Source organism: Schistocerca gregaria, chromosome 6 (genome assembly GCF_023897955.1).
Source record: "Schistocerca gregaria isolate iqSchGreg1 chromosome 6, iqSchGreg1.2, whole genome shotgun sequence".
In the NCBI taxonomy this organism is placed as follows: Eukaryota; Metazoa; Arthropoda; class Insecta; order Orthoptera; family Acrididae; genus Schistocerca; species Schistocerca gregaria.
Window position 1 is genome coordinate 140,129,300 of NC_064925.1, and position 288,358 is coordinate 140,417,657.

The window sequence follows — 288,358 nt, forward strand, 5'->3', positions numbered from 1 at the left end:
AAAACAAGGATAATGGAATGTAGTCGAATTAAGTCGGGTGATGCTGAGGGAATTACATTAGGAAATGAGACACTTAAAGTAGAAAGGAGTTCTGCTATTTGGGGAGCAAAATAACTGATGATGGTCGAAGTAGGGAGGATATAAAATGTAGCCATGTATGGAAGTGAAACATAGACGATAAATAGTTTGGACAAGAAGAGAAGAGTAGCTTTCGAAATGTGGTGCTACAGAAGAATGCTGAAGATTAGATGGGTAGATCACATAACTAATGAGGAAGTATTGAATAGGATTGGGGAAAAGAGAAGTTTGTGGCACAACTTGACTAGAAGAAGGGATTGGTTGGTAGGACATGTTCTGAGGCATCAAGGGATCACCAGTTTAGTATTGGAGGGCAGCGTGGAGGGTAAAAATCGTAGAGGGAGACCAAAAGATGAATACACTAAGCAGATTCAGAAGGATGGAGAGCTGCATCAAATCAGTCTCAAGACTGAAGACCACAACAACAACAACAACAACAATAAATTCAGTTGGGAGGAGCACACCACAGAACTGCAGAAATGCCTTAGCAAATCTGTATTTGCAATTCAAGTGTTAGCACACATAGGGTACATAAAAGTGAAAAAGCTTGCATACTTTGCCTACTTCCATTCCATAGTGTCATATGGTATAATATTTTGGGGTAACTCTTCAGAGTCCAAAAGCGTGTAATACGTATTATTTGTGGAGTAAACTCATGGACGCCTTGTACAAACCTCTTCAAAGAACTGGGTATATTAACTACTGCCTCTCAGTACATTTACTCCTTAATGAAATTTGTCCTAAATAATATATCTATTTTTCCAACGAACAGTTCAGTTCATACATACAATACCAGGAGCAAAAATGATCTCCACAAGGACTTAAAAGCACTTACTTTAGTTCATAAAAGGGTCCACTACTCAGGAACACTCATCTTCAATAATTTGCCAGCAAACATAAAAAATTTAGTTACAAATAAAGATCAGATTAAAAATAGCCTGAAAGACTTACTGGTGGCCAACTCCTTCTACTCCATTGACGAATTTTTTAATAGAAGCAAATGACGTTTTGTATATATTTATACTATTAGTATTGTTATTTCAGCTTAAAAAAATAAAAAGAATAAAAAAGGTGACATGTTCCACATACACGAGGAACTCCTCAACAAGGATCTATGGAACGAAAAACTAATCTAACCTAATCTAATCTAAAACGCATTTTACGATTGCCTTGAACTTTTTCCACAAACACTCAACATTGTCACTGTCGGAACAGAAATTTTCGTTTTGATCAGTTAGGTAGTCTGAAATCTGCCTTCTATTACTCTTGCTAAACAGATAAACCTTCCTCCCTTTTTTTATATTCGTATTAACTTCCATGTTCAGGGATGCTGCAATGGCCTCATGATCACTGATTCCCTATTCTGCACTTACAGAGTCAAAAAGTTCGGGTCTGTTTGTTATCAGTAGGTCCAAGATGTTATCTTCATGAGTCGGTTCTCTGTTTAACTGCTCGAGGTGATTTTTGGATAGTGCACTCAGTATAATGTCACTCGATGCTCTGTCCTTACCACACGTCCTAAACATCTGAGTGTCCCAGTCTACATCAGGTAAATTGAAATCTCCACCTAAGACTATAACATGCTGAGAAAATTTATGTGAAACGTATTCCACATTTTCTCTCAGCTGTTCTGTCGCTAATTCTGCTGAGCCGGGAGGTCGGTAAAAGGAGCCAATCATCAACCTAGCTCGGTTGTTGAGTGTAACCTCCACCCACAATAATTCACAGGAACCATCTACTTCTACTTCACTACAGGATAAACTACTACTAACAGCGACAAACACGTCACCACCGGCTGCATGCAATCTATCCTTTCTAAACACCGTCTGTGCCTTTGTAAAAATTTCGGCAGAATTTATCTCTGGCTTCAGCCAACTTTCTGTACCTGTAACGATTTCAGCTTCGGTGCTTTCTATCAGCACTTGAACTTCTGGTACTTTACCAATGCAGCTTCGACAGTTTACAATTGCTGCTTGGTCCTGACTTTGCCCGCAACCTTTGAGGCTGTTGCCCTTTCTGTACATGCCTGAGGCCATCTAACCTAAATACACCGCCCAGTCCACGCCACACAACCCCTGCTACCCGTGTAGCCGCTTGCTGCGTGTAGTGGACTCCTGACCTATCCAGCGGAAACCGAAACCCCACCACCCTATGGCGCAAGTCAAGGAATCTGCAGCCCACACGGTCGCAGAACCGTCTCAGTCTCTGATTCAGACCCTCCACTTGGCTCTGTAGCACAGGTCCGCAGTCAGTCCTGTCAACGATGCTGCAGATGCTGAGCTCTGCTTTCATCCCGCTAGTGAGACTGGCAGTCTTCACCAAATCAGATTGTCGCCAGAAGCCAGACAGGATTTCCTCCGGTCCATAGCGACACACATCATTGGTGCCGACATGAGCGACCACCAGCAGATGGGTGCACCCTGTACCCTTCATGGCATCCAGAAGGACCCTTTCCACATCTGGAATGACTCCCCCCGCTATGCACACGGAGTGCACATTGGTTTTTTTCCCCTCTCTTGCTATCATATCCCTAAGGGGCCCGATTACACGCCTGATGTTGGAGCTCCGAACTACCAGTAAGCCCACCCTCTGCGACCGCCCAGATCTTGCAGACTGAGGGGCAACCTCTGGAACAGGACAAGCAGCCACGTCCGGCCAAAGATCAGTATCAGCCTGAGACAGAGCCTGAAACAAGTTTGTCAGACAAACTGGAGAGGCCTACCGTTCAGCCCTCCGGAATGTCTTTCGCCCCCTGCCACACCTTGAGACGACCTCCCACTCTATCACAGGTCAGGGATCAGCCTCAATGTGTGCAGTATCCCGGGCAGCCACAGTCGTTGTCCGATCGGGGGATGCGTGTGATGAGCTGGCCGTCCCCGACAAACCCCCACAGTGATGCCCATTGGCAACAGCCTCAAGCTGTGTGACCGAAGCCAATACTGCCTGAAGCTGGGAGCGAAGGGATGCCAACTCAGCCTGCATCCGAACACAGCAGTTGCAGACCCTACCCATGCTAAAAACTGTTGTGCAAAGAACGTCTGAACTAATCTACAGAGAGCACAAACAAAGCGACACAAAATTTTAATAGTAATTAAAATACAAGATTGCCTAGTAAATGCAGTAATGCTGCTACTTGCGCACTGCTGACACACAGCTAGGCGGCGGAAGGAGACTACGCGATTTTACACTATTCACGTACCAAAATGCGATGCTACAACTCTCAAATACTATAAAACGCCCAAAATTTATGAATTAAACAATGCAAGTACCAAAAACACGCAAAGAAATTAAGAATTAAACTATGTAACAAATAAGTGAGCTAGGAGTATACGACTTTCTGCTGGCAGCTGCTTATCCAAGGGCGGCAGGAGTGCTACAAGAAAAGTGTACTGTTGCTACAAGAAAAGCAAAGCTTTCTCATATAATATTGGTCTCTAAGGTTAATAAGCTTCAAGAAATGCTAAGCTTTCACATATAATGTTGATATTTTTAGCACTTGTTACACTTTAGGATATATCACACAAATGTGCGAGTAAAATTTTTAGGCGAGTCCAATGACTTGTCCTCAAAGTTTTCCACAAATAAATTAGTTATACAGCAGAGGAGAGAGAGCTTCCCGAAGCACTATATCAATTTGCTCATAGTAACGACATGAATGTCTGATCTTCTGGGCACCAAATACTTCTAAATGATGCTTTTCAAACTGCCATTTGTATTATTTTCCCGTGGCCTGTTAGAAATAGGTTTGTTTCAGTAGTCATCAGAGAGCACCAGATAACAGACACCACCGTGCTTTGGAAGTTGCTATGACACAGGAGGCCTCTATGTTCGTACATGTAAAACAAAAGATCTTACATTATGTCATAAAAGAAAAAAAAAGACATCAGAAGATACTCCAAGAGCATCGGAATTTCGTGAACCATACTAAAATGGGACATTTAAGGTCTACACTTAACGAGCACATTCATATGTCCAGTATCCTAATGAAGTAGGCCTCAACCTGATATTAAGCTTTTCGATGTGGGTTTTGGGATGTAAATTTTCTTGGAGTACCAGTACTGTATTAACTCATTTTTGATTCTTTCTTATGGAATAATGCCATACATGCTAAAAGATGAAAACATGCTAGAAGATTAAAACATGCACTTGAAATGCAGGGAGCAGTTGAAATTAGCCAATAATAGTGTGGAACTAAACACTTTGTTTCAAACACATTGACTGCCTCAGCATAAAAGATTGATAAAAACGAAATTTCTTTAGCAAACCGACAAAAATAACTTCATTGTTCTAAAAGGCGATTAATGCATGGCTGTCACAAAAGTGGAAATAAAATAAAATCTGAAACTAATAACGTATCTTAGCCTTCCATACTTATGTGAATGTATTTTAATTCACTTGATAGCTTCTGGCCACAGGAATCCATTTTGTTTTCATTTGACGTGAGAGCAGTAAACGAAGAGGAAACAGCAAAATGTAAACACTGGTCACGTGGAGGAAATATAACATTCCAATATAGAGCAAACTATCTCTCTCTCTCTCTCTCTCTCTCTCTCTCTCTCTCTCTCTCTCTCTGTGTGTGTGTGTGTGTGTGTGTGTGTGTGTGTGTAATTGCCTCAGTTAGAGTGACAGCATGGAGATGAAAAGAAATACTTTAACATGGGTACCTACAGAGCTAAATCCATGAGTAGTGGCTGGATGCTTAAAATGTGAAAATGAAAAATGAGTTATCCAATCAACAATAGGACTCAAATCTAGAAACAATACATAAAACGAGATGAATCACCAACAGGCAAGGAGCACATGTGTAATCTGCATATGTAGAATGAAGTGCCGCCGATAATGACAAGGAGAGGAAATGTAGGTGTGAAACAAATAAAGATCTGCTGAAACATTGATCAACATACTGAATATTTGGTATTTCTTTGTTCGATAATTGCTATGGTGCTTAAGAGCTTAAAATGTACAAGAAACTAAATGAATGCATCAGACTGTGTACCATTATTAAGTTTGCTATTACTGATGATATATGAATGTCAAATTTGATTTTAACAAAACCTATTTAGGAATAATAATTTGAATTTATTTTGATCTTAGATTTGACAGTTATAGAAATGTGAGTGAACACAAGGTATTGCTTTAACACTTACCGTGCGGCTGCCGTAATATTACGTCATGGGCGGAAACAAAGAAAACGTGGCTGCCGTAATATTACGTCCCACCGCATTCCACATTGATTGCGTTTCAAACGCATTGTTAGCATTCCTGCTACAACCTGCAGGTCCTGTAATGCTTGTAGTTCATCATATTAGCACTAGATCGCAGCACCTAGTGAGGTAATGCGGTGTATCCATATATATTTCCGAACGAATTCAAGTGTGTTTTTCATGCGTATGTTACGTGTTCTGTGGTGTCCTGTCGTTTGTTTACTGTTGATTTTGGCGCTAGTATTTTGGTTTTAGCTTGTTTATCTTCTTTTTACTCACAATGGCGAGTGATGAGGATGTAAAACTTCGAAAAATGATTGAAGAAGTACTTGCTGAAGTTACTGATGATGATTTTTCGGATTTCGATAGTGACAGCGATTACAAAATTCCGGAAAATAACGATAGTCCAGGTAAGTCTAACATCTTACTAAATCGATGCAGAACAAGACACTTTATGTTGCGATCTGTTCTGTTATGTTCTGTATTATTCCAGAGACAGATTTGTCGTCAGATGAAGGTGAGCCACCACCTGTGTTCCCCCCCACTCATCATCAAAAGAGGCCAAGATTGAGTGACATTTCACAGGATGACTGGACTATAGTGGATCAAACACCAAACATTTTGTCATTTACAGGGTCTCATAGTGTGCTAAATAATGTAGGACTCGGTCAGTCTAGTGAATATTTAGATTTTTTTTTCTCAGTTTATAAATGACAGGGTTATTTCAATTATGAAGGAAAAGACAAACCTATATGCTAGACAGAAGCTGGCCACACTGAGAGCACAAAACAAATTAAAGCCCAATTCTAGATTCAAGCAGAGGAGTATGCTTACAATTGCTGAAACAAAGACGTTTCTGGCTATTATCCTCCACATGTCAATCAGTGAGAGGCCAAGTATGGCCAGTCACTGGTTAGCTGCAACTTTTGCCCCAATATTATGCCAAGGGACAGATTTCTGAATATTTGGTCTATGTTCCACATAAATGACAATTCAAAGCAAAAAACAAAAGGTGAAGTAGACTTTGATGCCCTTCATAAGATCAGGCCTCTTCTGGATGATTTGGTAAGGAATTTCAAAGAAAGTTATCAGCCAGGTGAAGCGTTAACAATTGATGAAGGTATGTGTCCTTTCAGAGGACGTGTAGGTTTCAAAGTTTATATGGCTAATAAGCCAAACAAATATGGCATGAAGCAATACATTCTTGCAGAATCCAAAACTGGGTGCATATACAACTTTGAAGTTTACCACGGAAGGCACGATAAACTGGACAACAGTGCTTCTGCAGTGGTAAAGCGATTGCTCGGCTCACTCCAAGGTAAGGGCCACACTGTATATGGTGACAGATTTTACACCAGTGTTCAGCTAGCCAAAGAACTGGTTAGAGCCAACACTGGTCTTCTAGGGACTGTAATGCCAAACAGAAAAGGATTGCCCAAGGCTCTCAAAGAGGGTAAACTCAAAAAGGGTGAACAAATATTTCGCCGCAAGAACGATGTGCTAGCATTGCGATGGAAAGACAAGAGGGATGTGTGGATGATAAGTACCAGGCACACATCCTCAATGTTGCCTGTTGCTACAAGAGAAGGCAATGAGAAGTTGAAACCAGTGGCAGTGCTGTATTACAACAAACATAAAACTGGTATAGATCTTTCATATGGAGCACTTGCTCACAAAACAGTGAAGTGATGGAGAAAGCTTACCTTCCACTGTACAATTATGGCAGTTTCCAATGGTTGTATTTTGCACCAATGCATCAATGAGAAGAAACTGAGCACTCCTAAGTTTATACAGGAGGTGTGCACTGCGTTAGTGTTACAGGAGGAGAGAGAATTGAGGATTCTCATGGATCTGCTACATTTTCCGAACCGTGTGGAAATGGCAGAAGGGAAGAAGAAAGAGTGCAGCGAGTGTAATGTAGGTTTTTGACAAAAATTTATTTTCGCAAAATCGAGGAGAAATCTGCATCCCTTCTTGGAAACAGTATATGCCCCATACACATGACTGTTAACCAATGTAAAGTTGAAACCATAAAGTTTTAAACCATATGTGTAGCTTTTATGTATTTCTAACAAAACATCCTTTACAGCTATTTAAAGTCTGTTGAAAATAGAAAAAAATCAGTCAGCACACAGGAAGTGGCATGCAGTTAAGGGCTTAGAATGGTAAGTGTTAAGGATAGCATCACAAGATGAAATACACCATAAGCTCTCGCATATAGTATTCTTTTTCTTACTCCCCGAAAAATAAAAACTCATTTACAGAAAAAGTTTGCATAACAGTGTACATCTGTAAAGATAATCCAAAGATATATTTATCCTAACAACAATTATCATAAAATGGGGATTTAATTTTTCTTTTAATGACATGTTGGAGTATCCACAGCATCTAGCAAATGGTTATTGTGGCTAACTATAATGAGAAACAGAACACAACAAGCATTCTGTGCATCACGAGTGATCATGTTGGGACATGTCATATTGGAGGCAAACATGAGGTGCAATCAATATGTTGTGCTCATGTGTGGCTCCCTTGATTTACATGTATGGCCAGAAACACTATGGAGCTATTTTCACAGGAATCTATACACTGACAGATTATGCAGAGTTGGTTGAACAGATGACAAAACAAAACAAAACTGAAAATGTTTAAACTCTGTTATCTACAATAAATATTAATTTTCGAGAACAAATACAGCACAATAATTTCCCCAATTTTGCAACTTCTGCTACAGGAATTTTAAACTTTACTACACAATTCTGTTGCAAAGAGGTACTTAACGCCTTTATCTCTGCCTGCTGCTTCATAGGCGATCAGCAGCACTGGGTCGTGTGACTAGTCTGTCCTTCAGAATGTTAATTTTTTTCTTGGATGGGTGTTTTCTTCTTCTTTTTCTTTTGTCTCTTTTTATTAGGTTTAAACTTATTTTGGGTTTTATCTGAAAAAAGCAAGTGCAGACAAATGTTTATTATATTGTAAGGTAGTGAGTAAAACTTGTTTTCTTTTGTCAGCACCCGTGGTTTAAAGCATAATAAAAATGAAAATAATAATTAATGCACCCCCTGTGTCATTGTACATAATCTTGATTGGAAAACAGTCATGAGACTGTTTATTTACACTACAGCTTATTTTAACATCACCCACTGCAAAAGCATATAATGAATGGTGATATTTGATAATTTTGTCATAATTAAGGAAAAAGTTAAAAACTGCCAGAAGCAGTATACTGTGGCGCCTACTTACAAGTGGTATTCTGACTAATGGTACAGGGTTCAAAAAGGCATGGGACTCTATGCAGTTTGTACTGGTTTGGTGTCTGCAAGTTGACATCAAGCGGTGGCCACTGAATCTCTGTTACAATTTCTGGTGCTTCAGCATCAACACTTTCATACATCTGTTTCAGGTCCAAAGAACTATCCCTATAAAAAATTAAATCATCATTAGCATTAAAAATGTAACAGATAATTTGTCTTAAGTTTTCAATGATGAACAACTAATAAGCATTAATATGAAAGAAGCACCTATCAGTAGAGTTCACAAGCATCCACCTACAAAGCATGAAAAGAAACTATATGGCATAGAGCACATCAATTTATAGGCAATCTGCCTCACAGAGTGTACAACAGTTTATTCAGTGGATCAACAAAAGTCTGTAGGATAAGAAGGAGGAGAAGTATGAGAAAGAAAAAAGAAATAAAATAAAATAAATAACATAAAAATAAAATAAATGTATTAATTACTTTCTGACCAATGGAAATGTAAGAGGACACAATGAAGCTTTTGTGGGGGGCTAGGAGTGAGATGCATTTGCATCACAGAAATATAGTTTTAAATTCTCTAAGTAGCTGTTTGATTTTTGAAGCGACTCTTCAAGAAAATTTTATTTTTAACATATTCTAATTAAAATTATGAACTGGTTCACTGTTAATATACCTGCCTAACAGAGTTAACACAATACCTATTCTAAATTTATGCAGTTTACTGACTGTCTACATTTCCTTCTTTGCTTACTATATAAGCCAGTCATCTGTTTATTATTTTTAATCATCATCATCGTTAGGAGCAGCAGCAGAGGTGGCGGCACAACCACAACCACCACCACCACCACCAGAATCTATATACAAGCAGCAATTAATTAATAATCTCAGCTCTCTCAGTAATTTTGTGGTTATGGTGGGACCTGAGAACACAGCTGTTTTATCTGAATACATAGCACATTTCACATCTATACCGATGTGAAAATGTAAGAATAGTTTCCTTTGTCTCTGGCTTCCGAACAAGTCATCTACCAATTGTTCTCTAACTGGCTGCACAGATGTGGCAGCTGACAGACCACTTTTCATTCCCATCATACCATCAGAGCGAGTGTTGACTACATTGCTCCATGAAACACATAAGTATGTTGCCGGGCCCTCTCCTGCAGAAATCTATACTACTGTTAGTGTACTTGCCCAATTTTAAAGCCAGTTTCATTCCAACTACAAATGAGAAGCCAGCTAACCCAGAAAAAGATTCAGTAGCAGTCTCTTTTCCATGGCAACTTTGAAAATATAAGTATAATACAATTTTGGAGGAGAGCTTCTCGGAAGGTACGAGACGAGGTAGTGGCAGAAGTAAAGCTATGAGGACGGGTCATGAGTTATGCTTCGGTAGCTCAGTTGGCAAAGCACTCACAGTGTGTAGATACATCATTTAGGAACAATATTTTCATTTCTCCACATAATTTCCATCCCTCTCAACTGCCTTACACCATATTGGAACCAGCACCTGTATACCAGCACGGTAAAATTCTGGGCCAACCTGTTGGAACCACTATTTGGCAGCGTGCACAAGGAAGCCATCATCTTCAAACCTTGTTCCATGAAGAAAGTCTTTCAGTTCCCCAAAGAGATGATGGTCACCCCCAAAGAGATGATGGTCACGTGTAGCCAGTACAGGACTATAAGGCAGGTGTTTCAGTGTTGTCCATCCGAGTTTTGTGATCGCTTCCATGGTTTTTTGACTGACATGTGGCCATGCACTGAGGTGCAACAGCAAAACATCCTGCTTTTGCCAACGTGGTCGAATGCAACTCAGTCGAGCTTGAAGTTTCTTCAGTGTCGTCACATATGCATCAGAATTTATAGTGGTTCCACTTGGCATGATGTCCACAAGCAAGAGTCCTTCAGAATTGAAAAACACCGTAGCCATAAATTTTCCAGCAGAAGGTGTGGTTCTGAAGTTTTTTTCTCCCCTTGGGTGAATTTGCATGATCCACTCCACTGATTGCCTCTTCGTCTCTGGTGAAAAATGATGGAGCCACGTTTCATCACCTGTCACAATTCTTCCTAGAAATTCATCTCCACCATTCTTGCACTGTTTCAAAAGTTCGCTGCATACAATTTTTCTTGTTTCTTTATGAGCCACCTGGCAAAACCTTTTTTAAGGAGGAATTCTATGACAGCACGTTGCTTCTGATGAACATCAAGTTTAGCAGCCATCTTGAAGACATGCTGTGACGGCTTCACTCACAGGAACAGGTTAAACTAAGTTTGAAAACAAGTGGTAAGGATTTATCTACACGCTGTAAAACATTCACACGTGCAGAATGAAAACTGCATTTTTACAAAAAATAGTGTGCATTTCTTTTGGAGTGACTCTCGTATAACCTATCTGAAACTTTCCAGTGTCTTCAGGCCTCTTCTATATATACAGCCTCCTTTCATGATTCTTAAACCAAGTGTTAGCTATGATAAAGATATCCTCTGTGCAAAATTCTACCAGATAGCTTCCCCTTTCATTCCTTACCCACAGTCCATTTCACCTACTGCTTTTCCTTCTCTTCCTTTTCTTACAGTCACATTACAGTCCCTCGTGACCTCTAAATTTTCGCCTCCCTTAACTATCTGAATCATTTCTTTTATCGCATCATACATTTCTTCAATATCTTCATAATCTGCAGAGCTAGTTGGCATATCAACTTTTACTACTGTGGTAGGTGTAGGCTTTGTGTCTATCTTGGCTACAAGTGTTCACTGTGCTGCTCATAGTAGCTTATACACATTGTTATTATTTTTTTTTAAATTCACTATTAAACCTACTCCTGCATTACCTCAATTTGATTTTGTATTTATAACCCTGTATTCACCTGAGCAGAAGTCTTGTTCCTCCTGCCACTGAGCTTCCCAATACATGTAACTTTAACCTATACATTTCGCTTTTTAAATTTATTGCATTGACCGTATTTTATTTGTTTACTTATGTATTGTATAGACCATATTTCAGTCACTTTAATTTCTGTGGATAAGTTCCACCCATCACACCAGAAATGAAACAGCACACAAATCAGTAGGAAGACTGGTGGTGTCACATCAAAAGTGTGAAAGTTGATTTCAAAATATAAATACTCATGGCCAGAAGAGACACAAAACTGTTGGTTGCTGTGGTTCACAATCACTATCACTTATAGTGAAATATTAGTCAACATTTTTTTCAACACCAAAATCAAGATACCGTTAATCCCCCCCCCCCCCCCCCCTGCATCACCTCCCTCTGATTGCAATTATTGGGGTGTTTAATAATCTCTATGGGATCTCTGTTGTAGCATTTCATAGTATTTGCTTGTGGTGGCTGCCAAGTTTAATAATCTCTATGGGATCTCTGTTATAGCATTTCATAGTATTTGCTTGTGGTGGCTGCCAATACCCAAGTGTAGTCAAATCAAATCTGGTGGTCTCCTGGCTACAAAATATGTTCCACAACAGCTGTTCTGTCTATTTCACCCTTTCTGCAGTTTCCCCCGTGTTCTGGCCATTGTTTCACTTTTTTATTAGTATCCACTTAAACATCAATGCAACTATATGAAATTGAGTATATTCTTGCTTTTTTCCACCAATTTGCAAACATCCTTGGCTGACTTTAGGTGTTTTCATACCTTTCGGATGTATTTGAAGATTTCAACAACCCTATGTTTCATCAGCATCTTTCTTCCTATGTGGTCAGTTACCTCTTTAATGAATGACAGGATAATCTTGGATGTCACAAATGCCTATATGGCTATGATCTTAGCGTGATTGTCTTAATGCTCTTTTGTTCTCACTGTATGAATATCCTCTCTTTAGCAATGCTTTAGTGAGATATTCCAATTCTGTGTTGAGTAGATATTCCTCGGTATATTTGCTACCATTTCTATAGCACCTCACTTTTGTCATGGGTGTCAATTTGTGTCCTGGCTTAAGTAATGGTCCATGTGTCGATTTTCAGTATACTGTGTGGTCCAAGCTACCACATTCTTTCTTGGAGACTTGTACATCAAGGGAATGTAATCTGTGATCTACCTCCCCCCCCACATTAAACTAAATCTTCTGGTTAATCTCTTTAAGATAAAATGACCTAGTTTCTCTGTACCATATCTCCACAATACAAATCTATCATCCACATACAGGAACCATATTTTAGGCTTTTTGTTAGTGTTCTGAAAGCATGTGCTTCAAATTTTTCCTTGAAGAAATTTGCTATCGCCAGACTTAAAGGGGCTCCCTATAGTCACACTATTCATCTTCTTATTAAACTACTCTTTCCAACTGAAGTATGTGATCATGAGAGAGTATTTAAACAGTTCTGCTATATCTGCAGGAAAATTCTGATTCAGATGTTACATCATCTCATTACACAAGATCATGGTAATCAGTGATACATCATCAAAAATGAGTATTACCTACTCTGGCTTGACCACTATGTCACTAACTGATAAAATGTGCCTCAATTCTTGTGTTATCATAACTCAGGAATCAAATAGGTGGCCTTTTACATTAAAAATTTGGGCACATTTTATTCAGTGTAAATTAAATAGCATAGTGGTCCAGATGGAGGACATGTTAATCAGTTCTGATATGAATGAGATTTTCACTTTGCAGCGGAGTGTGCGCTGATATGAAACTTCCTGGCAGATTAAAACTGTGTGCTCAACCGAGACTCGAACTCGGGACCTTTGCCTTTCGCGGGCAAGTGCTCTACCATCTGAGCCACCGAAGCCCAACTCCCGAGTTCGAGTCCCGGTCGGGTACACAGTTTTAATCTGCCAGGAAGTTTCAGTTTTGATATGGTATCACTGTTTAACATAGTTCCACTTAATGAGGCACCGGAAGAGCTGAATCACATTTTTCCTGGTGATGTTGGAGAACTGTTTAAATATTGTCTCGTGATCCCACGTTTCAAATGGAAAGATAAGTTTTATGAACAGATAGATGGTGTGGTTGCAGGGAGCTCTTGATGCCCAGTGATACTAAATTTCTTCATAAAAAAAAATCTCACGAACCAGCATTACTAACGACCAACAAAAAACCCAATATGTTATTCTGTTACATGGATAATATATTTGTGTTGTAGAGATATGGCAGAGGGTAACTATGCTGTTTTCATGAAGGTCTCAAAAGCGAAGGGAGATGGCAGGTGATGTTCACTTGATGTGCAAGTTTCCATGAAAGAAGGTGGTAGATTGGGCCACATGGTATACCAAAAACTGATACACGGATTGTTACCAACACCATGACTCCAATTGCCACCCATGACAAAGTGAGGTGCTATTAAAACGTTAGCAAATAAATTGAGGGATATCTGCATGATGCAGCATTGGAATACCTCACTAATGCGCTGATAAAGAATAGAAATTCATCTGTCATGACAAAAAGAGCATTAAGGCAACCAAGGAAATATAATAGTGCTGCACAGGCATCTGCAAAATCCAAGGGTATCGTCTAGTTGTGTAGATGTGTATGTGAGCACTACTAAAAGAACTGTTGAAAAACAACAGTAAGAAGACATGCACAACTGGAAAAAAGGAGAAACTGACTCATCAGGTGTTGAAGAACATGCTTTGCAGCTAGGAGACCACCAGATTTGATTTGACAAGATTCTAGTACTGGCAGACACGATCAGATACTACACTCCTGGAAATTGAAATAAGAATACCGTGAATTCATTGTCCCAGGAAGGGGAAACTTTATTGACACATTCCTGGGGTCAGATACATCACATGATTACACTGACAGAACCACAGGCACATAGACACAGGCAACAGAGCATGCACAATGTCGGCACTAGTACAGTGTATATCCACCTTTCGCAGCAATGCAGGCTGCTATTCTCCCAAGGAGACGATCGTAGAAATGCTGGATGTAGTCCTGTGGAACGGCTTGCCATGCCATTTCCACCTGGCGCCTCAGTTGGACCAGCGTTCGTGCTGGACGTGCAGACCGCGTGAGACGATGCTTCATCCAGTCCCAAACATGCTCAATGGGGGACAGATCCGGAGATCTTGCTGGCCAGGGTAGTTGACTTACACCTTCTAGAGCACGTTGGGTGGCACGGGATACATGCGGACGTGCATTGTCCTGTTGGAACAACAAGTTCCCTTGCCGGTCTAGGAATGGTAGAACGATGGGTTCGATGACGGTTGGGATGTACCGTGCACTATTCAGTGTCCCCTCGACGATCACCAGAGGTGTACGGCCAGTGTAGGAGATCGCTCCCCACACCATGATGCCGGGTGTTGGCCCTGTGTGCCTCGGTCGTATGCAGTCCTGATTGTGGCGCTCACCTGCACGGCGCCAAGCACGCATACGACCATCATTGGCACCAAGGCAGAAGCGACTCTCATCGCTGAAGACGACACGTGTCCATTCATCCCTCCATTCACGCCTGTTGCGACACCACTGGAGGCGGGCTGAACGATGTTGGGGCGTGAGCGGAAGACGGCCTAACGGTGTGTGGGACCGTAGCCCAGCTTCATGGAGACGGTTGCGAATGGTCCTCGCCGATACCCCAGGAGCAACAGTGTCCCTAATTTGCTGGGAGGTGGCGGTGCGGTCCCCTACGGCACTGCGTAGGATCCTACGGTCTTGGCGTGCATCCGTGCGTCGCTGCGGTCCGGTCCCAGGTCGACAGGCACTTGCACCTTCTGCCGACCACTGGCGACAACATCGATGTACTGTGGAGACCTCACGCCCCACGTGTTGAGCAATTCGGCGGTATGTCCACCCGGCCTCCCGCATGCCCACTATACGCCCTCGCTCAAAGTCCGTCAACTGCACATACGGTTCACGTCCACGCTGTCGCGGCATGCTACCAGTGTTAAAGACTGTGATGGAACTCAGTATGCCACGGCAAACTGGCTGACACTGACGGCGGAGGTGCACAAATGCTGTGCAGCTAGCGCCATTCGATGGCCAACAACGCGGTTCCTAGTGTGTCCGCTGTGCCGTGCGTGTGATCATTGCTTGTACAGTCCTCTCGCAGTGTCCGGAGCAAGTATGGTGGGTCTGACACACCGGTGTCAATGTGTTCTTTTTTCCATTTCCAGGAGTGTATAAATGTTTTATAGACAGATCACAGAGATTACTAAATACTCCAAAATTTTAATATGAAGGAGGATGGTGGTGAAACTGAATATTTGGATTTTGGTGTTGAAGAAATGTGCACTAACTCTTCAACCATGGGGTTATACAAAAGCAGATAATACCAATTACATTAGCGTTTTAAGAACATGTGACATCACACCTCTATGAGGGAGCACAAGGAAACAGAATTTTATTTCCATCAGCAGTGAACCAGGTGTACATTGGACCCTTGAAAAAGCTAGAATCCCCCTTGAAGGTGTCATCTGCAGACGGGGATGAAAACTTGGATTTCAATAACAAATTCATCTGATCACAACGTAAGAACTCTATATATTTTAAGTATTAGGTTGACTTCATTTTCAGGGAAATTGTACAGTCAGAGTTGTTTGATATGCAAAGAGAATTCTGTGTACTGAAGTGAATTTAACAAAAGATTTGTTTGATAAAAGAGAAATAATGTTTCAGTTGTGGTACACTGAGTCATAGATGATATTCTAAGCTTGAACATAATGAGATATCTCAAAAAGTGTGACCTCCATATCAACCAGCCCTGATTTCAGAAACATGCATCTTGCGAAACCCAACTCTCAGTTTTCTCACATGATGTCCTGAAAGCTATGGACTGAAGTTGTGAGGTAGACACATTGTTTCTTGGCTTCCGAAAAACTTTTGACCCAGAACCACTCCAATGTTTATTAATGAATCTATGATCATATAGGGCATCAAATGAACTTTACTGAAGATTTCTTGGCATGGTGAGCACAGTATGTTACCTAGAAAGTAGAGTCATCAACATATGTGTACCTTTAGAAGTACCTCAGAGAAATCTGTTGGGATCCTTGCTGCTCTTGCTGTACATTAATGACTGGCAGACAATAATGACCTCAGATTTTTGGACATATTGCATTTGTTTACAATTAAGTACTATCTGAAAAAAAGCTGCAAAAATGTTGTCAGATCTTAATAACATTTCAAAGTGTTGCAAAAGTTGGTAACATGTTTTAAATTTTCAGAAACTAGTCAACTAGTGGAAGTACCTGGGTCTAACAATTTGTAGGGATATACAGTTGAATCTACAGGAAAGGGAAGCCATCTGGTAGAATTTTGCGCTGAGCACAATTTTATAATTGCTAAAACTTGATTTAAAACCAGGAAAGAAGGTTGTATAGGTGGAAGAGCCCTGAAGACACCAGAAGGTTTCAAATAGATTACATAATGTTAGGACAGACGTTTTGAAACCAAATTTTAAATTGCAGAACATAACCATGGGCGAATCTGGCCATAATTTGCTAGTAATGAGCTGCAGATTAAAACTGAAGGAATTGCAGAAAGATAGGAAACTGAGCAGATATGACATGGGTAGGTTGATACAATCAAAGATTGTTGACAGTTTTGAAGGGAGTTTTAGGCAATGACTTACTGAAACAACAGGAGTAAGGAACATAACAGAAGATGAATGGGTAGGCTTGAGTGGCAAAACTGAATACAGCAGAAGATCAAATGGGTGAAAAGACAAGCCTGAACAGAAATCCTTGAGTAACAAACATACTGAATCTAACTGGTGAAAAGAGGAAACATAAAAATGCAGCAAATGAAGCATGCAAAAGGGAATAAAGACTTCTAGAAAATGAGGCTGATAAGAAGTGCAAACTGATAAAAAGTAATGGTTGGACAAGAAGTGTAAGCATGCATGACTATGGGAATGATAGGTGCACAATTAAAGGGACCTTCGAGAAAAGAGAAGCACCTGTGTGAATATTAAGAGCTCACTTGAGAAGCCCGAACTAAGCAAGGGAAAGGCTGAAAGGTGGAATGAATATATAAAGGAGCTATATACGGGAAACAGGCTCTGAATGACCTAAGTTGAAACAAGTTGCCTAGAGTACACAACACTCCTTTGGAATTATTGAAATCTCTGGGAGAGCCAGCCATGAAAAAACTATTCTAGCTTGTTTGCAAGATATATGAGACAGACGAAATACCCTCAGATCTCAAGAAGAGTGTAATAAATCATATACCAAAGAAGGCAGAAGCTGAGAATTGAGAATACTACCAAACAATCAGCTTAATTACGGTCTATTGATCATTTTTACTTATGGACCATCTGACAGCAACTGAAAAAAACACCATTTTAGTGCCATACGCGTTTCGCCTTTATTTTCTGCAAGGCATCATCATGGCAGGTTGCGTGGACAATTTCTTACATATTACGCTCCTGTTGCATTTTTGGTGGTGTTCTTCTTCTTATGAATGCAAATTTGCAGTTTTTTCCCACATTCCACAGCACTATGAACTGAACACTTGTGTCAATGCAATGTTTTGGTTTCTGTTGTCAGACAGTCCATAAGTAAGGATTATCAATATCCCGTAATATTACACGCAACTGAGGAAGACAGGACTACAAAAGTTTAAGAAATCAGCTTAATAAGTAATGGATGCAAAAATACTTAAATTATTTACAGACAAATGAAATAACTCGTAGAAATGAATGTCAGATCAATCACTTTGGGTACCAGGGATATGTACAAATAAATGACGCCATATTCACCATACACGGTATCTTAGGAGGTAGACTGAAGAAACGTAAGCCTGTGTTTATGGGATTTATAGATTTAGGGAAAGCTTTTGACAATGATGGCTGGAACACACTTTGAAAGTGCATCGATAAAATACTTGAAGTGAACGGTTATTTCCAACATGTACAGAAACCAGACTGCTGTTATAAGAGTTGATGGAAATGAACAGGAAGCTGCAGTTGAGAAGCAAGTGAGATGAGGTTGCAACCTGTCCATGCTATTTAACCTGTACATTGAGCAAGATGTGAACAAGAGCATTTGAAGGGAATGGATAGTGTCTTGAAAAGAAAGTGCAAATAATTAATACCAACAAATATAAAACAAGGTTAATGGATTGTAGTTGACTTAAACTGGATGACGCTGAGGGAATTATATTAGAAAGTGAAACACTAACCTAATACCGGTACGTAACAACTGAAGATAGCCAAGTCTAGAGAATGTTAAACGCAGACTAGCAATACCAAGAAAAGTATTTCTGGAAAGATAAAGCTATTAACATTGAAGGGAAATATAAGGGTTATGAAGGAAGTCTTTTCTGGATATATTTATTTGGAGAGCAGCCTTCCATGGAAGAAAAACATGGTCAATAAGTAGTTCAGATGAGACGAGAATAGAAGCTTTCGAAATGAGATGCTACTGAAGAAGGTTCAAAATGAGACGGGTAGAATAACTAATGAGCAGGTACTGAACAGAACTGGGGGAAAATAAATTTGTGACACCACTGGACTAAAAAACGTGAACACTTGAAAGGACACATCCTGAGACATTTAGGTATTATCAATTTGGTAATGGAGGGAAGTGAGGTGGGTACAAATTATACAGGAAAACCAAGGCTTGTAGATAGTAAGCAAGTTCAAATGGGTGTAGGCTGCAGTAGTTATGCAAAGATTAAGACACTTGCTCAGGAGAGAGTAGTCTGGTGACTGCATCAAACCAGTCTTTGGACTGAAGACAACAACAACAAAAGCAAAGTGGGATACACACATACGCTCAGTTATAGGAAATGCAGATGGCTGACATGGTTCATTGGTAAGATACTGGAAAAATGCCATCAATATGCAAAGCATATAGCTTACAAAACTTTCATGCTATCAATTCTAGAACATTGCTTAGAAGTTTGTGAAGATTTTGAATGCTTGAATGCGTACGAAAAAAGACCAGCACAAACAGTGATTAGTTTGTTTGATCCATGGGAGATCATGCTAGAAACACTGAAAAACATGAACAAGAAAGGGGTCTGAAAAATAGTTCAAATGGCTCTGAGCACTATGGGACTTAACTTCTAAGGTCATCAGTCCACTAGAACTTAGAACTACTTAAACCTAACTAACCTAAGGACATCACACATATCCATGCCCGAGGCAGGATTCGAACCTGCGACCGTAGCAGTCGCGCAGCTCCAGACTGTAGCGCCTAGAACCGCTCGGCCACCACGGCAAAGGGGTCTGAAAATAAGGTGCCAATCACCTCACGAAAGCCTGCGTATTAAGTTACACAAACCAATATTAAGTGAATAATCTAAAAATATTCTACAGCCACCAGTGTGAAGACAAGATCAGGCTGCTTACAATGCGCACAGAGGGATTCTTCCTGACTCCATATGGATATTGAACATGGGTGAACATTTCTTTGTGGTACAACAAAAGCAGCCTCTACCATGCACTTCACAGTGGTTTGCACAGGATAAACGTAGGTGCTGACTGCTGCTGTTGCAAAAAAAAAAAAAAAAAAAAAAAAAAAAAAAAACCTATTCCTGTATACTTGCAAGCATCTTCAATGTTCTAACTCATAGGTAGGTAAAGAAATATTACCTGTCAGTGGCTTTCATTAGTGATGCAAAAGCACCCATTTTCTTCCTGTGAGACAGCAGATAATTCCCTGGTTCCACATCCAGCAGACCAAGCAATATACTGTACAAGATGGACAGCAAGGAGGAACGAATTCGCTGGTCAAACCATTCTCGAGACAGATCTTCCATCTTTTTGTCCTCAACTAAGAGCAGTTTCTGAGATGGTGCATCAATCCTTGCTACAAAAATATAAGAAAGATACACACAGTCCATTATTATCCACAGAGTGTTGCTGTACATGTGCTGAATATGAGTCAATGGTAATTAAATTTATCTTAACAGAAAGTAAACAGCTAAACACAGTTATTTTAAAATGTTAAAATAGCTATGTTTCGCTGCTTACTTTCTGTACTCAGATAAATATAATTACCATTTAATTATTGAAAAAGTGAAAGTAGTAACCACTACCACATTATGTGCTGTAATAGTCTCTACCACATTACCCAGCTCACTAAATGTTCCAATCTCCATTTTTTATGCAACAAAATATTACACCCTCCTTTAAAACATTAAAAACTTTTTGTTGTTGTTGTTGCCGCTGCTGAAGATGGGTTTGATGCAGCTCTTTACCCATGTTCACTGGCTTCTGGGAGACTCAAGGTGTTAAGGAGGGTAGTAAGGACTGTGAGTTATGTGGAATTGTTCTAGATGTCTCTTTTGAAAATTACCTTAAGCAACTAATCAGAGAAAGTATCTCCTTGTCACCAACAGCCCAAACTTTCTGACTCAGTGCATAACAAGGTTCAAAATGGTTCAAATGGCTCTAAGCACCATGGGACTTAACTGCCGAGGTCATCAGTCCCCTAGAATTTAGAACTACTTAAACCTAACTAACCTAAGGACATCACACACATCCATGCCCGAGGCAGATTTCGAACCTGCGACCGTAGTGGTCGCACGGTTCCAGACTGTAGCGCCTAGAACCGCTCGGCCACACCGGCCGGCGCAGAACAAGGAAAAGGCTGTAACATCAGTCAATATGGCTGTAAATAAGAACATACAGAAAAATACATAAATATTTCTGCTAAGCAAGAGGGATAAGGAATATATCAGATTACCTGAGCAGTCAACACGGAAATTTCATCTTTAGCACTGACAATGTTAAGCACTGCTGTGCAAAGTTCAAGAGTACTGTACAATACATCTTAGCCAGGAACGTGCCGAGCAATATTATGAGAGATGGGAAAGGGCCAAATGTCATGTTACACAGCTGCTACGAAAACAAAGAAAGCAGCACTGCACATTTCGACACAGCCAAAGTCTCATAGACAAATAAAAATTGAAAGAAACCAAAAACAGTGAAAGAAGAGACATGTGTGAAATGTTTAATGAATTCAGAAGTAAAATTCTATCTACCGACTAGGGAGAAAGACCAAAGAAGCTTTGATCTTACGTTACATCAATAAACAGATCGAAGCCATCAGTCTTGATATTCTGTGACCATAATTACAGAGGTGATGACAGAGGAAAGGCTGAAATACTAAATGACTTTTACCAAACTGTTTCCCTGCGAGCTTCACTCTGTAGTTACTCCTTTAAATTGTTACACTATCAGAAAGGCTCTGAGCACTATGGGACTTAACTTCTGAGGTCATCAGTCCTCTAGAACTTAGAACTACTTAAACCTAACTAACCTAAGGACATCACACACATCCATGCCTGAGGCAGGATTCGAACCTGCGATCGTAGCGGTCGCGCGGTTCCAGACTGAAGCGCCTAGAACCGCTCGGCCACCCCGGCCAGCACACTATAAGAAAAATGAGAAATATTGACATAAGTGATCTTGTGCTAGTACAGCAACAGGAATTGCTCAACAGAAGGGTTTCTAATAACTGGAAAAAGTACAAGTCATTCCCGTTTTCAGGAAGGTTTGTCGAACATATGCATGAAACTATAGGGCTATACCTCTGAAGTCGGTCATTTGTAGAATTTGGAACATCTTTTAAGCTCACATATTTACGTCAGAAGACTGAATATCCCCTCTGCAGGAATCAACATGGGTTCCAAAAACAACAACTGTGCGAAACCCAGCTCACTCTGTTCGATCAAGAGACCAAGATAACGACACCCAGATGGAAGCCACGTTCCTTGACTTCCGTAAGGCATTCGGTACAGTTCTGCACTGCCACCTAATGAACAGAATACAAGTGCACAGAACATCAGACCATCTAGCAAATAGAACACAGCATTTTCATTCTCAATGGAGAGAAGACTTCAAATGCAAAAGTGCCTTAGAATGTGCAAGAAGAGAGTGTTATAGAACCATTACTTTGCACAATTTATATGAATGACTTAGTGGATTAAGTATGAAATACCTTACGTCTTTCATGGATGATGCTGTAGTTTAGAGAGTAGTCTACATGCATGAAGACCTGCATAGGATCAAACCTTAGTGCATGAATTGGTAGCTGACCCTCAACACACACAAATGTAACATATTGCACATAAATAGGCAGAAAGACCCATTATTGTATAATTACATGACTGCAAAACAGGAATCATACTACTATCTGGAAATTAAGTATAGTCAGTCCTAAAGGGTGAAAACAGAGACAGGAGAACTCTATTTTTTTGTGATATTTGCCAATTGTCCAGGGCTACAAGCATAAAGCCATACTATGTGGACACAGGCACCACACTGGCTGCTTTCTATTTTTATTGTAAACTATGAATGAACTGTGAAGTTTTACATTTTCTCCTTATATTGTGTCACATGCTGGTTGTGGCTCCTCCTATTTTCAATCTTTTAAAGCAAATGGAGCACTGTACTTCACTGACACGGTGCTTCATAAAATTACTTTCGGACTAGGGATTGTGCTATTCTGTAATACAACTGATGTCCAACAATGATAATGTGAGACTATCATATACACCAGACAAAGCAAGCCTTGCACACTGCATGTACAGCTAATAGGCCACACCACATGGTAACATGTACATTATTGTCGCACCAGTGCTCTACCAATTCTTATCCCATGTGTTTGTTACTTGTTTCTGTTGACGTTGCTATTAAAACAACACAGTTTCCTTTTCCCATTTTCTGTAACAACGTAATATTCCAAAGCCATGCAAATAAGAATTCCTCATTCCTTAAAAGAGATTTATTTAAAAACAAAAAAATTTGGACTGCTGCTGTGGCTAAACTGATATTTCGGTCTTTTTATCCATTTATTAGAAAAAAAATAAAAACCCCTGTTCTAACAGAGACCACATAAATACCAAAAAATACTAGGCATTCTGAAATAAAATGTGTCGGTTTTTCCCGCCCCTACCATGCGGTATGAACTGCCGCATGCAAAACAAAAATAATTTTGAATTATCAATAACTCTCACAATTATGTCTGAAGACATTACATTTTACATTACTTTATGTTTAACCTGGACACCCTATATTTATCCACTGATCTCCATCTCCAATTTTTACAATCTATTCCAAATTAACTTGTCCTTGGTGAATGAGTAATGTCCCGCAAGCTGATCCCTTCTTTTAGTAAAGTTGTGTTGTTTGATTCCGTACCAATAATAATAATAATAATTACTATTATTATTTATCCAAAATAACTTTAGTCTTGGACATTGTCAGTTTTTGTACATTTGCAAAGATATCATGACATAAATGTAATGAATATACATACATTGACCATTAGTACACTGAGGCATATAAAACTAGAATCGATAACAGAGCTCAGAAATATATGAGCGAGTATAAACATTTTTCAATTAACAAGTGTTTCAGTTTTCCTGTAAAATGATTTCCATGGACCTGCTTTACATTATTGGGCAACCTATTACAGAATTCTCATCCAGCTTTAAGTGGACCGTGAACTGTAGCTTTTTTATTGGTCAGTCCCCTATGATAATCATACCTGGTTCGTGTGTTGTAATTATGGATGTCACTATTCACTGTGCTCAGTTTACCATTCTCTTTTACAAACATAATAGTCTCAACAACCTAGACTGAATACTCAGTCAGTAAATATAATTTCTGAGGTAGTCCCTTCAAGACTGGAATTTCCTTATATTGACAATTACCCTAACTGCTCTTGTGAAGCTTGAATAACCTATCCATGCAGACTTTTGGGGGAGCCACCACAAATTTCAATCCCATATTGCAAATGGGATTGAATTAATCTGTAATACACTTGTTTAAGGGCAGGAGGATTTATTATATTTGAAAGATGTTTCAGTAAGCAAATATGGCAGCTGATCTTTTTACAAATGTAGCTGATATGCTCTTTCCATGCAAGATGTTAGTAGATCACAATTTCTAAAAACTAATGTTTATCAGATGTTTCAACTGTAGACAGTGATGCAGTAAGAGATTGGTAATAACATATCAAGAACTTCATTACAATAGTCTTATTCTTATTCAATATCAGTTTATTCATTGATAGATATTCTGCAATCAATTCGGAGGTCTCTTTATTGCTTTAGACTGATAGCTTATCTGTACTGCCCAAGCTAATAAATAATGTATCATCGCATAGTTCACTAGCTTCCAGTTTTGCAGCTATGTTATAGCATTAACATAGCCCGAGAATACTTACCTGGCAGGACTCTACAACTGAGTTTTGTAAGCTGATTTTATTGTAAGGATTTTACTTTCATTCTTGTAAGACTGTTTAGTACACTGTCTTCTACCTCAGAGATACAAACTAAAGAAGTTTAGTGCTACTCCTCCTATGCCGGTAGTTTATAATTTGAGTAATAGCATAATACAATTAACAGAATCAAAGATCTCAGATAAAACTAGAAAAGTACAAATTACTTTGCTTCCTTTACTCAGCTTTAGCAGTTCACAGATAGAAGTTGCTACTGCTGTTATTATGGATCATTGTCTTTGGAACCCATGCTGCAAATTGTTTAATATGTTGTATTTACTGGAGAAAGATTACAGTTGGGCATAAATAACTCAATTAGTTATTCATTCTATTCATCTTCAGCACTCTTCTTAAAATCATAGCTCAAAAGCAGTAAGAACTCATTCTTACAGCATTAAAGTGTTTAATTTTATTTTGTTCATTGCCTCTTATTTTTCATAATGTACTGACTGTCAAGTTACTGGTACTTCTTTTTATTTTCATATAATTCACAAGTATCTGTTACTATTAACAATTAAAACATTACCTACATTCCTATCTTGTATTCTGTTGACAGTATGAGTTGCCTCATGGGGGGGGGGGGGGGGTGGAAGAAGAAAATAAATATTAATTTTTTAGTTCAAATAAAGCAAAGTGTAAGAAGAAGGTTAAAAGGTAAATACTGATGAGATTTCATAAGAGAGGAGTGTTAAATTACCAAGTGTCAGAAGCAGTAAGAACTCATTCTTAAACTAATAAAATGTTTAAATTCATTTTGTTCATTACCAACTAGAAAACAAGATGGAATACATAACTGCTGGGAGTTTTTAGAAATTCCTTTATCAGAATGTATATGTGAGTACTAAATTGGAGAATCACTTCATAGAGAGAGGTAGGGGGGCAGAGAAAGAGAAAGAGAAAGAGAGAGAGAGAGAGAGAGAGAGAGAGAGAGAGAGAGGGAGGGAGGGAGAGAGAGAAGAGGTGGGGGAGGGGGGCAAAGAGGCAACAGATGTAAGTAATAATTATGCCTATTCCTGTAGCTATGATTCGGATTCAGGAGTACCAACAATAAGAAACAATAAGAGGTAAAAGACGAAAGACGAATTTGAAATGTTCACAGGAAATAAAACGTGGTCAGTAATTAATATTCTGTGGTCTTACTCTTTCCCACCTTACATGATTTTTCAATTATGTGGCACTCATGGATAACTGTAGCAGCTTGTTGTTACTTACTGCCTGAAAGTGCTGTGGGTGTTTATTTTGTTGTTCTACTTATTCAACTAAAATATGTCGCATTATGTGAATAAAATTGTATGTATAGTTCAAATTTGCGCCTGTACTTGTCTATTCAAGAAGACTCATGAACATTTTCAGCAGAAATCCTAGAACTCCAGTATTCCTGAAAAAAGTAGCATACATCAGCTGATAACAAAACGGAAATCCAGCAGGGATGACTTTAACTGTAAGCATAATCGGAAGCTTTCAGAATAAATTCCAGAAGCCCATAAGCATGTTGTAGGAAATTCTACTGTCCTGAAAAAATCAGTTGGGTAACATTCAGGACAGACAAATGTTAAATGTTCATGATTTGAACACACTGTCCAGGTTCCTTCACAACTTTAACATCTCCTCTCTGATCTGCTACACCTGGTCTTCCTCCACCCAACGCACCACCTCTCAGATGTCTCCATCCACATCTCTGTCCCCATCAAACCCACCAACCACCAACATACTTACATTTTTACACCTATCATTCTTTCCACATCAGAAAATATCTCCTATATAGTCGTGGCACTCGTGAATAATGTATCTATAGAGAAGAGAACTCTCTTACCCAGTAAGGCCTCACGAAGACTTAACCCCCCCTCCCCCAAGAATCAACTGCAAAAGAGTGACTCCCTCATAATCCAATACCACCCTGGATTGAGACAACTGAACCATATCCTTTGCCAGGGTTTTGATCTCTCCCCTGCCCTGAAATGAGTGACATCCTACCGAAGATCCTTCCCATCCCCCCTAAGGTTGTGTTCTGTCCCCACCCAACCTACACAACCTCCTAGTCCATCACTATGCCACTCTCACTCCTAACCCCTTGTCATAGGGATTATATCCCTGTGCAAACCAAGGTGCAAGATCTGACCAACCCATCCAGCCAGCTCCTTCTACTCCTGTCACAAGCTTATCCTACCCCATCAGAGGTTGGCCCACCTGTGAAAGCATGTCATACAGTAAGAACACTGTAAACACTGCACAGCCTTTCATATCGGTATGTCTACCAGCCTGCTGTCCGTCAGGATGGATGGCCACCACCAAACTGTTGCCAAGAACCTAGTTAACTCCCTGGTGGCACAACATGCAGCTGAGCATGACATGCTCAATACTATGGTTGCTTCACAACCTGTGTCATCTGGATCCTTTCCTCAAACACCATCTTCTCTGAACCACATACGTGACAGTTATCCTTACAACACATCCTCCATTCCTGTAATCGTCCTGCCCTCAACCTCATGTTACCCACAGCCCCTGCACCCTCCACCCAACAGTTTCCCTTTCCTCTGTCCTGGCACCATACCAATTCACATCCCCATGTCACCTTCATATCAACCCGGTCATTACGTGCCTAGCCTATATACCTGTCACCCCTCATGCCTGCATTCCTAGCTGGCTAACCGATCCCCTCCCTCCGAGCCACTAGTCACCCCCCCCCACCCCCACCCCCCCACCGCTTCTCCCTGCCTCCCTAACACAAGCTGCTGCAAGTATCACACAACCACCGGATCACAGTTTTAACACCTTCCAACAACTAACCACTACATTTAACTGCTGAGTTCACACATCCCTCCTCACACATTGCTCCCGTCAGAAGTTTCCATCTCTCCTTTTTCCTATGTATGATGATAACTTACATGCGATCAAACATCTTCACACCATAAAATCATCTGACAGCCTCAGCCAAATTACTCCCGACCTTTTCACATTATGAACTCACGTTATACTGTCCAGTTCCCCTTATAACTGCCTAATGCTTTCACTTGTCCTTTTCCAGTGTCATTTCCCATCTCCTAATAGCATCCCTACACTAATGTACCCCTGCTCCATCTTCCTGAACCAATACAGAAAAGTATCCCTTTCCTTGGCTAAAACCCAGTCCCACATACTGTTCTTTTAATGGTGTCTGAACTATAGACTCCCCTCCCAAGGGCCAAACCATAAAAATCCCATTCTCTGGATCCCCCTCCTTTCATAATGACCTTGATGTTTTCAAGATTCCTCAAGTACCTGTACCTAACAAACCTGGTATTGCAGAAACACCTCTCCATGGCACATGTATTCCACAACTACCTTTACTCCCTCCACAAGATACTATTACTGCGCCATCCTTACTATGTACACAACATTTCCAAAATAGAAACCATTGCACTCCAACAACTGGAGGAGTGTTCCAGGTACCATCTCTATAAACTGTCCAACCTGTTGACATTCTATTCCCATCTTGGGGCATCACTATCCATCAACACTAATGCTATTCACAGTGAACTCCTTGTCAATCCCTCATAACCTCCTGACCCTGGCTAGATGATATCTTCAATTTACCATTCCTCCAAAACTCCTGCCCACAAAATGCAGAACTCAAGCAAACCCAAAACAACATTGTTAACTTTTCCATCAAAAACCTCAGTCCCCCAAGAAGTTCCAGTCTTATCCAAAGGCCTCACATTCAGTCCTGCACCCAACTTTAACCATGTTGGACTTACCAAAGGCCTATTCTCCTCCTCCGTTCCTACGGTGGAAATATTTGGTCACCAATCTCTCCAACCAATGCCAACCTAATCCCAACATTTAACCTTGCCTCTCCCAGTTCATGTTATCACCCAAGCATGCATGGACCTCCTCCCCTTACACCTAACGATCCCTTGCTCATCTTCCAGAAATCCCTTACCCCCAAAACTGGCCTCACCATCCTTCCCCAGGTCTCTTCTTTTCAGCAGAAGAAAGGGCAGTCATACACAACCTGAAAACAGATCCTCATCTAATCATCCTCCCTGCAGACACAGGCTCCACCATTGCAATGAGGAGTCGCAGTGACTACCTGATAGGAAGCCTCCGCCAACTGTAAGACTCCACCTACAAGCTTTGGCACAGTGATCTCGCCCCAGAAGTCCAACATAACTTCCAATTCCTACCAAAATCCACAGGCCCTTCCCAGAATCTCTCACCTCAGTGTATATCCCTCCTCCTCCTCCTCCCCCCAACAACACCTGGCAGACTATCTTCTACACGCTCCCCAAAATCCATAAACCCAACAATCTTGGATGTCCCATTGTAGCTGGCTATTTTGCTACCACTGAAGGAATTTCTGCTCTTGTTGACCAACACCTCCAACCAGTGGCTCATGTTCTACCATACCCACCATTTACCTGCTGGATCTCACCTCTCTATGTACCAACATTCCACAAGCCCATGGCCTTGCCACTATGGACCACTACCTCTCCCAATGTTCTTCAGACTCCAAACCCACCACCTCACTCCTTATACATCTTACCAACTACATCACACCTCTATCTGCATTAAACACACCAACAATAAACAGTACCTTATTGTAACAGCTGCCATCCTTTCCCCATTAGAAAATCCCTCCCATACAGCCTTGTCGCTTGTGGATGATCTCCCATCCCAAGAATCAGCTACAAAAGAGTGCCCCCCTCCTAATCCAATCCAATCCCACAATGGATTGCAACAACTTCACTAGAGTTTTGATTATCTCTCATCTTGCCCTGAAATGAGGGACATCCTGCCCAAGATCCTTCCCATCCATTCTAAAGTGGTGTTCCATCCCACCCAGCCCACACAATGACCTAATGTATCACTATGCCACTGTCACTCCCAACCTTTAGGCACAGGGTTCATGTCAATGTGCAGACTATGTGCAAGACCTACCCATTCCACTCATCCAGCATCTCCTACTCTTGTCACAGGCTTATCCTACCCGGTCAGAGGTCAGGCCACCTGTGACAGTGGCTATGTCATACAGCAAGTCAGTTCCAAACACTGCACAGCCTTTTATGTCAGTACGACTACCAACGAGCTGTCAATCAAAATGAATGGCCACCGTCAAACTGTTGTCGAGAACAAAGTTGGCTCTCTGGTGCAATGGCTGCTTTAGAATCTGAGCACCTGTATCCTTCTCTTCACCATCATCTTCTCTTAACTACGCAGATGGGAGTTATTCTTACAACACATCCTGCACTCCGTAATTGTCCTTACCTCAATCTCAGAGCACCTGCTGCCCCTGCACCCTCCACACAGTGGTTTCCCCTTCCTCTTTCCAGTCACCATCCCAATTCACATCCCCACATCACCTTCAGTGTGTGCTGATCCCCACTGACTCCAGCAATACATGCCTAGCCTATAATACCTGCCACCCCTTGCACTGACCCCTCCCCGTAAGCCCCTGGTCTCCCACCCCCAGTGCTTCTCCCTGCCTTCCTCTCCCCCACCCATCCCACCTGACACTACCTCAACCATAACCGGTCCACCTCCCAAGAAATAAAGCATTGGCACTATTAGTCCAGCTTGTGCCGTATAGGGGCACAGGCACACGTGTGGGTGTGTTTTATCTGTATGATATGTATTTTCTTCTAGTTCATCAAAGAATAACTCTGAAACCTAGCAAGTTTTCTTTCTTTTGTGTGTGCCTATTGACAGCTCAGTGCTTCTCTTTTCAGTGAATGGTCTCATTTAACTAAACATACATTCTGTAATCTTCGACTAAGTCTTTATGCCTGAAACCCTGCTGCATTTCATTTGTATAGCCATGACTACTAACTGACAAATAAAACAGGGTGAAGTGTTGCGAGTGGTTTCATAAGAAGATTGTAGATCACAAATTTGCTACTATAAAATATTTTATTAGTGACGGAGCTTCGTGACATTTCTGGCCATGTGAATAGCTAGACTAATCACCTCTGGTTCACTGACAATCCTCATTCTGTGCATAAAATCTGTCTTTGCAAAAAGAAAAACTGGACTGAAGTGCATGGTTTCTGTTAGTTGAATTATTGACATGAAGTTCTTTGAAACCACTGTCAATAGAGACATTTTCTTCACATTTTTGAAAATTTCAACTAAGTGGTGGTGGTAGTTAGTGTTTAACGTCCCGTCGACAACAAGGTCATTAGAGACGGAGCACAAGCTCGGGTTAGGGAAGGATTGGGAAGGAAATCGGTCGTGCCCTTTCAAAGAAACCATCCCGGCATTTGCCTGAAACGATTTAGGGAAATCACGGAAAACCTAAATCAGAATGGCCGGAGACAGGATTGAACCGTCGTCCTCCCGAATGTGAGTCCAGTGTGCTAACCACTGCGCCACCTCGCTCTGTTTCAACTAAGTACCACACATTTCAATCAATCCCTGTTTCATATTCGAAAAGTTTTTGTAAAAGAATGCAGAATAAGCAAAGCTTTGTAATTTACTCATTCACTGGACTTGTCTGGTTCAGTGTCTATACGGAAATTTAAATAACCCTAAAATATTAGACCAACTAAAGTAAAACAACACATGAATATTGAAACAACTTAAATTACAGTTCTATATAAAAGAAGTTTAAATGTGATTTTACAAGAACTATAATGCATAGAGGAACAGAGCAACCATTTTCAACATATGTTGTAGTTTTAATTCTTTCTGCTTTTAACTAAAATTGTTGCTCTATGAATGAAAGCGTGTGTGTGTTATTCACATTTTTATCTTGTATATCCTACATAAAGCAATTGAGTGAAAGTAAAATGAAAATGCAAGGCGACAAAAACTGAAGAATAGTGATACACACACACACACACACACACACACACACACACACACCAGTGAGCCGAAACATTATGATTACCTGCTTAATAAATGCTGGTTCACCTTTAGAACACAATACAGTAGAAAACTGAAGAATAGTGATACACACACACACACACACACACACACACACACACACACACACACACCAGTGAGCCGAAACATTATGATTACCTGCTTAATAAATGCTGGTTCACCTTTAGAACACAATACAGTAGTTACTGTACCTGACACAGATTTGGGCAAATTGTTTATAGGCATCCAGAGATACGTGGCACAAAAATTCTCAAATTATGAGTTGGTGCTTTGTGGGTGTAGCACTTACATCTGATAGTGCCCCAGATGTGTTTACTGGGTTCTGGTCAGGCGAATTTGGTGGCTGAGACATCAACCTCAGTTTGCTATCATGCCTCAAACTACTATAGCACAATAGCACTCATGATAATGGAAGTTATCCTGCTGGCAGATGCCATTGGCATCAAGGAGACATCATGCAGGTTGTTGGTAATAATGTTCGTGAATTCACAGCTATCATGACCCCTTCAATCACTGCCACAAGAGCCATTGAAGCCCATGTGAATGTCCCCTGTAGCATAATGCTTGCCCCAAAAGCCCGCTTCTATAGTGTAGTGCATGTTTCGAGTGGCCATTCACCTGGATGATACGGTACCCAGACCTGATCACTGACGTGTGTAATTTTCCTCTGATCTACACATCCTGTGCCTACTGGTGTAGTAACTGATAATGTCACTGGGTCTACATTTAAGCATATAGGGATGGTCTGCGGTGGAGATCCATGTTCAACAATACGAGCTGAACAGTGGGCTCCAAAGAGTTGTGCCATCAGCAGCACTGTATTCTGTCATCAGATCTGCCACCTGTCTTGCTTTACTGAATGGGCAAGACTCTGACCTCCATGTTATGTGATGAGTCATTGATGTCCAACAATATATTCAACTTGTGGTTTCACCGACCTCAACCACTTTCCATCGATGCTTACAACAGTAGCCCACAGAGCTTCTCCTTTTCTGAGATGCCCATTCCCAGATACTGGGCCATAACAATAGCCCTTTCTTTAAAAAAAAAATTGCTTATCTCACTGGATTTCCCCATATGTATATTGTGTCATCATTAGAATGATTCCCCATTTGTCTCTACTTTCCTTACTATGTAAAGTGCCCACAATGCCACCAGGTGGTGATTAATATTATTATGGGCAGTGGTCATAATGTTTTAGCTTATCAGCATACTTCTATATCACACAAATAGTGTTTTAAAATTGTGAGCTGGAGTCTCACAAATTGAGGCGTCTTTTTCTATTCGATAGGAATACTTTTTATCATTTCTGCAACTATCATTCCCTCATAAGCACTTAATATTCTACAGAGACTGAAAGCGATAATTATCAACACAAACTCAGTTAAGTGCCAAAAATCAGCAGCTCTAATGTTCTTGGAAGAGCACTTTCATAATTCACCTTGTGTGATTCAACACAAACTCAGTTAAGTGCCAAAAATCAGCAGCTCTAATGTTCTTGGAAGAGCACTTTCATAATTCACCTTGTGTGATTTAACACAGAAGACACCAGTGATGACAAGGCTGGATTGCTACCAAGCTCCACACAGTCATAAGTTGGCTATTTCCTTACTGAACTACCCCAAAAGTACACAGCCTGCATGCTCACACTCTTATGATATATAACTTTTACTACAACACCAAATTATTGACCACTAATTGCCATTCCTAGCTCTTTATTTTAAATATTATTTGCAGTTCATCAAACTACAGCACATGTTGTAGTAGTTATAGTGTATGGTAAAAAATGCAGAACATGAATTTAAAACACTAAGAAGCTGGCATGAGTAATGTGTCACCTGTGCTACCAAAGGAGTTTCTCAAAGAACTTGGGTTAACTGATCGCAAAATTATTAGATTAGATTAGACTTACTTTCATTCCAATTGATCCGTAGTGAGGTGGTTTTCCAGGCTGTAGTACATGTCATAAATCAATAATACAGGGTGTCTGAAAATACTTTCCTTAATCACAGAAATTGATAGGTCAGGCTAGAAGTAAGATACAAACATGAAACTTGTGTCGAATTCTTTACAACTATCTAAGTTTTTTTTTTTTTTCTGTTTTAGGTTCGCAGTATGTAAGTAATGGATGAGGTGCAGTGCCCAAGAAGCCATGTTAACCAATCAGGAGAAGGCACAGTGTGTCCTGTGGTACCATGAGACACGATCACCAACCACAGTGCAGAGACACTTCCAGACAACATCAGTAAGGAATCCACCTGATGTTAAGAGCATTAAAGCCCGGTATGAAAAGTTCAAGAACACAGGATCGGTTGCTGACCTTACGAGGTCTGGTCGACCAACAACCCCAGCAGACAGGGTGGAAGCTGTAAGGCAGTCTTTTCTGCAGAGTCCGAAGAAATCGGTACACAGGGCCTGACGTGAATTACAGATGCCAAAAAGCTCTCTCCATGACATTTTACACAAACATTTATTGTTTCGTGCATACAAAGTGCAAATCATTCAGGCCTTGTTGCCCAATGACAGTACACATTGATATGACTTTGCGATTGAAATGCTATCACGTATTGAGGACGATTATAGTTATTTCAGACAAATTGCCTTTTCCGACAAAGCAACCTTTTTTGCCAGTGGAGTAGTGAATCGCCATAATGTGAGCATTTGGGGTTCACAACCCCCTGGAGTGCACCAGAGCAGTAAAAAGGTGAATGTTTGGTGCACGCTATTGCACGATCGAATTATCAGGCCATTCTTCTTCGCTGAGGCTACCATCACATCTGTAGGGTATCTGGACATGTTGCAACTGTATGCCTTTCCTCAGCTGCTTCAGTATCATCCCGATGTCTTGTTTCAGGAAGACGGTGCACCGCCTCATTGGGGTTTGGATGTCCGTGCCTTTCTCGATACGACCTTTCCTGGGCGATGGATGGTCGTGATGGGTCAATGGTTTGGCCTCCACGCTCTCCTGACATAACCCCATTAGACTTCTTTTTATGTGGTTATGTCAAGGACGAGGTCTACCGAACACGTGCACCAGATCTTGAAACACTGCGGCAACGGTTAACCACAGTCATTGAATCGATCCCTCCAGTGACGTTGGCTAATGTGTGGATGGAAATTGAATATCGCCTAGATGTGCTACGTGCTACCAATGGTGCTCATGTGGAAGTTTACTGATGTGTTAAAAAAAAACATTGATAGTTTATAAACAATTAGACACGCGTTTCATTTTTGTATCTTACTTCTAGCCTGAGTTATCAATTTATGTAATCAGGGAAAGTCTTTTCGGACACCCTGTACATGACAAATATTTGCAACTAAAACAAATAAGCTAATATACCTTCCACAGGTCGCAAATGGAATGATCATCCTTTTAAAAAAAAAAAGAGAAAAATGAACACTATCTGAAAGGATCATTTTACAATTTTACAACACTCATTTACTAAGATCGCATTAATGCACTGAATTAAAAAAATGTTCTTTTTATTTATAAGGTAATAAATATTTAATAGAACTACTACAATGCTTATTTACAATAAACACATTACTGCACTGAAATGGTGCAGAAGTTATATTGTACATCACACACACACACACACACACACACACACACACACACACACACACACACACACAATCAGTTGGTTCTACTGAGTAAAAAGGCCACACAAACATGCTGAGAATTCTGTCTGCACAATGCACGGCACAGAAATGTTTCACGTGAAATCATGGAATATAACAATATTATGAAAGGGATAGTTGCTGTTCACCAAAAAGCGAAGATGCGAAGTCACAGATAGGCACAAAAAAAGACTGTCAGAAAGTGAGCTTTCAGCCAACAACGCTTTCATTGAAAATAGATGACATTCATGCAAACGTAACTCACGCACACATGACCACAGTCTCTGGTGGCTGAGGCCAGCCTGTGACTCAGCATCTCCTCTTTATGCTGAGTAGCAAGTATCCTTTTCACAATAGTGTGAAATGTTTCATGTGGTAACTTTAAACAGTTAACTCACCTCTAACCAAATTGCATTTATCCCTGAAATACAGGGAGATCCACTGCCTACAGACCTCCGACATGGCTGGGAGTTCCATACCATACTCTGACTGATACTCAAGTTTTGATGCCAGACAGACAGGATGAACTTCACCATTAGCTATCTATAAGAAAGAAGAATATATGTTTATTCACATATTATTGAAAACAACTGGTACAGAAATCTGTATTGAATTTTCATAATGAAATATTCATACACATGTTGACCTCCTTACAACTTACTGCAAAAACCTATGACATATGATGTACCATAATAACATGTAATGATAACTGGATCATTTTAAATGTAACAAAACTAATGAGTTTGTACAAAAAACACACATATCACATATTGGCTATCAGTTAGGATGAATGAAGTAGACGTATGATGTATGCTGGTGACACACAATATCTTGTTGCAGAGCATGCTCTGCAGCATGACAGTCGTGACCTTGGTGGCTGTTTCACCACAACTGCCATATGGATTCCTCCACAGACACCAGTGTCTCGGAACTCCGCAGGCAGAAACGGGCATTACAACATCTCTCTGGTTCTTGTCTTCCACCTGGCCTCATTTTTAGTGAATCATTTTCAAGTTTTTCTTGTCTCATCATTTATTCTCACTAACTGTTCCTTTCTTCAGTGCCGCCGCTCCCCCCCCCCCCCTCCCCGTCCCCCCACTTCTACCACAATTAGCTTTCAGCTCTTTTTAACTCTTGCATGGTGTTTTTCAGTCTCTGCCTTGCTTATTTCTCTATCTTCCACCTTTAAGGTTTCAGGTTTTAAAATCTCATCTGGTGCAGTTCCCAAGAATCACTCTTTTCATTTCATCCTATGTATTATGTCTTCCCTAACCCAGGGTTATAGGTGTCTTTTCCAAACTCCGCCCATTTCTTAAACCTCACGAGCCCTTTTCCTTCGTCCCTCTCTCTTCCCTTTCAACTCTTCTGCCAGGAGGAGCAGCAACTGGCTCCAAAAGCTTGCACATTTCTGTAACCTTGATGTGTGTTTCCTCCTGGCATCGCTTGGTGCACAGATTTTTTTAATCTGTCTAATTAAACAGAGTCTGCCAGAAAAATGCATCCATACTTTAAAGAATGAAAAGTATTATTTATGTGTTTATTTTACATTTCATTATTGAGCATTTATGTTGTACAACCTTCAGTTTAGCACATTGGTACTTTAAATGTTCAAGATGTTCACTATAGGCGGCTATACACATAACAGAACGATGAACAGTCGCCACAACTACGTCAGTCAATGTTACAGTGGAGATCGCTGCACATGCCGCTGCAATCTCCTGGCGAAGTTCCTCCAGCGTGCGTGGCTTATGTCGATAAACATTATCTTTTACAGTTCCCCGCAAGTAAAATTCCATAGGTGTTAGAACTTGTGACCATAGAGGGAACTCAGGCAAAATTGATATGCATGACACTTCCAGGGACCACTTCTCCAGCAACAATGGCATCAAAGAAAAAGGGTCCTCCTAATGTCCTGGATGATCATCCATACCACACATGAACCCCTACTATTTTCACCACATTATCCACATAAACATAAGGATTTTCCAGTGCCCAGTACACAGTGTTATGTCGATTCACTGTTACATTAAGTTTAAAATGTGTCTCATCACTCCACACTACCTTCTTCACAAATCGTTCGTCTTCAGTTACCATTTGCTGACACCATTCGCAAAATTGCATTTGGCGATCGGGGATCATCATCATTAATCGCGTGCAGTAATTGTGGAATGTAAACTTTCCACTTCGAAGCTCTCAGAATTCTTCATACACTTGTGTTGCGAAACTCCACTTTATATGCACATTGCGTAGCAGACTTCCGTGGAGAATTAACAAACTTTTCCAACACGAGAGCCGATGAAGCAGGACTTGTAGGTGTACGTTGTCTTCCAGATCTTCCTTTGTGAATATCACAAATTGTTCCATGCAATTCAAACTTGTCAATGATAATTGTTAGGCTGGTTGGCAGTTCTGTTTCAAACTCTCACCTCCACTGATGTTGCACTTCAACAGCATTATCAAACTTGATGGAACGCCAAGCATGCTCCAGCCATCTTGTTTTCTTAATACCGAGATGAAAGTACTAACATCTGTTGAGCCAAAGACCACACTACAACACACTCATAACTCAGATCGAACAACAATATTGATATCTTGATAGAACTTGACAAAGAGTGTATACTTTTTTTCTGGCAGACTCTGTATTATAGAAACACATATATTGTCATACAACTACCAAGGAGTGATACTGGCACAACATCCAACTGCCCTCTGCCATGAGTCTTTCAATAACCAAAATTTTTTTAACTAAAAAATCAGATTTCATTCTGGAAAATGAAAATTATATATTACCACTTTTATTGGCTGCTTGATTCATAAAAACCTAACTTTTAGTTACAAATGAATGGCGTATCACCTTTATATCATTCATACGTTTCATCTTACCCTGACTCCATATTCCCTAGTGTTTACAGAGGGATGAAGAGATGCCATGAATTTAATTGAGCAATAAGATCAGTTAGTTCTTTCCACAAAACAGACTGCACGTACTTTTGACTGTAGCAAATTCACACATTTTTCAATGCATTATGGCAAAGCTGTCTCACAGAAACTCTCTCACTGCGACAACCATATTTGATGAACCCTTGTCAAATTGTGTGCATCTGACAGCCCCATGCTAGTAGGAATGTCTTGGGTGATCCCCGTCTTAGTTGCCTTCCTTGCTCCCTCAAGGTAATTTGTGTAATTACTGCAACGAGGTAATCTGTATAATTACTGCAATTTGCTAGTGTCCACAGTAATTTAATATCAAATTTGAATTGTCATACTCACCTGATAGCTGAAAATACTAAGATTTGAAAAAACATATTCACAAGCTACTAGGATGAGCGGTTCAAATAACAAAAGACGTTAAGGAATCTTGAAATGAGAACGTCCTTTTTCTTTATCTGTTTCTAAAAAAAAATTAACCAAAAATCCACACATTTTAAAGGCAAAATAAAAAATTCCTGTGCACGCGGTTGATATCGGCATTGCAAATTTTTCATGAAAACACTGAAATAAAATATCACATGTAGCACTGGCTGATAACATGAAACTATTTGGTAGACACGATACATACTCGTGTTGTGCTGTGGCGCTGCCATCTCAGTGTATATTATCAATGTTTTCTGTATTATGTTCCAACAAGACTGCAGATGTTCTGACTGTTGCTGGGGACTGTATGTGTTAGTGGCTTTATGCTATTTTTTTCCATTTCCTTTTTCACTTTCATAGTTTTCACATTTACTTGGCAATTGACTTTTTAGGGTTTTTGGATTGCTTTCAATCAAAGTTTTCCTCTGACTTACATTTTTTATATTTTTAAGCATGTTTACAAGTCATGTGAGATGATGTCTTTCATTATTTTGTAATTTTAATACCGATTCTCACTTACATTGGAGGGAATATTTGTATTATGTCTCTTTGGATCCTAGTAATGCTCCATGTGCTCTTCACGGTGACATCCAAATCAATGTCCTTGCCAAATGCATTCCCACATTATACTAATTTATCACACAAAGCTAATTCATAACAACCATGCACATGAGCCTACAATGATAGGGTGACATCACAGGCAAAACAAATACTGCCCGAAACTAACACATTTTTGTGGGCTCAACTATCATTTATGCGTTATTTGTCTAGATTTTACATTCCAAAAACTTCAAATAATCAACTGCAAATGGAGCTCAATTATGGTTAAGAGTTGTTCTGTAAAGAAATGGTAGTTGACCTAAATCAATGGAAAGACCGGGTGTCAGAAAACTAACACATCAACTAATCAACTGTGAATCAAGAAGAACTACAGTTTGGCCGCGATAAGTTGGCCTTTTCTTCTGTGTTGCTAGTAACAGAGAAAATCAGCACTAATCTGAAGCTATTCATTTGTATCCAAACAATTCCAATATTTCCACATGTGTCACTTCTGCTTTAATGTAAGAAAAAACTACAAATAATGGTGCCAGCACTGCAGGTGCTGCCTTCCTCTCACTTTCCCTCCCACCACAGAAGTCCTAATGCAGGGGCACGGCACACCTCTTGCTATTCCCAACAGGCGCCGAGCTAAGCATGTTCTCATCAGTGAATAACACTCATGAACCAAAAACTACAAAACAAGTTGTTGTATAGGACAGCACAAATATGGTAAAGGTTTATTATTTTATATGCACATGGAGAACTATGCTAAGAGACATGCTGTACTTCCAAGATGGGATGGCGATACAGTAACTTCACAAGATTAAATATCTGCATGTATGCAAATATATAAGCTTCTTGCTTCAACAGCCTTCACTGGAGAAGCAAGAAGTCCTCCAATTAAAAGCATATAAGGTTGACGATAGTTATGAGGAAATTCAAAGAAACGAAGTATTAACTGAACTGTCATTCTCAATGCATAATTTAGTGTATAAACTTCTCTGTAATGTTTATGAGCTCAATATCTCTTAATTTTTTAATCTTTTTATTTTGTGTGTGTATCCAACCATCGCCAGTATTTCCACATGTGTCACTTCTTCCTTCCTCTCACTTTCCCTCCCGCCACAGTCTGTGTGCGTGAAAAGAGAGAGAGAGAGAGAGAGAGAGAGAGAGAGAGTTCAGCATGATTATCCACAACAAGCAGAATTTGCTGTACCACAGTCCCTTCCAACAGGAAAAGGGCATTGAGGAGATGAATTCTACTACCGGTGTATACTGTTGTTGTTGTGGTCTTCAGTCATGAGACTGGTTTGATGCAGCTCTCCATGCTACCATATCCTGTGTAAGCATCTGCATCTCCCAGTACCTACTGCAGCCTACATCCTTCTGAATCTGCTTAGTGTATTCATCTCTTGGACTCCCTCTATGATTTTTACCTCCACACTACCCTTCAATACTAAATTGGTGATCTCTCGATGTCTCAGAACATGTCCTACCAACAAATCCCTTCTTCTAGTCAAGTTGTGCCACAAGCTCCTCTTCTCCCCAATCCTATTCAATACCTCCTCATTAGTTATGTGATCTACCAATCTAATCTTCAGCATTCTTCTGCAGCACCACATTGCGAAAGGTTCTATTCTCTTCTTGTCTAAACTATTTATCGTCCACGTTTCATTTCCATACATGGCTACACTCCATACAAATACTTTCCAAAACGACTTCCTGACATTTAATGCTATACTCGATGTTAACAAATTTTTCTTCTTCAGAAACACGTTCCTTGGCATTGCCAGTCTACATTTAATATCATCTCTACTTCGACCTTCATCAGTTATTTTGTTCCCCAAATAGCAAAGGAGAAAATATAAAAATGCAGCAAATGAAACAGGCAAAAAGGAATACAAATGTCTCAAAAATGAGATCAACACGAAGTGCAAAATGGCTAAGCAGGGATGGCTAGAGGACAAATGTAAGGGTGTAGAGGCTTATCTCACTAGGGGTAAGATAGATATTGCCTACAGGAAAATTAAAGAGACCTTTGGAGAAAAGAGAACCACTTGTATGAATATCAAGAGCTCACATGGAAACTCAGTTCTAACCAAAGAAGGGAAAGCAGAAAGACGGAAGGAGTATATAGAGGGTCTATACAAGGGCGATGTACTTGACGACAATATTATAGAAATGGAAGAGAATGTAGCTGAAGATGAAAAGGGAGATACGATACTGCGTGAAGAGTCTGACAGAGTAGTGAAAGACCTGAGCCAATACAAGGCCCCCGGAGTAGACAACCTTCCTTTGGAACTACTGACAGCCTTGGGAGAGCCAGTCCTGACAAAACTCTACCATCTGGTGAGCAAGATGTATGAAACAGGCGAAATACCCTCAGACTTGAAGAAGAATATAATAATTCCAATCCCAAAGAAAGCAGGTGTTGACAGATGGGAAATTACTGAACTATCAGTTTAATAAGTCACAGCTGCAAAATACTAACACGAATTCTTTACAGATGAATGGAAAAACTGGTAGAAGCCGACCTCGGGGAAGATCAGTTTGCATTCCGCAGAAATGTTGGAACACGTGAGGCAATACTGACACTACGTTTCTAGCATTTGTAGACTTAGAGAAAGCCTTTGACAATGTTGACTGGAATACTCTCTTCCAAATTAAAAAGGTGGCAGGGGTAAAATACAGGGAGCAAAAGGCTATTTACAATTTGTACAGAAACCAGATGGCAGTTATAAGAGTCGAAGGGTATGAAAGGGAAGCAGCGGTTGGGAAGGGAGTAAGACAGGGTTGTAGCCTGTCCCCAATGTTATTCAATCTGCATATTGAGCAAGCAATAAAGGAAACAAAAGAAAAATTTGGAGTAGGTATTAAAATCCATGGAGAAGAAATAAAAACGTTGAGGTTCGCCGATGACATTGTAATTCTGTCACACAGGAAAGGACATGGAAGAGCAGTTGAACGGAATGGATAGTGTATTGAAAGGAGGATATAAGATGAACATCGAAAGCAAAACAAGGATAATGGAATGTAGTCGAATTAAGTTGGATGATACTGAGGGAATTAGATTAGGAAATGAGACACTTACAGTAGTAAAGGAGTTTTGCTATTTCTGGAGCAAAATAACTGATGATGGTCGAAGTAGAGAAGATATAAAATGTAGACTGGCAATGGCAAGGAAAGCGTTTCTGAAGAAGAGAAATTTGTTAACATCGAGTATAGATTTAAGTTTCAGGAAGTCGTTTCTGAAAGTATTTGTATGGAGTGTAGCCATGTATGGAAGTGAAACATGGACGATAAATAGTTTGGACAGAAAGAGAATAGAAGCTTTCGAAATGTGGTGCTACAGAAGAATGCTGAAGATTACATTGGTAGATCACATAACTAATGAGGAGGTATTGAACAGAATTGGGGAGAAGAGGAGTTTGTGGCACAACTTGATGAGAAGAAGGGACCGGTTAGTAGGACATGTTCTGAGGCATCAAGGGATCACAAATTTAGTATTGGAGGCAGTGAGGAGGGAAATAATTGTAGAGGGAGACCAAGAGTTGAATACACTAAGCAGATTCAGAAGGATGTAGGTTGGAGTAGGTACTGGAATATGAAGAAACTTGCACAGGATAGGGTAGCATGGAGAGCTGCATCAAATTAGTCTCAGGACTGAAGACCACAACAACAACAACAACAACAACAAATAGCAAAACTCTTTTACTACTTTAAGTGTCACATTTCCTAATCTAATTCTCTCAGCATCACCTGACTTAATTAGAGTACATTCCATGATCTTCTTTTTGCTTTTGTTGATGCTCATCTTATAGCCTCCTTTCAAGACAAGGTCCATTTCATTCAACAGCTGTTCCAAGTCCTTTGCTATCTCTGACAGAATTACAATATCATCAGCGAACCTCAAAGTTTTTATTTCTTCTCCATGGATTTTAATACCTACTCCACACTTTTCTTTTGTTTCCTTTACTGCTTGCTCAATATACAGATTGAATGACATTGGGGATAGGCTACAACCCTATCTCACTCCCTTCCTAACCACTGCTCCCCTTTCATGTCCCTCGACTCTTATAACTGCTATCTGGTTTCTGTACAAATTGTAAATAGCCTTTTGCTCCCTGTATTTTACCCCTGCCACCTTCAGAATTTGAAAGAGAGTATTCCAATCAACATTGTCAAAAGCTTTCTCTAAGTCTACTTACCCTGCCAAAATGTACACACAACTAACCTGTACACACTGATGTCTTCAATGGTACTATATCATGTGCATCACTTCACTAATATTCAAATATGAAGAACGAAACCTGCTACCGTATAACTGCTTTCCTGAGTACGGTCCTAAAGGAACACGAGTTTAACAAACTGATGCATTAAGTATAGTGCAGGTAAACAAAAGTTTTCATATCTGCTAATGGGACAGAAAACAACATCTTGCACTGCCAGCATTTATTTTTTAAGATGGATTATGTTTCCAAATTTGAAATTCATTCTGTGAAAGGAATGGAAAGTCAAGTGCCAGATCCATTACCTTGTTTCGAGCAGAGGATGAATGAATAAGCAAGTATGGTCAAGAAAGTCAGTTTCAAATTAAGTTTCTCAAGTAAGAGGATCACAACTGTGGTGTGCAGGATTTAGTCGATGACAGCTAGTTGTTTACAAGACAGCTCACATAGCAACAACCAAGTGGAGATTAATCTTGGTCATGCCTTCTGTTATGTTCTCAGTTGTCATATCACTCTGCCAGTGGGATAGCCAACATTTCCACCTACCACACACTTTGGTATCATGGATAGCAGGAAAATTTTTCTAACCACATACCAATTCTATAGTAATCATGATTCATAAAGTCGGGAAGAGCTTTACTTTATAAAACGTATAAAGGAGAGTTAGAACAAGCTAAAGCTTAAAATCATAATTAGTTATCAAATATTTAATATCAAAATTTTATGAAAAACCAATGAAGATGTTCTTGAAATCCTTACTGCCTACCACCCACTGTGCAAGTTGGAGCACCCACTAACATGTGAGACCAAGTTGGCTACCACTGCTCTACCACATCAGGCGCCAGTTGCCGTAGTCAGCTGCAAGCAATGCTTGTGGCTGGTAATGTAATAATTTAGGTTTGTTCCCACTCTTTGCTTGTTCCACTGTGTGCTATGATTATTCTATATAACAGAATAGCCTAAATGAGTTGTGAGTATAGTGTTAAAGGCGTTGTCATCCTGCTAACGGAAATCGATGCTTGACAATAACTGGGAACATATATGAGTATACCCAGGAAGGAAATAGGCAGCTGTTGCTGCAGCAGTTATATTGTGTATGCAGACAAAAATAACCAATAGCGTGACCCACCTCCCTTGCTCGACTGTTAATGATCTTGTTACTTTGATTGAGGTGTATATGAACTAGAGGATATGTCAACCCTTTTAGGGAAATGGAAAGACTGGTTTGGAATGTATACTAATAATATGAGTAATGTAACACAAAAAATGTAATTACTTTAAAAATAGGAGTGTGCACGTTAAAACTGTGTTTAAGACTTGTGACACATTAAAAAGTGAAGATGAACACTTACATATTAATTATATAGAGTAGTGGCGAGAGCCCTGTGTGGCTCAATGGTCTCTGATTTCTATGGTCCACTATCCAACATTAGGAGGTGGGGAAAAATGCATTCCAAAACGTAATTGAATATTGTTCAAAACATCTTTGATTATAAAAAACCAAATTAACCATGGTGCATACTATCATCAGGTGTTTGAGAGTTTTCTATTTTTTCTTTTTTTCAATTTTTCAAAAACACCCCGAACATTTGTCAGTCAATGGTCTTGCACATAAAATAGCTTTTTTAACAAGTTCTTGGCAAGTGAAAACATGAAAGACATTGCTTTCTCGAAACACCAACCATAAGAAAATCCTGCAGGGTAAATAATGGTAAAAGTAACTAGTTACGTAAGACTTATTGGGAGCATCTGTTTAAGTAGTAGGCAAAACTGCTGCCTAAATGTGAAAGATTTTGAATGAATCACCATGTATGAGCATGGAAATGGCTGCTGTGACCTTTTTAAACAGCAGAATAATAGAATAGTCAGTGTTGGCCGGACGAAAATGAACATGCCTGGCTAACTGATTATTCAAGAAAAGTGAGTTCATAAGACGTTGGAGAAAAGAAAGGGAAAATCGAAATAATGGATACATAACTGAGGTCACAAATGTCCTAATGCTTAAGATTTTTGATAAAAAGGAGATCATTTCACCATCTGACTGCCGTCCCCCCCTTTCTCCTTCCCCCCCCCCTCTCTCTCTCTCTCGTGTGTGTGGGGGCCAATACACACACTGACTTCTGTTTTATGCACTTGTCAGTCACCTGCTCATCCACTATTGGCTGTGTTGTGTGTTGTGACAGCTTCAACTATAATAAATTATAACTTTGTGTCAGTCATGTGGGCTTTAACTGATTTGCTGTGTTTTTTCACATCCAAACCATCATCACCTGGTGGAAGATACCCCTTTCGTAAAAGCTTCTAGTGTAAAGCATTGACAATTGCTTGTAGCAGCATGAGAGATGTGGTCACTGCATGTACAGTGACAAGCATATTGCAATTAAGATGGCACTACTTTGTTATGGTCTGGTACTCAAAAATTGTTAATTTTGAGTTACATATTTGTATATGTTTAGAACTGTGTCCCACATAAGATAAAAACCCTGTACCTCAATACAAGCATGCTTAGCTCTTCCTCAGCGGAGTATAAAAAACTTGTATCTTGTAAGATTCAAACATAAGGTATGAAACCTCACACATCACATCAGAAGAATATTTGTGCCAATGCAATACTTACATTGAGTTTGTTGGCAATATATGTACGTATAACATTCATAGTGATTAATACACAATTAATTATTGTTATGTTTGTAGAAAATTAAACAGACTATCCAAAAACAGTAAGTATACAAACAATGAAGTATTTTATTTTCTAGAAAAAAGCAAATTCTCCAACAGAAATAATGTTACTACATGAAAGCTTAACTTTCATTTTGCAGGTACTTCTCTGTGTATGTAAATAGTAATATCATGCTACAGGTCTATAATAATTAGACGTAATGGTCCTGAAGTAGGAAGTATATTAATTTTACAGCCAATCAGCAAATCACACACACACATACCAAACTAATGCGTTGGTATGTTGATAGACACACAAACACACACACAAAATTCAAGCTTTCGCAACCCACGATAGCTTTATCAGGAAAAAGGAAAGTAGAGGGAAAGATGAAAGGATGTGGGTTTTAAGGGAGAGGGTAAGGAGTCATTCCAATCCCGGGAGCAGAAAGACTTACATTAGGGGGAAAAAAGGACATGTACACACACACACACACACACACACACACACACACATCCTTCCACACATATACAGACACAAGCATACATATAATATATGGTTACCACTGTACTATCCTTGATCTCTTACACTTCTTGACATCTTCCCTTTCATGTTTGTTTCCTTTCCAAGTGGGGGTCTGAATAACCTGTCATTCTTCCTACTTGTCCCCAACCTGTCTTCTATTATCCCCAATTAAGAGGCTCAAGAGCAACGATAGTTTTTTTATGTTTTTATATTATGTCTATCTGTAGTGCGTGTGCGTGTGTGTGTGTGTGTGTGTGTGTGTGTGTGTGTGTGTGTGTGTGTGTGTGTTTAAAAACTACATTGCAGATACAACATCTGTCACACTGAGAGAATACCGATTATTATTATTATTATTATTATTATTATTATTATTGCTATTTCTTTCCTTTCTCAGACGTTATGTCTGGTTAAAAATGGAAAGTGAAGCGGACCTTGATCAAGGGTGACTTCCTTTTAACTGTACGCTATATGTTACATTGCATTTAGGAACTTTCGGGTAGTTGAACATGTATCAATAATTACAGATTTCTGTAGTTGTATATATAAGTTTGGATGTAGCTGTATTGCGTTGATGTACTGGTGGATTTGTGTGGTATGACTCCTGTAGTTGATAGTATAATTGGTATAATGTCAACTTTATCCTGATGCCACATGTCCTTGACTTCCTCAGCCAGTTGGATGCATTTTTCAATTTTTTCTCCTGTTTTCTTCTGTATATTTGTTGTATTGGGTATGGATATTTCGATTAGTTGAGTTAATTTCTTCTTTTTATTGGTGAGTATGATGTCAGGTTTGTTATGTGGTGTTGTTTTCTCTGTTATAATTGTTCTGTTCCAGTATAATTTGTATTCATCACTCTCCAGTACATTTTGTGGTGCATAATTGTATGTGGGAACGTGTTGTTTTATTAATTTATGTTGTATGGCAAGTTGCTGATGTATTATTTTTGCTACATTGTCATGTCTTCTGGTGTATTCTGTATTTGCTAGTATTGTACATCCACTTGTGATGTTATCTACTGTTTCTATTTGTTGTTTGCAAAGTCTGCATTTATCTGTTGTGGTATTGGGATCTTTAATAATATGCTTGCTGTAATATCTGGTGTTTATTGTTTGATCCTGTGTTGCAATCATGGATCCTTCCGTCTCACTGTATATACTGCCTTTTCTTAGCCATGTGTTGGATGCATCTTGATTGATGTGTGGCTCTGTTAGATGATACAAGTGCTTGCCATGTACTGTTTTCTTTTTCCAATATACTGTCTTCGTCCCTGTTGATGTTACGTGATCTAAAGGGTTGTAGAAGTGGTTATGAAATTGCAATGGTGTAGCCGATGTATTTATATGAGTGATTGATTTGTGTATTTTGCTAGCTTCTGCTCGTTCTAAAAAGAATTTTCTTGAATTGCCTACCTGTCCATAATGTAGTAAATAAAATAGAAAGAAACTTCCACATGGGGAAAATATATTAAAAACAAAGATTCCAAGACTTACCAAGCGGGAAAGTGCCGGCAGACAGGCACAATGAACAAAACACACACACAGAATTACTAGCTTTCGCAACCGATGGTTGCTTCTTCAGGAAAGAGGGAAGGAGAGGGAAAGACGAAAGGATGTGGGATTTAAGGGAGAGGGTAAGGAGTCATTCCAATCCCGGGAGCGAAAGACTTCCCTTAGGGGGAAAAAAGGACAGGTGTACACTCGCGCGCACACACACACACACATCAATCCGCACATACACAGCTGTGTATTAATTTTGGTTTCCCAATTTTTCATTACTATGTTTAGGAACTGTATCAATTAGGATCTACACTGTATATTTCCAATATCTGAAGTAACCATGAGTGGGGTACACTATCAAAAGCTTTTTGGTAATCAACGTACATCTACATCTACATGACTACTCTGCAATTCACATTTAAGTGCTTGGCAGAGGGTTCATGGAACCACAATCATACTATCTCTCTACCATTCAAGTCCCTAACAGCGCGCGGGAAAAAGAAACACCTAAACCTTTCTGTTCAAGCTCTGATTTCTCTTATTTTATTTTGATGATCATTCCTACCTATGTAGGTTCGGCTCAACAAAATATTTTCGCATTCGGAAGAGAAAGTTGGTGACTGAAATTTCGTAAAAAGATCTCGCCGTGCCGAAAAACGTCTCTGATGTAATGACCTCCATCCCAATTCGCGTATCATATCTGCCACACTCTCTCCCCTATTACATGATAATACAAAACGAGCTGCCCTTTTTTTGCACCCTTTCGATGTCCTCCGTCAATCCCACCTGGTAAGGATCCCACACCATGGAGCAATATTCTAACAGAGGCCGAACGAGTATAGTGTAAGCTGTCTCTTTAGTGGACTTGTTGCATCTTCTAAATGTCCTGCCAATGAAACGCAACCTTTGGCTCGCTTTCCCCACAATATTATCTATGTGGTCTTTCCAACTGAAGTTGTTTGTAATTTTGACACCCAGGTACTTAGTTGAATTGACAGCCTTGAGAATTCTACTATTTATAGAGTAATTGAATTCCAACGGATTTCTTTTGGAACTCATGTGGATCACCTCACACTTTTTGTTATTTAGCGTCAACCGCCACCTGCCACACCATACGGCAATCTTTTCTAAATCGCTTTGCAACTGATACTGGTCTTTGGATGACCTTACTAGACGATAAATTACAGCATCATCTGCGAACAACCTACGAGAACTGCTCAGATTGTCACCAGGTCATTTATATAGATCAGGAACAGCAGAGGTCCCAGGACGCTTCCCTGGGGAGCACCTGATATCTCTTCAGTTTTACTCGATGATTTGCCGTCTATTACTACGAACTGCGACCTTCCTGACAGGAAATAATGAATCCAGTCGCACAACTGAGATGATACCCCATAGGCCCGCAGCTTGATTAGAAGTCGCTTGTGAGAAACGGTGTCATAAGCTTTCCGGAAATCCAGAAATACAGAATCAACCTGAGATCCCCTGTCGATAGCGGCCTTTACTTCATACGAATAAAGAGCTAGCTGCGTTGCACAAGAACGATGTTTCCTGAAACCATGCTGATTACGTATCAATAGATCATTCCCTTCGAGGTGATTCATAATGTTTGAATACAGTATATGCTCCACAACCCTACTGCCAACCGATGTCAATGATACAGGTCTGTAGTCAGATGGATTACTCCTACTACCCATCTTAAACACTGGTGCGACCTGCGCAATTTTCCAATCTGTAGGTACAGATCTATCGGTGAGCGAGAGGTTGTATATGAGTGCTAAGTAGGGAGCTATTGTATCAGCGTAATCTGAAAGGAACCTAGACTTGCCTGTATCAAGCGATTTGAGTTGCTTCGCAATCCCTAAGGTATCTACTTCTGAGACACTCATGCTAGCAGCTGTTCGTGTTTCAAATTCTGGAATATTCCATTCGTAAAGGAATTTCGGAAAACTGCGATCAATAACTCCGCTTTAGCGATATAGTCGTCGGTAACAGTACCATCGGCACTGCACAGCGAAGGTATTGACTGCGTCTTGCCGCTTGTGTACTTTACATATGACCAGAATTTCTTCGGATTTTCTACCAAATTTCAAGACAATGTTTCGTCGTGGAACCTATTAAAGGCATCTCACATCGAAGTACGTGCCAAATTTCGCATGTCTGTAAATTTTAGCCCATCTTCGGGATTTCGCGTTCTTCTGAACTTCGCATGCTTTTTCTGTTGCCTCTGCAACAGTGTTCGGACATGTTTTGTGTACCACGGGGGATCCGTTCCATCTCTTACCAATTTATGAGGTACGAATCTCTCAATGTATGCATAGTGTAGTGACCTTTGTTTAGTTTTAGCTTGATAAGTCACCTCGGCATCTATTATCAGTTGCTCTTTACATCCTCGTGCTCCTTTGCAGCAGCCTTTTTGTTCTTTATTTATAATTTTGTTCTGTGTTGTATGTGTCATTAATTTCTGTGTAATGACTGAAGTTAATATTTTGTATATTGTCGGTAGGCATGTTATGGGGCGATATTTTGCTGAGTTTTCTGTGTCTGCTTGATCTTTAGGTTTCAGGTAAGTTATTCCTTGTGTAAGTGTATCAGGGACTGTGTACGGGTCTGCAATGTAACTATTAAATAATTTAGTTAGATGTGAATGTGTTGAGGTGAACTTCTTCAGCCAGAAATTTGCTATTTTATCTTTTCCAGGGGCTTTCAAATTGTGCATAGAATTAATTGCTCAGGTGACTTCATGTTGCAAAATTATCACTTCACTTCAGGCATTTGTGGTATCATCTTGTATGTGTGTGTTTCTGCTTGTATCCACTGTACATGTCTGTTATGTTGTACCAGGTTTGACCATATGTTGCTCCAGAAGTGTTCCATGTCTGTTATGTTTGGTGGATTGTCTATTTTAATGTGTGTGTTATCTATTGTCTGATAAAATTTCTTTTGGTTTGTGTTGAATGTTTGGTTTTGTTTCCTTCTATTTTCACTTTTTTTGTATCTTCTAAGTCGTTTTGCCAATGCTTGTAATTTCTGCTTCTCTTCACCTAATTGCTCTATCGCTTCTTGTTGTGAGATTTTACCTAACCTTTTTCATTTTTTGTCTGATATTTCATTTCTTATAAATTGTGTTACGTGTCCGATGTGTTTTCTCAGTTTTTCTATTCTGATCTGTAGCCTGTGTTGTCATGCTGGTTTTGTGGGTTTCTTCTGTGTGTTGGTTGGTTCTGATCTCTGCCTACTTTGTATATTTAGTGTAGTGAGTGCTCCTATATAAACCAGTAGTTGTAACTCTTCCATAGTTGTATTTTCATTTATTTTGTTGTGTATGATTGTGTTGATAGTAGTTGTTGTTGTTGTTTCGACTTGTGGGTTATTTGGTGGTCTATGCAAGAATGGTCTGATGTCTGTATTTGTGTCTTTGTATTCTATATATGTCAGCTGAAATTTTTCTTCTATATCTAACATATGTGTCACTTCGTGTTCTATTTGTGCTTGCTCTGGTGGCTGTTTTAAGATTTCGTTTTCCTCTGATTGTTTAATTGATGCGTGTTGTTCTTTGTTTGTTTGCTCTGGGATGTTTGAGTCCATTACTGTATTTTCTTCTTCTTCTGATTGCACATTATTTTGTTCCAGTATTTGTTGTACTTGTTGTTTGATGTTTTCTAATTCTGACTGGGGTATCGTGTTATTTTTTATTATTACACGGATCTGATCAGCTAGTCGTTGTTCTATTAAAAATTTTAATTCTGGGTATCTGGTAATAAATGTTGTGTATACTTGTGATCTGTATCCAGTTGTGTTGGTTCCTAAGTTTGTTGCTTGGTAATAACAGAACATGAGGCGTCGGTTAACTTCATCTGACCATCTCATCCTCTGTCTTTGTGTTCCTTCTAGAGTGGTTGTAGAAAGCATATCCTGCAAAACACCTCTATCAGTATAGTAAGTCACAGCTGCAAAATACTAATGCGTATTCTTTACAGGCGAATGCAAAACTGGTAGAAGCCAACCTCGGCAAAGATCAGTTTGGATTCCGCAGAAATGTTGGAACACGTGAGGCAATATTGACCCTACGACTTATATTACAAAATAAATTAAAGAAAGGCAAACCTACATTTCTAGCATTTGTAGACTTAGAGAAAGCTTTTGACAATGTTGACTGGAATACTCTCTTTCAAATTCTAAAGGTGGCAGGGGTAAAATACAGGGAGCAAAAGGCTATTTACAATTTGTACGAAACCAGATGGCAGTTATAAGAGTCGAATGGTATGAAAGGGAAGCAGCGGTTGGGAAGGGAGTGAGACAGGGTTGTAGCCTGTCCCCGATGTTATTCAATCTGTATATTGAACAAGCAGTAAAGGAAACAAAAGAAAAATTCGAAGTAGGTATTAAAGTCCACGGAGAAGAAATAAAAACGTTGAGGTTCACCGATGACATTGCAATTCTGTCAGAGACAGCAAAGGACTTGGAAGAGCTGTTGAACGGAATGGACTGTCTTGAAAGGAGGATATAAGATGAACATCAACAAAAGCGAAACGAGGATAATGGCATGTAGTCGAATTAAGTCGGGTGATGCTGAGGAAATTAGATTAGGAAATGAGACACTTAAAGTACTAAAGGAGTTTTGCTATTTGGGGAACAAAATAACTGATGATGGTCGAAGTAGAGAGGATATAAAATGTAGACTGGCAATGGCAAGGAAAGCGTTTCTGAAGAAGAAAAATTTGTTAACATCGGGTTTAGATTTAAGTGTGAGGAAGTCGTTTCTGAAAGTATTTGTATGGAGTGTAGCAATGTATGGAAGTGTAACATGGACGATAAATAGTTTGGACAGGAAGAGAATAGAAGCTTTTGAAATGTGATGCTACAGAAGAATGCTGAAAATTAGATGGGTATATCACATAACTAATGAGGAGGTATTGAATAGGATTGGGGAAAAGAGGAGTTTGTGGCACAACTTGACAAGAAGAAGGGACCAGTTGGTAGGACATATTCCACGGCATCAACCGATCACAAATTTAGCACTGGAGGGCAGTGTGAAGGGTAAAAATTGTAGAGGGAGACCAAGAAACGAATACACTAAGCAGATTCAGAAGAATGTAGGTTGCAGTAAGTACTGGGAGATGGAGAAGCTTGCACAGGGTAGAGTAGCAGGGAGAGCTGCATCAAACCAGTCTCAGGACTGAAGACGACGACAACAACAACAACAACAACAACAATTAAACCATTATTATTATTATTATTATTATTATTATTATTATTATTATTATTACTACTACTACTACTACTACTACTTGATCTATTTACTTTGGCAGAAGAGGGCATTGTAGCACAGAAAGCTTGGGTCAGGAATGCTTAAACTATCCACATATTATTTTATATTCCGGGCAACCACAGCTGTTGAAAGGCATGATGTTATTAAGAATTCTGCTCACAGCTGGTAAAACTGTCGTTTTTTAAAACAAAACTGGTTCCATGGCTTTAATCCGCATCATCAGGTGAACAAGATCATAGGATATCTATTGCTTCCTAGTCAAAATTTACTGTTCAGAGAATATCATCAATATTATGGCGAGCGAAAGGTAAAGAACTGCCATATTCTTAAAAAATTTGCCTGATCAGTATGACAGCACTGCAGATCAGTGCAGGGGAAGGTAAAAGTGGCCTGCATGAACGAGAAAGAGTCTTTCTTTATCGTTCGTGCGGGCCGCTTTTGCCTTGTCCTGCACTGGGCAGCCCTGCTGTCATACTAATGCAAGCAAATTTTAAAGAATGGGGCACTACTTCTTTACCTTTCGCTCGCCACAGTATTGATAAATTTCTCTGAATAGTAAATTTTGACTAGGAGTGATGGATATGCCCATGATCTTTTTACACTGTTCACCAGATGATGCAGCTTACAGCCACAAAACTGGTTGTGTCTTTATTAATACAATTTTATCAGCTGTGAGTAGAGTTCTTACATTGTTCACCTGATGATGCGGCTTAAAGACATGAAGCCGGTCGTGTTTTAATAAACAACTACTTTACCAGGTGTGAGCGGAGTTGTACCTAACATCATGCTGAAACTATTCAACTGCAAAGTAACAAAGGGATATGGATACTTCCAGTAAAAAAGCTGTACTGTGCTAACGGAATCATTTTTTGGTGGTCTATCTTAAGTCTCTGACTAAAAAACATTAAGCATATCCTGTAGTTGCTTCTAATTCTTAGTGATTGAATCAAAACCTATAGGATATATTAGAAGTCTAATGCAAGTATTGTTTAGATTTTTACTTTCTAAAATTCAATGTTCTCAATGTGGCGACCATCGTCTCATTACTAGGTCCTGATATTAGTGTATAGTCATGATAAGAGTGCCACTCTGAATTAAATATCCTCCTAGTAGAGACCCACTGATTCCCAACATAATATTAATTATTTGAAAGCCATGACTGTGATAAATACAGCAATTGAGTGGGAGAAGCTTCGAAATAAATTACATTTTGTTACTTATTGTTAACACTGTCATTTCCATGTGTTGGTATGCATGCTGTCGTATTCATAAACAGCATGAAACCAAAAGTATACTGTCAAGCAGTCAGATGATCAGCACAGAACTATACCAAAGGGCTGGTAGCAAGAATAACAGAAAAGGGTTGCAGCCTCAAAGAAGCATACCTAAATTTGTACCAGATCTAAACTGAATGATAATTATGCAAATAGATCCAATTTACCTTTTGCCTACCTTATTAAGAAGACATAATTTAGAACAGTCATACAATCCAATTAAAAAGATACTGCAGTGGTTATTTCTCATTATGGTAATCTTATGGCAAAATATGAATGCATTTAATGCCAAACATTGTAAATAATCCAAGGAGTAATGGTAAGCACTCTTGCCATATAGTTGAGGGATAAGATGGTAGACGGGAATATAAACAAGACTGAAAATAATGCAAGGCAGGAATATATATATTCAACAAAAATTTAATCAATAATGTTTCTTGTTTTCCAGGTCTACTTTTCCTCGGTTTCTCAGTTGCCTGACATAGCATACTTTCACCAACAGTTTTCTAGGGAAAAGATTTATAAAGAAAAAGTTATAAAAATTATGTTCTACTAACCCTCACAGCATCTTGCTTGCTTCGCACAAGCATCACTATGGGCCTGTAGCCGCTTTCACTTTTCAGAAAATTGGCCCTCGTTTCCTCTTGGCTGTCTTTCTCAAGCATCAATTTCCACAGTCTGTAAGACACACTGAAGTTTGACATCAAATTAGTTCTCTTACTATGGTCTTCTGAAGTGTGGTTTTCTTCTTCAGATATGTTTCCATTCTTACTTGGACTCGATTTCTCTAATTCATGTGCTGCACAGCTTGCAGTAGCAGAAACATTCAACATATTATGCTTTGACTGTTTTCCATAGGTTTTTATTTGTTTTTGAACACTTGCACTTGCATTCTTATTATCACATGTCTTGTCATCACATGACTCAATTTCACTGCTATCGGAACACTGTGATTTTCTTCTTTCTTCTGGATTCTTAGTTCCATTTAGTTTTGGAACTGGCTGACGCGTCACCTTCTTTTTCTTCTGTGTGTGATGTTCTTTGGTGCTGTCATCATCACTACAAGCAATGAAGAGTCTTTCAGTTGATGAATCTGAAGGACACTGATCGTCTTCCTCTGATGACTCCACAAGTTTTTCGTCATTTTCACTTTCTGCACCATCCTTTTTACATATGAGTTCAGGACTTTTGCTTTGCAACTTATTTTCAGCTTTCTCTGCTGACGTATTGTGTGCAGATTTTGTTGGTGATGCACTTTTACTGCCTACAGATGCAGTAATTGTGGGCCTGGAAATTAATAATCACAAATCATGACTTCCTCAAAACATGTCAATAAAAATGATGCTAAAAATAGCAGGTTTTAGAATGAAATTTTCACTCTGCAGTGGAGTGTACACTGGTGTGAAACTTCCTGGCAGATTAAAATTGTGTGCCAGTAAGCTTCATAGCTTTTATTACACACACTCAATGACAAAATATAATTAAAAATATCTTGGTAAATGGATAATAATGCATTATATTTAAAGATTTTGCTAAAGTGCCTCTGGGGGAGAGGAGTTGAAGCACAGGGACAGGATGAGAGGGCAGGGGAGTTTGAGGAGGAGTTGGGTGAGAGCGGGAAGTGTGGAGACGAAAAAGGAGGGAGAAAAAGATTAAATAGAAATGACAAAAGCCTGGGCCTTCGTCTCTCGTGAAATGGACTGCATGACACAGAACAACGTTGAGACAGTAGACTCACAGGACAGTACTTGTAATCTCCATCTGGCCACCCAGACAACTTGTCAAAGGATAAGGACACAACTTCAATCTCAAAAGCCAACTGTGCACTAATATGATGAGCCCCCTATTTATTGAGTGAACAAAGTGTATCATTGTGTTTAGTCACTCACATCACATGCATCTATAATGAAGCGATCCTCCATGCAGGCTCCTCACTGGGTATCCGGTGGTGCCTCGTTACTCAACAGCTGAGCAGCAGACGGACATATTTAAAAGTGTAATGTGCCTGTCTGCTTCTCAATGCTTCCGCTCTGTATGGTGGGCAGCAATCTATACCATTTCATATTGTTATTCCACCTCAGACTTTCCGTTGTGTTATTCCTTCAAATACAAGCATTCATGAGATGGCTCTTTTTTAATATAAATTCATCCATACCAATGCTCATATTATTGTTTCCTATCATTGCTGGAGGCTCATCTCTCTTACGTCCTTTCATGTTTTTTGTTGTGTTCCATTCTCCTTTATATGTTCTCAAATCTCTTCATATGTCTTCCTTGCCACTCCTAATCCTGCCTCAGTCATCACCTTCACTGCTATATTGAATGTCATTCTGAGTAGAAGTCAGTTTCTATCTCTCCAATGGAACTTCAACAGTTCGCACTTTTGAATATGTTTTACAATAAATTTAATGATAGGACTATAGATGTGTGTGATTTTACTGAAAAATTGAATTACAGTTGCAGTTGCAGTCAAATAGGTTGATGTCAAAATTGCAAAAATGAATTAGTGAAAATCAGTTAGGGCATTTTAAGTAGACGGTGTGTAGTCAATGGTGTCTAAGAAGAGAAAATAACTGCCTAAAGCACACAAATGTGTTTCTAAGGTTGAAGCAAACCATGCATGAACTGCTGGAAGACAGAGCCAAAAATCATCAAAATGGAAGAAAGTGGGGTGGGGGTGGGGGGGAATAAATAAATAAATAAACAGAGCATAAAAGTGTCACCTAAAATAAACAAGGTTTGTAAACATGAACAATTTTATTGTCCTTTCTTACAGTAACAATATCCCAGTGACTGGCTCAGAAGAAAAGATGAATTCGAGCGTCAAAAAGTGAACATTGTTAGAAAAAAGATGCAATCAGTGATAGGAGACATACGGCAGAAATTGTAAAAATATATCAATGAAAATAATCAATTTTTGAAAATATAATGCAACTGGATATTTAAAAAAATCTACTCACGACACAGTGGCAGGAGAACACAGACTGCATGCTTTTTGAGCCAGTGACTCCTCCTCCTGGCAGAAGGGCTAAAGGGGCAGGAAAAGATGTAAAGGAAAAGGATTGGTGAGGTTTAGGAAATGGGTAGTTTCTATAAACACCATTATACTAGTCAATGGTAGTGATGAATTAGTCAAAGATATCTACAATCTGTTTAATAATGATCATCCAAATATAAAATTCACTACAGAAAGAGAAAACGATAGTAAAACTAACTTCTAAAGCAGATAACAAACTAGTCTTTAACATATACAGAAAGCAAGCTCCCCATTCATGAAACATTCTGCCACCTCGTAAGATATAAGCATGCATACTTCCATAGCATGACAGGGTGCTAAGAACACGCATTTCTGCTGTTAACTTTAACAATGAAGTAAATACATTGAAAGTGGTAGCTGTAAATAATGGATACTAAGAACAATATTATGAAAAGGAAAGTTGCTACTCACCAAGTAGCAGAGATGATGAGTTGCAGATGGGCACAACAAAACGTCTTCACCAATAAAGCTTTCGGCCATTAAGGCCTTCGTCAGGAATAGACGACAAAAACAAAAACACACACACACACACACACACACACACACACACACACACACACACACACACACACACACACAAAAGCAACTCATGTATGAGTGTATGTGCATGTCGTCTACTGTTGGTGAAGGCCTTAATGGTCACAAGCTTTATTTGTGACAGCCCACCTGTGACTCAGCATTTCAGCTATATGGTGAGTAACTCCTTTTGTTTTCATAATATTGTTGCAGTCCATCCAGAATTTTCCATTGTTGGATACTAAGAACAGCTAGTTGACAATCTCTTACAGAAAAAGAAAAAAAGTTAAAGCATATAGCGTGAATCAAAAGACAAAAGTATTAAAAAACCAGATACATAAGTTTTCGATTTGTAGGAAGTATCTCAGACAAAATAAACAATGTATTTAAGAAAAGTAATGTGATGTTAGCTTTCCAAACTGAAAAATTGCAATAATACTACAAAGGACTTAGGTGTAAAAAAGTCAATATATGACCAACCAGGTGTCTACAGAATTAACTGTCAACAATGTGAAAAGTTTTACATACGTCAAACTGGGAGGAAACTGAAGTCAATGTTTCAGAAACACACACAACAATCACACACTTCAGCTCTAGGCTTCCATCTTAAAGCTTGTAACCATACTATATGCACTACTGATTAAATATGAAAATACTGCACCAAGCAAAAACGGATTTAGTATGAAACTTCTGGAGGAATAGAAATCTTTTGTAACTTTAAAAAAAACATCCTAATGATGTTCTCCATGAACAAAAAGATTTGAAAAATAAAGCCGCCTTACAGTATTTTTCTGACGTCTTTCACCCCTGGTTCTATTTCATAACCCATGTTCTCGAATTATATCACTACCCCCCCCCCCCCCCCCCCAAATTCCAATAGGCTTGTCTTCATGATAAAGCTTATGGCTTAGTTGTTTTATAATATAGAGAGATTGCCTGACATACAGGTGACAAGTTTTATCTAATGTTTCAATGGCAACATATGATGTTAATGACACTTTTATTATACATAATTTTCCTATACTCCCTGTTATGTTACTTCAATATGCAACTGCACTAAAGATGGATTGTATTATGGTTTGTTATTCAAAATTACTGCTATTCACCATAAAATGTTGCTTAACACTTTCGCTGCGGCTGACGCTTATAAGCATCACAGCAAACCACGAGCCAGTGCGGCTGACACTTATAAGCGTCCGCGCTCACTATCAGATTATTCAGTCTAGTTGCAGTGTCTAAGCTAGTATCAAAGCGTGTAAACTTTTGTTTTGTGTGGTCAGTTATCGAACGTATATTGTATGTAATGGCAGTTAATGGACCTTCCAATGTGAAAAGGAGCAGGAAAAGTGTTTCGCTTACTAATTTCGACATATCCGGGAGTCCCCTGGGCATCTATGATAAATGTAGACGGCTAATTCTCTCTCACCAGAAGCAAACATGCTACTAAATTGACGACCTCTATCAGTGTCAGTCTTAAAATTGTGCATTTAAAGTAAATATAATTTCAAATGAATCCAGTTTCCTTTTTCCTTTTTTTTTCCTTCTTAAGAATATGCGTTTCGGAATCCAAATTGTATTTTTTGTAACCTTATCAACAAATCATGAACATCTCAATGGCGCCTGTGACCCCTACAGGTGTCAGATAGCAAACAGACTTTAAAACATGACCCCAATACGGTCAAAGCTTATTTGAAGTAATGCACCTAAGGTGTCATCAGAAGGTCAGTATAGAACACAATCCTACAGATCTTACAAGGTCTTGACGTCAGCCTGCAGCTCAGGTGTGCTTAGGAGCACTGGCTCCGAGCGGTACCTGCCATTTCAGAGTGTTACTGGCCCACACTCGAGCGTTACCAGCCCGCACTCGCAGTCGCACTTGCCGGGCTGCACTGGAGAGTTGCACGCCTGCACCGATGCCGCAGCTGAAGTGTTAATATCAAAATGATTTACTAGTCATGGATGTGTATGTACGTATTAGGGCGAGGGGGTTGTCATATCTCCTAATAATACAATGTTACATCACATAAATTTTTTACTATCAGGCTCACTATTAATGTACCCCATCTACTCCTTCACTGTTCCTTTAATGATCTTCCCACCCCCCCCCCCCCCCCCACTTCAGTTTATTACACAGGTATGTATATGTGTATCCTATTAATATTATTATACAGGTCTCAAGTGTTCAAAAGTAGCATAGTATTAATTTCTTGCTTTCACTGTAATGTATTTAAGAAGTTAGCTTTCATGGTGAATCTGTTGTATAGCATTCAGCAGATCCAAGAGTTATTTTTTAACTCATGGTCCTGTGAGCCAATGTTTTATTACAGGGACAAATTACAGTAGCTTCCATTTAATTGTGAGGGTGGTTTAAAAGTTCTCGGAATCGCAACAAGATGTTAGCACTAGCGCAACAAGTTGTTTGTGTGATATTCATTGAACAGTTTCCTGTAAGCAAGGGCGACGTCAGTGCTCTTGGAAGAGAGCTGTGGAGATGATGCGGCTCTGTTGTTTCCGTGTAGTAATTTGTGGAGAAAAAAAAAAAAAAGATTCAAGCAGTGATTAAATACTTTGTAAAGAAAGCTATGAAAGAAAAGGACATTCATGCCGATTTCCAGAATACACTGGGGACTCTGCTCCTTCATATTCAACTTGTGCCAAATGGACAAATTAATTTAAATTTGGTTGAGAGAGCTTAGGTGACGACCTGCGCAGTGGTCAGCCAAGATGTGTCATTACTCCAGAAATCACTGCAAAAGTGTACAAAATGATTGCAGAGGTACACTGATTGAAAGTGCGTGAAATTGCTCACGCTTGCCAGATGTTGTCCTAAAGGGTATATGACATTTTAACTGAAGAATTAGAAATCAAAAAAATATCTGCAAGATGGGTGCCGCAACTCTTGATGCACACCCACATACACGCGCCGTCATTGTGGCAAAATTACATGAACTAAGGTATGAATTGTTGCCACACCCGCCTTATTCACCTGATATGCCTCCATCAAACTTCTTCCCAAAACTGAAAATTATTTTGGTGGATGAAGAGCTTAGGTGACGACCTGCGCAGTGGTCAGCCAAGATGTGTCATTACTCCAGAAATCACTGCCAGAGTTGACAACTATTTTACAGGCCTGGAAGAAACTCATTTTGGAAATAGGATCAAGGCACTGGAACATCGTTGGACCAAGTTTCAGTGATGTAAGCACATTTTTCCTATTCCGTTCTGAGAACTTTTCAAACCACCCTCGTAAATTGTATTATGTGAAATGTATGTAACTTCTTTCCTGTTATTTTACATTTCGTATGTTAAAACACTCAGCAATATCATTTTTAACTTTATTATATTTGACATGAACTTCTGGTCAATAAGCTGCATTTTGTATGAAGTATGTTCTTACTCTCACGATGTAGTTCTCATTGTAATGTGCAATGAGTCATAAGTTTCTTTTTCAAATAAAACTGTTATTGTCAAGTGCTGTTATGTGCATAATCTTCACATAATGAGTCCCCTTGCGTATGCACATGACATCATGTGAATGCATGTTCATTGTAGACAATATGTAAATTTGGCAATTACATATTCTTCATTAAACTGTTTGTCATTTTATAACAAATCCTTGATATGGACATTAAGTAATATGTGTTAGATATGTCATCTGTTAGCCCGAGGTCTACATTTCATCCTTGTGTTAGATAAATCACCTGTAGCCCACAGTCTACATCTATTTAATGTCTTTAAATCTTTACATACGCAAGTACATATTTTGTTTAGTAATCACTTGCCTGGATTACCGACCCCCCTACACCCCCCTCCAAAAAAAAAAAAAAAAAAAAAAAAAAAAAAATTATATATATATATATATATATGTCTGCTTGTGTCTGTGTATGTGCGGATGGATATGTGTGTGTGTGTGCGAGTGTACACCTGTCCTTTTTTTCCCCTAAGGGAAGTCTTTCCGCTCCCGGGATTGGAATGACTCCTTACCCTCTCCCTTAAAACCCACACCCTTTCATTTTTCCCTCTCCTTCCTTCCTTCCTGACGAAGCAACTGCCAGTTGCGAAAGCTCGTAATTCTGTGTGTGTGTTTGTGTGTTTTGTTCATGTGCCTGTCTGCCGGCGCTTTCCCGCTTGCCTCTCGAAAATATATTCTTAGTGACTAAGCACCTAACGTCTTTTACTTAAAGTTTGACAAAGAAAGTTATTCATCATTATCATTTTTATATACCTGTGTTACCAACATTCCTTAAAGCCAAATCTGGGCACATGGTTAGTTATGCTGTAGTTATTAACCCCTTCCCCCTCCTCGTTTATGGTATTATTATTACTGATATACTAGGCTTTTATTTAAGCACTTTAATTAAACTTTATTTACATATGATGTTTCTCTCTAAATGTAGTCCATATTTTATAATACTAATTCATTACTGTAATTTAGGAGCATATGAATGCAGGGTGACATTTCAACCTACTACTGAACACTGCATTTTAACTCGTTTTTACATTACAGATACTACTTTTTTAATTATGTTTATGATGTAATTGACGTTTCTTTATGTACATCTCATAGAGCATACACAATGATTATGCTACTGTTTAACATTAGAGTTTTATAACGATTTCTACCTTATAGTGTAAGATCGATGTTATTTGTGTTTGGGGATAACAACCTCGTTTTGCTGTTTGCATGTGAAATTATACCACAGATGTTCACCAAAGACTGTCCAGTACCCTGCATTCCGCAAGGAACTTATCATCGAGATATTATTGAACCATATGATGAAAATACTTTGTAAAGATCTTTGACCAGCTCCTCAATATTTTGTACAATTGGAGAACTTATATCTCTGATCGTCTCTTCAGTACTGCTTCTTTTTATGCATGTTATTAGTATCTTTGCCTTTAAAAGTCCTGTGTATTGTATTGGGCATAATCCATATCACTTCAGGCTGGGAGGTTACCTTCATAGTCCTCGATGTTATTGAATTTAGCATATGTTAAAATTCAGGAGTAAGTAAGAAACATGTATCTTTTTTTGTTTTCTCTAAAAATTTCCTGCCCCGAGATACAGCCTCCAAAGATGACACTGCGAACACCATTTTGAAGATGTGAATTTTGGAAAAATTTTAAAATTCTGTATCTCTGTAACAGTTCTAAATATTATGTTATGAGTTTTTTTTTTTTTTTTATTTGAAAGATAATTGCTCTATGATTACAATGATATCCTTCGTTTGGACATATCTGTCAAAGCTCTTTTACTGTCACCTTTTGGCGTTATCTGTTAATTTATTTGTTTTTTTCAAAAATGCCAATCCATAAAAGTTAGATTTTTTTCTGTTGAAAGAAAGTCCCATGTACTACTATATTCTCTGTGAAGGAGAGCTTCCACTTTTATGCTGGACAGATTTTATTTTTTTTTCTTTTTCTTCCTTTTTTTTTCACCTTCAAGGGTAATGTATGTCTTCAATGAAGTTGTTTCTTATTGATTTCCATTGTCTTTCTTGCAGTTATTTCTTATCACTTTCTTTGTTGCTGTTATTTCTTTTCCCTTCCTTTCTTTCTTGCAGTTATTTCTTATACCTTGTTGTAGTTTCTTGTCAGTTTCATTGTAATGATCGTCCATTGCTGGCTTCTGTATTGTGGTTGTACAGTGCTAATTTGGTTTACTGACAAGGCTTCTAAGAAATCTGACACCATCCAGTGCGTTCTATGTTTTCGCGAGGAATTTGCCAGTTGACACAGTTGCAGTGTGTTTTGTGAAAAGGACTGTTTGAAATGTCTTCTGACTGGGGCCACAGCAGAGTTAAAGTGTGCTAACTATTTGCATATCCATAAAAGATTGATACCTAAGGATACCTAAGACAAATAAAAAACTGACTTTGTCCAGGTTTGGGAATAAGTATTCTCATCTGAAGATACTGCTTCAAAGTGAAGATGTTTCCAGTGATGACTTTTTGTGTTCTAAATGTTTTGACAGAATAACAACAATGATAATACCTGAGCAAGGTGAAGCCTCCCATGGTGTAGATGGTGCAGATTTTGCAATAGGGGAAGAATTAAATACCCTGAATCAGTCAACTACAGAGGTAGGTGTTAGTCCCATTAAGAAACTGTGGTCAGTGAAGTTGAGTCATAAGCTTTATGAATCAAGAATGCAGAGAAATTACTAAAACTATGGATGAATATGCTACAGTAAAACTGACCACACTTTTCAAAGTAGAAATTCCATCTTCAGAAGAAACTGAACCAAAGCACTCTTGCCAGGAATTTTTCACAAATATCAATTCAGCTGTTGAATATTGTGCATCCTACAGTGAAAAGGTGCAAGTTTTAAGTATTATCCCACAGACATTAAAAAAAAAATTTGAACCACATTCCGTCAGTTTCAAAGTACATGGTACACAAATCAAAAAATGTGAGGTCTGCAAAATGCGTCTATGGAAGACCAGATCCCTATTATGGTCATCCTGTAGAAGTAGCTCAAGTTCCAATTGTGCAGCCATTTTATCTGGAAGATAAATGGGACTGCTCTCGCCAGAGTGCCAACAAAAAAGACACTATACTGTAACAGTTGTCAACTATACAACTTCATGTATTGGAAGATAAAAGTTTTATGCACTACGACCTAAGTGGGTATTTTCACACCCACCAAGAGATGTCTGTTTATGTGTGTACTGTGCAAATTTTGAGCTTTTTATGGTAACTTTGAAGAACTTACTGGATCACATGACATATGATACCTTGGTTGGGCGCGTGAAGTCATTAGTAGTCTGTGAATTAAAGCAAGAGACTCGTTTGTTTCAAAAATGTGGTGACTGCCCTGGAAAGGGGGGACTGTCTTTACAGACACTTGGCCTGGAAAATGCAGCAGGTAACTCTGCAGAAATTACACATGTGACATGGGAGGAAAATAAACTAATTAAGAAAACTGTTGCCTTTGACAGTTTCATTGATGAAGTTGGTAAATGATCAGTGAAAGCAGTAACACACCAGCATCTGAAGAAATTCCAACAACACACTGCAGAAGAGAAAGCGTTTGTACAGGCAGAACAACTATGTTTAATGCTTCACTGTGATTTTGCTGAGAACTGGTCTGTAATTATCCTACAAAAATTACAATGATATCTTTGGAGTAATGAGCAGGTTTGAGTTTTTACTGGAGTTACGTATTTTCAAAATGAGACCACAAGTGTTGCAGTTATAAATGGTAACATAGGACATGGCTCAGAACATGCTTTACTAGCAATGCACAAAATCCTTCAACTGCAAACAGGGGCAGAGAAGATCATAATTGTTTCTTATGGTGCTCCTAGTCATTTTAAAAATCGTTACCAGCTGTCTGAATTGAGTAAGTCGCTTGCGCCAAATGGCTGGGTATACAATGCTGCTGATCATGGGAAGGGGCCTTGTGATGGTGTAGGAGGCCTGCTGAAGCACCATGCTACAAAACATAATCTTTCCAAACCAAATACAGCTGCAATTCAGAATGTTGAAGATTTTACGAGAGTTATGAAATCTTACACATCCACAGTCCTCATTCTTTTGTCCGACAAGGAAGTGAGCAGAAAAAAAGAAAAGAATGGTCCAAATAAACTACTACTATGAAAAGATGCAGATGACACATTTTTGGACTCAAAGTGATGGGCGAACTCATATTGCACGCACTTTAAAGAGCAAGAAAGCAGAAATTTCTTTCGTTTGGCCAACACCTCAGAAACAGTAGGATAATATTCAGATTCACAACCTGAGAAGGGGGATGTTTGTGGCGTGTGTGTATGACTGTGACTGGTGGATTGCAAAGATTATAGACTCCGGTTATGAGTTAGACAAAATTGTACTGCACTTTGTGCTAACCACAAGGACCAGCTGCTTGATATAGGTTTCCATCTAAAGGACAGCAACAATGCCATCAGCACTCACTTTCAGTTCACAATATTTTGAAGATTGTTTAAGTGCTCCAGTTCCTATTGGTTCAATAGGAAAGCATCACTCTTATAACAAAGGGAGATACTGAAACAGTGGAACACATTTTTAGTTCATTGACTGGCTAATTTTAGTACAAAACAGAGTGCACAGAAGCTGAATAAATTGAAACCTTTAAGTCTTTGGACCCTTCACAAACATTTTGGAACTATTTAAAAGGCTTGAAAAATGAGTATCTTATTAATCTTTCAAAACTGAAATTATGTTAAATAAGGCTAGGTTTTGATTTTTATGAGCCTGTTATTTGATAATGTGGTAATAAAACCGGTTTTATGTATGGGAAAAAATTCAACTGTTTATAATACCTGTTCAATCTGAAAGTAAGTGGAAGCTCTCCATTTCAGGGAATGCACAACTATATGGTAGATCAAAATTTTACGGATTGGAATTTTTGAAGGAGGAAAAAAAAATTCCATAAATTATAAGAACAGTTCAGAATGCTATAGTAAAAGAACTTTGACAGGTAAAGTCCAAATGGAGAATTTCTTTGTAATCATAAAGCAATTATCTTTCAAATAAAAAAAGCCAACAAAATATCTAGAACTGATCCAGAGATACAGCATTTAAAAAAAAAATTCCAAAATTCACATCTTCAAAATGGTATGCACAGTGTAATCTTTGGAGGACTGTATCTCGGAGCAGAATTTTTTTTTTTGGAGAAAACAAAAAAAAAAATGTGTTCCTTGCTTAGTCTTTAATTTTAACATATGCTAAATTCAATAACATCTGAGACTATCAAGGTACGATTTTTTCCTAGCCTGCCTGGATTGATATGGACTATGCCGCTGGAATTCATGACATGCTCTACATATGAGACATGACCATTGTTTAGGTAATGACAAATGTCATGTTGTGACTAAACCCTGTAAGTATTCATGTACATTTTGCACTTCCTTGGAAAAGATATTGTAACATTTCCTGTAGACTACTTTTTTTTGGATGGAATTTGTAAAGACAGTCTGTGAATGAAATCGGTCGAAATTTGGGTTTTAAATAAAAAGAGCACCTGATGGTCAAACATGCACTGTATATATTAAATGTCCTAAATGAAAAATTTAACACCTTCATTGATATACTCTTATTAATCCTTCACTTTCAAATTCTTTTTCAACATACAACTGTAATGAAAAGGGGGAACTCTAGAACAAATTGTAGGATCGCACAGGGAATAAGGGCTTCATTTCAGAAGAAGAGACTACTACAAAAAAAAATGTAACTTCAAATTTGGACTAGATTATATTAATAGTTGTTCTACAGATCATAAATATAACACTTTAAATTGGCATGGAACATGTCAGTTTAACAAATGTGATTACTAATTTATATATAAAAGTTCATCTACTGAGTAGGATTAGCTGTCATTCAGAAATTCTTTTAATCTGCTTTCAAAAGCTGGTTGCCTATCCATCAGACTTCTGATGTTATTTGTTAAGCAACCAGAGATTTTTTTGGCGGCATAATTAAACCCTTTCTGTGTCAAAGTTACATTTAACCCACATTATCAAATAACAATCTTTCTGCTACTGTTGTAGCTATGCTCATTGTTATTGCTATTGCTACTGAATTGAGACAGGTAATAAATGTCTGCAAAATGATCTTGGGTAGGCTCTTCTTCATCTGAATTATACATATATTGAAAAAAAAAGAAAACTAATAAAAGTTGCAAAATAATGCATAATGATAAATTCATTAATGATTCAACTAATAAAGTGAAAGCCATGTGGTGTGTTACAAAACTGAATGTGGTGAAACTATCACAAGAAAATAAAAACGTAACAATTGCCTTAGAAGTAGCAAACATATTTAACAACATGCCTGTCAGATGCTACCTTGGCTATCAAGGTTGCTGGATCTCTTCCCAACTGAAAACGTTTGGAGTATTATGGGAAGGGTCTCCCATCCATCACAGGATTTTGCTAATCGATCCCACCAATTGGACGGAATTTGGCATGATATCCCTCAGAAGGATAACCAATAACTATCAATCAATGCCAAGCCAGATAACTGCTTTCATAAGGGCCATAGGTGGACTGACACATTATTTACTTGCTCAACTTGTGAAGCTCTTTCGCTTGAATAAATCATCTATTTTTCCTAAAATTGTAATAATTTGTTATTCTGTAAATGTATATCCGATCTACTGAATTCCATTCCATTTGGATAATTCCTTCATGGTGCATCCTTTTTTTTTATGTATACAAAAAAGGTAAGAGAGTATGGTGTTAAGAATTACTCTGGCAGAGAGATGTGTAACATTGCCAATGAATGAAGCTCACATACTACGAAAGATGTAATGATTTAACAGCATTACAAATTCCTGTATGGTATAATATGTACAACACAGGAAAGACTACCACTCATCTTTAACTTTATGATGTTTATCACATAGAAACATCCAACAATAAAATTATCCGCACCACACAGAAACCCAAACACACACCAGCTGCCACAATGTGACTTCGTTATCGATTATTGAAAGCAGTTGTCAGCGCAGATAGTTGTGGGGAGGAGGTAGGGAGGGAGTAGTCCACTCTGCCTGTGAGTGGACATGTGGCTGCTCCTTCAACAAGGTCCGAGCAGGCACACGGCGGGAGGGGTTTATTAGTTACTGGGAGCTCCAACGTTAGGCGGGTGATGGAGCCCCTTAGGGAAATAGTCGAAAGGTCGGGGAAGAAGGCCAGTGTTCAATCTGTCTGCTTGCCGGGGGGTCTCATCCGAGATGTGGAGGAGGCCCTACCGGCGGCGATAGAGAGCACTGGGTGCACCCGACTGCAAATTGTTGCTCATGTTGGCACCAATGACTCCTGCCGTCTGGGTTCAAAGGTCATCCTCAGTTCGTACAGGCGGTTGGCGGAGTTGGTGAAGGCGGAAAGCCTCGCTTGCGGGGTGGAATCAGAGCTAACTATTTGTAGTATCGTTCCCAGAACCGATCGCGGTCCTCTGGTTTGGAGCCGAGTGGAAGGCTTAAACCAGAGGCTCAGACGATTCTGCGGAGAGCTAGGGTGCAAATTTCTCGACCTCCGCTATCGGGTGGAGAAATGTAGGGTCCCCCTGAATAGGTCAAGCGTGCACTACACGCCGGAAGCGGCTACATGGGTAGCGGAGTACGTGTGGAGTGCACATGGGGTTTTTTTAGGTTCGTGAATTCCCTCCCTAGGCCTGACAAGACGCCTCCCGAGACGCGGCAAGGCAGGAGTAGGCAAAATGCAACAGGGAATAACAATATTAATGTGCTAATAGTAAACTGCAGGAGAGGCTATAGAAAGGTCCCAGAACTGCTCTCATTAATAAACGGTCACAACGCCCATATAGTACTAGGGACAGAAAGTTGGCTGAAACCACATGTAAACAGTAATGAAATCCTAAACTCAGATTGGAATGTATACCGCAGAGACAGGCTGGACAGTGAAGGGGGAGGCGTGTTTATAGCGATAGGAAGCGCAATAGTATCGAAGGAAATTGACGGAGATTCAAATTGTGAAATGATTTGGGTGAAGGTCACGGTTAAAGCAGGCTCAGACATGGTAATTGGATGTCTCTATAGACCCCCGGGCTCAGCAGCTGTTGTGGCTCAGCACCTGAAGAATAATTTGGAAAATATTTCGAGTAGATTTCCCCACCATGTTATAGTTCTGGGTGGAGATTTTAATTTGCCGGATATAGACTGGGAGACTCAAAACGTTCATATCGGGTGGCAGGGACAAAGAATCCAGTGAAATATTTTTAAGTGCTTTATCTGAAAACTACCTTGAGCAGTTAAACAGAGAACCGACTCGTGGCGATAACATATTAGAACTTCTGGTGACAAACAGACCCGAACTATTTGAATCAGTTAATGCAGAACAGGGAATCAGTGATCATAAAGCGGTTACTGCATCGATGATTTCAGCCGTAAATAGAAATATTAAAAAAGGTAGGAAGATTTTTCTGTTTAGCAAAAGTGACAAAAAGCAGATTTCAGAGTACTTGATGGCTCAACACAAAAGTTTTGTCTCAAGTACAAATAGTGTTGAGGATCAGTGGACAAAGTTCAAAACCATCGTACAATATGCGTTAGTTGAGTATGTGCCAAGCAAGATCGTAAGAGATGGAAAAGAGCCACTGTGGTACAACAACCGAGTTAGAAAACTGCTGCGGAAGCAAAGGGAACTTCACAGCAAACATAAACATAGCCAAAGCCTTGCACACAAACAAAAATTACGTGAAGTGAAATGTAGTGTGAGGAGGGCTATGCGAGAGGCTTTCAATGAATTCGAAAGTAAAGTTCTATGTACTGACTTGGCAGAAAATCCTAAGAAATTTTGGACCTATGTCAAAGCGGTAGGTGGATCAAAACAAAATTCCAGACACTCTGTGACCAAAATGGTACTGAAACAGAGGATGACAGACTAAAGGCCGAAATACTAAATGTCTTCTTCCAAAGCTGTTTCACAGAGAAAGACTGCACTGTGCTTCCTTCGCTAGATTGTCGCACAGTTGACAAAATGGTAGATATCGAAATAGACGACAGAGGGATAGAGAAACAATTAAAATCGCTCAAAAGAGGAAAGGCCGCTGGTCCTGATTGGATACTAGTTCGATTTTGCACAGAGTACGCGAAGGAACTTGCCCCCCTTCTTGCAGCGGTGTACCGTAGGTCTCTAGAAGAGCGAAGCGTTCCAAAGGATTGGAAAAGGGCACAGGTCATCCCCGTTTTCAAGAAGGGACGTCAAACAGATGTGCAGAACTATAGACCTATATCTCTAACGTCGATCAGTTGTAGAATTTTGGAACACGTATTATGTTCGAGTATAATGTCTTTTCTGGAGACTAGAAATCTACTCTGTAGGAATCAGCATGGGTTTCGAAAAAGACGGTTGTGTGAAACCCAGCTCGCGCTATTCGTCCACGAGACTCAGAGGGCCTTAGACACGGGTTCACAGGTAGATGCCGTGTTTCTTGACTTCCGCAAGGCGTTTGACACAGTTCCACACAGTCGTTTAATGAACAAAGTAAGAGCATACGGACTATCAGATCAATTGTGTGATTGGATTGAGGAGTTCCTAGATAACAGAACGCAGCATGTTATTCTCAATGGAGAGAAGTCTTCCGAAGTAAGAGTGATTTCAGGTGTGCCGCAGGGGAGTATCATAGGACCGTTGCTATTCACAATATACATAAATGACCTAGTGGATGACATCGGAAGTTCACTGAGGCTTTTTGCAGATGATGCTGTGGTGTATCGAGAGGTTGCAACAATGGAAAATTGTACTGAAATGCAGGAGGATCTGCAGCGAATTGACGCATGGTGCATGGAATGGCAATTGAATCTCAATGTAGACAAGTGTAATGTGATGCGAATACATAGAAAGATAGGTCCCTTATCATTTAGCTACAAAATAGCAGGTCAGCAACTGGAAGCAGTTAATTTCATAAATTATCTGGGAGTATGCATTAGGAGTGATTTAAAATGGAACGATCATATAAAGTTGATCGTCGGTAAAGCAGATGCCACACTGAGATTCATTGGAAGAATCCTAAGGAAATGCAATCCAACAACAAAGGAAGTAGGTTACAGTACGCTTGTTCGCCCACTGCTTGAATACTGCTCAGCAGTGTGGGATCCGCACCAGATAGGGTTGATCGAATAGATAGAGAAGATCCAACGGAGACAGCGCGCTTCGTTACAGGATTATTTAGTAATCGCGAAAGCGTTACGGAGATGATAGATAAACTCCAGTGGAAGACTCTGCAGGAGAGACGCTCAGTAGCTCGGTACAGGCTTTTGTCGAAGTTTCGAGAACATACCTCCAGCAGTATATTGCTAGCTCCTATGTATATCTTGTGAAGAGACCGTGAGGATAAAATCGGAGATATTAGAGCCCACACAGAAGCATACCGACAATTCTTCTTTCCACGTACAATACGAGACTGGAATAGAAGGGAGAACCGATAGAGGTACTCAGGGTACCCTCCGCCACACACCGTCAGGTGGCTTGCGGAGTATGGATGTAGATGTAGATGTAGATAGTATGAGACAGGTCTTTTGAATGACTCAGCGGCTGCATAACAAGATGAAAGTTCAGAGGGCAGAGCATATCAAAGATAGAAGGATGAGGAGGGGAGAGGAAATGAGAGGGAAGTGGAAATGAAGGGGGGACAGTGAGGAAAGAGAGAGAGGGGTGAGGGAATGCTCACATGGAAAGAGGGGGGGGGGGGGGGGGGGTAGGTTGAGAGATAGCAGAAGGCAGTACATGAGCTGGATGAGGAAGAATTGATGTGGACAATACAGAGAAGGGAAAATGTAACATTAGGCATTCAAAAATGGGTTAGCAGTGATTAAGGCCAGGGGATTGTGAGAGAGCAGGATATCCTGGAAGGACAGTTCCCACTTATGTAGTTCCAAAAAGCTAGAATTGGAAGCAAGCATCGATACGGCTTGCGTAGAGATGCAGCTGCTGAAGTAATTTCTGTCATGGAGAGTAGCATGTTTTCCAAGTGGATGGTCAAGTTTGCAGTTTCCCACAGCTTGGCAATGGCTACTCATGCAAATAGACACCTGTTTACTTGTCATAACCACATAGAATTCTGCACAGTAATTACAGCATAGCTGATATATAACACGGCTGCTCTCTCAGGTGGCCCTACTGAGGCGTAGCACCATATACTGATCCTGTCATGGAGGCGGTTAAGTGGGAGATGTGTCTCGGAGCTGGATAGTAACGTATGGTGACGCGAGACTGGACACGCACATAGTTTATGTATCAGCCGATAGAGGACAATATTGGATAGGGGACTGATTTAGTTTCGACTGTGCCCACTAGAATGCACTAAAGTAATAGAATGTTTTTCATAAACTGTTCTAGTATTTTCATAAAGTGTTGTTATGTCATTTTGTGTAGGTAAAATGCTATAAATGTGTTTTAGCAGTATGAATAATGCATGAGTATGGTTTATGATTCATATGAAGATAACTGTTTAATGAGTTATGTAGTGGGATTTAGTGTGGGAACATTTCGAAGTATGGATGTGGACAAAAAGGGGATTTTTGTAGAATATATTTGTAAAGTAAGTTTATGGTAAAGGGAAAGTTAATTCAGGTATAAATAACAATAGTAAATAACTTTAGGCATAAGCAAAACTTCAGCATATTAGATAATTATGTCGGTAAAAAGTGCAGTCGTTAGGTTTACTATTTTTTTGCGATTGGTTATTGATGAAAAGGGCTGATTGATGCGGGAGAATGTTGTTCTGCTATTGGCTGTTGAGTAAACTGACCAATGGTAAGGCAGTATTCTTTGTGTGCCTTCCTCTGCTGGTAGAGAAGACATAGAGTATTCTAGAGAAGAGTAGGAGCCTAGCCATGAAACAGTTCAGACGTGTGTAGTAGTAGTAGTAGTAGTAGTAGTAGTAGTAGTAGTAGTTCCGATGGAAATGGTAAGTTGCCGGATCTAGCAGTGTTTAATACATCAAAAGTGTTGTAAAGTGATGGCATAATTATTCTGATGGGTGTGTAGAAATTTCGGAATTTTAAGTTAATTTTGTGATGAGAAAAAGACATATATTCCATGTGGCATATTGAGCAGGTCGGTGGCTAAAAATTGTGACTGCATTAGGTACTGACAGACTTAATATTTGGCGAGCAATCTCAATCTAAAACAATCCGCATTTTTGTAGCTATTATGTTTTCGGGAAATGCAACACCATAAACTTGCTAACATGAGTGAAAGGGATTGTGAGAGACTGTGTGAAGACTAGCACGGGCTTGGCGGTGATACTTGGTCACCTAAGTTTCAGAATATTTTAATTAAGGACAAAATTTCCAACCCTTTATTTCGTGTGAAAACTTTCTCCCGAAATGTAGATTAGTGACTTTAATTGCAGCCTGCTTCACATCGAAGTACAGTAGGTTTCGTTTGGCTTTCCTAATAATGATCTGCTGAGACAATGTTCACAGGTAGGTGCAGGTTCGTTGTAAAGGGATGGAAAGAAATGCGCCGCCACACTACCTTTTACGAGGAAGGAAATATCTGCAACTGGACTGTGGCAGGTGGTGTGGGTGCGTGTATAGGACTCAAGGGAATGACCCACAGGGTGCAAGATTGGAAGCAGGGATGGACAAGGGTATTCTGTAGGGTGGGCTGGCAGAGCAATAGTACTTTGGGTGATGTGGGTAGGCTTTTGGATAGGCTACCCCTCATTTTAGGGCTCAACAAGAGGTAGTTGAGGCCATGGTGAAGACTGTGGTTACATTTTTGAAGGATAGGGTGATAGTGGGTGATCAGAGTAGTTCTGGTCAGTGTGTCAGAGGAGGAGATGACAAGGGAGATGTGTTTACGAGTGATCTGGATAAGATACATCTGTCAAACGATCGACACCTAGGAAGGTGACTCGTTGAGTCAAAAAGGACCAGGTGATGCGAGTTTGGTACTAGGTGTCAAGGTTATGGAGGAAAAAGCAAAGATTGTCCCTGCTGAGTCCAGATCACAAAAATGTCATCAGTGATCTGGGGGCTTTACATCTTGACTGGATAGGAAGAATTCCTCAAGATGCCCCACTAAGTTGCCATAGGATAGTGCCCATTGCAGTACCACAGAAAGGTTATAGAACTGATATCTGAAAGTGAAATAATTGTGGCTTAGGGTGTAGTTGGAAAGGAGGATTAGGAAAATGTTGATGGGTTTGGTATCAGGGCAATGTTGGGAAAGGTTACTGTTCCATGGCCACAAGGCCATCGGCATGGGGGGATGCTGATGTACAGAGACATCACATCCACAGTGACCAACAAGGTGTCTGGAAGTAATGGAACAGGAACTGTGGAAGGGTGATGAAGGTAATGAGTAGTGTCTTGAATGTAGGATTTTGGGCTAACGCCAAGTTCTTCACAAAGTACTCAAACTTTAGCAGAGGTCAGAGTTCTGGCAGAAAGCGGACCTACAAGATATCCATCTGGTGTGTGTGTGTGTGTGTGTAGTGTGGGAGGGGAGGGGGGCATTGATTGAGGGGTAGATTCTTTCATGGCTATAGATAATCTCATGTGGTCATAGGACACGAGTGGCTAGAACATCTCCCTCAGATGGTCCTGACTGTTCCCTCAGTTGAAGGGCAAGAGTTTCTACTGCATGGATAGCATTCAGTAACTTGTGGTCACACAGTAAGAGGATTTTACGAAAGGCATAAGGTTGTCAGGTATTATTTGAGCTCATATTATATGACTGTGAAGGATCAAAATTGTGAGAGTGATGGAATTGGAAAAAGAAAGGGTCCTGTGGTAGAATAGTCAACAGTGCAAGAGCCCAATTTTAAAAGTAAGGCGATTAGGTGGGACACCATGTGTCAGCCAAGCTTTCAGAAAGAGAAAATGCAACTGTAGTTTTGTTAGGACATGGGAAAGTTTTCAGTATTGGCCGAGGCAGATGAGCAGGATTCATGGTTGGATGGTCAGGATACAAAAGTATTGACTGAATAAAAACAAAGGTGCATAAGATCAATCACAAATTGACGTGTGATAGTAAATACACATGCACTATCATAGAGAGCAATATTAAATAAACATGCATGATCTATTAACGATCAAGCTGGACAGCACAAGTTGCTAGTGGGTAATGTGTTAGAAAACAGCACTAGAATTACATGATCAAAAAGGGGGCATTGCTGTGGAAGCAAAGCTTTGTAGTACAGCACTTACTAGCACCCGGTTACGTAACCTGACAACGCAGCGAGAACAGTGTGCTGACCACATCCCCTCCATATACACATCCAGTGATGCCTATCAACTGAGGATGACATGCTGGCCAGTCAGAACCACTGGGCTTTTCGAGGCCTATTCGGACTGAGGACTTACTAGTATGTTGAACAGTTAAAACAGCAGACATTCAAATTAGGCAAAAAAGGATGGCTAGTGTGTGTGTGTGTGTGTGTGTGTGTGTGAGAGAGAGAGAGAGAGAGAGAGAGAGAGAGAGAGAGAGAGAGAGAGAGAGGTGTTGTGAAGGCAGGTACTGTAGAGGACAGGAAGGTACAGACATATTAAAGAATAAAGAAACATATTAAAGAATGGACAAATGAGTTGTAGGTATGTAAAGAATGGTGAAAGGGAATGGGAATGGGATGGAAAAGAGTTGAATCATCATGTATAGCAACAATGCAAACTGCTGAATGGTTTAATATGCAAAATAAAGGCAACCCCTCAGGTGTAGCTGACTAATGTGTGAAGCATAAAAACAAGCAACGAAAAAGTTTTCACATTAGTTTTTGGCCTGTTGCAGAAGTGTACACACACACACACACACACACACACACACACACACACACACACACACACACACACACAAACAAACAAATGCACACAATAGCTGCAGCAGCAAGACTAATAGCTGATTATCAATTATAGAGAGCAGTTGCCAGGGTACATCGAGGTGGGGAGGAGATAGAGATGAATGCTCAGGGCATGAAGGGGTTAGTGTGAGACAGATGACGCAGCAGCTGCAAAATGAGACACATGTGTATATATGACCACAGCCATCTTTCTGAGTGCTATCACTGCAATAGAAACTCTTACCCTTCAACTGCTGGAATACCAACCCAGCACCATCTAAGGAAGCAGTCCTACCAATTCCTCTCCTATACCTGTATGGGATGAGTGCTATCACTGCAATAGAAACTCTTACCCTTCAACTGCTGGAATACCAACCCAGCACCATCTAAGGAAGCAGTCCTACCAATTCCTCTCCTATACCTGTATGGGATGAGTGCTATCACTGCAACAGAAAGTTTTCTGCCAAAACCCTGACATCTGCAGAAGTCTGAGTACTTTCTAAAGGCCTAGGTTCAGCAATACTAGATTTGTAAAGGAACCGTCTTCCCCTATTCCTTCTCTACAGTTGAAACATTTCTTTGCCAGACACAGCACTGACAAGAGCCAAACAAAACCAGCACAGAACTTTGTTTAAAACAGTTCCAACCTCTCTCCAACTGTGATCTAACTCCCCTCCCAACCAGTCACTCCCTGATAACCTTTCAGGAATTCCTGGCATCTAACATGGCCTCATCTTATCCTAATTCCCTCCACAATGAGCCCTACACTGCTTGTATGAAACACACAGCTACCTGTAACCTGTAAACCATCCTGACCATATCACCCTTTCTGTGAACAAAGGTTCCTGAACAGTCATTATGAACTGTAATGATTATGCAGCTGGGGGTCTCTGCCAACTTCCCGAAACCTTAGTGTACAAACCTTACAACCATGATTCCATCTCAGAAGACCAACATGATTACAGCAGCTCTTCAAGCTCCCCACCTCCACAGATTTACGTAATTGTCAACCCATTGTGGCTTGGAATAATGATCCTACAGAATGAACCACTGCCTTTGTTGACCAACACCTCCAAACCACTGACCACAACTTCCCACCCCACACTGAAGACACTTCACCACCTTTCCAAAGTTCCCACCCCATTACTTCCAGATGCCTTGTTGATCACTGTGAGTGAGATGTCCCTATACATCAACATCCCCCATGTTGATGGCTTTGTGGCCACGAAACACTAACATTTCCCAACATAATTCTGACACCAAATCCACACACTATTTCCTAGTCCCTCTTGCCAATCACATCCTGACCCACAATTATTTCACTTTCAAAAGCCACTTCTACAAACATATCTGTGGCACTGTAATGGGTACTTACATGGCACCGTCATTCATAAGCAGACAACACCTAAAAGCCCTTGTCTGGTTCTGACTAACATATGACATTTTCATGATCTGCACTTCTAGTAGGGACAACCTTTGATTTTTCCTCCATAAGCTCAACACTTACTCCCAAACTGACTTCATTTTGTCCTTCTCAATTCAACAAACTGCCTTCCTGCACGTTGACCTCCACCTCTCAGGTGGCTCCATAAATACATCTGTTCATATCAAGTGCATCAACCACCACCAACAGTACCACCAATTTCACAGCTGTCATCTATTTCATGTCAAAAAGTCTTCTCCTTACAGCCCTGATTCCATGGATGCCACACTTGCAGTGGAACATCGGAAGCTGTGGAAATATACCGATAGCCTCACCAGAGCCTTTACTGACGGACTGTATCCTATCCAGATCACTCATAAATATATCTCCCTTGTCATCTCCTCCTCTAAGACTAGTAAACCTGTTAACCAATAACTGACCAAAACTCCACCGATTACCCACTATCACCCTGGCCTTGAAAAACTCAACCACATCCTCCACCATGTCTTCGACTATGTCTCTTCAAGCCCCGAGAAAAGGGATATCCTAAGCAAAATCCTACCCACATCCCAAAAGTTGTGAGCCATTGCCCACACAACCTACAGTTTCCTTGTCCATCCCTACTGCTATCCTACTGTCAATCCTACGCCCCAAGGGCCATTTCCTCGTGGCTGATCCAGGTGCAAGGCCTGTCTCATGCACCTACCCACCACTCCTACAGCAGCCCAGTCACAGGCATTTCCTGCCCTAAAAAAGACAACAGGGCCACACATGAAAGCAATCATGCTCTTTATAGTAATGCTGCAATTGCTGTGCAGCATTCTGTTTACGCATCACAAGTAACCAACAGTCCACTTGTTTGAACTGCCACTGCCACTCTGTGGCAGACTGACCATCCAGTTGTCGAACATGCTGCTCTTCAAGACACAAGCAACTTCAACAGCTGTTTTATTATGTGAACCATCTAAATACTCATTTCCAGCCTTACTTTCCCTTAAACTACACAAGTGAGAATTTTCTCCCCAGCATATACTGTTCTGCTCTGTAGTGCAAGCACTGAGTCATCTATCGAAAGACCAGCCCCCCACTGTTCCACTACCTCCACCTCACCCTGAGTATACTTCCTTAGTTCCTTCCCACCTCCATCAACCCTGGCAGCTGCTCTCAACAATCAGTCAGTCAGTCTTGCTGCAGCAGCTGTGGTGTGTGTTTGGGTGTCTGTGTAGTTGTGTGTGTGAATGTATGTACTTTCCCAAGAGAAAGAGCAAGAGCTCGAAAGCTAGTGTGAATACTTTTTCTGTAGCATTTTTCTATGTACCACGTATCAGTCAGATATAATGATTTAATATTTAGCACATGTGTTGTGCAGTTTTGTTACATATTTCTTCATGTGACTAGTATACTGCGGGAAGCCGCCGCCTTCAAGGTGGGGAGGCGATAGCAATAACTCCACCAGAAGAATTACCTCCATGGGCAAATGCGACATATCATTGTCCCAGGTTGTAGTGGCATGGAAAGCATGGAATAAATGCACTCAGCTGTAACAATGCTGCAAATGATCCTAATAAGAAACAGCAGAAGAATGTGAAATGTGATTCATATCACTCATGTGTCAGACTTTGAGAAGTAGATATGTGTGGCCCCTGCATTAAGAAAGTTTCATACAGAGAATGTTGCTGAACAAACTCTTCATATTAATGTATAAGAATTTAATGTTATGTTGAATTTCACTTCCAATATTATTCAAGACCACCAAGGAAAAAAGTTCGAAACATTTGCACAGTCACAATCTAGATATAATTATAGCTCGGACGCAAATCAATATGGCATTCAAAGGAAGGGAACATATCCATAACAAATATATTTCAAGAGGTAATGTAAATAACTTCAGGTCCATCACAGTTTTGTCTTACATTTCAAAATATTGGTTGGGGTTAATGTGACAAAACTATGGATTTTATTGTATCGGAGAATTAAGAATGCCAAAAGAAAGAAGTAAGCAGATGTGGGAGAGTGGTAAAAGGGTGAAGGTGGAAGAGTTTCCCTGCCAAGAAAGTTGTTCGATACCCCTGGGACATGCCATGTAACCGCAGACACAACCTCTGCATCCAACTGATGCTTCCACACCCCCATTACCACAAGAAAACTAGCTACACGGACAAGATAAAACCTTACAAAAGAACAATGATGACAAGTCTGTCAACTTACAACAGGTGTAGAACAATAAGAAGATTTTAAAAGTTGGAAGGGCAGGTCAAGGTGTACAGCCTCTTCAGTTACATTTGCTAGCCATAAGTGACCTGCCAGTTCCTCACAATGTCACGGAATTGCAGTCACTCTTAGAAAAAAAATGAAATATTATATTCGGTTCATACCAAATGCTGCACAAATTACAGCTCCATTGCATCACCTTTTTCGCAAGAATGTCCCCTTTGTTTGCACAGATGAGTGCCAAGAAGCTTTTCAAAAACTTAATGATGCATTGCCCACTGATCAATGCTTGATTCACTTTGATCCTGACAAACCAGTAGCTTTGCAAGTTGACACTGCTTCTTACGGAATTGGTGCAGTGCTTTCTCACAAATTTGGTGATAAAGACAGGCCTATTGCTTTCGCAGTGAAACTGTTGTTCAAAGCTCAGTGTACCTATATACAAATAGAGAAAGAGGCATTGGCTATTGTGTATGGTGTCACCAAATTCCACCACTATTTGTACGGCAGAAAATTCTAATTAGTAATCTATCACAACCCATTCCTGTCCTTGTTTCATCCGATGAAGCCGGTTCCTGTACGAACTGCCCAAAAATTACAAACATGGGCTTTGTTGTTGTCTCAATATCAGTACAAGATTGTGTATCGTCCGACAGCTCAACATGGTAATGGAGATGCACTTTCATGTCCCTAATTGGCCCTGATACAGACTATCATGCTTCTGATGCATCTTGTCACATCGATGCTCAGTATTCTGAATTGCTTCAATCCTTTCCTCTGAACTATTGGAAAACTGCACAGGCTTCAGATGCTGATTCAGATTTAAACATATTGCTAAAATACATTTGCACACCTTAGCCTCATTCTTTGAATAGCATAAAGAACTCTGTAGTGTGCTGCTACTTTGCAAGTCGTCATATCCTCACTATACAAAAAGGTGTGATTCTTTTCCAAAATGACATTGGACAGTCACGTGTGTTGATCCCTAAGGCTTCGCCAAAAGAAGTGTTGCAGTTACTTCACCAAGGACACTGGGGGATTGTTACTACAAAACAGTTAGTGCGTCGACGTTGTACTTGGACACCCAAATAGAATAGATGGCATCACGGTATCATGCCTGTGCGTGGAAGAATCCTAAGGAAATGCAATCCGAAAACAAAGGAAGTAGGTTATAGTATGTTTGCTCTCCCACTGCTTGAATACTGCTCAGCAGTGTGGGATCCGCACCGGATAGGGTTGATAGAGATAGAGGAGATCCAACAGAGAGCAGCGCGCTTTGTTACAGGATCATTTAGTAATCGCGAAAGCATTACGGAGATGATAGATAAACTCCAGTGGAAGACTCTGCAGGATAGACGCTCAGTAGCTCGGTACAGGCTTTTGTCGAAGTTTCGAGAACATACCTCCAGCAGTATATTGCTAGCTCCTATGTATATCTTGTGAAGAGACCGTGAGGATAAAATCGGAGATATTAGAGCCCACACAGAAGCATACTGGCAATCCTCCTTTCCACGAACAATACGGGACTGGAATAGAAGGGAGAACCGATAGAGGTACTAAAGGTACCCTCCGCCACACACCGTCAGGTGGCTTGCGGAGTATGGATGTAGATGTAGATGTAGATGTAGATGTAGATCAGTTTGCTCTGCCACAAAAATTCTCTGCTCGGCCTAAGTCTCAATCACTACAGCAATGTGTGCACACAGACTTTGTGGGACAATTCGGAACACTTGTTGGTTCATTGTGGTAGACTCGTATAGCAAGTTTCCTTTTGCTGTGCCAATGAACTCGACAACATCATGTAGCACAATTCAGGTGCTGTCCTCTATTTTTTGCCTCAAAGGTTTGCTGAAGTCATAGTGTTGGACAACGAACCTCAGTTCATGTCAAATGAATCTGAAACATTTTGTGAACACAATGGCATACAGTATCTAACTAGTGCACCATTCCATCCACAGTCAAACGGCGAAGTGAAACGTTTTGTCAAAACCTTCAAGCAGCCCATGGCCAAATTTCGCACCGTACACACCACGGATCAAGCATTGCAACTGTTTATCGACTCCTATCATTCGCATCCACGAGATGGACCATCGCCGGCTTCACGGCCATGCTTCACGGCCACTGCCATCGGACACTGCTCCAACTAACTCAGCATCCGGCACCAAGGAAAGGCCACAAGAATCGCTTCGCATCACATGATATTGTTTTTTAACTGCAGCAGCCGGTGGTCGCGAGGCGAGATCCTTCATCGACTTTGTGCAAGCATGTATCTCATTTCAGGCCCAGACAGACTGCAGCGCAAACATCAAAATCAAATTCGCCACTGTCATGTGCACGATGATCCTTCTGTGTCTCTTCCACCAGATTCACAGATCCTGAGGATGGCGCAGGCACAGCAGCCGCCAGAGGGTGTCGTCATGACACCGCGAGATGACCCCATGGAGACAGATCCTTCGCCTCCTCTCCTCCTACCGATGGAGCCGAACCCGCCCACATTGCAGCAGCCAATGCCTACTAAATCTTGCTATGCGCGTCAGGAGGCTGTGGGCCTCAGGAGTTGAACGCATACCCTTCTGGCCATTTTCCAGGGGACATTTCCGCCAGAGCAAAGGCCGGGTGGCAGGGTACGACCAGAAGCTTGACATATCCTGCAGCCACAGCTTTCAGTCCAGCGCAGTGTCCATGATCCTACCTGCCCTCCTGTTGTTGATCTCCTTATACAACAATAGTCTGTCACTTTGGGAGGAGAAATGTTCCGGCATTAAGTCTGTCACTTTGGGAGGAGGAATGTTCCGGCATAAAGTCAAGTACCAGCATGCTGGTCAGAAATGTTAAACCAGAGAGGGCTGTGAAGAAGACGTCAGCCAATTGCATGCGGACCGACTTCTCTATAGAACAACCCGACACCAGTGCCCTCGAGACAAAGAGGACACAGGTGCACACTCCCTGGTTGCGGCCGAGTTGAAGACTAGCAAGTTCCCCAAGTCCTACAGCAGCAAGTTCAAGAATAGCATCAAGACTAGTCATTTCGATTCTACTATGTAGCATTGGCTATACTGAAGAGATTACTTATTTTGTCTGTCATCCTTTGCTCATGATACATCAATATTTCACAAAGTTAAGTATTGTAATCATTCCTTTTGTAATAAACTTCATTAATATGATTTGCTTGAATTGTTGTCTAGCGTTCCGAGAAAGCAGGTTTCCTTGGCACCCCATACTTGACACGTAGGCAGGATACAACACCAACAACTATCAGCATAGAGTCTGGCTCCAGTATCCCGACTCCAAAGTCGGCATTCTGGCACCCCTCTTGCCCAAATTGTCAGCATGTTCATTCCATGGGATCCAAATGTGACCAGGGGTCCATACAAGGACGAACAAGCATCCAGTATGGTGGAGGTCATACAGGAGACCCTGGATAGTCGCAACCAATGGGTGTCAGGGAAGCACTGGTTGACAGCCTGAAGACTACTCAAGGAGTCACTGCTGATTTAGAATGACTCGTCAGTGGAAGAACGAAGGTGCACCTGTGGGCTTGAACAATAGTCACCAGTTCTGCATCGAATACACTGGATCTGTTTGGCAGGGAGTGGAGTTCACTGCATTTTGCCTGTAAGTCAGCAAAACTGGCTCATTCACTGACTGTAGGGCTGTCAGTATATACCACACCTAAGCCGGAAATGCGTCAAGAACACCCAGGAACAGGCAGCGAAGAACCACAGCATCTATCAAGTCTTTCGATCCACAGAAGAGGTCAAGGCAGATCTGACGATGGGGAACACACCATAGGATCTGCACACAATTTCTCAAAATAGTGGGAAATGTTATGTATGACAAACTTACCGAATTTTATAAGTACAAACAAAATCCTACATAATGAACATCAAGGATTCAGAAATAAGTGGTCAACAGTACTGTCATTTGCGAGAATATAAATTGCATACAAAACTTGTAGCGCAAGAAACAAGTATCAACACGAGTATTTATTGACCAACTGTAAGTTTTTGACATGTTAGATCATTAGATTCTCTTGTCCAAGTTTGGAAAGTATGATATTTGATATTCACCCAAGAGATGGATCAGATCCTCCCTGAGCAGTTGCAAGCAGGACATGAATAACAAGTGGTGAATCTTAAAACTATTTCTGAATGATTGTTGGAATATAATGTAATTTAGTCTGGTGTAATACAACTACATGTATTGAGACCACTATTGTTCCTTCTATGCATTATCGATCTACGCTTAACGGTGGATGCTACAAAAAACATGTTTGCAAATGACACCATAATTCATTTACAAGCAAAAAGTACTGAAGAATTATAACAGTCAGTAAACACTGTCACCAAAAAGGGTAGCAACTGGGCACAGCATAATCAGCTCATAATAAGTATTAAAAAAAACCTATTGTAATAGAATTTTACAATGCTCTGAACTCAAGGATATGTATAACCCATTCACCTCTATTAATGACGAAACAGTTAGTAACAGTAGAGAAATCAAATTCTTAGGTTTACAGCTGAAGAGCAACATGAAATGCAACAAGCGTATAGAATTGCTTAACACAAAATTGTACAAGACCTGCTACCTTCTTTGCTCATTAAAATCCCTTTGCAGTGAGAAAACAGTAAAGAGTGCATTTCATTATCACTTTAAATATGGGATCATATTTTGGGAGAACACTAAATCAGCCATCAACACATTCAAGCTGCAAAAGAGGGCCAATAGAATCGTGTCTGGATGCAAACCTAGAGATTTATGTAAAAACTCCCTTTATGGTAGGGTCGGCTGTGAAGTACAAAATTCCACATGTGCCTAAAGAGCTGCAAACATCCAGCCTGAGACACTGCCTGTATTGGCACTACTTTGTCTGTCTTTACTTTGTCTGGTCCTTCTCAGTTCAGCACGACATTTCATTTAGCAGTGCGATAAGACACTATTTCTTCCGGGATTTGATACAGCATTTTTTAGTCGGCACGACTTTCTTCTGTTCGGTAGAATTGTGGTATCAGCACTGTTTATCCTTTGCTAATTGTTTGTGGTATACAGGAAGTTCACAGATCCAGTGACTGTTTGCACAAAAAGAGAGTGTCTATTGACCTAGCACCACAAGCCTTTGAAAATTAATGGTATCATGGACGTAAAGGATGAGAATTTGAAGTCATGCACACACATTTGAAAGCCACACACGCATTAGCAGTTAGCAGTGTGTTGTCATCCGTGAGAGCGTACCCCAAAACAGCAATACTGTGTACTTCCAAAACAGACCGCCATAGATGAGTGCCTATTTAAACACTGCCGTACTACGCTCGTGCCCAATTATTATGTTATTACTGTTTGCATACATTTGCCTTATCTGATTGCGTTCAATGTATGTTACAGTGGTTGGTGTACATGCCACACTCTAATAAAAATGTACTAACATTATTGGTTGTGTCGTGCCCAAATTACAACCAAAATGACGAGTGTAGGATTATTTTCCATTTGCAGCATCTCAGTCAACAACAGCAGGCATTTGCCATCACATAACACAATCAAACCCGTGTATTGCAAACGCTTGCCTCTGTTTTGGCCAGTTCAGGTCTGTTTCAATCTACGTTGCCTGCCGCGACACCCCTTGCACATCCTGGTTTACCTGTCAATAACCTGCTCGTTTATTCCGCTGTTTCTGGCTTACAATGAGTCTGTCAAAGACTGGGGAGCTTACAAAAAATGGTTGTGGAAGCATTTTCATGCATTTGGATTGACTGATGTTACCTTATGCCACACTTTCTTTTTGTCTTGATTATCACCATACATGTATCAACTACTCTGCCGGATCTGTCTTCACTCTCTTTTGATAACACATGCAACAGACTTTCGAAATACTACTGTAAATGTACACACATCACTGCCACTCGAGTTAAGTTCTATGAGTGTAGGAAGAAACTGGCAGTTGCCAAGAGAAACTGGCAGTCACCAAGCCGAGAGGATGCACAGCAGCAGCAGCAATTGTCTGATAAGGTAGGAAATTAATTTAGGCTTTATTATTTTTTCACATGCTTGTGCAAAGAAGTGAACCATACGTGTGTATTTTACTGTGTAGACTAGTGGTTAGAAAATTAATCATAGTTTTTGTTTTTGAGTTAGTCTTGTGAATATCCTTGAGTAGGGCTGCTTCCTAGTGTAAATTTTCCCATCGCCAGAAAATTAGTCATGCCACAAAGTTTTAATTTTGTGCTAGTAGACAGCATACAGTTCGGTTCAGTGCATTCTAGTTTGAATATTTATCTCGTGCAGTAACTTTTCAGTAAACAGGATTAGAGATATCTGTAAATGCGTCAACTTCAGTAGAAAAATTTATTTCTGTGTAATAGCTTGTGGTCTCAATGTGCAGTGCGAAATCTGCACAGCAACTTTTAGTGTTACTTTATTCCCCTTTGGTATATTTTATATACATTTCAAACTTAGTAGCGCCATTTGAAATCTTAAATCTATTTTACACTATTATCTATTTTTTATTTGGCCTTTAAATATGTCTGCTTGTGTCTGTGTATGTGCGGATGGATATGTGTGTGTGTGTGTGTGTGTGTGTGTGTGTGTGTGTGTGTGTGTGTGCGCGCGCGAGTGTACACCTGTCCTTTTTTTCCCGTAAGGGAAGTCTTTCCGCTCCCGGGATTGGAATGACTCCTTACCCTCTCCCTTAAAACCCACATCCTTTCGTCTTTCCCTCTCCTTCCTGAAGAAGCAACCATCGGTTGCGAAAGCTAGTAATTCTGTGTGTGTGTTTGTGTGTTTTGTTCATGTGCCTGTCTGCCGGCGCTTTCCCGCTTGGTAAGTCTTAGAATCTTTGTTTTTAATATATTTTATACACAGTACAATATGGCTACGAACTGTGGTTGTTGTGAGGAGACACAAGGAGAGTTGGCTGCTGTCCGAAAACAGCTGTAAGCTGCGTTAGGTACTGTCGACAAGCTTCTAGCTAATGCTCGAAGCTGCAGTGACACTCAGTTACCAGTGACAAGACCTGCGACACCCGTGGTGCCACTGGAATCCCCTGGTGACATGGACATCGCTGCGGCTTCTGATAAGCAACATCTATCCGGTCCACCTCATTCCAGAGTGGGTGGCAGGCAGTGGTGGGTTCGCATGTCGCTAGGTGGAAGGCAAAAGAGGGAGCAGGCCATGCAGCTGGCTCCCTACATCTCAGCAACAGGTACGAGGTGCTACCCAGTGTTGATGATAACTCTGAGGCAGCACGGAATGCCTCTCCTGTTGGGCCAGTGATCGATTTTCCTGCCCAGTCCGGACAAGTACAGAGGGTGGGTATGCTTGTCACTGGGAGTTCCAATGTTAGGCGGGTGATGGAGCCCCTCAGGGAGATAGCAGGCAAGGTGGGAAAGAATTCCAGTGTGCATTCAGTATGTTTTGATTTAGAGGAGGCCCTGCCGGTGGCTATTGAACACACTGAGTGCAACCAGCTGCATTTAGTGGCACATGTCGGCACAGATGACGCCTGCTGCTTGGGTTCCAAGGCCATCCTCGGCTCCTTTCGCTGGATGGCTGATTTGGTGAAGATAACTAGCAATGCGCGCAGGGTGCAGGCTAAGCTGTCTATTTGTAGCATCGTACGCACGGCTGATCGCTGTCCTATGGTTTGGAGCAGGGTGGAAGGTCTAAACCAGAGGCTCAGATGACTCTGCGAAGGTATCGGATGTCAATTTCTCGACCTCCGCTATCGGGTGCAGAATTGTAGGGTTCCCCTTAATAGGTCATATGTGTGATACACACAGGAAGCGCTTCTATGGTAGATGAGTACGTATGGTGTACACGTGGGGCTTTTTTAGGTTTGAGAACACTTCCCTTGGGATCAAAGACGATTTGCCTGTTAAATCAGCCACAGTGACCTCAAAGAATCTTGGTCCTCATATATCAGATATATAAAAGATTAATATGATTTTAGTAAACTGCAGGAGCATACAAGGAAAGGTCCCACAATTAGTATCGCTTACTGAAGGTTATAATGCACAGACAGTATTGGCAACAGAAAACTTGTTGAAACCAGACATCAATGAAAACTAAATCCTTAGTTCAAATTGGAATGGAAGGTAAGGATAGGTTGGTCGCCCATGGTGGCAGTATGTTTATTGCAGTAAAAATTTAATAAAATCTAGGAAGGTTATCACAGATTCCAAATGTGAATTAATGTGGGTGAAACTGAGTATCAAAGAACGGTCAAAAATGGTAATCAGATGCTTCTTTAGACCACCGGGGTCAGGATCTGTAGTTGTAGACACAATTTGCAGAATATCATTAGTAATTTTCCTCATCATGCCATTGTAAAAGGGGGTGACTTCGACTTACCAGGTATAGATTGGGAGCATTATGCCATCTAAACTTATGAAGAAAGTGAAGACAAAAATTAATCCAAACCATTTCTTTCTGTTCATTTTTTCCCTTTTGTGTTGTCAAAATGTAGACGATTAATAAATAGCATAACTTTAACTTTTCCACATATATACTTTATATCAATAAAAGTTTGCAATTTTGGTTATTCAGAATAAGTTAAAAATAAAATTTTCTCAAAGACTCTTTTTAAAAAGGAAATGGGGATAATCTTTTACTTGATTGTCTTACAGTACGAAATTATTTAAATTTTGTTAACCAATTGACAACAATGAAGCATAAAAGTTATCACGGTTGACAATGTCATCATAGTCATAGGTTTTCTATAGCTGAATTCTGAACTTATATGTCTCAACCAACAATATCAACAACAGTTCTATCAAAAATAGCCTTTCCAAAATGAACCTGATACTATGGGACTGTCCCTATCACATGGCAAAAGTACCATGACAACACTATCAAACAGAAGCTGCAGGTGTTCCCTGGAGAGAAAAATGTTCATCATGCCATAATTTAAAAGCTACGTTATCAATACTATTCAAGAAATACAACACGCTTGATACATTTCTGTTGTATGGGATGTCATATAAACATATGTGCTGTAAGGTCAACAGCCACTGGTGAGTTACTGTCTGGTCACATTTGGTGTCAGCATTCATTTTGCCTACTGTAAAAGAAAAGTTTGGACAGTTTTGGATCTTTCTGAAGGATCAGGTAATGAACTGAATTCATTTATCAAATGACAACTGACTTGTAAAACTATTACACAAAAAACAAAATTAGTGATTTTTCTTGTTATATTTTCTTTACATTTTTACTGAGGTGACACTAATTTTGAAATAAAAGTTTAAATGACACATCTGGCCAACATTTATTTCCATTTAACTTTTTTTTAAACCCTCTGCATCAACCAGAATTTTATTTTAAGCTAGCATACTCATCTATATACAAGTAAATAAAAAAACCGTTGTAAATTCGTATATTAACTACTGATATTTCTGTGGAACTACAAGAGCATTACAGTTATGTTTGTATAATTAACGTGACACCAAAGCCATATCTATGGAATCAAACAAGTATTTTTAAAATAAATGGAAAAGACAAGTTAACAAACTTACTTCTAAAAAAGATTATGCTTTGGCTATTGCACGTGGATTTCCAAACCTATTATATTATCTGCTATTGAAAATTACATTTGCTGAGCTGTTCACAAACATGTTCAATGAGCAACTTGCATGTTTAGTGTGCGTAACATAAAATGCAAACATCTGTCAGGCATTTTAAAGACTTGCAATTGATGTAAGAGCACTGCCACAACTTAAGGCTGAGTGCCTGATCTGCTCTTGAAAATGGAAAAAGCTAATATTTTCTACATCCATTTCAGTGTCATGTGAAACTCCAGGAGAAATGGAATCCAGTAACAAAGTTCTTGGATGCATAAGTTTGTTAGCTTTGAGGAACTGAACTACTGCCTTCAGCACTCTTCTGAAGACACTAGTGATCTTAGAAGGTTCCGTAGTGGACAACTGGTTGTGAGGACACTGTCCTCAATTAATACAGAAGCGTCCTCTGTACTACACTATCACATATTTGACATCCAAAGTGAAGTGAGGTGCCACCTTGAGATAGGAAGCCAAGGACATTCTTGGCTGTATCCATCTCTTATTTTTATGTTTTTAAAGAAGGAGGAGGAGGAGGACAAGAGCATGCTGAGGAACAATGAACTATATTATTAATTCCGTGACTGCTGATGCTAGACTTACTTCAAAACCCCTTGGCTTCGTGGGCGACACAGAAGAGCTCTGATACCGTATTTGTGATACCATTTATTTTTATCCATAATACTCATGCTCCTTGGTGGCAATGGTTTATCAATAAAAACAACTTTTTTACCGAAATATGAGACATTTGCTGAAAAACAGATAGAAGTTTCTGTAAATATTTAAAATAGCATACATTTCTGAATTTTAGCAATGGTAAGTTGAAAAAGTGTAAAAAGCAATCTTTACAACTTTAAGTGTGTAGTAAGCAAAAGCTAATATTCTTCTTTATTTTTTATTTTAAACACTACTATTGTTACTCTGGGCTCAAATTTAAATTAACAGGTACACAAAAGCTTCATTATATACAAATTCTCCCATCAGACTGAAAGCTATTACACATATTTTACATGAAACATGAATAAATAAATAACTTTACCTGCATATCATTACTATGAAATGTCAATATTTGTTTCCTAGTCATCCAATGTACTAATAATTTTCTAGTAGCATCATCTCCCTTCAAAACTGATCTTTCAGAGACATGCATTACTAAAAACAGTATGCGTGTTTGTTGCAGAATATTTTGGTTTGATACTAAGGTGCAATTCACTGCAATGCACATGCAATGACAAAATTGCTAGTTGCTTTCAGCTGATATACACATGTTAAGTCGTCAAAAGAATTCATGAGCCGTCTGCAGGGCGTGCTGTGTTTCCATTGGTTTAGCACTTCCTGATTAATATGACTTTCCATGGCTGTTGTTCTTAGAGACCGATTCATTCCAGATTTTTTTTAAATTCTATTCACACAGTTCTATTAACTTCTCAGTTGACAAGAAATACTAATTTCCATTATGTTCTTCCTTGTGCATTAAATAACATTCTCTCCTTCCCATGACGTTAGTATTTGTGTTTGAGGTATGACTAAATTTCAAGAACACAGACTAGTATTTTTAGGACAGCTAATCTTGTAGAAGCTCTGGAACTGGTGACCGTGACTTCATTTATTCATATTACACATCGGAAGAAAAGATTTAACATGACTGAATCACTTATCAAAATAGTACCATCACTCTCTAGGCTTCCTGCGCATTTAACACCTTTCTGGCTGCACAAACCAGTACTGTAGTTCACACAAGAGGAGGCCAGCATTCTCTAAGCAAGAATTGTGGCAGACTCTACTGATAAGCCATCAAGACCACAAATCCAGTGCATAATTAAAGATGTAATCACAGCCCCACCTGTGACAGATACTTATGAAACAATGGAGAACTGATCCATAAGGTGTCTACCTCGCAAGAGGGATGTGTTCGGCAAGTTTTAACGCAAGAAGAACATTGGTGACAGGAGGCTGTCACAATACATTAGGGATACGTGCAGTAAAGTTGATAGTGATATAGTCGCAATAGCATACTATGTATCTCGTGGAGCAGTCATCTACCACCTCAAGTGAAAGCAATTTACTGCATTGCAAGCCAACATTGCCTTGGACAATGTAGCTGAATTAGCAGACAAGGTATTCAACGCAGTAACGATTGCAATGGTAAGGTGTAATGAATGGAGATGATATTGGTAGCACTGCTGAAAACATTTGCTGGCAAAAAAAGGTTGATTCCATTTTTGTGTTAACACATGGTGTTTTGTTTACTGTCAACCTAACCTCACTTTCCCATTTCCTGTATTTGTGCCCAGTACAATGTCTAATCGTGGTTGTAAAAACTCTGCTGACAGTTTTTGTTATATTTGTGGTGAATTTGTGATTAAAAAACACAAAAGAAACTTTGTGGAAAAGATTTATCTATCACTTGGTGATAAAGATAAACCTTAAGCGCCGCATAAGGTATGTTATGTGTGTGTTGAAGATCTGAGAAAATGGTCCAAAAAAGCGAAAAGAGCCTTCACATTTCCTGTTCCTATGATATGGAGGAAGCCAAGAAATCATTCTGATGACTACTACTTTTGCAGTGTTGATATTACTGGTCATAATTTGAAAAACAAGAAGGTAATAAGCTACCACAACCTTCCATCCGTCACCTGACCAGTAGGGCAATGTGTAGATTTGCCATTTCCTGAACCACCAGATGTTTTAAATTCTATTCCAACAGAAGTATTTTCTGATGCACAATGTGATTTAGATGACCCAGATGATGACGAATTCCAGTGTAATACAGAAACTGTTTACTCAAACCAAGCTTAGTGATTTGGTTAGGGATCTGGGCTTAACAAAAGAAAAAGCTGAATTGCTTGACTCTAGACAAAAAGAAAAGAGCTTATTAGCAGTTGGAACCAGCATATACACATATAGAAAGAGAGAGCAGCAATTTTCCAAGTTTTTCCAAGTATTTCCAACAAGAAGGTGATTCAGTGTACTGCTCAGTGTACTGTCTGATGAATGAGTTTCGTATTTAATACAAAAAGGAAGACTGGATGCTGTTTACTGATTCATCCAAACTTGTTTAAAGGCTGTTTTATTACACAATGGTAACATGTATGCATCTTTACCTCTTGCACATTCTGTACATATGAAAGAAAACTAGGAAAACCTAGAAATAGTGCTAAATAAAATAGGCTATTCTGCCCATGTTTGGATGATATGTGGCAGACTATTCTGCCCATGGTTGGATGATATGTGGCAATCTAAAAGTAACATACATGTTCCTTGGTTAGCAAGGTGGCTTTGCCAAATTCCCATGTTTCTTGTGCCAATGGGACAGTAGGATCAACACTGGTGCAGATAGAACTCGCCTGTGAGGGAGTCTTAAAAACCTGGTGAGAAGAACATTCTACGGAAAAACCTTGTAGATCCAAAAAAACATACTCCTACCACCTCTACATATAAAGTAAGGCCTAATGTAACAGTTTGTAAAGGCTTTGCCTAAAGATGGACTATGTTTTAAGTATCTCTGCCAAAAGTTTCCACACCTTTCAGAAGCTAAATTAAAAGAAGGCATCTTTGTCAGAGAAAGAAGCATGGGAATTATTCAAGCAGGTCATTACAAAGTTCTTAGGACATGAAAAAGATCCAGAGCATGTTTCTATTGTAGCTATAATATTAAACAAAACTTTAGGGAGTTTAATGAGCCTGAAAGCTCACTTTTTTGAACAGTCACCTTGATTACTTCCCAGACAATATGGAAGATATTAGTGAGGAGCAAGGAGAGCGTTATGACCAGTACATTAAAGTGATGGAAAAATGCTACCAAGGCCACTGGAACACCAACATGATGGGGGACTACTGTCGGTCACTTCACCGAGAAGTTCACCAAGTGACTCATCGTAGAAAAAGCTACACAAGCTTCAAAGGAAAAAGAGAAAGAAAATACAAACCAAGTCCAGCTGACAAGTTAAACCTTTTTAACACATATCATCATTTTAAATAGCTTACTGTAAAAATAAACCATGCTTATGTTGTAACAAAGAATTTCATTAATTTCCCTGTTTACTGTATAGCATAGGATCTTTATACACTCCTGGAAATTGAAATAAGAACACCGTGAATTCATTGTCCCAGGAAGGGGAAACTTTATTGACACATTCCTGGGGTCAGATACATCACATGATCACACTGACAGAGCCACAGGCACATAGACACAGGCAACAGAGCATGCACAATGTCGGCACTAGTACAGTGTATATCCACCTTTCGCAGCAATGCAGGCTGCTATTCTCCCATGGAGACGATCATAGAGATGCTGGATGTAGTCCTGTGGAACGGCTTGCCATGCCATTTCCACCTGGCGCCTCAGTTGAACCAGCGTTCGTGCTGGACGTGCAGACCGCGTGAGACGACGCTTCATCCAGTCCCAAACATGCTCAATGGGGGACAGATCCGGAGATCTTGCTGGCCAGGGTAGTTGACTTACACTTTCTAGAGCACGTTGGGTGGCACGGGATACATGTGGACGTGCATTGTCCTGTTGGAACAGCAAGTTCCCTTGCCGGTCTAGGAATGGTAGAACGATGCGTTCGATGACGGTTTGGATGTACTGTCCACTATTCAGTGTCCCCTCGACGATCACCAGAGGTGTACGGCCAGTGTAGGGATCGCTCCCCACACCATGATGCCGAGTGTTGGCCCTGTGTGCCTCGGTCGTATGCAGTCCTGATTGTAGCGCTCACCTGCACGGCGCCAAACACGCATACGACCATCATTGGCACCAAGGCAGAAGCGACTCTCATCGCTGAAGACGACATGCCTCCATTCGTCCCTCCATTCACGCCTGTCGCGACACCACTGGAGGCGGGCTGCATGATGTTGGGGCGTGAGCGGAAGACGGCCTAACGGTGTGCGGGACCATAGCCCAGCTTCATGGAGACGGTTGCGAATGGTCCTCGCCGATACCCCAGGAGCAACAGTGTCCCTAATTTGCTGGGAAGTGGCGGTGCGGTTCCCTACGGCACTGCGTAGGATCCTACGGTCTTGGCGTACATCCGTGCGTCGCTGCGGTCCGGTCCCAGGTCGACGGGCACGTGCACCTTCCGCCGACCACTGGCGACAACATCGATGTACTGTGGAGACCTTACGCCCCACGTGTTGAACAATTCGGCGGTACGTCCAACCGGCCTCCCGCATGCCCACTATACGCCCTCGCTCAAAGTCCGTCAACTGCACATACGGTTCACGTCCACGCTGTCGCGGCATGCTACCAGTGTTAAAGACTGCGATGGAGCTCCGTATGCCACGGCAAACTGGCTGACACTGACGGCGGCGGCGCACAAATGCTGCGCAGCTAGCGCCATTCAACGGCCAACACCGCGGTTCCTGGTGTGTCCGCTGTGCCGTGCGTGTGATCATTGCCCTCTCGCAGTGTCTGGAGCAAGTATGGTGGGTCTGACACACCGGTGTCAATGTGTTCTTTTTTCCATTTCCAGGAGTGTACAATAAAAAGCATATTGGACAAAACTATGGGTTACACAAAAAAACTATGGCTAGATTTGGATTCAGCTCATAAAAAGCTACAAAGATCACCTACCAAAGTAAAAAAAAGGTTCTCAAAAATGTTATGGTGGCCTGTGCAATCAGTCTAAAAATTTACACTACATAAAATGTACTGAAGTAAAAGAAATGGTAGAATTTTGCAATGAAGTTGCTTCATACAGAAATTCTAATGGTGAAAACCCATTGCTGAAATAGTGAAAACTGCAACTCCCAACCATGTCTTTCCACATCTGAATCAGATGTTGAAAGAGTCTTCAGCCAAGTAAATATAATAAAAACAAAACAGTGAAACAGACTGAAAGTGAGAACTGTGAAATCCATTTTGGCAATCAGATTTGGCCTTATAAGTGCAGAGAAATGTTGGCTGCACCTGTCAGAATCATCATCATCATGAAAGGATAATGCAGTTTTTGTGGCAGATTTTGACAAACAGGGAATTTTTTGAAGTGAGCACAATACATGTAACTTTCATAACTGTACACAATAACATTCAACAATTTAACATTGCCTCTAGGGCCATTTTAGTTACTTCACCTTTCAAATTTCAAATTTCACTACATCTTATATAACTAGTTTTTCTGTTCTGTCCACATTCTTTACACGGTAGGAGGGGTATTCAATTATAACCGTGCTTGTTAGTTCTAGTGCTTTTTTGGTGAATTTTAGAAAAAGAGTTGGTGTATTTTCATTTCCCAAGTTAGTTGGCAACACTGACTGCCCTCTCCCCTTGAGCAGTCAAAATTCTAGTTTGTTTACGCTCGCACCCAACGGCCACTATACTGAGTGTGCACTGTGCTCTATAGCACTTGGAAACAATATCTATTCTGTTTTTTGACTGCTCCCCAAAATTCTTCCCCTACTGTTCAAATAGAGTTACCTTCAGTTCTACTTCTACACTAAGGGCCTTGTCAGTTCTACCAGTAGCGTTGTCAAGTATGGGTCGCACTACTATGAACACCCACACAAGGCTGAAATTAATTGAATTATTCATGAAAAGGCAAAGAAAGTTGGAGAAACATGTTAAATCAGAGACACATTCCATTCCAGAAAGCTTATAACAGTCAAATGACTGTTTAAAGGCCATTTTGGAAAAGAAAAGTTGTTGCAGTTTCCCCAAATGCACAACGTTCTACTTAAAATGTTCCCCGTCAGCATTTTTTTAACAGCCAATTTCAAAGAACTACAGCTTTGTTGTCTTCACTCGTGTAGCATAACAATCTCTTAAATTTGTGCTTCTAATCATTCGCAAACAAATAAATAGATGCAAATTATGACAAAAATAGATGCTACATTTTCTGGTTCCTGATGATCGGTACAGTAAGGCTTGTCTAAACCCTTACTGTTTACTCTCATAATGAGCTCCACAGAACAAAATGTGAGAATGAATGAATTCAAAAAGGTAGAGCTTAACTGTAATTATGAATATTTGGTGTCATGACATTACAAAACATACTCCTGCTTTTGTCATATAAATAACATGTATTTCCAGGTCTGCTGTTAAGTCTACACTTACCTTTACACTACCACTATCCATTCATTTTATCACTGGTTTTCATTTTGTAAATAAGGCAATATTTTAAGTACCAAAAAAATCTATGTAAAAGTAAAATATTCACTTAACTGACCCACATTTTGTTGGGTTTCTTTCTATATGGATCTCATATAATTGTTGTTCCAACAATGGAAAATCCAGGATGGGATAATGTTAACATTATAAGAAGAATACATTGCCACATTATAAGATGAATACATTGCCACTCACCATAAAGAGGAGATGTTGATTCAACATCTCCACTATATGATGAGTAGCAATATATACTTTTTATAACACTGTCATCACAGTAATCTGTAGTTATACTTTCAACATACTTACATGATTTCTCTTCTCTTACAACAACAGGGATGTCCCATTCTGTATCATATTCTGGGGAGAAATTGTCCATAATGCATTTCAAACCACTCATTGATATGACCACATCAGGTCCACAACCAGAGACAATATTTTGAGCTGTTTTGTCTCTGCTCACTGCAAATAAAATGGACAGTAGTGATTACAGGCAGTGAGAAATATACACTCATTACATAAACAACAATTACTGACCACAAGCCAATAGTGCACCTGAAAAGCAGTGAAGCTCACATAATACAAGGTAAAGAAAGCTAAGATACAGAAAGGTTAAGTTGAGAGCAGTGAGATTTTTGGGGAAAATTTAAGTCTGTGTAGACAGAACAGTCTAATAGGAAATGGAGGTAGTATATCTGTCGCAGTACACAAGAAACTCAAATCCACTGAGAGGGAAACTGAAGCAAAAAGCAAGACTCAGTATCAGGGGTGGGCACAAAATTTAATTGTGATCCTTCTATCAGCCACCAGACTTAATCTCCTGTTGTAACTGAAAACTGTAAGAGAGAAACTCAGATGGTTTGTATGGAAGTTTACAAATCATACTGTAATCATTGGTAGAGACTATAATCACCTAACAGTGAATTGGAAAAATTACAGTTTCATTAATAGGTGGTATGCCACGAAATCCTGTAAAATATTACTAAAATCATTCTCTGAAAACTACTTAGAACACAGCTTGGAACCCCACTCATGATGGAAATATAAATAATGGCAAGAAATATACCTGACCCCTCCAGGGGGATGGCCACATTGAAACTGGTATTAGTGACCAAGAGACAGCTGTGGCAACAATGATTACCAGAGTACAAAACAAAACTAAAACAAACAGAAAGATATGCATCTTCAATAAACTAGATAAAAAAGCAGTAAAATCATATCTCAATGAGGAACTTTAAACTTTCATCAAGGATGTATCCAGAAGAACAGTTCATAATGGGAGGGACCACCATGGTATACAGGGACTGTAAAGAAACAGACAATTTATAATAGGTGTAAAACCAAGTATAGAGCTATAGATAGAGAGAGGCTGAATGGAACACATTCGATTGTCAAGAGAGCAAGGCATGAAGACTTCAGTGAGAACCATAGCAGAATAATTTTAAATCATCTTTCACACAACCCAAAGAAATTCTGGTCATATGGAAAGGCTGTCGGTGGGGCCAAAGTTAACGTTCAGTCACTTGCAGATGAGCCAGGAGCAGCAAAAAAGCAAAAGCAAAAATTTCTAACCCCATTTCTAAATGTTAGTTTACAATTAAAAACCCATTAGAATGATCTGAATTTAATCATCGTACCACTGAAGAGACAAGTGAAATAAGCAGTAGTGTCACTGGCATTGATGAACAGCTGAAACCATTAAAACTGACAAAGCTTTTGGGCCTAAAGAAATCCCTATCAGTTATTGTACTTAATTTGAAGCACCTCTTTTAACTATAATCTACTGTAGAACCCTTGAACAAAAAACCATGTCCGATGGTTGGAAATAGGCACAGATCGCACCAGTTTACAAAAAGGGTGGTAGCAGTGATTCACAAATCTACCATTAAGTATCCTTGACATTGATTTGTTACATAATCTCACAATATATTCTGGGCTCTAACATAACAAGGTGAACAGAATAATGACCTCCTTCAATCCACCCAACATGGATTCTGAAAACATCGATCATGTGATACCGAACTCGCACTTTTCTCACATGACATACTGAAAGCTTTGGATCAAGGCGGTCAGACAGATGCAGTATTCCTTGATTTCCAAAACACATTTGATTCAGTATCACATCTATGCTTACTATCAAAAGCATGGTCATACGGGGGTACCAAGCAAAATTTGTGGCTGGGCTGAAGATTTTTTTTTCTTTTTTGTACGAAGGGTGCAGCATGTTATCTTGGATGGAGAGTCGTTGATAGACGGAAAAGTAACTTTGGGTGTGCTCCATGGAAGTGAGTTGTGACTCTTGTTCACATCATGCAGGGTGTACATAATTAAAGCTGCTGTAGAAAGAGAACCACTGCTCAGAATGACATCAAATTTGAACAGAATTGCATTGATGCAGGAGAACTGTCATGGAACAAAAAAGAAAATTTAATGAACACTTTACCAATTTAACACATATGGGGTCACTACAAATAACAGATGGATCACAGTCAGGGTGTATATGTGGACAAGGAAAAAAAAATCCCCAGGTTTCTCCCGGATTTCCCGGTTAAAATACACTTTCTCCCGGGTGAAAACAGTATATTTTCTCTCGGAACTGTCTAACTTACCAGTCCTTTGAATGATTATGGTTTTATACATGGGTATAGAATTTCCCGGCACTTTAGAAAACTAAACACAAGTAAAAAAACAAACATTTCGGAAAGATCTTTATGTGCAGCAACATGTAAGCTGCATATTTTCGTATTACGGAAGTATAAGTTCAAATTCCACCACACACCGCATGTTACTTTCCGAAGCATTGAGATCGATATTGCGATGCGCCTTTGTAAGCCAGTCATAGCTCATGTCACGTGATCTCGCCAGCCGATGACAGCAGGCATTCAGAGCTTAGGACACTTGATGTAGTCAGCCAATAGCAACATCACTGTTAAGTAGTGCAAACATAATATACATAATGTTGCAACACGAAACAAAAAACTTTCACATATAATATTGGTCTATAAGATTAATACGCTGAAAGAGAAGCTATGCTTTCACATATAATGTTGGTCTTTGATGCGTGTATTGCAATTTATGATGTATCACACAAAAATGTTCCAGTAAAATTTTTAATAACAACATAAATGTCTGATCTTCTGGGCTTGAAATTCATCTAAATTGCTCGTCATCAAAGAGTTGATTTTTAAATGTGAGTCAAACACTCTGTGACTTAAGAAATTCATGATACATTCTCGCACATAGTTCAACTTGCCTAAAAGGAAATTTGCTTCGATAGTAACGCTTTTCAAATCACCATTCGGAATATTTTCCCGCGACCTGTCACAAATAGGTTCGTTTCTGCAGTTGCCACAGTGTGCCAGATGACAGGTGTCACCGCAATTGCGCAGCTACGATGCCGTAGGGAACTCATATGTTCGTACATGTAAAACATTAAAAGATCTTTCATTATCAGAATGAGATTTTCGCTCTGCAGCGGAGTGTGCGCTGATATGAAACTTCCTGGCAGATTAAAACTGAGTGCCCAACCGAGACTCGAACTCGGGACCTTTGCCTTTCGCGGGCAAGTGCTCTACCATCTGAGCTACCAAAGCACGACTCACGCCCGGTACTCACAGCTTTACTTCTGCCAGTACCTCGTCTCCTACCTTCCAAACTTTACAGAAGCTCTCCTGCGAACCTTGCAAAACTAGCACTCCCGAAAGAAAGAATACTGCGGAGACATGGCTTAGCCACAGCCTGGGGGATGTTTCCAGAATGAGATTTTCACTCTGCAGTGGAGTGTGCGCTGATATGAAACTTCCTGGCAGATTAAAACTGTGTGCCCGACAGAGACTCAAACTCGGGACCTTTGCCTTTCGCGGGCAAGTGCTCTACCACCTGAGCTACCAAAGCACGACTCACGCCCGGTACTCACAGCTTTACTTCTGCCAGTACCTCGCCTCCTACCTTCCAAACTTTACAGAAGCTCTCCTGCGAACCTTGCAAAACTAGCACTCCCGAAAGAAAGAATACTGCGGAGACATGGCTTAGCCACAGCCTGGGGGATGTTTCCAGAATGAGATTTTCACTCTGCAGCGGAGTGTTCATCCCCACACAGCATTCTTCTATCGCACGTCACTGTATTTTGCTGTGTGAATTGAAAAGTGTATATTTTGTAATGGATGCCATCAAACTGTATTCAGGACAATGGAAATTAAAATGTCCTGTGGTGCCTCTTCTGCTTACAGTCAGCTGGTTTGACATCCTGTCCCTATTTTTTTTATTAAAAAAAAGAGAACTCTTCTGAAAATATGCACTCTTTATTCCCTATCAGCTAACAACTTGCTGCTTTGTATGACATAAAATTAAATATAGGATACATAGGCCCAATTAAGACATGAGACAAGAAAGGCAATACACATTTATTCAATCCTTAGCTCCTAGAATTTTTTTTCTCTCTGATCTTGCTACAGCTTTACATGATGTACTTTCCTTTCTGCGAAAGTTCGTGAAACATTTTGCTACATGAAAAATTGAAATGGCGCTGTCTAATACTGAAAAAGCTGTTAATACAAATAGGGCCCAAGACTGGTGTGGTTTCCCAATCTGATTACGTCTATTTTGTCACTGTCTGCTAGATAAAACAAACTGAGCCTTTCTAATACTGGAACAACTTACACACTAAATAAATGAGACTGTTTTGGCATAAACGGTCTTTTTGTAACGACAGAATATAATTCACAAAGTACCAATATCAAATGCCTATTAGGCTCACTGCAAGCAAAAAGCTTTACATTAGGGAATAGTTTCACACTTCATTCATACGCTCTAGTTTCTCAAGCATGAGATTGAAAAGTAGTAGTACGAAATTTTTATACAAACTTGGAATCATCATATTGTTCCATAATTTGTGTGATGTCCCCGTTTCTTCTCCTTCCTCATTCTAACAAACAGTCTTGTTATCACTAATTCTGTAACTATATTCCTGCCATGTCAAAGCTTATACACAGATTAACTTCACTAACTCTGCCAGAATCCCCGGTTTAGTTATCCCGCGATTATTCTCCGGTTCGGCGTTGTTACATGTTCATACAACGCATTTTTCGCGCTTCTTCCAGAATAGAACTTAAAGCGGCTGCTAGATGGGGACTGTACAAATGGCCCTTACTAGTATAGCAATCTGGCCAAAACTTTTCCAGCAAAATTTCATTTTCTTATACACCGAGACGGTAATACGTAATCTTTCTTACCTGTTATTTGTTTATTTCCACTCCTGTAGTCTGAATCTATAGATTTCGCTAATAATTATAACAATGCTCATCATTCGCAAACCCAATCAACCAGACAATCAGACAGCGGTTGGCATTCAGCCGTTCGGCTTTACTCGGTCAGCTCGTATAGCTGCTTTTGTCTGTAGGAAAGTTTGTTTCTACATGCAATGAGGGTTCCCATGACAGAGACATCATGTATGCTATACACGCATTCCCAAATCAACTTACAATTCATTCAGAAATCAACTTAGGATGTGTTCAAAAATGTTAAAAAACCGACAGGGATGTGTTTCAAAGTCATTTGAATAATCGATAGACTTATGTGTGCTGGAAGCTAGACGCTTTGTGAAACAAGGTTTTTTCCCCTCAAGAATATGAATTTATACTGGAGACAGAATTAGTATGGCTATCTGTAATATAGTTTAGTTACATTTCTACAAAAACACACCAACAATTCGTATGACATATAGGCCAAAAAATGACAGTTCTCCCTCCCAAAAATCAGCAGAACTCTGGAAGGTATTTTAATCACTCAAGTAGGCTTCCAATATGAATAACCTGTGTTTGCCTCGATTTCTGAGAGGAGCTTCAACCGTGGTGGTGGGGGAATCAAAATTTTTAACTTTTTCTTTTTTCCCAAATTCCTCCGAAACTAAGTGTTTAATTGAAAATGCCAAGGTTACCAAAAATGTAAATCATTAAATTTTGCAATGACTGAATACGAAAACTTTACTATTTTATTAAATTTTCCTATAAAAAAAGTGTAAGACCTGCAACGTCTAAGAATTAGTCAATGTCATGCAACATTTTATGGGAGAAAAGTTGTAAAGCATCAAAGAGCGAAATTCCACAGAAATAAGTCCTAACTCTAAAGTATACGACATCTAAAATCACAATGTATGTCAAAATCACCCCTATTAAAAATGGAACAAAAAGTCTAAAGAAGATTTCTGCATTGTTTTCAGTACGATCTGTCCCCGTGTCCTTCATGTTTGATGATGTAGATATGATAAAAATGCAAAAAGCTGTGTTTTACAAGGGTCTTTAAAGACACAACTGTCTTTGGAAACGCAGAGTTAAGTGAAGATGGAGCACTTCTGTTGTGCAAGTTGCATGGAAGGCTAAAAACTATTGTCATATTTAATTACATAATAAACACAGACAATGGTAAGTGCACATTGTAATATCAACAATATTAGGGAAAAGACAGATTGCTACTCAATGCAAAAATGACACCTGAATGTGTGTGTGTGTGTTTTCCTTTTCTGAAGAAGGCTTAAACTGAAAGCTAAATGTGTTAACAGTATTTTCATTGTGCCTGTCTGCAACTCAACGGATCTTTAAGGTGAGTCACAATTTCTCCTTTTCCTAATATTGTTGGTAATTACATAATATGTGGATTACATCACGTGCTAGTGATGAAGGTCACAGTTGCGTTTGAGGGATACCATGAAGTGACAAGTGACATGAGCACGAAATCAGCTGAGCGACTGTCACGTTTAATGAAACAATGTCAATAACCGTGTAAAAATTATATTTTCCCCAAATGAACAAAATAAACAGTGCCTCATTTCTTTACTATAGACAACTTGAAAGTTGACATTGCCTCAGCACTCTGATAGTGTCGTTGTCTAGGAGGGCACTGACCTCCTTGTGATTCTGATCGCTTGAACCCCACTGTCCCGCAACATTTTTCCACCAATGGCAGACAAGGCGTGGTAGTATACAGCCTCCTAAATTTCAAGACAAGGTTCTAGTTTTGAAGACAAAATACAACATATTGAAATTAGCAGAGATATGCAGCAATTCCAGTGCTACTGCTGTAAGACTGATAGGCTGGACAAAAGTTCATAGCAACCAGATACTGTGAAGATGAAGCAAAGCCATTAAATGTGCTTTGCATTCGAATCTTAGAAAAATGTGTGTCAAAGACATCATTCAACCTCGCCTCTTTGCCTCCCACGAAAGCAGCTACTAGACAGCATTCCCTGACATATTTGCCAGTGCAAGCTTGGAAAAGCAATCCACTAGATCCACGGCAATGGGGCTACAAGGCTTCCAACTTCTGTCTCTTGCCAGTTCCTAATGATAAAGAAGCAGCAACTGCACAAGTGAGAAATCATTTACCGCACATGTGGTACAGGATGCCATGGCGGTGGTGTCTGCATGAAAAATGGCATGAAGTGTACCACTGTTTGCCAACTATGCAAAGGCAACAATCTTGCACCAATGTTCCAACTGACTATTATGGAGACTGACGACCATAACACAGAGAACAACTTTTGGGAAAAGCAAGAATAGATCACACCAAGGATACGAATATGGAAGAATGGAACAATTAGAGTAAATATTATTTGGACCCTCATTCTACAAATGTGTAATAAAACAATAATAAACCTAACATATTTTTTCATTAATAACCTTGTAAACAAATTTTTTGCTTTTTCAGGCTATGCCACTATTCTACTAATTCCAGTTTTCAAAATTATCATCTCGATAATGTGTAGGTTAGCAATTATGCACAAGTAGTTGAAATAAGAAAGTGAATACTGGAAAGCAGGCAACTGAAGTTGGTCGTTACCCATAAGTCACATATAACTGAATAATAGCGATATTTACTTAGCTGTTAGATTTTTTGTCAGTTTCTCTAACTTTTTGGGAACATGATTCAATGCTCTACAACTTTCTTCCTATAAAGTTTTATGTGAAATCTGCCGATTCTCAAATGTTGCAAGCGATGTAGCAAAGAAAAGTGTGTAAGATAACCGTTTTCTCAAATGACTTTCCTATAGGAAAAATTTAATTAATTAGGAAAGTTTTGTCACTCAAACAATGCAAAATTTAATGCTCTACATTTTTGGTTAACTTGGATTTTTCAATTAAACATTTAGTTTTGGAAAAAATTTCAAAACAACTAGAAGTAGTCTGAAATTCTGGTAAGTTTTCTTTTTATCACAGCCGAAGCTCCATTCAGAAACTGGGGCAAACTAAGATTATTCATATCATAGGCCTACTTGAGTGATTAAAAAAGTTTCCAGAATTCCACTAGAGCTTGAAATTGGTAATTGCTGGATTGTGCCTCATTTCAGTCAGCCTCTCACTCCCCTCCCCCATTCCATTCGAATACCTACATCATTTAAATACAGAAGTCATCAAATATATGCTAATTAACAAATATATAATTCCCATTTTTATCCAAATGGGAGCTGTCTTATTTCAAATTACATTTCACACACAAAAATATAGTTTTCATTGTAAACATGAATTCTTAGTTACCAATCCTTTAGAAAAGACTGGTTAAACTTAAAAACTTGCAAATTATTATTTTTTTCTTTTTATTCACATACTTTACACTTCACGAAAATCCTCATGTGATACACACTTTTGTTTAAAATCTGCACTGGCCCGGAATCAAACCCAGGCCATCAAAGTGACAGATAAGCACTCTACTACTGAGCCACACTGCCTGTTGAAAAATCGTCTGAGTTTAAGGTATTAAATGCACCTAGAAAACTTCTTAGTTAGTTTTCTTGTGAATTGTTGAGAATCGTTTTGGTAGGCCGATATTTGAGTTTCATACTTCACATACAAAAATCTCATTGGCCTGTGGTCCCCTTGTGAGACGCAGCAGATGATGACCAGGCACTCTAGCCCGGAGAGTGACAAGACCTTATTTCTGACAGTAAGGTAATGAGTTAGTTAACTTCAGAGTTATCCTTACTGCGGTAACAGTGGGCACTCTTCTAATATGAGCACCACTGGTTAAAAGAGCACCACAATGACAGTAAGGCATAGGTACTTTTTTATGAACATATTTCAGAGTCATTCTAATGATATGAATGTGGAGTCACCAAAGAACTGTAGAATCTTGATGAGATGTTCTGCATGAAGACATTCATGGTGTTGTTCTGACTGCTACAGCACACCACTCCATACTTCATGACACTAGCAATTATTGGCATACATAATTTGTAAGTAACCCAGTATATCTATATACACAGCATCCATATTGATAGCCCTCATGGCTAACTGATTTGAGAGTTCACTTCCTTGGAATCCAATGTGGCTGACCATTGAGAGAAATATGGTTGACCTCTCAGAGTCTTGGTGTCCAGAAAGGTCATGAATGGATAATACCTGAGGGCGTCAACATATGGTAGTGAGATTGGGTTGGACGACCACCTCCTGCTCAGGTCTCCACCCCATAGGACCTCCTGCTGTCCCTTTCTAGGATGTTGCTACGACCTCATACTATATGATTTTTTATGCTTGAAAACTTGCATGGGACCAAGGACAGATATTCTGAAAAGCATAATGAATACTACATTCCTGTGGTAGTGTTTGCTGTTCAGTGACCCGTGTGTGTGTGTGTGTGTGTGTGTGTGTGTGTGTGTGTGTGTGTGTCGAGTGGCATGGTAGTGACAGTGAGACTACAGATTTGGTGTAGTTAGTGGTGATCTGCTTCAGGTGGCTGTCAAAGAGAGCTGGCTTTCGCCTGCTCTGCAGAGTGAATTAACATACAATGTCCATAGTCTCTGCCTATCAATTGCAGATACATAAATTCCCTGTTTCCCAAAGACACTGAGTACAGCTGGAATGCATGCCTCATCCTCTTGCATGTGGTTGACGTGGCACAGTGTCTGGATATACTGGTATTCATGCAGCTGCTGGTTTCCCCAGTGGTAGTATTTACGCATCTTCTGCTGGGGATGGCGACTAATCTGGTGTGGTTGCTTCTGCCTTTTACACATTCGGACACATAAAAAATTCCAACGTGCTAGGGCTGATGCACTGTCTTCTGGGCACTGTTCTGCTTGTGGTGGTCATCGTTGCACTGTTGCTGGCAGTGATGATGAATATCACACAAGGAAACCCTCTGAAGCACATGTGGTTCACGTGTCACTAATCCATCGCTGTAACCTAGAGCTTGTTGTTGGTGCCCAGGAGCCAACAAGTTTGACACCTCTATCCATAAACAAGAACTGTTCTCTGAATAAATACTTGACTTTTGGTAATGGTTGGCAATTGGCTACAGGTGCTGTCCTTGGTCATCTACTATGAAACAATTCAGGTGAGCTTCTTTGTTGATGAGTGTAGTACAGTATATACTTAAAAATATGGGCAATAGTGATAAGATCTTATCATGGAGATTCGCCGAGAAAGCCTGCATTCTCATGGTCGACAGTGTCCCCTAATTCTTCTCCTGTACATTCTGAGCCATGTGTGTGTCTTGAATGTCCACAACACATATTCTACTGGACCACTGGAAGAAAGATGGATGGGAATCGTAAGATGATGTCATATACCATTGAGGGCAGAGGAGTTTGAAAATGTTTGGGATCACAACTGGGGCCATTGTCTAAGCTAATGACTTTAGAGAAGTCTGTTGCAAATACAGGGTGCAGCAGGACCGATTAAGCAGTTTCTATCGATTACCGCTTGGGCTGTGGTGAAGGTGGGCAGTTGCACGTGGTCTGCCTTTGTTCAGTTACTGACCCCATTTCAGTCGCCAATATGGTCTGGACAAGTGCAAATTGTGATTTTGCCATTCACACATTTTATGAAAACAACAGATCTGTGATAGCTACATAATGAGCTTTTTGGAGACAGTTCAACATTCCACGTAACAATGCTGTTCCTGATTCAAACACAATTCGGTCCTGGGTTCGGCAGTTGCAGGTAACTGGTAGCACATTAAGAATAGGTACACATGGCCGATGCAGATCCATCAGAACGCCAGAAAATGCGTGGTGGGTGAGAACAGCAATTCAACAATCACTGCAATGTTCTGCTCGACGACATGCTGTTGCATTGGGGATTTCAGACCGCAGTTTGAGAAAGATTTGCAATGTGATTTGAAGTTCCATCCTTTCAGAATAATGATTTCTCAAGAATAACACCCAGCAGACTATACCAACTGTCAAAATCTGTGTGAGCAAATGCTTGCTCAGATCCCTCTGAATGCAGCTTTCTTCATTAGTGATGAGGCACATTTTCATCTTTAGTGGGTGCATGAATAAGCAAAACTTTCGCTACTGGGCTGAAAATAACCCCCGAATTGTTCATGAAATCCTGCAACATTCTCCTAAAGTGACAGTGTGGTGTGCCACAGCACAATTTGGCGTGGTAGGCCCTTACGTTTTTGAGTAGGAAGGAGTGACTGTGACAGTGAATTCTACATGTTATGTTTCAATATTGTAAAATTTTCTGCAACCCAGAATGGATGAGATTGTTGAAGAACATGGACTGGGGGATTTGTGGTTCCAACAGGTTGGAGCTACTGCTCACACAGCCGAATTTCACTTGATGTTTTGAAAGAAATGTTTCTGGGACACCTCATCTCTTTGAGGAGTGATGTCAGGTGGCCTGCGCGGTCACCAGATTTGAGCATTTGTGACTACTTTCTTTGGGGATATCTGAGGGAAAAGGTTTTCAAAAGCCGCCCTCACACCCTACCGGAGTTAAAAGAGCGAATTATTGACAAAGTTAATGTCATACCCCGCAATGTGTGTGCGAAAGCTGCTCCAAACTTCATGGATCTTCTACGACAATGTATTGATGCTAACAGCCGCCACCTTGAGGACATTATTTTCAAAACTAAATGAATGTAAAATGGTATGTTGTACTAATTCAGAAAACAAAAACATTTTTTCTTTATACATCCAGGTTTACTTTTTATTGCTCCTTAATACTGCTTAGTCAGTTCTGCAGCACTCGGTATATGGGCTAATGCCCGAGTGGTGGCTTCTGGGACAAACTTGGCAGTATGTGAGCATCTTGGTGACGCCTTGATTTATATTATACCGGTATACATACCAGCATGAATGTTGTTTGGCTCTGGATAAGCCACAATGGTGGAGGAATGCTAGCAATTCACACTGAGGCTTCTGAAGTAATCATCCAGTCACCTTCTCCGGCCATCAATAAGAGGCCTTGCGGTCAGCCAGCCACTTCCATATGCTACATTGTTTTAGCTCCCTCTATCATTTTCTTCCTGTGTTGTCCATGTTTTACTGCTGATGCCCTGCTTCATCCCACGCTTTGGTGTGGGTGAGCATGTTTTTCAACAATTGTTATCCAAGTTTTATGTTCCATTTTATATTCCTGTTCTGGGATTTTTCTTGACACCCGTCTCACTATGTTACTGAACGGGCGCTGAAGACCTTGCTGTCGTGCGCCCAAAACCCCTCTACTACTACTACTACTACTACTACTACTACTGCACTTTCAATTAGTGTCTGAATGAGAACAGTCCTTTAGCCACTTGCTAAATTGGAAAACACCCTGATGACATTTACTGCATGTATAATACCGAATACAACATAAACACATAAACAACGGTACCTATCTGTTGTATCTGCTATTGGTGCAGCTCTCAGTGAAAGATCTGTTAGAGCTGCTAGTAGTTGATTATCTATTTGCCAACAAATCTTTGGGAAAACATCATACATCTGCTCTGCACTCACTCAAAGTGTCTCAAGCTGTATGCCTACATCTACATCTACATGACTACTCTGCAATTCACATTTAAGTGCTTGACAGAGGGTTCATCAAACCACAATCATACTATCTCTCTACTATTCCACTCCCGAACAGCGAGCGGGAAAAACGAACACCTAAACCTTTCTGTTCGAGCTCTGATTTCTCTTATTTTATTTTGATGATCATTCCTACCTATGTAGGTTGGGCTCAACAAAATATTTTCGCATTCGGAAGAGAAAGTTGGTGACTGAAATTTCATAAAAAGGTCTCGCCGCGACGAAAAACGTCTATGCTGTAATGACTGCCATCCCAACTCGTGTATCATATCTGCCACACTCTCTCCCCTATAACGTGATAATACAAAACGAGCTGCCCTTTTTTGCACCCTTTCGATGTCCTCCGTCAATCCCACCTGGTAAGGATCCCACACTGCGCAGCAATATTCTAACAGAGGACGAACGAGTGTAGTGTAAGCTGTCTCTTTAGTGGACTTGTTGCATCTTCTAAGATGCCTATATGCAATCATATTAGTACTTAATGAGAAACAGGGTCTTTAAACATAAGGGCTGGGCTGGACATCCTGGGATGCAGCAGCCAGGTGCAAATACTGCCAGCAGTGGCTTGAGATCAACAAACAACTCAAATACTCTCCTGAACAGATACTCATGGAATTTTTGAATGTCACAGATGGGCTTCTTTTCAATTGGTGAACAATTTTGTTAGCTTGCTTACAGGGTTTCAGACACACACACAAGTGGACATTCAGAGACATTGGTTATGTAATGTGGCAATACTGCTCCAACCTCACAGTAGGAGACATCTATTGCTAGAACAAAAGGGCACTTGAGAAAAGCAGATAAGGCATGGAGCTTGTGTTATACAATACCTGGGAGCAGAGAAAGCTTGCTTCAATTCACAAGTCTACTCAAAATGGATGGCGGCTTTTCAGAGTGTTCCCCCCCCCCCCAATCGTGCACCTATCAAGGCAGCTTTTGGGGTGATGTATCTACACTGATTTATTTTACCAAGTACCTTAAGTTCTGAAAGATTGCTTGGTTCAGGCAATTTCTGTATGGTTTGTATATGCAATTCTACAGGCCTCACTCCGTCTTTTTCCCATAACGTGTACGAAGTATCCTATTTCTGACAAAAAATTAGCACTTTTGCAGGTTGCCACACACGTGTTTTTGTTCTAGTAGTGTGACAACTTGTTGGGCATGGCATAACTGTTTTCTTTATCCATTCCAGTTAATATGATGTTGTCCAAGTTATCTGAGTTCCAGGAACCTTTGAAATATTGCTGGTGCATTTGTTATATCATATGACAGTCTAAAGATTGGTATAATCCAAATGGGGTATTGGTAACCACAAATATTTGAGAATTTGCATGAAGGGGACACTGGAAGTATGCTTCAGAGAGACTGATTTTTGATTAGCAATGGCCACCTACAATGTAAGAAAATAGTTCTTTGGGCTCTGGAAGTGGGTATCTATTACAGTTCAAGTATTAACTGTGGTCTTGAAGTCACCACAGGTATTGCATCTGATTTATGGACCACTACAATGGGGAATTAAAAGAGACTTGATGGATTTCAGTGCAGAACATCCTGGGTCACAGCAGTGTTGAGTCCTTTCTACACAGGTTAGTTTATGGCATAAGGCACAGGACAAGAAAGTGTGAACTGTGAAATGGCATTGCCATAAAGAATAATAATGTGTGCTCAATACCCTTTTGCACATCCTAAAACTCATTGAAATAGGGAGAGGAAATTGTTGCAGATGCTGCCAATATCACACAGAAATACAGAAATTTTGCCAGGTAATTGATTTGTGTGTGGCCAAACCACACTACACATCTAAAATTGGAATTGGTGCTTCCCCCGAGCAGATGTGTAGTACACGGTATGGACAACAACAATGCTATAGTGCCAGTATCCAAATGAAAAAGTTCCTGTTGTCTAGTCTGAATTCAAACTATGCAATGTGTTTTGTGGGCGGGGCATTCACTGTCACTATGGCACAGGAAGCACTTTGGGCAGTGGAGAAGCTCCCTTTGATGCTGGTGAGACAGGTTGGTCTGTGATGGGACACTGAAAAATGGTTGTTGGAATGGCTAGGACTTCTCACAAGATAGGATCTGGTTCCTTCAGGGCATAAATCCAGACTTGATTGGCCATACCCTGAAATACTCATCTTGCACGAGGTTGTCTGCACAAGATTCAACACAACCTTCTGTTGACTGAGCGAGGTGGTGCAGTGGTTAGCACACTGGACTCCCATTCGGGAGGACAATGATTCATGTCCAGGTTAGGATTTCTGTGATTTCCCTAAACTGTTTCAGTCAAATGCCAGGATGGTTCTTTGGAAAGGGCAAGGCTGACTTCTTTCCCCCTCCTTTCCTAATCTGATGGGACCAATGACCTAGCTGTTTGGTCCCCTCCCCCCAAATCAACCAACCAACAATCCTCTGCTGTGCAAGTGGATTTATAATTTCTTGCATTTGGTGGCCTGGCGTAAGTACATCTGTTCTAGTTGTTTAACACACCAAAGATAACACAGTCATTCTGATACTCCATACAGTCATTCTGATACTCCATACACTCAGCGATCATTGCATTGGGCTAGTTTATCCATGTGCTCATCCAGAGTGAAGACAGAAGGCCCTCTGAGGAGCTATATTCTTTATCATCTGAAACACTTCTGGTCTACACCATTTGAAAAGCTGGTCCCAGCAACAAGCAATGGCAGTAATGTGTCCCACTGTGAGATGATGGTGCAGGCATTCCATTCCTAGCAGTCATTATTGAGTGCAGCAAATGGGACTAGTATGGGGTATCCAGGTAGCATGGGTCATCTCAGAGTGACACAATTGTTGTTCCATGAGTTGCATCTGTTGCTGCTGCATTTACTGCTGGTGGTGTTAACTGCTGCAGCAATTGTTATTGTTGCTGGTAGTTGTGGTGGTATCATTTTTCTGCAGTTCTAGTTACTTTTGTCGCTGCTTGTGCTACTCTGTACACATAATGGTTGCTGAGATTGTAGCTCTGTTGCATAGAAGACTACTAACTCATTGCCATTTGCTGTAAATTAAAGGAATGAACAATTTTACAGTAATAGCATTTACTGGCCATTATAAAAATTTACAGAACTCAATCTGTTAGGTCCGTGTACCCAGAAAAAAATACAGCTACAAGAAAATAAATTAAGTAAGGCACTTTTAAGTAATAGAACTACATCATCTATCATGGGTTTCTTTATTTGTAAAGGTCCACCTTCATCACAAAAATAGTACATTTCACAATTACCAGTTTTGGCCATTGCCATCTTTAAATCATAAAAATATTCTGATGTAGTAATGAATTGTAAGCCATGAGTGAGAGACAAAAACTTGTCATTTTCTTACGGCAGTATATTAAAAACAAAGATTCCAAGACTTACCAAGCGGGAAAGCGCCGGCAGACAGGCACATGAACAAAACACACAAACACACACACAGAATTACGAGCTTTCGCAACTGGCAGTTGCTTCGTCAGGAAAGAGGGAAGGAGAGGGAAAAATGAAAGGATGTGGGTTTTAAGGGAGAGGGTAAGGAGTCATTCCAATCCCGGGAGCGGAAAGACTTCCCTTAGGGGAAAAAAAAGGACAGGTGTACACTCGCACATACACACACACACATATCCATCTGCACATCCACAGACACAGATCCAAGGACAGGAAAAAAGCACAAGTGGCTCCTGTATGTAGAAAGGAATCACAAATCCATATTCTTAACAGCATTTACTGCAGAATTGTTCAACATATTCTCAATTTGAATATAATAAATTTCCTTGATGTAGAAATGCTTTTGTTCACAAATCAACACAGATTTAGAAAGCATCGCTTGTGCGAATTTAAAATTGTCCACTTCTCACACGATATCTGGCGAACCATGAGCAAAGGGCAACAAGTAGATCCCATATTTCTGAATTTCCGGAAAATCTTCAACACAATGCCCACCCACTGCAGTCCGTTAATGAAGGTGTGAGCATATGGAGTAGATTTCCAGACATACGAGTGTCCCAAAGAGTTCTTCAGTAACAGAACTTAGTACACTGTTCATTACAGCATAGCACACACTAACAGCCTCAATGCTTTGCGAGATCAAATGGGACTCAGCATGTCTATGGAGTGTGGAACTTCTCTTGCGCCTGGCTCCATGCACTGACTGTTCCCCATCCATAGCCTGCATGCCAGTATGTTAGCCGGCTATGCCCAGGCACTCCTGGACTGTGGAACTGTTAGTGTCAGAATCTCATGTGCTTGTGTAGACTGTGAATAGTGAATATGTAATATATGATTTAATGATTTTATCATGTTTGGAGATTAACTGTAGTCTCCTTTTAATAAAGGCAAGCAATACAGAAAGCATATAATGCTGAAAATATTGCTGTAGTATTTGCATTTGTACTACCGTTATGCAAGTTGAAGACAGTGTTGGAAATCTGCAATAAAAGTAAGTAAATACTTCATTTCTATGGAACCTGAAATACATTCATTATTCCCTCCAGATGCCTTATTGTTGTGTGCTGCTCTGTAAGAACAAAAAAGGAAAAACTAGTGGCATAAGTTACCACAAATTTCCGATTGATAATAACCTACAAAATGTGGGGTTACAAGTCATTTCTCGAGACAACTTCATGCCAAATTCATTGTCAAGTTCATCAGTAGTTTGCAGTCAACATTTTACCAAAGGCAGACTATAAATCTGGTTACAGGAGAAAGATTTTGAGAACAGGTAGTATTCCCAGCAGATTTCCAAATTATCCTCTCAATAAAATTCCAATAACAGCATTAGCCAGGCAACAAATTGAAAAGCAGTCTCCAAATAACCAGGTGTGAAGTAAATGTAAAAAAAATGTTGAGCAAGTGAAGCAGACATTTTCACCAGAAGTAATTGTGGCACTAAAGCTTCTTAAATAGTCACATTGACAACAAAGGTTTGGATCTTACTTCTTCAGAAACTACAATAAAAGATATAGAGCATGAGTTAAAATGGTACACACTTCACGATGTCAGCAGTACCTCATATCGTTCACATACTCACAATGATGACACAATGCAGTACCTTTCTACTGACATCAAAAGGTTGAAATGGCTACAAAATAAATTGCTGCCATATCTAGACTCCATTAAAAAGGAAAGCACTACCTCTGAGAAGCAATTCCTTAGTAATGAAACTTATGAAGCTATTAAACCCACAATCATGCAGATGACACACGTGATAAAACAGGCACTGAAGTTATGACTGTCATGTTGTAAAGCATGCTCTACAACAAGATAGTGTGTGTTTCCAGTGTGTATTCTTTCTCTATATCAATTCACATCATGACTAATAACTTGGTGGTAGACATACCAATGTAAAAGACCAAACAATGTTTACGCAACATTTGGTACATGACGTGTCATTTCACAAATGTATGTTTTTCCAGTTACAGGATTGGTACAGCTGGTGGTTGGGAGTGCACTGGTCAAGTCTTATGGCAGGGGTGGTCACTGGGGAAGGAGCCACAGGGTAGGGACATCAGAGCAGAAGCAGCATACAGTCTCACCAGGATATTGCAGAGACTGGAGAGGTGAAGAAAAGCTACCCTAAATGTGTTGAGCAAAATGTCAGGCATAATAAACGTCATCTCAAGGCATGATTTTAGGAATTCACAGTCTTGTCGAAATAGCTAATCAATACATCCAAAACCAGGATAATACTGAGTAACAAGAGGTGTACTTCTAAGGTGTGTTTTGGAAGGATCAGCAGAACCCAGACTGGAGGTGACAGCCCAGGAAATCTGCTTCTTAACTAGGCTGGTGGGGTAAATACGTCAAGCAAATACTGACGTGAGTGGTGGTGTATTGCTGTAAAGAATCTGCAACTGCACAAATGTATTTGCATTGAATGCCAAAGCTGTATGGGAAAGAATGTTTGACATGGAAAGGACGGCAACTGTCAAAATTTAAGTACTGTTGTTTGTTAGCACATTTAATGTGAGCAGAAGTGCGCAGCCAACCCTCAGTGAGGATGACGTTAAGATCATAGAAAATGGTGTGGGATACATAATAGGGCCAAGCAAAATTTCTATTCTGAATTCCACACTACTCTCCATTGTACTTTAGAGAAGTAACTGAAGTAACTTGTTATGGTATTAATTTCAACCCACAAGATACTTGTGCATGTCACTTTGAAATTGATGATTTGTGATCTGAGGGGACAAATCTCAATTACAGACCACACCAAGATTTTTCAAGCCAAAATTTAGGAAAGAAAGTGCTGCAAATATGGAAATAGCATGAAAGCTACACCTCCAGAAAAACCAGTCTATGACCAGCACTAGTCCCTCAACACCATTAAGAAAATGGACTCAGATCCTAAGTTTGTTACATTTTCATTGGTAGATCATCCCATTAAAATCCACACTGAGTGAAAACAGCTTTAAGGCTTCCACTACTACGGCGGTTTGATGTTCCACAGGACCAATCCCTTACGTCCCTGCAAATGAATGAAGTTCAACTGAACAGACAAAAGGGGATGATACTAAAAACTTTACTAAATCCGAAGCTGTGAAAAATAACCCTGTGGAAGATTACTGGAAAATTCTCTGTTTCTTACCAACATAGGTCATCTCATTTTTTACACTCCCCTTGAATGAGAACATATATTAAATCATATTAAGGAATTTACAACCAATTTATACATCAAGTCTGCAACCAGCTCATCTAATTCACTGTATCAACTTCTGAGTTATGGTTATCAATAAAATCAAATAATATTAATCAAATTATGTAAAAAAAGGTAGCTACGCACTGGCCCTCTCCCTACACCTACTCGAACACAGCTGTAATGCAGTAACTCTGCTACTGCTAATAGTCATTTCACCTAACCTGGTGTCTTTGTTGCAAAGCTCTCTGGAGGAAATACGGCTGCCATTTCGTCATTGTCTGTGTTCACTTTTAGCTCCATTCCGTAATTAGGTGGTATATATCTGGCAGCAATTCCCTGCAAAATAACAAAGTAATGAACTACACCAGTGAGATATTTGTACAGTTTTTAAGTGCAAACACATAAAAAGTTAACACAGTTAAGTAGTATCTTGAGTGATGCACACTATAAATAATACAGTGTAGATATGGAATGCACAATTACATTTATTTAAGGTATCACAGAAAACGGTCAAAGAGCTTGATCACAACAACAATGAATAAGCAGTAAAACAAATTGGACATTAAGTTGTAAGTAAACAACTGACTTGTGTGTTGTACATTAAACACACATTATCTTCATCATAAAGTGTGACCTGCTTTTCTTGGATGAATATTGACAGGGATGTAGAGATCAGAGGAAACAAGCTTCACTTATCACTCAGAGTGCCATGGTTATTACCGTGCCAGTCCTTTAAAGTTCTTCATAATTACCCTTACTTCACTTTTCTTCTTATTTACATTCACTTTCTTCACTTGCATCAGACATTTTAATGCCTTGGAGAGCATTTACAAAATTTTGTTGATTGCCTCCAATGCCTTTTATTTGCTATGTCATCAGCAAATACAGTACACAGCATCTTTCTACTATATTTTAATCCATCCATTTTTTATTTCATAGTTTGTATGACTTCTCCAGCACATATGTTAAAGATTTACAAAAGTACACAACCACCTTGTTTTCTAACTAGGAATGCAAGGACACACATGAGCGTAAAAGAAATACAAATTTGTTGGGTCAAGGAATGACATCAAGAAGAATACAATGCCATTAGTGAGGGCCATGAAGCAACATCAACAAGAACACAATGCAAGCAATGTATATGTATCAAATACATTAATAACTGACAGCTGGGAGGCTAACCAGGTTAAATAAAATGACTATTAGTAGTAGCAGAGTTACTGCATTACAGCTGTGTTCAGATAGATGTATAGAGAGGGCCAGTGTGTAGCTAAGGAGTCAATTTAATTATCATTTCATTCCAGAGAAGTTGCACGGTCATCAATAGTTCCTGTTCTTTTGGGAACAGATACTACCTGCATATATAGTTAAAATATGGCTACCCAGCCATTGACCTACTTGTGCGAACACACACACACACACACACACACACACACACACACACACACACACACACACACACACAATGCCCCAACTCGTATGGGACTTTATAAATTAATCTGCAGTAGAGTGTTTGCCATGTAATCAGGAGATCCCGGGTTTAAGTCTCGGTCGGGGCACACATTTTCAACATGTCCCCAATGACATATATCAACATCTGTTTGCAGCTAGGGTGTCGATTTAATTATCATTTTATCTTTTCCAACTTAATTTGATTGGTGATATTTGATTTTATTGTCCTTATAAAGAAACTATTCCCATTAGGTGTCACTGCTGTAGTGCTGCAAGCGTGTGGTGGACCGGGTGAAGGCCATTGATGAATGTGCTGCCTCTGATAGAAGGTACCTGAAGGCACTCTGTTCAAATGTGAGCATGCACTGCACTTCACTTAGTGGCCTGACTTATGTCTGCTGGCAGTAGGTGTTCGTAACCAGTGAGTTGCTACATCCTGCCTTACTTTTTCTCATTTTAGCTACCTTTTCAACCACACTTAAATATTGTTTTATATTTTTGTCACTCTTTTTCTGTTAAATATAGCCCATTTTCTTCACAGTGGTAGAAAGCAACTCCTATCTCCCATTACTGAACACCATTTCCATACCAATGAATGTGTAAGAGATCCATCTGTTTCTTTCTAGTCTGATTTTCAGCAGAATACCTAACTGCTTCTGTTGTTTTTGTACTAGTTCTGAACTCAAGGTGGTCTGCACAAAACACTGGTCGATCATTCCTTTTGCTGAATTTTGCCGGTATTTAGAATTATCTTGGATGCTGCCATAGGATAAGACAGCATCCATACAATATTGCCTTTGTTGGTTTTGGTATAATTATTGTTACGCTTTTAAAAATTTCACTGGAAAGTTTCCTATTTCTTAACACATATTAAGAACGTTTAACAGTTCTGAAACGAAAATGGCACCAAATACAATGTGAACTGGCTACAAGAAGAGTACTGTACTGTTTGTAAAAATTGCAACACCCAGAGGGAATGGTCTAAATCAATCCAAAACTGGAGGAAGTGTTGAACTAGTGAACCATTATAAGTGATTACAATTTCAAAGAAAAAGCACACACATACCAGTGAGTATCCCCTTTCATGTAACAGGCAAACTCAATACTACTCCACACACAGCCAGTGCAGTGGCATCAAATGCAATAGAAACATGCAGCCAAGTGTCAGTATGCCTTTTTGAAAGCAAAGAGAGCAATATCAGCATGTGAAAAAGTTTGAATGGAGAAAAATGATTGGCCTCCAGGAAACAGGACAGTCATATTGTGAGACTGTGGCTTGTACAGGGCACATTGCTATGACAAATATGAGTTTATTGAAGCAGTGAACAGAAGATGATAATACACAGCGATGGACCACACAATGTGACCACAGCATGGGGTAACCAACATCTTGTCCACAGGGATGTAACTGAAAGTACAGTTTCGTTTACAGTGTTGACTCAACATCGGTGCACTAAAACAAATGTGGACATGCCTTGTGTTGATGGTCTGGCCCTGTCTGCTGAGAGCTGGTGGCACACAACATTGTTTTATTTATGGGCACAGAAACAATTAGGGTTAAGTCAGAACCATAGAACACAAAGACAAAAAAAGAGTTAAAAGTGCCTACATGTTAAGCCCAATCAACAGAAGGAAAGACAGCTAACAGCAGGTACTCAGAGAAAGGTCCACATAGAAAAATGGAGGTCCCAAACTAAAGATTACATGTCCTTCGTCATACCGCTATGACAGATTAGAAGTAAAATGTGGTCAACAGCCGATAACTAAGAAGGCAAATATAAATTGGTATGTAAGTGGTTAAAAGAGGAACATTCCATCAGGGAATGGTAAACTGCCACAGATTGAGGACAATAAGCACGAGGTGGTGGTGGTGGTGGTGGTGGGGTCTACATTAAATATCCAACTCTAGGTCCCACTGTAATTAGCTGGATGAGACAGTTATTTGTTAGGTTCATGACTAGTGAAGCACTCTGATGTTTGATGAAATCTAAGTTGAGACCTGTTCTGTATGTACTTAGTCTTAATGGAACACTGCTACTTGCAAAGAGGACATTAATATTGAAAATTCCTGCTTCCTTGCATTTAATGAATACACCACAAAATCTGTTCCACTATTTATTCCCTCTTCTGACACATTTCGTATCAAGGAGCCATCAGTTCCTCCTTCAAACATCGCATCTCTCTCCATTACATCTCGTGCTGCATTTCCCCTCAAAAAAAGAAAAGGTGGAGTCAAAGTGATACTAAATATAAACACTTCCCCAAAAACTTGTAAAGCCCACAAATATACATTATGCAGTTTATTAAACGTGGTAGGTTTATTCTGAATAAAGACATAATAACAGTGCAGTTTCCTAAACTTTTTTATTACCATAGTCCACTAACTTTTACATAGTTCTGATTTAGATACCATGACAATTTCATTACACAATGACTCACAAAAAACCCAAATGTACCTACCGTAGATATTGATACAATTTTACAGTTGATGTGGTAACCCCTCATCTGGCAGTCACTTTATGGAGTTTAAAATAGTTTCTGCACCACCTAGGTACTCAGTCAAGACATGCTTAAGCAATGTGGATGGAAGCACATGGTGTGAAATACTTTTTGGGAAAGCTACATAACACTAGTACCCCCCAAAACATAACGCGACCTCCCTCCAATCCTAATGTCTCTTGGATTCTTTTCGCAGAAGATAGTACATAGGTAAACAGTTTTCTAGTAGTGGTCAATGACAGGCTTGATAACTAAAGATAAGTTCAGTGCTCCATGAAAATTTTTTATTACAGCATTAAATATCAATAAATTGAGTCTTTGGGCCCGTTGCTTGAAATACAATTAAAACTATTGCAAAAAATCTCTACACAGCAGCTATGAAGTTGTGGTTAGATTATGGTCCAGGTGGTGAATAAAGTTGACACACATTTACAAACGAATCTACCCTACTTTCTTTGTAAATTATACATTTGTGGTTTTGATTTTAATTCTAAACAGAAACTAATCCTCAGACCATATTTAAAAACATGTTCCCATTTGTTAACATTAATTATTTTCAATAATGAAGTCAGTCTGGGCTGTAAACTTGATACCCATATATCAGCAGCTGGAGGATCAGGACTGGCCAAAATCCCGTTCTACAGGCTCCTCTCCTTTGAAACAGTCACATGTTATTACTCAAAACCTCAGTCCAATGTAGAAAATAATTCTCTGCACTGATACATCTCTCAGCTTTCAATGTTGCCAGTCCTGCCAATCCAAATTTCTGTCTGATTTGCTTAACAATAACTGTTCTCAGTGAAACCTATCAATTATCGGCTTCCTCAAACTATCAGTAAATGATTGTTAACTTCATGGAGTGGAAAGACCCAGCATCATTCTAACACAGCACACCTACAGATCGTATTATACTGGGTGGTCAGAAACAGTTTGAAAATCTTGTAAGGATGTTACAGGATAGGTTGTGCTGAGAAATAACTTGAGAAAAAATATGATACATTCCACCATTTCCAAGTTAATTAACACTGGAGTTAGCCAATCAAGCTGTTGCACAGCAAGTTCAAGTGGCCTGCCAGAGATGGTGTCAGCAAATTTGTTCTTCATTTGGTTCCCTAAAACCAGACAGAGAGGGACAAAAATTGCACATGGAATTGTAGTAAGGATCGAACTGTAGCCAAAGGTTGAGCAATCTTCTGCACTCTCATCTAACAACTGACACCAATTGTATCTGACCTGCCATTTTAATATGCATGCACAACAGTCAGATTGGCTAACTTCAGTGCTAATTAACTCTGAAGAGTGCCGCATGGTCGTGGTCTCCTTTACTTCCGCATGGTCGTGGTCTCCTTTACAGTTCGCAGTTTATTCAGAGAAACAAAGCCTCCAACAATAAATTGATGGCATATCATTGACAGACGGTCTGCCTCCGGTACCTCCACCTCCAAAGTTGGCCCTCAGGTAGTCAACTTGGCCAACAAGTCTGTTTCCTGGAACCCCTACCTGGACAAGGGTCCAAAGACGGTCTACCATCCAGCTTGGTGGTAGTAACAGGGAGTAACTGCCAACTAAGAACATATAGCTCGTGTAAGAATGAAGGTGGCTTTGGGGTCAAGCAACGGCCACCAATTCTGCACTGAATACACTACATCAGTTCGGCAGGAAACATAGTCCACTGCACCATGTATGTGTGTATGCATAACTAGTGTATCTGTCAACTGCACAGCTGTCAGTGTACACTACATCTGTGCCTGGAAATGTGTCAAGGTTGCCCAGCAACAGACAGTAAAAGGCCATGGAGTCTACAGAGTCTTTCGATCCAAGAGATAGGTCAAGTCAGATCTGAAGACAAGAGTGAAGGTGATGCCAAGCCATACGCCAGGCTCCTCAAGACAGGACAGGATCAGAGCTTTGTAGAGCTGCAAAAGTATAGAGCGGTCTGTGCCCCTAGTGTTACTGGGACAGCTAACAGTACTAAGCTGTGACCAGAATTTCTGTTTAAGTTGTCAGAGATGGAGAGGCCATGTCAGCTGGGCATCAAAGACCAATCCCAAAAAGTGGTAAGACTCCACCACATTGAGTACTTCATCATCGGCATAGAGTTCTGATTGAGGATGAACAGTACATGGTGACAAGTGCATGTTGCATATCTTGGCAGCAGAAAACTGGAAGCAATGAGTGAAAATCCAGGACTGTGCCTTTCGAACAGCATCCTGCAGTCAGAGTTCAGCAACAGCCACAGTTTAGGGGCAATAGTACATACAAAAGTTGACAGCATACTGGAAAGGTGACACTGCAGACCCATCAGCTGCAGCTAGAACATTGATAGCCACCAGAAAAAGGGGCAAACTCAATGCAGAGCCCTGGGAGACTCTGTTCTCTTTTGTGGTGGTGGTGGTGGTGGTGGTGGTGGTGGAGGGTTGTACTGTGAGAGAAGCACCAACCTGAACCCAGAAATTACAGTGTAACAAGAAGTTCTGGTTAAAAATTGGTAGTTGGCCCCGGTGGCCCCAGTTGTGTATGGGAGTAAGGATACGGTGACATCATAAGCCTTTTATAAGTCAAAGAAGGCAGCAATAAGACATTGACACTGGGCAAAAGTTGACCACCTAGCAGACCAAATTGTCAACTGTAGAACAGCTTTGGCAAAAAATGTCCTCGGACGGAGCCAAAATACCCCAAGACTCGGGGTACCAACAGAGCTGATGACTCACCATATGTTTGAGCAATTTGCAGAGAACATCAGAGAGACTATTTGCATGATAGCTGTTCATCTCAAGGTGGTGTTAAGCTGGTTTCAATACTGGGATGACTATGCTATCTAGCCACTGTGACGGGAAGTCACCCTTGCTCCAGATATGGTTGAAAATGGCCCTGGAGCAGAGTCAGGGCAAAGGGCAAGGGCACCAACTAATCCCCACTCACTGAATGGAGCATTGCATGTCACCATGTGACATGTAGTAAATGGTAAGTTAAGTGTCTCTCTCAACTGTTAGTGGACACAAACTTCAGGCTGATAATTCTCAGATGTAGAGGCTCAAACATAATGCAAAGCAAAATTTTCGATGACAATGTCAGTGGTTAGTGTAGACTATTTGCAGATATGCCAGGTACACCTGCAGGGGACTGGTGTCAATAGGACATCGAATCTTTGCCCAAAACCTGTGAATGAGGTGTACTCAGTCCAATGATAGCAGCATACTGTTCACAGTATTCTCGTTCCTGTCATTTTATGAGGTGGCCGACATGGGTATGGTTTAAAGGCAATTGAGCAGCTCCACCAACTGATGTCACCTGTGCACATTTCAGAGGCTATCTGCAATCTATAATGGACACGGCAATAATTCTAGGGGCCCATCAAGGTACTGTCTTCTGACGGAGGGACCCCAAGGAGAAGGGGTTGACTAAGTCAGCTCTGGACAGTTGCATTGATACCTCTATGTGGTGGGGTGCGAAAGGTGACACCATTGGTGTAAGCATCCCAATCAGTTTTGTAGGTAGCCCCTCTAGATGGATGACTAGGAGATTGATGTTGTGAGAGGGTCAATTAGCATATGATCACTTTCACACACGTCATCATGGACTCTGCAGCAATGGAGGGAGGAAGAACTGGGCTGCAAGTGAAAGATCAATGGCCGAATAAGATCTTTGTGCCATGCTGAAGTGGTGAGCATTGAAGTCACCCACTATGAAGAGGCAGGGGGAACACCTGAGGTAACAGTGCAGCAAAAAAAATGTTCTGCGATTCTACATCATTAGGAAGGAGATACACATTACAGATGGTAAATTCCACAGATGACTTCACAAGACCAGCCACAGCTTTCAAAGTCATATTAAGTGGAATGTATCCACTGTAGACAGAGTCGAGAACATGCGCCCAACATTCTTTCATGGTCAATGGAATTCTTAAAATATCCCTGTTAGCCATGGTCCAAATTTCCGAGAAACAAGTTTCCTGGAGGGGATGCAAAAAGCAGGAGAAACGTCCAAGACGCTTCGTAGCTCAGCTAGGTAGCGGAAAAAAAATTACAGTTCTACTGGAGGATCATTCTGTCAGTTTCCTGTGGGGGTGTGGAGGGTCTAAGAACACAGGTCTTGCTCCATGGCTGCATGCTGCCACCAGTTGCAAGGATACGACATCAACAGATTTGTTCAGGTAGACAGATAGATAGATAGATAGATAGAGAGAGAGAGGGGGGGAGGGGGGAGTGAGTGGGAGGGATCCAAGGCACATGGGCCACTGCAAACCCCACCTCACATACAGAGGAAGAACATGTAGAGTTCAGCTACATGGAGGTTACATGAATATCCTCTTTGGAGGACTACTTCTTGTCTTTCTTCTACTTCAATGACCGACCTCTGCAAGGGTTTGTGCGCCCCAGATTCTGGGACAGATCAGGAACACAAAGGCCTATGATCCGCAACTTCTGGCTCCTTCAACCACTGAATGGTATCAAATTGCAGGTCAGTACAGTCCTGGGAGGGAAGTGTCCCGAGGGCTCCCTTTTTGGTAAGGGACACTGGAGGATGGAGTTGCTTTTACAGTTAGGGTCGGGGACTGACATGCCCAGCTGGTAGGGAGTTGACACTCCCAAATGGGGTGTGACAGAAGCACTAGGAGGAGGGCACCCAGTCACCTGGGGAGCAGGTGTAGTCAAGTGGGCCCAATGGCTTGATGTAAAAGGCACAGAGGACAATGGTACAGTCCCTACAGAGAAGGACATCGTTGTTGCCACAGCGTACGTCATCGTCATACGTGTAGGATGTGGATGATCACATTTCTTCTCGGCGTCTTAATATTGAGTCAGTCAAGAGTCTTGCATTATTAAATTTTCTTTTGTTGTTGGAAAATGGTGCCGTTTGGTGAAAAGGGGCAATGGTGCTTCCCACAGATGACAGACAGTGGAAGGGGCATAAGGGGGCATTTGTGTGCAATGGACGTCCACAAATCCTACAAATGGGGCTGGTGCATGGGAAAAGGGACATATGGCCTGACACCGTCGAGACACACCATCACCTTGACCTTCTCAGGCAACAACCCTCCTTCAAAAGCAAAGATGAAGGCTCCAGTATCCACCCAATTATTCTTTGGTCACCACTGGACACAATGTACTTGTACAATGCAAAAGTGAACAGCACTTGTGGCTACATGAGGGATATCATTTTAAACAGAACAGAGGCACTTTTCATATTTGAAGATGCTGTCACTTCTGCAGACCTGTCTTCGTGATGTTCAATGAAGGACAAAGACTTTGTGGTCAAAAATGAATCCCCATTTGCCCTAGAACAAACGAAGTATTAGGGGGACTATTTCACACCTTGTCTCTCAACCCTATGTTCCTCTCTTGGCATAGCCACATAGGGAACATTTTGGGCTCATATTTCTCCTCCTTATAATATGTCTTAGCTTCAGAAGGGACGGGTGGGTTCGTGTGGATGCCATCAGAAGCAAGTTTAATTCGCTTCATGTTACGGGGTAAAGTCAGCGCCAACACGCCAGTCGGGAACGACAGACGAGATGGCTGTGAGAATCGGTCAGCCTATCGCATGCTGACCAATCTCCCTCCAGGATGACAAAGTGCCAGCAGCTGCCCTTAGGTGAAGAGGGCATAAGCGCCACACCCGACTGGTGGCAGCCCACTTGGATAGCAGCTTCAACGTTAGCCACTTCGTTAGCCCACACATTGTAGCCTCTATCATTAGTAATCTCTATGTAGCACAGGCTTGTGTTTGTCTATTCTGAAGAAGACTGATTATTTTGTATGTCACCCTTTGTTTGTGGCACATATATCAAAGGTAAGTATTTGTAATTGTCTAGTTGTAATAAAACTCATTAAAATGATTCATTTGACTGTCTAGCAAACTGAGTATGCAGGATTCTTAGGACACAACATGGCAACAAAGATGTCCGAATAACCTGGTGCCGACGATATAGGGCACTAACATAGTGACACCCTGTTAATGTTTCGAACCCAGAGCAACCAGCTGCCATTGACTCTCTCTGTTTTCCTTCGTTGTCGGCGTTTGTGTTTTTTCTGGCACCTTAATTCTACCTTGTCTTTTCTTTGTGGGGCGTGTATGCATGTTTTAACAGTGTCTCTGATAGTGTTTTTTTTCTATTCAGTGTTTTCAGGTGGGCGTTGCAGCAATGTTTTTTTGCTTGTGTACTTATTTTTCTTGCTTGCATTATCTCTTTATTGCATTTGCCTATCCCCCCCGCTCTTCACCTCAGCTGCAAGTGATAGATGCAACGCACCTAATACGGATATTTCAGTTTCAGACGCAGCAGATTGCAACCCTTCTAAACACGGTACAGCGGTTACTGGCCAACCAAGTGACCAACACATCGTGCCCAACCAACCAACATGTAACAACTGTAGCTCTAAGTGCCATACCACCTTTCTACGAGTTTAACGGAAAAGAAGAAGAATGGCTCGAATGGTTGCAACAGCACAAAGCCCACATCACTGCTCACAAAGTATCAGGTACTGTGAAACTACATTACTTTTCAACAACAGTAAGAAGTGCAGTCTTTCACCTCACTCAGAAATTGTTCCCCAATGCCACTTCAGTGAACTTTCCTATGATCAGGTTTTAGGTGTTCTAACTAACTATTATGACCAACAAGTGAATGTGGTAGCAGTTAGGTACCATTTCTTTTGCTGCAAGAAAAGTTCAGAACAAACCTAACACGACTGGGTAACACATCTGCAGGGTATACATTCAAATGTGCTTGTGGTACTTTATATTCAGATGTTATGCTCTATGATGCAATTGTGTACAAAGTACCTGATATCAAACTTAGAGAACAGATTTTGCAACAGTCAGATCCATCATTTCATCATGTAGTGCAAATTCTAGATCACTATGATTTAGGTGCCGAAGCAGCTGATAAATTTGAGCAGCCACTAATTTGTTAGGTGGAGTCGTCCCTTGCTCACGATTGGCCGAGTAGGCAGCAACATTGCACACGTGCCAAGCCATGTAAGCAGTTCTCTAAACAGGCAGCTACATCAGTGCATAGAATTAAGTTATGCCTCAGTGCTACTCACAGCACAAACACAAAGACTGCCTGTCCAGACAAGCACAGTGTTACACTTGTGGCAAGAAAGGTCACATACAATCCGTACGTTTGCAACAGAACTAACATAAGACTTCTACTCACTCACAACACTCTAGTCACAAGGCCCATGTAATCAATGCAGTGTATTCAAAGCCTGCTTTAAGCATTATCAAAACTAGCAAGCTAACAGTTTCTTCAGTGCTACACCAGTCCAACAAACTTTTTGTTCATTTGCATCTTATTGGAAAATGTATGAAATTTCAGTTGGACACAGGTGCCCCTGTTACACTGCGGAATCGTAACACATATAACTGTTAAGAGCCCCACACCTGGCTACATCTAGAACGTACCTGATGGCATATAATAGACAAGACATTCCCATTATCAGAAAACGTACTTTCCTTGCCATGTACTGCTTTCATATGCAAACTTTGACTTCCACAGTGCTACAATCACACGATTTTGAGAACGTATTTGGCCTTGATTTGTTTGATTCGTTTGGCTTTCAAATTCAGGACAATGTGTTGTCAGTGGCTGCGTTCAATGCCAATGACAGCTTGCTGAAGGAATTCCCTGAACTCTGTTTTGAAGGTTTAGGCAAGGCTAACATTTTTGTTGCACATATTACTGTGAAAGACAAAGCTCAACCGAAATTTTGCTGGGCAAGAAGTGTTCCCATTGCATTAAGGGACAATGTGGAACTTAAGGTATTGCAAGATATTGGAGCTATTGTGTCCATACAAACTAGTCAATGGGCAAGTCCACTTGCTTTGCTCCCAAAACCTTCAGATCGCACTTCAAATACCACTAGATGAATAATCTCAAACTGTGTGTGTTGTGAACATTCATTTTACTTTGTTTAAACATTTGTGTTTGCCTTTTGGAACAGCTGACAGCTCAAGTAATAAACTGTTCAAAATATTTGGACAATATTGTAGAAACAGGTCATACCCCTGAAGACCACAATGCAAATTTGCATGCTTTGTTTCGCACGTTTTGTTATGCAGGACTAAAGCGTAGACTGGATAAGTGTGATTTTTAAAAACCTGAGTTGCAGTACCTTGGTCATGTGATAAACAGTCAAGGTGTACATCCTCTTCAGTCACATTTGTTGGCCATACATGTATGACATGCCAGTTCCTTGCAATGACACTGAATTGCAGTCAGTCTTAGGGAAAATGAAGTATTATATTCGGTTCGTACCGAATGATGCACAAATCGCAGCTCCATTCCACTGTTTGCATTGCAAAAATGTGCCCTTTGTTTGGACAGATGGGTGCCAAGAAGCTTATTCGAAAACTTAAAGGTGCATTCTTCAGTGGTTGATACTTGGTTCACTTTGATCCTGTCAAACCAATTGTGTTGAAAACTGATGCTTCTTCTTACAGAATCGGTGCAGTGCTTTCGCACAGATTTGACAATAAAGGCAGGCCAATTGCTGTCAAATCATAAGTTTGTATAAAGCTCAGAGTAACTGTTCACAAATATAGAAAGAGGCATTGGCTATTGTGTATGGTGTCACCAAATTCCACTACTGTTAGTATGGCAGAAAATTCTACTTAGCAACCTATCTTAAGCCATTGCAGTCCTTGTTTCATCCGATAAAGCCGGTTCCTGTATGAATTGCCCATAAATTGCAAAGGTGGGCATTACTGTTGACTCAACACCAGCACGAGATTGTACATTGTCCAACAGTGCAACATGGTAATGCAGACACACTTTCACGTCTTCCGATTGGCCCTGATACAGAATTTGGCGCTTCTGCTGCATCTTGTTGTCACATTGATGCTCACGATTCTGAATTGCTTCAATCATTTCCTCTGAACTATAGGAAAATTGCACAGGCCACAGAAGCTGATTCCGATTTGAACATTTTGCTAAAATACATTCGCACATATTGGCCTCGCTCATTGCACAGCATAAAGAATGCTGTAGTGCACCGACACTTTGCACATCAGCATAGCCTCGCTAGATAGGAAGATATGATTCTTGTTCAAAATAACAGTGGACAGTCACATGTGTTGGTCCCCAAAGCTTTGCAAAAAAAGTGTTGCAGTTACTTCACCAAGGACATCGGGGAATTGTTCGTACAAACCAGTTAACACGCTGACACTGTACTTGGCAGGGTCTGGACACCCTAACAGAACAGATGACGTCGCAGTGTCATGCATGTGCGGAAAATCAGTCCATCCCACCACAAAAATTCTCTGCTTGGCTCAAGTCACAATCACCATGGCAACAGTTTGCACATAGACTTTGTGGGACCTTTTTGGAACATTCATTAGTTAATTGTGGTAGATTCTTATAGCAAGTTTCCTTTCCCTGTGCTGATGAACTCGACAACAGCACGTAGAACAGTCCAGGCTATTTTTTGCCCCGAAGGTTTGCCTGAAGTCATAGTGTCGGACAATGAAACATACTGTGAACGACATTGCATACAGCATCTAACTATTGCATCATTCCATCCACAGTCCAACAGCAAAGCAGAAGGTTTGGTCATAACCTTCAAGCAGCAGATGGCCAAATGTCAGACTGCACACACTGGGGATCAAGTATTGCAACTGTTTCTCACCTCCTATTGTTTGCATCGACGAGATGGACCATCGCCGGCAGAACTGCTTAATGGCTACCGCCATTGGACACTGCTCCACCCTCCTCAGCATCCAGCACCAAAGGAAGGGTGCAAGTATTTAACTGCACCGCATGATATTGTGTTTTTCAGAGTTTTTAGTGGCAGCAGACAAGGGGCATGAGGCGAGATCCTTTGTCGACTTGGTGCATGCATGTATCTCATTTCAGGCCCAGGCAGATTGCAGTGCTGACATTACTATCAGATTTGTCCCTGGCACATACACAGTGATCCTTCTGTATCACTTTCCCCAGTTTCGTGGATCCTGAGGACAGCGCGACCACAGTAGCCACCAGAAGATGTCATCCCATCACTGTGGAACAACCCCATGCAGACGGAGCCTTCACCTCATCTGCCTACTCTCATCCTACTGATGGAGCGGGACCCGCCCGCACCCCATATGGCCGACACCTTCTACAACAGGGTATGGGCCTCAGGAGATGGACACATACCCTTCTGGGTATTTTCCAGGAGACGTTTCCATCAGAGTGAAGGCTAGATGGCAGGGTATGAACGCAAGTGTGACACTACCTGCAGCCACAGCTTCCGCCACGCTCCTTTAGAAAACGAAACTCAGAGAAAAAGACGCGTTTTAGAAATATCTTTTATGTGCAACAACATGTACGTTGCGTATTTTCCTATTACGTATTGGAATTCCACCAAACACCGCACATTACTTTCCGAATAATTGAAATCGGGATTGCGATGCGTTTCTGCAAGCCAGTCAAAGCTCATGTCATGTGATCTCGGCAGTCGATGACAGCAGATATTCAGAGCATAGGACACATGATGTATTCAGTCAACAGCAACATCACTGTTACGTAGCACGAACACACAAACAGGGAAAGTTAATAGTTTGAATTAATATACATACTGTTGCTACAAGAAAAGAAAAGCTTTCACATATAATATTGGTCTCTAAAGTTAATAAGCTGCAAGAGAAGCTATGATTTCGAATATACTGTTGATCCTTTTTGCGCGTGTTACACTTTAAGAATCACACAAATGTGCCAGTAAAATTTTTAATAATGACAAATGTCTGATCTTCAGAGTTCGAAATTCGTGTAAATGGCTTGTCATCAAACAGCTGATTTTTAAATGAGAGTCAAACGCTCTGTGATTTAAGAAATTCGTGGTAAATTCTTGCACATAGTTCAACTTATGTAAAAGGATATTTACTTTGAAAGTAACGCTTTTCAAACCACCATTCGCAATATTCTGTAGCGACCTGTTAGAAATAATTTCGTTTCAGCAGTTGCCAGAGCGCGCAAGATAACAGGCGACACCGCACTTGGGCAGCTACCATGACGCAGGAAGCCCGTATGTATATACACGTAAAACATTGAATGATCATACATTATGTCATAAAAAAAAACAAGACATCAGAGGATACTCCAAGAGCATCAGAATTTCGTGAGCTATAACTAAAATGTGCACACTTAAAGTGCATGCTGAAAGTGCACATTTGTATGTTCAGATTCCCAATCAAGTAGACCTCGACCTGATATTAAGCCTTTCAGTGTGGTTTTCGGGATGTAAATTTTCTTGGAACACAACTGCTGTATTATATCATGTTTGGTTCTTTATTATGACATAACGCCATACGTGGTAGAAGATGAAAACGTGCACTTGAAATGCAGCGAACAGTTGAAACTAACCAGAACAGTTAAAACTAACCAGTACTGTGGATTTAAACATTTTGTTTCAAATATATTGACTGCCTCTGAGGAAAAGGTTATTAAACGTCAAATTTCTTTAGCAAACAGACAAAAATAACTACACTGTTCTGCAAGGCGATTAATGTTTGACAGTCGGAAAGGTGGAAATAGAATAAAATCTGAAACTAATGACATATTTTAGCCTTCCGTAACTACGTGAATGTATTTTAATTCACTTGATAGCTCCCAGCCACAGATATCTGTTTCCTTTTCATTTGACTTTAGAGTAAACGAAGGGGAAAGAGCAAAATCGCTAAATGTAAACACTGCGCACCCACCTCGGATCTACGATATTTGTAGATCAAATCAAATTTTCAAAAATATGCTCATCTTGCATGGCACATTTTTCTGATAAGTCTGAAACATAAAATATATGTGTTCGAGAAAATGTAAGACATGTTATTTGGTCTTAAGTGTGCCAAAGTGCAGTGCCACGCATCTTCATAAAGCATTCTTCTATCGTAAGTCACTGTGTTTCGCTCTGTGGAACTGAAACGTGTGTAATTTTGTACTGGATGTCATCAAACTATATTCAGGGCAGTGGAAGTTGAAATGTCTTGTGGTGCCTGTCCTGCTCCCAATCGGCCAGTTTGACATCCTGCCCAGCTTAAAAAAAATCTCACAATTAATAGCGGATGGGATTATTGGGAGAACAAGAACTCTTCAGAAAATTTGCACTCTTTATTGCCTATTAGCTAATAACTTGCTGTTTTGTGTGACATAAAATTAAATATAGGATACACAAAAACAGTCAAGAAAAGAGGCACACAAGAAAGTACACACTTCTTCTATCCTTAGCTCCTAGCATTTTTTTCTCTCTAATCTTGCTACAGCTTTACATGGCACCATTTCCTTTCTGCGAAAGAATCTATTACCTCATCAAAGCTCATCAAACAATTCACTACATGAAAAATAGAAATGTCGTTAGCTACTACTGAAAAAGCTGTTAACACAAATAATACCTAAGACTGGTGTGCTTTCTCGATCTGATTACGTCTATTTTGTCACTGTCTGCTAGATAAAACACAAGGGGTCTTTCTAATATTGGAGCTATTTCGTAATACACACCAAATAAACGAGACTATTTTGGCACAAATGGCCATTTTTATAACATGACAGAATATAATTCACGAGGTGCCAATATCAAATGCCTATTAGGCCTACTACAAGCAAAAAGCTTTATTTTAGGAAATAGTTTCACATTTCATTCGTACGCACCAGCTTCTTAAGCACGACATCGAAAACTAGTATTACGAAATTTTTAAATAAATTTGGAATTGTCTCATTCTTTCACAATTTGAGTGATGTCCCCGTTTCTTCTCCTTCCTCCTTCTAACAATCAATCTTGTCATCACCACTTCTGCAGCTATTCCTACCATTGTCAAAATGTGTCTGCCAATTAATTTCACTAACCCTGCCAGAATCACAGGTTTAGTTATCCCGCGATTGTTTACCGGTTAGGCGTTATTACATGTTTGTACAACACGTTTTCTGCATTACTTCCAGAATATAACTAAGTGGCTGCTAGCTGGGGACTGTACAACTGGGCCTTACTAGTGTAGCGACCTGGCCAAAAATTTTCTGCCAAAATTTCATTTTCTTGGGTACACCAAGAAGATAGTACGTAATCTTTCTCACCTGTTATTCGTGTCAGTAGTTTATTTCCATTTTGGTAGTCTGAATCTATGGATTTTGCTAGTAATTAAACAATGCTGATCATTCACAAAACCAATAAACCACATAATCAGACAGTGATTGGCATTCATCCGTTTGGCTGTACTCCACTCAGCTCATATAGCCCTGACCGCTTTCGTCTGCGGAAAGTTTATTTCTAGATGTGACGAGGATTCCCCTGACAGAGGCATCACGTAGACTATGCACGCATTCAAAAATCAACTTATGATTCATTCAGAAATCAACTTCAAATGTGTTCAAAAACCAACAGGGAAGCGTTTCAAAATAATCGATAGACATACGTGCACTGGATGCTAGGCACTTTGTTAAACAAGTATTTTTTCTCCTCCAGAATATGAACTTGGCGCCCCCTTTTTGCCGTTAGCATCTAACTGCTCGCTGCAACTACTTGCACATCCGATAGCCACATTCCTGTAGCTAGAAGCGGGAGAATCTACTACTCAAACCTAACTGAACTATGCGTGCGCAAGAGTCCGCTCGTAACTGCTAAAACGAATCTAATGTAAACAGTTGTGACTTCACGCTCATTGGAGGCAATTTGTTGTTATGAAGCATTGCATCCTCTTCCTAAAGCATTTGACACATTTTGCTGTTGGCACACGCTTGCAGGAGCACTGTGTGTCGCTGTTGTATATTGCGCATTTCCTCTGCAATTTAAGTTATTTTCATTTTTGTTTTATTTCTCTCGTTTATGTTTTATTATTGAAGTATTATTCTGCAGTAGCGGGATACAGTAATATCCTTTGTTAGAGCATTCGTTCTTACCAGTCAAAATTACAAAAAATTAACTGAAAATTAAAACAATGAAAAATTCCCGGAATCCTAAAAAATTCCCAGGTTTTTCATGGATATCCCAGGTTGTATACACCCTGAATAAAGGGTGGAACATATGTTGTGTTGGGTGACCTTTATTGCGCAATCTGCACTTAAGTAAAATTTGGGAAAGAGAGAGCAGGTGAAACGCAACAATGGGGGAACATATAGTTAAGAATAAAAAGTTGACGAATGGCGGAAGGGAACAACACGAATGTACAAAATCACAGACCAAATCCAAGCACAATCAGTATCAAGAAGACCATCCAATGGCAGAGAGGAGAAAAGAACATGAGGTGCTACCCACAATACCCGAGAATTTCACTGTAAAACTCAGAAAAACTACACTTGCATCCTAATGTCCCCTGTCCCCTTCAAAGCAGTCACCACATGCAAACTGTGTTAGATTTGAGCAGCAGTTTTCCTCAATTTGAAATAGAAACTGATGCAAATCCATTGCTCCTTCACGTTATCCATTTCACAATTTGCAGAAGCATTGAAACATGCTCTCAGACGCAAACTAAAACTCACTGTTGCATACACCCAAGATGAAGCTAACAGTAGCTAAAATGTGTACCTCACAGTCAGACAGCTAGCAGCAAAGTGGTGTACTGTTACTTGTTTGATGGGTACGATGAAAGTCTCAGATATTCTGGGTAGCACCTTGTAGTAGAAGGATAGACTTGCAGCACAGAAAGCGAAGTGGAGCTGCAAGAGTTGGAGCCCTATAGTGGCCAATTACGTACTCACAAAAGAGATGTGAGCTCCCTGTGGAGTTGTCACTCCAATTTTACCAAGCCAACACTCCAAATCTTTAAGTCACAATTCGCAAACCAAATGGATCATTAAGAGTGCAAGACAATTTCAGATTCAATGTAAGTGGCCAATCTTAGGTAAAAAGTCAATTCACCATACAGAGAAACTAAATGACAAAACAATCAAAGGATCAAATTTTCTCCCATTTAGATATTTGCAATTCACTCAAGATTTATTGTTGCAACAGTGCATATGGAGTACATGAAATGATTACATTTACAGAATGGATAAGACGTACCAGGTATCAACCCATGCTAAAACACCCATATTAGTACGTGGTGTAGCTTCCACAGGCAGCAACACAGGTGGTGACTCTGCCATCCAGTCAAACATACAGATGGCGAATACTGTCCTGGGAAATGTTACTCCACCCCTTCTCAACCTGTACACATAGTTCCATAACAGTTGTTGGTTGACGAGTCACATATCCCACGGGTGTTTAATTCGAGACAAGTCAGGAGATCGTTCTGGCCTGGGAAATCGTTGCACATCTTGTAAAGCAGAGTGATCTTTCATAGGCAGTGTGTGGGCAGGCTTTATCCTGTTGGAACAACACATAACCTTCCTGTTGCAAGAACAGCAAAAGAACAAGTCTAACAACATTCTGCATGTACTGAGTGCCAGTTAGTGTTCCCTCCAGAAACACTAAAGGTGAATGGGACTTGTAGCTTATCACACCCTGGACCATAAGGCCTGGGAAGGGACCAGTGGTTAGTTGGTTTGGGGGATTAAAGGGACCAGACTGCTATGGTCATTGGTCCCTTTTTCCAAAAAACTAAAACCACCCAAAGAGAAGAAAAACGAACAACAGGAAAGACGGCAGACAACACAGGACAAGAGATACTCAGACAAAGAACATACAAAACAAAGTAAAACCACACGGAGTGTGGCCGTGGTTGGCTGACCATAGGGATAAAAAAGGAAAAGCCAACCACCAAGAACACATTAAATACTCAGTTTAAAATCGTAGGCCAAAGGCCAGAATCAACACAATACAATAAAATGAAACAGAAACACTCAGATTAAAGGATAAAAACCCCCTGCCCGAATAAAACACAAAACCAAGTCCACCATGGCAGAGTCATCTAATAAAAGAGCAGAGAGCGTGTCAGACAGCGCAAACGTCTGCCTGAGCACAGATAAAAGTGGACAGTCCAACAAAACGTGGGCCACTGTCAATGCCAAGCCGCAGCGACATAGAGGGGGGTCCACACGGCGCAATAAGTGGCCATGGGTCATCCGTGTGTGCCCAATGTGCAGTTGGCAGAGGACAACAGACTCCTTGCGAGAGACTCGCATGGAGGAGTGCCACACAGTCGTCGTGTCCTTGACGTCACGGAGTTTGTTAGGGATGGTCAGACCGCGCCATTCAGCATCCCAAAACGAGAGAACTTTACGGCGTAAGACTGCCCGCAAATCAGTCGCAGGGAGACCAATCTCCAGAGATGGCGCACTGGTGGCCTCTTTCGCCAGGCGGTCAACAGTTTCATTGCTGGGTATACCAACATGGCCTGGGGTCCAAACAAAGACCACAGACCTGCCGCTACGGGCGAGAGTATGCAGGGACTCCTGGATAGCCATCACCAGACGAGAACAAGGGAAACACTGGTCGAGAGCTCGTAAGCCGCTCAGAGAATCGCTACAGATAACGAAGGACTCACCTGAGCAGGAGTGGATATACGCTAGGGCACGAAAGATGACGACCAGCTCAGCAGTGTAAACACTGCAGCCAGCCGACAACGAACGTTGTTCAAAATGGTCCCCTAGAATTAGTGCATAACCGACATGACCTGCAACCATCGAACCGTCGGTGTAGACAACGCCAGAGCCCTGATACGTGACCAGGATGGAATAAAAGCAGCGTCGGAAGGCCTCCGGAGGGACTGAGTCCTTCGGGCCCTGTGCCAAGCCGAGCCGAAGGCAAGGGCGAGGGCGAGGCACACCCCATGGGGGTGTACGCAGAGGTGCCCGGAAAGTAGGTGGTACAGGGAAACACCCAAGCCCGGAAAAAAGCTCTTTGACAGGTAAGGCGATCGGACAACCCGACCGGGGCCGTTGTTCTGGCAGATGGACGACTGACTGCGGGAACAGTACGCGATAATTTGGATGCCCGGGCAAACTAAAAACATGGGCAGCATAAGCAGCCAGTAATTGTTGGCGTCGTAACCGCAGTGGAGGGACACCAGCCTCCACAAGTATGCTGTCCACAGGGCTGGTCCGGAAGGCACCAGTGGCAAGGCGTACCCCGCTGTGGAGGGTTGGATCCAGCAGCCGTAACGCAGATGGGGATGCTGAGCCATAAGCCAGACTCCCATAGCCCAGACGGTACTGGATTAACGCTTGGTAAAGCCGTAGGAGAGTAGATCGGTCGGCGCCCCATCTGGTGTGGCTCAGGCATCGCAGAGCATTTAGATGCCTCCAACACGCCTGTTTAAGCTGCCGAATATGAGGCAGCCAAGTCAACCGGGCATCAAAAACCACCCCTAAAAACCTATGTGACTCCACCACTGTAAGAAGCTCGCCGTCAAGATAAAGCTGCGGCTCTGGGTGAACAGTGCGTCGCCGGCAGAAATGCATAACGCAGGTCTTGGCTGTGGAAAACTGAAAACCATGCGCTACAGCCCAAGACTGCGCCTTGCGGATTGTGCCCTGTAGCTGACTTTCAGCAGCTGCAATGCCAATAGAGCTGTAATAATGGCAGAAGTCGTCAGCATACAGGGAAGCGGAGACAGAATTTCCCACGGCCACAGCGAGCCCGTTAATGGCTATTAAAAACAGACAGACACTTAGAACAGAACCCTGTGGCACACCGTTCTCCCGGACTTGGGAGGAACTATATGAGGTTGCGACGTGCACGTGGAAGGTACGATACGACAGAAAATTGCGGATATAGATCAGCAGAGGGCCCCGAAGACCCCATCCATGAAGCGTAGAAAGGATGTGATGACGCCATGTCGTATCATACGCCTTCCGCATATCGAAAAAGACAGCGACCAGATGCTGACGGCGGGCAAAGGCAGAACGGATTGCCGACTCCAGGCTCACCAGATTGTCGGCGGCGGAGAGGCCTTTACGGAACCCACCCTGAGACGGAGCCAGAAGGCCCAGAGACTCCAGTACCCAATTCAAGCGCCGGCTCACCATCCGTTCAAGCAGCTTGCAAAGAACGTTGGTGAGGCTAATGGGACGGTAGCTGTCCACCTCTAAAGGGTTCTTCCCCGGTTTCAGAATAGGGACAACAAGACTTTCCCGCCATTGCAACGGAAACTCACCCTCGACCCACATGCGGTTGTAAAGGTCGAGGAGGCGTCGCTGGCAGTCCACTGAAAGGTGTTTCAGCATCTGAGAGTAGATGCTATCTGGCCCAGGAGCGGTATCAGGACAAGCACCGAGGGCACTGCGAAATTCCCACTCACTGAATGGAACATTGTACAATTCAGGATGGTGGATGCGAAAAGAAAGACTCCAACGTTCTATCCGCTCTTTAATGGAGCGGAAGCCCAAGGGATAGTTGGCAGATGCGGAGATCAGGGCAAAGTGCTCTGCCAAGCGGTTTCCAATGACGTCGGAGTCAGTACAAACTGCTCCATTCAGTGAGAGAGCAGGGACGCTGACAGGGGCCCGATAGCCATAGAGGTGTCGAATCTTGGCCCAGACCTGCGATGGAGTGACATGGAGGCCAATGGTGGACACATACCGTTCCCAGCACTCCTGCTTGCATTGGCGGATAATGCGATGGGCTCACGCACGGAGCCGTTTGAAGGCGATAAGGTGTTCAATTGACGGATCTCGCTTGTGACACTGGAGCGCCCGCCAGCGAGCTTCAATGGCTTCAGCGATCTCAGGCGACCACCAAGGCACAGTCCGCCGCCGAGGGGACCCAGAAGAACGGGGAATGGCAGATTCGGCGGCAGTAACGATGCCAGTGGTGACCGATTGAACCACTGCATCAATGTCATCATTAGAAAGAGGCGCAATAGCGGTAGTGGAGGAGAACAAGTCCCAGTCAGCTTTATTCAGAGCCCATCTGCTAGGGCGCCCAGAAGATTGACACTGTGGCAGTGACAGAAAGATCGGAAAGTGGTCACTACCACACAGGTCATCATGCACTCTTCATTGGACAGACGGTAAGAGGCTAGGGCTACAGATGGAAAGGTCAATGGCGGAGTATGTGCCATGGGCCACACTGAAGTGTGTGAAGGGACCATCATTTAATATCGAGAGATCGAGCTGCGCCAATAAATGCTCAACGATGGCGCCTCGACGTGTTGCCACTGACCCACCCCACAGATGGTTATGGGCGTTAAAGTCGCCCAGTAACAAGAAAGGTGGCAGCAATTGGGCTATCAGTGCAGCCAGGACATGTTGCGCGACATCACCATCTGGTGGAAGGTAAAGACTGCAGACGGTAACAGCCTGTGGTGTCCACACCCGAACAGCGACAGCCTCTAAAGGTGTTTGGAGAGGGACAGACTCGCTGTGAAGAGAGTTCAGGACATATATGCAGACGCCACCAGACACCCTTTCAGAAATTGCCCGGTTCTTATAATAACCCCGATAGCCACGGAGGGCGAAGGTTCGCCTTGCCGGAAACCAAGTTTCCTGCAGAGCAATGCAGAGGAAAGGGTGAAGGCTGATAAGCTGGCGGAGCTTAGCTAGATGGTCGAAGAAACCACTGCAGTTCCACTGGAGGATGGTGTTGTCCATGGTTGAGAAAGGCGTGACGGGACTGGGAAGGCAGATTACGCCGCTGGGTCACTTGCTGCCTCCAACTGAGCACCTGTGACAGTGCTTTCCATGGCGTCTGAGGGACCGGCGAGATCGAGGTCCTCAGCGGACGCCAGAATCTCCACCTCATCCTCAGACGCAGAGCTTGTAGGAAGCGGTGGGACGGGTGCCACCGCAATGTCGTTAGCCTTGAGGAATTTCTTCCTCTTCTTCTTCTTCTTCTTCTGTTTCTCTTCTGTGCCTTTGGTGGTTCAGGCTGGGAGGGCTTCACTGGGTCAGTCTCAGGGACAGACGACGACCATGAGGCCCTACGACCAGGGACCGGTGGTTGTTTGAGCCACTTGCGGCTGTCTGCTTTTGGACCGGTCAGAACATGCGAAGGGAGGTCCCCAAGGGACCCCTTTCTGGCGAGAGGAGCCGAAGAAGTTTTACACTTCTCCGGCTGGGAAGGGGGAACTGATGTCGCCGATGGTTGGTGGGGTGTTGCTCCTGAAGGAGATGGAGCAGGAGCAACAGGAAATTTAGTGCCCCCCACCATCAAGGGGGCAGGTGTGGGCCTTCGACTCTGAGAGCTGACTGGAGCTGATGGAACTGTAGCAGGAGTGACAGTTGCGGCATAAGATGAAATACGCACTGGATGAAGCCGATCATATTACTGCTTTGCCTCAGTGTACGTCAGTCGGTCGAGGGTCTTGATTTCCATTATTTTCCGCTCCTTCTGCAGAATTGGACAGTCCGGCGAGCAAGGCGGATGGTGCTCTCCACAGTTCACACAGATGGGAGGTGGGGCACAGGGATTATCAGGATGGGATGGTAAAACACAATCGCGACAGATGAGACTGGAAGCACAGCGTGAAGACATATGGCCGAACTTCCAACACTTGAAGCACCGCATCGGGGGAGGGATATATGGCTTGCCATCACAACGGTACACCATCACCCTGACCTTCTCCTGTAATGTATCCCCCTCGAAGGCCAAGATGAAGGCACCGGTGGCAACTTGATGATCCCTCGAACCCCGGTGGACGCGCCGGACAAAATGGACACCTCGTCGCTCCAAGTTGCCATGCAGCTTGTCATCGGATTGTAAAAGGGGATCCCTGTGGAAGATAATGCCCTGGACCATATTCAAACTTTTATGGGCATGATAGTAACGGAGACACCCCCAGCTTATTACAGGCGAGCAAGGCTCGTGACTGGGTGGAGGATGCCGTTTTTATCAACAGCGATCCGGACCGCATTATGGACAAGCCCTCCACCTCCCCAAACTTGTCTTCTAAATGCTCGACAAAGAACTGAGGCTTCACGGATATAAAGGATTCCCCATCAGCTCTGGTACAGACAAGATACCTGGGTGTATACGTCTCACTTTCAGTCAATGACTTTCGCTCCTCCCATGGTGTGGCGAGGGAGGGTAACGATTTAGGCGCCATAAACGTTACCTTTAAAATGGGCCCTCGAACGCTTAGAGACTGCTGGTGGCTGGCCACCAGCAAGAGAAGATGTGCCATGCTTCATTGCGTGTCATCCACCCTGATGCTACCTACACCGACCAAGGGCCCTCCCCACGGGTGCCACCCAGCCACAGCAAAGGCCATCTGGCAGGATGGCCATTGCCGGGAATCCCAATGCCCCAGGGAGATGGGCATCTACTCCTTGGCATACATGGGGAGTTAACGGCGCAGGCATCAGTAGAGCGATCCCTGTGTTGTCAGGGGGCTACAACTAACAGGGTACGTGGCGGCCCCACCACAACGGACTGGCTACCATGCTGGATCTTAGGTGCAAAAAAGTAGAAGGCCGTTGTCGTCGCAGCCAAAAGCAACACTGCACACTGCAGCTTGGTAATCGCAGCCAGGGACACATCCGCGCCCAAGAGATGGAAAACGAGCAGGACACCATTGCAACGACGAGAAAGCCGGCTAAAGGTCTCAATGCACGACAGATACAGTGCACCATGTAAGGCGCCCTTCCCCAATCGGCTCGCTCTGCGGAAAAATTTTGAAATATGGAGGTCAAACCCAAGACGGGACCATCACATAAGGCCGAAACGTTTGAGACTCCTTTTAGTCGCCTCTTACAACAGGCAGGAATACCGCGGGCCTATTCTTACCCCCGAACCCGCAGGGGGGTGGAGGGACCAGTGTGTCTTGAACAAATGTACTCTATAGACTATGCTCACCAGGTCTATGGTGTATGTGCAAACAATCATCACTTGCATGCAGGCAGATTCTGCTTTCATCACTGAAGATCACAGCATGCCAATCCATCTTTCAAGTGACCATTTGACAGCACCAATCATGCTGTGGATACTGCAGTGTGGGGTGAGTGGAAGAAAGGCTACAGGTGTGCATGCCCACAGTGCTACTGTTAATAACTGGTTCGCAACAGTTTATGTTGACATATCTCGGCTCATAAGCCCTCTCATCTCTGTTGTGGTAGCTGTAACATCTGCCACAGATGCCCTTATAACATGATGATCCTGACAGGTGTCTGGGCTGCATGGACATCCAGAACCTTGCCCACAGGTGTGTAATGTTCACATGACCACTGATACCATCAAAGTTGCACAAATGACACAGCACATCCAACTAGTGTGGCATTTCTCTGAAAGGATCATTCTGCCAAAAAATACAGAACATATAAAGTCCCTGGTAAACCATAGAGAAGGTTTTTCACTCGTTAATTTCCAAAAGTTGTCTTCATTGTATTCAGACTTTATGGAAATGTCATACTGAAATCAAATTATTTCCTCTTCAAATTCAGTTTCACTAAAAGAGAAAAGAGTGTTCAGTTTGCTTGAAATATCTTCCACGTCCAGTTTTTGGAAGGGATGAGTTATGAAGGTTCCACTGCTTTCAGTGCTGTCAGGTTGGCTGAATAGTTCTTTGGAATCGCTTGCCCTATGACATTTGTTGATTCAACAGTTCTGACTGTATTTGAGGAAATTTCTGTAACTGTGCTATCCGAGGGTCAACTTTTTGCATGAAAAACTTTATAGAAGACACAAAAGTTATGACTGTTCGGTTTTCTCTTTGAAGTTCTATGTTTAACTGATTTGGTTTAACTGTCATATTACTTACAAATGCCATATACAACAACCAGCTCAAATTATACACGTGCAAGTATCCTTCCTCTCTTTCAGGCATGGACTGGGTGCTGTGTATTACCATAGCACACGCTATGGATTATTCTGCCACAAAAATCTTGACCCCGGAGCCAGTAATTAAAGAATCTGTGGAAATATGTCTAGCACAAGTCTTATAAATCATGATTATGACTTTCAACTGGACAAGGCTTGGGAGCTGGTGATTTCTTTAATTTCTTCTGAGAGCAAACATTTTATTCATTACAATGTGTCTGTCAACATCTGATGTTTGTTTTTAGTGCCGTGATTGCGTGTCTACACTTAAGTCACCACAGATTATAAACTACTTGCTGCTGCTTGTCAGATAGCATAGTAAGAAATCCAGATTTCTCAAACAGTTCAAAATCTCAAGTGTGGATCTATATACAGATACAGTTAAAAATTAACTATTTTTCAGTATTAATTCACAAGCACACACTTCTATGTGCTGATCACTAAAAAATCTGCTTGTCTCAATCTTTTAGAGCTTATGTTCTGTCTTAGTATATGTAACAAGTCCTCTTTTTCCCATATTAAGTTCTGCATGAGTGAGATAATAGAGTGAAATCTTTTATATGTAATTTATGTAGTCCTGCAGGTATGTGGTGCTCAGATGGACACAGGATGTCTATCTTTCCAGATCCCTATAATTTTTTTTTTTTTTTAACAGACAATCAGAACTTCTACCTTATTACTCAATCCTGTAACATTGTGATGAAATAAGCTAACCTTAACTTACGTAATCAATCCAATGTAAGATGCATGTACTTATGAATCATTTGTGAACTCTTTCTTTCGTGTTATTTGTAATAATGTTACCTGTTATATGTGCTGCATCAGTTAAGTTCTTTCTTCACTGAACATCAGACACCATTTTCTTAACAAAAAGTGACTGACTGCAATTTCACGGCACTCCTTTGATTTCTCTTTTAATTCTTTAAGGTAAAATATTCGGTTCATGTAAGAAACAGTCACACTGAGACTGAATACCTGGCTAGACTTTCTGGTGGTTGTGCCGTAAAAAAAACCAAGTGAACTAATGGCTGCACACGGCTCATGAGCGCACAGCGGTGCATATGTGCTGCTCGTGTGCAATCGTTGACCGGGGCAGAGGAAACAGCTGGCAGGCTGCGGCAGTGTAATACCAGGCTAAGCTGCGGATGTTGATGAGAAGCAACCACTACTAGTGAACGTTGTATTTCCAGAACCGGAAAATGCAGAGTGAATCAAGGAAACGGAGAAGTGGAGATTTGCTATCTTTTAAAAAGGAATGGGAGAAACATTTTTTCTTTGTGCAAAAACGTGAAAATTTGAAATGTTTAATAAATTTCAAAGGTACAAGTACCATTTTGACGTCACATTCTGAGCGGATGGTGAAACTGACTGAGCTTAAGAAGAGCTATCTGACGATACTACATGAATCCGATGTAAGTTGCTGTTGTCACGAGAGATCTGCGGCTTTCTTTCTCTCATCTAATCGATTTAACATTTTATGGAGCACTGTTTTCAATTTTTCAGGATGACAACATTGATAGTATAGCAGTATGCGCAAGTTATAAGATTGGGCTTCATATAGCAAGAGCTGGAAAACCATTTGCTGAAGGTGAGTTTTTAAAGAAGTGCATCAATGACACTGCTGATTTACTTTGCCCACTGAATGCAAATCAGTTTCGAGCTATCACTCTTTCTCGACATACTGTAAGTCGTCGTAAAAGTGGCATGGCAGGTGACATGTACTGTCAATTAAGGAGTGCAGTGGAGGAGTTTATTGATTTTTTCCATTGTACTTGATGAGTCCACAGAAATTTCAGACACCACACAATTAGTGATTTATGTCCGAGGTGTGGACACTGCTCTGCACATAACTGAGGACTTTTTAGGTATGATATCTTTAAAAAGCATGACCACCGGTGCAGACATCCTAAAAGCCGTTGAAGAAGCTGTCGATTCAGCTGGCTTAAAGTGGAAACGTTTGGTGTCAGTGACAACAGACGGACCACCTCCAATGAAAGGGGAACAAATGGGATTTGTTGTATTATTAAGAAAAAAGCTACAGCAAACAGAAGAATCATTGTACAGCATTCACTGCATTTTGCACAAAGAAGTACTCTGCACAAAAGCAGCAAAACTGGGGGACTTCATGCAAGTGGTTATTTGGGCAGTTAATTATTTTAGATCCCATGGGCTTAAACACACACAGCTTCACACATATTTAGCTAGAATTGGGGAAGCGTGCGGTGACATACCATACCACAGTGAAGTCTGCTGGCTTAACCGTGGTAATGCTCTCAAAAGATTTTTTGAGCTGAGATTACCAATAAAACATTTTTCAAAGGACAAAGGAAGGTATGACCCCAAGTTAGAAGATCCAGTGAGGGTTGCCGACCTCACATTTTTAGTGGGCATTACCGGACACATGAATGCATTGAACACTGGACACATGAATGCATTGAACACAAGTTCGCAAGAAGAAAATCAGCTAATTTGTGAAATGGCAAGCTTGAGCTGTGGGAACGACAGCTCTCATCAGGTAATGCAGCACATTTCCCCACTCTGTCTACTGTGTGAGAACAGATTTGCAAATAATATGTTTCCGTACTTAGATGAATAAAAGAGGAATTCCATCCCAGTTTGCAAATGGAATTAATAGATCTACAGTGTAATTCTAATCTGAGAGACAAGTTCCTTTTGACAAAATGTATAATAGACTTTCCACAGCAAGAGTTTCCTCGTCTCCATCGTGAAGCCGCGAAGATAATGTCAATGTTAGGCTCGACATACGTTTGTGAGAGATTTTTTTCTGTCATGAAAATTAATAAGTCTCGGTTAAGAGCAAATATCAGTGATGAAAATTTACGCAACTGTTTGCATTTATCTGTATGTAGAAATTTTTTTCCAGACATTAAACATATTGTAAACTCCAGCTGTGATAATTAAATAAAATGTATCGTAGGTAATAGGTACTCTTTAAAACCACGATTTCTTTCAAGCACTCCTATTAACATTACTCCTTCATTCAATAAAGCAAGCTAGGAAACAAAACGCATTACAGAGGAAGGAGCAGAGAGAGAGAGTATGGTGGGGAGGGGAGAGAAGTGGGTGACCAACCTGCCCCGGTGTGCACGGAGAATACCTGTTAACTGCACACATGCAAGTGCACTGCACACGTGCAGGATTCCTGCCCGCCCCTGGACTACACAATAATGAAACTCGGCGGAGACTGAGACAGGGAGGAGAACTAAAGGGCAAAGCCATAACCGACATGGTGTTCTGCATTCATCATAGAGTACACTCACTTTTTACTTTGGTAAGCCCCATTGTCTGCAAGTTTCAGTACCACTTAATATCAATTTTATTCTCACCACCTACAAATCAAATCATTTGCTTCACATCTTTAGACACTATATTACTGTTTTAAACCAGGTGACTACAACGAACATCTATTTGCTTTTTGATGTTCTTCAAAACTCTTCTCTCACTTCCATAAAGCATATAATTTGAACAAATTTTGGAACTTTTCAAATCATTTTTCCATTGGCTATCCCTGAAATTTCAACTCATAGGTTCATTATAGAACATAGATATAGTATTAAACACAACAAAATAAGAACACACACACACACACACACACACACACACACACACACACACACACACACACACACACACACACACACAAAGAAATGTCAAATATGTCAAAATAATGATTTTAGAAAAAAATGCAGAGACCTAATTTCTGAAAGTTATGCATCCCTTCTTTAAAAAACACAAAGCAGAGAAGGAGCTTTGGAGTTAAAACGCCCAACCTACAATTATTTTTTGAACTAAATATCAATTATTGTTAGATCTACCTCCTCATGTTATCCATCATAATACAGCAACATACAACATCACTTAAATCAAACAACAACAGAAATTAAAAACTTTGCAATTTATTTTTAATGAATTATAAAAGCCAGAATATATCTCTTACCGATGAAAAAGAGTCCTTAGGTGCTGGGAGCGCTCTGACAAGTTTCCTATTCCCAGAAAATACCAGTGGAAGCATTTTCACATTACAATACTTCTGAGGATAAGTATTAACAGAAGACAGACGTATCTAGAAAAGAGTAAAATATATGCAACAAATTTTTTTCACCAGCTATCAGAAAGTGTTAAACTGAATCACCATACGTTATATCAGAAATAAGAACTTTTTATATCCATCTAGTTAATGAATTTCTGGAAAACCTACTTTAACAGCTGTTATTTTCATAAAATGATGCCTGCGGGCACTTACAACAAATACTGTAGTTTCAGTTGCAATATTAAACAATGGAAACTCCAGGTTGGAACATCAACAATATGAGAGAAAAGATAGATTAATACTCACTGTAAAGATGGTGTGCTGAGTTACAGACAGGCACAATGTAAAGACTGCTACAAATTTAGATTTCAGCCAAAGCCTACCCCCCCCCCCCCCCCCCCCCCCCACACACACACCACAAGCAAGCACACCTCACGCATACATGACTGCCATCTACGGCAGACTGGATTGGGATGCAGCTGTCATGCAGACCAGAAGCAGCAATCTGGAGGGGGTGAGAAATAACAAGACTGCCAACAGGCACAGTGTCAGGAATCTATTGGGCAGGGAGGCAAGCAGTTGTGGAAAATGAAAGGAGCAGGAAAAGGAAAGATGGACAAAGCACTTGTGGTGGGGGACAGGGGTGCATCGGCTGAGTGCAACACACAAGGAGGGTGAGAGACATCAATAGGGAGGAGATGATATGGCAAATGGGGTGAAAAGTATTGGAAGGAGGGTGTGGGGGGAGTAGGTTACCGTAGGTTGAGGTATGATAGGGATAATTGTGGGAACAGAGCATTCTATTGTAAGCGTAACTCCCGTCTGCACATTTCAGAAAAGCTGATGGATGGGAGGATCCAGATGGCTCGGGATGTGCAGCAGCCACTGAAATCAGCACCTTATGTCCTGCCACATGTTGTATCACAGGGTGGTCTACTTTGTTCCTGCCACAGTTTGGTTTGTGTGTGGGATGTCATAGAGGCGGGGGTGGGGGAATGGATCCAGGGGAGAGATTCTGGGAGGGGCAGGGGTTGCAGATGTTGGACATTTGGGGTGGGAACACTCTGGCTGAGTTCTTAGGTAGAGAAGTCAAATAACTGGCAGAGATCTTCCATGAGGTAGTCACTGTGATTCGTAACGACAGTAGTGGAAGCTTTGTCTACCAGTACAACAATTTGTTTTGAGGTTTTGCATGGTTGTCCTTTCTTCTGCTGAAAGATTGATGTTCTTAGGAAGCAATGGAAGTTGACCAGGGGAGGTTATGTGGCAGGGAGAGAGGACCATGGTTGTATGGTGGTATAAACTGGGAGAGGCAGGGTTCAACTTTGGGATTTTGTTGGCTCTGGTTGGAGGGGTTGGTGGCAAAGAAGTGTTTCCATTGTAGAGATTGGGGCAAGGTGAGTAGGCGATCAACTTGTTCAGCATGGTTAACTTTGGTTGCAGTGCTGAAGGTAAGGCCTTTGGATAGGACTAAAACTTCTGTGGGACTGAATGTTTTGCTGGAAATGTTAACAACAGTGTTCTTGGAATGTTGCACCTGTATTTGGTGGGGTGTTGGTAGGGAGTTTTTGGGGATGTGGGAATTTAAAAAAGTCAGCTAGGCAGGGTCTGGGTGCTACGAGGGGCTGATGAGGAGGAACACTGTGTGTAGGACAGGGGCTGGATAATGGTGCCTTGAGACATAAGTAGGATGTCAGCAGGTTGCTTGTGCCAATTGACTGGGATACAGTACTACTGGTCACAGGAAGGGGAGTTATGATGGTGTAGGTGGCCTGCTCAAGCACCATGCTGCAAAATATAATATTTCCAGACCAAATACAGCTGCGATTCAGAATGCTAAGGATTTTATGAGGGAAATCTTACACATCCACAGGCCCCATTCTTTTAACCAAAGAGGAAATCAAAAAATTCTGTGAACAGAAAAAAGAAGAATGGTCGAAACAAACTAATCCTGTGAAAGGAATTCAGACGACACGTTTCTGGACTCAAAGTAATGGGCGAACTCATATCACACTCACTTTAAAGACCAAGAAAGAAGAAATGTCGGTCACTCAGCCAACACCTCAGAAACAGTAGGATAATATTCAGATTCACAACCTGAGAAGGGTGATGTTTATGGCATGTGTGTATGACTATGACTGACTGGTGGGTTGTAGGAGAATATAGATATCAGTTATGAGTTAAATGAAATTGTAGTGACCTTTATGCTACCACATGGGCCAGTTGTTGTATACAGGCAATGTTTAAACAGAAGAGTGTTCCTGGAGCCACTCTGTAGTGATTCTGGATGTGTGGAGTGTTGCATTGTCCTGCTGGAATTGCCCAAGACCGTCGGAATGCAAAATGGACATGAATGGATATAGTGATCAGACAGGACGCTTACGTACGTGGCACCTGTCAGAGACGTATATGGGTGTATCGGGGGACCTGTATCGCTCCAAAAGCACATGCCCCACATCATTACAGAGACTCCACCAGCTTGAACAGTCCAGGGTCCATGGAGCCACAGGGTTGTATCCATACCTATACACGTCCATCTCTCAATACAATTTGAAACGAAACTAGTCCGATTAGGCAACATATTTCCAGTCATCAACAGTCCAATGTCTGTGTAGAGGGGCCCAGGCGTGGCGTAAAGCTTTGAGTCGTGCAGTCATCAAGGATACATGAGTGGGCCTTCAGCTCTGAAAGCCCATATTGATGATGTTTCATTCAATGGTTTGCACGCTGACACTTGTTGATGGCCCAGCATTGAAATCTGCAGCAATTCGTGAAAGGATTGCACTTATGTTGTGTTGAATGATTCTCCTGTCATCACTGGTCCTGTTCTTGCAGGATGTTGGAGATTAGATGTTTTACTGGATTCCTGATATTCGCAGTACACTCATGAAATGGTTGTATGGGAAAAATCCCCACTTCATCACTACCTCAGAGATGCTGTCTCTTATCGCTCGTGCGCTGAGTGCTAGTATCCTCAAACCCTTCTATTATCACACAGCCATACAAAGTCATCACAAAATAATATCTTGAATGTTCTTACCCACATCACAAAAGAAGTTATTTTCAAAAACCTGTGTTCTGCGAAGGTGTTAACATACACAGCACAATTTCTGCTCAAAACTCTCAGTACCTGTTCAAATTTCAGGCCACTTGGTTGTTTATATGTGCATAATCTATTGTGGTCTCATTTCTGTTTTTGATTCTGCTTTGCATACAACTGTTTTCCAGGAATCCATCACAGCCTACCCATGTAACTTACGTAAATTTCAGATAGACAAAATGGTATTTTTTGGGTCACAATGAGGAAGAAGTTGTGAAAAAAATTCACTAGAAGTAAAGCAGGTATAAATTCTTAGAAGTGAGAACAGGTACTTATTCTCAGAAGTCAAAAATAGTAACAACTGTTATACAATGTTTAGGTACAGAGCTTAGCCAATACCTCATCAAGTATCATAAATCACACCATTGTTTCACAACAGCTATATGGTAACGGAAAGTTCTGATTAAATGAAAATAATTTAAGGAGTAAAGGTAAAAACTCACCGAATAGTGGAGGTGTTGACTCATCGAAACCTCCACCTCTTTGATAGCTATCACTATCCTATCAAACCCACTAACCATCAACACAATACCTACCTTTTGATAGCTATATCCTATACAGGGCAGGGGATGCCACATACGTATAGACCCCAGTTCACCATGCACTGCCAAGAACCAACTCCCTCATCATCCTACAATGGAGCAACTGAACCATACTGTTTGCTAACTACTTGTTATCATGCCCAGAAATTATGAATATTTTACCCGTGTATTATTCCACTGTCCATCCACAATATGTAATATGTTCATCCACCACTACAACACATACACTTCCAACGTCATAGTACTGTAGGTTGTAGTCCTGTAAATGGTCATCATGTATTTTCCCCCCCATTCAAAACATCCTACTTAAGTCCTGTCACAGGCTTATCCCAATCCAATCCTATCGTATCCTATCCTATCCTATCCTATCCTATCAATAGCATGGCCACCTGTAAAAGCAGCCCAAATTAGCTCCACTGCAATTTCTGTGTGGCATTTAATATGGGCATGATCAGCACCCAGCTGTTAACCCAGATGTATGGCCAATGCCAAACTGGCGAAGAGCATAGTTGACAACCCATTGACAAAACCTGCTGCTCAAATCAACACGCTTGATTTAGAAGGATACTTAATGACTTGTACCATCTGGATCTTTTCCCCCAACACCAACTTCTTGAAACTGCATAGATGGAAGATGTCCTTGCAACACATCCTTCGATCCTGGCCTTAAACTCTGCTAGCCTGTCCCATATCCACCTCCACACTGTCCCAGGGTCCTAACTTCATGCATCTTACATCTACACCCTCTTCCGCCTAGTCTCCTCCTTCCAATCCACTCCACCAGTCATCGTCATTGCACACTAACCAACCTCACTGGTGCTGTTGTTGGTGCTTGTGTCACATTCCTATCACATGCACCTGTTGCTTTCCTCCCAACTGTCAGCAACCCTTCCCCAATCCTCCCTCCCACTCCCTGCCTTTCACATCTCGTCCACTCCACCAGATATAACCCTTGAGCTGGATCAAGCTGTAGAATGGCAGTCCAGCACAGTGTACTCAGCTGGCATAATGTAGCCACACAGGTATACGAGTATCGTTATGTATGTGTACTCAAGTCAAAAAAGGAGTCATCCAAAAGTTAGCAAAGATTTCAGTCTTTTTTATGTGCCTTTCCATAACTCAACGACTCTAATATTCAGTGAGTTTTTACCTTTTCTCCTCAAATTATTTACACAGTTCTTTTGACTTTCACAACTTTAAATATAGAGGTGAAATGCTCACTAAACAAGTGTGTTTTACCAAGACTGGATAAAGCAACTATCCTGCATTTACGCATGTGTTTGGTATTTTGGATTCGGGACACAAAACAAACATCTAAATGATTTCGTTGCGTCTTTCCGAGGACGTTTCTGTCTTACGACTAGATAAAATAGCATAAAAGCACAACAGGTCTTGCATAATGGCAAATGCATCCTTAGTTATCACAGTGGAAAGGTGAAGGATTTGCAGAATGTTACTGGTAAGTTTTAGTGAATTAGACCCCATAGTGTGTCGTATTAATTTTGAGAACGTCCCACTACACAATTCTGCCAGAACCTGAGGAGACTTTATTCTAAGTAAGGAATATAGTCAACAATATCTATCATTGTACTCCACAGTGCACTTCAACTGTATGATGAGCTCTGGACTCATGAAAGCCTATTGTTGTCATATTGCAATTATTGTTAAAACTATTTATTTCACCCAAAATAAATAAGATTGAAACAAAACCTTTTGTGTTGTGTCTGTTGGCCTGTCTATATCTAAAATTTTCATGTGTATAAAAATAGATGCAACACAACAGGTCTGTTCCACAATATGAAGGAAAAAAAATACACAGGGCAAACACACAGGACAATCTATTTGGAATCTGGACACACACTACGATTATGTAACAGTTGCATGTCGTACTGCTTGCAGGAACAAGCGCAATATGCCAAAACTTCACAAGATACTGGAACTAAGGGTCCACTTTATGTCCAGTGGTATGATATTTTCCACAAAGTGGCTGCAACAAAGGAGATGTCTAAATGTGCACTAACTAACACAACAGAAATGTGAGATGTTAAAGACCGATAAAGAAAAAAAAAGTAATAAAAAATTTAGAAACCACAATGTGTTTTAGATCAGAATGCAAATACAGGGACAATGAGACAATCTGAAATGTTATTGAGCACATGTGGGTGGACTATAACAGTTAGAAGAAGGGACTGAATCTATTTGTTCTTTGTCGAAAAGGTCATTTAAAAATTGAAAATAACGACCCAAAATCAAACCTTTTGGACCTATTTAAAATTTCCTTTCCTCTTACATATTTTCTTTCTTACACAATATTAGAACCAACTGTTTGATGTTATAATTACACCATTAAAATTCATTTTTTCAGCAAAATATTCTTGATTTCCAAACACACTGAAGAAACTAAAAAACACCTTGAACAGGTAGATGATTTTTGTAAAGTAATTCTTGTAATATATAGCAATTGACTATTGCAATAGTGTTCCCTGTTTAGCAACTGTTTCAAGTACACTGCAATTTAATAAGCAGAAACAATAAATGCTAATTTTGTAGTGCGTGAACTGTCATGAGCTATTCGTCCAGATTAATAGCAATACAATATTGTTTAACTTGCTGTATTCACATTTGTTAACAACAAATGTATTTTGTCTACTTCTGGGCTCTCTCTTAAGTAGTACAGTAGAGTCCCGTTCATCTGAACTAATTGGGACCAGGCCTTGTTCGGATTACCGATTTGTTCGGTTTAGTCGGAATTATGGTGATGCGTTTCTAGAATGAAGTATACCAAGCAGATAAGTAGGTCCACCATTGTAACAAATGGGAACAAGTGTGGGAACAATGGCTCCCTCTCTCACTCACTGCCCTTGGGGTTGAGCATTGTTGAGACCTTTGTAGTGTCTGAGATCAATGGCTCGCAAAGTGCTTGGTTATGTTAGTTATCGATCACTGGCACGTGTAACAGTTGTATTGTATTCGTTCAGGTGTAGTGGTGTATGTATTTTCATCTTGAGTAAACGGAAACATGCAACATTAACTCTCAAAGAAAAACTGAATGCTTTGAAGCGAATACACAATGGTGAGAATATCTAAACTGGCAAAGCAACCATTTATGATTGGAAGAAGAACCGAATGAAGCTTGAACAGTCCTGTGAAATGTCTTTGAGAAAAACACTCGAAATTCGGCAGACTTCTAAACCGTCCCAGTATGATAAAGTGGATGAAACTCTTTACCTTTCGTTTATCCAGGAAAGAGAAAGGCGAACTCCTTTGAGTGGAGCACTGATTCAGGAGAAGGCTGTTTACCTGAACAAGTTAATAAATGGTGATGAGTTTTTTAGTGCAAATTGGATAGATTCAAAAAACGTCATGGAATTCATCAGCTGACAATTACTTGAGAGAAGCTTTCTTCTGAACATGATGCAGCACAGGAATACTTGGGCGAGTTTGAAAAAATAATAAATGTATAATGCTGACGAGACTGGCCTTAATTTTAGGGCATTGTCAACAATAAGCCAGGCATCAAAAGCACAAGACCAAATTACTGGTTTTAAAATGTGCAAAGATCATGTGACTTTATTAGCGTGTGGCAACACTGCTAGTAATCACAAGCTGCCTTTAACGCTGAGCGGCAAATCTGCTAGGCCCAGAGCTTTAAAAAACTGCAACTTGAAGTCCCTGCTCGTACATTATCGTAACCAGAAAAAAGAACAGATGGATGGTAAGCTGTTCAAAGAATAGTTTCACGGCCAGTTTGTTCCCTCTGTTCAACAGTTTTCTAAGGAAAATCATTTGTCTCCCCGTGCAGTCCTTTTGATTGATAATGTGCCAACTCACCCCAGCACTGAGGAATTAAGTGATGTAGAAATTGTGGTGAAGTTTTTGTCGCCGAATGTTACACCACTTCTACAGCCGAAGGACCAGGACATACTGCAAACATTAAAACTGATTTACAGAAAACAATTTTTAAGAATGCTGACCCAATATGATAGCATTCCTTTAGTGGACAAAATAAGAAAGACCAATGGAAGGATGTTGTTTATTGTGCTGCTGAGGCATGGCAGAATATTGCAGAAAATACTCTGAGAAAATCGTGGATAAAACTGTGGACATCTTTTGAATTTTAGGACAACCTAGTTGAAAATGAAGAGGAAAATCTACTACAAATGGTACATACAATCCCCTGGATGTGAAGAAGCTAGTGAAGAGACGTAGATGAGTGGATGGTAGCGGATGGGGCATGTGTCGAGAACCTTACTGATGCTGATTTAGTTGCTGCTGTGATTCAAGACCAGGAAGAAGTGGACTGCTGTGACGGAAGTGACAATGAGCCTGAAAGCGACAAAGAAGAGCTAGTGCCACACAATGATGCAGCAGAAGCCACTGACCTCGCGCTACGTTATTTGGAGCAACAGCCCACTGCTACACCTGCTGATTTGATGTTTATAAGATGATGACACAACTATGCGTCATATAACAGACTGTCTTCATTACACCACAAAAGAATGACTGAGGTTTTGTCATCTAGAAAGTAGGGATAAAATGTCCACTTTTCTTTCATTGTTATGCATTGTTTAAACCTAATGTTTTCTTGCCAATTTTTCCAATACATGTTTATTGTACTGTGTAAATTAAAATGGTGTGTACATACAGCAGTTTTCCATACTTAGACTAACATTTTGCATGTTCGGATTATCCGAATTTTCACATTACCGGGGTTCAGATTAGCAGGACTCTGCTGTATTAGCATTTTTAAGTTATTTTTAAAGCAGTTAAATATCACTACACCTATACTCCATGTACAACATAAAACTATGAAAAACTGGAAAGTACTACATGGAATACAGACAATGGATGAAGTAAGAGTAGTCACTCATTAACACTGTGTAACAGATAGTTTCAGTCGCAGACAGACACATAAACAAAACAAGATTCACTAAGTAGCAACACATCTGAACCATGTCCATCCTTAGAGCCACAACGGTCTGCCACTGTGGCCCCACCACAGTATGTGTGAAAATCATGTATTTGCTATGTCCATTGCCAAAACTTTTCAAAATTCTGTAGGTCATTCAAACTTTACATCAAAGCCCAAAGAGATTTACTTTGTTCTAGTACAAAGAAATCTCTGCTACTCTGATATCGGATTTCACCAAGCATATAAAACTTATTTTTAGTGGAATTATTTTGTTGAACACTTGCTTAGTGACAATTCAAAATTTCAATTATTTGACAAATTGCAGACAAAACTGCTTTCTTTTAAGACACTGATGCTGAAATTAGCACCTTTTCTTTTTACCACAGCTAGCCTACTGAAAGCTTTATTGGAAATGTTTATTTGTTACTGTTCTTGAATTTATATTGGTCTAAATTACAAGTATTTTCAATTTTCAACAAAGGTCTTCATTTAAAATCAGAATTTAATCTTATCTTTGTAACTTACAAAAGACAATGGAAAATCCAGGATGGACTGTAGCAATATAATGAAAAGCATAATTGCTACTCACCATGTAGCGGATCTGCTGAGTCGCAGAAAGGCACAACAAAAATACAGTCAGAATGTTAGCTTTCGGCCAACAAGGCCTTTGTCAAAAATGGACAACATGCAAACACACACACACGTGCACGCACCCATGCCCCCCCCCCCCCCCCCCCCACACACACACACACGTGGCCAGTCTCTGGCAGCTGAAGCCCTTTCATTATATTGTAACTTACACCAGAACTAGCAGATTATCCAGCATTGGCCAGTAGATAGGAAAATGAATTACATTTATGAACAGAAAATAAACAAACTACTTTCATTTGCATTTTTAAACTTAAAAATACAGCACATAAATTATAAAACAAAATCTTTTAAAAATGTATTGAAATATTAAATTAACACGAGACTTGATGATATGCAATATTTTTAGTTTCCCCTCCAGGAACAAGAATAAACAAATTTTAGAGTAAACCCACTCTTGAGCAAGTAACATAAAACAGTCGATACGAGTTATCTCTCTATGTCACAAGCTTCTATTTCCATTCTCAGGTGTGCTGCGGATGCCCTTGACTCAAGTAATTTTCTTTTTCAGATATATACCTATACCAAATATGGTTGAAATTACTAGAAGTACTCAAAGTTATGTAGTAAGTGTCCCCCTTTCCTACTATCAGCCCCATCTCTAGGGGTTAAATGTCACCACAATTATCTCCAAACAGTCTTGCAAGCCCAAAAACAATGGTTATAAACACTAATGTATGTAGCTTGGTTTCAATTATTTTAATATGTCAGCCTCTTCATTCTCACACACGCGCATGCATCCTGAAAATGATTCCGATATCTTCCAATGTGCCATTGCACTCAATGAGCCATTCAAGAGTTACGCTTACATGTTACGACTTTTATACGCCAACTCTGACAACTAAGGCCGTGTCCTAAATGAGCGACAGAAGCGAGCGACTTCTGGATACGTGACACTCCAGTGACAAGCAGCAACATCGGGCGAAAACCTCGGGTGTCCTGTGTGCGAGCGACCATGTCACGCTACAAGATGGCTGCTCGCACCAACCAGCTGTTTCTATAAAACGGTGTCCTTAACATGTAGATTACTGTAGCTGGAGAGTAAGGCTACAGAGTTAGGTTTACTTAAGAAAATAAAGTGAAAAGGAATGCTATGCATGAAATTTACAAAGGGAAGAATCTCCATGGAGAATTTCATAAGTATCGTCAACTACAAAGATCACCAGACAAGTTCTTCGAATACACGTGAATGAGCAGAGGAGCATTCGACTATCTCATCAATAAATTACATATGATTTTTTTTTTACATGATCAAGCACTTTTAACAGCCAATAAATGCGGAGAAATGACTATTACATGACTGACTACGCTAAATACTAACATAAGCGCACAGATTGATACCACTAGAGAGTAGCTAGCTGTCTTGTAGGGGTAGCATATACAGTTAATAATTACATGTAAGGGAAAGGTTCTGGGTTCGATTCCCTGCCATTCTAATATTTTTAGTGACTCAGTTATGGTTTTGAGTACTAAGTTTTATGTATACCGTTTACACTGTATCGCTAAGTATATTTTTAAGGTCTTGCCAAAGAACTTGATTTTCACACACATTTAATTCCTAATAAATTACAATGAACTATTAAATTTTACAGATATTTGATGTTGCAAACGCAATCCATCAGCAGTCAGTGTTAAGACCAAGCATTTCAATTACTCTAAATAGTCTGTAAAAGTAAAACTTACAAAATTTTTGAAAAGAAAGTCAAACGTTTTGTGTAATGATCTGTCTAAAAGCATGGCATAAAAAATTTTAGGTAAATGTTTGGTGCACCTCATTTTCTGTTCATGATTTTGAGCATCATACAAAGGCACATGGAACGTTTCTCTGATCCACTTATTTCTTTTACACAAATCATTTCATAAAATATCTGACTGATTTCTTCCATTTTTGAACTTCAAGTATTATTCGGAAAGCATTATCTTACCGATCCCTCGTTTGCTTCCTAACATACTTTATTCGAAGGAAGCCTTTTTGACATTCAAATACCACACCAATGTATCTCTTTATGTGCAAAATAGCTAGGTCTTGAACAGATGACATTTTTGAAACTTCATTTACAGCAGCTTTTCGTGAAATATTTCAATTTTTCCTCAGCTTATTAATTAAGTTTTTGTTCATTACCCTAATTACATATTTTAAAATTGAGCTTATTCTGTGCTATCTGTGTTTGCTGGGAACATCCTTGATGTGCATCTTGTTTAGATGAAATTATTGTAAGTGTTCTCGAGCTATGCCAGGGACATACATATAACAAATTAGTGTAACATAAAATACATTACAATAGAAGAACGTGGGATATTACAAATTACCTACAATAGAGAGCAACAATTTCAGATTCAAATGGCTCTGAGCACTATGGGACTCAACTGCTGTGGTCATCAGTCCCCTAGAACTTAGAACTACTTAAACCTAACTAACCTAAGGACGTCACACACATCCATGCCCGAGGCAGGATTCGAACCTGCGACCGTAGCAGTCGCACGGTTCCGGACTGCGCGCCTAGAACCGCGAGACCACCGCGGCCGGCTTCAGATTCAAGAAAGAAATTAATATCATTAAGGAATCAATGATAATACATAGAGAATAATGGAGGATAAGCTCAAAAGAGGGTGGATTTTAAAAATGTACAGAAACAGAATCATCAGAACTGAATTTACAACAATAAGACGGAAAGAAAGAAAGTAAGTTTGTATTACATATATTAAAATGATATTAACAATTCGAAATATCTAAGGCTGAAGAAAAAAAATATCAGGAGAATACACACTTAATGCACAACTGTCTGGCACAGCATTCAAAGTAACTAAATGGTAATGCATACACTCTCAATTTAAAATATAAAATGAACATTACCTTCCATACTGTATCCACATACTTCTTTATTTCTGGATGTATATTCTTGCATCTCTTTTGATGTGTAGGCCATATGTTCTCAACATATTTGTAAAACATAGGTCTTTCTTGTAACACCTGCTGGTGCAATGTCTGTGGCAAAAATGATAATTTCTTAGATATATATCTCATATATGCGCTAACTATACACAACAGAAAGGATCACATGGACACTAAATTAACTCACAAAAAGTTTTATGCACTTTGGTAGAACTTCTCTAGTTAAAATGAAGATGAGATAAAAATTTCAGGTGCTGTCACAAGAGAAATGAAAAGTCATTTAGAATTATGTGTGAGAGGGGTAACTCATAGAGGAGTGCAAATGTAATTCACTAGAAGAAAAGAGATAAGCAATGACTGAGGCACTTCAGATTAAATGTTTCCAAACCTGTGCTGGGTGCAGCATTCCTTTTTCCTCAATTTCTTGCCCGAAAATCTGCCTTCCAGAAAATATATACACTGAACAGCCAAAACATTATGACCACTGCCCACAATGACATTGGATGCCGCCTGCTGGTACTGCAGCCACATGATTTGGTAACAAAGTACGCAAGTGGAACAGACATGGATGGGGGATCATCCTAGCAAAGATATGGGCGCAAACGGAGAAATCCAACGAGAAAAATGACTTTGACAAAGGGCAGATTATTGTTACACAGAGCCTATCAACAAGTATCTTGAAAACGGCGAAGCTGGTCAAATGTTCACATGCTACTGTCATGAGTATCTACGGAAAGATGTAGGACAGTGAAACTACCACTAGGTACTAAATGGTTGCACATCCATGACTCTTCACAGAACATAGGGTTCGGAGAAATTGTTTCGCAGAGTTGGATTCTGCATAAACGGCAAAGTGGGTGAAAGTGGATGAATACCAGACAAAAAGAACAAATAAGGAAAATCTCAACTGTTTAGACTAAGAAGAGTTACGACAAGATCCATTCGACAACGAGGATCCAGTGTGAAGAGTAAGCAGCCCTCATATAGATCGCGAGGGCGTGGATGCGGTAACCAGAAATTGATACCAACTGCTGCTCACTGGTGCTGACTACAAATCTGTTCACCGACACCGATGCTGAAACTAACCTTTGACGCTGCCTGCGCCCATGCTGTTCACCAGCGCCGATTCCACACCTGTTCACTAACACAGCCTAAGACTCTACACCGGGTGAGCAAAAGACAATAATTATTCGAATGTAAAGTTAAGGACACTGTTCAATAATAGACTGTTAGTATAGTTATTATGCTCAGAGGTGTTTTTTAATGATCACTAGATCTAAAACTAGAAAGAATATAGATCACAAACAGCAACTAGCAGAACCAGTCACAGCTATTAAAGTGACTAGGGAAATGCCAGTCAGGTCTGAAATTGTAAATTTAATTGAAGCCCAGCGCACAGATTCAGCAGCTGTAAACGCTCAAATTGCTTCTTTAAGAAAAGAGTTGAATGCTAAGTTAGATGAACAGAAAACAGAGTTGAATGCTCAAAATGCTTCTTTGAGGAATGAACTGAGTGTGAGTTTAACTGAAAAACAAGAAGCACGAAGTGCCACTTAAAGTGAAAAGCTTGATGCACAGAGTGCTAATTCAAGTAGAGAAATAGACACAGTGAATACTCAAGTAAATAATAAATTGGACATTCAGAATAAAGCTTTATGATTGTTAAGTGCAAAAGCAGACAAACAAAATAAGGAATTTAGTCAGTTGTGTGAAGGCATGGGAAATTTGAAGACTTAATTTGACATTTTAACCACTAAAAGTGGAAAATTTTAAAATAGATTTGAAGGATGAATTAACCAGCTCTTTAAGTAGCCACGTCAATCAGCTGTTCACTGACTTTAGTCAGACACAGAGTAACCAATTTTAGGATTTGGCAAAGAAACTAGGATTTGATATTGAACATGAATGTAATAGCGTAGAGCCTGAATTGAGCGAAAAACTAGGATCATTTCAAAGTGGCTGTAATGTTACGTTTGATACTGTAATAAATTACACACCTTAAAGGAGAGTGTTGAGAAATGGGATAAATTATTACCAATAGTCCAATTGCAAATTGCAGGTGTTAACACACTATATAAGTTGATAATGTAGAAAGAAATTTTAAAGAGAAACTAGCCACTTCAGACATAATAAATATCAGTAATCTGGATGAACAGGTGGAAGAGATGATAGACAGAAAAGTTGCCGCGAGAGTAACCTCCGACAACGTGTCTCCGATTTTATCTTCCGAACTTAATGATACTAAGAGAGGCATAGATAATTTATGGAAAGAATTCAAATCTTGAATTATTCTGTAATCTATTCTTGAATTCTTAAATATCCTATAATTTTAGTACATAGAAAAATGGATATGACAGTAAAGTAGGAAACTTAAAAGAGAATCACAGATGAACAGTGATCCCTAGTCACGAAATGAAACAAATAAAATATTATTTGAGAGAAAGGTATAATATGATGATACTAGTTAAACCGAGTGATGTCTAGACGACATAAACTGAACAGAGTATTTTATGTGTGTATGAAATATAGTGTAAAGTGATTAACTGAACAACTATTTGATTGTAGTGTATAATTTTCTATTTTTATAGAACATTTTATACCTTTTCTGAAATTTGATGTAAAGGGGAGACTTTGTATTAGTTTTGGAAGACATTGGTAGTAAGTAAAAAGCATAACTAACACCAAACACACACCACATCTTTCAGACAAGTGTAACTGATTCTTCACCATTTGCCGTTCCATACGGGTTGCTAAGATTTTTCTTTGGGGACTTCAAAGGTGACGGTGAGAATGTCCATTCTGTAGGAGACATTTAACACCATACCTCCTCCGGCTTCTCACTAAAGTAGCAGCGAAGTAGGGATCTTGGAGAAGGGGGATGGGAAGGGTTTCCTGTCTTTGGGGCTATCTTCTTTCTCTTCTTCAAACTTGGCAACCTTTTCTACTTTTTCCTTTCTTACTTCTCATCTGAGTACCGGTCTATCTTTCCCTCTTTACATATTCATATACTTCTGTTGCTAAAGTCCTCATTTTCTGTGGTTTCCAATTACCTTCAATTTATTTCATATAAGTAGGCCGAAGAATCAGGATACACAGACACACTTACGCATACACACAATGAAACACGAAGACGCAAACAACGAAAGTACAGATAAAATTGATGTAAGAACCATCAAGTGTTGTAGGGGGAAAGAATGTGCACATAGAGAAATATGCACACATGGCTGTTTATTGTGATGGTTCTACATCGCCTAATTACTTGAAAAAACTATCATGTAGGTATTTATTAATATGTATATATAGGAAATATATGTATAAGAACAATGATGATTCTATATCACATATGTACATAAGGATATAAATACTATGATAATTCAACATTAGGGATACATAAGAAGGAAGTGAGAGTAGTTAAGGAGAGCAAAAGCCAAGGAGGAACTAATGAGCATAAGCCAGGGAGGAACTAATGAGCATAAGCCAGGGAGGAACTAATTGTGATAATTATTCAGGAATGTCAGTCGAACATTGTTCTGATGATCTGTAGGATAGTGGGACAAGTAAACATATGATATATTGAATAATATATATGTGGTGCATAATGAAAGCCTAGGAGTGGAAGCGTAATGGAGGACTCTAGGGGATTAAATGAAGTATTAAGGAGTGAGTGTTAAATGTGAAACAGATTTAGTTTCCAGACAGTATTTAATTATAGTGTACATAAAGATGTAAATGAGGGTAATGAACCATGAGACCTACCCAGGAAGATAAGGAGGGCGCATCCAGCAGGGCAGGTAGGCGGACCTAAGAAAGGCCGACCTATACTGTGCAAACAGGGGCACCAAGGAGGGGAAAGGACAGTATTGTGACAAAAGTCACAAAATTTTGTAGAGATTATTCTGGTAAATTTGGATTCTCCATTCCACTAGCATTGTTATGTTTTATAACAGAGTGTCAGAAAGAACACTCATTTTCCCACAGTTCGTCCAGACTACAAGCTACAGTAGATAAGGAAACTAATATGTACTAAAGAAAAAGCAGTACAGAGAAGTAGAATAAAGAATTTTATAATAATTAAGTGTCTATGACACCTGGAGTTTGTGAATGGAAATCAAGAATGTTATCCACACGGTTCCTAGACACAAAAGTGCTAACTCCAATAGTAGGTGAAATGCTCAGATAGTTATTCTCAAAACAAAGAAAGAAGAGCTAGATATTAAGTACACGATTACTAAAATACTAATGTATACTGATTAAAAAGTGAATTAGCGTTATGGGAGACATTAATGTACATAATAAATATGTATAAAATATAGTGTGTTCGAGCTAAGGGGAGGGATATGTAGTGCCTTGAGAATTTTGGGATAAATTCTAGAGACACTTGGTCTTCCACCATCTTAAACACTCGATATTTTAAGTATGAATGTGGGAGAGTGGAGGTGTATCTACCAACGGTTTTTGTGTGTGCAGGATGGACGAGTATCAGGAGAATACTGGAATCGTGGAGGTCGATCGGTGCAGACAAGTGTTTGCCACTTGTGCCATAGAAGCTGTATGTGATGTACAAGGAGCAAGCATGCGTTACTCCTTGTTGGTTTAATGATTGTAGTGTTTAGGAACAAATGAAATATGATTTGACTAGAGACTCTTAATTCAGGTGTTAGACTTTCTAGAAGCAAGAACTGTCTTTGAATTTCTGGTGGTTATTAAACTCACCACATTGTAAATATACTTAATTGTATCTGATGGTTAAAGAAGCAATTGACTTGCAAGAATTTATATACTTACGTGAGACTTGTGGAAATGGAAATATACCAGAACAGAACTGAAAGTATTATGAGAGCACCTAGTTATTTCAAGAGGAGGGGGGGGGGGGGGAGAGAGAGAGAGAGAGAGAGAGAGAGAGAGAGAGAGAGAGAGAGAGAGAGAGAGAGAGAGAAGAAGAAGAAGAAGAAGAAGAAGAAGAAGAAGTTGTGGAGATCGACGTAGCTACGTATCCAGAGAAGAGGATCAGCTGAACGTTTCAAGTAAGTCAGTTGTAATAAGAGAAAAATAAAGTGCACAATCCAGTTTTGCACTGCTTCTCTTGTTGCCATACCATTATAATCTGGGTCACGATTGGATGCCATCACCGCATATGCAAATAAGCAGAACATAATTTAAGCGAATTACATGGCCTGTGCCTGGACAAGTGATGCCACATACCTCCATAAACCTACCAACAAACTGTTGGATCCCGGATACGCAGAATCAGTGATGTATTTTGTAACAAAGACAGACAGACAAGTTATTAAGCAAGTGATCACAATGATCTGGCTTATCAGTGTAAATCATGATGTAGGATGATGTTTTTACATTTGTCACCCAAATGTGCTACTATTGGTAGCAGTGTGTCTTAAGGAGTTATTATACAAGCAATTAAAGAAATTTTGCTAATGTTCTCTGCTGTAATTGTTCAGTGGTGTCTTGTTAGCACATTTTTGAAAGGAACATGTATTTTAACGATCACAGTGTGTGGTGGTGGTGGTGGTGGTGGTGGCGATGGTGGTGGTGGTGATGGTGGTGGTGGTGGTAGGGAGGGGGACACTAATTTGATAATGATTTGATTTTCTCATCAGCGAAAATGCAGAATTGTGGATACTATATTTGGGAAATATGTGATCTCTTAACGCCACAATTCCCGACATGTTATGTCAACAAACTGTAATTCAAAATGCACCCTTCGAAAACATGTTCGGGACATCACACCTGGTACCTGAATAGGGATTGTCATTTTAACCAACTATTAATCTATCATTCATTTTAGCTTAATTATACTGAATCCAGCCCTGTCTTCGCAGATGCTTCATAAACATATCAATAGTTGTTTATTTTGCCCTATTTTTAATATGGTTTTGTCCATCTTAGTTAATATGTTCACCACTTATTTGTCGACTTCAAAACTCAACACTAATGCTTAACTGTGTCTATTGCTTCAATAACTTTTGATATTGTACAAACTGGCAAAGGTTTTGGTTCATCCCATCTTCCCTTTATTCTTGTTTTCTGTCATCTGTTCCTGCAAAACTTAATAAATTGTCATGGACAGACAGAAGGCAGCAACACCACCATTCAACATATGCTTTGAAGCTAAAGTAGTCACTGTTCTCTCCTAATCGCAATATTTGCTGCCACTGTTCAGCAACAAATCTTTTATTCTCTTGCATGACATTGTCTGTAAGTATCTGATGAAAACAAACTTTGTGCTTTCTTGTGTGGAATCCCCCACACTTCTTGCAAAATGCACAGCATCCGATATCGTTAACTTCCGCATTGTAGTATGAAGGCAGACCATCATTACCTTCCTCCTTGTAGAATGAAGGCAGACTAACCTCTGTACAAGAACTTCCTGTGCTTTCTTGTTTCAGTCATTTTATAATGTCTTAATTGAGTGGCTTGTACACTTGGGACAAAAACAACACCACAGTCATATCTTGTATGCAAGAATAGTTCAAATCTAGTCCTTGTTGTTGTTTTTATTGTAAGTTTTAATTTTACACATCTAGTTCCAGGGGACCAAATTGATGAGCAAATCTCCAAGTTCATGGAACATGTCAGTACATGAAATACCAACATAAAATAAGAGAAAAAAAAAACATTTATGAACCCAATAAAAGATAAACCACAAGTTGATGTAAACGCAGTCAACAATGCAACACAGGAATCAGCTTAATTTTCAAGGAACTCCTCAAAAAACAGATGTTGTGACCCATGAGAAAACTCTTCAGTTTTGATTTGAAAGCACGTGGATTACTGCTAAAATTTTTGAATTCTTGTGGTACCTTAATAAAAATTGATGCAGCAGTAAACTGCACACCTTTCAGCACAAGAGTCGAGGAAGTGGGTTCCTAATGCAGATTGGATTTCTGCCTAGTATTAACTGAGTGAAAACTGCTAATTTTTGGGAATACACTGATATTAGCAACAAGATATGACAGCAAAGAATACATATATATTGAGAGGCCAATGTGAGAACACTCACTCTAACGAACACGAGTCGACAAGATGTTCACAAACTTACACAATTTATTCCCCAAACCGCCAGCTTCTGGGCCAAAAATATACTTTGAAAATGGGAAGAGTTACCCCAAAATATAATACCATACATCATAAGCGAATGAAGATAGGCAAAGCAGACTACTTTTCACTACTAACACTTACTTCAGATACAGCTCCAATAGTAAAAATGGTAGCATTATGTCTTTGAATAAGATCCTGAATATGGGCTTTCCATGATAGTTTACTATCTCTCTGAATGCCTAGAGATTTGAAACGTTCAGTTTCACAAATCACATGCCCATTCTACAAAGTTGAAACATCGGGTTTTGTAGAACTGTGTGTGAAAAACTGTGATAACTGGGTCTTACTGTGATTTAGCATTAGCTTATTTTCTACAACGCATGAACTTATGTCATGAATTGCACTATCTATAACAGTGCCAATGTTGCACACATCCTTTACTACAAAGCTATAGTCATCAGCAAACTGAAATATTTTAGAATCACCTGTAATACTAGATGGCATATGATTTATATAAATGAAGAACTAGAATGGTGCCAGCACCGAACCCTGGGGCACCCCTCATTTAACTGTGCTACACTCAGACCCCACATCACACCCATTCTCAACACTGTGAATAGTGTGACCTATTGGTGTTTGTTGTTAAAGTGCAAGATAAATCAATTGTGAGCTACTCCCTGTATTCCATAATGGTCCAACTTTTGAAGCAATATTTTGTGATGAAAACAAACGCCTTAGTTAAATAAAAAAAAGATACCTAGTGTTTGCATCCTTTTCTGTAACCCATCTGGTACCTCACAGGGAAAAGAGAATATAGCATTTTTGTTAAACCACTTCTAAAACCAAACAGTACATGTGATAGCTAATTATGTGAAATAAAATGATCAATTATCTTTACATATACAGCCTTTTCAATAACTTTAGCACACACTGACAGCACAGAAATAGGTCTAGAATTGTCTACATTATCTCTTGCTCGCTTTTTATAAAGCAGCTTTACTACTGAATACTGTAATCATTCAGGAAGCAGATCATTCTTAAAGGAAAAAATTATAAATATGGCTAAGTACATGGCTAACATGTGCATCACAGTACTTCAATATTCTGCTAGGTACCCCATCATATCCATGAGAGTCGTTAGTCTTCAGTGATTTAATTATGGACTCAATTTACCCTTTGTCAGTATCATAGAGGAGTATTTCAGACAACAGTCTTCGAAAGACGTTTTCTGGGTGAGTTATATAATTCCCTGTAGTAACTAAGTTTTTATTTAATTCACCAGCAATGCTCAGAAAGTGATTGTTAAATACTGCACATATATCTGAGTTATCAGTAACAGAAATATTTTTACTATGAACTGACTTCATACTGTCGATCTTGTGCTGGTGACCGGACACTTCCTTCACGACTGACCATATGGTTTTAATTTCATCCTATGAATTAGCTATTCTATTTGTGTACCACATACCCTTTGCCTTCATAAAAACACCTTGACTACCAAGTGAGTTAAATATAACAGACAGGAAGTGTTATCTTCGGATCACATGAAGTAAATACAACTCACGGACATTTTTCCATTTAAAGCTCTGTGGTGCAGTTGTAACTCACAGGAGCATGCTGTGACTCGGTGTTGTTGTAGATTATGGCCCCAGTAACAAATCATGTTTGTGGCCTACAGTTTTCAAGAGTAGTTATTGACATTTGAATTCGTGAGTTATAAATAACTCACATGACTCAGTCGTATTGGACTTTTCTTATTTTTATTATTTATTTATTATTTAGTTTGACATATTACTTACACAGTAGATTGTTAATCACATACCGTTTTATTTGGATTCTTCAACTCTAATTGCAACAAAAGTGAAACTGAAATATTTGGATCATTCCACTTTGTTTCTCTAACACCTGTGTGCACTGTCCTTTATGAAAAAACACTCTACGCAAAATTATGAGTTGTGATTCTTACATTTACATGCATTTCTTGACAGCTTGCTCTCGTCCAAATTCATTCTTCATATTTTTATAGCACACTGTACACCTACGCCTGGCTGCTCCCATGCTCACAAGTGCATAATCTGCATGTAACACAGTGGATTTGGTGAGAGATGTCCCAGGCTCATCGGCATCTTCTGCATGGGGTAGTCTCAAAGTCACTTCCTCTTTGAATTCTGTGATTGAGATCTTCTTGTTGATGATGTATCGGTAAATCATATGAGCATTTACCAGTGCTGACCCTGTCAACAAGTCAATTGCAAGTTTCCAGTACCATTTCACATCCCGCCTTAGACAATGCGAGTACGACTTCATTTGGTCAGAAAGATCTATGAAAGACTGACTGATTATAGTCAATTATAATTGCTGGTGTTTTCTTTATGCCCTTCCTGGTTTCAACTTCTGCTTCTTCTTCTCCATGAACAATACTCAGCAGCAGAACATACCTATTATCTTTCCATTTCAGTACTACTACACCTGTGGTACTTTAGATTGCTTTGTGTTCCCCCTTCTTCAATTTTTCCTGTACAACATCTTGAGAAATCAGTTTTCTGTTTGATCTTAGAGTACCAACTAAATGTGTTGATTGTTCAAGAAGCTGGAGTGCTAGATGAACACTCGTGTAAAAATGGTCTGTATATAAGATTCTGCCCTCATTTAGTAATCCACTCATAAGGCTCATAGCAACAGAAGTGGCAAGAGGAACACCAAGATTTGCATTCTTGCTACAGTAAACTTTCATATTCCAGGTGAAGCCACCCTTTAGACAAAGTTTGAACAATTAAATTTCGAATTTATGGCGCTTATTCTTTATATACTGAATAAAACTTAAGTCTTCCTCAAAATGGCACAAGTGTTTTGTCAATGCAAACTTCTATCTCCAGTACAACTGCACTTTGAAATCTCTGCAGTAATTTATCAATAAGAGGTTGAATTTTGAATAAGCAGTTTCCCGGTGGGCACTGGTTGTCATCATAAAACTGCCACATACGTAAAAGCAGTTCAAAATGATTGTGTGACATAACACTTTTTACATTGTCGTAATAGAGAATATTTCTTGACCAATAATTTGAGATCCTCGGTTTTACATTTAGTGACATCCATAACAAAAATCCTAAAAATTGTTCATTTTCAGTTTTGCTGACATCAGTCCACTTTGTCAATCTTGAATTAACAGTTACTGAATGACTTTCTAAGACTTGTTTTGCATACAAATTAATTTGTTGATTCACAAATTCTAAAATTTCATTGGTTACAAAATATTTGAAAAAAAAAATCATATGGTGACTTGCATTTGAGAGTTAGTGCAACAGAAGCATTTACACCAGAACTGGAATGAATAAATGTAGATTTTTTCATATTTTTACCCCTAACTGGCCCCCAGACAATCTCATTAGAATTTGTTCTAAATGTGTCATTTTCATCTTCACAACTTTCTGATATTACACTTACTTCAACTGAACCTGAATCAGCTGCAGTAGCTATGGCACTAAGATATTTAGAGGTGCTTTGTTGCCTGGTTTTTACATCTGTGAAGTCTGGTTCTTTGACTGAATGTGGACATCAAACTCTTCTCCCTACCTTCAATGATGTGATTCCATCATCAGAACTTCCAGTTTCACCTCCGGTCTCCTCTGGTAAAAATTCGTCTGGGCTATCACCAAATAAAGACACAGAATCTTCATCACTTATGTCCATAACTTCATCTAAAAGCTGCTTTACATGCCTTTGTTTATCTTCATACCTTTTAAAAGAGATTTTCTTCTGCCACAATACCACTTTGTTAAGGAGCAAACAACAATGAATAAAGACTGTAGCAACAATGCAGGAAAGCAATAATGGAACTGTACACAAATAATGCTGTGGAATGAAAAACCGACAGCAAATGACACACCTGGTACCTTTATTCTGCGACCATGTGAGTCATACGTAACTCACACAAAATTTTTTAAAAAGGTACTGTTGTTGTTGTTGTTGTGGTCTTTAGTCCTGAGACTGGTTTGATGCAGCTCTCCATGCTACTTTATCCCGCACAAGCTTCTTCATCTCCCAGTACCTACTGCAACCTACATCCTTCTGAATCTGCTTAGTGTAGTCATCTCTTGGTCTCCCTCTACAATTTTTACCCTCCACGCTGCCCTCCAATACTAAATTGGTGATCCCTTGATGCCTCAGAACAATGTCCTACCAACCGATCCCTCCTCCTAGTCAAGTTGTGCCACAAACTTCTCTTCTCCCCAATCCTATTCAACACCTCCTCATTAGTTATGTGATCTACCCATCTAATCTTCAGCATTCTTCTGTAGCACCCCATTTCGAAAGCTTCTATTCTCTTCTTGTCTAAACTATTTATCGTCCATCTTTCATTTCCATACATGGCTACACTCCATACGAATACTATCAGAAACTACTTCCTGACACTTAAATCTATACTCGATGTTAACAAATTTCTCTTCTTCAGAAATGCTTTCCTTCCCATTGCCAGTCTACATTTTATATCATCTCTACTTCAACCATCATCAGTTATTTTGCTCCCCAAATAGCAAAACTCCTTTACTACTTTAAGTGTCTCATTTCCTAATCTAATACTCTCAACATCACCCGACTTAATTCGACTACATTCCATTATCCTCATTTTGCTTTTGTTGATGTTCATCTTATATCCTCCCTTCAAGACACAATCCATTCAGTTCCACTGCTCTTCCAAGTCCTTTGCCGTCTCTGACAGAATTACAATATCATCGGCGAACCTGAAAGTTTTTGTTTCTTCTCCATAGATTTTAAAACCTACTCCAAATTTTTCTTTTGTTTCCTTCACTGCTTGCTCAATATACAGATTGAATAACATCGAGGAGAGGCCACAACCCTGTCTCACTTCCTTCCCAACCACTGCTTCCCTTTCATGCCCCTCAACTCTTATAACTGCTATTTGGTTTCTATACAAATTGCAGCCTTTCGCTCCCTGTATTTTACCCCTGCCACCTTCAAAATTTCAAAGAGAGTACTAAAATGCCATATTTTCACTTTATTTGCATTTAACAAGTTTTCTTGGAGCAAACTAAAGTAGGATATGGAAAAAAAGTAAATGGCCCCTAGGGGTCGGTAACCCGACTATACCATGGCAATCAATGTATTAAGCACCTTAAAATACTGTAGCTCGAGTGTGGTTACTTCTAACATTTTGATATGATTCCCACGTTGTTCTACATGATATACCTATCCCACTAGTCAGCCACCCAGGCTGCCTTTTACTGCTAGTACCCCGTTAGAATGTTCTAATGGAAAGCAACTTTCAAGGTTCATGAAAAATATGTTAACGAAAGCATTATACTTGTCATCTATGTTATCGGCGTGAGCAGAGCCGGAGGAGAAGTGGTAGAGGGAAAAGACTAGAGTTCAGTGAGAAGAGGCCAGACACATCCTGCAATTGTAATCCCTGATATGGGCCGATGTTGCGGGAGATGGCTCACCGTGTCAGGGAAAAAGAGACAGTAACCTGGATGTTTAGGTGAGCTATGAATATGCGCAGTACAACTGACAAGCAGTTATTGTCGCCTGATCCACATTGGAGAAACCCCAGCTTCCATGAGAAGGCTGTTTACAAGGCTCGTTTGGAAAGCTCCCGTTGCAAGTTAAAACTCCAATGTGGTGGACAGGATCCAGCATCTGCAATGTTGCTGGTGATGTTGAACTATATGCCAGGCTCCATAGTCAAGAGGGGACTGTACAAGGGCTTTGTACAGCTGCAACAGTGTAAGTCGATCTGAATCTCAGTCAGTATGACTCAGACATTGAGGAATGTAAAGGTGCTGCCAGCACTTTTGCTTAAGCTGATGAAGATGGGGAAGCCAAGTTAAGCAGTTGCCGAAAACCAGCACTAAAAACTGATAAGAGTCCGCTACGTTAAGGAGATAGTCAACATGATATCATTGTGGGTGCAGGTGAACAGTAAGTCGACAAAAGTACAAGACGCAAGTCTTGGCACCTGAAAACTGCAAGCCTTGGATGAGGGCCGATGACTGTGCATTTGGTACGGCGCCCTGAAGTCGACGTTCAGCCACACCAATAGTAGATGAGCAAAAGAAAATACAAAAGTCGTCAGTGTATAAGAAGGGTGATATTGAGGACCGCACGGCTGCTGTGCGACCGTTAATGGCCATTAAAAAGAGTGTGACGCTCAGCACATAGCCCTGCAGGACCCCATTCAGTTGGTTATGGGAGGAACTGTGTGAAGCACTGACTGAACTCAGAAGGTGCAGAGTGACAAAAACTTCTGTATAAAAATTGGGAGAGGCCACTGGAAACCCCACTCATGCAATGTATCAAGGGTGTGTTGCTGCCACTCCAGGTAATCAAGCTGTCAGTGGTGGAGCGACCTTGGTGAAAACTGCCCCGGGATGGAGTCAGAAGGTCCCCAGGCTCGAGGAACCACGACAACTGCTGGTTCACCGTATATTTGATCAGCTTGCACAGAATGTTGGTGAGGTTAATAGGGTGATAGCTATCCATATCTTGTGGGTTCTTATCATGTCTTAGCTCTGGAATAATGCTATTATGATAGAAATTTGCTATCGCTCCCAATGTGGTTGAAGATGGCAAAAAGGTGGCACTGGTTATCAACTGACAAATGTTTAATCATTTGGCAATTGATGTGATCTGGCCTAGGTGTTGCGTCCGGACAACACTGAGAAATTCCCACTCACTGAAAGGAACATTGTATAGCTCAGGGCGGCAGTAGTAAAAGATTGCTTTAAGGTACAAAAGGTAGTGTGGTAACTCTCGAATGTAGAGGTACGAGCATAATGCTTGGCAAAATGCTCTGTGACTGCATCTGGATTGGTATGTACAGCTCCATGTGAGGAAATTCCAGGTACACCTGCAGGAGTCTGATAACCGTAAGGGCGTCTGAACTTAGTCCAAAACGGGGAAGGATAGGTTCGTGTTCCAATGGTGGAGACATCCTGTTACCAGCACTCCTGCTTCTGTTTTTTGATTAGTTGACAGATCCGGGCATGGAGTCGTTTGAAAGCAACATGGTGCTCCATTGATGAGTGGCACTGATGACATTGTAGGGACTGCCTACAATCCCCAATGGGCACAATGATTTTCAGCTACCACCAAGGCACTGTCTTCCACCGGTGGCAACCTGAGGACTAAGGGATCACCGACTGAACTACAGAAACAAGAATTGTAGTAAAATTCTGGATCACCACATAAATGTTACCATGCAACAGGGGCCCAATGGTGATAGCAGAGGAGAAAGTGTCAGAGTCAGCTTTCATAAGAGCCCATCTGGGCAAGTGCCCTGTGAGTGACGCCAGGGGTGTGACAGGAAGAGCAGAAAGTGGTCACTACAACACAAGCCGTCATGAGCTCTCCAGTGGTTAGACGATAGAAGGCCACGACTGCAAACTGAGAGATCAACGGCAGATTGTGTGTCACGTGCCACGCTCACGGCACCTGTATTTAGGAGACAAAGGTCGAGTTGCGGTAGTAGATTCTCACCATCTCTACCACGGCCAGTAAGCTTGGTTCCACCCCCCAAAAGGGTTGTGGACATTAAAATCACCCAGAAGTAGACAAGGCGGGGGGGAGTTGAGAAATTAGTGCAGCAATCAATAGATCTTGTGGTACTTCTCCATCTGGGGGAAGTTACATGATGCAGATGGTAGTTTCCTACCTTGATAGCCACAGCTTCTGAAGGTGTTTGAAGGAGCACAGGTTCGCTGTATACAGAGGTAAGGACATAGATACATACTCTATCTGACATCCTGTTACACGCATTACGATTTTGATAGCCACAAAGGATGGGGGTCCGCACTGCTAGAAACCAGGTTTTCTAAAGGGCAACACAAAAGCCATATATAATGCTTAAGAGTTGTCATAACTCCGCAAGATGGGGAAAATAAGCACCACAATCATACTGAGGGATGACACTTTCAGTAGCCTGGGAAGGCATGAAAGAACCAACGAGGCAGCATACACCTCAGAATCATCTGCAGCCACCAGCTGAGTGCTGGTGGCTATGACCATCGCTGCCGAGATGTCAGCGAGATTGAGGTCCTTGGGGGTGCTAAAATTTCCATCTCACACTGAGTCCCTAAACTGGTAGAGAGTGGTGTGGATGCTACCATAGTTACTTGTTTCTTAGCAGACTTCTTCTTCATCTGTTTGCCCTCTCGCTTCTCTTTACGTGCTGGCTGGAAGACAAATGTACATGTTTCTTTGTTCTAAGATGCTACGTCCCACAGCTGAGTCCTAAAATTCTTATGCCTATTTTTTTTCAGAAGTGGGCTTCATCAGATGATATGCAATACCAATAATCGAAAATTCACTACACATTTATATGCAGAAAAAAAAGCTGTTTCAAACTATCTCTAATTAAAGAGTTCGCCTGGATAAAATTTGTTGAAAAGCATTTGTGGTGTCGCCCAAAAAAATGAGGTCCCATGGCAAACCATGATGGAATCAGAAGAAAGGAAAGACGCTGCCTGACGCAGCAACAACAAATGAGAGATGTCGGTGTAGACACATTATCAAGACGTTTTATACGTCACCACTGATGTAAGAGTACTTATGCTGACATAAGTGCAGTACCAGTCAATTATCGCTTATGATGACAGCATTGTGTTACACCAGATCCAGCAGTTCGAATTTTACCCTATTACAAGTCAGAACAGTGTATCAATGTTATAGTCAGCTGTACCTTGATGTAAGATTTCATTCTGTGTATAACCATGTGCTAACTGTTAAATGACATGGACAGTAATAAATAAAAGTCATCTATGTGTACAGGGATCATTTCTAAAGCTAAGTATTCTGCCTCAAAGACTTCACTGTGACATACTAATTCTGTGTGTGTGTTGTATCTACTCAACCTCCTGCAGAAGTAAGTTTAGAATTGTTACACCATCACTACTATTAAGCTTTCTGGTTTCTAGAATTGATACTAAGAAGTTGTTCATAATTTGTTTAAGTGAATTCTGTGTACCATTGCAAAATACTAAGTTGTAAAAACTATTTAGGCTGATGTGGTCCTTCCCAGATTTCAGGAGAGGGAATCATAATTGCAAATGTCCAAGAATCAGGGTATTGACCCTCAGACTAGATTCAGTTAAAAAGTGTGAGGAGACAGTTCTTGAAATGAATATTCAAATATCACAACATATTGTAGAGAACTTTGGTTCTGGTGTTGCATTGTGAGCTGCAGACAGTGCATGCTGTAAAACCTCCATATCCAAGAGACTGCTGTACCCTGAAATGTTACTGAAGCTTAAGTCAAATCATGTCCTGTCAGCTAATTCCTGTTTGCATTGGAATGTGGTGTGGACATTACACGTAATTTACTTCAAAGTATGTTGCCACTGTATGGGCTACAGCTTCAGATGTAGTGATTACAGTATAATTGTCCCCTATGGCTACTGTAGAAGATGCATTTTAGCTTTTCTACTAACTCTTCTCATCCCCTTCTTCTTGGGGTGTGAATGAGTTAACAGACTGTACTAATTATTTCCATGACTGCTTTTTGCTCTGACTGACTGCGCACTAAACATTTGCCAAAGCAACATGAAAGGCTTCAAGACTTGTCACGAGATGGATGGCATTCCTTGCTCCACCACAGGACTGGCCCTCTGCCTGGTTTAACAGGCAACGTCACGAAAGAGGTAGCAGCAGCCTTATGAGTGGTGGTAATCACATATTCCATCATGTCCTGCATGCTCAATTGATGTTAGAATATAGCCAGGTTGCTGTGCTGTATCCAGTAGGCTTTTTTAAACATCCACTTAGGCTGTTTGGTGGCACCTGCTGATTTAGCTGGCAAATAGATCCAAAAGGGAAAATGGTTACTAGCATGCAACTTCTCTGTCACTTCTCAAAGGACAATATCAACTAGTGCAGGAAAGCAAAGTGACACATCAATGACTGTGGATTATTCATTTGCAGTGCTGAAATGTGTTACTTCCTCTGAACTGAGGAAGCAGACATCATTCAACAAGATGGAACACCTCCATTACTCAACCCTTAGGACAGGTGTATGTACAGGCCCACTGATTGTGATGCATGCTGAAGTTTCCGAGGAGGAGAAAGAGATGAGGGAGTTCTTAGATGATGATCTTAGAGACCACATTATCCAAATTTTCCTGTGGTGGAAGATGCCGGGAGTGCACTGTTATCCTTAATGTTGCATTAAATTGAATGCTACATTGGAAATTGAGTGATGAGAGTGACATATACACAACGGCATGTACAGTGGACAAATAATGCCATTCCACTCTTGGTCGTCTCATCACCTGTATCATCCTTCCAATGGGTGATGTAAGCCATAAACACAGGTTTGTCCGAATGTTTGACACGAGTTTCTTGTATGAACAAAACAAGCTTTAACAGCTTTACTTCTTAAACCATTTACGTTTCTTCACAATATAGAAGTCATCATCAGAGGAGAGTTTTCTTTCGGCTTGTCATCATATGCATCCAGTTCCATTTCAGTATTATCTTCATCACATAACACTGACCTCTTGTTATCTGATGGTTTTCTGACACGTTTCTTTGGATTTTGACTGTGTGGATTCTGCCACTTATGGTTGTGATATAAGCTATTTGGATAAGATTAATCTGCTTTGTGTGTCTACCTTTGCAGTTGAAGGTTGCCTCTGCACCTTGGTAGTGACCTCTGCTGGAAATGGTTTAGAAGTAGCTGCATATCTAGGAGCATGGTCATTATTATATGTACATGTACTCTTGCTAATATCTACTGTCTGTTTTTGTATGGCAGAACTGACTACAACTATAGCTTTTCTGAGATTGGCAGCAACAGAAGTAGAGAAAACAGGAGGTCATAGTGCCTTGCATTCTTTTTTCTCCAGTACGAAAAAATTCTCTTGGTCTCTGTAATTCCTTGGATTTTCTTTTCATTTAAAAATACTGGGAAATTGATGCTCCAAGTGGGGCAGTTAACTGAACGGCTTACACAGAAGTATGGCTTGAAGGACTGTAACTCTGCTTCAGTATCCATGTCCACGATATATCACAACCTATGTAGCCCTTACTGGAATTTAAGGCCATGGTTTTCTACTGCTACAGCAAACTGGCCAAAATGTTAGCAATTAGAAGTGTGGTCGCTTGGCAATACAGAGAAGTTTCAACCGGAAGTGTTCTGATGCAGAACCCCACTTTTACATTTTTCTGAGAGCTTTTAAAATATGGTGTAAGATGTAAAAGGTAGAAAATTACTTTTTAAGTGTATACAGTGTACTCTTGATTACCCATGGTAATTGGGGACTTGAAAATGACAGATAACTGAATTCCGTGGATAACCCACAATTGAAGTACATGGTAATGTAATAGAGTTGTTCAAAAACAAAAATTAATAACAATGTCATAATTAAAATCACTGAACCGATGTTTATAATAAATTCTACTTTATTCATCATATTACATATGAGAATACTGTACTTACAAAGAATACTGTGAACGTCAATTTCACATCACACTACACTACTTTGAAACAAACTCAGTCCTGCATTGATATCTGTCTCAGTGAGGTAACTTGTCTTTTAGACATCGCATCACAAATTTTATGCAATGCAAACTTGTCAGAAAGGTGAGCATCTTCTTGTTGTTCCAGGTAGTCCAGTAACCCTTCGACCCACTGAAGTGCTGATACATGACTGATTACTGTTTCTGGAACTAGGGAATGTTGTCATCTCCAACACTGTCATTCACCTCCTCGGATTTCCCTCGTACACGATGAACAATAGCACCTTGATTTGTGTGGTCAATGTCTAACCATTCAGAAATATTTTCCTTGTCAAGAGTTTCACACCTTGGACTATTTTTCAAAACAGCAGCTAACAGGCTAATGAGAACTCTTCTTTGTCATTGGATCACTGGTTTCATCAATTTTAATAATGTTTTTCCGCGACTTGGCTAAGGTTGATTGTTTTACCTTATTTTGACAATTCATTAATTGCGAATGCACAGTCAGTTGTTTCCAAAATGTTGGAAGACAGCTGTTCTCATCAATAAGTTTTTGTACCAGATTTCCTCTACCTTAGGTCAGGTATACAGGGACTTTGAGAAGGAAGATCAGGTAACTATAGTTGGAGGGGTGCAGGAAACAGCCTGGCTACGAATCCAAGATACAGTATTAGGAGCGATCTGGATAAAATAGGAGCAGAAACTGAGCACACAAATGTGGGGTTTGTGGAGGTTTTTCGGCGCCATGATTGACCCTGGGTAAACACTGCTGTAAGGCATTTTAACACTGAGCTGAACAGGATGCTCCAGACACCAGCAAAATCTTGTTCCAGTAAATGCTATTGGTAGGTGGGGATACACTACACATGGCCTGCCCCTGAATAGGATGAGGAAAAATAAGTTAGCTTCTCTATAAGCAGAAACTGTGAGGGGGTCCACAATCACACAAGGGGTGATCCGTGTTGTTAATGGGTTCAGGCAGACAGGTTTTTTAGGTTAAAGCCGAAGTCCAGACAGATGACAATCAAGATAAATAGAATAAAAGAAACTTCATGTACAGTAAATAGGGGTAAAGCTAAGGGCAGTATCAACTTACTTCATCAAAATATCAGGGGAATAAAAAATAAAGTAGATGAGCTATTAGTGCATTTAGATGATCTCAAAAACAAGAATGCGATTGATATACTCTGTCTGTTTGAAAACCATGTAACTGTGGGCATGGATAGTGTCAGTGTAAGTGGGTATAATTTAGCATCTTACACTTTTAGATCTAGGATGGATAAAGGACGAGTTGCTACTTTCATAAAACAAGGGTATAAATGCAAAACTGTAGAAGTAAGCAAATATTGTGTTGATCAGCACTTTGAGGTTTGTGCATGTGAACTTCAGTTAGATAATGTAGTATTGATATTAGCAACAGTGTAGAGGTCCCCATTAGGAGACTGGGAGCTGTTCATAAATGCACCTATTATGCTGTCTGTCAGACAAAAAGAAGAAGTTATTAATCTGTGGTGATTTCAGTGTAAACTTTCTAGATAATTCTGGTAGGGAAAGTGGACTAGAAATGTTATTAACAACATATAACTTAGAATCAGTGATCAATTTCCCTACACATATAGCTCAAGACAGTAGCACACTAATAGATAATGTATTTGTACAGAAAGAGTATGTAAAACAAACACATGCTTTCCCTGTGGTAAATGTATAGTGAGACGATGATGCATAACTGATTAACTCACAAAACCTAACAGGGTGTACAGTTTGGAAACCATTAAGTAAAAGTGTTAGGTCCCTTAACTCGTCATCTATATAGCACCTCAGAGAAAGCTCAAGAAATGTTAATTGGGGAGATGTATATACTGATCCAAATGCTAAAGATGTATGCAACACATTTCTTGATAAATTTATGTCCCTTTTTGAACATTGCTTCCCCAAGAAAATCACTAAATGTTACACCACACACTTTTCAAAGAAACCTTGGATTACTACAGGTATTAAAGAGTGTTCAGAAAGAAAAAGAAAACAGTATGAGACAGCAAGAACTACTAAAGATCCAGAAGTAGTTTTACACTATAAAAATTATTGTAACATACTGAGAAAAGTCGTGAGGAAATCATGAAATTTGTATGTTAGAGAAGAAATTAACAACTCCAGCAATAAAATCAAATCAATATGGAATGTTGTTAGAAGGGAGACAGGAAAAGTAACCACTGTGGCAGGTAGTATAACTGTCAAAGAGAACAAACCGATCCTAACCAACAGTACACAAGCAGCTAATGTATTTAACAACTATTTCTTAAGTGTAGGAGAAAAAATTGGTGAGAACAGCTCAAAAGAAAAAGCTAGGTAGTACATGGAAGAGTCTGTTTTGAAAAAAAATGAGTCAGATTAAGTTCCACCTAACAACCTCTTGTGAAATAAGTTAAATTATTGATTCTTTGAAAAAAAAATCTTTTGGAATAGACGACATCTCTAATAAGATGTTAAAACAATGTGGAGCAATTACAGAGGATGTTCTGAGTCACATATGTAATGCATCACTAACTCAAGGTATTTTCCCAGACAGGTTAAAATATGCCATTGTCAGGCATCGCTACAGAAAGGACGGCACCACAGATGTCAATAATTATTGGCCAGTATCCTTGCTTACAGCATTTTCAAAAATCTTCGAGAAAGTAATGTACTCAAGAGTGGTAAGCCATCTCAAGAGTAATGAGATACCTAGTAAATCACAGTTCAGATTTCAAAAATCTTGTTCCACTGAGACAGCAATATACAATTTCACTGTCCACATAATAGTCTTTAAATAGTAAACTGTCACAAATAGGAACTTTCTGTGTCTTGTCCAAAGCTTTTGATTGTGTGAACCATGACGTTATGTTACAGAAACTACAATTCTATGGTATAAATGGAATAGCATATGAGTGGTTTAAGTCATACCTACAGAACAGGAAGCAAAAAGTTTCCTTATATGGGTCAAGTGATTTAAATAAGTTTGCCAGTTCATCTAACTAGGGTGACATTACATTAGGTGTTACACAGGGTTCAATCATGGGTGCCCTTCTATTCTTGATATATGTGAACGACCTCCCTTCCCATCTGAAACAAGAAGCTGAATTGGCACTGTTTGCTGATGATACAAGCATCATTATTAATCCAGTAAAAGAAACTCCCATTGGAAATGATACAAATAAGGCCTTTGGAAAAATAATTAATTGGTTTTCTGCAAATGGGCTTTCTCTAAACTTTGAAAAAACACAGAACATACAATTTTCTGCTGCAAAATTTACAGCTCCTTCAATAAATATATCTACAGAAGTCAGTACATGGGGTAGAGCAGTCTAAGTTTTTGGGTGCACATATAGATGAGAATCGTAATTGGAAAATTCATATTTTGGATCTTCTAAAGTGAATAGGTTCAGCAACTTTTGCAATCAGGATAATTGCCAATTTTGAGGATATAGAAATTAGTAAGCTAACATAATTTACATACTTTCACTCTCTGACGTCATATAGAATAATATTTTGGGGTAACTTAACATTTAGACAAAAAGTATTCACCACTCAAAAGAATGTGGCTAGAATAATGTGTGGGGTTCATAGTCACACATCTTGTAGGCCAGTACATTTACTGACTAATGAAATTTGTTCTCAACAACATGGAGCAGTTTAAAAACAACAGTGACATTCATGATTACAATACTAGAAAAAAGAAAGACTTACAATATCCTTTACACGACCCATCTTTGGCACAGAAAGGGGTTAAATATGCGGCTATAAAAATTTTCGACAAATTACCAGATGAAATAAAATGTCTGACAGACAGCAGTAATAGCTTCAAAAATAAATCGAAATTATATCTCCTTGACAAGTCCTTCTATACCATAGATGAATTCTTGAATAGGAATAAATAAATTTACAAATGTACTAGATGCATGTTGTGCCATTTAAGAGAATGGGCTAAATAATAAAAATATTAATCTTTAACTCAGTATTGTAATATATATATTAAAAAATCTTGTTTCATATGTGCATTTCTTGTGCACTTGGCACGTTCCACATCATAATGGCTACCGTAGCGTGTGATTGGTCAATGGAACATGCAACCAACTAACTTGCTTCATGGTAGCCATGGCATGCTGATCTATTAACTGAATTGAGGCTGTCACTCAAGGGGTGGGGGTAAATATTTTACTAATATCATCCCATCATCCGATTTCAGAACAAGTTCATTTGGATGTGATGGTACCTTGCCTAGAAACAATCCAGTCCTTGCAGGTAGACCCTTCAACATTAAATGTTCTTGCACCTGTACCACAAAGCAATTATGGTACCATGTCTAAAATACTGTGCGGTCCACTGAGGCCGCTTTCTGGTGAAAACAATGGGCTGGTAAATTGTGCATTTATTTTCCTTCGAAACAGTGAGATTTTTTAGCTTTACCTATTACACCAAGCTTACCATTATGTGATCCTATACCATTAGCATAACACAACACAGTTATCCTTCCTTGTTTGGTTTATAACCAGGTGCACTATGCTCCACTTCAAAAGTTTAAGTCTTTGTTGGTTGACACTTCCAAAACGGTCCAGTTTTGTCCGCATTGTATATTTGCCCCAGCTCTAAATTTTCTCATGCAATAGACTCCTGAAAATCATTACAAAATTCAGAAGCATCCTTATTATCTATTCTTAAATTTTCAGCTTGGACAGCAATCTCCCCTGTTTAAATCTTGTTAACCAGCCGGAAGGTGCATTAAAATCTCCTTCAGTACCCAAACTTTTGAAGAAAAACTGTGCCTGTTTGGTGCATATTTGGCCAGATAGTTGTGTGCCCTCTGCTCTTTTCTGCTGAGAACATTCCAACATGGCTTTATCCAGTCCTGCATATGTAGACATTTTCATAGCCTTCCACTTTGACAAGCCTTTAGCCGAGTCAGAACTGCTAGCAAACTGAATTATTCCGTCTTTGTTTTTCAGAATATCACAGATTGTAATTTCACCCCCATTGTAAATCCATGTCAGATTCTGCTATGAATACTGCCTTTTTCGAGTTTGTGAATTATTTCCAGTTCGCCAGCAAAGCAAATTTTCACTTTTCTGTTCAGCACTAACAGAAACCAAATGACTACACTATCCAACACAACAATACAGTCCCAAGCTTGAGGCGTTCAAGCACATATTGTTTACTACAGTCATACTGTAACGTGACATTATCGATCACTGGCTCCTGGGTAAAAGAGAGGGTCAGGAGGGGGGTGGGTGAGAAATAGTCCACAGATAGTCTGTTCGTGGGTAGGCTAATCTAGAGCTTACTGTACTCTGTAAAACAGAACTAAGCAATTTTTTTTAATTGTACTGATCTTTAATTTGAAATCAATATTCTTACATAAATTTGACAAATAAACACATCTGCGGTTTTTCATTAAAATCTAGAGAAAATTTTAGTGAATTTTTTCTACACTCTTTTCAGTTTCATAAATATAATGGAAAATGCTGCTGTCCAAATTTGCAACAGTAATATACTTCTTCTCACCACTGAATGTACATCAGGAATACAAGTCACTCCATTGTAATTTTCACTAACACTTCTGTCAATTCCTGCACTGCCATCCTTTTCTTGTATAACAGAACTGACCAATCTTCCACTGACACACTTTCAACAGTTACAACAGTGACATCAACATGGAGGAAATCTTGCACTGCATGCATGTTGAAGTGATGAGACTTTAACAGTCATATCACTACACAGATTTGGTAGGTAAGATCCATAATCTTTCTCAAAAGCAGCTGGAGATGGGCTGCAACTTGCTGGTGCAGTTCAGTGGCATGAAATCTATCTGCAAATTTCTTAAATTTACATTTTCGGGGCATGGAGGACAGCAATCCACAAATAGAAGACTTTTTCTACTGTAAGCTCCTATTTTACCAGCAAGGATATGTAACTGCTTTTCAAATAATTCTGACATCATACAGCTTTATGGCTGACATTGCAGCTCGAGAGCAAAGTTTCCACTTTTTTAAAACAAAATAGTTTCTTTGCTTAGTCAACCACATATGTGCTTCAACTTTCCAGAGGCATCAACATTGGTGTGTAACTTAATTGTAAGTTGGACCTTACTATGTTTCCGTCCATGGTAATTTTTGCCTTTGGAAGCAAGTGTTTCATTTGGAAGAATGTTGAAATTGTCCTTAGGTTCACAGCATTGTTATGATCTTTTAACTTACAGTCTTCCATTCACCGACAGTCTTTTTAAGTTCATACTTCTTCCCCACACACAGTTTCGTAGACCACATTACACCACTTCTTAAATCTCTCGATCCACTCATTAGATGCAAAGAAATCCTCATGTCTAAGTATAATAGCACCCTTCAACACATTTTCATGTAACACCATGCTATTCATCAAGATATCTGAAGCACTCCTGCTATCTGAAAGCAATTTTTATATTTTTCCAGCTCTACATATTTTGAGTAACTGGTATATTTTTTTCTTTTGCGCATTTGGAGATCTTTATGTACACTTTCCAAGATCAAGTCTCTGTTTTTAACTATGGTATTCGGTACGGTATTCCGTGTGGACATAGGTATCTCTAAACACTGTACAACACATTTCACAATGACCTTCAACTTTCTCAAGAATTTTCGTTTTCCCTTCCATCAAACGAGTCTTCCTATTTCTCCATGTCATGTTCTTCCATCTTAAAACTGCAACAGAAAAACACTATACTTCTGTTTAAAATAAAAGCTAACAACAAAACACTTCATTTACAAATTTAATAGCTACAATCAATGCAACTCACAATTAAGTATCTCCCGCACTGTGGCTGTGGCGATGAAACCAAATGGCCTTGGTTGATATTAAAAGCTTCCTTGGAACAGCCAATCCAATTAGATGCACAGAACAGTGCCAGTTGCTAGTTAATTTTGAAGCTTCCCATCTCTGCTGGATGTGACAGCATATGAGTTATTAATAAAGTGAAATGCCAACCTCTAGCCCTATTTGACCTTCAAACACCTTTAGTTTAACAGACTCCTCAATTAAGATGTTCCAAAAACTAAGCATCTGCATCGTGATACTGCTCTCATTGCATTTCATTTCATTTCATGACATACTCAAAACAGTGCTTGATGACAGTTGACTTGCTTGTGTTTTCAAGGCAGGTGTTCCACTGATGTTCCTCGTATCTGCTCCATGTGAGATATGCTACATTTACATGGAATACTGTGCGCACTTGGCTTTTGGAGACCTAGATCATCTTTAACATTACAAAGATTTCTTATTTCTGTTGGCAGGACTGAAGGTAACATCCGTTAAGTAAATGTTTGGAATCACATTAGTCTAAACATAGTTTCAAGTCCAAAAAATATTCTGTACTACTGACCACACACCGCGCAGGTGATGGGAATGCCGCGGAATGTTTTGCTACGTACTACGGAGGTATATAACATGTGGCAACTGAAGTCGTCAACAAATAATGCATTAACATCATGTAATATCAAAAATAATGATTAAACATTTAGATGAACATTTAACTAGTGCACACGTTTGTTTTGTTTTGTTTTTGGTCGCAAAAAAACTGGGGTCATATGCGCCCAAGTCAAAACTATAGAGCACAAACACAGAGATGAGGGAAACAACTATATGTCAGTTCCAATGGACAGAATAGGAGACAGCTAAAAAAGCACGAGGAAAAAAATGGAGGCCCAAAGCTAAAAATTAAATGGCCTTTTCCATATTGCTTCGGATGATAAAGAGTAAAACACGGTCGACAGTACGCTTGTCATTCACTAAAACGGCTGATACATCAGATCACAAACCCAAGCTGGAAAGTAAATTGGTAAAAAAAGGGGCATTCCAGCAGGAAGTGGCGGACAGTTAAAATTTTGGGTGAAATGCTTACATACAAAGTGGTGGGGCAGTGCCACTGAGCAAATGACAATGACTAAAAAGGCAGTGCTCAATACGCAGCTGAGTAAAAATAATCTCCTCCCAGTGGGAGGGCCAAGAGGAGGTCGTCCAAGGCACTGGGAGAGGTTTAATAGGCCCAAGCTTATTCCTGTGAAGGGAGGACCATTGGCGGTGCCAAAGAGACACTAACTCCTGACAGGTGGCAATGCAGAGATCATAGGAGGGAATAGAGGTAATCGCAGGCTGAGGTAAGAGGACTGCAGCCTTGGCAGCAGCCTCGTTTCCTGGCTGACCGACATGATCAGGGACCCACAGAAACATGACATTGGCTCCACCAAGAATGAGAAAGTTAAAGTTTTGCCGGACCTGCCGCACTAAGGGATGAGCAGTGTACAGTGCAGAGACTTTGGAGGGTGCTGAGTGAGTCTGAGCAGAGAACACAATTGGAGAGGTTGTGTCGCTGGATGTACTCCTTGGCCTGAAACAAGGCGAAAAGCTCGGCTGTAAATACTAAGAAGTGCGCCTGAAGCTAATATCGAAAGACACGGGTGTTAATGACGATGGCACACCCTACCCCAAGGTCAGTCCGAGAGCCTACAGTGTATACAAAGGTACTATAGCTAAGTTCCATGCAAAGGTAGTGAAACTGATGGTGATAGACCGTGGCTGGAGTAGTGTCCTTAGGAAGCGAATGAAGGCCAAGGTTAACAGGGGCCGCTTCTCAAAGCCAAGGTGGTGAAAGGTTCACACTCACTGAGAAAGTTGCAGATAGCGTGAAGTTAAGCCGCCGTAGCAAGTGGCAAAAGCGGGCTCCAGGAGGTAACAGAGAAGAGGGACGAGCCCCATACTGATGATCTAAGGAATCATCAAAGAATGAGGCATAGGAGGGGTGGCCACGCATGGCAGACAAATGGCATGCATACCTGCTGAGGAGAAAGTCACGCAGTAGGACATTCAGCAGCTGCACACATACGGTTGGAAACAACTAAAGCACTATATCAGAGACTGGAAATTCTTCAGTGGCAAACAAATTAAAGACAGTTATAATCCTACAGAATCTATGAACAAACTCAGTAACTGAAATTACTTTGTAGAAAAGAAAGCAGTGATGGTTTGGATGAACTTAGACAGTTGTCACATGTTGGGTGGAGGGTGAGGGGTGTACGCAAAGGTAAAAAACATTCAGAGATTACTGCGGAGCCCCTGTCCAAACATCGACATTCGTACATAATAGTGCATGTGATTGTGTGATTAGTTTGGATAGTTCATTTTTTTTTTTTAATTGTGGTATTTCCGTTAAAGAGAGAATTGGTAATAACGTTCCATCATTCCCTGTCATTGGATATTTAATTTCGATTTTAAAGAAACTTTTGAAAGCCAAATTATCGAAGACAATAAGCAATTAGTACTTACACTGAAGAGCGAATTTTCTTCTTTCGTAAGAGGGTATCTAGCATTGGAATGAGTCAATTTGTCATACAAGTAACAATAAACCTCATGCTGCACAGCATCCATAAGAGATTTCTCAGGACACTTCGCAACAGGGTGGAGTACATTGAGGTACCTGCGCTCAGTTGGATTTTTCTGAAACAAATAATTTTTAATAAGTTAATCTAACATTCTGTCATCTTAAGTATCATTCTCTTTTTACTCAAAATTTTGAAAGCTTATATTTACCCATTTAATTTTCTTTTTATACACTATACATAGCTGTCTTAAATTCTGAGCCCTCTTAGCAGCCTGTACTGTCTCACTGCTGGTATCACCTTCAGAGCAAAATTCTACAATTGATCTGAAAGTGTTGTTGAGAATTTTGGAAGTTGTATAGTACTTCTTCCATATTTCATCAGAAAACACAAATCCTTCATCTGGGTTTGCATCCACTTTTTTCCTGAAATTGAGAAACACAAAGGTCAACATTAAAAGTATATATGGAGGAGCTGGTAAAGCTATCTTCCATCTAAAGATTAGACTGAATATGAATGTGGTTTACTAAGTAGAATACTTTCATGTTATTTTGTCCTGTGATATGGATAACACTATCAGTTAGAAGTGGACCTAATCGAAATGTGAATCACAATAAAGCTTTATTTCATCACATATAAAGGCAATGCTTATAATCATTAACTGGCAAAAAAAATTAAACATTTCACCAACTGCAGACTAAATCACGGATTTACTCTCACAGTGACATCATCATCATCAGGGTATACAACTTTGCTTCCGCCGTTTGCCGGCACATGGCGACAACGGTAAGTAGTGGTCAAAAGAAACAGATCGCAGACATCAGGCAGTTAGCTTGGACCTCAGTCAACATAACCTCATTCAAACATTAGTTGATTTGTGTCTGCATCATAAAGTTGTTCTTGATTTAAAATGTCAGTTTACGAGCCTAATTCTCGTCATTTGCGGGAGGTGTTACTGTTTTGATTCAATATGAAGAAAACAGCGGCCGAGTCTCACCAAATGCCCTAAAGTACATATGGTAAGAACACTATTAGTGAAAGAACATGTCGTGAGCAGTTTCAACGCTTCAAGAACAGTGATCTTAACGTCGTAGAGCGGCATAGTGGTGGAAGAGAGAATGTTTTCAAAGATGCAGAATTGAAGACATTGCTGAGTGAAGACTCACGTCAAACTCAAGAAGAATTGGCACAATTAGTGGGAGTGACACAGCAAGCCATTTCAAAATGTCTCAAGGCTACGGGCATGATTCAGAAAGAAGGAACTTGGGTCCTGTGTGAGCTGATACCAAGAGACGTTGAACGTCATTTGTGTGTTTGTGAACAGTTGCTTCAGAGGCAAAAATGGAAGGGATTTCTGCATCGCATTGTGACTGGGGATGAAAAATGGGTTCATTACAATAACCCTAAATGCAAACTATCATGGGGATATTACGGCCGAGCTTCCACGTCGATGGCCAAAATAAATATTCACGGCTCCAAGATCATGCTCTGCATTTGGTGCGACCCGCTTGGCGTCGTGTACTGTCAGGTGTTAAAATCAAGTGAAACAATCACAGGTGCTCGTTATCGAACACAATTAATGCATTTGAGCAGAGAATTAAAACACAAACGGCCGCAATACAGCAAGAGGCAGGATAAAGTGATTTTGTAGCACGACAATGCTCGACCCCACATTGTGAAAGAGGTCAAAATGTACTTGGAAGTGTCAAAATGGGAAGTCCTACCACACCCGCTGTATTTTCCAGGCATTGCTAACTCTGACTATCACCTCTTTAGATCAATGGCGCATGGCCTGGCTGACGAACACTTCAAATCTCATGAAGAAGTCACCTATTGGATTGATTCGTGGAGCGCTTCAAATGATGAACAATTTTTTCAATGCAGGATTCATACACTGCCCGAAAGATGGGAGAAAGTAGTTGCCAACAATGGAAAATACTTTGAATGCTACATGTATACCCACTTTGTTTCATTAAAGCCTCAAATGTTGGGGAAAGATGGTGGAAGCAAAGTTGTACACCTCATATATAATATTTGAATTTTGGTCTTTCTACTGAAAGTAACAATTCTACGTGCAAGAAAATCTCCTCAAAGTGCGTCCATCAATAACATCTGTTAAGTGATACAGTAACAGAATAAAGGGTTAAACAACTCGGAGAAATGTGGCTTACAAAATGAGCTGGTTTAGCCAGCCTTCCCTGTGAAATTACTGAAAATTGAAGGAGCACATTGGACTGTTCACATAACCTTGAAGTTCTGCCATATCTATCTCAAAACACATACATCTCACTGACCTGTGTACCATGCACCCAAAATCTAGCCAGAACCACATTAAAAACATAGTGGGCACAACCTGTCTGCTCCTCAAGACTTGTGACAAAATGAATTTAAATGTGCTAGCAGACCGCGAGAAATCAGCCAAAAAATCACCATTAAGTACGAATCTACCTATTCTTAATGAACTGTATTTCAATCTAAAAAGCAAATCAAAATGTAAATAACTTAATTACAGCCCACCTCAATAAAGTGAAAAACATCTGGTGAAAAAAAAATCACGCATTTCTGTAGTTGCAACAACAGACCAAAAATACCCTCAAGAATTATAAAGCAACTACAGACACTATGGCCACACAAATGAAGAATTGAAATTAAAGAGATTCACTGCCTTACCATACACCTTATATTCAGATACCTGTTGTTGTTGTTGTGGTCTTCAGTCCTGAGACTGGTTTGATGCAGCTCTAAATGCTATTCTATCCTGTGCAAGCTTCTTCATCTCCCAGTACTTACTGCAGCCTACATCCTTCTGAATATGCTTAGTGTAGTCATCTCTTTGTCTCCCTCTACGATTTTTGCCCTCCACGCTGCCATCCAATACTAAATTGGTGATCCCTCGATGTCTCAGAACATGTCCTACCAACAGATCCCTTCTTCTTGTCAAGTTGTGCCACAAGCTCCTCTTCTCCCCAATTCTATTCAATACCTCCTCATTAGTTAAGTGATCTACCCATCTAACCTTCAGCACTCTTCTGTAGCACCACATTTTGAAAGCTTCTATTCTCATCTTGTCTAAATTATTTATTGTCCACGTTTCACTTCCATACATGGCTGCACTCCATATAAATACTTTCAGAAACGACTTCCTGACACTTAAATCTATACTCGATGTTAACAAATTTTTCTTCTTCAGAAACGCTTTCCTTGCCATTGCCAGTCTACATTTTATATCCTTTCTACTTCAACCATCATCAATTATTTTGCTCCCCAAATAGAAAAACTCCTTTACTACTTTAAGTGTCTCATTTCCTAATCGAATTCCCTCAGCATCACCTGACTTGATTCGACTACATTCCGTTATCCTCGTTTTGCTTTTGTTGATGTTCATCTTATACCCTCCTTTCAAGACAGTGTCCATTCCGTACAACTGTTCTTCCAAGTCCTTTGCTGTCTCTGACAGATTTGGGATGTCATCGGCGATCCTCAAAGTTTTTATTTCTTCTCCATGGATTTTAATACCTACTCCGAACTTTTCTTTTGTTTCCTTTATTGCTTGCTGAATCTACAGATTGAATAACATCGGGAATATGCTACAACCCTGTCTCACTCCCTTCCCAACCACTGCTTCCCTTTCATACCCCTCGACTCTTATAACTGCCATCTGCTTTCTGTACAAACTGGAAATAGCCTTTCGCTCCCTGTATTTTACCCCTGCCACCTTTAGAATTTGAAAGAGAGTATTCCAGTCAACATTGTCAAAAGCTTTCTCTAAGTCTACAAATGCTAGAAACGTAGGTTTGCCTTTCCTTAATCTTTCTTCTAAGATAAGTCGTAAGGTCAGTATTGCCTCACATGTTCCAACATTTCTACGGAATCCAAACTGACCTTCCCCGAGGTCGGCTTCTATCAGTTTTTCCATTCGTCTGTAAAGAATTCGCATTAGTATTTTGCAGCTGTGACTTATTAAACTGATAGTTAGGTAATTTTCACATCTGTCAACACCTGCTTTCTTTCGTATTGGAATTATTATATTCTTCTTGAAGTCTGAGGGTATTTCACCTGCCTCATACATCACCAGATGGTAGAGTTTTGTCAGCACTGGCTCTCCCAAGGCCGTCATTAGTTCTAATGGAATGCTGTCTACTCCGGGGGGCCTTGTTTTGACTCAGGTCTTTCAGTGCTCTGTCAAATTCTTCACGCAGTATCATATCTCCCATTTCATCTTCATCTACATCCTCTTCTATTCCCATAATATTGTCCTCAAGTACATCGCACTTGTATAGTCCCTCTATATACTACTTCCACCTTTCTGCTTTCCCTTCTTTGCTTAGAACTGGGTTTCCATCAAAGCTCTTGATATTCATGCAAGTGGTTCTCCTTTCTCCAAAGGTCTCTTTAATTTTCCTGTACACAGTATCTATTTTACCCCTAATGAGATAAGCCTCTACATCCTTACATTTGTCCTCAAGCCATCCCTGCTTAGCCATATTGCACTTCCTGTCGATATCATTTTTGAGACATTTGTATTCCTTTTTGCCTGCTTCATTTACTGCATTTTTATATTTTCTCCTTTCATCAATGTCTTCTGTTACCCAAGGGTTTCTACTAGCCCTCGTCTTTTTACCTATTTGATCCTCTGCTGCCTTCACTACTCCATCGCTGAAAGTTACCCATTCTTCTTCTACTGTATTTCGTCCCCCCATTCCTTTCAATTGTTCCCTTATGCTCTCCCTGAAACTCTGTACAACCTCTGGTTCTTTCAGTTTATCCAGGTCCCATCTCCTTAAATTCCCACTTTTTTGCAGTTTCTTCAGTTTTAATCTACCAGATTAACTAGGTGCTAGTAATGCCAGGAGTACCTCCATAACACACTGTAAGGAGGCTTGTAGAGTATACATGTAGATGTACATAGAAACTAAGGAACTTTGGTTTACAATGCAACAGCCAGGTTAAACATTTGACCCAAGTACTTTCTTATACAGCTGGTTTATGTCAAGCTCACTTCTTTTGTAACTACTGGGGAACTTACAATGAAGGAAGGCAAGGATTTGACATTCTGTTACTGATGAGGTCATTAGAGGCAGAACACAAGCCCTGACACGGAAGGGAATCAGCCATCTTCTCTTTATACGACCCATCACAGGATCTACGCTAATTAATTTGGGAAACAACAGTAAACATAAATCTGGATATCCAGATGGGGATTTCAATAGTCCTCCCAAATGTGTGTCTGGTGTTTTAACTAGAATGCCACGTCTCTCGGGAGAGGTGGTGATGCTTTATACTGTCACGTTTTATATGTCATTGTCGGGTTTCAGGAGAATGTACCATCTGCTTTCTATCAATGAAATATTCTATGATTCAGTCATAACCGGGTGATGTATCATAAACCTCTGGTACTGGCAAATCTGTATCCCACTTTGATGAAGTGCAGTCTGTGGTTGTGAAATGCAAAAAAGCCCTCTGCAGGATCATACAGTTGGGTTGGTTGCATAGAGGTTAAGGGACCTGGCTAGGTCACCAACCCCTTGCTCACAAAACAAACCCTAAAAACGTAATGTTGCCACCGCTTTAGGTGATGTGAAACAGGGGTGAAACAGTGATGAAATAAACAATATCCTGTTATATCGTTGGAGGGGAAGTCAATCATGTGAAAAAGGAAAGGCTAAAAACATAGCAAAGATCAAAAAGATACAGATAAAAATAAAGCAAGATAAAAGAAAAAGACATGGCCAGCAGACAGTTGATGTCCCCTGAGACTCAGCAAGCAGCAGGAGGCACCCGTAACACAACTGACCTACCTTTGACACAGTATGGTCAAAATATTCAAGTCAGAAAAAACCCAGGTTGGAATGAGAGTGACAGAACCCAGGAAAGTGATCACCGTCAGAAGAATCACTATGGATACTGTAATACAGTGACTTACACTGGGTGGGTAAAGCATAAGAGCAATGGCTGAAAACTGACCATGCGCACTGTAATTGCTAGGGAATCTGTCGCAGAAAATCATTAAGCAAAACTGTTCACTGAGGAAACCCATACCAAAATGTCTGTGGAGTTGTACCACAGTGGATTTCACATATTAAAATTCCTGAGGAGGAGAAGGAGCAACGGTTGGGGAGTTGCTGCATCATATTAAGCAACAGAGAATTTTATTTCCTTACTTCACTTGTCCTCCTCCTCCTCCTGGAAGTGTTTGAAGTCTGCAAAGATTTTTACAAGTTAAGATTGGGATGAGCGAGCGGCTCTATAGCCCGCAGCCTGTGGTTACTTTGGCTGCTGATTGGTATCGGTCTTTGAATCCATTTGGTTTCAGGAGGAGAGATCCCTAGAGGTGTGCCCCCCCTCCAGCAGGATATGCAACATATCGGTGAGACTGGAGGATCTAGGTTCCTGATGCTGAGACAGAAAATGATAAAATGGTTAACTCTGCCTCAGATCAAGGGGATTTCATCGCAGTGTGACGACGGGTTGATGTGTATGGATTTTTCCACAGCTGTCACGAAACTAGTCATTATAATAACAGGGAGAAGACATTCGTAACTCATTTCTTAGCATCAGATTGTGGTAAATGATCAAACGTCTTCTATTTTTCGATTGCCTTTTCCTTCTTGTAAATGGGACACATTGGTGGGAGGCATTCTAGTCCCAACAGTTGACAAGTTGCAGGATGAACACAAGGTGTTCCATCATGTTAAGAATGATTGATTTGACTGATTGATGGAGGCATTGGGGGACTAAACGCCGAGGTCATCAGTCCTGCAATACAAAAACTACTTGCATAAGACAGAGATGTCCGCTAAAAGCGAGTGGATCCAGTCAGAGGAGTCAAACCATAAAGCGAGGAAGCTAAAAACACACATGCACAAAAGGGCATGTCAAATCTAAAAACTAGAAAAACAGAGGGATAAATGAGCAGTCTTTCCAAGGGGAGAGTGGTCATGGGAACCATACCCACAAAACATGAAGATAGGTCCCAACCATAATCACCCTTCCATGGTTCCAGGAGTAAAGCAAAACCTTATAACCCACAAAACATGAAGATAGGTCCCAACCATAATCACCCTTTCATGGTTCCAGGAGTAAAGCAAAACCTTATAACTGAAAATAAAAACCACTTTCATGTAAGAAACTGAAGACCATTTCAACCATCCATGAACCATCTGCTAATAATAAAGACAAAGAATCTGGAAGGCTATACTTAATACGAAGGGACAAAAGAAGGGGACATTTCACCAATATGTGGGATACCGTCAGTCTAGCTCCATAGCCGCATTGTGGGGGTAGCTCATTACGCAAGAGAAACAATGGGTGAGCCTAGTATAACTGAAGTGTAGATGGCATAAGACTGTGGCCTCCTTCCATGTGGAGCAGAAGGAAGAACATCAAACAGCAGTAGGCCCCTCGATTGTGCAGAGTTTTTTAATGAGAGCATTGGTGCATCAGATGTTACTCTACTTTTGGGCAAAGAGAGATTTGATGTGTATTCACTTATCTGCATCTGGAATCATGACAGAAAATGGGGACAAGCATCTACCTCTCTAGCCAAACGGTCAGCCAGTTCATTCCCTGGAATGCCCATATGACCTGGGACCCAGAGAAAGACAACTGAGCAGGTAGCACGGCCAACAGTAGAGAGAAGGTTGTGGATAGCAGAGAATCAAAGGATGATGAGAGTAGCATTGGTATATAGCCTGCAGGCTGCTCAGTGAATTGCTACACATTAAAACATTGTGGAGGAAGGCCTGAGTAATAAAATGGAAAGCCAGTTAATGGCTACAGATCTGGTGTCAACACACTGCATGATCCTGGCAGTAAATGGTGTTCCATGTCAATAGGAGACATAAAAGAGTATCCTGTCTTATCCAGCATTCTAGAACCATCAGAGTAGAAGATGGTAACACCATGGAAGTCTTCAAGGATGAAACATACAAGATGCCGCAATATCATAGGGGCAGTCATAATTCGCAGTCTACGCACCATCTAAGAAGCAATGCAAGAGCAAATACATGAGGCACATTCCAGAGAGTGGAGATGTAGATGTCAATAGAGTTGAATAGGATGCATTCCAACTGGAAATCCCACCCAAGGGCGGGTACCAGGAGAGAGCTGTCCCTTGTTTGCAAAGAGGACGGGGTACACGCGGTTGTCAGGGAATCATCAAATGGCGACTGTATAAGAAACCAAGAGTTGGCTACATCGTATTTGTAGACGAGGAATCCCCACTTCTGCGAGGAGACTGCTGATCGGACTAGTGCGAAAGGCACTGATAGCCAGATGCACCCCACAATGGATCCGAAATGGATCAAAACAACTTCTTTGTAGGAAAGAATACTTATCCAGGAACTCTCTCATGTGATGATAATAAACACTAAAGTTTCCTGGTACTGTACTTCTTGTGCCCACGGGGTGCATCCCGGATCTCCATAGCATCAAATCTTGGTCCAATTCATCCAGATCATACAGTACAAAGCGAATGCCACATTTTGTTCCATATGTTGTTCTATGACATTCAAATGCTTGTCCTCTACAATACTGCAACTTGTTTGAACAAAAGCACCACTAGTACACTCTTCTGCCTCCATACTGACTTTCCACAACAGTACTGGCCAGTCTAAACTAGAATCTTAAAACATGAGTAAGCTGTAATTGTTGCTTGTTTCCTTTGTTGCTCCTGCCTAACAATGACTCATTCCGTCTCTGAAAACTACCATTGTTTAACTTTCTGTTGCCTAATGGTTCCCAACAATTGCTGCAGCTTTATCTGAAACAAGCTGTCTGCATCATCACTATTACTTGCTAAATCGTGTTAAAAGAAATGTAACCAAATACATCTCTGTCAACTTTTATTGTACACAAATGCCTTGCAATAACAAGTTGAAATTTTGCCACATATTATATTATGGTCTACTTTTTGTCCCTTTTGTGCTACCACACTTAGAAAATCCATGTCTTTCAGGAAATTTTCCAACTTTTTGTATTTTTGTGTGCATGGAACTGTGCTTGTGTGACTGATATGGGCAAGATGAGTTCTGTGTGTGTCTAGGCCATATTTAGCTCACCACAAAAAAATTTATACCCTTTTTGAGTGCATTATATTTGGCAAAGAGGGCACCTACAATATATACCTGTTAACATATTACATTTTTCTAATCACATTTTGGAATTTCTTATTTTCCCTCAGAAATATGTTATTGGTGTTTTGATTCACAGATTGTGTTCTGTAAGTGGATGTTACTGGGTTGTAAAAGTTTCACTGGACTGTGCAGAATAGTTCCAAAGTTATTAAGACCTGAAGTTGGGTCCGAAGATAGATTGTCAGATGCGGGTTGCAATTTCCAGGTTACGTCACCATCTTTCACAAGCCATAATTCTGGAACTAATTGGCAGGGGAACTTAAAATTTTGTACATGAGTGTTCCACACTTGGTAGCATTGATGTGCTAAAATTCAGCCAAATCTGAGACTATCAGCTGGAACATTTTCTCAAATTGATTGAATTGACATGGAATGACCCATAAGCTATAGTAAGATCAGCCAGTAGGCTATACAAAAGAAGTTAAAAAAATCATAAGTACACGAAAGTGGCTAGAACTGGAGCCTTGACCCTAATTATGGTTTTCAATTTCTTTAACCCAAATACAGAGACCCACGCTAACAGTAATATCATCGAAAGGGAAAAGGATAATGGAGTAACTTTTTATTCATTTTTGTTCCAAAAGGTATAAATTAACTGGTATTTCACTCCTTCATTGTTTACTACTTCATAAATGAAAATAATCAACAAAAGCCCCTGCAGGTTCGGGGGTTAGAATAAGCCTGAGGTATTCCTGCCTGTTGTAAGGCGACGTAAAGTAATCTCTTACATTTTGGCCTTCAGTTTTATGGTCCCCTTTAGGGTTTTACCTCCACACTTCTTAAATTTTTCCAAAGTGCAGGCCATTTGCAGGAGGACACCTTACACACTGCATCACATATCCATCACGCTTTAAGGTTATCTGCACCTATTATTGTCACGGCTCTGCAACTCCACCCATAATCCAGCTGTTTGGCCAAGGACACCTTTTGGGTGCATAATGTCCGTTTGTTGTCCACAGTCCTCTACTGTCCCCTTAACAATACTGGATTTTGATGCACCACGTACTCAGCCCGTTAGCCAGTCAATTGTGGTGGAGCCATCATGTACCCACTTCTTGGTAGCCCTCTGACAACACTGGGTTTGCACTACTGATGTCTGAGCTGCAAACTCCCCACTTATGTCAAGGAGTAGTAGCCCATCGTCTTGGGGCATCAGGACTCCATGCAATGGCCATCATGCCAGGTGGTCTTTACTGTGGCTGGGTGACACCCAAGGGGAGAGCCGGGGGTGGCAACTTGGCAGATGATAGATCCAGTATGAAGCAAACCAAGTTATCTTTTGCTGTAGACTGAATGGCCCCAGCAGTCTGTAAGATAGAGGGAGGTTAAATTGGAAGAATGTGTTACTCACATGTGTTCTCAGTGTGCTCACTTCATCTGGTGCGTGTATAGGGGACCTAAAGGTAACGGGGTTGCTACCAGTGCCTCCATCTTGGCTTTTGAGGGTGATTCGTTACCTGAAAAGGTCAAAGTGATGGTCTATCAATATGATCTAAAATCTCCCACGATGGAGTGCTAAAGTCTGGAAATTCAGGCACACGTCTTCCCTGTGCACTTCCAGCCCCACATGTTGAAACTGTAGATGTCTGTTGTATCCGAATACTCAATTTGCACCTCCTAGAGGAAAATTATGGTGTAAAGGACCCTGTACCAGCTGACTTACCAAGAGGCTAGTTAAAAATATGAATAGTTACACCCCATTGTCATCTTCACATACAGCAACTAGAATGACAATACCCTCGCTGGCAATGGCAGTCCCCTCGTCTCTGCCTCAGGGTCACCAACTACAGTTCACCCCATTGGTGGTTGGGCGCATTTCTTCTTCCGTTGCTCCCAAAACCATCTCTTTTTGGCAACAATTCTTCCCTAAACGCCAGGGACATTGGTCCCCAACCCTTATCTGGAGAAAAGCAACAGCCTGCCCTGGCTCTTCTTGCATGGAAGGGGGCCCTTGGGACTCTCCCTTCCTAGGTCCCCACCAATGCAAAAGCAGATAGCAACCAGTGGCTGAAGGACGAAGGAGAAATTGGTTAAGGCATATGAGACCCTGATACCACCACTCCCTACAAGTTCCTCATCTGAGGATGAAGTGGAGATTCTAGCGTTCGCAGAGGACCTAGATTTCGCCAATGCCTCAGCTACAATGGAAATGGATAGGCCTACCCGCACCCATCCCGTGACAGCAGGTGACCCTAAGGCTTAAATTGCCTCCTTTCTCCCTCCATACCTTCCCAGATCATAGAAAGTGGCATCCTCCAGAGGAATTGCAGTGGTTTTTTCCACCATCTGGCTGAGTTATAGCAACTCTTAAGCGTTACAACAGCTTTCTGCAATTCCCTTCAGGAAATTTGGCAGTCAGCATTGCGTACCCTCGCCCTTCATGGCTATCAGTTGTATTACAAAAATTTTACTGGTTGTCGGGTGGAGTATGTATATATGTCATGACCTCTGTCTACAGAGAACCTGTGCCCCTACTAATACCTTTAGAAGTTGTTGCTGTCAGGATGAAGACAACACAGGAAAGTACCATCTGCAATATCTACCTTCCTCGAGATGGTGAAGTACTGTACCATGTATTGGCTGCACTAATTTCCCAACTCCTCCCATCTTTTCTACTTCTGGGTGATTTTAATGCCCATAACTCTTTGTGGGGTGGTACCAATATTACTGGAGATGGTAAAGATGCCAAGAATCTACTAACTCAGCAAATGACTAAACATCTGTCAGCAAATTACCAGCGCCATCTTCAACTGCATTTGGAGTGGCGAGAAATTATCATCATTCCAGTGCTAAAACCTGGTAAGAACCTCCGAGATGTGGCTATGTATCATCCTATTAGCCTCACCTCCATTCTGTGCAAGCTGTGCGAACGTATGGTGATCCGGCAGTTGTGTTGGCTCATTGAGCCTCGGAGGTTTTTGGCTCCGTCCCAGAGCAGTTTTCGCCACTGACAACTTAGTCTGCCTTCTGAGCAACCTCTTCCCACTGTCACCACCTTATTGCCGTCTTTTTTCACCTGACGAAAGTCTGTGATAGCACTTGGCAACACCACATCCTCATTCCTTTGCACGAGTGGGGTCTCTGAGGCCTGCTCCTGATTTGCATACAGAACTATTGTCCCTCCACACCATCAGAATTCGAGTTGGTGCTTCACACAGTTTCCCCCATATCCAAAAGAATGGGATACCACAGGACTCTGTACTGAGCGTCACACTCTTCTTAGTGGCCATTAATGGTCTCACAGCAGCAGTAGGGTTCTCCGTATCACCCTTCTTATATGCTGATGACTTTTGTATTTCTTTCTGCTCATCTACTTTTGGTACTTGCCCAAACATCGACTGCAGTGAGGCATACGAAAGGCACCGTCATGGGCCCTCGCCCACAGCTTTCAGTTTTCAGCCACCAAGAGTTGCGTCATGCACTTCTGTCATCGTTGTTCTGTCCTCCCACATCCAGAACTTTATCTTGGTGACTTAACGTAGTGGAGACATATTACTTTTTAGGACTGGTTTTTGATGCCCGATTAACTTGGCTTCCCCATCTTCGTCAGCTTAAGCAAAAGTGCTGGTGACATCTTAACATTCTCCACTGCCTGAACCATACTTACTGGGGTGCAGATCGCCCTACAATGTTGCCGCTGTACAAAGCCCTTGTACAGTCCTGTCTTGAGAGCGTGGCATATGGTACAGCATCACTGTCAGCATTGTGGATGCTGGACCCTGTACACCACTGTGGAGTTCGACTTGTGATGGGGGCTTAACAAACAAGCCCACTGAACAGCCTACTCGTGGAAGCTGGGGTTCCTCCATTGCAGATCAGGTGGCAACAACTACTTGCCAATTGTTGTTGTTGTGGTCTTCAGTCCTGAGACTGGTTTGATGCAGCTCTCCATATTAATCTATCCTGTGCAAGATCCTACATCTCCCAGTACCTACTGCAACCTACATCCTTCATCTCTTGGTCTCCCTCTACGATTTTTACCCTCCACGCTGCCCTCCAATACTAAATTGGTGATCCCTTGATGCCTCAGAACATGTCCTACCAACCGATCCCTTCTTCTAGTCAAGTTGTGCCACAAATTTCTCTTCTCCCCAATCCTATTCAATACCTCCTCATTAGTTACGTGATCTACCCACCTAATCTTCAACATTCTTCTGTAGCACCACATTTCGAAAGCTTCTATTCTCTTCTTGTCCAAACTATTTATTGTCCATGTTTCACTTCCATACAAATACTTTCAGAAACGACTTCCTGACACTTAAATCTATACTTGATGTTAACAAATTTCTCTTCTTCAGAAACGCTTTCCTTGCCATTGCCAATCTATATTTTATATCCTCTCTACTTCGACCATCATCAAATGTCATCGGCGAACCTCAAATTGTAAATAGCCTTTCGCTCCCTGTATTTTACCCCTGCCACCTTCAGAATTTGAAAGAGAGTATTCCAGTCAACATTGTCAAAAGCTTTCTCTAAGTTTACAAATGCTAGAAAAGTAGGTTTTCCCTTCCTTAATATAGCTTCTAAGATAAGTCGTAAGGTCAGTATTGCCTCACATGTTCCAACATTTCTACAGAATCCAAACTGATCTTCCCCGAGGTTGGATTCTACTAGTTTTTCCATTCGTCTGTAAAGAATTTGTGTTAGTATTTTGCTGCTGCGACTTATTAAACTGATAGTTCAGTAATTTTCACAACTGTCAACACCTGATTTCTTTCAGATTGGAATTATTATATTCTTCTTGAAGTCTGAGGGTATTTCACCTGTCTCATACATCTTGCTCACCAGATGGTAGAGTTTTGTCAGGACTGGCTCTCCCAAGGCCGTCAGTAGTTCTAATGGAATCTTGTCTACTCCGGGGGCCTTTTTTCGAGTCAGGTCTTTCAGTGCTCTTTCAAACTCTTCACGCAGTAGCGTATCTCCCATTTCATCTTCATCTACATCCTCTTCCATTTCCATAATATTGTCCTCAAGTACATCGCCCTTGTATAGACGCTCTATATCCTCCTTCCACCTTTCTGCTTTCCCTTCTTTGCTTAGAACTGGGTTTCCATCTGAGCTCTTGATGTTCATACAAGTGGTTCTCTTATCTCCAAAGGTCTCTTTAATTTTTCTGTAGGCAGTATCTCTCCTACCCCTAGTGAAATAAGCCTCTACATCCTTACATTTGTCCTCTAACCATCCCTGCTTAGCCATTTTGTACTTCCTGTCGATCTCATTTTTGAAATGTCTGTATTCCTTTTTGCCTGCTTCATTTACTGCATTTTTATATTTTCTCCTTTCATCAATTAAATTCAATATTTCTTCTGTTACCCAAGGGTTTCTACTAGCCCTCGTCTTTTTACCTATTTGATCCTCTGCTGCCTTCACTACTTCATCGCTGAAAGTTACCCATTCTTCTTCTACTGTATTTCGTCCCCCCATTCCTTTCAATTGTTCCCTTATGCTCTCCCTGAAACTCTGTACAACCTCTGGTTTAGTCAGTTTATCCAGGTCCCCTCTCCTCAAACTCCCACCTTTTTGCAGTTTCTTCAGTTTTAATTTACAATTCATAACCAATAGATTGTGGTCAGAGTCCACATCTGCCCCTGGAAATGTCTTACAATTTAAAACCTGGTTCCTAAATCTCTGTCTTACCATTATATAATCTATCTGAAACCTGTCAGTATTTCCAGGCTTCTTCCATGTATACAGCCTTCTTTTATGATTCTTGAACCAAGTGTTACCTATGATCAAGTTGTGCTCTGTGCAAAATTCTACCAGGCAGCTTCCTGTTTCATTTCTTTGCCCCAGTCCATATTCACCTACTATGTTACCTTCTCTCACTTTTCCTACTACCGAATTCCAGTCACCCATGAGTATTAAATTTTCGTCTCCCTTCACTATCTGAATAATTTCATTTATTTGATCATACATTTCATCAATTTCTTTGTCGTCTGCAGAGCTAGTTGGCATATGAACTTTTACTACTGTAGTAGGTGTGGGCTTCGTATCTATCTTGGCCACAATAATGCGTTCGCTATGCTATTTGTCGTAGCTTACCCATACTCGTATTTTTTTATTCATTATTAAACCTACTCCTGCATTACCCCTATTTGATTTTGTGTTTATAACTCTGTAGTCACCTCACCAGAAGTCTTGTTCCTCCTGCCACCCAACTTCACTAATTCCCACTATATCTAACTTTAACCTATCCATTTCCCTTTTTAAATTTTCTAACCTACCTGCCTGATTAAGGGATCTGACATTCCACGTTCCGATCCGTAGAACGCCAGTTTTCTTTCTCCTGATAATGACATCCTCCTGAGTAGTCCCTGCCCGGAGATCCGAATGGGGGACTATTTTACCTCCGGAATATTTATACTACATAATATTCACAGCTCGCATAAACATTCATTACCGTCTCCTTTTCCTTAGCATGGTGATCCATCTCCTGCAGTGGCTGCCCAGATCAGGGATTCCATCTCTTTCTACTTACTTTCCTGCAGCTCCACACATGTACATCTTCATGGTCCATGCCTCAACCACAGCTTTGTCTTGACCTATTGCAAGGCCCGAATGACTCAGTTCCTACTGAGGCCCTCCGCTGCCAATTTTTCTCTATTCTCGGCGATTTCCAGGCTTAAGTAATAGTTTTCACTCATGGCTAAATGGTTGATGGCCACATAGGCTTTGCATATGTAATGAACAGTGCTCCTTGCCGGATGGCTGCAGTGTTTTCACTGCAGACTTGGTGGCCATCTATTGTGCCCATGAGGATATTTCCTCCTACGTGAGTGAGTCCTTCCTCATCTGTAGTGACTCCTTAAGGAGCCTACAAGCTCTCAACCAGTGCTTCCCTCGGTATCCTTTGTTAGTAAGTATCCAGGAGTTTGTCAGTAATGACTATCCAGGAGTCTGTTTATGCCCCCAAAAACTGTAGATGTTCAGTGGCCTTCATCTGGACCCCATGCCATATTGGAATTGTGAAAAATTAACTTCCTGGCAGGCTGGCGAAAAAGGCTACCGGTAAAGCGATAAACCGACCCGGGAGGATTGACACACCAGAGACTGGTCTCTAATCGGTCTTACACCCTACAGTTTTCAGGATCTGGAATACCAAATGGCACACCCCAAGTACACCAAATAAACTACATCTTATCGAGGAGACAATGAACATGTGGAGGTCATCCACGCTAGCACTCACAGGGGCTCCATTGTCTTTTGACAGCTCCAAATCGGCCTTACTTGGCTGACTCACGGTCACCTCCTCCGTTGCAAGGACTGCTGCGACTCTCGACTGACAGTAGTCCACATTTTGCTGGCCTGTCTCAATGTAGGTACCCTGATACTGTCTTTTAATCTTCCAGGCATGCTACCTAAGGTGTTAGGAGACAGCGCCTCAACAGTTGATCTACTTTTACGTTTTATTCGAGAGGGGAGTTCTTATCGCTCAATCTAAGGGTGTGTGTGTGTGGCTCCCTCTCCCAGACCTTCACTCTACCTAAATTTTAACTATTTCTTGCTCCCTGTGGTGTCATCTGTTCATCTTCTTTCCTTTGTCATTTCTATTTCTTTAGCCTTGTGCTTAAGGCTGGAAATTTTACTGTGTTGTAGAGTGTCTGTCTCATACTTTTTATCCTTGTGATCAGCCAGGATACCTGACTGACCTTGGAAAAAAGAGACTGATAACCCAGCAGTTTAGTCTTTCTACTCCCCAAACCAACCAACCAATTAACAAAATTCACAGAACGAGATTTTCACTCTGCAGCGGAGCATGTGCTGATATGAAACTTCCTGGTAGATTAAAACTGTGTGCCGGACCGATCTCGGTCCGGCACACAGTTTTAATCTGCCAGGAAGTTTTGTAACAAAATTCACATTCATGCATACATTGTGTTGGCTTTACATTTCCTTTTGTTTAACAACATCTATTTTGGTTTAAAAACTTGAAAAGTGAAATTAATATGTAATATGTAATAAAAACGGAGTACTTTGCTTAATGTGCAGGCAAGAAATTTATTTATGTATTGTTCTGAACTGATTGAGTATGTTGTGGCATGTGCTCTACACAGGATATTGTCTGTTGCCAGTAAACACCTTCTGCCTATGCCTATTGATTCTAACAGATAATTTGGTGGTAGTCATGTCAATTTAAAAGGCTGAACAATGTTTATATAACAGCTGGTATATGACATGTAGCTTCACCATTGACTCTCCCTTTGATAATAAATGTTTTCCCAGTTACAGGGCAGGTATAGGTGGTGGTAGGAGGGTGCAAAGGCAAGTCTTAGAGAAATTTTGTTTTTCTTGATATTGAAACAGTATGAAAGTATAGCCATGAATGACCTATTCCAATGGACAGTTGCACTCAGCCTCTAAATAATACAGCATACAATAATAATTGTGATTAGTGTGACCAGTTTTAGTCTGTTTTAGATTTTTTTAATATTTTGCTGTGTAATGGATAAACTCTGTGTCGAGAAAGTTACTGACAGCAAATGTCATTTACTAAACGACGTCAAACAAAAAGTACAGTCCACAAGAGAGCTGTCAGAAACAAAGTTAACCCTCTTAAAATTTAGAATGGAAGCAGATATGTAAAGGTAAAAACTCTCTCCATGATCAACTTATGTTTCTTAAAAAATATGAATTTTTAAAATGATTTTCCCTTTCAGGAAACAGATATTCAATTTAAAAAAAGCTGGCACCTGTGGTAACCAAGCATATACTCTCTTGATACTGAACTTGTAGGGAGTGGTGGTCGTCATCAGGGTCTCATGTGCCTTAACCAATTTCTCCTTCGTCCTTCAGCCACTGGTTGCTATCTACTTTTGCATTGGTGGAGACCTATAGGGAAGAATTGTTGCCAAAAAGAGATGGTTTTGGGAGCAACGGAAAAAGAAATGCGCCCAACCACCAATGGGGTGGACTGTAGTCAGAGACTCTGAGGCAGAGGCGAGGGGACTGCCGTTGCCAGCAAGGGTATTGTCGTTCTAGTTGCAGTGTGTGAAGATGACAATGGGGTGTAACGTCATATTTTCAATTAGCCTCTTCGTAAGTCAGCTGGTATAGGGTCCTTCACACCATAAATTTTCCGCGAGGAGGGGCAAATGGAGTATTCGGATACAACGGACATCTACAGTCTTAACATGTGGGGCTGGAAGTGCACAGAGAAGACATGTACCCGAATTTCCAGACTTTAGCACTCCATCATGGGAGATTTTAGATCATAGTGATAGACCATCACTTTGACCTTTTCAGGTAACGAATCACCCTCAAAAGCCAAGATGGAGGTACTGATAGGAACCCCATTACCTTTAGGTCCCCTATACACGCACCAGATGAAGTGAGCACACCGAGAAAACAGATGAGGGACAGTGACTGAACTGCGGATGCTTTCTGAATCACGACTGATCCGCTACGCATTTTGGACAGCGCCACACTTCCCCGAACTTATCCTCCAGGCATTCTACAATAAAAATAGAGACTTTGTAGCCAGAAAGGAGTCCCCATCGAATCTGCTGTACACTAAATAATGAGGCAAATATGGCTCTCCTCTTTCTGTAACCCTACGTCCTTCCAATGGTGTAGCTAGGGACAGGAACCATTTGGGGTAACACTTCTCAGCGCTGAATTTAACCTCTCTCTATCTTACAGACTGCTGGGGCCATTCAGTCTCCAGCGAATCACCCTCAAAAGCCAAGATGGAGGCACTGGTAGCAACCCCGTTACCTTTAGGTCCCCTATACACGCACCAGATGAAGTGAGCACACTGAGAACACAGGTGAGTAACAGTGACTGAGCTGCGGATGCTTTCTGAATCACGACTGATCCGCTGCGCACTTTGGACAGCGCCACACTTCCCCGAATTTATCCTCCAGGCATTCTAAAAAGAGAGAGAGAGAGAGAGAGAGAGAGAGAGAGAGAGAGAGAGAGAGAGAGAGAGAGAGACTGACTTTGTAGCCAGAAAGGAGCCCTATCGAATCTGCTGAACACTAAATAATGAGGCGAATATGGCTCTCTTCTTTCTGTAAACCTATGTTCTTCCAATTTAACCTCCCTCTATCTTACAGACTGCTGCGGCCATTCAGTCTACAGCAAAAGATAACTTGGTTTGCGTCATACTGGATCCATCATCTGCCAAGATGCCAGCCCCGGCTCTCCCCTTGGGTGTCACCCAGCCACAGTAAAGACCACCTGGCATGATGGCCATTGCATGGAGTCCTGATGCCCCAAGACGATGGGCTACTACTCCTTGACGTAAGTGGGGAGTTTGCAGCTCAGACATCAGTAGTGCAAACCCAGTGTTGTCAGAGGGCTACCAAGAAGTGGGTACATGATGGCTCCACCACAATTGACTGGCTAACGGTCTGAGTACTGGGATCAACAAAATCCAGTATTATCAAGGGGACAAAAGAGGACTGTGGACAACAGACGGAGATTATGCATCCAAAATGTGTCCTCGGCCAAACAGCTGGATTATGAGTGGAGTTGCAGAGCCGTGACAATAATAGGTGCAGATAACCTTAAAGCGTGATGCAGTGTGTAAGGTGCCCTTCTGCAAATGGCCTGCACTTTGGAAAAATTTAAGAAGTGTGGAGGTAAAACCCTAAAGGGGACCATAAAACTGAAGGCCAAAATGTAAGAGATTACTTTACGTCGCCTTACAACAGGCAGAAATACCTCGGGCTTATTCTAACCCCCGAACCTGCAGGGGCTTTTGTTCATTATTTTCATCTGTGAAGTAATAAACAACGAAGGAGTGAAAAACCAGTTAATTTTTACCTTTTGGAATAAGAATGAATAAAAAGTTACTCCATTATCCTTTTCCCTTTCGATGATATTACTGTTAGCGTGGGTCTCCGTATTTGGGTTAAAGAAATTGAAAACCATAATTAGGGCCAAGGCTCCAGTTCTAGCCACTTACGTGTAATTATGAATTTTTTAACTTCTTTTGTATAGCCTACTGGCTAATCTTACAATAGCTTATGGGTCATTCCATGTCAATTCAATCAATTAGAGAAAATGTTCCGTAAGTTCCCCTGCCAATTAGTTCCAGAGTTATAGCTTGTGAAAGAAGGTGGCATGACCCGGAAATTGCAACCCTCATCTGGCAATCTATCTTCAGACTCAACTTCAGGTCTTAACAACTTTGGAACAATTCCATAGAGTCCAGTGAAATTTTTACAACCCAGTAACATCCACTTACAGAACACAATCTGTGAATCAAAACACCAACAACATATTTCTGAGGTAAAATAAGAAATTGCAAAATGTGATTTAAAAAATGTAATACGTTAAAAGGTACATATTGTTAAGTGCCCTCTATGCCACATATAATTCACTCAAAAAGGGTATAATTTTTTTGTGGTAAGCTAAATGTGGCCTAAACACCCACAAAACTCATCTTGTCCAGATCAGTCACACAAACAGAGTTACATGCATATAAAAATACAAAAATTTGAAATATTACCTGAAAAACATGGATTTTCTAAGTGTGATATCCAAGTCAAATTTGAAACACTGCATAAGTAGACCATAATATAACATGTGGCAAAATTTCAACTTGTTATTGCAAGGCATTTGTGTACAATAAAAGTTGACAGAGATGTATTTCGTTACATTTCTTTTAACACAATTTAGCAAGTAATAGAGATGATGCAGACATTGTTGGGAACCATTAGGCAACAGAAAGTTAAACAATGGTAGTTTTCAGAGACAGAATGAGTCATTGTTAGGCAGGAGCAACAAAGGAAACAAGCAACAATTACAACTTACTCATGTTTTAAGATTCTAGTTCAGACTGGTCAGTACTGTTGTGGAAAGTCAGTACGGAGGCAGAAGAGTGTACTAGTGGTGCTTCTTCAAACAAGTTGCAGTATTGGTAGAGCACAAGCATCTGAATGTCATAAAACAACATATGGAACAAAATGTGGCATTCGCTTTGTACTGTATGATCTGGATGAATTGGACCAAGATTTGTTGCTATGGAGATCCAAGATACACCCCGTGGGCACAAGAAGTACAGTTCCAGGAAACTTTAGTGTTTGTTATCATCACATGAGAGTGTTTTTGGATTAGTATTCTTTCATACAAAGAAGTTGCTTTGATCCGTTTCGGATTCATAAGAAGACAGTGAAGTGTAGCCTCAGAGAAATTGATATAAAATCAGTATTGAAAGTGAATCAATGCATGGGACTTAACGTGAAACCAGGACAAAAGTTATGTTGCAGGTGTGTCACACTGCTAAGAAATGAAGAATATTCTGATAGTTTACATGACAGTGACACATACTATTAGCCACCTACAACCACAGCGGATGAGCAATTAAATACTTCAGTGACTGCTCTTGGTTCGTCTCCCACGAAGACGCACAAAGTTACGAAAAGAGACAGGCCCAGGTATGGTAGAAGAAAACTACAAAAAGCTCAAATGGAATTAAAACACAAAATAGCTGACACACTAATGGTGGAAGAGGAAGAACTATCTGCTCCAAATGAACACAAATCATACCAGAAATGTTACGATTTGGACAAAATTGTGCATGATTTGAAAGGAACATGTGTCATTCCAAAGTAGCTATGCTTACCCTTGCACCGTCCAGATAATCTATTGACTACACTGCAAAGGAATTCAATGTTTCTAGATGTATGATAAAGCAAGCTAGGAAAATAAAAGCAACTTAAGAAGCGCTTCCACAACTTCAGCAGGCTCAGGGTAAGCAACTGAGTTCAGAAATAAAGGTGCTAGTGTCAGAATTTTATGATAATAATGACTACAGCCGAATAATGCCTGGAAAAAAAGACTATGTAACAGTGAAATTGGGAAATGTACGTGTACAGGTGCAAAAAAGACTGTTGCTATGCATCATATCAGAACTACATGTAGAATTCAAGGAAAAGTATCCCAATACCAAAGTAGGTTTATCATCTTCCTTCAATCTTCGGCCAAACTGGGTTGTGCCTGTAAGTGCAAGGGGAACACACAATGTTTGTATATGTGAGACCCATAAAATGCTAAGCTGATGTTTGCTGCTATAAAGGATTCTAGTCTGGATTACAGAGGTGTAATGAAGCTGCTAGTGTGTGACATCAGTTCCTACCAGTGCATGATACACAGGTGTGAAAAGTGTCCTGGTAAGGCAAATCTTGCAGAACACATGAATAACAAACTATGGTGGACACACATGGATCGCACAAGTCTTGAAACAAAGCAAAGTGCAGTGGAAGATTTTGTTGAAATGTGTTGTCAAAAAATGGACAAACTGACCACACACAGCTTAACAGCAACAGCACAATCGGCTTATCTCAAGTTTTGTAAGGATAATTTGAGACAAGATGAAATTATAGTAACACAAGACTTTTCTGAAAATTATGCATTTATAGTTCAAGATGCCATCCAAGGATACCATAGGGACAGCAGTCAAGCAACTCTCCAGCCATTTGCAATTTACTATAGAGGTGAATCAGGTGATGTGTCTGTCATGAACCTGTGCATTTTTTGTGACTGTTTAATTAATGATGCCATTGCACTTCATGCCTACATTCACACTTTCATGGCATATGTGAAAAACAAGCTGCCTCACATACATTTTGCGAAATACTTCAGTGCTGGGGCATCAAGATAGTACAAAAACTGTAAAAATTTTAAAAATTTATGCATGCATTACAGTGATTTTCAGATTCACGCAGAATGGAATTTTTTCGCAACAAGTCATGGTAAAAATGTATGTGATGGTATTGGTGATACCATTAAGCGCATGGCATCACGAGCTAGTCTGCAGCACCCTACAGAAAGTCACATTCTAACACCTATTCAATTATTTACCTGGATACAGAAAAATACCTCTGGCATACAATCATTCTATGTTTCGAAAGATGAGGTGAAATCAGTCTAAGAGTTACTAAAAAGCAGACTAGAACACGTTAAAACTGTTGCAGGCACAAGGAGCCATCATCACTTCTCTCCAGGGGACTCTGACAATGTGCAGATGAGCAGACTGTCCGGTTATAACTATAGGTTCATGCATAATGTGTGTCTTCACAGTGTGTCTGACTCAAGATTCAGAAGCAAAAGCAGCAACATACAACCAAGTTGCTATGTTAATGCTGTTTATGACAACAAATGGTACTTAGGATGTGTTGCAGAGTGCTGTGAAGCAAAAGGTGATGTATTTGTGAACTTCATGGTACCAGCAAGATCATTTCATTAGCCACGTTTGGCAGACAGATGTTGGATTCCTTTTGAACATATTCTTATGACAGTTCCAGTTCCTATCACAGTGTCAGGAAGACAGTACAATTTGCCGCTCAATGTACAAAGTATAGTAGCAATAAGTGTGGGAGAACTTCCGTTCGAAGCTTTTTAGCAGCAGTAGTGGTAGAGGGGTTTTGGGCGCACGACAGCAAGGTCTTCAGCGCCCGTTCAGTAACTTAGTGAGACGGGTGTCAAGAAAAATCCCAGAACAGGAATATAAAACAGAACAGAAAACATGGGTAATAATCGTCGAAAAACATGTGCTCACCCACACTAAAGTGTGGGATGAAGCAGAGCGTCAGCAGTAAAACATGGACTACACAGGAAGAAAATGATAGAAGAAGCTAAAACAATGTAGCAGATGGAAGTGGCTGGCTGACCGCAAGGAAAAAAGGGGCGGAGTCAGCCACTCTGCTAAAATTTTAGGCCAGAGTCCAGACACATCACAAAACTTAAAAACCCTAGACACACACGTCTCATCATTAGCTAAAACAGAAGGCAGATCCCCAGCAACTTGTGCTTCTGCCCGTGCATCACGGAATAAAATGCAGTCTGTTAAAATGTGCCGGACAGAGATGTGCACACCACAAGCACTCCCGCCATAATAAAAAGCTATGTGTGAGAGGACAGTGCCCTATCCGAATACGTTTGAGGGCCACCTCCTCCCACCTGAGCAACCGGCAGGAGGAACGCCATGGCCGAGTGGTTGACTTTATCAACCGCAGTTTATTGGCCGTCACAGCCAGCCATTCGTCCTCCCACAACTCCATGCACTACCTGTGGAGTGCAGCGATGACTGACTGCAAGGGAATAGGACACTGGACCACACCCTGCTCTCTGCAGGCCTCCTTGGCAGCCCGATCGGCCTGTTCATTGCTCCAGATGCCAACATGACCAGGCACCCAGTAGAAGGATACTTCTGTACCTCGCCGTTGGAGCAAGTACAGTTGGTCATGTATCAGCTGGACCATCGCCTCAGTCGGATACAGGTTCTGCAGTGATTGTAAGGCACTAAAGAGAATCGGAGCAGAGAAGAAATCGATCGCCCCAAACACGATTCATCTGCTCCAGTGCCTTCAGGATCGCGTGGAGCTCCGTTGCGAAAACGGTATATTCAGCAGGGAGGCAAATCCGGGTAACTTGATCAGGGAACACTACAGAACAGCCAAGGAAATTCTCCTGTTTGGAGCCATCAGTGTACACGACAGTGAAACCGTGATGCGCATCTAAAATGTTAAAAAACAGACATTGGAATGTAAAATCTGATGTGCGATCTTTCTTAAAATTAGTCAAATCTAAAATAAGTTTGGGTCTCCGGAGGAGCCAAGGGGGGGATCTGCTCCAACCGCAACGCAAAACATGAAGACCAGCCATAGACATCGCAGCGAGGCAATTCTGTGCTCGAATCCCATAGGGCTGCGTCGCACGTTGCCGGTTATGAAATAACAGTGCCAGAGGAGGCTGAGCAATGGCAGGGTATGCAGGGGTGTATGGTGTGGACAAAGTTTTATACGCCTGGCGCACCGTAAGTAGCCGTCGCCGCATAGGAAGTGGCGGTTCACCAGCCTCTGCACAGAGGCTTGGTATGAGGCTAGTTCAAAATGCCCCAGTGGCCAACCAAAGCCCTTCATGGTGCACAACATCCAACATCTTCAAGTAAGAAGGCCTCGCAGACCCATACAGCGTGCACCCATAATAGAGCCGAGATCGCACAAACGCCCTGTAAAACTGGAGCAGACAAGTCCTGTCAGCTCCCCATGTACTGTGGCTAAGACATTTTAAAATACTTAAAGCCTTAAGCGACCGCCTTTTCAGGTCTTTAAGATGAGGTAACCACGTGAGCTTCGAGTCAAAAATGAGCCCCAGAAACCTCACCGTGTCTTTAGAAGTGAGAATAGTGTCCCTCATCCGCAACTCAGGAAAGGGGAAAAAATCGAACGAGAACGGTTAAAGGAACACATACAGACTTCTCGGTGGAAAACTTAAAACCACTCTTCCGCGCCCAGTCAGCCAAACGTCTAATCGTAAGTTGCAACTAATGAGTTGTCGTTGCAAGGCTTGAAGAAGAGCAAAACAAAGAGAAATCATCCACAAACAAAGAACACTGGACAGGACTTTTCACTATGGACGTAATGCTATTAATAGCGATGGCAAAGAGAGTCACACTTAAAACGCTACCCTGAGGGACACCGTTCTCCTGCTCAAAGCGATCAGACAGGATGTCACCAATTCGGTATCTAAAATATCATGGCGAGAGGAAAGACTGAATAAAAAGAGGAAGACAACCCCGAAAACCCCATTCGTGAAGTTGCTCCAGGATGAGACGCCTCCAAGTGGTATCGTAGGCCTTCTCAATGTCAAAAAATACACCTAGAAGGTGATGACGGCGTAGGAAAGCTTGTTGTATAGCCGCCTCCAGTAGGGCCAGGTTATCGAAGGTGGATCGAAACTTCCTGAACCCACACTGAAAGCGACTAAGGAGTTGCCGGGATTCTAACATCCAAACAAGGCGGCGGTTGACCATCCGCTCCAAGGTCTTCCCTATGCAACTAGTGAGGGCAACACTACGGTAGCTACTCGGGCTCGTGCGGTCTTTCCCAGGTTTTAAAAAAGGGATTAAAACTGCCTCATGCCACGCGTCAGGAAAGTGACCCGAGGCCCAAATTCCATTAAAAAGTGCGAGGAGGATTTCTTTGTTGCGCATTGTGAGGTGCCATAGCATACTGTAATGGACCCTGTCGTGACCAGGGGAGGTGTCACGAGCTCCAGACAATGCAGAATCCAGCTCCCACATAGAAAATGGGCAGTTGTAAACTTCATGAGATGTGGACTGGAAGTTCAGACTACATCTCTCAGCAAAGGCCCTATGGCGCTGGAAATCTGGATCCTGACTGGTTGTTGCAGTAACTGTGGCAAAATACGCTGCCATAGTCTGGGCAATGTCTCGCGGATCCGTGTGGAGAGTGCTGTTATTCAGTACAGCAGCTATGGGACACCTCCCTCCTCTGCCAGAAATTCTCCTGATGGTCTCCCACACAATGGAACTTTTGGTGGAACGATTAATGGTGTTCAGCAACTGTCACCATGACCTCTTCTTGCTCTCACGAGTAATGTGGCGACACCTTGCCCTCGCCACCCGAAATATTGCAAGATTCTCAGCAGTCGGCCGAGACTTGAACCGACGCAGAGCCGCACGCCTGGTCCTGATGGCAGAGCGGCAGTCGGCACTCCACCAAGGCACAGGTGGCCTCTTCCGGGGGCCCATGGACTGTGGAATGGATGCTGCAGCGGCGTGGTGGACCGTTTCGGTAATATGATCCACCCACGTCTCAACAGTCGCACAGTGTTAGAATTGGGCGAACTGGCTATAAAGTGTCCAGTCAGCTCCACTGAGCACCCATCGTGGTGGTCTCCTTTCGGGGCCCACGCCATCTGGCAGGTGAATCCAGATGGGGAAATGATCACTGCCATGCAAGTCAGCGACCACTTCCCAGTGAGCACTGGCGGCAAGAGCTGGAGAGCAAAGTGAGAGATCAATGGCAGAGAACGACCCAGTCACTGTGCAGAAATGAGTACTCTGTCTTCCATTGAGCAAGTATGCACAGGATGACAGGAGAAGCCTCTCAATTGCTCTACTCCTGGGGCAGGTAATTGCAGAGCCCCAAAGCACATTGTGGGCATTAAAGTCACCACAAATAATGAATGGTTGGGGGAGCTGTGTAAGAAGGTCGGTGAGGGCCACTTCATCAAGTGCCTCATGTGGGGGCAAGTAAAGTGAACAGACAGTCAGTGGATGACGTACTTGCACAGACACAGCGACAGCCTGTAAAGTCGTCATAAGCGAGAGAGGCGAGGAATGGTAGTCCGCCCTGACGAAAATATCTACACCTCCTCTAGCTCTCTCTCCACGCAGGTCGTCCTTTTTGTGGAGTGTATAGCCTCGCAGCTCAGGGGAGTATGAGGGATGGAAATAAGTCTCCTGGAGACAGAGACACAGTGGTCTAACCTGAGAGAGTAGACGAAGTTCCTCCACAAGCGTCCTGAACCCTTGCAAGTTCCACTGAAGTATGGGAGCCATCTATGTTGGGGGTAGCACCTTCATCCCGTCTCTCCGACGGGGCGGGGAGACTGCAGCAGGTGGAGGGGCAGGTGTGGGGTGAGCTGATTGCCCCACACATACGTCGTATTCCATCAACTCTGGTGAAGAGTCAGGTGAAGCCTCACGTAAAACAACAGCCGCATGGTCAGACGGTTTACCACGGGATTTGACTCTGTGTTGCTGCGGTACAGGAGCTTTCTGTGGTTTGGTGGGCTTTGGGGGAGCTGATGTGGGAGTGGTAATTGGCGCACTGGGCTTGGGAACAGCCTAAGCTGTTGGAGGCGACAGGGGCTGGCCCAAGTTCGCCACTATACCCTTGTCTGCTGTTCGAGTAGGGGCTACCGGCTCTGAAACACTGGCTGTGTTGCAAGTGCACTGACAGCTGCAGGTATTAGTGCCAACACTCACCACCTCGGTCTGCGTTGAGGCATCGACTTTTGGAGTAGGCTTCTGAACCAGCGATGCAAAAGATGGAGCAAAAGTGGGAGGTTGCATCGACTTAAAGATCTTCTTGGCCTCACCATAGAGGATTCGCTTGGTTGTTTTGATTTCCTGGACTTTGCGTTCCTCTAAAAATATTCGGTAGTCCCTAACCCAAACAGGGTGGTTCCCAGAGCAATTAATACATTTAGCCGGAGACGAGCAAGCAACTCCTTCATGAGCAGCCTTACCACAGTTGCCACAAGTCGCTTCGCCTTTACACCCTAGGTGGTATGCCCAAAACGCTGGCATTTAAAACAGCGCATTGGGGTCGGGAAATAAGGCCTCACACAAAGGCGAAGGATTTGACAAGATTGCCATCAACCCTCTTCATGATGTGTTGGACATCAACGATACCTTCCGGAGCCCACTCACATTGCAGTTCGTCCTTGGGAATGTCAACTAGATTCCGGCATGTCACAACACCTTTGCTGTAGTTCAAGGTGCTGTGCAATTCAGTGTCTATGGCATACTCTCCGAGACATTTAGCAGATTGGAGGTTAGTTGCTTGCTGGGAGGTGGAAGTTTCCACTAGCAAGGTCTCATTACGTAAGCGCTTCACCGATTTCAAGGAGCCACAGATGCCCTCCAATCCCTTTTGTATATAGAAGGGCGAAACCTTCTCGAAACTACCGTCCTTCCGTTTCACAATGAGAAACACATTCTGAGCACCAGAATGCATCCTGTTACTAAAGACTTTACTTGTCAAAGATGTGCTGCAGTCAGGGGGACTGACTGCACGGGCCTTTTCAGAGACTGGGTGTTAAGATCCCTCCAGCGGCCACCCTTTCCGCTGGGAGGAGGAAAAAAGGATTTCGAAGGATCCATCTCGGTCAAACGAGCAGCTGGGAACTAGAAGTCCACCTAGACAGAGCCCCGCATGCCCAGGTAAGCCTTATACAACTGAGGTGCGACAGGTTCCCCAGAGGTTGCCCGCTAATGACTGTTCCACCTCAACAGCCATGCATCTCATTGGCGCGCAGCACACCTTGAGATTGAGGGGTTGTTTATAGAGGTTTATTCCATCCTCGCGATCCGGGCGGCCAAGCCAAGTTCCCCACTCCCTGAGACACACAACATTCCACCGCCGCGCCGCATGCCCAGAGCTTACGGTGACAGGGGACTGGCGGCACTTACCAGTCCCCAGCTCAGGAACCACGGGGTCGCCAAGCCCGTACCCAGCAAATGAATGCTGAGCCTCTGAGGGCTGGTTTTTAGCAGTTAAGGTGCAGTAAACATTAATTATAGGTTGTGTTAATTTGTCTATATGTTGTTGCTGAGTGATTAAATAGTTGTGGGAGAGGATAAGAAGAGACAGAACAGTTTACAGTATGTTTTCACAAAACTGTGTTGTGGAACAATGGCCACATCACCAAATACACGTCAACTTCCATTGTACGAGGGTCAGTCAAAAAGTAATGACTCCTATTTTTTTTCTACGTTTAACTGTCAGGAAATTTAAATGCAATTACATAGGTTGAAAACCACAACATTGAGGATCATTTTGTCATTTTTCAATGTAATCTCCGCCCATCTCTACAGTTTTGGTCCATCTTTGAACAAGAGCATGTATCCCAGCACGGTAAAAATCACAGCTCTGCTCTCTAAGCCATTGACGCACGGATGTTTTGACGGCCTCCTCATCTTCAAAATGAATCCCACGATGAGCTTCTTTTAGTGGCCCGAACAGATGGAAGTCTGACGGTCACCACGAATGATGTCATCAACTTGCTGAATGTTGTGTGGAGTCACTGCACTCACCGGCCTGCCGCTCCGCTTTTCGTCAGTCAACGGTGTTTGCCCTTCAGCTTCCTTACAACGACGAACCCATCGTCTAACAGTGCTGACATCCACTGTCACAACACCATACACCTTCTTCAGTCTTTCATGAATGCGTATGGGCGTTTCACCTTCTGCATTCAAGAATTCAATCACACAACGCTGTCTCAAATGAACATCGATGTCGGCCATCTTACAAACTTCTGCTGTGCTGCCACCTGTTGACACAGAAAGTTACTACTGCAGTGGATTGCAGAAGAAGGTTTGAGGAATGGCGCCAAATTCAAATTTTTCACTTAACTTAATTTTTTTAAGTAGAAAAAAAATGGGAGGCATTACTTTTTGACCGACCCTCGTACACAAATGTGTTGCAACAACACGCTGAAATTTTGAGGTCTGCTTATATGGTCTACTTATACAGTGTGTGAAATTTGTCTTGGATACCACTTGTCCCTTTTGTGCTACCACACTTCGAAAATCCATGTTTTTCAGGTAATTTTTCAAATTTTTGTAGTTTTGTGCACATGTAACTCAGTTTTTGTGACTGATATGGGAATGATGAGTTCTATGTGTGTTAAGGCCACATTAAGGTTACAACAACAACAACAAAAATTCCCTTTTTTTGTGAATTATATGTGGCATAGAGGGCACCTACAATATGAACCTTTTAACGTATTACATTTTTTAACCACATTTTGAAATTTTTTATTTTCCCTCAGAAATATGTTGTTGGTGTTTTGATTCATGGAGTGTGTTATCTAAATAGATGTTACTGGGTTGCGTGTGGAATACTTCCAAAGTTATTAAGACCTGAAGTTGGGTCTGAAGATAGATTGCCAGATGCGGGTTGCAACTTCCGGGTCACACCACCTTCTTTCACAAGTCATAATACTGGAGCTAATTGGCAGGGGAAACTAATACTTTGTACACGAGTGTTCCACACATGGTAAAATTAGTGTACTGAATTTCAGTCAAATCCGAGGCTATGAGCTGGAGCCCCTGGTTGAACTGACATGGAATGACCCTTATCATAAAAGACACAATGTGCTATTCAATTTGATACAGAATGACTTCTTGGTTTTTTCTTGTTTGGATGCACAATTTTCTGAATAGGGCTGTGTCGAAGAAATTGAATTTTGTAGAGTTTTTCTTTAAGCAATGCTTAACCAGTTTCTCATATTGTACATGTTTAAATAAATCACCAGAAGAAAATTAATCAGTTTGGAGATAAAGTTCAGTTTTATAGTTACATTTCTCAGGCTTTTAAATATGGTACAACCCATAAACTATTGTACTTCTATGGTCATTAATAGACCCACACTATTCTTGGTTCTCTGTTAAGGCCATGGTAGAGACATGTATGCCCCCCTCCCTGTATGGGAGTTACGGTAAGTGTACAAGTGCAAGTTGTGATGCATGAACGTTTACATATGGAAGTTTGGGTCCGGAATTCGACCTATCGCATAAAGCAGTAAATCGGAGTTCAAGTCCCACTCCAGCACAAATTTTCATTATATAGCTGTCCATATATGAAACTGCAAATATACTTCATGTAGACACATGTGTGTCCTGTTTTGAATGTCTCTAGGAATTTACTTGAAACATCACAATACACAGTTGTTCTATATTTTAACTAGACAAATTTCGTGTAAGCAGGATTACTTGAAATATTTCTGGTATTTTTATATCAAGATAGATCTAGCTCATGGCCTTGCCTGAGTATCTCATATTAATTTAGCTATCCCTGCAAAATAGTACAACATGCGATACAAATCATGAAAATATAACATTTTTTAACTCAAGGTTTTTGAGGCAACCAAAGAATAAGAGATTTCAGTATTCTCTCAGTGAAGTTACAAATGCATTGGAAGGTTTTGAGGGAATGAAGATTGCTATTGCAAGCAAGCTACATAATGCTCCAGGGCAACAAGAAATAACATTTCTAGTCTATCTCCCTGAAAATCTACAAGGCACTGCAGCCAAATTCTGTCATGGAGGGGGGGGGGGGGGTGTATTATGCACTTAGGTCTGATCTGTTTGGGGTTTCCAGTTACCAAGGAAACTATGTATGTCTAGGCATAAACTCATTGAAAATGTAAAATCTGTTAAGTTCTAAGGCGACTGCAAAAAATCAACCCGCAAAAAAATTTATATACAGTTGTCTTAAGAGAGAGGAAACTTTCTCACAAAAAGGTGCTGAATGTTAATGGAGCTTGAGTCTGTTACTGGGGAGAAAAATAAGAAACTGGTTCCGAGAAGTATCTGAAACTCTGAATATTAAGGATATGTCATACGGCCCTAAAAGAGTTTTCAATATGGGCGAGACCTCTTTTTTTGACTCCTGATAGGGGATTAATCGTACATTGTTTCTAGACAAATAATTACAATACTTTTTGTTAACTGTTTTTCTGTATGTCTAAATTGCTGCAACTTTTAATTACTCGTTAAATTATAGAAACTTTAGCACACTGTTAAATCCATATGGTTTGAGACAAAGAAGAAATATTTCGTTCCCTTAATCAGATTCATAAAAGAAACAACAATGCTAAGTTCTATCAAAATCTGAGACAATGGCTATCAAATCATTTATAGTCTTGGAATGACCCAAGTGTAATAATTGCGGACTTCAAGAAGATTCTAATAATTGCAATTCCAGGGAAAGCTGGTGCTGAGAGGTATGAATATTTCATAAGTTTAATAGTTTATGGTTGCAAAATGCTAACACAAATTATTTACAGATGAATGGGAAAAGTGGTAGATTTCAGAGAAATGTACAAACACGTGAGGCAGTACAGACTACACATCTTCTTAGATGATAGGTTAAGGAAAGCCAAACCTATATTTATGACTTTTGTAGATTTATAGAAAGCTTTTGACAATGTTGACTGGAATACTCTAGTTGAAAATCTGAAGGAAGTAGGGATAAAATACATGAAGTGTGTGGTTATATACAACTTATATAGAACCCAGAGAGTTATATGGATCAAGGGGCATGAATGGGGATAAGTGGTTGAGAAGGGAGTGAGACAGGGTTGTAGCCTATTCCTTTCATACATTCAGTAACCATTAAACAAAAGTTTAATTTGGAGGATGAATTTAAGTTCAAGTAGAAGAAATTAAAATGGTGACATTTGCTGACGGCATTGTAATTCTGTCAGAGACAGTAACAGACTTGGAGCAGCAGTTGAATGGAATAGACAGTGTTTTGAAAGAAGGATATAAAATTAGCACCAGCAAAAGAAAACAAGGGTAACATGATGTAGTCTTATTAAATCAAACAATCCTAAGGTAATTAGATCAAGAAATGAGACACTATAGTAGAAGATGAATTTTGCTATTTCGGCACCAAAATAAATGACAACTGAAGTAGAGAAGATATAAACTGTGGACTGGCAAAGGCAAGAAATGTATTTCCAAAGAAGCAAAATTTGTTAACACGGAATTTAGATTTAATTATCAGGAAGGCTTTCCTGAAATTATTTGTCTGGAAGTGAAATGTGGATGATACACCGTTTACAGAATAGAATAGAAGCTTTTGAAATATGGTGCTGCAGAAAAATGCTGAAGATTTGACAGGTAGATCATGTAACCATAGGATATTGTGAGTCATCAGTGGATCACCAACTTAGTACTGGAGATAAGTTTCGGGTGTTAAAATTATAGGGGGGAGACCACGAGATGAACTCCATAAATACGTTGAAAAGGATGTAGGTCATAGTACTTACTCAGGGATACATGCACAGTATAGACAACCAAAAGCTGGATCACACAAGTCTTTGCACTAAAGATCACAATCCATTTTTGTAGCTCAGTGTAAACTATAATATGAGATTCATGTCACAGAGGTAATATTATTGTAATCTTGACGCCATCTGTCCATGTATGGCTGGTGAACGACACGATTGGCAACAATGGTAAGTAACCTACACTCACACATTTCCTCAGTTAATTATTTTACGATTATCATTATTACTACTATCGTAGCCGATTTTAATTACCTGAAAATGTGTAATTACAACTCCTTGTTACACGCTTTTTTCCCCGTAGAGGTCTAAGTCTTAATCTTTGTAGAAATTGTTATTATGCTTGTATGCCTGTTGCAACAGATCTGTTATTGACATAAAGAAGCGTGATCAACGTATGCAAAACAAATTAATTATTTCATAACAGCTGACACACTGTGAATGAATGCAATTATATACACCAAATGAGTTAATCAGGCAAAGAAATGCTACAAACAGAGAGTGCACATTTCTGTAACCCTCTTTCGCAAAATGACGACATTCGTTCCTTATAAAGTATGAAAGAAACACAAACCCTTAATGAGTAGCTCAATGTCACGTTTCCTCAAAATACTTCCAATGCATTAGGGATACAGAGTTTTTTTTATCAATGAAAGATGCACATAAGGTAACAAATGCTACTTGTCTAGCTTTACCATAAAACACATCAAAAAATGTTGGCCATATTTCAAAACATAAAGTTACGATAAATTGAAGAACATTCTTCCACAACATGTAAAATATGTACGCCCGTATTACACAATGCACAAACATTTTTCTGTACGTGATATTACCCGGGAAAAAAACAATCTAACATCACTTCAACCTTACCATATTTTCCTATACTCGTCCATAGCAAGTATCCGGATTTTTAAACAATCAACACATGGCGCTGTCACAACATTCAAACAATGATGCTACAAAGATCTGAAACGAAAGCTACACCACATCTATTAAACATAACCACAACAAAACTCTCATTTGAAAATCATCTTTGGTTAACAACCAGTATCTTAGTAGTTCGAGTAAACCTTAAGGGAAGAAACTAATTTCTCCTCAAATAAAAATTTAAAGGGAGATTACGGCGAGAAAGGTCAGTATGACCTCTCCAGAAAACACAGAATTTTGGCATAAATTGCCAATGCAATCCATGACTTACCAGAAGAAGATCTCCACAAGGAGACGCAACATTTAATAACATCTAGCAAAAGACAAGATGCAATAACAAATACATTATCAGATAAGCGATCGGCATCTTAGGTATTTAACAACTTAGGTTACCGTACCTTAAGATCACCCCAGAAAAACAAGAAAGAATTTTACTCTTATTCAACAACATGACAGCAACATATCTACAGAAAGTTTTAGACATTTTCAGAGACCTAAAAATTTTTACAAAACTAATTATAGTGGACCATTAGTGGCAGATCAGAGAAAAAAATAGGTCGTGTGCACTCAATACCCTTAGGAAAGTTTTTGTAAATCTCCCTGCCAGAAATCAAGAATGCAGTCATCAGCATCTCTTCTGTTGTCAAAAATGAAATAAAAATATAATTAAAATCTTCAGACAAAATAATTTTTTGTTGATAACAAAGTAGTAAAGAAAAAAATATGGAGGCTACATTCTCTCCTTTCTTTTTCATAAACCAGGAGTAATCAGAAAAATCGACATGGCCCTGGTAAAAGCGGAAATTTTGGATGTTATGTAATTTGTTTTCCCAGATTAACCAAAAAATATGGTTCAGATCAAATAGTGAAATTACAAACCTTACTGGAGACAGTATCAGTACATGGAAGGAGATGCCCTGATGATTTATATGAGGGTTGGAACTTTAATAGTGGAAATTACTTATTTACAGCTCGTACAAAATAGATACATGTTTCAAAGTTTTACTGACCTTCAACCAAGAGCTGCATCACAGAAGTCTTTGAACTGAAGATCACAATCCAGCATTGTGTATATCCCGTTGCCAGCGATGTAGAAGTCACAGGATACTCTTAGCATTGCCAGTTGTGCTGACAGTTCTAGCGGCGCGGTCTATTACCCGACGAATTTGTAGCAGTTCTGAAGTGAATGCCGTGAAGTGTTTCCTTCAGTTTAGAAAACGAGATGAACTTACGAGCGTTTAAGTCAGGGGAGTGCAGCAGGTGGTACAGCACTTAGCAGCCTCATCAGTCAAAGAAATCAGTAACAGCTTGCACTGAATGTGCTTGAGCATTGTCCTGCAAAATGATGGTCAGGTCCTGCAGAAAGTGTCATCATTTCTGTCGCTATGCTGTTCATTTTTGGAACACAACCTACGACCAGCTTAAAGACAGAAGTGATGACACTTTCTGCAGGACCTGACTATCATTTTGCGGACAATGCTGTTCAGGATCGCTACTTGGTGTGGCACACGAAAGGCAGCAGCATGTTTGACCTGCTCAAGTTGATCTACCACTAATTCAGTAATCTCTCGAAAGAAATACGCCCAAGGATTAGGTAATTTGGCAAATACTGTGTCTAACTTCACAGAAGATACAACAACAACACCCCTGGGCTGGCTCTTGGTTCCCCTTTGATATAGCACGTCCCACTCTTTAGACCTCCTGCCATCCAATTCTAGACGTGTGAGCTTAAACTGCAATGCATTAACCAAAGACCCCAACTAGATAGTTAATTTCTTATGATGATCTTGCAAACCTAATATGTCCAAATCTATCTGATTGGTTAAATGCACTAACTGTGCCCGCGCCCGATCCAATTGACTGTCACTAGGTTGAGTGCCTTCCAAAGCACCAATTGTGTGCTCAAGGCCCCTAACAGCCCTAAACAAATGTTCCAAGGCTGCTTCTGTCTCACCCACCACCGCTGGCGTGACGTCAACCAGTAACACGCAAGCAGGCCACGAAGCCCGGAACACTGCCCTCAATAGGCTAGCCTTTTCACCAACTCATAAACAAGGTGGTCCTTCCTCAACAGGCAGATACCTGGGCACTGCCTGACTGTCATTCATATAAGGCATCTGAAACAATCAACAACGCTTACAATATGGTGCAACACTAACAGAAATAAAATTCAAACTAACACCAACTGGAATGGCAATGTCATAAACGTAACCACGCTCTGCTACCAGTTGAAAACTGTTTTCGCAGGACAGAGAGGATCAGGTTGTGGAAAGTGACCCAAATCAGTTGCTGGTAGTTGCAAAAACATACAAACTTTATTTTGCTAAAACACTTAATCACACATTCCCTTAAAAGAATTCAGAAACAATATGGCATTAGGCCAGAACACAATTATTAAAATTGCCTTAAGGAATACTTATGGCTGAAGGCCTTAGTTACAAAATAGAAGAACTGAGGGCTTAAGACCTGCATAACAAGAATTTCAGCAAGAAAATTTTAAAGGTTTTATACAAATAACCTTTCAACCTTTAATTTAAGACGACTGAAGGCCTTCAGCTGAAGGCCACATACTGAACATTAAAACAAACTAAATTAATACACGGCTGAAGGCCTCGCACAGTACTTGCTACTAAAAGAAAATCACAATTCAAAACAACAGAACAGTGGTGCACAGAAGTGTCCCAAGGGTCGGTGAACAACACCAAGACTGTTGAACTACACGCTGTGCGGGACAGCGTCGACATGGCGAGGAAAACACACTGCTGGAAAACTATGCTAATGACCAGGGCAGGTAACTGGAATGTTAACGACCACAAGGCAGAAAATACCGCTGGTGCACTTAACTAATAAGTTACAATCAATTCAATAGTTAAACACCATACAGGAAGACAGCTGCAACATTTTGCCGACTCCAGCACACCATATGTTGCTGCTTGCGGGAATGGACCACGAAGCAACATCTGGCAATGAATGAAGAGATGTCACAGCAGTTGAGGTTTCATAACAGGTTAACTGATTACTCAACTCCAGTATCCAGGTTCGGTGGGAGACGAACTTTGCAGTTCTCACAGCTAGTGCCTCACAAATCCGACCACCCATGCACGCTGCCAGCGACCCCGGCTTGACCTCGCACCACGTAGACTTCCTCACTGCTCTGTGACAACCAACCGACTGCCTCACACACCACACATGGAAATATAGTGGCGTCACCAAAGATGGTACAGCAGTACTAGTATCGATAAGCAGAGACTTTCTTGCTGCTCTGTCGCAACCAACCAACTGCCTCATACACCACACACGGAAATATAGCGGTCACACCAAAGATGGCACAGTAGTACTAGTATCAATAAGTGCTGGTGCTACCTCTGATGGAAGCAAGTCAGCAACTCATTATGGTAGTAACTCAGGGAGCAACATCAACACAAGCCGCCATGGCTCAGTCAGTTTCTTCCCCTGAAGTTTCTTGACAAAAGACAAACTGGTAAACCAATTGTCACCAGCAATATTTCTGATTGTACCTTGTACTGGTATGACCATTCCAAGAACAATATTTTCAGCTGAATTACTGGAATTATATGGTCCCTCTGATTGCTTACCGATGTTCTGTTCTAAATTCAAGTGCAGCTGTTTTTACATCAACCAAAGCAAACACTTTTAATCCATACTTTGTAGGTTTGTTAGGAATATATTGCTTGAATGGGCAGTTTCCTCTAAATGCCAAAAGCTGTTTGTCAACAGTAAGATATTCACTAGTGAATAATAGTTTTGGCAATTGTCCATGAGCCGGCCGCAGTGGTCTAGCGGTTCTAGGCGTGCAGTCCGGAACCGCGCGACTGCTACGGTCACACGTTTGAATCCTGCCTCGAGCATGGATGTGTGTGATGTCCTTAGGTTAGTTAGGTTTAAGTAGTTCTAAGTTCTAGGGGACTGATGACCACAGTAGTTAAGTCCCATAATGCTCAGAGCCATTTTAACCAATTGTCCATGAATAGTTCAAGTACCTCTATGATAGCAGCCAACTTGTCAATCTCTATGCGAAGACCTTTATCATGGATATTATCAAGCCTCAGACATCTGAACTGAAATCTGAATTGGTTTTCACTCATGCATAAATAATAAGATTCAAGTCTGTTTCCCTTTGAATTATCCCACAATTTCGATATACTCTTCTTACGACATCTCAAAGATCCACACAGGTATAACAAAGCAATGAAAGCTCTGATCTCTATTGCATCTGTTTCTTTAGCATCCCTTCCCCTAGGGAAGTTAACACGACCTGCATTGATGTATATATTAATGAATGTTGTGATAATGCTTATTACGTTTTCATCCAAGAACAAATTCAGAATGTCTATTTCTGTCTTTTTAAACAAGCCTGATTTTTTGGTCCACACAAATGCGTAATAATATTACAACATCTGCTTCTAACCTCTGTAGGATATTTATTTTTACTCCATTTAGTTATTCCATATTTTTTTTAAAAACGTTATCAGCGATCTATTAAAATTAAAATTTAAAGATTGGACAGTCTTGGTCGCAACTTTTTTTTTGTTGGAGTGATCGGTTTTGATTCTATTTAAGAACCATCTTCAGACTCCAGAAAGGTGGGTGGAATCCGTGGAGCAAGTAGCGCCCACCCTCGATGCTGGAATAAGCATCCGGCATCGAGTGTGGGCGCAACTTGCTCCATGGAGTCCATCCACCGTTCTGGAGTCTGAAGATGGTTCATAAATAGAATCGAAACTGGTCACTCCAACAAAAATAAAAAAGTTGCGATTATGACTGTTTTAATCTTTAAATTTTAGTTATTCCATCTCCCCCCCCCCCAAAAAAAAATGCATCCTCTTGAGTTACTTCTTCATGTGACATATATTCATAATTTTCTGACACTTATTATTCTGTTCCTGAATCATGACCACTTTCATGAACACAATCCTCAGTCTCTGAGTCAGCGCTGTCACTGTGAGCATCTTCATCTCACAGCTCACTGAACCATTCCAGCCATACATTAGGATTGTTGTGACTCGCCGATCTTTCAAAGTGCCAGCCATGGAGCAGCAGCACCACCTAAGCGGCCAGCCAGCCAGCGGCCGCTAGACTCGGACTCAGTTATGCTTTGACTGTTAAAGTGTACACACGTCTTACTCTCTTTACTTGATCTGTGACTTTCATGTGTTGCGTCTTCCTTGAAATACAGGGCGTTACAAAAAGGTACAGCCAAACTTTCAGGAAACATTCCTCACACGCAAACAAAGAAAAGATGTTATGTGGACATGTGTCTGGAAACGCTTAATTTCCATGTTAGAGCTCATTTTAGTTTCGTCAGTATGTACTGTACTTCCTCGATTCACCGCCAGTTGGCCCAATTGAAGGAAGGTAATGTTGACTTCGGTGCTTGTGTTGACATGCGACTCATTGCTCTACAATACTAGCATGAAGCACATCAGTACGTAGCATCAACAAGTCAATGTTCATCACGAACGTGGTTTTGCAGTCAGTGCAATGTTTACAAATGCGGAGTTGGCAGATGCCCATTTGATGTGTGGATTAGCACGGGGCAATAGCCGTAACGCGGTACGTTTGTATCGAGACAGATTTCCAGAACGAAGGTGTCCCGACAGGAAGAGGTTCGAAGCAATTAATCGGCGTCTTAGGGAACACGGAACATTCCAGCCTGTGACTCGCGGCTGGGGAAGATTTAGAATGACGAGGACACCTGCTATGGACGAGGCAATTCTTCGTGCAGTTGGCGATAACCCTAATGCCAGCGTCAGAGAAGTTGCGGCTGTAACGTTGACCACGTCACTGCATGGAGAGTGCTACGGGAGAACCAGCTGTTTCCGTACCATGTACAACGTGTGCAGGCACTATTAGCAGCTATTTGGCCTCCACGGGTACACTTCTGCGAATGGTTCATCCAACAATGTGTCAATCCTCATTTCAGTGCAAATGTTCTCTTTATGGATGAGGCTTCATTCCAACGTGATCAAATTGTAAATTTTCACAATCAACACGTGTGGGCTAACGAGAATCCGCACACAATTGTGCAATCACGTCATCAACACAGATTTTCTGTGAACATTTGTGCAGGAATTGTTGGTGATGTCTTGATTAGGCCCCATGTTCTTCCATGTACGCTCAATGGAGCACGTTATCATGATTTCATGCGGAATACTCTACCTGTGCTGCTAGAACATGTGCCTTTACAAGTACGACACAACATGTGGTTCATGCACCTGCACATTTCAGTCGAAGTGTTCGTACGCTTCTCGACAACAGATTCGGTGACCGATATATTGATAGAGACGGACCAATTCCATGGCCTCCACGCTCTCCTGACCTCAACCCTCTTGACTTTCATTTATGGGGGCATTTGAAAGCCCTTGTCTACGCAACCCCGGTACCAAATGTAGAGACTCTTCGTGCTCGTATTATGGACGGCTGTGATACAATACGCCATTCTCCAGGGCTGCATCAGCGCATCAGGGATTCCATGCGACGGAGTGTGGATGCATGTATCCTCGCTAACGGAGGACATTTTGAACATTTCCTGTAACAAAGTGTTTGAAGTCACGCTGGTACGATCTGTTGCTTTGTGTTTCCATTCCATGATTAATGTGATTTGAAGAGAAGTAATAAAATGAGCTCTAACATGGAACGTAAGCGTTTCCGGACACATGTCCACATAACATATTTTCTTTCATTGTGTGTGAGGAATGTTTCCTGAAAGTTTGACCGTACCTTTTTGTAACACCCTATATATTTGTTCAACTTGAAGTTATAACAACTGGCGACGAAGTAGTGATTTTTCTTTTCCATGTTTCCATGGCTACTCTGGAGCAACTATTGCAAGGTCTCATGGGACAGCAAACGCTTCTCACAAATGCGATTCGTGATTTCGTCGCGGCATCAAATCCGGGGCGTCTTTCGTCGTTGTCTCTACCTCCTGTTCCTCCTTACGACGAGACGGCGGAAGACTGGTCTGATTACGAAAAAGTCTTCGACAGCACTTCTTGGTATTTCATGTCGCGGACGAACAAACATGCAAGTCTCTGTTCCTTTCATGGATTTCACCTCAAATGAATCGGTTGTTGTCGCAATTGGCTCCTTTGAAAGATCCTGCGACTTTGTCCTTTGCTGAAATGTATTCACTTCTGTCCGTCTATTTTCAAAAGCAAACGCATGTGGTAGCCTCTTGTGTTGCCTTTTATCGTTGTCAAAAACAACCGAATCAGTCCTATCGCGCTTGGGCTGCTGAACTTCACGGCCTCAGTAGAAAGTGTCAATTTGTTACTGAAATTCACGAATAATCCTACGCCGATTCTATTATCTGATCGGCGCCCGACAAAGAAGTTAGGCAACGTGCCCTTCAGCTGGCAAATCCGACTCTAGATGAAGTCCTATCCATCGCTCAGTCTCTTGAAATTCCTTGCCCTTCAGCTGGCAAATCCGACTCTAGATGAAGTCCTATCCATCGCTCAGTCTCTTGAAATTCCTCACGCTGCTGGAGCGCAAATACGTAGAGGCATGGGGCGACGTCGGGGAAATACAACCTCTGTGCGATGTTGATGAAGCGTGTGGCGTGTCCCCTCCGGCAGCCGTGGCCGCAGTGCGCTCCCAAGCGCAGCCTCGGCCTAGCCGTAAGAAAACCTCTAAGAAACTGCAGCAAAACCCACGGCAAGTTTCTTGGTTCCGGCGGTGTTTTACGAAACATTTACGAGAAGATTGTCCACAACGTTGGGCAAAAAAAAAAAAAAAAAAAAAGGTCATGTGTCATCCGTTTGCAAATCCGACCGCATACATGATGTTCATGAACATGACGCTGATTCTGATTCTATGTTGTCTATCAATTGTACTTCTTCCGTTTCAAGGAAGTTATTCCTCACTGTCCAAATACTTGGTCGAGATGTTCGCATGCAGGTGGATACTGGTTCTGCGGCCACTATCATCAATTCTCAGACGTATCTTCAGTTGGGTTCTCCAATCCTGTCACCTGTCACTAGGCAATTACGGACTTACAAAAAACGGAAGATTTCTCTCTTGGGACAATTTGATGCTGAGGTATCTTATAAATCTGTCATTCACACTGTTCCTGTATTTGTGGTCGACCATAGTAACGCGGAGAATCTTTTTGGGTTCTCCATAGATGACTCTGTCACTATTGTCTCTGATGCTATTCCTTATGCTCAATTGGATTCCTTGTCGACGACATTTTCGTCCTTTTCTTCTCCTGGGCTAGGGCGTGCAAACGACTTTGAAGCTCATATCACGCTCAAAGTCACTGCTCGGCCTAAGTTTTTTCGGGCTCGGCCCATTCCTGTGGCCCTTCGTGATCAGGTCAAACGGGAGCTGGATCGTCTCACTGCTTCAGGGGTCTTGCTTCCTGTCACGTCCAGTGAGTGGTCGTCTCCTGCCGTTGTCGTTGCTAAGCCAAATGGTGATATTGCCCTCTGTGACGATTTCAAAGCCACTGTAAATGCTCAATGCCTTATTGACACTTACCCTCGACCTGAAGAATTGTTCACTCAACTTGCTGGAGGCAAGTATTTTTCTAAACTTGACCTGTCAGAAGCTTATCATCAACTTCCTCTCAACGCTGTTTCCCGGCAGTTTCTGGTCCTTAATACGCCTTTTGGCCTCTATCAATACCAACGATTGCCATTCGGGGTTGCCAGTGCCCCTGCTCTCTTTCAGCGATTCTTGGAACAATTATTGCTCACTGTCCCTGGGTGTATAAATTACCAGGACGACATTGTTGTCACTGGCTCCACTACTGACGAACATCTTCAAAATCTCCGCACATTTTTTCATGTCTTACAGACTGCCGGTCGTAAGTGTAATCTTAAGAAATCAAAATTTTTTCAGCCATCTATCACGTACTTGGGGTTTCAATTCTCTCGGGATGGTATTCGTACGCTTTAGCAAACTGTCTCTGCGATCGATGCCCTTCCTCGCCCTACATCTGTTAAGGAATTGCAGGCCTTCTTGAGGAAAATAGCATACTAGGACAAGTTTTTACCGTCTGCTGCTTCGGTGGCTCAGCTGTTGCATCGACTGTTGTATAAAAACGTGTCTTTTCACTGGTCCGCGTCATGTGATGCGGCTTTCCAGAAATTGAAGACTATGATGAAACAGGCCCTGTGCCTGGCTACTTATCGACCTGGCCAACATCTTGTTCTTGCCACGGACGCCTCTGAATACGGGGTCGGTGCAGTCCTTGTGCACCGTTTCTCTGACGGTTCTGAACGACCCATTGCTTATGCCTCCAAAGTGCTCAGGGATGCCCAACAAAAGTATTCTCAAATTGAAAAAGAAGCTTTGGCCATTATTTATGCTCTTCGTAAGTTTGGTGTTTTCTCTATGGATCCAAATTTCATCTTGTTACAGATCACAAACCACTTGTTTCCTTGTTTCATCCATCGTCACTTCCCAACAAGGTTGCACACCGCCTCCAGCGTTGGGCTCTTTACTTGTCTTGTTTCAATTATGAGATTCATTTCCGGCCGACGACTCAACATGTGAATGCTGATGCACTGCCTCACCCTCCAATGGGTTCTGATCTGGCATTCGATAGTGACGAACTTTTGTGTTTCCACCTGGATGTTGTCGAGCAGCAGGTGGTGGGTGGGTTCCCCATCACCGGGGACCAGCTGGTGGCTGCTACGGGTTCTGACCCTACCCTCTCCCGGGTTTTACACTGTATTCAGAAGGGTTGGCCAGATCGTCCATCCACTAAGACTTCTGATCCGTTGCGGAACTACTACGCTTTGTGTTACCGCCTCACGGCCAGGGATGGTGTTATCCTCCTTTCCATCGAAAATGCTTCACCCGCCGCTTGTTGTGGTACGTGCGTCTTTGCGTGCTTCGGTCTTGCGCCTCCTTCACCAAGGGCACTGGGGTATCTCTCACACAAAAGCTCTGGCGCGCCGTCATGTGCACTGGCCCAGCATCGACTGTGAAATCACACACATGGTCGCTGCCTGCGGCCCTTGTGCATCACAGGCCACCACCCCAAAGTCGTCTTTGTCACCGTGGCCTTCGCCTGAGAAGCCCTGGGAGTGTATTCATGCTGACTTCACGGGACCTTTTTTAGGTACTTATTGGCTTCTCGTTATTGACATCTACTCTAACTTTCCTTTTGTTGTCCGTTGCACGTCGCCTACCTCCGTGGCAACCACCAGTGTTCTAGTTCGCATTTTCTCTTTATAAGGCCTTCCCTCTACTCTTGTTACTGATAATGGTCCGCAATTTGCCACTTCCGATTTTGTGGATTTTTGTGCCCGTCTCGGCGTCATGCATGTCACAGCCCCTCCGTTCCATCCACAGTCAAACGGTGAGGCTGAACGACTGGTTCCCACATTTAAGGCTCAGATGAGTAAACTCCTGACTTCTTCCGCTGCTAATGATGCACTTCTCCAATTTCTGGCTTCTTACCGTTTCACCCCCATGGGGGACTACAGCCCGGCTGAGCTCTTACATGGCCGACAGACCCGCACGCTACTTCATCTTCTGTGGCCTTTCACGTCATTGCCACAGGTGCCTTTGTTTGGCCGGTTCACCACCGACGACCGTGTATGGGTACGGGGGTATGTCAGGCGACCAAAGTGGAGTCCTGGCCACATCTTACGACACCGTGGCCTACGCCTATATGAAATCCAGATAGACACGGGTGTTGCAGTGCGTCATTGGGACCAGCTTCAGCCTCGTGTGCCAGCAACGCCTGTTCCGGATGCCGCCACACCACCTTTGGCACTACCTGATGCTTGGGATACTGGAATCTCTCATTACTCACAACACAGTTCTCACCATCATATCATTGCCAGCACAAGAACTGATGCCATCAGGAGATGTGCCCATGCAGGAACCAGATGACCATCATCTGTCGAAACAACTCTACTCACCTCCTTCTCCTACGGACGCAGACACATCGCCCATGTCTCCTGTTATAACAACTGGACTTGCCGCAACGGGCAGATTGGTCCATGGTGCCCCAGCAGATTCAACCCTCACGTCTCCTGTCATCTCTACCCTTTATCATCGGGGACACTTCTGTCCGTATGGGAAGCTGCCTCCTCGAGACTTTACGGCCAGTCAAACAACACCTATGGACGTTAGCAATCTACAGGCCACCTCCATCAAGACCTGTGCAAAAACTTCAAAGGGGGGAAAAGTGTTGTGACTCGCCGATCTTTCAAAGTGCCACCGTGCAGTTACGTGCACCCTCTATGTGTGGCGCTGGCTGCCAGCAATGCAGCAGCAGCGCCACCTAAGTGGCCAGCCAGCCAGCGGCCGCTAGACTCAGACTCAATTATGATTTGACTGTTACAGTGTACACACATCTTGCTCTGTTTACTTGACCTGTGACTTTCATGTATTGCGTCTTCCTTGACATATATTGGTTCAACTTGAAGTTATAACAAGGATCTCTACTGAACTCTGTCTGAGGTTTTTTTGCCTTTGATATTTCTTCCAAAAGCTAAAAATAAAGAGAATACTAGGTAACATGGAAGGTAACTGCAATCAGTTTCAATAAGCCTAAATTTATGCACATTGAATCTAGGAAAGCAATAAAGTAAGATAAACTTACTTTGTTTCAGATTGTGGCAGCAGTGCTCACGTGGATGACCAGTGTTCCCCAGACTATAATAATGTAAAGACTATAATAATATAACAATTTATGTTTTATAACTGAAATCCAACAATGATTGGAGCTAACAGCTGGAGAGTTAACAGAAAGGTACTGAAAATGGCGCAAACTCAATCCAGCCCTGTCAGACAATATTGAGCAGGAAAGTCATGTTGATGACAATGTTATCCACGCAAGCAATGGCGGGCTTAAAATTTTATGTGGGACAGTGTTAAATGCCTTGGTTAAATCTACTAAAGTTGTATAGGTGTGTTCCCTATTTTCAAAACGATGTAATATTGATAATACAACTTCCTAACTGCCTTTATTGTTGATAGACCACTTCAGAATCCATATTGGGCCCTGTTTAGGAGATTGTAAGACTCAAGAAAATCATTTAATTGGTCTTTCATTAATGTTTCAATAATTTTGAATGTTATAGGTACTATTGTAATGGGTCTGTAATTTTGGAGTAAATTTCTGTCTCCTTTTTTGAATATGGGCAAGACAATTGTCAGTTTGAGGCAGTCTGGAAATGTTTCTTTTGTAAACGTCCTATGGATTAGGTAAGACAGCGGATTGCATACAGTGTTCATTATTTTCTTTATGATAAAATTATGTAAACCATAGATGTCCTCAGTTCTGGAGTTGCTCAATGATTTGACTACATTCAGTATATCCTTAGGATAAATATTTCTCCATCAAAATTTTAGCAAGTTTACTGGCAACTCTATTTCCCACAAATTGGGAAGTCTGTCTTCATTGTCCACTAAATTTCTTTCATCTGTTATAGCTAATTCCCCAGAATTTATGAAACTATTAAATTCATCTGCACTTAGAGAGACAGGTAAATTTTCTGCAATTAACTCTGTTTCTGCTTTAATTATTTGCCATGCTGCATTACATTTGTTACTGGCCTGAGAAATGTAGTTGTTAGCTTTTCCTTTGCAGAAATTATATCTTTTCTGTAAAGCTTTTTTAATTTGGCATATGAATGTCTATATTCATTATCTGAGCAAGATTTATCATAGAATATTCTCAACAGAATTCTTAAGTTATTTAAGTAAGGTGTATACCAGTTAGTTACATTACTTTTCTGTTTTCTCCTTTCATTTAGTGTATTGTGTTTAGTGATGAGGGGGCAATATTCATTAAAGACAGTGGTAATGATATCTAAAAAATAATCAAAAGCATCACTTAGTCTTATTCTCCACGACAATATTACACCAATCAATGGTCAAAAGTCTTTGCATGAGATTTGTTACATTTGATGGGTTTATCTGCCTCACTGTCTGGGGTTCTGTTGGTTGAGCATGATTTTTTTAACCCCATTAATTTCAGGAAAATTCCATCATGGTCAGAGAGCACTGATTTAACAACATTTAAGACTACACCATCTCTGCCAATGTTTGATATGACATTATCTAGACAGCTGTTCTGCCTGGTAGGCTTATAGTTAAGGCAATTGTAACTGTATGAGTTGAAGGTATCTAGTAGTAATCTACTTTTAGAATTTTGCACCATCACATCTATATTTATGTCACCAAGTGTTTAAATTTTATGATCCTTATATATAGGTAAATGCATTAAGAGATTATGTACGTGTTGGACAATAACTTTGGCACCAGTTTTTGGGCCCCAGTACATAGATACTACAACAATCTTGCTTTTAGGGAAGTGAATGGCAGCAATTTCAATTTCTCCTTCATGCAGTAAATCCTTAAGATTTATAATCATAACAATATGTTTGAGATCACTTCTCATAAGTATTGACACTCCTCCATTTTCCATAACTGATCTAAAATAGCCAGTTAAAAATGTAAAACCAGCAGAACTATACATCTTGGATCCATGTTCTTTAAGCCAGTGCTCATTTAGGCACAGAATATCAAAGTACAAGTCTTCTAAAACTAGTTCCAGATCATGCAGTTTATTTCTCACTTGCTTTATGTTTATATGAAAGAAGGGCAGATGATCATAGTATTCTTTTGATTGTAGCTCAGGTTCCTCATAATCTAACTTTGAAGTTAATGGTGGTGGTTGAAGGTTATTAGGCCTAGACCAAGACTTGTAAGAACAAGTCTTGGTCATCATTGCAAGTTTCCCTGATGGAGACATTCATGTTTAAGACTGTGGATTGTTTTCTGCAATTTTAACCTATAACTTACAACTTTTTCAATAGTCTGGCATAAATCTAATTTACCAGGGTATTATTTACTACGTCCTTTGCGAGACCAACAAGCTGCATGGCCTTTTTTCAATCTTACCCTGGTTATCTTTAACATCTACTTGTTATGGCAACATGTTTATCTTTTCTAAGTCTTCTGCATTAACAGTACCAAATACTGTCTTCAGGATTCTGCTTCTTGAATCTAACCAGCTCTTCTTCTGTCCAACACACAGGACCAACTACATAGTCTGGTTCAGCTGCTGCTGTAAATATACTAAGACTGACTGCAATACTGATATTCCCGTGATTGTCATTCAACATCATTTTGTCTTGCATCTTGAATTGCAATTTCCCAAAGATTGCTTCCAGTTCATGAATTTCATTTTCTATTACCCATATGTTAAAGTCCATCCTCAATGTCCAGTAATGTTCTAATGTTACTATACTGCTTACTGCATGAATAGTACATCACTAGTCAAAGGACATTCCTTATGAGCTTCTGCCACTTTGATTCTGCCCAACAGGCTCAGTATCACCACAATTAACAGCTTTTACATTCTCCTTTTTCTTGCACTCAGTGACTGGAGCCAGAGCTGCTGCCCTCTGTTCTCTGTGAACTAGTCATGGGTTGGATCTGGACCACTTCCTATGGGATAAGCAAATCCTCTGTTAGCCTACCTGTCCTTTTCATGCCCCAAGGTTGTCAGCCAGCCCTCAATTCCTCTTCGAAAGAAACTGACAGGAATTGAGGCACTGCTTCTGGAGCACACTGAAATGGATGAGTCCGTCCTGTGGTATAGGCTGAAAGGTGCAGTTTCATGTTAAGTGAAGATGGCATCTTGACTACTTGATAAGGTCCTTGGCAATGTGAAATGAACTTCTTGGAATGTATGGTTTAGTTAACATTAACCACTGCCCATCATAGTACTTGGGGAATTTTGTTTTTCTGTTGTGGGTGCCTTCCTACTATTCTAGGACATTTCTATGAGGGTTCTTTAGAAATTAAGCTCATGTTGGTCATGAATTGAAACCACAGTGAAAATCAGTGCTGCATCATATAGCTACTTATCTACATACTCACCACTCAAACTTAGACAATTGCTGTAGCGTTGTACCGACTTCCCCACAGCCTCGTCATAGAAGGCTGCTGCCTGTGCTTTCCACCAATTCTCTCTACTGCTCTGCAGCTCATTGTCTGTGCCAAAATGTTATCTTCATGTTCATGTGAGCAGAGACGAAAATCAGAGGGAGCCACATCTGGGCTGTATGGTGGGTGATCAAACATTTCACAGTGAAAATGCTGCAGGAGTGTCTTCATTGTCCCTGCAATTTGTGGTTGAGAGTTGTCATGAAGAAGGAAATGCTTGACAGGTAAGTCATGTGAGGTTGATAAACTCAGGCGAAATCTCTCAACAGGCACCCATACTTGGTGGGAGACATTGTTGTTCGAGGCATCTTTATGTGCTCATTATGCCCTCAGAACTGTAAAGAGTGACACAGTGTGACTGACAGGTATACTGGAGACACTGCCCAACACATGTGTGTGAAGCTTCGTAGGTTTTTCACTGTGTTTTCCATTTCATGACCAATCGGAACTTACTTTCAGGGCACCCCTCGTATTTACTTTTTTAATCTTTCAGCAAAATTCAGAATGGAGAATATATCTTTTCCTGAGGTGGATTGCATGTTTCAAAAGAGGAAGTCACCATGTGATCAAAAACAACTTCATATGATAACAAGCCTGTATTCTCATGGATCTCATAGTTATACACTGCTACTACATAGTGAATTTAAGCATCCCTATCACTAGTATGATTATTACCATTTATAGTTCTGTATTCTTCTTTCTGTCCTGTTTAGTTTCTCAGTCTTCCCCTGTGGTGTAGTGCACTGGCCAACACAGGTTCTTAATTGAGTAAGACATAAAGTTAGTGTCCTGCTCAGTTATCATGGTCTCTGGCATTCTGAACTTCAGTATCCACTGTTTCTGGCTGTTGATTTGTTGCAACCATCATGCCCACAAAACATGAGAAATGATCCATTGTAGTTAAAATGTGGCGATTTTCTGTTGCTGTTTGTACAAAGGGACCACAAATGTCCACATCATACATTTGGGATCGTCGGTCTGTCTCTGTAACCTTTGTAATGGAGCTCACTGATGACTCAGCTTTACTGTTTGTGCACAAGGAATTACATACTTGTAGTCCTCTACATCATGTTTATGCATCTTCCACCAATAATTTTCTGCAACTCGGCACTCTGTTGCAGATCAGCCACTACCTCTTGCCAAAATGGTATTATGAGCCTGCTTCAGTAACTCGTTCTGCAAACTTGCTGGTACAACCATACAATGACCACACCTCATTTTGCTTGTACAGCATTCTGTCAGCATTGCTGAATTGTGCTTGCCTTGCAAACTGCTGACAAGCCAGATCAGGGCTTGAGCTTTGTTACTTGTACGCTTCCATGCTCCCCGCCCGACATGTTCAATGGCATATATTTTGCAAACTAGTCCATCCACAACATCATGTGATTTCCCTGGCTGATGCACAACCTCAAAATAAAATTCAATTAGCCATAAAGCCCAGTGTGTCAAGTGACTAATTAAATCTTTAAGACCTGTAACCCATTTCAATGCTACATGACCCATTATTACCTCAAAATGTCATACGTACAAGTAACAATAGAAATAGTTGATACAATAGAATGAAAAGTTCTTAGGTGGTGGTGGTGGTGCTTAGTGTTTAACGTCCCATTGACAACGAGGTCATTAGAGACGGAGCGCAAGCTCGGGTTAGGGAAGGATTGGGAAGTAAATTGGCCGTGCCCTTTCAAAGGAACCATCCTGGCATTTGCCTGAAACGATTTAGGGAAATCACGGAAAACCTAAATCAGGATGGCTGGAGACAGGATTGAACCGTCGTCCTCCCGAATGCGAGTCCGGTGTGAGTTCTTAGGTTTCCAGCTGCATCAAGTTATTAAAATTACACTAGCTATAGGCCAAGCACTCCTTGGCCATTGTCAAGTGGTATTACTGCCAGTGGGCTGCTGGTATTCTCTTATAAACACTAGCTGTCAGCTGTAACGCCATTGGTGCTCATATAATCTTCATATATGGGTGTATATTGACTCTGCATTCAATTTGTTTGCTTTCACTTTATGGTCACTGAATCTCATGTTGGTCTGAGCTGCACTCTGCCATCTCTATTAAGTGTGTTATTGGTGATTTTCATTTCAACTGCTTCTTTAATCACACAGTCCAAGAAGCCATTAATGCAAGCCACAACAGAGGTTTCATCAAATTTCATCTGATGACTGTTTTCTTATACATGCTCCGCCAAAGAAGATTTCTCATGGTAGCATATGTGATACAACCTCTCACACTCGTTCCTGCATTGTTCCACAGTGCATAATGTTTGTCCGATGTATGTCTGGCCACATTCACAAGGTATTTTCTAGATCCCAGGTGTTCTGAAACCTGCTATGTCTTTAATTTACCAACTTTTGTCAGAGGGCTGAAGATATATTTATCTTGTATCTTTTCAGCAGGTGGCTTATCTTGCTTGACACATAGCCACAGAATCAGAAGAAAGCAAGTTTCTTTGCCTGCTTCTTGTAGGTGGTCTTATTGGGTTTCTTGCTTGAAATCACATCATTTATTTGAAGAATGTTGTAGCCATTGTTTCTGAAGACAAGGCATAGATGGCTCATCTCATGATGCAGGTTATCAGCATCAGATATCATTCTTGTATGATGCACCAATGTTTGTAAAACAGTGGGCTTCTGTGCTGGGCGATGACGGCTGATGGCATGCAAGTACAGATCAGTGTGGGTAGCTTCTCTATAGATGCTATAGCCAAGGCATCCATTTTATTTGTGTCAGACAAAGACGTCAAGGAAGAGCATTGCATTGTATTTTTCTACCTCCACAGTGAACTACATACTACTGTTAATGCCATTGGGGTGTGCCAAGAACTCATCAAATTTTTCACATCCATGGGGCCAAATGATGAAAATTTCGTCAACCTATCAAAAGAGTCAACTAGGCTTTAATGGCAACATGTCTAAGGCAATATCTTTAAAATTCTCCATGAAGAGGTCTGCAACTGCTAGAACTAATGATCTGTCCATTGTAATGCTGTCCATTTGATTGTAAAACTTGGCATTGTACAGAAGATAAGAGGCCATAAGAGAGTGCCCGTATAGATTCATCAAGTCACTTGCACAGAACTGGGCCACTAGATCAAAGAATCTTTGAAAGTCACATTCATAAACACCACTACCACATCAAGCTGACCATAATGTCACCCTCAATAAGTCACAGATGATTAAAATGGTATCCACCATTTGTCCACCAACATACAAGCTGGTGTAGTACTTGGCCAATCTCCTCACTCCACATGTGGGACACTGTGAAAAGATTATATCAGCCAAATTATAACTTATGCTGTGAGCAACCTTAAAAAAGTGTTGAACCATTATACAAGCAGAATAATCGAAAAAACTATAGAGAATATTACGAGGGTCGGTTAAAAAGTAATGCCTCCCATTTTTTTTCTACTTAAAAAAATTAAGTTAAGTGAAAAATTTGAATTTGGCGCCATTCCTCAAACCTTCTTCTGCAATCCACTGCAGTAGTAACTTTCTGTGTCAACAGGTGGCAGCACAGCAGAAGTTTGTAAGATGGCCGACATCGATGTTCGTTTGAGACAGCGTTGTGTGATTGAATTCTTGAATGCAGAAGGTGAAACGCGCATACGCATTCATGAAAGACTGAAGAAGGTGTATGGTGTTGTGACAGTGGATGTCAGCACTGTTAGACGATGGGTTCTTCGTTGTAAGGAAGCTGAAGGGCAAACACCGTTGACTGACGAAAAGCGGAGCGGCAGGCCGGTGAGTGCAGTGACTCCACACAACATTCAGCAAGTTGATGACATCATTCGTGGTGACCGTCGGGTGACTGCAGATGAAGTGTGTCGCATTATTTCTCTTAGTAAAGGCAGTGTGATCACGATTATTAAACAATTGGGGTACTCAAAAGTTTGTGCACGGTGGGTTCCAAGAATGTTAACCGATCAGAATAAAGAGGCAAGGAAAACAATAGCCTTCCAACACTTGCAGCGCTTCCGTTTGGAGGGAGATGAGTTTCTGAAAAAAATTGTGACCAGGGACGAAACATGGGTGCATTTTTTTGAACCCCAATCAAAGAGGCAGTCAATGGAGTGGCGTCACACAAGCTCGCCGAGGAAGAAAAAGTTCAAAACTGTGTGATCGGCAGGGAAAGTTATGGCAACAGTTTTCTGGGATACAGAGGGTGTGATTCTGGTTGATTTTTTGGAGCAGGGATGCACAATAAATTCTGTTCAATACGTCACAACCCTCAAAAAACTTAAAGCACGTCTTCAGCGAGTTCGCCCAACAAAATCAATGGCAGATGTTCTTCTTTTGCATGACAATGCAAGACCACACACCAGTCGTCACACCTCTGATGAGATTGTCAAAATTGGATGGGAAGTTTTGCCTCATCCCCCATACAGCCCTGACCTGGCACCATCAGACTTCCATCTGTTCGGGCCACTAAAAGAAGCTCATCGTGGGATTCATTTTGAAGATGAGGAGGCCGTCAAAACATCCGTGCGTCAATGGCTTAGGAAGCAGAGCTGTGATTTTTACCGTGCTGGGATACATGCCCTTGTTCAAAGATGGACCAAAACTGTAGAGATGGGCGGAGATTACATTGAAAAATGACAAAATGATCCTCAATGTTGTGGTTTTCAACCTATGTAATTGCATTTAAATTTCCTGACAATTAAACGTAGAAAAAAAAAATAGGAGGCATTACTTTTTGACTGACCCTCGTAGTTATGTAATACTATTAATAACATATGTAACAATGTTACATCCACTAATATATGTCAGAATGAATCTTTGTAATATCGAAAATACCAATTTCATAGTACACACTGCTTAAGCAACTGTTAGAAATATTCTTATATCATTTACATTCTGCAATTTTGTTATCTTGTGCAACACAGTAGCATTGCTTGTTGAGCACTGAATGGTGTTAACTCATGGTCTAGATGATAATACAAACCATCATGTGGAATACTTAGCCCCTGGGTCTAGGTCATAATACAAACTATATGTAAAGAACTATGTGATGATCACAACGTACATTAGTATTAAGCATGGTATGATACCATCTGATAGATGATTTAGGTCTTAGTTAGGGCAGAGCTGAGGGGTGTGAATTGCATACTAAGGTCTACATAATACGCAGAAACATGTTGTTGTCCTTGTCATACTCAGCATTATTGAGGTGGTGTATAACAAGTGCATATAAACTGTAAGCTACAGTTTTATTTAATTTTGTTGTTGTGCTACAGTGTAAACATATGATGGAAAGCCCCTTGTTTAGGTCATGGTAAATACAATTATTGACTTATAAGAAAAGCAACTGCTTCTATAGGAAACTAGTGATGATCATATTGTACAGTCATACAAAGTTGAGTATACGTAACATGATATGATACCTAGCTCGATGTCTAGGTTACGGTATCTACGGTTATTGCCATTTAAAGGACCTAGCCTGTTGAGTATTGTATGATGTTTTCTATTATATAACACATGCCTTAATTTGGAATAGGCTCTATGCACTATGCTCTATGAACTATGCAGTAAGAATTACAAATATTCAAAGGTATATACTAATATCTCTTTAACTAACAGCAGTATTGAGAGAGTGTACTATAATAACATGAAAACTGTAAACATAAAAATTTAAGTTTAATCTGATGTACCATATCACACAACATTATATGTAGCCCCATGTCTAGGTCATGGTTAGTGTAACACTGACGTTATGTAAAAATAATTACATCATTAATACAGGATAATATATTGCCATAGTTCAGATGTAAGCTGTACTGGTTTTTAAATATGATACATACCATAGCCCCTTGCCCAGGTGATATTTAGTATAGGAATTGTGATCAAGAAAAATAACAACAATGAGTTATAAACATCAAAAGGCATATGTAGCAAACAACATTAGGAAGTAATATTGACCTGTTATTTGCATATTAACAAGGGAAAACACTGGCAATCCAATGTTATATCATAAATATTGTTGAAGACGTTGAAAACACTTTCATGATTAAGTTCAATTTGATCATTTTATATCTTATCTGGTGCTCGAGTATTATTACTATATATCTGCAGGTTCTCTAACAGATATTGTTACACTCCTTTTGTAGCTTTATGTAGCATTTTTATGTTTTGATGTAGGTCCATATTTTTTGTTTAGTAGTTGTTATGTGTATTCTGTATGCAGTTTTATTTTGTGTGTTAGTATGTTCATGGAATCACACTGAAAATTAACCTGTTGCCTGCCCTATGTAGAGTTTCTTGCAATTACCATACTCCAATTTGTAAACTACTGAACTGGTATAAATAATTATCTTATTATGTGTATGATGACATTATTTCAACTTCAAGGTGTTTGATGTTCTAAATTCTAATTAGGCGTTTGATTTTCGAAATTTATGCTCAGTCTTGTCTTTATTATCACCTAGGTGATGGCATAACCACTACTTCAAGATGCTTGATATTCTAAATGCCAATTTGGCATTCGATTTTAGAAATCTACACTTGACTTTCATTCAATTTTCGAAATCTATGCTCAATTTTGTATACGTATTATACAAACATTGAAAATATTTATTTATTATGTTTCTAAGTTATCATGTAAAAGACTGCTGCCACATGGTGGCACTTCTAATCACTAAATAGCCCGTTCGACTACTGCCCGGGAGTGTGCCATCACTTGTCAACATGAACTCAGCCGGCAATATCCTACAGCCTAATGTAATTGAACAGAAATTTCTGTGCATATTTGGCACAATCATGGTATTATTGTACAATGTATAATGTTACAATGGAACATTTTCTTCAATGAGGTAGTTGCACCTCCGGCATGTTATATTTCATGTTTTTGATCTTGTATTTTCCATAACCATTTTTACTTCCATTACACTTATTCCCAAATATGTCCTTGACAAAGTGATCATTCACTATACTGAGTAGCACAATGGTCTGTGTATGTAAATGGATGCATAACAACGGCATGAATAACAAAACTAAACATTTTTGGTAATATTCTTTCAGATCTGAAGACGTCCATTTTTGTTTACAGATCTCCCATGCCTTATCTTTCTAGTCATCCAATGCCTCCCAAAGCTCCACTGTCTGGCCACAGAGAAGCATTCCCCTTGTGACTCAGTCAGTACAATCCAGAACTGCTGGAGCAACTGAATTACATTCTCTGCAAGGATTTCAACTACCTCTTGTGGTTCCCTCTATCCTTCCCATTCACATACAGTGGTATTTGCTGCTCACTGAACCCACAAAATATCCTTGTCCATCCCTACATAACCACTGCTCCCAATCCCTTGCCTTACGGCACATATCCCTGTATTAGATGATGCAAGACCTCTCACATACATCCTCCCGCCACCACTTATTCCAGTCTGCTCACAGGCATCACTTATCCCAACAGATGCAGTGCTGTTTGAGAAACCAACTGTGGCCATGAAACAACTGGACCACCCTGTTGCAGAACCCGCTGCCCAACATGATATCCTTCATTTCAGTGACTGCATCACTACCTGTGCCATCTGGATCCTTCCCACGAACACCAGCTTTTCTGCATGGAGCAGGTAGGAACTCTCCCTGAAATATATCCTACATTCCCATAACACTCCTGGCCTCAACCTTCATTAGTGAGTGTCCTTACCTATCTATCTCCTTCCCTGTTCTCATTCCAGCACTACACATCCCTCTATTCCACCAATGCGCCCAGTTCTTTTAATGCTCTCCTTTCCTGCTAACCCCCCTCCCTCCCCTCCACTCGCCCCTCTCCCCCACCTTCCATCTAACCTCCTGACTGCACTTAGCTGCCCCACTCTCCACCTTGTCCCTGGGCACACTCCCAGCAGATCCTTACTGTCCCCCACCCTTACCCTGCTACCCTCTCCCTCTGTGCCCCAGCCTCCTCCTTACCCCATCCTGTTGCCTCTCCCATAATGTGCTGCTGCTCACAGTCTGGCTCCAGCTGCCAGAGACTGTGGCCATGTGTGTGAGTTGCATTTGTGTGTGTGTGTGTGTGTGTGTGTGTGTGTGTGTGTGTGTGTGTGTGTGTGTGTGTGTGTGTGTGTGTGTTTTGTCTAGTTTTCACAAAGGCCTTGTTGCCCAAAAGCTGAATTTCTGACAGCCTTTTTGTTGTGCCTTTCTGTGACTCAGCATCTCTGCTATATGGTGAGTAGCACTATCCTTTTCATTATATTGTTACAATGTAGCTCTGATATAAATTCCACATGCTGTGCATTTACTCATTGTTTATGGTGTCTTATTAACTTTGCTGAAGAGTCAATGAAGCTAACATGGGTAGGGGAGAGAGACAGTGGACTTAATGTGGTTTATTAGATAAAAAAAATTTTGAAAGTGAAAACTTGTAATGCCCAGAACATAATTTTCCTATCACAATTAAAGGTCAATAACTAGTTTTGGTTACTATATGCAACTTTCTTCAGATCTGCAACACATGTAGGAAACACAGCTTAAGAAAATTATGTACAATCAAGTAGAATATAAAAACACTGGACAAAACCTGAGCAGAAATAATAGGGAGCCAGTTCTAGGTGTAAAAGTAAACATTTGACAAAGCCATTGAACAGGGCATTATAAACTAAGTTAATATGAAAAGGCAGTAAATAAGCATTGGAAAGCATCATTACCCATAGTCAAGCAGCAGCATTCATTTGTAAGTACCAAAACATAACAATATGTAGTGAAAAGGTCACTGTGAGCAAGCCATCTTGTAGACCTGTCAAAACAATTGTAGATCAGAAATCTCAAAAGGATTACTCTACTTCTAAATGGATTTTAAAATATAAAGATAACATGACACAAAGTTAAGATTACAAGGTAGAGATCTCTATTATGTCTGGAACAGGCAACATGCCATTAGTAGGAAGCAGATCCTATGTAACTGGCATTAATTCATGAGTAAAATCCAAGTAACTTGTGCCTAAGGCCAACTAATTTTTAAACTATGAAAGGAACAGGGAAATGAAGTTATAAACTACAAGACAGGGAAGTTGTCTCTTTTAGCTAACTGGAAACGTGCCATATGTAAAAGATAGATCATATGTGAGACTAAATTGATAAAAACATCAACGTACAGAGTAGTGCAAGCAAATGTAAATAGCAGAATAAAAGACAGCTCATACACGAGAGTCAAATGATAAAAACATCATAGTACAACATAACAGTAAAAATATGTATAATATACAGTAATTTTGCAGGTTGACAGTCATATAGGGGATTGTCGCCACGTGAGCAGACATTGTATCAAAAGCTCATTACTTGCAATAGTACAACAGGTATTATTGTGAGAGCAGTATATGCAAAGGTTCCAAAAACTGTCATTTGTACCATACCTGTAAGCATAGAAACCATTACTATGAACTGTATGGCATATATATTCACAGTTCGGAACAGCTGACAGTTTTTGGCACCGTTGTATATACTGCTCTCACGATAATACCTGTTATACTATTACAAGTAATGAGCTTTTGATTCAACATCTGCTCATGCAACTGGACAGTTTCCTATGTGACCATCAACCTGCAAAATTACAGTATGTTATTCATCATTTTACTGCTATGCTGTACTTTCATGTTTTTCTCATTAGCTCTCATGCATGATCTGTTTTTTATTCTGTTATTTACATTTGTTAGCGCTACTCTGTTCTTTGATGTTTTTATCAACGTGTTTATGCATGCCATGTGTACACATATACACATTCAGAGTACCAGGTAGAAGGACTGGTGGCACGCGTAAACACATTCAGAGCACACATGGACAGGTACAAAACCGCGCGTGTTAAAACGTCCAGAGCAGTTAAAGGGTTAACTTGATATCACTTTATCTTTATATTTTAAAATCAACTTGGATATAGAGTAAGCCTTTTGAGATTTCTGGTCTAAAATTCTCTAGAGTGCATGGCAGTGCTGACAGTGACCTTTTCCACTATGTATTGTTATGTTTTGGTACTTACGAATGCATGTTATTGCACGATTACAGCTAATGATGCTTTCCAGTGTTTATTCACATATTTTGAATGGTATTTTATCTGAGAAGCATTAAGATAGTGTATACTACACTGACCTTCCCCCCCTCCCCCCCCCCCCCCCCCCCACTCTCCCATGAACTATGGACCTTGTCATTGGTGTGGAGGCTTGCGTGCCTCAGCGTTACAGATAGCCATGCCATAGGTGTAACCAAAACGGAGGGGTATCTGTTGAGAGGTCAGACAAATGTATGGTTCCTGAAAAGGGGCAATAGTCTGGAAAATTGACTGATATAGTCTTGTAACATTGACCAAAACAGACTTGCTGTGCTGGTACTGCGAACAGCTGAAAGCAAGGGGAAACTACAGCCGTAATTTTTCCTGAGGGCATGTAGCTTTACTGTATGGTTAAATGGTGATGGCACCCTCTTGGTAATATATTCTGAAGGTAAAATAGTCCCCCATTCAGATCTCTGGGCAGGGGCTACTGAGGAGGACATTGTTATCAGGAGAAAGAAAACGAGTTCTAAGGATCGGAGGCTGTAATATCAGATCCCCTAATCGGGCAGGTAGGTTTGAAACTTTAAAAAGGGAAATGGATAAATGGATAGGTTAATGTTAGATATAGTGGGAATTAGTGAAGTTCAGTGGCAGGAGGAACAAGACTGCTGGTCAGGTGAATTCAGGGTTATAAATACAAAATCAAATAGGGGTAATGCAAGAGTTGGTTTAATAATCAATAGGAAAATAGGAATGCAGGTAAGCTACTACAAACAGCATAGTGAACACATTATATATATACGAAGCCCATGCCTACCACATTAGTACAAGTTTATATGCCAACTAGCTCTGCAGATGACGAAGAGATTGATGAAATGATGAGATAAAAGAAATTATTCACATAGTGAAGGGAGATGAAAATTTAATAGTCATGGGTGACTGGAACTCGATACTAGGAAAAGGAAGAGAAGGAAATGTAGTAGGTGAATATGGAATGGGAGTAAGGAATGAAAGAGGAAGCCATCTGGTTGAATTTTGCACAAAGCATAACTTAATCATAGCTAACACTTGGTACAAGAATCATAAAAGAAGGTTGTTACATGGAAGAAGCCTGGAGATACTGACAGATTTCAGATAGATTATATAATGGTAAGACAGAGATTTAGGAACCAGGTTTTAAATTGTAACACATTTCCAGGGGCAGCTGTGGACTCTGACCACAATCTATTGGTTATGAGTTGTAAATTAAAACTGAAGAAACTGCAAAAAGGTGGGAGTTTGAGGAGAGGGGACCTAGATAAATTGAAAGAACCAGAGGTTATATAGAGCTTCAGGGAGAGCATTAGGGAATGATTGACAAGAATGGGGGAAAGAAATACAGTAGAAGAAGAGTGGGTAGATTTGAGAGATGAAATAGTGAAGGTAGCAGAGAATCAAGTAGGTAAAAAGATGAGGGGTAATAGAAATCCTTGGGTAACAGAAGAGATATTGAATTTAATTGATGAAAGGAGAAAATATAAAAATGCAGTAAATGAAGCACGCAAAAAGGAATACAAATGTCTCAAAAATGAGATCAACAGGAACTGCAAAATGGCTAAGCAGGGATGGCTAGAGGACAAATGGAAGGATGTAGAGGCACATATGACTAGGGGCAAGACAGGTATTGCCTACAGGAAAATTGAAGAGAGCTTTGGAGAAAAGAGAACCACTTGCATGAATATCAAGAGCTCAGATGAAAACCCAGTTCTAAGCAAAGAAGGGAAAGCAGAAAGATGGAAGGAATATATAGAGGGTCTAAACAAGGGTGATGTTCTTGAGGACAATATTATAGAAACAGAAGAGAATGTAGATGAAGATGAAATAGGAGATACGGTACTGCATGAAGAGTTTGACAGAGCACTGAAAGACCTGAGTCGAAACAAGGCCCCGGGAGTAGACAACATTCCATTAGAACTACTGACAGCCTTGGTAGAGCCAGGCCTAACAAAACTCTACCAACTAGTGACCAAGATGTATGAAACAGGCGAAATACCCTGACTTCAAGAAGAATATAATAATTCCAATCCGAAAGACAGGTGTTGACAGATGTGAAAATTACCGAACTATCAGTTTAATAAGCCACAGCTGCAAAATACTAACACAAATTTTTTACAGACGAAATACTGGTAGAAGCCGACCTTGGGGAAGATTAGTTTGGATTCCACAGAAATGTTGGAACACGTGAGGCAATGCTGACCCTAAAACTAATCTTAGAAAATAGATTAAGGAAAGGAAAACCTACGTTTCTAGCATTTGTAGACTTAGAGAAAGCTTTTGACAATGTTGAGTGGAATACTCTCTTGCAAATTCTGAAGGTGGCAGGGGTAAAATACAGGGAGCGGAAGGCTTGTTACAATTTGGCAGAAACCAGATGGCAGTTATAAGAGTCGAGGGGCATGAAAGGGGAGCAGTGGTTGGGAAGGGTGTGAGACAGGGTTGTAGCCTATCCCAGATGTTCAGTCTGTTTATTGAGCAAGCAGTAAACGAAACAAAAGAAAAAGTTGGAGTAGAAATTAAAATCCATGGAGAAGAAATAAAAGCTTTGAGGTTCACCGATGACATTGTTCACAGCAAAGGACCTGGAAGGGCAATTGAATGGAATGGACAGTGTCTTGAAAGGAGGATATAAGATGAACATCAACAAAAGCAAAATGAGGATAATGGAATGTAGTCTAAATCAGGTGATGCTGTGGGAATTAGATTAGGAAATGAGATGCTTAAAGTAGTAAATGAGTTTTGCTATTTGGGGAGCATAATAACTGATGATGGAAGTAGAGAGGATATAAAATGTAGAATGGCAATGGCAAGGAAAGCGTTTCTGAGGAAGAGAAATTTGTTAACAATAAGTATAGATTTAAGTGTCAGGAAGTTATTTGTGAAAGTATTTGTAAGAAGAGAATAGAAGCTTTCAAAATATGGTGCTACAGAAGAATGCTGAAGATTAGATGGGTAGGACACAACTAATGAGGAGGTATTGAATGGAATTGGAGAGAAGAGAAGTTTGTGGCACAACTTGAGTAGGAGAAGTGATTGGTTGGTAGAGTATATTCTGAGGCAGCAAGGGATCAACAATTTAGTATTGGAGGGCAGTGTGGTGGGTAAAAATCATACAGGGAGACCAAGAGATGAATACACAAAACAGATTCAGAAGGATGTATGTTGCAGTAGGTATTGGGAGATGAAGAAGCTTGCACAGGATAGAGTAGCATGGAGAGCTGTTAAATGTTAAATGGATTTATCAAATGTCCAATTTTACATCTGGAATTGTCTGACAATTATTTTTGCTCAGGTTTTGTCCACTGTTTTGTATCCATTTGATTTTTCATCATTTTCTCAGGCTATGTTTAGTATATGTGTTACAGATCTGAAGATGGTTGCAGATAGCAACAAAAGCTAGTTATTGACTTTTAATTGTGATTTGAAAATTGTGGTCTAGGCATTAAAAGTTTTTACTTTTGAATAATTTTTTTATTTGTGGAAAGGTATTACTCCAGTTGTGTTTTGGACAGAGTAAAGACGGAAGGATGAGTGTCAAGATGCTAAGTCTCAGTGTAGCAAGAAGTGTTGGTGGCTCCATGTAGCCCTGTTATGACGTTTCCAAGTTGACAAGCTGGCTTCAGCTGCCAGATGTGGGGCACACAATGGCTTAAGTATCAGCTGGTGGATGAACTGGTTGCTGACTGTTTGTGGCATTTTGATGTAGTGGAGGCAAATAGGTTCACACTAGCTGCACCACCTAGGAACAATGCTGCTGCTACTAGCTGGCAAAGTGAGTGCTCTGAGTTACATTGGTGGCATCCTGAATTGTCTTCACACCTGGTGTTACAGATGATGTTGTACAGATGCAGTTGTTTATGGTACCATGGCCATGGCCCCTGAATTTGTGTGTATGCAACTCATGGCACTGTAGTGTTATATCTATGGTTAGTGTACCAAGACATAACATCCCTCCCCTGCCTCCGCTGGAGGAAAGATGATGACACATCTTGGCACATCAGATATCAGCATCACTGCTTCTGATGTCTGGAGGAAGTGTTGAACTTGGTTGACTTCATCAGCTGCTGAGACTGGTGTCCATGAGTCCCAAGGCTGCTGGATATTGAGAGTGTCAGTGGCTGTTGTTCCCAGATGCTAGGCAGACCAGATCTGAAACAAAAGTTAAGGAGAAATCTTCTGTCAGGGCCACATGAGCCTTGTGAAGGCGTACTTGATTGAGATGCTTAAAGCAGTGGGTTTTATCTGTCAGATGGACCTTGACCATGGCCATCCTGAGGTGGTAGATGATGTGAGTGAGCACCTATTGTTGGCACACACTTGAGAACATCTTACTCATGCACTGCCATGAGGGGAATATTGATTACAGTTAAGCCACATGGCTGGAAGGATGAATCTGTGTGAAAGCAGATCTATGGCACAGCATTGTTGGGATTCTGCCCTACCTGGACACAGGATAAAGTGTTCATGTTTTTATGTTGTGTTGTTGAGTGGTAAAGGATGTTGTAGCAGCATAATTTGATGCTAAATCACAATAAGACTCAGTTTTTACAGTTTCTAACTCACAATTCAACAAGAACCAATATTTTGATCAGACAGAATGGGCATATTATAAGCGAGGCAGAACTGTTCAAGTTCCTATGTGTTCAGATAGATAGTAAGCTGTTGTGGAAAGCCCATGTTCAGGATCTTGTTCAGAAACTAAATGCTGCTTTATTTACCATTAGAACTGTATCTGAAATAAGTGACAGTCCAACACGAAAAGTAGTCTACTTCGCACATTTTCATATGTGTATGTCATATGGTATTATTTTTTGGGGTAATTCTTATGATTCAAACAGGGTGTTTTTGGCTCAAAAACGTGCTGTTCGAGCTATATGTGGTGTAAGTTCAAGAACCTCTTGTCGACCCCTATTCAATAGTCTGGGAATTCTGACATTACCCTCACAGTATATATTTTCTTTAATGTCATTTGTTGTTAGCAATATTATCTTATTCCCAAGAGTTAGAAGCTTTCACTCAGTTAATACTAGGCAGAAATCAAATCTGGATGTGGAATGCACTTCCTTGACTCTTGTGGAGAAAGGAGTGCAGTATTCTGCTGCATCCATTTTCAGTAAGCTACCACAAGGACTCAGATATCTTATCAGTAGCCCAAACACTTTTAAGTCCAAACTGAAGAGTTTCCTCATGGTTCACTCCTTCTATTCTGTCGAGGAGCTCCTGGAAGAGCTGAAAAATTAAGCAAATTCCAGTGTTACATTGTTGATTTTCTTTATTTATACTTATGACTTGTTGCCTGAATATGTTTCTTATATTTCATTTTATCTGTTTCTACTATTGTGTTATAATTTCATGTATTGACTTGTTCCATGACTATGGAAACTTCTCCTTAATTTGGTCCCATGGAACAATAAATAAATAAATAAAATATATGGAAAGAGGAACAATGCCAAATGTTGCAGGCATTGGGCTCTGTTGTTAGTTACATTAGTATGAAAGTTAAGCAATGGCAGAAGTGGCTTATGACATGTTAAAAGAATGAAACACTTACTGTATACATTGTCAAGAAATTTTTGAGAGCGTAGATGATTGCCAAAGCCTCTTTTTCTATTTGACTGTGGCTGCATTGTGCAGATATGAGAGTTTTCGAGACAAATGATATAATGTGTCCCATCTTGTTAACTGCTTGAGAAATAAAGGCACCAATACCATAGTCCAATGCATCTGTCACAAAGAACTGTAACTTTGTAGGACCATGAATGATCAGATACAATGGCTTGAGGAATGCTGGTTATAAGTCCACAAAAGCTTTACCACATTTGGGGGACCAATGCTGTTTAATATATTTATCAAGTAGCTGATGGAGCAGTTTGGCAGTTTTTACTGTGTGGGAAATGAATTTTTGGTTGTAGTCCAACTGACCAATATCACTAGGAATCGGCAGCTTTTGCATTACCTCTACATTGTGTGAAACGGTGTGTTTCCCTTAAGCACTGAAAATGTGCTCTGGATGTTTGTCTCATAGCAAAAGAAAAGATCATTTTTCTTTGTTACATTTTAGGTTAAGTTGTTCAAGAACTGTGAGTAAGACTTCCAAATTTGCTGCAAATTCCTTCACAGTTCTACCAGTGAGAAGGATTTCATCAAGACAACTAACTGTGCTCAGAACTCCTAACATCAGGTGTTCCAAATATTGTTGAAATATTTCTAGCACACTAGCAATGCCAAAGGACAGACATTTGTATTGGAAAATTCCAAATGGGGTATTAATGACTAAGACACACATGGAGACATCATCCAAAAATAGTAGTAAGTAGCCCTCTCTCAGGTCAGTTTTTGAATACAGTATGAATCTGGCAAGTTTTGCCATCTTTTTTCAGGATAGCATCATCATTGATGACAGACTATGCATTGACAATGGACTTAAAATCCTCACAAATTCACAAAGACTCATTTGATTTTTCAACTGTTACCATAAGAAAAGGCCACAGACATTTGGCTACCAGAGTCAGTATTCCTTCTTCTTTCAGTCATTGTAGATCGAGGCAAAGCTTGTCCCTCACGGTGAAATAGGCATTTTGGGCCTTGAAAACCTGTATTGCTTAGGGCTTCAAGGTGATGTGCACTTCAAAGTTGGAACACAGGTCATTTGGCTGGAGAATACTGAGGTGTATTTCAAAAAAATTGTTGAAGCTAAGTACCAGTCACAAAAGATTGGATTATTATGATGTAGTATTCTGCCTAGTGGCAGGTCCATGTCTTCGTATGGAGAATTTCTGGCTCCACTGTTCCCTTTCTTCAGCTTCTTCCTTCAGCTTGTTGTATCTCCTTCCATCTTTCATGTCATCCAGATGTTGAATTCTTCTTCTTCCTTGTCCTGCATTTCCTCTGTGTTTCCCTTCGATGACATCATGTATGAGTCTCTCATGTCTAAGTACATGTCCAATCCAGTTGGTCTTTCTCCGAAGAATTGAACACAGAATACTTCTCTTCTCTCCTACTCTTTGCAGTACATTATCATTTTTTAAGCAATTTGTCCACTTGATCTTTTCCATTCTCCTCCAGCACCACATTTCAAAGCTCTCCAAGTATTTTTTCTTCTTCTTTCTCACGGTTCATGTCTCTGCTCCATACAGTGCAATGCTCCAAATGTAGCACTTTATCGGTTTTTTCCTCAATGCCAAACTCAACTTGCTGTCCAGCAGAGTCCTTTTCTTGTTGAAAGCCGCTTTGGCCATGGTGATTCTTGCTTGGATTTCGTTGGTGCAGTGGGCATCCTTTGTGATAAAACTTCCCAGGTACTTGAACTGATTCACATTTTCCAGTTCCCGATTGACAACAGTTATCTTCAAGTGTTTCTCATGTTTTAATACGCGCATCACTTTTGATTTTTTGACATTGATTTCCATTTCCTATTTTCTTCCCATTTCCACCAAATTTTTCATCATGTGTTGCAGCCGTCTCTGATTTTTGGCGAGCACTACCAGGTCATCTGCATAGTGTTGATGAGACGTCCTCCTACTTTGAAGTCTCTGCATCCTTTCAGCACTTCTCTCGCCAGCATTTCTCCATACAGGTTGAAGAGACTTGGCAACAGACAACATCCTTGTCTCACTCCCCTTCCTATTTCCACACTACACACTCCTCACACCTAGTGAGTATGAGGCTGGCAACCATGGGGACCTGAGCTGAGTCCTGGCATTGCCTCCACTTACATATGCCAAGCTCCTCACTTTTATCTTTCCTGTCTGGCCATCCTTGGCCAACTCTTTATTTTTTCTGACCCTGGCGATATTAGGTTTCAGGGGCTAGGCGTCTTTCTTTACCCAATCATAACTTCCTCTGGTACCAGGCAGCAGCGGGCACCAGTATCAATTTGATGCACAGAACAAATGATGCTTCAGATGGATCAAGATCGAAGACTCATGGGTGAAACCAGCCATAATCTGGTTCTTCGGCCATGATACTGCGGTGTGTAAAGGAAATGGAAAGGCTACCACATTATTATATTTGCTGAATGTTGGAAGACAGAGGATAATGATGGTGTTTCCTGGAGTAAAATATTCCGGAGCTAAACTACTCCCCTGTTCGGATCTCTGGGTAGGGAGTATTTCAGGTGGTGTCATCCAAAGGTTGGATACGGTTGAACAAATCATAGATTTCCAGACCCAGAGCATTAAATAGATCTAAACCCAATATATTTGTTTCTTGTGTCAAATCGGTCACCAAAATACAAGCCAGCATTGGTACCTCTTGATACCTGATTTGTGTGCTGAGTTGGCCATTTACCTCAGTGGTATCATGCTGTGGCTTTTCAGTTGTTTTGTGAAGTTTTTCAGTGACAGTGAACCAAGGCACCTATATGTGTCCCAATTCACGATGGTGATGGAGGAGCCAGTATGTATTTGAAAATGATGGGGATGGTGTTGATTACAGTGTCTGATGTCATCAGTTGATTGAAGATGGACAGAATGGTTTGCACATGGAGGACGTCTGAGCTGTGCACAGGATCTGCTTCATCTGAGTCAGAGTCCAGGGGTCCAGACAGGCACTATCAACGTTCATTTTAAGTGTGGACTGGCAAAACTCTGCCTTATGTTCAATTGTACTACAGGCTTTGCACTTTTCACAGTGAAAGTAGCACTGCTGGTGCTAATGCGTGGTGAAACAATTGCTGCACAATAGTAACTTCTGTTGTGTCAGTTACCTGGGACATACTGTCTAGAGGGAGACTGGTCAGGTGGAACCAGTAGGTTTAAGGTGTGGAACTTAGCCCTGACCTTGCATGTGGGGCAGGTTGCAAACGTCTGTGATGAGTATTGGACTTCTGCCAAGGACTGGACAGATTCTTTGAAAGCCGAAATGAGTGGGAGGCAAGTTTCTAAAGATGGGTAACTTGATATTAAGAGGTCATTTCAGAGCCCTTCATTGAGGAATGAACCAGAATCATATACCTATTCAGTGATTTGGGATATGACTGTTTGCACTTAGCACTGGGAACTAAACACAGCACTACTGGGAAAGTACTTGCAATTGAGCTGTCTGCTCCGTTTGTGGAAACCACACATTTTGTTCATATTGGCTGCCACATGAACTTGCGAGTAAAAATATTCTAAGAAGAAAATTTTCAAATGTTCATTGGTCAAAGCATGCAGTTCTACTTGTGGATTTAACTGCTTAAGGAGGCGACAGGCTTCAGCCCCTGCATAAGTGAAGAGAAAAGCATGTTGCCAGGTATCACCTGATACTTCATGAGTGATGAAGTGCTACTCTAGGCATACAGCATAGCTGGCCCATGGGTCTGTGAATGTGTGTGTGTGTGTGTGTGTGTGTGTGTGTGTGTGTGTGTGTGTGTGTGTGTGTGTGTGTGTGTGTGTGTGTGTGTGTGTGTTTATAGCTTATGCATGCTCAGCAGCGAGGTTATCAGTGCCCTCGCCCTCATTAAAACAAACAAAGCATCTGTAATTGTTGTACACAGTGAGGAGGAAATCCTTAAAATAACACTCATTTACTAACTCGTACCTCATTTGTGCTGAGTCACATAATCACTCTATCTCACATGCCTGAAGGTGAAATAAAACACAGTCAAATGAAATGTGGGGTTTAGTGATCTTTACACTACAATCACCAGACATTGGATGGCCCTCTCACTGGAACTAGAAGCCATATATCGTAGGGCTGTGGCCTATGCAAAGACAAGCAAAGAGAACCTCATGGTGTTTGTATGGACTGAAGGAGGTACACAACTGTGACATTGTAGGCTTTACTGGATGAAGCTCGTCATCTGTCACTTGAAGCCACTTGTCCTCCTATCAATGCACTGTACTTCAACTGTGAGGCAAGAGCATGCACGGGGGTGGTGCACTGAACTAATTGAAGATCAAGACATGCCTCAGTAGCTGCTATGTTTGCCCTTTTGTTCCCAGGTGCCCTGGCACTCAGCAGAAAGACACCTCCTTCCCAGCCATTATAGCTAGAGGAGGGCATCCTGGACATCTTTAATTGCTTTACCAGCTGGATACAAGAATTGAAGAGATTTTGCAGCATGCAGGGAGTCAGAACAGAAAAGGAATTTAGCAGGAATGGCAGATCTCATCTGCACCAACACCCTCAAGTTCATGGATAGTTTGGCATCAAATACAGTGAACTCTGGAGACAATTGAAGCTGTAGGACATGACATAGGGAAACAGCAGAGCAACCAACAGAGTCCCAGTGTTTAGACTTGTCTGTGAAGATAGCTACATAGTTGTGGTCTACATTTAAAACTGGAGCAGACACATCCTGGTTACTCCCCAAGAACTGTGGTTGGATGTTTCAAACAGTTCAGTACCTTTTGGGCCAATGTCTTCAGGTCCTTCATGTGTGGTAACTAAGACCGCTTGGAGTCAAAACTGAAGCCCAGAAACCACACAGAGTTCAAAAGGGAGAACGGTGTTCCACATACACAATGCAGGTAAATTAAAAATATGATGAGACTGATTAAAATGAACACACAAACACACATTTGTCCACAGAAAACATGAAACCAATCTTTGCATCCCCCTGCCTCTTTAATGTCAGTTGCAACTGATGAGTTGTTGTTGTAATACTGGAGGAAGAACAGAAACCTACAAAATCAACCACAAATGAGAAGCATTGTACAGGTCTTCTTCCAGCAGACGTGATGCTGTTTATGAATATGGAAGAGTGTAACAATTAAAACACTGCCCTGAGGAACACCATTCTTCTGCTCAAAACTATTTGACAGAACCTCACCAACTCAGTGTTGAAAAATGTGCTTTGATAAAAAGGATTGAATAAAGATGTGGAGGTTCCCATGGAATTGGTGGAGCTGACCTATAACAAGGTGACTCCAAATAGTATTGTATGACTTACTGATATCAAAAAATATACCTACACAGTGCTGTTTACATAGGATAGTCTCCTGAAGAGCTGCTTCTAGGAAGATCAAGTTGTCCACAGTGGATCAAACTCTCCTGAATCCACAATGAGAATGACTTAGGAGTTATCTAATCTCCAGCATCCAGACCAAGCGACATTTTCTCCAAGCCATTCCTACACAGCTTGTTAAGGCGACTCTCCAGTAACTGCTGGGACACATACAATCCTTCCATGGTTTGAGAAGAGGGGTCAAAATTGCCTTCCTCCACGAGTTGGGGAAGTTACCTGTCTGCCATATCGAATATCGATTTTCTTGGATGCTGGATTCAAGTTCCACAGCATGCTGTATCAGATTTGGTTGCGACTGAGGGCAGTATCAAGGGCCACAGACAGTGCTGAACCTAGCTCCCACACTGCAAATGGGCAGTTATAGGATTCCAAATTGTTAGACCTGAAGTCCAGCTCATCCCTTCCATGATGGCATGGTAACAATGAAACACTGGATCTTGGCTGGCAATGTCAGTAATCTCTGCCATCATCTGTGAAATATCCCCACATATTGTTTGGAGACATCCATGATTTAATAACACTGCTATAGGTGACCGACTGGCTTTAGTGGAAATCCTCCTGATGGCTTCCCATACTATAGTAAAAGGAGCAGAATGGTTGATGGAGTCCACGGCCTTTTCTTGCTCTTTCTGATCATGTGCCAAGCCTTTGCCCTAACTAATCAAAAGACTGCAAGCTTTCCCTCCTTTGGGCAGCCCTTAAACCAACACAGAGCTGAATGACCAAATGGCATTCATCAGTCCACAAGACACAGGTGGCCTCCTAGAATGATGTGGTCCACCCACTCTTGGATGATGTCATGCACTCAAAAACAGCCAGCTGGTCAAACAGCATCCAATTTTCTCTGTTTATCATCCATCGTGGCTATATCCTTTCAGAAAGAACTCCATCCATTATGTGAATACAGCATGGGAAGTGGTCACTGGAATGAAGGTCATCAGTGACTTGACACTGAACAGAGTCCACAAGGGCTGGAGAGCAGGAGGAGAGCTCAGTGAATGAGAATGACCCAGTATCAGGACAGAAATTAGTGTGTGTGCCTGTATTTAGGATGCACAGCTTATAAGACATCATGAGGCTCTCCAAAACACTAACCCAAGGACAAGTGAAGGTCGAACCCCACTATATATGATGGGCATTGAAGTTTCTCAGAAGGAGAAATGGTCAGGGGAGTTGTTCAGTAAGAACTTTTAGAGCCTGAGGGTCAGTCACATCATGCAGAGATAAATATAGTGAACAAACAACGAACCTCTGACATCCATGAACTTCAACTGCTACCACTTGCAGGTCAGTAGCTAGTGGGAGAGTAGAGGAAAGGTGCGTTGTTACTGATAAACAAAGTGAACCCTCCCTTGACCACTTCCCCAGTCAGATCATCCTTGGGACAGAATGTATAGTCCCTTAGGATAGGGGTGTTAGATGCTTTAAAATGTGTTTTGTGCAAACACAAGCACAGGGGACATGATACGATCATAGTCAGATCCCTCAGACAGCAACAAGGTCACAATGTTCTGATGGCTTTGGAGTGGACTGCTTTGGCCATTTGGCCTTTGTCTATAGCTTGGATTTTTGGGACAGTGGCAAGGCTGCTGTGACAGAAACACTCTGCTGGATCTCCTCCAATGTCTGCCATGAGAGTCTGCTATCTACACTCACATTATCAATGCTTCAGCAATAGGATGACTGGGCTGCAAGAGCAGCAGCCAGGCTGGTAGCTGCATTTATGGGTGCAGGTAGATGTTCCTGGCTCAACTATCATAGTCTGGGTGCAAACACTGACCTGGATAGGCTGCTTCAGTGCTGAGGCAAAAGACCTGACAAAACCTGGTGGCTGAGTGGCCTTAAATTCCTTGTCTGCATTAGATTATGAGACACATTGGGTGACTTTAATGTCATGAATCTTCTTTTATTCAGCGAAGACAGGACAGTTCCTGCTCCAAACAGGATGGGCCTGGGAGCAATTAAAACTCCTGGGTGGAGCATTGCATTGAAAACCTTGTCTGTTTGGTACGCTGCCAAGTCATCCACATGTAACCCAACGGTTACAACCCGTGGTGGTGTGATTGAAGCTTTGGTACTTGAAGCAGTGCATCAGATTTGGGATATAACATATAATCTTAAGGTGGAGAAATTCTGTCGCAATATACTCTGGCAACTTCAGCAAATTGAATGTCAGAATAAATGATGCCGTCTTTTGGAGCTCCCCATTAATCCTTTTCACAATGCTTTGGACTTCAGTCTCCCTTGCATTTTCCCATTCTTATGCAGTTCTTTTGTATCCATATTCATAATGCCTCAGCACATTACAACACCTATAACACTAGCCCAGTGTGTAGCTCACTGTTGAACTTTCCACCTCTGCCATGTAGACAGTCCTTTTTAAAAACTGTCACCATTCTTTATCAATAAATCTCCCAAGGGACTTGCAGAGCAACTCAGATCTGTCAAGAAGCTGCAAAATGTTACTCTCCTTTTGGAGACTATTAAGGTTCCAAGGTACAGAAGCTGTTAATGCCAAGCTACTTGGAGAGTATCCCATCAACATAATAGCAATACTGCCACCACCTGCTGAGTCACAGTGGTAGCTTCATGAAGTGTCACCAGTAACATACTTAGTGTTACTATTGTTGTCGTATGCATGTGAATTGTTTGGCTTTATTGTCATACCATTCAGGAGGGTTGTGCAAGGGTGGCTGCTCCCTTCCCTGTTCTTCACTCCTATAAATTAATGATCTTCACAAACCATGTCAATCTAAGAACTGCAATATCATTTATCTGTAATTGTAATTGCTAAAGATTCTGTGTAGGAATAAGCATGTATGCTGAGCTACATTATGTTGGATATATTCTCAGTGTCTGTGTTACACAACCATATTCACTCACTTAGTCATTCATTTGTTGTGTTCCATGGATCCTGTCAAGAAGGAGAACCTTCAAGGATGTGAGACGAGTCAAGGTATACATTAATATGAGACAAAGGCATCATAGAAACTTAATCTGCATACTGTACTCTATGAACTGTATTTATGCTTATGTGATCTAAATTTTATCAAGTAAATCACTAAGGAAGGTGCTACTTGGAAAAAAAAGCTACTGCCTCCACAGTTTTACCAGATAGCTGCTGTTTATGTTATTTATTAATTTTTCTGATTGTTTATTGGTTTATTTATTCATCCAAAAATCTTCCCAGATCGTGGCACACAAAACAAAATAACAGAAAAACTACAGTATTATTTCAGTAGGTAAATAAATTTTAGCTTTAGCCGCAAAAGAGCTTGCACTACTTGCAGTAGCTGTTCTTTCAAGCCTCGTGTATCTCAAATGTTCTAAAAATTCTGCTACTGAATAGAAGTTGTCATTTAATAAGAATGCCCTTAGGGATTTACAAGAAAGTGTGAATGATGATATGATTTTTACCTTATGGTTGGTTGATTGGTTGGTTGGTTGGTTGATTTGGAGGAGAGGACCAAACAGTGAGCTTATTTGTCCCACCAGGTTAGGGAAGGATGGGGAAGGAAATCGACTGTGATCTTTCAAAGGAACCATCCCAGCATTTGCTTGTAGCAATTTAGGGTAATAATGGAAAATCTAAATTAGGATGGCAAGACTTGGCTGTGAACCATCGTCCTCCCGAATGCAAGTCCAGTGTGCTAACCACTAAGCCACCTCTCTGTTTTACCTTAGTCGAAGACTATTGTAAATTTGTGTATCACTGTTTGTTGTGGAAGTTTTGTAGTCTGACGTCCTTACTGACTGGACATAAAGCTTTTCCTTTTGTCTTGTGTCATGCTCATGGCTATTAAAATTTTAATTTGCCTTCTAAATTCTTTCTAACATACATACATATTTCTGGTATGTACCGGTACATAAAGGGAAGTGGGAGGATCGACAACTTTTGGAAGAGTGGTTTGCAAAGAATCTATTAGTTTAACATATTGCATTGCTCTTACATTTCTTTTCTGGATTAGGAAAATGAATGAACTAGGTGGCATATTATCCCAGAATATAATTCCATACAGTAGGATGCTATGGAATTTAACAAAGCAGGCAATTTGGACAGTGCTAAAATTTGCTTTAACAGAGAGTAATTGCAGGCTGTAACATATTTTATTTAGTGTTAAATTTATATCGTTTATAAGTGTATGCCATCTGAAGTTATTTTGAAGCCATATACCTACAAGCTTTGTTTCCAGAGAAGATGAAATTTTGTTAGAGTTTATCATCACACCGGTATTGCTTGAATCACCTTTTCTATGGAAATTTAGGAATGTTGTTTTTTGTGTTAATCAGTAGTTTATTCCCCTCAAGCCATCAGTTTAGCTGTGCTGCAGTTTTCTTTACAGCTGTGTGTAGCTGATTTGGGGTGCTTCCTGTTATATGAGTGCTTTTGTCTTCTGGAAAAAAGTTTGTTTGTTACTCAGGATTTAGGTCTAAATCATTTACATAGAGGAGGAAGAGAATTGGCCCAGAATGGATCCCTGTGAAACACTTTTTTATTTTTTTTTTTATTTTTCGCTCTGCAGTTGAGAGACATATTCAAGTACTTTTCTTTAGTTCCTGTTTTATTTGTTTTTCCTGTTTCCTGTTTGTCAAGTATGTTGTGAACCATTTTAGTGCAGTGCCTCTAATGCCAGGTCATACAACAGTATGTTGTGATCCAGTGTGTCCAACTCCATTTAAGTCTAAGAAAATGCCTGTGGCACTTTGTTTTTTGTCCACTGCTTGCAGGACATTGTGTATAAATCATAGATGGCACTGAGAATTTTGTTTTTCTCAAAAAATTCATTAACCTATTATACATTACTTTTTCTGTGATTTTAATAAAACCTTATAATAAGGTAATTGGTCCATAGTTTTCTATGTTTGATTTGTCTCCTTTCTTATGAACAGGAACTGTGTTAGCAATTTTTAAACAGTCTGGAACTGTGCTTATCAGAAAAGATAAATTGACTATATCTGCAAGAGGCAGAGACATGATTCTAAAACATTGCTTTATGATACAGTCACAAATACCATCACTTCCTGATAACATTTTCTTAAGAGGAGATGCAACACAGATGATTTCATCTGGAGTTGTTCCACAAACACAGACTGAAGAGGAACATAACTGCACTTTGTCATTCTGTTTCTTTCTAGTATCTGTTTTGTCACTGACTATTAAATTATTTGTTATAACTGCATAGTAACACTGAAAGGACTTGCAATGCATGGGCGATCAGTTACACTATTGTTCTCACGGTTCAGAGTGATATTATACATTTTAGTTGACATTTTATTTGCTCACTTCTTTGTTACTTTCCTTCCTGCTTGGGTTTTATTTATTATACACCTCATACTCCATTAGCTCTGGAGGAGAGTCAGATGAAGCATAATGGAGAATCATATCGACATGGTCCAACAGTTTACTATTGAATTTGACTTGTTGCTGCTTGGCATTAGCTTTTCTCTGTTTGGAGGGCTTTGCTGACTTTGGTCCAGGAGTAGCAACGGCTGTGCTGAACTTCTGAACAGCCTCAGACGTTGAAAATGTCTGGGGCTCTCCCAAGTTGGCCACTGTACCTTTACCTACCATTCTAGGGGGGCTGCAGGCTTTGAAACACAAGCTGCATTGCAAGTGCACTGACAGATGCAGGTGTTAGTGTTGACACTCACAATCTCCGTTTGGGTAGCGGCATCAGCTTTTGGAGGAGGCCCGGGTTCCCGAGTTTGATTCCCGGTGGGGTCAGGGATTGTCTCTGCCTTGTGATGACTGGGTGTTGTGTGATGTCCTTAGGTGAGTTAGGTTTAAGCAGTGCTAAGTTCTAGGGGACTGATGACCATAGCTGTTAAGTCACATAGTGCTCAGAGCCATTTGAACCCATTTTTTTGGAGGAGGCTTTTGAAGGATTGATGCAAACAACATAGAAAATGTTGGAGGCTGCATGGACTTGTAAATCTTTTTGGTCTCTCCATGGGACATACGCTTTGCCATTTTCATTTCCTGCACTTTACGTTCCTGTAGAAAGATTCTGCAGTCCCTATTCCAAACAGGGTGGTTTCCAGAGCAATTTGTACATTTGGCAGGAGATGAACAACCAACTCCTTCATGAGCGGCCTTACCGCAGTTTCCACACTCGGTTCTCCCTTACACCCTAGGGTGGTATGTGCAAAACAATGGCATTTAAACCAGCACATTGGGTTTGGGACATACGGCCATACAGTTACTAGAAGAAAGCCTGCCTTGACATACTCTGGGAGTTTGTTGGTATTTAAGGTAAGAATGAAGGAGTCGGATTTCACCAGGTCTCTATCCACCTATTTCATAATGTTCTGAACATCAACAATTCCGTTTGGAGGCCAATCACCCTTCACTTTTTCTATAGGAATAGCAACTAGATCCCTGCATGATACAACACCTCTGCTGAAGTTTAAGGTGCTGTGCAGCTCTGTGTCGACTGCATGTTCCCCAAGGCACTTAGCTCGCTGTTGATTAACAACTTTTTGGTAACTGGATGCTTCAACCAACAGCGTCTCATTTCGCAACCGCTTTACAGATTTGAGAGTCCTGGCAATTCCTTCTAAGCCCTTTTGGATGTAGAAAGGCGAGACTTTTTCGAAACCTCCGTCTTTTCCTTTTGTTACTAAAAACACACTCTGCTAGTCTGTGTTCTGCTACTCTTTACTGCACTGTTCTGATTTACTCCCACGTCTTGAGGACTGGATACCCGAGTTCTCTTGTTAGATTGGGTGTTGTTACCTTAAAGTGGCCCACCCTTTCCGCTGGGGTGAGGAAGGGAAAATATCAAAGGTCCATCTTGGTCCCACGAGCAAGCAGGGAAATATAAGTCCACCTAGACATAGCCCCGTATGTCTAGGTAAGCCCTATACCACTGAGGTGCGGCAGGTTCCCCAGAGGTTGCCCGCTATCGACTGTCCCATCTCTAGAGCCATGCATCTCATTAGCACGCAGCACATCTCGAGACTGAGGTTTTTTTTATAGAGGTTTATTCCATCCTCGCTATCGTAGCAGTCAAGCTAGGATTCCCATTGCCTGTGACATACAACGTTTCACCGGCGAGCTCCACAGTGGTTGCTGAAGTTGCCCAGAGCTTACGGCGACAGAACTGGTGGCGCTCACCAGTCCCCAGCTCAGGAACCTCTGGGTCGCCAAGCCCGTACTTAAGAAACGAATGCTGAGCCCCTGAGGGCCGGTGAAATGAATTGTCGTGTGACGAGGGCCTCCCATGGATTAGACCGTTCGCCTGGTGCAAGTCTTCCGATTTGACGCCACTTCGGCAACTTGCGTTTCGATGGGGATGAAATGATGATGATTAGGACAACACAACACCCAGTCCCTGGGCGGAGAAACTCTCCGACCCAGCCGGGAATCGAACCCGAGCCCTGTGGATTGACAGTCTGTCGCGCTGACCACTCAGCTACCGGGGGCGGTCATGCAATTGGTGTCCAAGGCATTATTAAAAATAATATCCTACAGCCCTATTCTTCCTCCGTGCAAGCCATACATTAAATGTTGTCATCAATGACCTGACAGATATCTGTGAAGTGAGAAATGCTACTGGGATAAGAAAGAACGTTACACTTTTTTTTTCTTTTTAGAAGAGAGAGTGCGCTGTGGAAACATAGAATCCTGAATACCTCTCCCTTCTGTGAAACACTTTGAACAACAAGGTACAAGAGTATCAGAAAATTTTGTGAGAACTGTATTTGTACTATATGAGCTCTGGAAGAGCTTTTGCACAACGCATTAAACTCGAAAACGAAAATCAAAGCATATCAACTCTACATGACTGCAGAAAGTCCACAAAATATTATGACGCTCTTAATGTTGCAGCGTATTCTGCCAAATTCGAGCCCATGTGCAACGAACTACAACAAGAAAATTAAACATAAAGACCGTTCACGACCACATAAATAAATTACCGGGTGTGCTTCGATCACATCGCTCTAATGCCTTGACGGAGTTCGCAGTCATCTTCGAGAAAGCTACAATAAATTTGTGAAGAACGGGATGTTGTACTTAAACATCCTCGAGTGGTAGCAAGGCCGACCTACTGATTAAATCAACCATCTGAAAATGTAGAAGAATTATTCAGAGCAGTCTTCATTCCATACTTAGACCTCATAATTTCCTCTCTGAAAGATCGAGTTTCTTCTACATACAAAAAAAGAATGTTCACTTATGCAGGTTGTATATAAAATCCAGGAACACTTTCAATTATTTATTGCACAGGAACTAAACAATGTACAGACGTCATATATATTGCATTTTGAAGAGAAACTCTGAAAGTGTTTTTTACAAACATGCGATGTGTGAACCACGAGTGATCGGGCAGACGTCAATACGGTAATCAAATTCTTGCCATACCCGTCCCAGCATGGCATAGGAGACTGTGGCAGTCTCTTCCCGTATTCTCTCCCGGAGCTGTGCTACATTACGTGGTAGAGGCGGTGCATACACCAGATCTTAAATGTGTCCCCAAAGAAAAAGTCACACGGAGTGAGATCTGGTGACTGGGGAGGCCATTTTATGAAACAGCTCGCTCCGCTCCTGAACTTGTCATGTTTGCGGCTATCGCTGACTATCGACAAATTACCAAATTACGCTGTGGTGGTATACATGAAAAAAAAAAACTTTCAGGGTTTCTCTTCAAAATGAGACATGTATATCTGTACAATATTTGGTTCATGTGCAATAAATAACTGAAAGTGTTCCCGGACTTTATGTACACCCTGTATAAGTATATTAGGCGAATCTTCATTTCTATCCATTGCAGAAGACATACAGAACATTTAATAAGCTCTTTTTTAGAGTTTTACTCCTGGGGCCATCACGTGGTATGAAATGTTTATGACAAGAGCGCCCATACAATAGTGCCGGAGGGGGGGGGGGGGGGGGGGGCAAACAGGGGAGGGATGTAAAGTAATCTTAATAATTTGGAAGACGAGAGGCGAGTTGCAAGTAGCATTAATAAAGTTCCATTTCCAATCCAGTTCCTATCCTATTAAAAATCTGCATGATATCGACTTTTTTTTCAAAAATAAAAACACATGATTACACACTATTTTTTTCCTTTCCCTGAGTGGTAAGGGGTAGGAGGCGGAGGGCGCGTCCGCCTTGCCCTCTGGTGTGGGTGCCCTTGGTTTAATGAAAATGATGTGGGTTGACGTGATCTTAAATAAATCTATGGAGCACGCAGATCTGATGGATCACGTCACACCATTTTACCCAGTTGTGTGCGAGGCAATCAAGACTGGCCTATTTCAGCGACAACCTATAGTAATGAACGTTCATTTAGTATGTTATGACGGGTCAAAGAGTGGAATCGATGTATAGTGGGAGGCGCGGGGCTCAGCGGTCTGTGCACGCTCAGTGTTCATAGTAAGAGGGCGAAGGAGGACAGAATTGATTGAAAAGGTGTTACTAAGAAAGTGAAGCAGTCTGAAATGACGTTTTCCGCTATGATTCTCGCTACGATATGATGAGAATAATGTTAATATTAGACAGGAATTAAACACTGAGCCAGTTACAGATATACTGTATAAAAAAAGGATACAGAATAAAACGAAGGCGTCACGTAGAAGATATGAGAGGCAACAAAACCACTAAAATTGCTTTGCCATATAATCACAGAGGGGAAAAAATGCACTAGCCAGCAGGGCAAATGTAACTGGGATGAAAGAAATACTTGAAACTACCGGGTGATCTAAAAGTCAGTATAAATTTGAAAACTGAATAAATCACGGAATAATGTAGATAGAGAGGTACAAATTGACACACATGCTTGGAATGACATGAGATTTTATGAGAACCAAAAAAATACAAAAGGTCGAAAATTGTCCGACAGATGGCGCATCATTTGATCAGAATAGCAATAATTAGCAAAGCAAAGTAAGACAAAGTAAAGATGATGTTCTTTACAGGAAATGCTCAATACGTCCACCATCATTCCTCAACAATAGCTGTAGTCGAGGAATAATGTTGTGAACAGCACTGTGAAGCATGTCCGGAGTAATGGTGACGCATTGACGTCGGATGTTGTCTTTCAGCATCCCTAGAGATGGCGGTTGATCACGATACATTTGCGACTTCAGGTAACCCCAAAGCCAATAATCGCACGGACTGAGGTCTGGGAACCTGGTAGGCCAAGCATGACGAAAGTGGCAGCTGAGCACACGATCATCACCAAAAGACGCGCAGAGATCTTTCACACGTCTAGCAATACCTTTTTTTTTTTTTTTGCTTCTAATAAAATCCCATGTCATTCCAAGCATGTGTGTCAATTTTTACCTCTCTATCTACATTATTTCGTGGTTTATTAAGTTTTCAAATTTATGCTGGCTTTTTGATCACCGGTATATCGACCAAGCTGATAACGAAAACTACAATTAAAAACTCGAATTAGCTGTCGTTTCCAACTTAAAGATGGGATGTATTTAATTATAATTATAATCTATTAACATCAATTGTCAATTCATTCCCATATAGGCTTCAAAATCCTGCTGATGATAGAGTCATGAAGTTTCAGGCAACAACAACTGTATGCATTTTGTTGCTATTTTTCGCGGGGCTCATAGCAACAGGGGAAGGAGACAGGAAGGGAGGAGCGGAAAGCGCAGTTTCAGACTGATACACGCTGAAGATTAGATGGGTAGATCACATAACTAATGAGGAAGTATTGAACAGGATTGGGGAGAAGAGAAGTTTGTGGCACAACTTGACCAGAAGAAGGGATCGATTGGTAGGACATGTTCTGAGGCATCAAGGGATCACCAATTTAGTATTGGAGGGCAGCGTGGAGGGTAAAAATCGCAGAGGGAGACCAAGAGATGACTACACTAAGCAGATTCAGAAGGATGTAGGTTGTAGTAGGTACTGGGAGATGAAGAAGCTTGCACAAGATAGAGTAGCATGGAGAGCTGCATCAAACCAGTCTCAGGACTGAAGACCATAACAACAACAAAATGCTGTGTTCTGTCCGTGTGCTACAAGAACTTGTTATTGAAGTGTAGTTGGTGCGTGTGCTCAATGTCATTCCTTTGATTCAATATGCCTCGCAAATGCGTGAACATTACTGACAAATTTTGCTACATTTGTGGACAGGCTACACTGAAACCGCAAAGGAGGCCCAATGACGCCACGTATTAGGAAGGCATACAGACTGTACTTTGGCTGTGAAATCGGGGATCAGGACGAGCCTCAGGCTACTCACGTATGTTGCAGATCTTACGTCCCAAATTTTCATTGGTGAGTGAATCGTGAAAGATCTTCCACGGGCTTTGCTACATCCAAGATCTGGCGAGAACTATCAAACTATGTGAATGATTGTTATTTTTGCATGACAACTCCACTAACACATGGTATTTCCAAGAAGAAAAAGTCTTCCTTGACACATCCTACCATACCATCGGCTACGCAACCAGGCTGAATGCCTGTTCCTACCCCACCTGTTGTGATAGTGACGAGGGCAGTAGTGAAATTAGCGCTGCACTATCACCTTCAAAACCCTGTTCTTCGAAAGATCCTGATTTTTTTTGTGGAACGACGGGTGTGCAGAGATTAAAAAAAAAATAACACAGTGTGAACTTAATGACCTAGTGAGAGATCTGGAATTTCCAAAAGGTAAACCTGAACTGTTGGCGTCACAGCTACAACAGTGGAATCTTGAATGTCTAAATCAAAAAATGATAGGAATTTGTGTTTTCTGTGACTTATCAAAGGCATTTGATTGTGTAGATCGCCACATTCTCATGCAGAAAGCCAAACTACTTGGAATAAGGGGTGTCACAGGAAACTGGCTGCAATCTTATCTTCAGGAAAGAAAACAGAAAGTAATTTTAAGCAGCTCAGATGCGTCAAGGGATACCTCCGCTCAGTCTGAATGGACTTCTATTAGTTGTGGTTTGGCCTCAAGGCTCAATTCTGGGGCCACTGTTGTTTTTGATGTTTATAAATGATTTACCATTGTGTGCCAGACTGCCTTGCAAATTTACTCTTTTTGCTGACGATACCACCATCTTCATGAGTGGAAAATCAGATGTTAATTTCGAGGAGTCAGTTAACAACATTCTCTCTGAAGTGACTAACTGGTTCAGTGTTAATGGTCTCTCTCTAAACTCAAGCAAGACAAATTTTATCCAGTTCCATACAAAAACCAAAAAAGTGAGAGAAATAAATGAAACGCGTGGAAATTAACCAATAGAAAGAATGGATGTGTCTAAATTTCTTGGAGTACATATTGATAGCAAAATGAACTGGTCCTTACATATATAACAGCCCCTAAAAAATTGAGCTCAGCTATGTATGCTATCAGAATGATGTCTTCCATTGGAGATTTAACCACTATGAAGTCTGCATAGTATGGGTATTTTCACTCTGTTGTGTGTTACGGAATTATCTTCTGGGGAAATTTAGCTTTGTCAAAGAAAATTTTTGTGGCCCAGAAAAGGGCTATTAGAATTATGTGCAGAGTACCCCCTAGGACATCATGCCATAACATTTTCAAAAAGCTGCAAATAATGACCACTGTATCTCAGTACATATATTCGCTGATGTGTTTTGTAATTAAGAACCCTGCACAATTTCCATCAAATAAGAACTATCACAAATATAATACAAGAGGGAAAGAAAATCCTCATTGTAAACTGAAGAACCTGACAGCTGCTCGGAGAGGTGTCAAATGGTCAGGAACAAAAATTTTAACCATCTCCCTGACCAGATAAAATGTTTAAGAGAAAATGAATCTCTTTTTATAGTAAAACTAAAAGAATATTTGTTAAATATGTTTGTTTATATATTAGAAGAGTTTTATGACGCAAAATGGGAAATAGTATTTAGATAGAATTATCCATCTTGTTAACAAAGAAATGTGGTTGCAATTTTTCTCCAAATTAAAACATGAAATATTGTATTAACACTCAAAGAAGTCTGCTGTTATATTACAATATCTGTTTTTCCCCTAAACTTTCTATTAACTATATGCAGTTAAGTAGAACATTTTTTATATATGTAATGAAGACTGTTTTGCATCTTTTTGTATGTTCGTTGTTTTGTAGGTTTGACCCATTCCACATATCATGTGATGTGCTCACAATACGAGATCTAGAGAACATGAAATAAATAAATAAATAACACTGTAAATGTGACTGCGTTCCATAAGAGCTATCCACATGCCATTTTTTTCCATTTTTTGAAAGTAAAAAGAACTTGATATTTTGTAGTGATGTACAGGGACTAATGGCAGCTATGGGCTTTGGCTATAAAAGTGATTAGTGGAGGTTGTTCATTTACTCCTCGAGAGTAAGTTTTAAGTCTGTGCTACTGCATAATGGCAACGTGTTACCATCGATTGCGACTGGGTATTCACATTACACGAATGAAATGTATGATAACAGGAAACAATTGTTATTACGATTGAACTGTGACAAATTCAAATGGCACATTTCCGGGGATTAGAAAGACATAGGCATGTTACTTGGGCTACAAAACGGCTACACCACATTCTGTTGCTTCCTGCGCCTCTGGGATAGCTGCGGCAAAAAAGAAAGATTAGCTTAAGCGTCAGTCGCTTGAACCAGGATCTCACGCTGTTATGCACGACGCACTTTCTGAATCCAAGAACATAATTCTCCTTCCTCTACATATAAAACTGGGTGTAATTGAAAACCTCGTTAAGAAAAATGGACACAACTAGGGAGACATTTCTCTATTTGCGCGGGAATTTTTCACATGTTAATGAGGTGAAAATAAACGAGGAGATTTTCGTGCATCCCCAGATATCCAAATTGTATACAGATAAGCATTTCAACATCATCCTGTCAGACGATGAAAAGTTAGTTGGGATGCCTTTGTTCAAGTATCAACAAACTTTCTAGGAAATAAGAGGGCAGGAAACTATAAGGACCTTGTGGTAAATCTTCTGCACTGCTACAATAGACTGGGGTGCAACATGCCCTAAAAGTTACATTACCTAGTTTCAACTTGGGCTGCTTTTCTGACAACTGTGGTTCTGTAACCGACGAACTCGGAGAACGCGTCCACCAGCAAATTTCGCACATGGAAATGAGATACGAGGAATGTTTTTTTAAATAAGTACCGTTTTGCCACATCGCGGCCGCATCGCTGCGGTCAGCGTTCTGCGCATGCGCACTGGGTACCTACTCTGTTGTCTACGCACTGACGCCATTACAGTCTGATTCTTCCTTGTTTACTTTGTGTTCTGAGCGTTTAAGATGCCTCCAATAATCGTGAGTTCCGCTCACTGTGAAGTACGGGCTGTTATAAGATTTCTTAGTGCTAAAGGCCTAAGAGCGATCGATATTCATCGTTAGATCTGTGCAGTTTTCGGAGAAAACATTATGAGTGATGGAATGGGAAGAGAGTGGGTGAGAGCATTTAATATGGCTGCAAAAATGTGCATGATGAACAACGGAGTGGGCGTCATTCAGACAGTAATGAAAGTTCGGTGCAGGAAGTGGACAATAAGGTGAGAGAAAACAGACGCTTTACAATTTCCTGCTTGTGGGATGACTTTCCTAATGTTTCTCGTAGTGTTTTGTATGGCATAGTGACCGAGCACTTGAATTACCGAAAATTGTGTGCATGTAGGGTACCGAAAATGTTGATGGATGTGCACAAAACCAAACGTTTAGACAGTGTATTGACTTTCCTTGAGTGGTACCACAATGACGGTGATGATTTCGTAAGCCAAATGGTTATGGGCGATGAAACATGGGTGGCCTACATCACACCAGAATCAAAGCAACACTCCATGGAATGGCGGGATTCAGATTCACCCACAAAAGTGAAGTTTAAGCAAACAATTTCTGCCTGGACAATTATGTGCACAGTTTTTTGGGGCGGAAAAGGAGTATTTACTTGTGGAATTTCTGCCTTGTAATGAGACAATCAATGCAGCAGCTTACTGTAAGGCATTGCACAATCTGAGCCATTCAATTCAGAACAAAAGACGGGGCAAGTTGAGCAAGGGCATCGTTTTGCTGCAAGACAATGCCCGTCCGCATGTGGCGAATCAGACCAAAGATCTCATCACATCTTTTCGATGGGAAAATCTAGATCATACTCCGTGCAACCCCGATCTTGCGCCCAGTGACTACCATCTGTTCCTGCACTTGAAGAAACACTTGGGCGGTCAGCATCTTCAAGACGATGACAAAGTCAAAACAGTGGTGATGCAGTGGTTAACAAGTCAGGTGGCAGACTTCTATGAGGAGGGTATTCAAAAACTGGTACGCCGTTATGACCAGTGCCTCAATATTGACGGAATTAATGTAGAAAAGTAGATTAAGGTACAGGCTTTCATGTAAAAATAAAATTATTGAGATGTCCCAGCATGACTTTTTTTTAAATTACAAAACGGTACTTACTTAAAAACACTCCTCGCACCGAGGAAAGTGGCATGCATCATTGTTAGCCGGTTACTGCTGGACATAAGTCAGAGGATAACGAGCAGAAAACTACAAACGCCACGCAAAGCGGTTGTGCTTTCAGAGACTTTCCTCGGAGGGATAACACCAAGTTGGATACACGCATAAGCCCATGTAGGCAATAAAGTAAAGTTATCATAACTTCAAAACGAGAGCTAATCTAGCATTTTCATTAACATTTTAACTATCAGAACACCCAAAAACATATAGATTAGTTGGTTTCATGCCAGTTAAAGGAAAAAAATAAAATTTTGCTGACTTGTGATACTGGCCATCCTTCGACAAGACGGAGTGAGCAGTTTGTGGCAGAACACGACAATATGTTTAATCGTTGATGTCAATGACAAAAAAGCAGTTTTCGGTAGAAACATGTTCCTTTGTCCTTACGGGCGCTACTCAAATTAAAAGTGCCAATCCCTTTGGATTGTTTTTCTGATGGGGCAGTGCCAAAAGCGAAAACGAGATTCTACAGTAGGCCTTGTTTCGTAAGAACAGTTAAACATCTCGATTTATAAGGATAGAGAGCTCCGCAAGATTACGAGAAAATGTTACTTGTTTTCTGGTATTCACTTTGTGCGACAGAGCAGAATATTGCGAAACTCGAGTGGCAATTTTCTCCTTGACCGGAACGCCAAAATTAAAATCCGCGGAATGTGATTTTGCTGCCTGCATACGCTAACGTTGATTCTTATTTGGAGCTTGCCTTTGATGTTACATTCACGCGGAAATAAAAACATATTTTTGAAAAGAAACTGTTGTTGAAAAGAAGAATATTTTAGGTTTTTATACGTCAACATGGAATAATTGCTCTCAGGAATTTAAAAAGAACACTGTCTAACGAAACACTGCAAACCTTGAAAGAAACAAAACATCTCAATCGCGTCTTTAGTCCGCGAAAACCATCGACCACCATGATGTTGGACGTACTCTGCTACAATATCATAAACATAATTCCAAACCCAAAGAAAGCAGGTGTTGACAGATGTGAAAATTACCGAACTATCAGTTTAATAAGTCACAGCTGCAAAATCCTAACGCGAATTCTTTACAGAAGATCAGTTTGGATTCCGTAGAAGTATTGCAACACGTGAGGCAATACTGACCCTACGACATATCTTAGAAGCTAGATTAAGGAAAGGCAAACCTACGTTTCTAGCATATGTAGACTTAGAGAAAGCTTTTGACAATGTTCACTCGAATACTCTCTTTCAAATTCTAAAGGTGGCAGGGGTAAAATACAGGGAGCGAAAGGCTATTTACAATTTGTACAGAAACCAGATGACATCTATAAGAGTCGAGGGACATGAAAGGGAAGCAGTGGTTGGGAAGGGAGTGAGACAGGGTTGTAGCCTATTCCCGATGTTATTCAATCTGTATATTGAGCAAGCAGTAAAGGAAAGAAAAGAAAAATTCAGAGTAGGTATTACAATCCATGGAGAAGAAATAAAACCTTTTAGGTTCGCCGATGAGATTGTAATTCTGTCAGAGACAGCAAAGGACTTGGAAGAGCAGTTGAACGGAATGGACAGTGTCTTGAAAGGAGGATATAAAATGAACATCAACAAAAGCAAAACGAGGATAATGGACTGTAGTCGAATTAAGTCGGGTGATGCTGTGGGAATTAGATTAGGAAATGAGACGCGTAAAGTAGTAAAGGAGTTTTGCTAATTGGAGAGCAAAGTAACTGATGATGGCCGAAGTAGAGAGGATATAAAATGTAGACTGGCAATGTCAAGGAAAGTGTTTCTGAAGAAGAGAAATTTGTTTACACCGAGTATAGATTTGTCAGGAAGTCATTTTTGGAGGTTTTTCTACGAAGTGTAGCCATGTATGGAAGTGAAACGTGGATGATAAATAGTTTGTACAAGAAGAGAATAGAAGCTTTCAAAATGTGGTGCTACAGAAGAATGCTGAAGATTAGATGGCTAGATCACATAACTAATGAGGAGGTATTTAATAGAATTTATGAGAAGAGGAGTTTGTGGCACAACCTGACTAGAAGAAGGGGTCGGTTGGTAGGACATGTTCTGAAGCAACAAGGGATCACCAATTTAGTATTGGAGGGAAGCGTGGAGGGTAAAAATCGTAGAGGGTGACCAATAGATGAATACACTAAGCAGACTCAGAAGGATGTAGGTCGCAGTAGGTACTGGGAGATGAAGAAGCTTGCATAGGATAGAGTAGCATGGAGAGCTGCATCAAACCAGTCTCAGGACTTAAGACCACAACAATAACAACATGTTGATAAAACTATACTACAATCTACCGAGCAATGTAGATTCAGTAAAGCACTTGTGAGTTAAATGTACTCGTGAACGTTTTAACTGTATTACGACTGAAATCTACAGCATAGCGCATCAAAATTGTTTTTCTATATTGTGACGGAATGGCGACTTTATTTACAACATATTAGAATTAAGCGTCTGTTATCTGAATCTTGCTTGATGTGGACACCGTTTGGAAACATGTTTCGAAACTGGGAAACATACATCCGTAGTAGTGACCGTGTAACTCAAATGAAAGAGCGTTGCCAGCTACGACATGCCTCCGCTGTCCGGCGCTAGCATATGTTTGTATGTAGCGTTGAGTCATCTGTTGTTTAGAGTAGTACTCTAAACTCTCGCTAATCCAATCCTCAGTACTGCCGCCTCTTAGTAATCCGGCCCACATCCAGTCTCTAGTCGTTCAAGCAGAGATGACGCACACAGTAACGAATCCTCGTGTGGAGCATTGTAGTTAACTATAATGTTAAACAATGCTATGCATGTTTGAAATTCTGGCTTTCTTTACGGTTCGGTATCATGGCTTCTAAAAGGAAACATCTTATGCTGTATTTCAAGCAGAAAGTGGAAATTAAAGATAAGCTGAACTAAGGTTCTTCACAGAAAGCCATTGCTGCTGAGTGCAGTGATGGACGAGCAGCAGTTTATGACCAAATTTTAACAGACGAAGAGACGATCCAAAGTATACAGGAAAGTTACGATAAAAGTGATAAAGAAGAGGGGAGAACATGAAGATATCTCACGTTGCTGGTGTTGAAGTTGCAGGCAACTTCCTGGAGTACGTTATGCAACAATCGTAAGCATGCAGTACCGATGTAATGCTCGTAAAGCTGTTGTGCGATGAAACAAACTGCCGTCGCCTATCGTCATTCCGACAACTAAAAAAAGTCTTCCATAGTGAGTGATACTACTGTATATGTACTCACTCAAGGACTAAGTGTATCATGAAAATGAATATATCTTGGGATTCAATGAAATATAATCCTTATGTGCTTACACAAAATTTAAGACACTCTTCATAATCCGGCGCTATCGCTAGTCCGGCACTCATATGCACAAGGAATGGACGGATTAGCAAGAGTCTAGTGTATTAGTCAACCACAGCCTGCATCAACATCAGCATCTACATCTATACTCAGCAGACCACCGTGAGGTGCGCGGCAGATGGAATGTCGCATTGTACCAGTTATTAGGGTTTCTTGCTGTAGCGTTCACGTACGATCGTTTGAATGCCTCTGTGCGTGCAGTAATTATTCTAATTTATACTCGCGATCACCATGTGCGCGATACGTAGGGGGTTGTAGTATATTCCTAGAACAATCGTTTAAAGCCGGTTCTTAAAATTTTGTTAATACACTACTGGCCATTAAAATTGCCACATAAAGAAGAAATGCAGATGATAAACGGGTATTTATTGGACAAATATGTTATACTAGAACTGACATGTGACTACATTTTCAAGCAATTTGGGTACATGGATCCTGAGAAATCGGTACCCAGAACAACCACTTCTAGCCGTAATAACGGCCTTGATACGCCTGGGTATTGGGCCAAGCAGAGCTTGGATGGCGTGTACAGGTACAGCTGCCCATGCAGCTTCAACACGATACCACAGTTCATCAAGAGTAGTGACTGAAGTATTGTGACGAGACAGTTGCTCAGCCACCATTGATCAGACGTTTTCAATTGATGAGAGATCTGGAGAATGTGCTGGTCAGGGCAGCGGTCGAACATTTTCTGTGTCCAGGAAGACCCGTACAGGGCCTGCAACATGCGGTCGTGCATTATCCTGCTGAAATGTAGGGTTTCGCAGGGATCGAATGGAGGGTAGAGCCACGGGTCGTAACAGATCTGAAATGTAACGTCCACTGTTCTTAGTCCCGTCAATGCGAACAAGAGGTGACCGAGACGTGTAACCAATGGCACCCCATACCATCACGCCAGGTGATACGCCAGTATGGCGTTGGCGAATACACGATTCCAATGTGCGTTCACTGCGATGTCGCCAAACACGGATGCGACCATCACGATGCTGTAAACAGATCCTGCATTCATCCGAAAAAATGACGTTTTGTCATTCGTGCACCCAGGTTCGTCGTTGCGTACACCATCGCAGGCGCTCCTGTCTGTGATGCAGTCATAGTCTCCGAGCTGATAGTCCATGCTGCTGCGAACGTCTTCGAACTGTTCGTGCAGATGGTTGTTGTCTTGCAAACGTCTCCATCTGTTGACTCAGGGATCGAGACGTGGCTGCACGATCCGTTACAGCGATGCGGATAAGATGCCTATCATCTCGACTGCTAGTGATACGAGGCCGTTGGTATCGAGCACGGCATTCCGTATTACCCTCCTGAACCCACCAGTTCCATATTATGCTAACAGTCATTGGATCTCGACCAACGCGAGCAGCAATGTCGCGATACGAAAAACCGCAATCGCGATAGGCTACAATCCGACCTTCATCAAAGTCGGAAACGTGATGGTACGCATTTCTCCTCCTTACACGGGGCATCACAACGGCGTTTCACCAGGCAACGCCGGTCAACTGCTGTTTGTGTACTAGAAATCGTTTGGAAACTTTCCTCATGACAGCACGTTGTAGGTGTCGCCACCGTCGCCAACCTTGTGTGAATGCTCTGAAAAGCTAGTCATTTGCATATCACAGCATCGTCTTCTTGTCGGTTAAATTTCGCGTCTGTAGCACGTCATCTTCGTAGTGTAGCAATTTTAATGGCCAGTAGTGTAGTTTACATCTATATCCAAGAGTCTTCCAGTTCAGTTCCTTCAGAATCTCTGTGGCGTATTAAAAATACCTGTGACTATTGTTGTGGTTGGCAGGAGAGCCAACCGTGTCTTTTTAAAGGAGGCCGAAATGCACGCGTCTCAGCTCACGCAGGCTGGCGTGAGGTCTGGAACATGACAAGGGAATTAGAATTGAGAAAAACGGACGTAGCTGGTGGAATACTTAACTTTAATCCATTCATGGAGAACGTCGCTCTTTATGGTACATGATTCGCAATATCAATAGTACGGATACTGGCGCCTTGCTAGGTCACCGTAGCTGAAGGCTATGCTAACTACCGTCTCGGCAAATGAGAGCGTAGAAGTCAGTGAACCATCGCTAGCAAAGTCGGCTGTACAACTGGGGCGAGTGCTAGGAAGTCTCTCTAGACCTGGCGTGTGGCGGCGCTCGGTCTGCAATCATTGATAGTGGCGACACGCGGGTCCGACGTATACTACCGGACCGCGGCCGATTTAAAGGCTACCACCTAGGCTGGCGGTGACACCACAACTATCTGTGCTTCTCTTCTCTGCATACGTTCAACAGCCCCTGTTAGGTCTGTCTGGTATAGGACTCACACACTTTAGCAATGCTGTAGGCCGGGCCACACGAGTGAGTTGTAAGCAATCTCCTTTGTAGACCGATTGCACTTCTGCAATGAATTGGAGCCTACCACCTGCTTTACTCACGGCTGAACTTACATGATCATTCCATTTCATAGCCCTACAAACTGTTACACCCAGGTATTTGTATGAGTTGGCCGATACCAACAGTAACTTAAAACATTATAGTCATAGGACACTACGTTTTTTCGTTTCGGAAGTGCAAAATTTTACATTTATGAGCGTTTAATGTAATTTGCCAGTCTCTGCGCCAGACAGAAATATTATCAAGATCTGTCTGAATATTTACGCAGCTTCTTTCAGATAGGACTTCATTACAGATAACTGTAACACCTGCGAAATGCCTGATTTTACTATTAATATTATCTACAAAGTGATTATATATAACATGAATAGCATGAGTCCCATCACACTTCTTTACACGTGTACGCCCTGATAGCTGAATGGCCAGCGTGACGGACTGCCGTCACAGGTGGCCCGGCTTAGATTCCCGGCTGGTTCGGAAATTTTCTCCACTCAGGGACTGGGTGTTGTGATGTCTTCATCGCCATTTTCATCCCCATCTGGCGCGCAGGTCGCCCAATGTGGCGTCGAATGTAATAAGACCTGCACCAAGGCGGCCGGACCTGCCCCGTAAGGGGCCTCCCGGCCAATGACGCGAACGCTCATTTCCATTTATTTCTACATGTGACAATGACTTTCCATCTACGATAACACGCTGTGCCCTCCCTACAAAACGTCCTCAATCCAGCCACAAATTTCACTTGTTGATCGTACTTTGACAATAAGCGTAGGTGTGGTACTGAATGAAATGCTTTTCGAAAATCAAGATATACAGCATCTAGCTGATTTCCTCGATCCTTATTGCACCTAGGGATGAGGGCACTATGGTCGGCTTGTAGTAGGTTATTGTTGTGATTTTCCACGAGGCCAGCCTGAACCACTTGATAGTAAATGCACAACTTTCTGGAAATCATTTGCAATACGATGCGTTTTCTTTAGCCACCACTGTACTTGTTTGCTGTAATTGCCACTGCGTGTTTCTGATAACGGCAACAGGAGGCCTAGTGCAATAATATCGTGGTCGGTTTGTGTTGTTTTGGACGAGTCAGTAGGCTGTCGAATTGCTAGGACTGTACCAGTCTGAAGACTGGTTGTGGAACATACGAAAGAAGCAGGACAAGGATACTAATGCCACCAAAATGATGCTCTGCAGACAATTGCTGTTACACTTAGAACAGACAGCAAAACCAGAGAGATAAAAAAAGGTCGATTGTCGCGTATCTACGGGTAAGGCAGTGTCAAACAAACTATAGAGCAGTGGTGCAGACACTGGATAAACACCTACGTGGTTTGGTTACCCACTTTTGAAGTTTCTCGATGATCTTCATGGGCCAAAATAAACTGCAGAAACTGTGGAGGAAGAGGTACAAAAACTATGCTTGCTTGTCTTTATTTGTATGTTGTAGTGTACAGCAACATTTACCCACAGTTATTTTGCCACAGTAAACTTTCTTTTGGGCAGAAAAAAAATCTGTAAACTTGTTCTTGATTTACTGCGTGATCAAAAAGTCAGTATAAATTTGAAAACTTAATAAACCACGGAATAATGTAGATAGAGACGCAAAAATTGACACACATGCTTGGAATAACATGGGGTTTTATTAGAACCTAAAAAAAAGTTCACAAAATTTCCGACAGATGGCGCTGGACAGCAAAACGTCAGTGACTGCGCATGACAATCGTGTATAAAAGGAGCTGTAATGAGAGAGAGAGAGAATCAGATGGGCCAGCTGCCGCAGCATGGTGACGTTACCTGAAAAGGCGCTTTTAGTGAAGATGTATTATCAGAATGGGGAATGTGCTAGTTCAGCGTTACGATCCTATCGCCATAAGAAGGGGATTCGAACGGGTAAAGGTCCGTTGACAAATGCAGCTGTGGCGAGAATGATTTCGAAGTTGGAAGGTACGGGTTGTTTAGACAATAGACCCCGTAGTGGCCGACCGAGCACAAGGCGTAATGCTGCTGAGACAGTTCAGGAAGAACTGGAGACTGTAGCGGGTTCGTCTATGCACGGGGAAGTCAGCGCTCGTGCAGTCGCATCTCGCACCGGCATTCCATACACTACTGTTTGGTTGGCACTGAGGCGTACCCTCCTATGCTATCCGTACAAAATCCATCGGCATCATGAACTGTTACCTGGCGGTTTAGTGAAGCGGAGGGCATTTGCAGTATGGGCGTTTCAAAAGATGGCGGAAGATGACGATTGGCTGAGTAACGTGTTGTGGACCGACGAAGCTCATTTCACGTTCCGAGGGTCTGTCAACGTTCACAACTGCAGAATTTAGGCAACCGAAAACCCTGGAACTGTCGTGGAAACTCCATTGCACGACGTGAAAGTCACGGTATGGATTTACCACATCTACTGTTAACGAGGCAGGTCCCCAGGCCTCAGTCCGTGCGATTATTGGCTTTGGGATTACCTGAAGTCGCAAGTGTATCGTGATCGACCGACATCTCTAGGGATGCTGAAAGACAACATCCGACGCCAACGCCTCACCATAACTCCGGACATGCTTTACAGTGCTGTTCACAATATTATTCCCTCGGCTACAGCTATTGTTGAGGAATGATCTTGGACATATTGAGTATCTCCTGTAAAGAACATCATCTTTGCTTTGTCTTACTTTTTTATGATAATTCTTGCTATTCTGACCAGATGAAGCGCCATCTGTCGGACATTTTTTGAACTTTTGTATTTTTTTGGTTCTAATAAAACCCCATGTCATTCCAAGCATGTGTGTCAATTTGTACCTCTCTATCTACATTATTCCGTGATTTATTCAGTATTCAAATTTATACTGACTTTTTGGTCACCCGGTATTTGTTTGTTAGAAGTTTTCCGTGGTATATTTTGGGGCGCAGTAACAATCATTGCAGTGTCATTGCATCTCGAAGTGTCTGGGGTCATCTCACGTGTCTGTAAATTACACATATGGTAGAGCCTTTGTCCCTCCAGTTGAGCATTCAGCTTCTGGCACGATCCGTTTACTTTTGTGAATTAGTTCACTTGCTACCGCATTCTTGACGACACAGTCTTCTTTGGCAGCCAATATCTGCGTACAAAACGCAATAGCTGGCGTCAACGACAGCAAGCAGCGAGATGCTAAATGCCCACTGGTAATTGTAAAATTCGCTGCCACTATGTGCTTCCCATCAGTTGCTCCCACACAATAACAGCAGTCAAGTATTTGTGAGAGCACACATGTTTCACGCCAGCCTTTTCAGTCGCTGGTAGCTGAAAGGAAGAAATTTAATTTCAGGTTTTGAGAGATTTGCCACTAGGTAAAAAAGAAGACGAAGAAGACGTTGCCGGCTCATCTATTAGTGGTTGGGAAACAAGATGGGTCACATAACATGGCTTTCAAATTACTATCAACAGTTTGTAACGACAAGATCGGGCATATACCGATGGATAAGGCGCCTACGGTCAGTATGTGGCAAGTGTGCTGACAAAACTACTTCAGGTGCGGGAGACTAAAGCGAAATGATGTTTTAATTCGAGAACAGTTAGACTGTTTCAAGAGTCTGCAGTCGGTAGCGGGTGTGGACGTGTCAGGGGCATCAACAAATAGTGTTGATTCCCTGTCACATGCTTAAACAATCCCAACACTGACCACACTGTTGAGGGAGAAGTAGTTTTCGACGAATTATGTGAAGTAATAGCACAGGAATAAAAATTCCATACTATGCATATTTAACGATGCTTTTCCTTTAATTACCTTTAAATAATCTTTCAGAACTTCGACTGGTGCTCCACAAACTTTGAGATACAGCTTGCTTCGAAATGTGAAATAAGTATGCAACGTTCTGAGATGAATGTCCCGTTGCCAAAACGACGACGAGTGAGAGCAAGTCTATGGCTGACTATAATTGCTTCCCTGAAATTTGTGTCTTTTTTCTTTGAAACAAACAGTGCTGTCATATCTTCCAGAAATTCAAAATCGGTGTCTGACTACCGAGTGATTTTACAGAAACCAGAGTCGTCTTCCCCATTCAGCTCCCGTACAATTTATTCCCGCCAGTTCTCCTATGTTTCCACCTAGGTACGACGACGGCGCCTTACAGTTTGTACGCGCCAGCCTTCCACCATTAATAGTGCAGCAGCACGTATTACAATTTCCTGAATGCCCAATACGACAAACAGAGTGGCAGACGACGCTAATACTACTCAACCGGGGTAAGCCGACAGGAGCGCACTCACTCCCAGGGACAGTAATAGAGTGGTCGACTGATACACTACAAGATACACTACAAGAACTGTTTGCTGCCAGTGTGGACAGAAACTAAGACAAGAAACATATTCGGAAACAGTTGCGAAACACTCATATAACTCTCTCTCTCTCTCTCTCTCTCTTTATTTTTTGTATAAAAGATAGCGGTTTGTTACGTTTCGAATAGTAGATGAGAATATTTACAAGTCGTGGCGTCGCGTGTATTTCGCACACTTGTAGTAGCGGCCCAAATGTACGCTACCAATCATCAGTGTTGCTACATTCTGAGTAAAGATACTAGGTCGGACTGTAACTATTACTTACGTTGTCATACACACCGCTAGCTCAAAAACACGGGTGATGTGTTTAAAACTTTAGTAGTTAATGTCAGATAAATAAATATTGTTGCAGAGAGAGAGAGAGACACGATCTAATCACCTACCCAGTTGCACTATAATTCTCATTGCTACATAAACTCTTTGTTAAACACTCACCTTTTATACTGTTATTTATGATCTGAATAATATTTAAGGCAGTGAAAACAAGATTTTTATGTCAGTGATTTACTCATAAGCAAGCCTGAACCTCGTATTGTTATTTATTTGCGTTCGTCGTGTATGTTTAATGAAAACTATTCTGCAAAAAAATTTTTTTTTCCTGATAGCAAAAATATTTAAAATATTTTTCCTGTTATCTCGGGGGCGAATGCCGAAAATCATGTGACTAATTATACACTCCTGGAAATGGAAAAAAGAACACATGGACACCGGTGTGTCAGACCCACCATACTTGCTCCGGACACTGCGAGAGCGCTGTACAAGCAATGATCACACGCACGGCACAGGGGACACACCAGGAACCGCGGTGTTGGCCGTCGAATGGCGCTAGCTGCGCAGCATTTGTGCACCGCCGCCGTCAGTGTCAGCCAGTTTGCCGTGGCATACGGAGCTCCATCGCAGTCTTTAACACTGGTAGCATGCCGCGACAGCGTGGACGTGAACCGTATGTGCAGTTGACGGACTTTGAGCGAGGGCGTATAGTGGGCATGCGGGAGGCCGGTTGGACGTACCGCCGAATTGCTCAACACGTGCGGCGTGAGGTCTCCACAGTACATCGATGTTGTCGCCAGTGGTCGGCGGAAGGTGCACGTGCCCGTCGACCTGGGACCGGACCACAGCGACGCACGGATGCACACCAAGACCGTAGGATCCTACGCAGTGCCGTAGGGGACCGCACCGCCACTTCCCAGCAAATTAGGGACACTGTTGCTCCTGGGGTATCGGCGAGGACCATTCGCAACCGTCTCCATGAAGCTGGGCTACGGTCCCGCACACCGTTAGGCCGCCCTCCGCTCACGCCCCAACATCGTGCAGCCCGCCTCCAGTGGTGTCGCGACAGGCGTGAATGGAGGGACGAATGGAGACGTGTCGTCTTCAGCGATGAGAGTCGCTTCTGCCTTGGTGCCAATGATGGTCGTATGCGTGTTTGGCGCCGTGAAGGTGAGCGCCACAATCAGGACTGCATACGACCGAGGCACACAGGGCCAACACCCGGCATCATGGTGTGGGGAGCGATCTCCTACACTGGCCGTACACCTCTAGTGATCGTCGAGGGGACACTGAATAGTGCACGGTACATCCAAACCGTCATCGAACCCATCGTTCTACCATTCCTAGACCGGCAAGGGAACTTGCTGTTCCAACAGGAAAATGCACGTCCGCATGTATCCCGTGCCATCCAACGTGCTCTAGAAGGTGTAAGTCAACTACCCTGGCCAGCAAGATCTCCGGATCTGTCCCCGATTGAGCATGTTTGGGACTGGATGAAGCGTCGTCTCACGCGGTCTGCACGTCCAGCACGAACGCTGGTCCAACTGAGGCGCCAGGTGGAAATGGCATGGCAAGCCGTTCCACAGGAATACATCCAACATCTCTACGATCGTCTCCATGGGAGAATAGCAGCCTGCATTGCTGCGAAAGGTGGATATACACTGTAGTAGTGCCGACATTGTGCATGCTCTGTTGCCTGTGTCTATGTGCCTGTGGTTCTGTCAGTGTGATCATGTGATGTATCTGACCCCAGGAATGTGTCAATAAAGTTTCCCCTTCCGGTGACATTGAATTCACGGTGTTCTTATTTCAATTTCCAGGAGTGTATTTCACGTAAAGCCTGCCGATGCGCCGTTACGACGAAAGAATGGCAGATGGCCAATGATAAAACTTGAATTATAGCGATAATTACTTATTTCCACTTAATTATTTTCACATGGAGGGAGAGGTATGAAATGAGATTACTAGAGCATATATTTTTTATACATATTCTGAAAAAAACACGTATAAGTAACAAAATCGTTTGTTCAGAAGTATCCTCATACAAAAGCGTCTATTAGGTTCGAGAGCTGACACCAAAGTGATTATTTTATTCATCCAAGTGTTTATCACACAATTATAAAGGTTTGTTTTTCCACCGTGTACAAACCTTAGGGATTGATCGAAGAGAGGGTACGGAACAAAGAGGTCTGATGAACTTATGTCCGAAAATGCATGGTTTCGCGCTAGAGACCAGTTTTTCGATCATACTTCGTACGCGCTGTACCATGCAGCCACAGTTACAGTATACAGACGGTGGTACTGTTCCTCAAACGCCATGCCTTTGCGTCCTTTAATGCCACAGTCAGTGGTAATGTTGTGTCCGATTCACTTCTCTTGCTGACTCACCTTGTAGTGGATGTTATACCGCGTTATACACAATAGTTCCATATTCGAATCGAGAGCCTGCCGACATGGTGTTTGCTTACGGAAAAGCAAATGGTAACGGGCGGCTGGCAGCAAGGTTGTATCAAGAGACCTATCCATGCCGACAACAACCACAGCATTCAATGTTTGCAACATTGTTTCGCTGTTTGAGCCGAATCGGTTGGCCGTGTCTGTGGCCTTCCCCTTGTCAGACAAATTTGGCAGGTCGCTTGTGTAATACCTAAAACGAAGGAATCTAAGATATTGTGAGTCAACACCCCCGCGTTTTGTAGAAAATCACCCCTAAAAGTTATGAAGAGCAATCGACTCAAATTTGATGGGATCAATAGATAATTGTAAATAGAGCATTTTTCATCATCAGGTATAGGATCCGTAAACGCATACTATTCCAGAAATCGAGGAAAGAAACTTATACAATCGTCGCTTAGGTAACTGGCTGAGAATTGGAGCAGCCGGGTTCGAATCTCGAAGAAACCTAGCGGGTGTTATTCTTTTCGTTCTTATTTTTCCATATCTCAATTGATAGGGTTAGGAGGGTTAATAAGGTAAGTAAATCAACAAGGAATGATAATAATAAGGTAGGCAAATAAATTTCTCAAACCTCTTGGGGTAGTAAACAACTAAAATGTTACTCCAGGTCACTTTACAATGGCTCTTCCAGTCACTGTTACGCGTCCTCACTTTTCGTCGAACAACTAGATGGACGGTACTAGTCATATAAAAATTTGAAACAAATATACTCACAGCACCAAGAACATCTAATGAATGCAATATTTCGACAGCTACACTGTTCCTTCCGAAGAGTCGGCGGAAAACAAACTTGGTTTGCATTTAAAAATGTCTTTTTCGGGAATTAATTTTGATGCGTACCACGCATACGATATCATTGAATAAAAAATCGGTGCTAAAAGGTGGTTATGAAGTATGCTGTGAATGGTTATTGCATCCGTGCGGTTGTGCAATTCCACCTGGGTTTCCAGAAGCACACTGCAATTCTGCGAATGGAAATAAAGTTTGTAACCTGGCGATAGAAATAAACATCACACGGCTGGCACACAGGTGTGCAGTTTGGCGGTATTACTTTTACTATGGACGTCGGCTGACCCTCGCCATCTATAAACATTGTGCCATATTTGTAGTATTAATTTGTCCACTCCAGGAATCCAATATTAGACAAAACTTGTTGTCAGAAACGTTTGGTTTTAAAACATTCTCAATAAATGTTCTGTAAATCGCATTCGTCAGTTTCCAGGATTTGGAGCAGGTAATGTAAACATTTTTCAAAGAGTCGGTTAAACGATTGACCTCTTCTACAACCCGAGGACCAAATGTAAAATTTGTTTCTTGTAAACACAGGAAAACCTTAGGCAACATTTTTCCAGAGACTGTGATGGCATATTGCACCGTGTACGAATGTGTTAGTTTGTTTTCACTACCAACTGCGACAAAGGTTCGTTTTTCTCCCTTATGCGATAACGTGCGACGAATGTTCACGTGATACTCGCATCATGTTTGATCAGTGTTCATCACGTAACCACGATTAAAACCGGTCATAAATGACGCCGTTTGCGTGTTGAAAAGAGCCCCCACTATTTGTATATCTTCTATATTTTGTACCTCCTTATGAGAGACGTACTTAGTGACGTGCCGTTGACGAATTTTATACTCAGACTTGAAATTTCTTGCCCAAGATAACAATGCAGCAAACATAAAATCCTTGTTGGCTGTATACTGAAAAGCTGCACCTGCAGCCCACTCCTGAAGTATTCTCGTTGTCACAGTCTCGTTACATCAACGAGATTCGACAAATCGGTCGTATGTCCACTTATTTATCGCCTGGTATTTGTCGTATCTTGTGCCTCCTTTAACGATATCACTTTCCCACAATTTCAAGTCCTTCTTCCTTTTCAGGCATGTTGTTGCTCCATTTTTTTGCAGTGATGGTCAGTTCCAATTTGGATGATTCCTGGCTAGCGCTACTGTCTTTACCTTTACTTCAAGGGGTATAGCGCTGTAGTTAAATCGTTTAGTAACCGGTTCGTAATACTCATCGGGAACAGATGAAGCACATATTCCCAGTGACGTGGAGATTTTCGAAGTGTTATGACCATTTTGCGATTCACTAGTCGGGATATCTTCCACTGAATCACCTTCTGCTTCGTCTTCACGGTACAGCACTTCACAATCAAGAAAAGTCATTTCGTTCATCAACTCCAAAAATCTCTCGACGATAGCGCTCCTATCAATCTGGAACGCCGAGAAACAGACCTGGCTGCTTCTGGTAGTCCATTGATAATGAATCTGTATTGCAACACTTTTACAAACCAAAACACAGCGACTGCAACTTCCCGCTTGCCATCGTCTGTGACAGGCTCCCAACTATATATTACAGCACTAGTCGAAGGGTGTACATCCTCCATTACTCAGATTATGCACCTGAAAGATGTGTACAACAAATAATAACTAGTTACTACGGCATAAACAGACGAGTTAATTACTACAAACTACATACACTACTCGTCCTATGTTACTTACGGAATAACACTGTATTCATTCACAAAACGTATTTCACTCGGCACATTAACGATGGAAAAACCACTACATGTTTCCGCGAGGTCGCTGCAGCCTAATGACGGAAAACAACTCTTTCCGATTGACTTCTGTAAGGCTCGTGCTGGACACCTTCTCTCTTCCAGATTCACAACTGTGATATGACGAAGAGGCAACCGGGACAACATAACTCTCCCCGCGTGCACTCTGTCCCGTGCCTCGCTGTAAACAAGCGTCGCTTGGTTGGCTGTCATCCCTCGTGAGGAATTCGAAACACTCTTACTCTTAGTTGTTTTCATGTGAAAAGGCTTAATAGTTTAATACTTTACTAACGCACGGCGTTTTGGAAATTAGTTTGCCTACCTTATTATTATCATTCCTTATTGATTTACTTACCTTATTAACTCTCCTATCCCTATCAATTGAGATATGAAAAATACAAACGAAAAGAATAACATCCGATAGGTTTCTTCGAGATTCGAACCCGGGTTCTTCGATTCTCAGCCAGTTACCGTGGCCATTGCGCTGTCGGCGAAAAGCGTTTACCATGTGGGTACAGAAGCGACAGTTATAAAAGTTTCCTCGATTTCTGGAAAAGTTTGCGTTTGCGGGCCACATACCTGATGTTGAAAAACGCTCTATTTACAATTACCTATCGATCCCTCCAATTTTGAGT

General features: G+C 40.9%; 2 protein-coding genes across 3 annotated transcripts; one reads left to right on the plus strand and one right to left on the minus strand.

The window, feature by feature from the left end:
* Positions 1–6,221: 6,221 nt before the first annotated feature.
* On the plus strand, positions 6,222–6,971 carry LOC126278772 (piggyBac transposable element-derived protein 3-like). Its single transcript, XM_049979048.1, has one exon. The coding sequence runs from the start codon at positions 6,222–6,224 to the stop codon at positions 6,969–6,971; it is 750 nt and encodes a 249-aa protein (XP_049835005.1).
* A 268-nt stretch (positions 6,972–7,239) lies between these two features.
* On the minus strand, positions 7,240–221,120 carry LOC126278182 (little elongation complex subunit 2-like). 2 transcript variants are annotated; one of them, XM_049978092.1, is made up of 14 exons: positions 221,000–221,093; positions 220,385–220,494; positions 186,868–187,081; positions 186,604–186,774; positions 158,713–158,844; positions 146,564–146,689; positions 116,275–116,389; positions 96,938–97,090; positions 90,127–90,274; positions 55,076–55,805; positions 35,565–35,709; positions 20,046–20,262; positions 8,526–8,701; positions 7,240–8,220 (listed from the first exon to the last, which is right to left on the minus strand). In XM_049978092.1, exons 4-14 carry the CDS (start codon positions 186,703–186,705, stop codon positions 8,138–8,140), a joined length of 2,127 nt encoding a protein of 708 aa, XP_049834049.1. In that variant the 5' UTR covers positions 186,706–186,774; positions 186,868–187,081; positions 220,385–220,494; positions 221,000–221,093; the 3' UTR covers positions 7,240–8,137. The 2 variants fall into 2 exon arrangements, with proteins under 2 accessions (XP_049834049.1, XP_049834048.1); XM_049978091.1 differs by lacking the exon at positions 220,385–220,494 and having other exon boundaries at positions 221,000–221,120.
* Between the last annotated feature and the right edge of the window lie 67,238 nt (positions 221,121–288,358).

What these genes read in the sequence shown, in the direction of transcription:
- LOC126278772 (XM_049979048.1), top strand. Translation starts at nt 6,222, where the DNA reads ATGCCAAGGGACAGATTTCTGAATATTTGGTCTATGTTCCACATAAAT.
- LOC126278182 (XM_049978091.1), bottom strand. Translation starts at nt 221,022, where the DNA reads ATGGACGAGTATAGGAAAATATG. An exon ending in ATAAAAAGAAAATTAAATGG is followed by an intron (nt 186,775 to 186,867) that starts GTAAATATAAGC and finishes TATTTGTTTCAG; the next exon opens with AAAAATCCAACTGAGCGCAG. An exon ending in CATTAGTCAGAATACCACTT is followed by an intron (nt 8,221 to 8,525) that starts GTAAGTAGGCGC and finishes TGCTTTTTTCAG; the next exon opens with ATAAAACCCAAAATAAGTTT.